Raw genomic sequence first — 288,358 nt, 5'->3', positions numbered from 1 at the left:
GTTTCTCCTCTTCCTGCAAGCTGGTGTGGATATGGGCCTGAAGTTGGGCTCTGTGAAGGTCCGGATTTCTGCCCTATCCATTTTCTTCCAAGAACAATTGGCTGCCCTCACTGAGGTTCAGACCTTTTTGAAGGGAGTTCTGCACATCCAACCTCCTTTTGTACCGCCTACGGCGCCTTGGGACCTTAACGTGGTGTTGCAGTTCCTCCAACTGGACTGGTTCGAGGTTCTATAGGAGGTTGAGGTCAAATTTCTTACGTGGAAGGCTGTCACGTTGTTGGCTTTAGCTTCTGCTATACGTGTGTCGGAGTTTGGGGCATTGTCCTGTAAAAGCCCATACTTGATCTTCCACGAAGATAGAGCTGAGCTCCAGACACGTCAGCAGTTTCTTCCGAAGGTTGTGTCGGCATTTCATATCAACCAACCTATTGTGGTGCCAGTGGCTACTGACTCCTCAATTTCATCAAAGTCCTTAGATGTTGTAAGGGCTCTGAAAATCTATGTGAAGAGGACTTCTCGTCACAGGAAATCAGACTCTCTGTCCTGTATGATCCCAAGAAAATTGGGTGTCCTGCTTCTAAGCAGACGATCTCTTGCTGAATCAGGTTCACTATCCAGCATGTGTATTCTGTGGCAGGCTTGCTGTGTCCTACGTCTGTCAAGGCCCACTCTACTCGTAAGGTGGGGTCTTCCTGGGCGGCTGCCCGGGGTGTCTCGGTGTTACAACTTTGCCGAGCTGCAACTTGGTCTGGGTCGAACACATTTGCAAAGTTCTACAAGTTCGATACTTTGGCCTCTGATGATCTGAAGTTTAGTCAATCAGTTTTGCAGAAGCCTCCGCGCTCTCCCTCCTGTTCTGGGAGCTTTGGTACATCCCCATGGTACTAATGTGGACCCCAGCATCCTCTAGGACATAAAAGAAAATAGGATTTTGGTTACTTACGGGTAAATCCTTTTCTCGTAGTCCGTAGAGGATGCAGGGCGCCCGCCCATCTCTTTGTTTTCCTGCAATTGTTATCTGGTTCAGTACAACTTTGTTTTTAGTTAAGTACTGCATTGTTACTTGGTAAGTAATGTTTTCAGTGGTTGCTGAGTTTCAAGCTAAGTTATCTTGATGTGCCTTGAATGTGTAAGCTGGTATGACTCTCGCCACTATCTGTGTTAAATCCTTCTTTCGAAGATGTCCGTCTCCTCGGGCACAGTTTCTAGACTGAGACTGGTAGGGGGGGCATAGGGGAAGGAGCCAGCCCACACTCTCAAACTCTTAAAGTGCCAATGGCTCCTGGTGGACCCGTCTATACCCCATGGTACTAATGTGGACCCCAGCACCCTCTACGGACTACGAGAAAAGAATTTACCAGTAGGTAACCAAAATCCTGTTTTTTTTTTCTCTCCTTACTTGGATTCCATCCCTCCTTGTGTGTATTCCTCACTCTCCCAGTACTAACTTACCATTTTACCATTCGCTCATTCTCTCCCCCCCCCCCCTTCTCCATTTCTATCTACTGGCAGTGCCGTTTCTTGCAGCGGGCCAGCCGTACCATCGCACGGGGCACCCGCCACAGCACTTTGAGATGCTCCGGGCACTCACACTCCTCCCTGTCATTAATACTCTGCTCGGGGGGCAGAGTTTTGAGAAATGATGTGTTTGCCCCCGAGCAGAGTACTAATGACAGGGAGAAGGGGGAGCAGGGGAGTTGCGCACTGAGGGCTGTGACAATGAGCACTACACACCCCTGGCAACTAGCACACACTCCTGGCATTACACACCCCTGGCAACTAGCACACACTTCTGACATTACACACCCCTGGCAACTAGCATTACACACCCCTGAGCCCGGACAATGAGCATTGCCCCTGGCAACGAGCACTACACACCCCTGAGCCCTGAAAATGGGAATTACCCCTGGCAATGAGCATTGCACACCCCTGGCAACAATCAAGACACCCATCCCAGAGGATGAAACCCCTGGCAACAAGCATGAATCCCAGTGTGTGAAACCCTTGGCAATGAGCAGGTAATTTAAAAGTAATTAGAAACTTTACTGTAGGGCATAATGTATCACGGGCATTGCGGTGTGTGACATATATTGTGACATGTAAGGGTCATAATATGAGCCTTACTGTGTGGGGTTTAATATGTAGTGTAAGGGTGCAAGGTAGTCTTTTCAGGTGAGACCATGCCCATTTTAGTAAGACCACATCCATTTTATCAAGGCCATGCCCCCTCACCGGGAGTGCGCAGGGTCAAAACTAAGATTTTCGTCACCCGGGGCAAGGCAGTATCCCCCCCCCCCCAAACCCCCACCCCCAGATTATCAAAAGTTTTGAAAAAAGGGGATACTACTGGACACTATTCCCCTGTGTACCTCACATGCCCTATGCGTCACATGCCCCGCCAGCATATTCAACTACATGCTCCTCGGTGTGTCCCCATACATTGCACTATATCATAACACTTCATAACTGCACTACATTCCCCTATCCACTGCACTACATCACTATACTACATCCCCTACACGCTGAACTACATCACTGCATTACATGCCCCTATGCACTCCACTACATACCCTATATGCTACACTACATCACTATGCTACATCCCCTTATATGCTACACCACATAAGTGCACTGTATTCCCCTATATACTGCAATACATTACTACACTACATACCCTATATGGTACACTACATCACTGCACAACACCCCCATATAAGCTACACCAAATCCCCCCATCTGGGAGGCAAAACAGAGGTTGATACTGCTAACTGGGAGCACAGTGTGCTTCTATAGTAGCTTGTATGGTGCACCGCATGCTAGTCACAGTATTGCATGGCAAAGAAGAGAATTTAAGACAGTAGCCGACATAGGAGAGATCCCAGGTACTGGAGCTCACCCGCACAGCGTGGGAGCCAGCTGCAGACAGACAGGTGGGTCGGATATATTGCCCTGGGACTTGTCTGCTGTCTCACTGGAGCAGCACAGCACTGCCGGTAAAAAAAACCCTGCTCCTCTGTAACTCCTTGGCACCCCCTTAAATCCTGCACCCGGGGCGCAGCCCTGCTCTGACCCCTGCAGTGATGCACTACGGAGAGCCAGCAAACAAATCAGTTATTGAGATTTACATTTCTTTTAGAATCTTTTGAGCATTGTTGGGATCATCTTCTGGGATTCAGAAAATATTAATAGAGGAGAAACCTACTTTCTAAAGTATTAGAGAGTAAAAGACAGAAATGTATCCAGAATAGAGAAGAAGAGAAGTGTTACGAATGTGTTCGGATTGAAGTGCTTAACATGAGATTTGGTTGTTTGTTTTTTTCATTCTGGGATTATCATTAATTTAGTATTGTACAATAAATGTTATTGGCCGGTATGCTGTATGCTTTTACTAGGCTATCTTCTCTGCAATACAACTACATACTTCCCAACTTTCAGGAGGAAAGAAGTGGGACTCCTATGCGCAGCGTCTATTCAGCACTGCTGTACAACAGAGCAGCAAGTGACAGGAGCCTCCCAGCTGCCCCACCGACCGCGGAACACTGTGGCCCACGGGTGGGACAGTCCCAAAAACATGGGACTGTCCTGCGAAAATTGGGACAGATTTGGAGGAATGCACCTGCATGAAGGAGAGCTGCTGTGTAGAAAGGACTTTCATGATCACAGCTTAACTTCAGCGCTGATAAATTCTTACATTGGATATACAGACACATTTGTGACTCTTGGTAGCCCTTCAGTGATCTCAGGGCGGCACTTTTACAATGCTATTGTTTTCTTAGAGGCACCATCACACTAAGCACTGGCCATCTAGTTAAAATGAACCCTGACTCCTCCCGGTTCCAGTCCTGACTCCTCTCATATTATTTCTTTATCTATATGGATTCACATTTGGATTCCAGAGCACATAGACGTGTAGGATTGCTGCTGGAATAGACTAAAAAATCTGACAACAGTTAGAAGTTATTTGATTCTAATCTAAACCTTTAGAATCTCACAAATAGGGAATCCAGCAAAAATTGTCATTAGGCTGTGGAAACTAATTGAGACTACTCTAAATATGTTTACAGTAAAACAATTTGCCTATACGTATGGTTTCAGCTATTAAATCACCATTTGAAAATGAAAATTATTCCAAACAGTTCTGGCGTCATAACAAGAAAACTATATTTGCCTAAGAATTAAACACCACTGAAGAAGTCGCCATAGATGAAATGCGTTGGTTGAAACACAAATATTTTATTGATATTTTTACTGTATGAACAAAAACTGTATAAACATATGGTTTCCTAGTGATCAACACTTTTGTGTAAAACTATTGCAGAAATGTACTTTTGAATATGTAATTTAGATTTTTAATAAAAATATGTGTTTTTAACATTTGGGTGTATATGTATATAAGGTACTGATAAGGTCATCCTAGGTTCATAACCAAAAAAAAACATCTCAGTCTCCTGACCTCAATATCATTGAGCCACTCTGGGGAGATCTCAAACGTGCAGTTCATGCAAGACAGCCCAAGAATTTACAGGAACTGGAAGCTTTTTGCCAAGAAGAATGGGCAGCTTTACCATCTGAGAAAATAAAGAGCCTCATCCACAACTACCACAAAAGACTTCAATCTGTTATTGATGTTAAAGGGGGCAATACACGGTATTAAGAACTTTTGATCAGGGTCATTTGGGTAGTTTCTGTTGTCATTATGATTTAAAGAGTAAACACTGTTGTTTGACAATAAATGGCTTCACCCAACCACTAACCATGAGTGAAAGAAAAGTTTGTGAGTTATCATTCATATTCTCTGACAAATGGCCAGAAAATCACAAATTCTGCTAGGGTATGTAAACTTATGAGCACAACTGTATATGTATATGTATATGTATGTATGTATGTATGTATGTATGTATGTATGTATATATATATATATATATATATATATATATATATGTCACACCCGCGGTGCGGCGGCTGCCGCGCTTACCGCTCCGGGTGCGCTGGGTCTCCCGGCGGTCGTCGCCACCGGGAGACCCACCGCACCCGGAGAGGGCGGGAAGTTCAAAGGCAGATGCCGTACAGGGCCCCGGCGCCTGAGTATCGTCTTTCCAATGATCACCAGTGCTAGCAGCGTTCAGCGTGTTCTCAAGCTGAACGTCTCCTGTGTTCCAGCGTTACAGAGTATCTTCCAGAGGGACATTCCCTGTGCTACCAGCGTTACAGTGTATCACTCAGTGGAATCTTCCCTGTGCTACCAGCGTTACAGTGTATCACTCAGTGGGACATTCTCTGCATTACCAGCGTTACAGTGTATCTCTCAGAGGGACACCTCCTGTGCTTCCAGTATTACAGGGTATCCCTAAGTGGAACGCCTCCCAAACTTCCAGAGTTACACTAAATCTCAAATCCTCATTTATTTCTTCAGCATCACTCACAAGTTCTTCATTCTTCTGTGTGCTTCAACATCGTACTCAAATCTTCATTCATCTCTTCAGCATCACTCACAAGTTCTTCATTCCTCTGTGTGCCTCAACATCGTTCTCAAATGTTCATTCATTTCTTCAACATCGCTCACAAGTTCTTCATTCTTCTGTGTACTTCAGCATCGCCCCAAGCCTTGGCCACAACTAACTCTTTAGCATTACACATCGGTTACAACGGCTAAGTTCTGCATGAGGAAAACCTACATCCGGCCATCCCTGCTCCACCCCAGCTGTGGTTCCTCTTCCCGATCATCGGAAGAACCCCTGAGTTCTCAACACTCCCAACCCAGGTCAGTGACAGTATACTCAGGCCACATGGACCCGGGGGATCGGAACCCAGAGTCAAGCGCCATCCAAAACTTGGCCTCCCGAGTTCAGAGTCAGGAGGCGGCACAGAGCCAGGTAATGCAGTATCTCCAGGAATTATCCGGCCGGCTGGATCAAATTCAGGCCTCCCTGGCTTTAGTAGTTCCGGCTCCTGCTCCAGTACTCGCTCCAGTAATGTTCAATCCTCGTCTGGAACCAGATCACGCCTTCAGCTTCCCACTCCCTCTCGCTATAATGGGAATCCAAAGAATTGCCGTGGTTTTCTCAACCAATGCAAGGTGCATTTTGAACTTCTCTCACACAATTTCCCCACGGATTGGTCCAAAGTGGCATACATTATTTCCTCGCTTGAAGGTTCAGCGTTGGATTGGGTGTCTCTGTTGTGGGAACGATCTGACCCATTGGTTTCCAGTTACACTAATTTCATTGCGTCATTCCAAAGGATTTTTGATGAGCCCGGCAGAGCGACCACCACTTTTTCAAGGCTCCCGTTCCGTCAAGGCTCCCGTTCCGTCAAGGCTCCCGTTCTGTGGGACAGTATGTGGTTCACTTCCAGACCATTGCCTCAGAACTATGCTGGAATAATGATGCTCTCAGGGCCATCTGAAGGACGAGCTGGTCACTAGGGATCTGCCGGATCCTTTAGAAGAGTTTATCTCACTCTGTGTCAAGGTGGATCTTCGCATGCAGGAATGAGGTGGCGAACGTAGTCGGTCGGATCGATCCAGATTCCGGCTTCTCCCGCCTAAGCAAACAGTTACCACGAGTACGGACGAACCCATGCAAATCAACCGATCCCGGCTGTCCCCGGAGGAACGACAGTGCCGTCGTGAGGGTAAACTCTGCCTCTACTGTGGAGACGCGGATCACTTTATCAAGTTCTGCAAGTCCCGTCCGGGAAACGGGCAGGCCTAGATTGTTCACGAGGAATCAAGTTATGGGTTACATCTAAATCTTCTCCGACAGTGGATTGTTTACTTTCCGTGTCTTTGTTTTCTGAGTCTATAGCCAAACCTGCTGGACTCTGGGGCTGCAGGGAATTTTGTTTCTCTTTCTTGTGTTCAGAGTCTGGGTTTACAGTTGCAGTCTGTCAAACGACCTATTACGTTGACTGCCATCAATGGTACCAAAATATCTAATGGTCTTATTACAAGTCGCACAGAGCCAATCAAGCTGCAGGTCAGAGCTTTGCATCAAGAACATTTGGAGTTTCTAGTAATTCCGGAGATGCCTCACGATCTTGTTCTTGGTCTACCTTGGCTTAAAATTCACAACCCTCACGTCGACTGGAAGTTGTCACAAATATTGTCCTGGAGTTCGTTTTGTCACTCTAGTTGTCTCACTCCTGTTTACCCGCTCCATGCATCTTCCAAGTCGGATGAGGAGCTCATTCCGGAGGCCTATCGGGAGTTCACAGATGTGTTCTCGGAACAGGCGGCCGATCAGTTACCACCCCATAGACCCTGGGACTGTCCCATTGAGCTTATCCCAGGGAAAATGCCACCCCGGGGACTCACATATCCCTTGTCATTACAAGAGACCCAAGCTATGTCGGACTATATCAAATCTAATCTACTGAAAGGATTCATTCGCCCCTCTACCTCCCCGGCTGGAGCAGGTTTCTTTTTCGTGAAGAAGGAGGACGGGGGGTTAAGACCATGTATTGATTATCGTGGCTTAAACGATATCACCGTTAAAAACAAATACCCTTTGCCACTAATCACAGAGCTATTTGATAGGGTTCATGGAGCCCACGTCTTCACTAAGCTCGACTTAAGAGGAGCCTAAAATCTGATACGTATCCAACAGGGGGACGAATGGAAGACGGCCTTCAATACCAGGGAAGGGCATTACGAATATCTGGTAATGCCGTTTGGCCTCAGCAATGCCCCTGCCGTTTTTCAGGGATTTGTAAATGAAATCTTCCGAGATATGTTATACCAAAGCGTAGTGGTGCACTTGGATGACATTCTGATATTTTCTAAGAATCTTGCAGAGCACAGAGTACAGGTCAAAGAAGTACTTCTTCGCTTACGAAGGAATCGTCTCTACGGCAAGATTTCCAAATGTATCTTTGAGGTCCCTTCAATTCCGTTCCTCGGTTATGTCATCTCGGGTACGGAGCTTCACATGGATCCGGAAAAACTCACTGCCATTCGGGACTGGACTCAGCCTCTCTCCTTGAAAACGGTACAAAGATTCCTGTGCTTTGCAAATTACTACCGGAAATTCATTAAGGGATTTTCTACCATCGTTGCACCCATTACTGCCCTAACCAAAAAGGGGTCTGACCCAAGTCTCTGGTCTTCCGAAGCTGTAGTAGTGTTTGCCCGGTTGGAATCAGCCTTTATGTCTGCTCCGGTACTCCAACAACCGAATTTCTCAAAACCATTCTTCTTGGAAGTCGATGCTTCCTCAGTAGGCATCGGTGCCATCCTTTCATAGTACTCTTCTGATGGGAAGTTACATCCATGTGGTTTCCATTCTCGTAAGTTCTCTCCTGCTGAACGAAACTACACCATTGGAGATCAGGAACTTTTAGCAATAAAATCTGCACTAGAAGAATGGAGGTACTTTTTGGAAGGTGCTAAACACCTAATTACTATTTACACCGATCACAAGAACTTGTTGTATATCAAGACGGCCCAGTGCTTGAATCCCCATCAAGCTAGATGGGCGCTCTTCTTCACTCGGTTCTCGTTTGTTATTAAGTACCGGGCCGGGACTCTTAATGCTAAGGCTGATGCTCTGTCTCGTTCTTTAAACGGCCTCGGATGAGGAGAATTCCTTTGAAAAGAATTTAATTCTCAGTCCAGTCTCTATTTCAGCAGCTCCCACCTCTCTGGGCCCTCCTCCTGGGAGAATGTCTGTACCAGTTGAATTTCGACCAAAGTTACTGCAGTGGGCTCATATCTCCAAGTTTTCCGGTCATCCTGGAGTTCAAAAAATGTGTGAATTTCTACGAAGGTCATATGGTGGGACACCATGAAGAAGGATATACAAGATTATGTCAATTCATGTCCTCAATGTGCTCAGCACAAAACTCTTTGTCTGCCTCCTGCGGGGTTGCTTCGTCCACTGTCCATTCCTAAGAAACCCTGGACCCATATTTCTATGGACTTTATTACCGAATTACCCCTCTCCAAGGGTTATAATATCATCTGGGTGATTATTGACCGTTTTTCAAAAATGGCACATTTTGTTCCGTTGACCGGTTTACCAACGGCTCCCAAGTTGGCTTTACTATTTATTCGTGAACACTTCCGCCTGCACGGGTTACCTCTGGAGATAGTCTCAGATCGAGGGGTACAGTTCACTGCAAGATTTTGGAGGGCCCTCTGCTCAGCCTTACAAATAAAACTCAAGTTCTCATCTGCTTACCTTCCACAAACCAATGGGCAAACTGAACGTGTCAATCAGGATTTAGAGACTTTTCTCCGCGTTTATCTCTCTCCTTCACAGGACGATTGGGTGGAACTGTTACCCTGGGCCGAGTTTGCCCATAATCATCTGTACCACTCTTCCACTGGTGAGTCCCCATTCTTCATTAATTATGGATTCTATCCACGAGTTCCCGAATTACCAATTTTTCCTTCGGAGGATGTTCCTGCTGCAGCTTCCACTGTCCGGCACTTCAGTCAAATCTGGAGTAGGGTTCATGCTAATCTCAAGAAAATCTCTGTCCGCTACAAATTCTTTGCAGATAAAAAACGGCGAGCAGCTCCTCAATACAAAGTTGGTGACAGGGTATGGCTCTCTACCCGCAATCTTCGTTTAAGGGTACCCGCTATGAAGTTTGCTCTGAGGTTCATCGGTCCTTAACCCGTTTTGCAAGTCCTGAACCCTGTTGTCTGCAAATTGGGATTGCCTTCCCACTTTCGGGTACCAAATTCTTTCCATGTTTCTCTCCTTCGTCCCCTCATTTTAAATCGGTTTCATTCGGAGTCTCCTAGCCCAACCTCGGTAGAGACTGAAGCTGGAACAGAATTTGAAATCAAAACTATTCTTGACTCTCGTTATCTTCACAAGAATTTACAGTATCTGGTAGAATGGAAAGGTTATGGTCCTGAGGAGAGGAGCTGGGTCAAAGCTTCTGAAGTCACTGCTCCCCGACTAGTCCGGATCTTTTATTCTAAACATCCAACGAAACCAGGAAAGTGTCCAGGGGCCACTCCTAGAGGAGGGGTACTGTCACACCCGCGGCGCGGCGGCTGCCGCGCTTACCGCTCCGGGTGCACTGGGTCTCCCGGCGGTCGTCGCTCCAGGTCGTCGTGTCTTGCTGGCGCGGCCTCCGGCGGGTTCCCGGGGTGTGGGCACCGACATTGCGCCCGGCGTCCACGAGAGCGTGGTGAGTGGGTGACGTCATCGGGCCCTTCCGCCAATCGGGAGAGGGCGGGAAGTTCAAAGGCAGATGCCGTACAGGGCGCCTGAGTATTGTCTTTCCAATGATCTGTCAAAGTCAGAAAAATTTCACTATGCACACTGCCATATTTGCACCTCATGCGTGTCCTCGCTGCGCGTGCATGTGCTCTCCCGTGCGTGCGCATACTCGCTGTTGCGTGCACCCGCAGGCGCACGGTATGCGCATTTACGGTAGAGTTTGTATGCGTCTAGCGTGCGACTCAATCGTTACATATTTTAACCATATAACGTATTTTGTAGATCATGGTCTCTTTGATAGAATCTGAAAGTTTAGTTAATATAGCATGTTCATAGACAAAGAGATCCCTCTTTGTTTGATACGAAGGGTCAGACAGGGGTTATACAGTGGTGTTTAGTATCCATCGGAAGAGTATTTAATTAGCAATATTCCGGTGTTGGTTTGAAGCGGACTAATCGCTCGTGCGAATAGTTATGGACATAAGAAGTTTATGGACATTTACTATATTTGCACTTTATTATCCATGCGGCGGGAAACCTAGTTTCCCACCCACCTGAGCAGTTGGAAATAGTCACAGCCCACCTGTATGAACCAACCTATGACCTTTTGTTATAATGCGAAGACGAATTCCTGTGTCCAATGAACAATAAGAATATAGGGACCATTGTACTGTATTGTGTGCAGTGTATATAAGGCTCACTATCCCCAGACCGGCCAGTACTCTCTCTTCAACAGTTATCGCTGATAATTGGAGGACTGGATTCCGGTTGCGCCTACGAGTGTTCCCCGTATGGTATGTTTCTCTGTTGCCACTTTGTTATCCGTATAATGTTAGCCATTCACACTTAGTCTATGTATTTGTAATTGCGATTAATCTCAATTGTGTATATTTCTGTCTAGTTATTCTGTTAGAAATTATATGTTAGTTTGTAGTGTATGACTTGTAAACTGTTTTTCCCCTTTTCGATATAACTTAAAGATTGTTAGTAAAAGGTGTTGGATCCTTAGCACGGTATTGTGTGTTCATTATATTGCAGAGGGTAATAGGAGCGTCTCTATCGCTCAAACAGCTTTGGTGTAAACAAGGTTAAGCAGCGTTATATCGCTACAGTGTTTCATTACAAGGTCTACAGTATAAGAATATCATTTCTGTGTGTTACATACAAGGTCTACTGATTGTTATCTTGTGAGCGTCTGCGCCGCTCGTGATCTCCTCGTGGTCTCGAGCGTCCGCTACGCTGATAGCGTAGCATTACGGTAGTAGCTTACCTATAGTGTGCCCGATACCAACAGCGTATTCTCGCGAGCGTTTGTGTCGCTCGAGCGGCTCGCTCCCGATACAGCGTCCGCTACGCTAAGAGCGTACCCTTACGGTACCTCGTGCGCCAATTGCGTACTGTGTCTCTTAACCTCTTTATAGTGTGTTATATAGGATAAATATTAGGCTTTATCAATTGAGGGCTCGTCCGTCCTCCACACATCCATCCGCACTAGCGAAAACAGACTTTATCTATCAGCAAAGGGCGGGAACGCAGTATCCTTTCGTATACAGTGGTGCTGACTAGATGAGCATCTGTTACGCTACGCTGAAGGAGTGCTGGGGTGGAATCCGGAACCGGAGGTAAGAACAATACGCTATTATCTTTTAAAACTGTTTGTATCTGTTTCTGCATACGCACACACGCATGCACGCACACATCTACATAGTTGCAGCTCACTTTCTTGTTGCCATTAGAATTGTTAGACACGTGCTGAAGAAATCTGGTGCTATTTAGTTGAGATTAAAATAAGGACACGCACACAGCATAGCAAATACTGTGTGGTGTACGGTAAGCGATTTCTGTTGAATATTGTTTACATTGATAGAAGCGTGTTGATTGTGTCGCTGTGGGCATATCTGCACTTTTGTCTCGGACAACGTGCGAATGCACGTACGTGACGCAAAGGCATACGCACGTGGCGTGTTTTACGCAACGGAGCGTACGGATACGCCCATTGAGACTTGAATCACACAATAACCTTGTTTACGGTGGCCGTATAGCATAGCCACCTGATAATAGCACACGGTTGTTCAGTTTTTTTTCCAAAAAGTATTAGTTAAAAGAAAACCTTTTTCTACTGCAAACCCAGGGATTGGACTCCTACCTGTATGAAAGGAATTTCTGTACAGAAAGATTAAAAGTGTATATGAGTTCATAGGAGTGAGTGTGGAACTTAAGGTATTATTTTTGTGAACCCACAAATCGGGATCCCGTCGGAGATCACATCAGGTGAGTGGACACTTGGTGGCGTGGGACTGGCTTGCCCGCGTTAACATTGTATAAGAAAAAGGAGCAAGTAGTTTCCGCAGACAAAAGGACTGCGAGGTATTTAAGCGCAGCCCCAGGGGTTTGGCGTAGCACCCATATAGTCAAGGTAAAAGCTCCGGCTGAAGGTTTCGCAGCCTAAACAACCGATTCCGCTGGTCATAAGGCGGATAAGTAATAGTTACTTATACGCAGTGCGACTGTACCGCACGTAATTGTGTGCATTAGTTTGTTATCTTGATACCCATCAACAATTTACTGTGGGATCATAAACGCTATTTGTACATTCTAACGTGATTTGTGTAGGTTTTTGTTATTTTAAGGGAGTTTCGCTGTTCACTAAGGAAATCTCCAACAACCAATACTTACTGGGGAGGGATCGCATACTCCCACACGCCCCAGTAAATAGAGGTTACAAAAGATCCCACGGATTGGATAGGCCAATTGGGGCGCAGAGTGAGTGAAGGCACTAGTTGAACTTTCACCGTCGCCTTACCGCGGGCAAATTTTGGTCTGTTTGTAAGAATTAGCTAAGACAGCAATATCTACAAACGATGGGGGCCAGTTGTTCAAAGAAGGGACGTCCAACAAGGGTTCACGTTGGTGGTTGCTGGCCCAAAGGGTCCGCACGGTATATAATGTGTGAAAAATACGGATCTCACACACAGGTATTATGCAACGAATGGGAACGTATGACAGAGGATGATGGGGAACAGTTTCACCGGGTAGGCAGTCTGAACCCTGAGGTATTGCAGAATCTAAGAAAAAGGATAGGTCTAATAAAATCTGCAAAGCAGAGGATTAGACATTATGATTGTTTACTGATATGGCAACAGGAAAGCGAAATACAACAGGAACTAGATATGGAAAAGCTACTGAAAGGACTGCCGCGCCCCAGAGAGCAGCAGTAGTGATATCTACAGGGGGTCACTCAGCACCCCTAAACATTAATACACAAAAGAAAAGAGAGAGATCACGTCTGCGCTCATCTAGGTTAAATACTAAGAGGATAAAGAAAAAATTATATATGGTATATGATAAAAAGTTTTCAAAGTTGACTGGAGTAATGCGTAATGTCAATAAACCGTTAAGGAACCTGTCCTGGTGTCTCCTTAATTCTCCAAACTTGAATATGTCTATTCACTCGACCGTGCTTCGGGCTATGGGGTAGTTTCTCCTTGGCGAAGTCACTAAAATTTGTTCCCTGGATTTCCTCTTGCGTTTCCTTCCAAAGTACTGGGGTAGTTCTTATTCTCAATGGTTGGAGACAGAAAGACAAAAAGATGGCCGCTGATAGTGTAGTAGCTGTGTTACAAGTCGTGGGAGGATATTATAGAAGAAATCCTAAAAAAGGTGGTGGTTGCTAATTGCGTACCAGTACTCACGTGAAAGACGTGATGTACCCCATACATAAAGGTATCTTTAGTGTTCTTATAATTTCTCCTTTTCCTGCCGGCCGAACCTGTGGTAGTTACTGTGCATTGAGGAAACTTGTATATAAAGGTATCTTTATGGAAATCCTGCTGGTTCCGGGTACTCCTTATTTCAAGATCCGTCCCTCTCGTTTTATACATAAAGAGAGACGAAGCATAGTGTCATGTAGTGACACACAAAAATTTATTGTCTAAAATAACATTTAAAACAGGTGAAAAAAGATGTTAATGTCCGGATTATTCTCACCTTAGTGGGTACCGTCCCAATCAGTCCCTGGTAGTCCTGGCCCTCACACCAGGTGTGAGGGCCAGGACTACCAGGGACTGATTGGGACGGTACCCACTAAGGTGAGAATAATCCGGACATTAACATCTTTTTTCACCTGTGTATATCCCCCGCTCTTACCTGGAGTACCTTGGCAGTTTTAAATGTTATTTTAGACAATACATTTTTGTGTGTCACTACATGACACTATGCTTCGTCTCTCTTTATGTATAAAACGAGAGGGACGGATCTTGAAATAAGGAGTACCCGGAACCAGCAGGATTTCCATAAAGATACCTTTATATACAAGTTTCCTCAATGCACAGTAACTACCAAAGGTTCGGCCGGCAGGAAAAGGAGAAATTATAAGAACACTAAAGATACCTTTATGTATGGGGTACATCACGTCTTTCACGTGAGTACTGGTACGCAATTAGCAACCACCACCTTTTTTAGGATTTCTTCTATAATATCCTCCCACGACTTGTAACACACCTACTACACTATCAGCGGCCATCTTTTTGTCTTTCTGTCTCCAACCATTGAGAATAAGAACTACCCCAGTACTTTGGAAGGAAACGCAAGAGGAAATCCAGGGAACGAATTTTAGTGACTTCGCCAAGGAGAAACTACCCCATAGCCCGAAGCACGGTCGAGTGAATAGACATATTCAAGTTTGGAGAATTAAGGAGACACCAGGACAGGTTCCTTAACGGTTTATTGACATTACGCATTACTCCAGTCAACTTTGAAAACTTTTTATCATATACCATATATAATTTTTTCTTTATCCTCTTAGTATTTAACCTAGATGAGCGCAGACGTGATCTCTCTCTTTTCTTTTGTACAACAGGAACTAGCTCAAAAAGCAAATTCCCATCCTGGTAGAAATCTAATAGCAACGGCACCACCACCATATATAGTAGGGGACAAAGTGGCTGCAGAGAATGACATACGGGTGTGCAATAAGGATGCACTTAATCAATGTATTAATGATAAAATTAAGATAAAAGTAAATACAAATGTTGATACTAACGCTAACCCATGCAAGTTGTATCCTATGTTAAACTTCCCCCAGGAATACGACCAAGAAGATGAGCCCACTACAATTTCAGCTCTCTCTCTAGCGGCCACCATAAGCGATACTTCAGTGGGCACCGCCCAACCAGTAAGAGGGGCATCAAAAGCTCATAGCTCAGGGACAGGTGAGGTTGTGTCTACAGGTAAGTACGGCACTGTACAATATGCTGAAACCATTGCACCACATGATGTAGAATCAAACCAGAGTGAAGTAATCAATATCAACCCTGTTAGGGTAATAGCGGTCCCCAATGGTAAGACTGACACAAATGGAGTCACACCCATTAGAAATATTGCTATGCACTGTCCCTGGTCCCGAGCAGAATTAAGAACAATTTTGTCTGAATTTCCTGATCCCAGAAAGGATTTAGCCGCATGCCAGAGGTTCATTAAGGACCTAGGTAACTCCACTGAACCAAACAACAAAGATTGGAGGATACTACTGCGGGCATGTCTGCCCTCTAGTATTGACCCTATCAAGTTTATAGCTGACTGTAAACTAGATGAGGAGGTACCCCTTACGGATGCATATAATCAAGACAATGTAACCAGAATCAATCTGCAGTTGGGAATATATTTCCCAGCTGTAGTAAAATGGAACAAAATATTCTCCATTAAACAAATGGAAGGGGAAACTGCCCCTGACTATTTCCACAGAGCATTAGAGGAAATGGCTAAATACACTGGGATCGTGGACATTGAGGCAAATGTACACCATAGAGAGGTAGCGGTGTCCGTCCTGATGGATGGTTTAAAGGAAGTATTAAGGAGTAGGATACAAACTACTCAACCTAACTGGAGAGGTATGTCGGTGGCCGCCTTAAGAGAGACTGCTGTTGGGCACGACAGGAACATTACAAGACGCAGGGAGTCACAGAGTGATAGACTGATGGCAATAAGTATCCAGGCCCTAACAACAAGGCCGCCTCAGTCCCGATCACAGATCCCTGGTGGTAAGCCGCATGTGGTAAAATGTTACAATTGTAGCAGGGAAGGACATTTTGCACGTAACTGTACAAATAACTCACATAATGCACATAAAAACCCTAGACAATGACATGACATACGAAATTGGGATCAGGGACCGCAGAGACGGGGTTATGAGCCACATGCAGGGGAAACAAGAAGGTATCCCCCAAAAAGAGACTGGCAAGCCTCTGATAATACCCATTTACCCCCTTCACAGGTAATAGCTTCCACTGCAATGCAGGGAGGTCACCACACACCATAGGAGTGTGGCCACACCTGTAATCTGCAGCCAGTGAAATTAATTGCAAATCTTGGAAGTGAACCCGAGGTCACAATTGATGTAGCTGGAAAATCTCTAAATTTCCTTGTAGATACGGGGGCGGCCAAGTCAGTGATAAATTCGACCGTGGGCATTAGAACCACTGGTAAAACAATTCCAGCCATGGGAGTGACAGGAGTAGTACGACAATACCCTTTAAGCAAACCAACAGAGGTTACGATAGGGCCTTTGCATACAAAGCATTCTTTCCTGCTGGCTGCATCGGCTCCGACTAATCTCTTAGGGAGAGATCTACTGTGCAAAATGGGATGCGTCATATACTGTACTCCTGAAGGTGTGTTTTTGGACATTCCCGAAAGCCACGCTCAGGAAGCACAAGATATGTTAGACTCCCCAACAAGATTAATGTCACACACTGTTATTGAAAATAGGTGTCCGTCCATGATAGAAGAAATGACGTCCCAGGTACCAGATTCACTGTGGACCAAGGACGGACAAGACACTGGATTGATGGCAAATGTAGCCCCAGTAGTTGTGCAAGTAAAAGATGGTAGGATAGCTCCAAAAATCCCACAGTACCCTCTGAAGCCAGAGGTGGAGTTAGGAGTTTACCCTGTAATAGAGCGCTTGCTACAACAGGGCATTCTGGTAAGGACGTCCAGCACTGCCAATAGTCCCATCTTCCCTGTTAAAAAGAGTGGGGGGAGGGGTTACAGATTAGTGCAGGATCTTAGAGGGGTCAACAAAATAGTTGAGAGTCAATTCCCCGTAGTGCCAAATCCAGCTGTTATCCTTATGCAAATCCCTCCCACTGCCAAATTTTTCACTGTGATTGACCTCTGCTCCGCTTTCTTCTCGGTACCCCTGCATCCTGACAGTCAATATTTGTTTGCATTCACATACAGAGGAGTCCAATACACATGGACTCGCTTACCACAAGGTTTCATAGACAGTCCAAGTATCTTTTCACAGGCTTTGCATGATTGTTTACAGTCTTTCCAACCAGAGAGTGGATCAGTATTGATACAGTATGTGGATGATTTACTACTGTGTTCAGATTCATTGGAAGCATCCCTGAGAGATACGAAACAGCTCCTGTTTCATCTTTCAGACACAGGACACAAGGTTTCCAAAGACAAGTTGCAATTATGCCAGCCTAAAGTAAAATATCTGGGACACTGTCTAACACAAGGACTGAGACACCTGACCGCTGATAGAATTCAAGCAATTAGAGACATGACTCTGCCACAAACCCAGCAACAGATTAGAACGTTTTTAGGAATGTGTGGGTATTGCCGTAACTGGATCCCAGGTTTTTCCATTCTAGCATTACCCTTGCAAGAGATGGTCTCATCAAACAAACCTGATCGGATTTCGCATACAGACGAATCCGAGATGGCATTTGAGAGACTTAAACAGTGCCTAACGCAGGCACCAGCATTAGGTATGCCAGACTATGGGAAACCCTTTGAGCTGTACGGAACAGAAAGTGCTGGTTGCGCGGCAGGCGTACTAACCCAAAAGCACGGTGATGCCAGCAGGCCGGTAGCATACTACAGCGCTCAGCTAGACACGGTAGCGCGATCCCTCCCCACATGCTTGCGAAGTGTCGCTGCAATAGCATTGCTAGTTACAAAAAGCGAAGATGTAGTGCTAGGACACAACCTCACAATTCATACACCACATGCAGTGTCAGCCTTGCTGAATTCTGCCCAAACCAGGCACGTCTCATCAGCGCGGTTTACAAGATGGGAATTGGCATTAATGGCCCCTGTAAACATCACCATAAGGAGATGCAGTGCATTAAATCCTGCAACATATCTCCCAGGTGTGCCTGGACAGGCACAAAGGGTGGAGGATGAGAGTGATGGGGAAGGAGGATTTAATACAAGGGATGACACACATGATTGTATGGAATATTTGACCCAAAATTTCACGGCAAGGCCTGACATCAGTGACAACCCACTGGAAGATGTAGATTTTACTTTCTACACTGACGGTAGTTGTCACAGACAGACGGACTCGGGAGACTTGTGTACTGGATACGCAGTCGTAGATGACCAAGGCACCATAGAAGCAGAACCGCTAGGCCCACCCCACTCAGCCCAGGTTGCCCTAACCAGAGCATGTGAATTGGCTAAGGGAAAGTCAGCCAATATCTACACCGATTCTAGATACGCCTTCGGGGTAGTCCATGATTTCGGAGCCCTATGGCGTCTCAGAAATTTCATGACGGCAGCTGGTACACCGATAGCGCATGCAACTCACATCAAAAGACTTCTAACAGCGATACAGGAACCTGACAGAGTGGCTGTTATCAAATGTAAAGCACATACATATAGCCAGGACCCAGTATCACTTGGTAACAGCCGAGCAGACGAAGCTGCTAAGTTAGCAGCTGGTACCCCCAGACAGACAGACACCACACAATTGATGGTATTTAATACCATCAACACACAGAAGTTGTGTGAGATGCAAAATTTGTGTTCCACACAGGAAAAGGCAGTCTGGAAGGCAAAAGGATATGGCCAGGAGTCCTCAGGACTCTGGACAGATGGACAGGGTAAACCAGTGGCACCCAGAGCATACCTTCCATGTTTAGCTGAAGCAGCACATGGGCTGACTCATCTGGGCAAGGAGGGAATGTGCAAGTTGGTAAGAGCATATTGGTGCGCCCCAGGATTCTCATCCCATGCAGGTAAGAGAGCAATGTCATGCCTTACCTGCTTGAGGAAGAACATCGGAAAGGCAATACCAACAGAACCATCTCATATCCCACCTACAGGCGGCCCTTTTCAGGTAATACAGATTGATTTTATACAATTACCCCCTTGTCGAAATTTGAAATATGTACTTGTTTGTATAGATGTGTTTTCAAATTGGGTCGAAACATTTCTTGCGGCCACAAATACCGCTATGTTTACTGCTAAGAAAATTGTGCAGGAATTTGTGTGTAGATACGGTATCCCTAGAATAATTGAAAGTGATAGGGGTACCCATTTTACAGGTGATGTCTTTCAAGGAATGTGTAAGTTGATGGGAATTGATAGTAAGCTGCACACTCCGTACCGCCCCCAGGCGAGTGCAAAAGTAGAAAGAGTGAACAGCACTATTAAAAATAAATTGAGCAAAGTTATGGCAGAAACAGGATTGACATGGCCAGAAGCTTTGCCCATTGTGTTGTACAGCATCAGAACCACTCCCAGGTCCCCTCTTAATCTGTCCCCTTTTGAAATTCTGTTTGGTCGACAACCGCATGTCATGATTAACCCTCAGGATGATTTGAAGTGTAACAATGAAGTGACTGTAAAGTATTTGGTTAAGATGAGTAAACAGCTAAAGAATCAGAATGATAATTTGAAGTTAGTGATTCCTGATCTGCCAGATAGTAATTGTCATGACATTGAACCTGGGGATTATGTAATGATACGGAATTTTCTACGCTCAGGTTGCCTTATTGACAGATGGGAAGGACCATACCAAGTCTTATTGGTTAGCACGACAGCATTGAAGGTTGCCGAGAGAGAGACTTGGGTTCATTCATCCCATTGCAAGAAGGTTGCTGATCCAGAGAAGTCCCGTGATAAAGAACAGACGGTAGAGGAAGTTGTATCACTGGAGTGTCTGTTTCAGGAGGACTGAGACGGCACCTGAGCATTGAGAATAATAAGATCGGAGGCAGTTGTCGATTCCCTGTACGCTTTTATTGTTTTCTCCACTTCCCATCCCATCTCCCTCAATTATTTCTTTCCCCTTTCTCATTCTTCTCCATTTCCTCCTATAAGATGGACTTGCCCCAAGAGACTGTGATCCGGATTTTCCTGTTGACCATGATGTTGACCAGAGCAGTCTGTTCCGGCGAGAGTACCATGGAGGTCGAGAGAGGTTCTGGAATGGGTTCTGATGACAGAGATGGAGGCGTAGATTTCCAAGAACAACATAATCACCGAGTAAAGGCGAGTATCAGAAAACGATCTGGTAGCATTGACAATAGAAGAAATTGTGAAGGATTGTTAGCTGAAGAGAACTGTATCTGTAGACTCTGTGACAGTGTAGTTGAGGATGGGTGTATCAAGAAATGCCAATCCAGTTTTAATATCCACATGGACCGGCATCCATTGAGTGACTATCACTCCTTAGTGGGTAAAGTGTTAAATCAGACAGATTGTTGGGTATGCTCTCAAGTACCTCAAGGCCATAGCAAATCAGGATTAGTGCCCTTCCCGTTAACTATAGGGGAGGTACTTGAGCTAAGTGGTGGGAGACCGGTGGACAGGAGGTTTAATATCTCCAGTCCTCCTAGTTTGAAGCTCCACCAATATCATGTGGATAGATCCCTAGTATGTTTAAACATTTCCAATCCCCGAAAGCCGGGAAATTGGGAAGTGTCATGGAATAACCAAACCATGACCTTTTCATACAGAGCCGATAGAATGCCAACAGATACAGAACTTATACGCCACATAGCCGGTAGTGGAAAATATTTCCGATATAGGTATACCCTAGGAAGTAGGACCATGAGAGTTGGAGAGGTATCACCAGGATACTGTGCACATATCATACAAACTAATACGTGTACTAAACAGATGGGAGAATTAGGGTTAGGAGATTTCATATGGAAAATGTGTAATATGGTAATGTCCTACTCCGTCCCATATGTTCTCCCCGATGATGCATACTTCATATGCGGGAGGAAGGCGTATAAGTGGCTTGCCCCAAACTCAGAAGGGTTATGTTATATTCGAAAAGTACTGCCTGAGGTAATGACGGTATCACATACAAAAATGAAAGATATTCACCGCAGTGCCCAAGCTCCTTATACTCACACTCATTACGAGCACATCGTTAAACGGAACCTAATAGAAAGAACAGAGCACCCGGCCTCTGACCTGATCAGTGAATCCACCGGGATTCAATTCCTAATCGCGTTAGATATCACTCGTACTGCCAGAGGAGTGATAAATTATAAATATATATCTGCGCTTGCAAATTTATTAGACAACATCACTGAAATGTATGATGACACATTCAGGTATACTGGAAGGGAGCTCCAAGCTTATAAAACAGAACTGGTTCAGCATAGGATGATTCTCAATTACCTCACAGCTGTGACGGGCGGGTATTGTGATACCCTAGCGACTCAGTATGGAATAAAGTGCTGCACATATATTACCAACAGCACCGAGGACCCGGTCGAGGTCATAGACAAAAAGATGGATGACATTTTGCAATTAAAATGGGAGTTCCGAAGGAAACACAATCTCACCCTTGCCGCTGTGGGTAATGAGCTGACCAGTTGGGTGTCATGGTTGAACCCACGAAATTGGTTCTCTGGTTTAGGAGAATGGACTCAAGGAATTATCATGGATGTAGGGAAATTCCTTTTGTGTGTTCTGGGTGTCATCATATTGGTCGGTCTGATATTTAGATGCGTTCGGGTTTTAACAAAGTGTAAACGTAGCGCCCGAGTGATGAGTTTAAGGAGTGAAGATACTGTAATAACAACGACGGATTTGATTTATGACCCAACGATAGAGATCCCATGGATCAACATTTGAACTAGAAATAATCTTCACTATAAGAGTTGGATACCACACCTTAGGTATGCATATAATAGATTTGATTATTTCATATATACAGGTATATCCCCTTTTTTATATATATATTTATATTATTATTATTATTATTTTTTTCATATAATAGTCAGTTTACAAAAACGCCGACATATGGTTGTCAAACACTCCTAAGAGACTATAATTAATCGTTTCTCCAGGTGACTCTATAAGGAATTATGTTGTATTAGTTTTAAGGTATGTTATTTCCCAAATTACCAAATTAATAGAAATTAAGAGGGGGTAAAACTGCTTAAAATTGGTCCGTATTGGATTTCCTTTTCTTTCCCATTAGGTAGTTTGTAAAAAACACCAATTTTAACAGAATACACTCCTTAGAGGGATCAGCATTTAAGTTACAATTAGGAGCCTCGATATAAGAGCTCCATCCACTAAGCTTTGATATAGGAGATTCTGATCAACTCTACACTTGAGGTATGTCTAGTTACTATTAAGAGGGGGTAAAAGCATTCAAAACTGGTCCACATTGGATTTCCCTTTCCTTTTCATTAGGTAGTTTGCAAAAGACACCAATTTTAACAGAATACACTTTCAAGTGGGATTATCATTCAAGCTCCAATTAGGAGCCCCAATATAAGAGTTCCATCTACTAAGTCTCGATATAGGAGATTCTGATCAACTTCACATTTGAGGTATGTTTAGCTACAATCTATACTATTAATCGAAAACATCTCAGTAGCTCTATCAAAAAATACACTTAAGAATGGGCTTTTATATTTATTTATTATATTTTTTTTTAGGTCATGACCCTCTGTATATAAACTCATCAAGAGCAAATTAGTTCTTTTTTCATATTTGGTAGGTATTTATTGCATACCACATATATACAATTTTCCTCAATTTACATTAGTAGCTTTTTTCAAATAGAACATCAAGTCCTTTTTTCCCCAAACAAGCCACCCCTGATGAAGTCGATAAGACGAAACGCGTTGGGTTTGTCAGTCAGAAAATCGCAACCTAATTTGTGAAGATGCTCCCTTTCGAGCTCACACCTTGTAAAAGATGAGGGAGTATCTAAAGTCCATCTAACAAACGTGTTGGTTGTATATTTTTTTGGTTGTACTTATTGACACAATTTTAATTTTGAACTGTAAAAAAAATTATATGTTCAAATGTATGTTATTAAAACAACTTTTTACTAATTGGCCTGTTGGCCTCATGTTTGGGTGACTATTTGGTGAGGGGTGTCTGTTACAGGTCCCCAGAGTTAAACATCCTCCAGTCTACATTCCTATGAACATTAGAAGAATTGTGTAATTACGTTTCACTTTAGCGCACTTTGGAATTTTTGTGTTTTTCCATATATATATATATATATATATATATATGTAACAAAGGTTGTCTGCACTCTCCATATCAAACAAACTTGCTGGGGTGTCACTCAAAATTCACTGAGCAAAAGGCATAGTCTTTCCTCCATGAGTATATAGAAATCTTGGATAGAGTGCACTCACCAGTCGAATCATATAATCAATCAGGGTTTAATGTGGCATAGGCATAATCATCACACCGACATTTCGGTCCTTACTGGACCTTTGTCAAGGTTCAAATGATACAAACACAGTTCATCCATATATAGCCATAATGAAAGTCACAGTGTAACATAGAAAACCCGGAACTTCCCACACATAACATCACACAATAATACCATACAAATATGTAATACATAAAAGACCCTTTCATGTTACCCTGTATTTACGCCGCCTCATCCATCCCATCTATTTGACAATGTTTTTTCCAACATGTCTAATCCAGCTGCCACCAGCAGCCGCTGGTGACCCGCACGCTGGCGGAAGCGGAAATGTTCACACACAATCTGTGAAACGCAACCACGTGTTTCAGACACGTGGCTCGTTCCTCCAATCATCTAGAGGACATGTGATCCACAGCAACACTATCAGGAGGCAAGGGCGTATCTTACAGCCTTCCGTGTCCTAGCAACCATTAAAGCAGCATATACATAACAATGCCCATATAGGCAAACAAGTAGCCATAAACATTATATAGCCACATTAATTCATATAGACTATAATACTAATAATAGTTGATGTAAGGGTCAGGCTAGAATAAGTAAAAATGGTTAGGAAATTCATAGTATATCATGCATATAACCATATATATAATCATCTCAATATTTTACACATGAACAACATATGGATAGTGCATCAGGATTGGTCTCACCGACCGGAATACACCGCAGCAAAAAACTATATATAAAAAAACTATATATAAAAAAAGATGAAAAAAGAAGAAAAGCACTAATAGGGGGCTACCACGAAAAAAAAAAATATATTATAAAAAAAATACTTAAATGCACCGAGTCATTCAAGCCCTTTGGGTGAACAGTATCCAGCCTATGGATCCAATAGGCTTCCCGGCATAATAGAATCTTCGCTCGATCGCCGCCTCTGGGTAATGGTGGTACTCTGTCAATCACCATATAGCGTAGAGCTGTCAGTTGGTGCTTATGTTGCACAAAATGTTGTGCAACCGGTTTATCAGACCCTCCTGTTTTCAATGCCAGTCTGATGTTAGAACGATGGTTGGAGATTCGTTCATGAAAGGACCTTATGGTCTTGCCCACATAGACTAGTGAGCAAGGGCACGTTAATATATAAATGACATAGTCAGATGTGCATGTCAAACGATGTTGTATTGATATCCGTCTTCCATCATGTGGGTGTGGGAAGGAATTGCCCGTGAGCATACCCCTGCATGTCGTGCAGTTTGGGCATTTATAGCAACCTAGTTTCTTTAAGGGTAGCCACCCTTCCACCTCCTTCCCCACTGACTGGTCCGGACGCATCAGCATATTTCGTAGATTTGGTCCCCGCCTATAGGCTATCAGTGGTTGTTTGGGAAGCACATCTTTAAGGGTATTGTCTGTTGACACAATCCCCCAATTTTTCTTGATAGCAGCCCTTGTAGCAAAGCTACCAGTATCATAGGTCGTAAGGAACACAAACGGTTTCTCAACTTCACTTGGGATTGTTTTGCCACATTTAAAGCGACCTTCAGCTTTACGTAAACAATGTTCAACCACATCGGGATGATATCTCCTATCGAGGAACCGATGTTGCATTTCCACCAATTGCTCTTTCAGAATCTGAGTATCCGAGTTGTTCCTCATAACCCTAATAAACTGGGAAATAGGTAAACTTTCCTTTAATGGTTTCGGATGGTAGCTGCTGTAATGTAGCAGTGTGTTCCGATCAGTGACCTTCCTATACAACTTAAATCCATACCCCCTGTCAGTGGTGAATACAGTCACGTCCAGAAAATTAATGCTTTTGGAGTCACATTCCATCGTAAAGCGAATCGGTGTGTCTAATTGATTGAGGTGCATCACCATATTCTCTAAAGCAGTCCTATCACCAGACCATAATAAAAATACGTAATCTATGAAACGTCTATAGTAGCCGATACTACCCCCAAACATCGGGAATATATATTGTTGTTCATACTCATCCATATACAGGTTAGCATACGCTGGGGCTATGTTACTCCCCATCGCGGTCCCAGATGTCTGGAGGTAGTATCGGTCACCAAATTTGAAATAATTACACATTAGTGTCATCTCAAGTAGTTCAAGCAGAAACTCAATGGGTGGATGGTGGTGGTGATTACTCAACAGTGCTCTTTTAACTGCGGCCATACCTGCCTGATGAGGTATGACCGTATACAATGAAGATACATCCATCGTAACCAACAAAAATCTTTAGTGTCAACCGTAACAGACTTTATCATTTATAAAGTCATTAGTATCCTTGATATAGCTTTTTATTTGTTTCACACATGGCTGGAGATAGGTGTCGAGATAACGTGCAACCGGTTGGAAAAGTGACCCCCGGGCAGAAATAATAGGTCTACCCGGGGGGGGGGGGGGGGGGAGTTTCCATTCACTTGTGTATTTTGGGTAATGTATATATGACGGGACATATAGGGAAATCTGTGTGTAGAAAAGATGACATAGTTTCAGTAATAATACCCATATTCAAAGCACCGTCTACCATCATATCAAGTTTCTTTTTAAATATTATCGTAGGATCAGTATCAAGTGCCCTATAAGTGCGATCATCACGTATAATCTCATCGTTGTATGCAACTGTATCTTAGAGCACAACCGCCCCACCCTTATCTGCTGGGCGTATAGTAATGGTTGGATTTTCTTTTAATTGTTTCAAAGCCATGTTTTCTGCCTTGCTGAGATACGGCCTACCCTTAGTGATGTTTTTCATAGAATCTTTTACCGATTGATCCATCATGCGAGAAAAGGTCTTTATATTGATATTATTAGATGGTGGATCATAGGTACTTTTCTTTTTGAACCGAGAATCGGCCATATCACGTTTATTGCCCCCAAATTTCTCCTTAAGTCTTAAGTTACGAGCCAAGCAATAATTATCAATCCTCCATCTCATAGGATCAAAATGAACAGTAGGGATAAAAGACAATCCACGTGACAGAACCCTTTCCTGGTCAAAACTCAAAGTCACAGAAGATATATTAATTATTAATTATTTTGTCCGTGGGTTCTTCTGAGGTTTTTTTGTTGTATTTTTTATAGGACCCCCTCCTTGGGTGGGGCCTCTTGTGTCTGTTTGTATAGGGTCTAATTGTGACCGTGTGGCCACCCGAGAAAAAGGCTGACGTTGGTTAATTCTGGGGTCGGAGTTGTCTCTCTCAGAGCTGGAGGCAGTGGAATACTGATCAAACTGATATTGACCTCTCCTTGATCTAAAATATCTTGTTCTACGAGAGGGGAAATCATTACCTACTAACCACCCATAAACTCTATGATCCCTATAATCTTTTTCCACTTTCTCCAGTTTACTCCGTTTAAAGTTAATTAAATCAGTTTTGTATTTGTCAATCTGGGTACTCAGCTTAAGAAGCCAATCCTCAGATTTATCAGTTTGGAGTACATTCTCCAATTGATCTTTGTTAGTACTCAGATCATTTCTAACTTTTTTTGAGCTCAATTCCGACTTCCTCAATCACTAATAGTAATAAATCCAATGAACATTTGTTCAGAATTCCACACCATCGGCTACAAAACACAGGGTTATTGCGGCCGATGGTGGGGATATTCCGAACGCGAAACCCACGGGGAATCTGTTTCTTCCGAAAATAATCGGACAGAAACTGTCCGTGTAACAATAGATCAATCTCACGCTTGTTGAGATTTAACAATCTATAATATACATCAATTGCTTTTTCTCCCAGTATGGCACTAAAATCAGCAAAATTAAAGAGAAGACATTCTGCATCATCATCAGTATAGGACACCTGACCGTACTCTGCATTAGACAGTAATTCAGGATTAACAAGGCTTTCCACAACTATACCTTACCTAAACAGCTGGACGTGAATGTATCAACCACCGACTTAAGGGTAAAAACTAATACAAATTTTTTTTTTATAACTAAAAAAGGAAAAATAGACAATACTAAACAGACAAAAGGAAGAAAAAAAAGAAAAAAAGAAAAGAAAAAGAACATCAAATCCTTGCATGTACTTTGATATTCCCTAACCATCGAACCATCGGTTAGTATCCAGTTAGTTAGAGCAATAGCAGCATCATTAGGACAATTCAAAGTCAAATCCAGCTCACATCAGGGTGCACAACAAAAAGTCCATATGTCCTCCAAAGGAGGGTGTGCACATAGAAATAAATATGTAACAAAGGTTGTCTGCACTCTCCATATCAAACAAACTTGCTGGGGGGTCACTCAAAATTCACTGACCAAAAGGCATAGTCTTTCCTCCATGAGTATATAGAAATCTTGGATAGAATGCACTCACCAGTCGAATCATATAATCAGTCAGGGTTTAATGTGGCATAGGCATAATCATCACACCGACGTTTTGGTCCTTAATGTATATGCTGCTTTAATGGTTGCTAGGACACGGAAGGCTGTGAGATACGCCCTTGCCTCCTGATAGTGTTGCTGTGGATCACATGTCCTCTAGATGATTGGAGGAACAAGCCACGTGTCTGAAACACGTGGTTGCGTTCCACAGATTGTGTGTGAACATTTCCGCTTCCGCCAGCGTGCGGGTCACCAGCGGCTGCTGGCGGCAGCGGGATTAGACACGTTGGATAAAACATTGTCAAATAGATGGGATGGATGAGGAGGTGTAAATACAGGGTAACATGAAAGGGTCTTTTATGTATTATATATTTGTATGGTACTATTGTGTGATGTTATGTGTGGGAAGTTCCGGGTTTTCTATGTTACACTGTGACTTTCATTATGGCTATATATGGATGAACTGTGTTTGTATCATTTGAACCTTGACAAAGGTTCAGTAAGGACCGAAACGTCGGTGTGATGATTATGCCTATGCCACATTAAACCCTGATTGATTATATGATTCGACTGGTGAGTGCACTCTATCCAAGATTTATTTATATATATATATATATATATATATATATATATATATATATATATAGTAGAAAAGAAGTCAGCGGCACTCAGCAGTCGTGATTATTCTGCAAATAAAACTTTTATTCCAGTCCTACGGCGTTTCGGGGAACAAGCCCCGTCTTCAGGGACAAACAATGCATCAATACACTTACACATACAAGACATATATACCCAGTTAAACAGATAATCATTGACAGGATTCCACTCACCTGTCCGGCGTCGCTGCAGCCGCCGCGTCCATCCACGCTGTCCACGGGTCACAGGGCGCTGACGTCAGCAGACAGCGCCGGGCAGGGAGCCAATCCCGAAGTCACTTCAATGTTGCTGGGCAACTAACAACAAACAAGACACGTAAAGTAGTTATGTTACAACAAGCACAATACCAAATGTGCTTGTAATCACAAAAAACATTAAAACACATACAGAGTGAAGTTAAAAAATTAATCCATTAATCAAGACAGCACGGATCCAATAAATGCCTAATAATATAATGATCCTATAATGGGGACTAGCGGACTACTAATACGCTGCCCCTAGTATGCCAATCCAACTAAATTATGCATTATGCTATTACAATCAAATATATATAGCAATCTTAACCATAGCATTAAACGGGAAGACTAAATGGACTTGTTTAAATAATGAGTGCCTCCACTGATAATCATAAAAAGCATTGAAGACCCATAGTCTCATTCAAACCTCGTGGTGACAAGGTGTTAAGTACAAAAATCCACCTGCTTTCACGTTGCAGTAGGATTTTGTTCCGATCCCCTCCACGGTGTGATAATGGAACCTGATCAATGATGATAGCCCGCATGCTAGCTACCGTGTGTCGGGCTTGTACACAGTGTCGGGCGACCGGTTGCTCACTAGTGCCTTTCTCGATGGCCAATTTGATGGCACTGCGATGTAGTGCCATACGTTCCCGGAATTGCCTCTGGGTCTTACCAATGTAAGCTAATCCACAGGGACATTTTAACATATAGATTACGTGGGTGGAGGTGCAAGTTACTCTGTGACGAATAAAATACTTCTTCCCAGTAAGTGGATGACTAAAGTTGGAACCCGTCATGAGTGTGTTGCATGTGGAGCAACCCAAGCAACGATAGCAACCAAGTTTAGGTCGCAAAAAATGTGATTGCACTGATTTAGTTAAAGGAAAAATGTCCAATTTAACTATGGTGTCTGCAATGCTTTTACCCCTGGTATAACTGGGGAGTAGTTTTGTGCCCACCAGTGCTGGTAATGATTTGTCTGTATTAATCATTGGCCAAAGTTGTTTGGCCTTCCTGACTAACGGAGTAGTGGCAGTCGTAAATTTATTAACCCACGGAATTCTAGGAGTATCTTTAGTCAATGAGTGGGGTGAAGCTGTACTGTTCAGTAAAGATTCCCTAGTGTGTCTAAGGGCTTTAGACTTACTGGCCAAAAGTTCTGCGCGTGGATATCCCCGCTCCTCATAGTTAGTTACCATTTGATCCATTGTAATTGCAGTTTGCAAAGGGTCAGAAATGATTCGCCTAGCTCGCAATAATTGAGAATATGGAAGGCCCTTGCGTGTGGATAGAGGGTGGAAACTCTCATGATGTAACACAGAATTCCGGTCAGTAGGCTTAACATATAAGTTGGTCTGTAAAACGCCATCGACTAAAGAGATGGCTACATCTAAAAAATTTATTTTTTCAGATGAAATCTGATAAGTAAATTTCACTGCACCATTAGAGGCATTGTGGTCATCCAAAAGCTTTGATAACGACAAAGCTGAACCATTCCAAAAAATTAAGAGATCATCTATGTACCTCTTGTAGAAGTACATAGATGACCCCTGTGGACAATCAAATAATTGGGTTTCCACATGGTACATATAGGCATTAGCATACGATGGGGCCACTGGGGACCCCATCGCACAGCTAGATAGTTGCAAATAAATGCGACCATTAAATGTGAAGTAATTCCGGGTCAGGACTAAAGTTAGGAGTTGTAAGAATACCTCAATAGGTGGGCCCAAGTAGAGAGGATTATCATTAATCAACGCCCGTACTGCCTCCACACCTGCATCATGTGGGATACAGGTGTAGAGGCTGTTAACATCGGCACTACATAAGAGCATCTGATCAGTAGGAATAACTATCTGTTGCAAATGCAACAGTAATGTTGTAGTGTCCTTCAGGTACGAGGGGACCGCCTGGATGCAGGGATTTAAATAAGCATCCAAGAAGATGGAAATGGGGTGATATAGTGATTTTCTGGCCGACACAATCGGGCGGCCCGGCGGGTTAGATAAAGATTTATGTACTTTAGGTACTGTATAAAATAAAGGTACAGTGGGGTACTGCACTGTCATGGCTTTTACCTGATCATCAGATAATGTACCTGTACTTAAACATTGTGACAAAAATAAATCTAATTCCTTCTTATACTGTATGGTAGGATCAAATGTTAAACACTTGTACGTGGCTGTATCAGAAAGTTGACGGTTGCCCTCTGCCACATACGTCGGTAAGTCCTGTATGACTACAGATCCCCCTTTGTCCGCTTCCCTTATTATAAGGTCCATCCTCATGGACAAGTCCTTCAGTGCTCTCCGTTCCTCGGTACTAAGATTAGAATGAAGTATGTTTGTGGAAGTCTGTTCATACGACTGTTCCAACATCCTAGAAAAAGTCCTTATGGATGGATTATTTGTATTAGGATCAAATTTAGATCTAGGGGCCACTTTACGCAATTTAGCTGGGATGGCGATACCCTTAGTGGCACCCTCAGAAATTCCAAAGTGTTCTTTAAGGCGCAATGTCTTGTTGAATTTGTAGTTCTCCACTTGTGCTGTGAAGGCATCCGGCTTGGTGGTAGGTACAAATGACAACCCACGTGCTAAAACTTTTTGTTCTGTCATCGTGAGTGGAGTCGAGGATAGATTAATGACTAAATCCGTCAGCGGCGTGGTGGTCGTCGCACGTTGGATCCTTTTGTTCTGCCCCGACCGCCTCGTCCTCGTCCGGGGGTGGGGCGATGGCCCGAACGGGTGGCTACCCCTAAAGGGTAAGTTGCTGTAGTAGATGTAGAAGGAGTACTGGGTTGTTCATTTTCACTCACTGATGTACTGGAGTCAGTCTGTTCAAACGGAAGTTTACGCTGTCGGTACCTCCTGAATTGTGTCGATCGCTCCTGGGTTGGGTTGGTGTTACTGAGCCAAGAATAGACTCGTCTTTGTTGGTAATCCGCCTGAACTTTATGTAGTTTTTCTTTCTTGTATTTAATCAAATTGCTCCTGTACTGTTCCATGTGGACCTGGATTTTGTCAAGCCAATTGGTAGTAGTGTCCGCAGACAGAGTTGACTTGTGCGCACTCTCAAACGTTATTAGTTGCTCTTTAATCTGTATCAAATCGCGGGTGGACTCTTCTATTACCAACAACATCAGGTCCATGGAGCACTTGTTTAGAATTGCTACCCACCGTCTGCAAAAGGGTATACTATATCGGCCTATGGTGGGGGTATTCCTTATCCTGAATCCCCTTGGTATTTGGTTAGTGCGATAATAGTCCGATAAGGTTATCCCATGCTATGTGAAATCACACTCTCGCTGTTTTAATTTTTGCCATTGACGGTATAGTTCTGCTGTGGTGGAAATCGGAGGATCATCTAATTTTTGCTTGATGAGGATAGCTTGAGCCTCTACATCGGAATAACTGTAGCGTTCCTTGGCGTCTAGTTGCGCCAATTCCCAGGCTGCTTCAATATCCGAATCCGGTGCTGACATTTTGGCCCAGTCAGGGCAGGATATATTGGATGATCAAGCTGCGTTGATCCGTGGATTAATCACACATCCAGTGTTAAAACAAAAAGTCACTGTGTGGAGCTGTGACAATGATTCACTGTTCCCTGGAAATATATGTAAAAATGAATGAAAGTCCCTTTGGTGCCTTAACCAGAATAATGCCTGTTTCACATTGCCAGCATGGCAGCGTGCAGGTTATCCTAAATAGAAAGCGGTGTTGATGTCGGCACTCAGTGTGGGGGCTACTGGATTACTTGCTGCGGTGCCCTCTGTGATCCCTGCCAGATCCAATATAGTAGAAAAGAAGTCAGCGGCACTCAGCAGTCGTGATTATTCTGCAAATAAAACTTTTATTCCAGTCCTACGGCGTTTCGGGGTTAGTTGCCCAGCAACATTGAAGTGACTTCGGGATTGGCTCCCTGCCCGGCGCGGTCTGCTGACGTTAGCGCCCTGCGACCCGTGGACAGCGCGGACGGACGCGGCGGCTGCAGCGACGCCGGACAGGTGAGTAGAATCCTGTCAATGACTATCTGTTTAACTGGGTATATATGTCTTGTATGTGTAAGTGTATTGATGCATTGTTTGTCCCTGAAGACGGGGCTTGTTCCCCGAAACGCCGTAGGACTGGAATAAAAGTTTTATTTGCAGAATAATCACGACTGCTGAGTGCCGCTGACTTCTTTTCTACTATATTGGATCTGGCAGGGATCACAGAGGGCACCGCAGCAAGTAATCCAGTCAGTGGCGTAAGTTCGTCCCAGTTGCCCGGAGGCAAGATAAATATTGGTGCCCCCCTATTTCCTATATCAAGATAAGTGTGTGTGTGTAACAGCAGACACTTTACTGATGGAGCTATTTGCTCCTATAGAGGAAGCATGAGAATGCTATCTATATAGATTACGTGTAATTGCCAGAGAAGTAACTTTATATAGTTAAAATTCTCATATTTCCTATACAGGTGCAAACAGCTTCATCAGTAAGGTGTCTGCTTCCAGTGTAATAGGTTGTGGTTTCTAATCTTGGGTGTGACACTTGTAAAATGTGTATAATAAAGAGGGTGTGACATGTAAGGTGCAGGGACCAGTGATGAAGTCGGCTACTGAAAAGATAGCGGCAGCTATCAATTAACTTAATTCACTGGTGTCACAGAATGTGAGGAGAGGTGCCCCCCTTCAGAGCAGGAGCCCGGCGGCAGATGCCTCCCAGAGTTCTGCCTCTGAATCCAGTAGCCCCCACACTGAGTGCCGACCTCAACACCGCTTTCTATTTAGGATAACCTGCATGCTGCCATGCTGGCAATGTGAAACAGGCATTATTCTGGTTAAGGCACCAAAGGGACTTTCATTCATTTTTACATATATTTCCAGGGAACAGTGAATCATTGTCACAGCTCCACACAGTGACTTTTTGTTTTAACACTGATGTGTGATTAATCCACGGATCAACGCAGCTTGATCATCCAATATATCCTGCCCTGAATGGGCCAAAATGTCAGCACCGGATTCGGATATTGAAGCAGCCTGGGAATTGGCGCAACTAGACGCCAAGGAACGCTACAGTTATTCCGATGTAGAGGCTCAAGCTATCCTCATCAAGCAAAAATTAGATGATCCTCCGATTTCCACCACAGCAGAACTATACCGTCAATGGCAAAAATTAAAACAGCGAGAGTGTGATTTCACATATCATGGGATAACCTTATCGGACTATTATCGCACTAACCAAATACCAAGGGGATTCAGGATAAGGAATACCCCCACCATAGGCCGATATAGTATACCCTTTTGCAGACGGTGGGTAGCAATTCTAAACAAGTGCTCCATGGACCTGATGTTGTTGGTAATAGAAGAGTCCACCCGCGAATTGACACAGATTAAAGAGCAACTAATAAAGTTTGAGAGTGCGCACAAGTCAACTCTGTCTGCGGACACTACTACCAATTGGCTTGACAAAATCCAGGTCCACATGGAACAGTACAGGAGCAATTTGATTAAATACAAGAAAGAAAAACTACATAAAGTTCAGGCGGATTACCAACAAAGACGAGTCTATTCTTGGCTCAGTAACACCAACCCAACCCAGGAGCGAACGACACAATTCAGGAGGTACCGACAGCGTAAACTTCCGTTTGAACAGACTGACTCCAGTACATCAGTGAGTGAAAATGAACAACCCAGTACTCCTTCTACATCTACTACAGCAACTTACCCTTTAGGGGTAGCCACCCGTTCGGGCCATCGCCCCACCCCCGGACGAGGACAAGGCGGTCGGGGAAGAACAAAAGGATCCAACGTGCGACGACCACCACGCCGCTGACGGATTTAGTCATTAATCTATCCTCGACTCCACTCACGATGACAGAACAAAAAGTTTTAGCACGTGGGTTGTCATTTGTACCTACCACCAAGCCGGATGCCTTCACAGCACAAGTGGAGAACTACAAATTCAACAAGACATTGCGCCTTAAAGAACACTTTGGAATTTCTGAGGGTGCCACTCAGGGTATCGCCATCCCAGCTAAATTGCGTAAAGTGGCCCCTAGATCTAAATTTGATCCTAATACAAATAATCCATCCATAAGGACTTTTTCTAGGATGTTGGAACAGTCGTATGAACAGACTTCCACAAACATACTTCATTATAATCTTAGTACCGAGGAACGGAGAGCACTGAAGGACTTGTCCATGAGGACGGACCTTATAATAAGGGAAGCGGACAAAGGGGGATCTGTAGTCATACAGGACTTACCGACGTATGTGGCAGAGGGCAACCGTCAACTTTCTGATACAGCCACGTACAAGTGTTTAACATTTGATCCTACCATACAGTATAAGAAGGAATTAGATTTATTTTTGTCACAATGTTTAAGTACAGGTACATTATCTGATGATCAGGTAAAAGCCATGACAGTGCAGTACCCCACTGTACCTTTATTTTATACAGTACCTAAAGTACATAAATCTTTATCTAACCCGCCGGGCCGCCCGATTGTGTCGGCCAGAAAATCACTATATCACCCCATTTCCATCTTCTTGGATGCTTATTTAAATCCCTGCATCCAGGCGGTCCCCTCGTACCTGAAGGACACTACAACATTACTGTTGCATTTGCAACAGATAGTTATTCCTACTGATCAGATGCTCTTATGTAGTGCCGATGTTAACAGCCTCTACACCTGTATCCCACATGATGCAGGTGTGGAGGCAGTACGGGCATTGATTAATGATAATCCTCTCTACTTGGGCCCACCTATTGAGGTATTCTTACAACTCCTAACTTAAGTACTGACCCGGAATTACTTCACATTTAATGGTCGCATTTATTTGCAACTATCTGGCTGTGCGATGGGGTCCCCAGTGGCCCCATCGTATGCTAATGCCTATATGTACCATGTGGAAACCCAATTATTTGATTGTCCACGGGGGTCATCTATGCACTTCTACAAGAGGTACATAGATGATCTCTTAATTTTTTGGAATGGTTCAGCTTTGTCGTTATCAAAGCTTTTGGATGACCACAATGCCTCTAATGGTGCAGTGAAATTTACTTATCAGATTTCATCTGAAAAAATAAATTTTTTAGATGTAGCCATCTCTTTAGTCGATGGCGTTTTACAGACCAACTTATATGTTAAGCCTACTGACCGGAATTCTGTGTTACATCATGAGAGTTTCCACCCTCTATCCACACGCAAGGGCCTTCCATATTCTCAATTATTGCGAGCTAGGCGAATCATTTCTGACCCTTTGCAAACTGCAATTACAATGGATCAAATGGTAACTAAATTTGAGGAGCGGGGATATCCACGCGCAGAACTTTTGGCCAGTAAGTCTAAAGCCCTTAGACACACTAGGGAATCTTTACTGAACAGTACAGCTTCACCCCACTCATTGACTAAAGATACTCCTAGAATTCCGTGGGTTAATAAATTTACGACTGCCACTACTCCGTTAGTCAGGAAGGCCAAACAACTTTGGCCAATGATTAATACAGACAAATCATTACCAGCACTGGTGGGCACAAAACTACTCCCCAGTTATACCAGGGGTAAAAGCATTGCAGACACCATAGTTAAATTGGACATTTTTCCTTTAACTAAATCAGTGCAATCACATTTTTTGCGACCTAAACTTGGTTGCTATCGTTGTTTGGGTTGCTCCACATGCAACACACTCATGACGGGTTCCAACTTTAGTCATCCACTTACTGGGAAGAAGTATTTTATTCGTCACAGAGTAACTTGCACCTCCACCCACGTAATCTATATGTTAAAATGTCCCTGTGGATTAGCTTACATTGGTAAGACCCAGAGGCAATTCCGGGAACGTATGGCACTACATCGCAGTGCCATCAAATTGGCCATCGAGAAAGGCACTAGTGAGCAACCGGTCGCCCGACACTGTGTACAAGCCCGACACACGGTAGCTAGCATGCGGGCTATCATCATTGATCAGGTTCCATTATCACACCGTGGAGGGGATCGGAACAAAATCCTACTGCAACGTGAAAGCAGGTGGATTTTTGTACTTAACACCTTGTCACCACGAGGTTTGAATGAGACTATGGGTCTTCAATGCTTTTTATGATTATCAGTGGAGGCACTCATTATTTAAACAAGTCCATTTAGTCTTCCCGTTTAATGCTATGGTTAAGATTGCTATATATATTTGATTGTAATAGCATAATGCATAATTTAGTTGGATTGGCATACTAGGGGCAGCGTACTAGTAGTCCGCTAGTCCCCATTATAGGATCATTATATTATTAGGCATTTATTGGATCCGTGCTGTCTTGATTAATGGATTAATTTTTTAACTTCACTCTGTATGTGTTTTAATGTTTTTTGTGATTACAAGCACATTTGGTATTGTGCTTGTTGTAACATAACTACTTTACGTGTCTTGTTTGTTGTTAGTTGCCCAGCAACATTGAAGTGACTTCGGGATTGGCTCCCTGCCCGGCGCGGTCTGCTGACGTCAGCGCCCTGTGACCCGTGGACAGCGCGGACGGACGCGGCGGCTGCAGCGACGCCGGACAGGTGAGTGGAATCCTGTCAATGATTATCTGTTTAACTGGGTATATATGTCTTGTATGTGTAAGTGTATTGATGCATTGTTTGTCCCTGAAGACGGGGCTTGTTCCCCGAAACGCCGTAGGACTGGAATAAAAGTTTTATTTGCAGAATAATCACGACTGCTGAGTGCCGCTGACTTCTTTTCTACTATATTGGATCTGGCAGGGATCACAGAGGGCACCGCAGCAAGTAATCCAGTAGCCCCCACACTGAGTGCCGACCTCAACACCGCTTTATATATATATAGAGAGAGAGAGAGAGATGTGCACCGGACATTTTTCGGGTTTTGTGTGTTGGATTTGGATTCGGTTCCGCGGCCGTGTTTTGGATTTGGATGCGTTTTGGCAAAACCTCCCTGAAAATTTTTTGTCGGATTCGGGTGTGTTTTGGATTCGGGTGGGGGTTTTTTTCAAAAAACCCTCAAAAACAGCTTAAATCATAGAATTTGGGGGTAATTTTGATCCCATAGTATTATTATCCTCAATAACCATAATTTCCACTCATTTCCAGTCTATTCTGAACACCTCACAATATTATTTTTAGTCCTAAAATTTGCACCGAGGTCGCTGAATGACTAAGCTAAGCGACCCAAGTGGCCGGCACAAACACCTGGCCCCTCTAGGAGTGGCACTGCAGTGTCAGACAGGATGGCACTTAAAAAAATACTCCCCAAACATCACATGATGCAAAGATAAATTAAAGAAAAAAGAGGTGCAAGATGGAATTGTCCTTGGGCCCTCCCACCCACCCTTATGTTGTATAAACAGGACATGCACACTTTAACAAACCCATCATTTCAGTGACAGGGTCTGCCACACGACTGTGGCTGAAATGACTGGTTTGTTTGGGCCCCCACCAAAAAAGAAGCAATCAATCTCTCCTTGCACAAACTGGCTCTACAGAGGCAAGTTGTCCACCTCCTCCTCATCGTCCGATTCCTCACCCCTTTCACTGTGTACATCCCCCTCCTCACAGATTATAAATTCGTCCCCACTGGAATCCACTATCTCAGGTCCCTGTGTACTTTCTGGAGGCAATTGCTGGTGAATGTCTCCACGGAGGAATTGATTATAATTCATTTTTATGAACATCATCTTCTCCACATTTTCTGGAAGTAACCTCGTACGCCGATTGCTGACAAGGTGACCGGCTGCACTAAACACTCTTTCGGAGTACACACTGGAGGAGGGGCAACTTAGGTAAAATAAAGCCAGTTTGTGCAGGGGCCTCCAAATTGCCTCTTTTTCCTGCCAGTATACGTACGGACTGTCTGAAGTGCCTACTTGGATGCGGTTACTCATATAATCCTCCACCATTCTTTCAATGGTGACAGAATCATATGCAGTGACAGTAGACAACATGTCAGTAATCGTTGGCAGGTCCTTCAGTCCGGACCAGATGTCAGCACTCGCTCCAGACTGCCCTGCATCACCGCCAGCAGGTGGGCTCGGAATTCTTAGCCTTTTCCTCGCAGCCCCAGTTGTGGGAGAATGTGAAGGAGGAGCTGTTGACAGGTCACGTTCCGCTTGACTTGACAAGTGTCTCACCAGCAGGTCTTTGAACATCTGCAGACTTGTGTCTGCCGGAAAGAGATACAACATAGGCTTTAAACCTAGGATCGAGCACGGTGGCCAAAATGTAGTGCTCTGATTTCAACAGATTGACCACCCGTGAATCCTGGTTAAGCGAATTAAGGGCTCCATCCACAAGTCCTACATGCCTAGCGGAATTGCTCCATTTTAGCTCCTCCTTCAATCTCTCCAGCTTCTTCTACAAAAGCCTGATGAGGGGAATGACCTGACTCAGGCTGGCAGTGTCTGAACTGACTTCACGTATGGCAAGTTCAAAGGGTTGCAGAACCTTGCACAACGTTGAAATCATTCTCCACTGTGCTTGAGTCAGGTGCATTCCCCCTCCGTTGCCTATATCGTAGGCAGCTGTATAGGCTTGAATGGCCTTTTGCTGCTCCTCCATCCTCTGAAGCATATAGAGGGTTGAATTCCACCTCGTTACCACCTCTTGCTTCAGCTGATGGCGGGGCAGGTTCAGGAGTGTTTGGTGTTGCTCCAGTCTGAATGCCGAACGTGGCCCACAATTCTTCGGGCCACCGACAGCATCTCTTGCACACCCCTGTCGTTTTTTTAAAAATTCTGTACAAGCAAATTCAATGTATGTGCAAAACATGGGACGTGCCGGAATTTGACCACATGTAATGCACGCACAATATTGGTGGCGTTGTCCGATGTCACAAATCCCCAGGAGAGTCCAATTGGGTTAAGCCATTCTGCGATGATGTTCCTCAGTTTCCGTAAGAGGTTGTCAGCTGTGTGCCTCTTATGAAAAGCGGTGATACAAAGCGTAGCCTGCCTAGGAACGATTTGGCATTTGCGAGATGCTGCTACTAGTGCTGCTGCTGCTGTTCTTGCTGCGGGAGGGAATACATCTACCCAGTGGGCTGTCACAGTCATATAGTCCTGAGTCTGCCCTGCTCCGCTTGTCCACATGTCCGTGGTTAAGTGGACATTGGGTACAACTGCATTTTTTAGGACACTGGTGACTCTTTTTCTGACGTCTGTGTACTTTCTCGGTATCGCCTGCCTAGAGAAATGGAACCTAGATGGTATTTGGTACCGGGGACACAGTACCTCAAGCAATTCTCTAATTCCCTGTGAATTAACGGTGCATACCGGACACACGTTTAACACCAACGCAGCTGCCAAGACCTGAGTTATCCGCTTTGCAGCAGGATGACTGCTGTGATATTTCATCTTCCTCGTAAAGGACTGTTGGACAGTCAATTGCTTACTGGAAGTAGTACAAGTGGTCTTCCGACTTCCCCTCTGGGATGACGATCGACTCCCAGCAGCAACAACAGCAGCGCCAGCAGCAGTAGGCGTTACACTCAAGGATGCATCGGATGAATCTCAGGCAGGAGAGAACTCGTCAGACTTGCCAGTGACATGGCCTGCAGGACTATTGGTTTTCTTATCTAATGAGGAAATTGACACTGAGGGAGTTGGTGGTGTGGTTTGCAGGAGCTTGGTTACAAGAGGAAGGGATTTAGTTGTCAGTGGACTGCTTCCGCTGTCACCCAAAGTTTTTGAACTTGTCAATGACTTCTGATGAATGCGCTCCAGGTCACGGATAAGGGTGGATGCTCCTAGGTGGTTAACGTCCTTACCCCTACTTATTACAGCTTGACAAAGGCAACACACAGCTTGACACCTGTTGTCCGCATTTCTGTTAAAATAATTCCACACCAAAGAGGTGATTTCTTTTGTAATTTGACCAGGCATGTCAATGGCCATATTCGTCCCATGGACAACAGGTGTCTCCCCGGGTGCCTGACTTAAACAAACCACCTCACCATCAGAATCCTCCTTGTCAATTTCCTCCTCAGCACCAGCAACACCCATATCCTCATCCTGGTGTACTTCAACAGTGACATCGTCAATTTGACTATCAGGAACTGGACTGCAGGTGCTCCTTACAGCACTTGCAGGGGGCGTGCAAATGGTGGAAGGCGCCACCTCTTCCCGTCCAGTGTTTGGAATGTCAGGCATCGCAACCGACACAATTGGACTCTCCTTGGGGATTTGTGATTTTGAAGAACGCACAGTTCTTTGCGGTGCTTTTGCCAGTTTAAGTCTTTTCATTTTTCTAGCGAGAGGATGAGTGCTTCCATCCTCATGTGAAGCTGAACCACTAGCCATGAACATAGGCCAGGGCCTCAGCCATTCCTTGCCACTCCGTGTCGTAAATGGCATATTGGCAAGTTTACGCTTCTCCTCAGACGCTTTTTAATTTTGATTTTTGGGTCATTTTACTGAACTTTTGTTTTTTGGATTTTACATGCTCTCTACTATGACATTGGGCATCGGCCTTGGCAGAAGACGTTGATGGCATTTCATCGTCTCGGCCATGACTAGTGGCAGCAGCTTCAGCACGAGGTGGAAGTGGTTCTTGATCTTTCCCTATTTTACCCTCCACATTTTTGTTCTCCATTTTTTAATGTGTGGAAATATATGCCAGTAATATATCAATAGCAATGGCCTACCGTACTGTACTATATATGTATACTGTTGGTCACCAAAATGCTGCATTGTAATACTATATATACTGCTCACAAAAATGCCGCACAGATATGGAATGGATACGTGCAGTGACACAGAGCTGCAAGATACAGCAATGGCCTACTGTACTGTACTACTATAAGTATAATTAAATACTGGTGTTCCCCAGTCCTCACAATAAAGCACACTGAGCACAGATATTTGCAGCACACTGAGCACAGATATGGAGCATTTTCAGGCAGAGACGTAGATATTTTCAGCACACTGAGCACAGATTACGGAGCTTTTCAGGGAGAGAACGCAGCCACTTCCTCTCCGTTCAATCTCCAATGCACGAGTGAAAATGGCGGCGACGCGCGGCTCTTTATATAGAATACGAATCTCGCGAGAATCCAACAGCGGGATGATGACGTTCGGACGCATTCAGGTTAACCCTCCAAAATTTTTGTTCTCCATTTTTTAATGTGTGGAATTATATGCCAGTAATATATCAATACCAATGGCCTACTGTACTGTACTATATATGTATACTGTTGGTCACCAAAATGCTGCACTGTAATACTATATATAATGCTCACAAAAATGCCGCACAGATATGGAATGGATACATGCAGTGACTCAGAGCTGCAAGATACAGCAATGGCCTACTGTACACAACTATATACTGTTGGGTCACCAAAATGCTGCACTGTAATACTAGTATATATACTGCTGCTTGTGGTGGAGGCTGGAGACAAGCAGAGTCATCCCTGACCAGCAGTACCAGGGTAGGGTTGGAGATTAGAGTTAGGGCAATACCCTAACGGTTGTCGGGATCATGCACATCGGGATGACGCTGTCGGTATTCTGACCGTCGTCCTCTCAAGCGCCAGGATTTTGATACCATCCATCACAGTGAGAGAAGTGGAATTTTGAAGTGTGGATATGGAAGAGTGAAGGTTGTAAGGGGGCGTGGCCACTCGCAAGGGGCGTGTCCTTCAGTGTAGTTTACCACACCAGGGCCCTCATTCCGAGTTGATCGCTCGCAAGGCGATTTTAGCAGAGTTGCTCACGCTAAGCCGCCGCCTACTGGGAGTGTATCTTAGCATCTTAAAATTGCGAACGATGTATTCGCAATATTGCGATTACAAACTACTTAGCAGTTTCAGAGTAGCTCCACACTTACTCGGCATCTGCGATCAGTTCAGTGCTTGTCGTTCCTGGTTTGACGTCACAAACACACCCAGCGTTCGCCCAGACACTCCCCCGTTTCCCCGGCCACTCCTGCGTTTTTTCCGGAAACGGTAGCGTTTTTTCCCGCACGCCCATAAAACGGCCTGTTTCCGCCCAGTAACACCCATTTCCTGTCAATCACACTACGATCGCCGGAGCGATGAAAAAGCCGTGAGTAAAAATACTATCTCCATTGTAAAATTACTTGGCGCAGTCGCAGTGCGAATATTGCGCATGCGTACTAAGCGGAATTTCACTGCGATGCGATGAAAAATACCGAGCGAACGACTCGGAATGAGGGCCCATATACCCCTTAGACACCACAATAGTACGACCCCTTATACTGTCTTGTACTGGTGCCCATTTCACATTATACCACACTGAATGAGCTGAAATTCACATTATAGCACACTGAGTGAGCCGAAATTCACCTTGTAGCACACGGTATGAGCCGAAATTCACATTGTAGCACACTGAATGAGCCGGAATTCACATTATAGCACACGTATGAGCAGAAATTCACATTATAGCACACTGAATGAGCCAAAATTCACCTTAAAGCACACTGAATGAGCCGAAATTCACCTTAAAGCACACTGAATGAGCCGAAATTCACCTTGTAGCACACTGAATGAGCCGACATTCACATTATAGCACACTGAATGAGCCGAAATTCACATTGTAGCACACTGAATGAGCCGACATTCACATTGTAGCACACTGAATGAGCCGACATTCACATTATAGCACACTGAATGAGCCGAAATTCACATTATAGCACACTGAATGAGCCGAAATTCACATTATAGCACACTGAATGAGCCGACATTCACATTATAGCACACTGAATGAGCCGAAATTCACATTGTAGCACACTGAATGAGCCGACATTCACATTGTAGCACACTGAATGAGCCGACATTCACATTATAGCACACTGAATGAGCCGACATTCACATTATAGCACACTGAATGAGCCGAAATTCACATTATAGCACACTGAATGAGCCGAAATTCACATTGTAGCACAATGAATGAGCCGAAATTCACGTTATGCCACATGGAATGAGAAAAAATTCAAGGAAAGTGACAGCAGGGACATAGGGACAGAGAAAGTGACAGAGAGATGGACAGGGAAAGTGACAGTAGGGACAGGGAGGGTGACAGAGGGACAGGGAAAGTGACAGCAGGGACAGGGAGAGTGACAGAGGGAAAGGGAAAGTGACAGCAGGGACATAGGAACAGGGAGAGTGACAGAGGGAGGAACAGCAAGGGCATACAGTAGGGACTAGGGAGAGAGAAAGGCAGCAGGGTAAGATTACCTCTTTAGTAGCGGCGGTGCTAAGGATGCTGTGGTCTGTGGTGCAGTGGATGAGGAGGCTGTGGTCGGCATGGTGCGGAGGAGGCAGAGGTACAGAGAAGGACTGAGTGCGGCGGCAACATGGCTGAGGTGTAGCGAGGAGGAGGCAGAGGGCGGCGGCGGTGCAAGGAGGAGGCTGTGGTCGGCGGCACTGCAACTCCTATGACTGCGGCGCTACTATTTCAAATCTGCTGTGGACCGGCACCCTATCAGGAGCGGTACACCACAGAGGAGACGCTTATACACATTACACCACAGGAGAGCCGCTTATACACGTTACACCACAGGAGAGCCGCTTATACACGTTACACCACAGAAAAGAAGCTTATACAAGTCACACCACAGAAGAGACGCTTACACACATTACACCACAGGAGAGACCCTTATACACGTTACACTACGGAAGAGACGCTTGGGGGGAGGGATGGAGCTGAGGGGAGAGAAGGCAAAATAGCAGTATGGGGAGGTTCTGCCGATGGGATGGGGGTTGGGGCATAGGCGCTAATTCCGTGGGTGTTCAGGCTCGGGAGCACCCACGGAATCAGCGCCTATGATGAGCACCCACGGGGTCACCTGGCCATGTGCAGGTCCTTATAGTCACCCGCTCACCCCTGCTGACGGCTCATCTGGTGTACGACTATGCTGCGCTCACCCCCGCTGGCGACTCATGTGGTGTATACATACATCATATGAGCCGCCAGCGGGGGTGAGCGCAGCAGTCTCAGCAGCGCCCCAGGCACAGCACTGCAGCTTTCCTCAGCCGACACTCAATGAGCCGCCAGCGGAGGGTGAGCACAGGATAGTGTCAGTGAAGCCCCGGGCGCGGCCCGACACTACAGCTTCCCCAGCCGCCCAATGACCTAGAGACCAGGAGGCTGACTGTGGTGGAGCAACGGGCCGCGGTTCCTCCCCCAGCTCACAGCCTCCTGGTCTGTTGCGTGTGCAGCCGCTGCTACGTAATTACGTCATGGCACCCATCGGCAAAAAGATAGATCGGCACCACAGGGTGGGGGGGAGTTTGTGAGTTTACAAGCTACTCACCTGTCAATAGCGGCTGTGGTCTCTCAGATATTGCCAGATGTTGCGGCCAAGACTCTGCAACTTCTCCTGCGTTCGCTCCAGCTGACAGGTGAACGGCGGGCGGCAGTGGGGGGGGGGGGGGGGAGAGCAGTGAGCGGCGCTGACTGAGCTGGGGTGGTGATGAGCAGTGATCGGCGGTAAGCGGGTGGGACTGGGGGTGATGATTAGTGAGCAGATGTTATGAGCAGCGGTGAGCGGGGGGTCTGGGGGTGATGAGCGGTGAGCTGGGGGTGATGAGCAGTGGCAATGAGCAGCTGTGATGAGCGGGGAGGCTGGGGGTGATGAGGAGGGGGGGAGCAGTGAGCAACTGTTATGAGCAGCGGTGAGCGGGAGGGGCTGGGGGTGATGAGGGGGGGGGTGATGAGCAATGGCAATGAGCAGCTGTGATGAGTGGGGGGGCTGGGGGTGATGAGGAGGGGGGGAGCAGTGAGCAGCTGTTATGAGCAGCGGTGGGGGGGGCTGGGGGTGATGAGGGAGGTGATGTGATGAGCGGCAGGGACGGGGGCTGGGGGTGATGAGTAGCGAAATAAGGGTGATGAGCGGGGAGGGGGGGGTGATGATCAGTGTGCGGTGCCGGCGGAGGTGACCGGGGGGGGGGGCCTGGTGGTGATAAGCGGCGAGAAGAGGGTGATGAGCGGGGGGGGGGGTGCTGGTGATGAGTAGCGAGCGGCGCCGGCGGGGACGGGGGCTGGGGGTGATGAGCGGCGAGAAGAGTGATGAGCGGGGGGGGCGGTGATGAGCGGTGGCGGCGGGCGGGGAGTGATGAGCGGCGCTGAGCAGGGGGGGTGTGTGTGAATTCAGCAGCCGCGTAGTCAGGGAGGTCAGGGGAGCAGGCCGGAGGAATGGAGAGTTGGGAGAAAAGCCGCAGGCCGGGGATGATCGGTGATCGGTAGGCTGGTCCACAGGGTCGGCCTAAATTCTGGTGCCCAATCATATTTGCAGCAGTGACAGGGGCGTGCTTTCATATGTGCTGAAAGCACGCCCCTGTCACTGAGGCACTCACACTGGTGCCGCTTATCATGCTTTTTGTAATGGGCTTTCACAGCCCTCTCCTTGGCCGCCACCCCTGCCCGCCCCCCACTTCCGGCCCTTTAACATTATCCGCAGGAGGCACCGCTCTCGGTGCCTCCAAAACAAATTTCAACCTGTTTTAAAATGTACAAATCATTACAATAATATAAAGCATATACTTAGGACACAGAATATGTGTCATAAGTATTTTCTTTATATTATTGTAATCATTAATGACAGGGAAAAATGACAGGGGACGTGCAGTCCCTGCTGACAAGGCTGTCTCCATCTCTGGAAAAGAAATGTGGTTTATCAGGGGAGGAGTTTTGGGTACCCAGGATATGCGGGGTGAGGAGGCACACATATAGCCGGCACAGCCAGGTGGGCAGTGGTGACAAGAGGTGGTAGGCCCCCCTGTCTTAAGTGACCCGGGTGCCCCAAATGCTTAATCCGGCCCTGTGTATGTGTGTGTGTGTATATATATATATATATATATATATATATATATATATATATAAAAAGATAGATAGATAGATATTCTAGCTGTCCTTCGCACAAGTTTCTGATTTTCACGGTTGTACATATACATGCCGTGGGCAACTTTTCCCTGGCTCACCTCTCACTGCTTCATGAATACACCCCTAAATGAGCATTCCTTACTACATTTCTGTAACATTGACATTGATGTACTGATTTTTTCTTTGTTAAAAAATAAATAAAATGTTGTCACAGTTGGTTATTGTTATGTGAGGGGCAGTATCATCACATCGCTATGGTATGTGACTGCGCTGTGGTGAATGACTGCACATTAAGATGACACAAAACAATATTAATATAAAAAACACCTTCTTGTTAATGTCCAAGTGGTGTCATTTGGGTATTTTTGTGAGTGGCAGTTTCAGATCTCTAATAGCCAGTGACAAAAATACAGGGACTGGACCAGATTCAGTAAGAATTGCAAATAATAGAATAGAATTTGCAATCCTTTTGATTGCATGCTGGGGGTCTTAGCATGCATGCTGGGCGGCCTTTCCCTGCTATGTATCAGCTGCCCCCCCCCCCCCCCCCCCTGAGACCACGCTGAAATTGCGGTCGCACCGCAATTTCAGCGTGATCACTAAAAATAGGGTAGCCTCCTGCCATCGCAGCCTGGCTGCGACCATAGGAGGGCTGCCTCCATTTTTGAGATCGCATCGGCTGCAGGTGACGTCACGCAACCATCCTGATCATGCCCCCATCACGCCCACCGTTTCATGCCACTGCCGCCCCCATTTTCATTGTGCTGCCCCTGCAACGCTTAGTCTCCACCTAGGAAATGGAGCGTTGCCACCCCTCTACCCAAAAAAAAGGGGACGCATGCGCAAGACGGGCCATGCGCCCACAGGGTGATCATAAAATTTCCGGTTGGATCCCTATTTGTGATCCAACCTGAGTTAGCCCCACTGCTCCCATTTATCTCTGCACAGCAAACTCTCGTGAAAATACTTTTGTTTTATAAAATAAAGAAACGTGATTATATTTGATGTTGTTGTGTGAGGGACAATGGTGGTCATTCCGAGTTGTTCGCTCGTTGCCGATTTTCGCTATGCTGCAATTTGCTGCTAAATGCGCATGGTACGCAGCGCGCATGCGCTTAGTTATTTAACACAAAACTTAGTAGATTTGCTGTTGTTCGTGCAGCGCTTTTCAGTCGCTCTGCTGATCGGTGAGTGATTGACAGGAAAGGGGCATTTCTGGGTGGTAACTGAGCGTTTTCCGGGAGTGTGCTAACAAACGCAGGCATGTCAGGGAAAAATGCGGGAGTGTCTGGAGAAACGGGGGAGTGGCTGGCCGAACGCAGGGCGTGTTTGTGACTTCAAACCAGGAACTAAACGGACTGAGCTAATCGCAATCTGTGAGTAGGTCTGGAGCTACTCAGAAACTGCAAGAAAATATTTAGTAGCAGTTCTGCTAATCTTTCGTTCGCTATTCTGTTAAGCTAAGATACACTCCCAGAGGGCGGCGGCCTAGCGTTTGCAATGCTGCTAAAAGCAGCTGGCGAGCGAACAACTCGGAATGACCACCAATATCAGGTCTGTGACAGCGAGCGGCTGAATTAAAGGGTTGCTATGCAACTCCATTTGCAGCCTCCCTTTAATTATGTACAGTACCTTGGCCCTCATTCCGAGTTGTTCGCTCGCAAGCGGATTTTAGCAGATTTGCTCATGCTAAGCCGCCGCCTACTGGGAGTGAATCTTAGCATCTTAAAATTGCGAACGATGTATTCGCAATATTGCGATTACACACCTCGTAGCAGTTTCTGAGTAGCTCCAGACTTACTCGGCATCTGCGATCAGTTCAGTGCTCGTTGTTCCTGGTTTGACGTCACAAACACACCCAGCGTTCGCCCAGACACTCCTCCGTTTCTTCGGCCACTCCTGCGTTTTTTCCGGAAACGGTAGCGTTTTTTCCCACACGCCCATAAAACGGCCTGTTTCCGCCCAGTAACACCCATTTCCTGTCAATCACATTACGATCGCCAGAACGAAGAAAAAGCCGTGAGTAACTGCAAAGCAAATTTACTTGGCGCAGTCGCAGTGCGGACATTGCGCATGCGCATTAAGCGGAAAATCGCTGCGATGCGATGATTTTTACCGAGCGAACAACTCGGAATGAGGGCCCTTGTTATTTCTTTTTTGCCTTTACCTGAGTCCGTGCTTCCTTATCTTCCACATTGTTTCATATTAGAGTGACCTGTATTCGAGTGGCGTATGGGGCATGTGGGAACAAGTATCTTATGTTTTGCACCTGCGTTTGAGCTGAAAAATCCAATTCCAGTAGATGTCAGAGGCGAGTCATAGTGATATATATATTGCAATTTTTTTTCCAGCTGTGACCAAAGAAGTTGAGCAATCTGTGACCAGAAGGAGCCATTGGATTGGAGTTTGTTTAATTTACTGAATATCATTACTCTACGTGTAGCATCAGCAGTCTTTTCAAACTGCACGAGATCCCGACAAACTGTTCAAGCAAATCCCTTACATGTAACTATTTGAGAAAAATGTGTCTTTAATTTACATTCAACTATATACACTATATACTGTAGTACTACATATATTACTATGTAGCAAACAGTCAGGCATGCAGAGGGATAGGATATATAGCAAACAGCCAGGCATGCAGAGGGATAAGATATATAGCAAACAGTCAAGCATGCAGAGGGATATGATATATAGCAAACAGTCAGGCATGCAGAGGGATAGGATATATAGCAAACAGTCAGGCATGCAGAGGGATAGGATATATAGCAAACAGTCAGGCATGCAGAGGGATAGGATATATAGCAAACCATCAGGCATGCAGAGGGATATGATGTATAGCAAACAGTCAGGCATGTAGAGGGATATGATATATAGCAAACCGTCAGGCATGCAGAGGGATATGATATATAGCAAACTGTCAGGCATGCAGAGGGATAGGATATATAGCAAAACCGTCAGGCATGCAGAGGAATAGGCTATATAGCTAACAGGCATGCAGAGGGATAGGATATATAGCAAACCGTCAGGCATGCAGAGGGATATGATATATAGCAAATAGTCAGGCATGTAGAGGGATAGGATATATAGCAAACAGTCAGGCACGCAGAGGGATAGGATATATAGCAAACAGTCAGGCACGCAGAGGGATAGGATATATAGCAAACAGTCAGGCACGCAGAGGGATAGGATATATAGCAAACAGCCAGGCACGCAGAGGGATAGGGTATATAGCAAACAGCCAGGCACGCAGAGGGATAAGATATATAGCAAACAGTCAGGCATGCAGAGGGATAGGATATATAGCAAACAGTCAGGCATGCAGAGGGATAGGATATATAGCAAACAGTCAGGCATGCAGAGGGATAGGATATATAGCAAACAGCCAGGCATGCAGAGGGATAGGATATATAGCAAACAGTCAGGCATGCAGAGGGATAGGAAATATAGCAAACAGCCAGGCATGCAGAGGGATAGGATATATAGCAAACAGCCAGGCATGCAGAGGGATAGGATATATAGCAAACAGCCAGGCATGCAGAGGGATAGGATATATAGCAAACAGCAAGGCATGCAGAGGGATAGGATATATAGCAAACAGTCAGGCATGCAGAGGGATAGGATATATAGCAAACAGTCAGGCACGCAGAGGTATCAGATATATAGCAAACCATCAGGCATGCAGAGGGATAGGATATATAGCAAACAGTCAGGCACGCAGAGGGATAGGATATATAGCAAACAGTCAGACACGCAGAGGGATCAGATATATAGCAAACCATCAGGCATGCAGAGGGATAGGATATATAGCAAACAGTCAGGCATGCAGAGGGATAGGATATATAGCAAACAGTCAGGCATGCAGAGGGTTAGGATATATAGCAAACAGTCAGACATGCAGAGGGATAGGATATATAGCAAACAGTCAGGCATGCAGAGGGTTAGGATATATAGCAAACAGTCAGGCACGCAGAGGGATAGGATATATAGCAAACAGTCAGGCACGCAGAGCGATAGGATATATAGCAAACAGTCAGGCACGCAGAGCGATAGGATATATAGGAAACAGCCAGGCACGCAGAGGGATAGGATATATAGCAAACAGTCAGGCACGCAGAGGGATAGGATATATAGCAAACAGCCAGGCACGCAGAGGGATAGGATATATAGCAAACAGCCAGGCACGCAGAGGGATAGGATATATAGCAAACAGTCAGGCACGCAGAGGGATAGGATATATAGCAAACAGCCAGGCACGCAGAGGGATAGGATATATAGCAAACAGCCAGGCACGCAGAGGGATAAGATATATAGCCAACAGTCAGGCACGCAGAGGGATAGGATATATAGCAAACAGCCAGGCACGCAGATGGATAGGATATATAGCAAACAGTCAGGCACGCAGAGGGATAGGATATATAGCAAACAGTCAGGCACGCAGAGGGATAGGATATATAGCAAACAGTCAGGCATGCAGAGGGATAGGATATATAGCAAACAGTCAGGCATGCAGAGGGATAGGATATATAGCAAACAGCCAGGCATGCAGAGGGATAGGAAATATAGCAAACAGTCAGGCATGCAGAGGGATAGGATATATAGCAAACAGTCAGGCACGCAGAGGGATCAGATATATAGCAAACCATCAGGCACGCAGAGGGATAGGATATATAGCAAACAGTCAGGCAAGCAGAGGGATCAGATATATAGCAAACCATCAGGCATGCAGAGGGATAGGATATATAGCAAACAGTCAGGCATGCAGAGGGATAGGATATATAGCAAACAGTCAGGCATGCAGAGGGATAGGATATATAGCAAACAGTCAGGCACGCAGAGGGATAGGATATATAGCAAACAGTCAGGCACGCAGAGGGATCAGATATATAGCAAACCATCAGGCATGCAGAGGGATAGGATATATAGCAAACAGTCAGGCATGCAGAGGGATAGGATATATAGCAAACAGTCAGGCATGCAGAGGGATAGGATATATAGCAAACAGTCAGGCATGCAGAGGGATAGGATATTTAGCAAACAGCCAGGCATGCAGAGGGATAGGATATATAGCAAACAGCCAGGCATGCAGAGGGATAGGATATATAGCAAACAGCCAGGCATGCAGAGGGATAGGATATATAGCAAACAGCCAGGCATGCAGAGGGATAGGATATATAGCAAACAGCCAGGCATGCAGAGGGATAGGATATATAGCAAACAGCCAGGCATGCAGAGGGATCGGATATATAGCAAACCGTGAGGCACGCAGAGGGATAGGATATATAGCAAACCGTCAGGCACGCAGAGGGATAGGATATATAGCAAAAAGTCAGGCACGCAGAGGGATAGGATATATAGCAAACAGTCAGGCACGCAGAGGGATAGGATATATAGCAAACAGCCAGGCACGCAGAGGGATAGGATATATAGCAAACAGTCAGGCACGCAGAGGGATAGGATATATAGCAAACAGTCAGGCACGCAGAGGGATAGGATATATAGCAAACAGTCAGGCACGCAGAGGGATAGGATATATAGCAAACAGTCAGGCACGCAGAGGGATAGGATATATAGCAAACAGCCAGGCACGCAGAGGGATAGGATATATAGCAAACAGCCAGGCACGCAGAGGGATAAGATATATAGCCAACAGTCAGGCACGCAGAGGGATAGGATATATAGCAAACAGCCAGGCACGCAGATGGATAGGATATATAGCAAACAGTCAGGCACGCAGAGGGATAGGATATATAGCAAACAGTCAGGCACGCAGAGGGATAGGATATATAGCAAACAGTCAGGCATGCAGAGGGATAGGATATATAGCAAACAGTCAGGCATGCAGAGGGATAGGATATATAGCAAACAGCCAGGCATGCAGAGGGATAGGAAATATAGCAAACAGTCAGGCATGCAGAGGGATAGGATATATAGCAAACAGTCAGGCACGCAGAGGGATCAGATATATAGCAAACCATCAGGCACGCAGAGGGATAGGATATATAGCAAACAGTCAGGCAAGCAGAGGGATCAGATATATAGCAAACCATCAGGCATGCAGAGGGATAGGATATATAGCAAACAGTCAGGCATGCAGAGGGATAGGATATATAGCAAACAGTCAGGCATGCAGAGGGATAGGATATATAGCAAACAGTCAGGCACGCAGAGGGATAGGATATATAGCAAACAGTCAGGCACGCAGAGGGATCAGATATATAGCAAACCATCAGGCATGCAGAGGGATAGGATATATAGCAAACAGTCAGGCATGCAGAGGGATAGGATATATAGCAAACAGTCAGGCATGCAGAGGGATAGGATATATAGCAAACAGTCAGGCATGCAGAGGGATAGGATATTTAGCAAACAGCCAGGCATGCAGAGGGATAGGATATATAGCAAACAGCCAGGCATGCAGAGGGATAGGATATATAGCAAACAGCCAGGCATGCAGAGGGATAGGATATATAGCAAACAGCCAGGCATGCAGAGGGATAGGATATATAGCAAACAGCCAGGCATGCAGAGGGATAGGATATATAGCAAACAGTCAGGCATGCAGAGGGATAAGATATATAGCAAACAGTCAGGCATGCAGAGGGATAGGATATATAGCAAACAGTCAGGCATGCAGAGGGATAGGATATATAGCAAACAGTCAGGCATGCAGAGGGATAGGATATATAGCAAACAGTCAGGCACGCAGAGGGATAGGATATATAGGAAACAGTCAGGCACGCAGAGGGATCGGATATATAGCAAACCGTCAGGCACGCAGAGGGATAGGATATATAGCAAACAGTCAGGCACGCAAAGGGATAGAATATATGGCAAACAGTCAGGCACGCAGAGGGATAGGATATATAGCAAACAGTCAGGCATGCAGAGGGATAGGATATATAGCAAACAGTCAGGCATGCAGAGGGATAGGATATATAGCAAACAGCCAGGCATGCAGAGGGATAGGATATATAGCAAACAGTCAGGCATGTAGAGGGATAGGATATATAGCAAACAGCCAGGCAAGCAGAGGGATAGGATATATAGCAAACAGTCAGGCACGCAGAGGGATAGGATATATAGCAAACAGTCAGGCACGCAGAGGGATCAGATATATAGCAAACCGTCAGGCACGCAGAGGGATAGGATATATAGCAAACCGTCAGGCACGCAGAGGGATAGGATATATAGCAAACAGTCAGGCACGCAGAGGGATAGGATATATAGCAAACAGTCAGGCACGCAGAGGGATAGGATATATAGCAAACAGCCAGGCACGCAGAGGGATAGGATATATAGCAAACAGTCAGGCACGCAGAGGGATAGGATATATAGCAAACAGTCAGGCACGCAGAGGGATAGGATATATAGCAAACAGTCAGGCACGCAGAGGGATAGGATATATAGCAAACAGTCAGGCACGCAGAGGGATAGGATATATAGCAAACAGTCAGGCACGCAGAGGGATAGGATATATAGCAAACAGCCAGGCACGCAGAGGGATAGGATATATAGCAAACAGCCAGGCACGCAGAGGGATAAGATATATAGCAAACAGCCAGGCACGCAGAGGGATAGGATATATAGCAAACAGTCAGGCACGCAGAGGGATAGGATATATAGCAAACAGCCAGGCACGCAGATGGATAGGATATATGGCAAACAGTCAGGCATGCAGAGGGATAGGATATATGGCAAACAGTCAGGCACGCAGAGGGATCAGATATATAGCAAACCATCAGGCACGCAGAGGGATAGGATATATAGCAAACAGTCAGGCAAGCAGAGGGATCAGATATATAGCAAACCATCAGGCATGCAGAGGGATAGGATATATAGCAAACAGTCAGGCATGCAGAGGGATAGGATATATAGCAAACAGTCAGGCATGCAGAGGGATAGGATATATAGCAAACAGTCAGGCATGCAGAGGGATAGGATATATAGCAAACAGTCAGGCATGCAGAGGGATAGGATATATAGCAAACAGCCAGGCATGCAGAGGGATAGGATATATAGCAAACAGTCAGGCATGCAGAGGGATAGGATATATAGCAAACAGTCAGGCATGCAGAGGGATAAGATATATAGCAAACAGTCAGGCATGCAGAGGGATAGGATATATAGCAAACAGCCAGGCATGCAGAGGGATAGGATATATAGCAAACAGTCAGGCATGCAGAGGGATAGGATATATAGCAAACAGTCAGGCAAGCAGTGGGATAGGATATCTAGCAAACAGCCAGGCATGCAGAGGGATAGGATATATAGCAAACAGCCAGGCATGCAGAGGGATAGGATATATAGCAAACAGCCAGGCATGCAGAGGGATAGGATATATAGCAAACAGCCAGGCATGCAGAGGGATAGGATATATAGCAAACAGTCAGGCACGCAGAGGGATAGGATATATAGCAAACAGTCAGGCACGCAGAGGGATAGGATATATAGCAAACAGTCAGGCACGCAGAGGGATAGGATATATAGCAAACAGTCAGGCACGCAGAGGGATAGGATATATAGAAAACAGTCAGGCACGCAGAGGGATAGGATATATAGCAAACAGCCAGGCACGCAGAGGGATAGGATATATAGCAAACAGCCAGGCACGCAGAGGGATAGGATATATAGCAAACAGTCAGGCACGCAGAGGGATAGGATATATAGCAAACAGTCAGGCACGCAGAGGGATAGGATATATAGCAAACAGCCAGGCATGCAGAGGTATAAGATATATAGCAAACAGTCAGGCATGCAGAGGGATAGGATATATAGCAAACAGTCAGGCATGCAGAGGGATAGGATATATAGCAAACAGTCAGGCATGCAGAGGGATAGGATATATAGCAAACAGCCAGGCATGCAGAGGGATAGGATATATAGCAAACAGTCAGGCATGCAGAGGGATAGGATATATAGCAAACAGTCAGGCATGCAGAGGGATAGGATATATAGCAAACAGTCAGGCATGCAGAGGGATAGGATATATAGCAAACAGCCAGGCATGCAGAGGGATAGGATATATAGCAAACAGTCAGGCATGCAGAGGGATAGGATATATAGCAAACAGTCAGGCATGCAGAGGGATAGGATATATAGCAAACAGTCAGGCATGCAGAGGGATAGGATATATAGCAAACAGTCAGGCATGCAGAGTGATAGGATATATAGCAAACAGTCAGGCACGCAGAGGGATAGGATATATAGCAAACAGCCAGGCACGCAGAGGGATAGGATATATAGCAAACAGTCAGGCATGCAGAGGGATAGGATATATAGCAAACAGTCAGGCATGCCCCAGCCTTTCTGTCCTTCATGCATAGATGCTATGGGCATGTGCACAGTGTGTATTCTCGGGTTACAGACAGCCTCCCAACTGCCCCCCTAGTATTATGTTTACCACGTTATGAGTGTTTGTATATTTATTCCTTTGTTTTGCACTTTGTTGTTTTACCTCATAACAGACTTGTATCACTAGCTGTGACTTCTGTGAGCACTGTAGAGCTTTCATATTTGCCAGCATTCTGTTTACTAACTTTTTATTTGAAAACATGACATGTAGGATTAAGACGCCGGCTACAAATCAACATCTTAACAAATATAAACAGAAAAGGAGATAGTGATAATACACTACTGTGGGCAGCACCCTGTAGCGGATTGGTGGTAGGAGACATAGGCAACTTTCATTTACTTGTCGATTAGGTGATTTCATTATTTTATCACATACTGAAATTCTTACATGATTTCATTAGATCTGGTTATAAAGCATCATATTTCACAAGTAGTGGAATAACAGGCAGAAGACAATTGGGGGTAAATTTACAATTCATAGATTTACTAAAGGCCTTCCAACAGTAAGTCGCATAACCTCCCAACCTTTTGGCATTTCTATAATGAATGCCATGTGAGCGGTTCACAAGGGCCCCTCGGTCCATGGGAACACACACCGCACACCCATGTTTTATTACTTAACTTTCAGGAGTCTCACTTCAGAGCTGCAGCCACAGTAAAAGAAGAAAAAAAAAATCACCAGCAAAATGGCCACCGCACATGTGCAGTAAGATTTAGGGGGTAATTCAGACCTGATCGTAGCAGCAAATTTGTTAGCAATGGGGCAAAACCATGTGCACTGCAGGTGGGGCAGATATAACATGTGCAGAGAGAGTTAGCTTTTGGGTGGGTTATTTTGTTTCTGTGCTGAGTAAATACTGGCTGCTTTATTTTTACACTGCAATTTAGACTTCAGTTTGAACACACCCCACCCAAATCAACCAAATCAAACTCTCTCTGCACATGTTATATCTCCCCCCCCGTCCACCCTGCAGTGCACATGGTTTTGCCCAACTGCTAACAAATTTGCTGCTGTGATCAGGTCTGAATTACCTACTTTAGGGGGACATTTACTAAGCAGTGATAAAAGTGCTCTGTATACTGTTATAGTATGCAAATTATAAATGTTACGTCAATGCTGATTGGTTGCCATGGGCAACTTCTCCACTGGCTCACTTCTTCACTTTTATCACTGCTTAGTAAATGTCCCCCTTAGTCTCCAAAGTCCACTGTGCTGTGAAGTGGAGGGGCCCACCCAGAGTCTGCACACAGGCCCCCTTCTCTGTTAAAACACCCCTCCCACCGACTTTAGACAGCAATAGACCATTGCCGACAATTTTTTAACATAGAAACCATGGATGTACCATTGGGTTTCTTAACATGCACAAACATTGCTGCCAAATAGTAAAAACAAATAGACCTGCCAGTGGCAGGCGTGCTTGGCCGAAGCGATGCACAAATCACTGAGATCTATGCGGCTTTGTTATCCTTAAAAGTAAATAAATAGAGAATTTCTTCAAAAAAATAATAATAATGAGTGGGCCCCCACCCCCAAATCCATAGCCAGCCCTGGACCTCTATATTCACAGGGCGATGTTCAATTGTTTCCAGTTTTCATGCTGATCACACCCATAGAGGTCAGGTTTGGCTACATAAAGCAACTAATCGCAACCAAAATGCTGGGCCCGATCATGAAAAGTGTCATTTGGGCACCCAAATGGGTCACTTTTCACGCATTTCAGCTTGCCACCCCTGGGAGGGTGCGAGCTGAAGTGCAGAGACAACAGCTATCGCGCCCGAACAGAGCTACAATTGAATAGCTCCGTTTGGGTGCCATCTAGTGGCTGCCGGCAAGAAAAGAATTGAATCACACCCATAATGTCAACATTCAGCATGTGGACACTGCTGAAGTGTCAACAGATCGTCCCCGGTGGTCTAGCAGTGACTTACTTGCTCCTGGCGGTATCAGCGTTTTCATCTGCAGCTTCAATGCCCCTGCCGTCCCGTGTGCAGCATTATGGACACAAATATCTCATGGTGGAGTATTCTCCCCTTATCTCAAATCCCTAACCTCTCCATAGTTCATAACCATAACAACCCCCCCCCCCCTCTTCCCTTAGATTAACCCTAATGCTGACATTCTGAGAATGTCGCAATTTCATATGTTGACATTTCAGATGTCAACACTGAGGATGTCGACATGTTGCTTATCAATATTTCAGCTATGCCAAAATAATAACCGTCGGACATTGTGTTCATTACGAATGTCGATTTCTGTATTCCGTAATGTGCATGTGTAATACATGTGTGTGATTCATGTGCTGTGTGTGTGTAATGTTTATGTGTAAGGCATGATCTAGTATATAAAGCGCTAAGCTGTCTGACTACAGCAACGGGACAGTTAAAGAGGAGGACTGGTCTGCACTGGGAACAGGGTGTGAGTAGGACAACGCGGTGGGAGTGGACTGATGTAGCTGTAGCTGGATCATGGTCAGATTGCTCTCCCTTCAGTAGTCATACAGTAATCTCCTTTTTAGCCTACGTAGCATATTTATCAATTAGACCCGATAATTGTAATTTCTTATTGGTGCTATTCGCGGCAGTCAGAAATTAAACCCCACCAGATGTATCAATGTTTGTTTCAAGTTCAGAACATGGGAGCCCCCTGCTTCAGAACATAATTAAACTTGTTCAAAACATTAAAAAGTGTACCTTTGCGGGCTCGCTTCACTCACCAAAGGTTCCTATTTCCATTAGATGTCCACGTGGATAGTGAATCGGATAGCCCAGGGGTTCTAAACTTGAGCCAATACAGTAGGTGTTCGGTGTGAAGTGACCACATCAGCAGTCACTTCACTCCAGGACTTTTGCCCATGTGAGGTCTACTGACCACACATGTGCGGCAGTTGTTGCCGAGGATGGCCCAGGAGAAACCCTTTCCCAATATGTTTTGTAAAATGTAACCCATAGGCTGCAACTGAATAACGCCATCTTCAGGTGGCATCAGCTGCCAGGGTAAATCTGACAGCTTTGTAGTCCCTAAAGGAAACCTATGGCGGCTGCAGCTGCTGTCGCAAATGGAGGGACCATGGGCGATATGGAGACACTTTCTGTGGTCCCTTCTTGGTACACTTGGGGGATCCTTCATATTTGCAGTTATCCCTCGAAAACAGAATATCCTACATACAGCATCTTATTTGATAATTACGCCTCTTTGTCTCATCTGAAAGCCTGCCTTCCATGACCTTACCAAGTAACTGATTAGTGTTACCCTGCAAACTGCTGGTGTGCCCTCTCCGTGCACCATGTGTGCAAAAATGATGATGAATTGAGCATCTACTGTATATGTACGCTGGTTTTTCTGTGCAATGTGAAGTTTACCAGATATTTCAAATGAATCCTTTTACTAACCTACAAATCCATGCCTAATTAAACTATATGTATTCCAAAACAACTGTATTTGACGGTAATTGCGCATACATCACTATTCAATGTGCATTTTTTCTACCCAGTCAAACTTTTTTTTTTTTTAGTGACAAGGATATATTGATTAAAGCCCTTATTTCTCACGTGACCAAACAAACTAAATCTATTAAAACAAAGACTACAAATCCTCAGAGGAAAGTCTCTCATACAGGGGGGTACCGAGATTATGAATCCAGCATAATTCCGGCAAGCTCGCCAATAAGGTTAAAGCGGCAATGTTAGAAGGCTGGTTTTACCGTGTAACTGATTGCAGCTTAAAATTTAACTGCAAAATGTTTAAAATAAGGCTGGCTCTGACCAATTTGATGCACTAGGCGAAATTTGAGCTTGTGCTCCCCCCCCCCCCCCCCCCCCAATCCCCGTCACCTCCCCCACCATGGAGTGTGACCTTGTGACAGTGGGTAACTGGGGAGGCAGAGGGCGTTAGTGACTCCAGCCATCAAATCTCTCCCTCTTGTGTGTCTCCTGCCATCAAATTCCCCGCCACCTTGTGTTTCCATCCATCAAATCTCCCCCTTGTGTGTCTGCAGCCATTAAGTCTCTACCCCTTGTGTGTCTCCAGCCATCAACTCTTTCACTTGTGTGACTCCAGTCGCCATGTCTCTTCCCACTTTGCGTCTCCAGCCATCAATTCTCTCCCGTTGTGAGTCTCTAGCCCTCAAATCTTTTCCACTTGTATCTCCAGCCAACAAGTCTTTCCCTGTTGTGTCTCCAGCCATCAAATCTCTCACTTGTGTCACCTGCCATCAAATCCCCCCCCCCTTGTGTCGCCAGCCACCAAGTCTATCCCCATTGTATGTCTCCAGCCATCAATTCTCTCCAGCCATATCTCTCCCACTCATGTCTCCAGCCATCAAGTCTCACCCCCCTTGTGTGCCTCCAGCCATCAAGTCTCTCCCTTGTGCGTCTCCACCAATCAAGTCTCCTTCCACCTTGTGTGTCCAGCCACCAAGTCTCCCCCCACCTTGTATGTCTCCAACAATCAAATCTCTCCCCTTTGTGTGTCTCCAGCAATCCAATCCCCAACCTCTCTCTTTAACAAGCTCTCATAATTTACTTGCCTTTGTTGTCTTCCCTCTGGTTCTCTCCTCCACAGCACTCTCTCTGCTGTGAAGGATGCTGACGTGACCTTATGACACGTCAGCGTCGCACTGATGGAAGCTGCAGGAGCTGTAGGATTGGCACTGGGCTGTACAGGCTTTCTGCTGCCTGTCATACTATATGTGCAGCAGTGGCGGAAAGCCTGCACATCCCATCTGAGGACAGCCACTGTCAGCCAGGACTTCTGAAATCTGAAGACAGCGCAGCGGAGCTTAGCTGTCCAGCCTGCACAGATTACCCTAAGGGTTTTTTTTAGATGACCCAAGACATTTGCCTATGTCTAGGGCCGACTCTGGGTGGGAAAAATGTAAATATACCATATCACAGCTTAGTAAAATGACACTTAATCCAGCGCTGCCCCACTGACTTAGATTCCTGCCTTCTATCATATAGACTGGGGAGGCCCAGTCTATTCAGCGAGTGTGGTTTAAATGAGGGTGGTTGGTTGCCCAGTGGCTCTCAAATAGCAGAACCAGTGTTGGACTGGATCATAAGTGGAGGGGTGCAGGCTGCAACAAATCTTCCAATTAAACACTCTATTAGTGACCTCATTCAATACAGAGAGCAATCTAATGATCAGTAATTAATAGAGAGAAATAGACATTAATTTCAGAGAGAATTATCTATATAACTGCCATTCAATACAAAAAACCTAATGATCAACACACAATAGAGCGTATCCTAGTGAAAAATATAAAACACAGAGTAAACACCATACAATAAACAGAGCAATAAAGTGACCAGTGTACAATAATGGGGATACGGTCATTAGGTCGACCACACATAAAGTGATTTGGTTTTGATTTTTGGATTCGGGAGGAAGAGTTACCTCAGGGGTCCAAAGTTCATGGTGATTCCTTAAAAACACCCGTGATACTTCAAATAAACTGGATAAAGAAGTAGTGATAAGTAAATAATTTAATAAATTGAAAAATCAATATTTAATCAAATAATTGTCAGACAGTCAAGATATTTGGCAGAAATAGTTGTTTTGATAGTCTCTCTTAAAGAAAAAAAACTTCATAAAAATCGGAGATGGGTGGTGGACATTTCATTTTTTGGGGGTAAACTGATGTGGAATGACCTTTATACATTTCATTCATATTTATTAAAAATTAAAAGAATAAAAAGCAAAATATCACATATTAAAAACAACTTTTTGATTGTAAGAGATATCTCCTTATTTTATACCACTTAGCCGAACTGTACACTCTCTTGGGGTTAACAATTAAATATCACAAACTTTCTATATTGTGCATTCTAAATGTGCAACACAGCAGCATAGAACAGCCTCTATGTATAGTAGGATGGGGTACCAATATGCTAGAACAGTGGTAGTATAGGGTCACATCAAATTAAAGTTGTCTTATCTGCTAATTGGCATGAAGTCAGATATTCATAGAAATACCTACTCCTTAATCATATTAAACATTGCAATATGTTCCTATAATATTCCTGCAAGTGCGTATCTGACATCTATGATATTATATCCACATACTGTATCAGCAATGAGTTGATGACTTTGGGGCAGATGTATTAACCTGGAGAAAGCATAAGGAAGTGATATACTAGTGATAAGTGCAAGGTGATAAACACATCAGCCAATCAGCTCCAATATGTAAATTAACAGGATGTTATTGGCTGGTGCATTTATCACTGGTTTATCACTTCCTTATGCCTTCTCCAGGTTAATACATCTGCCCCTTTATACCTTATGATGTAATGATTGTATTAACTCATCACTATTGTGAGACACTGATGTGTCAAATGCCTTGTAATGCACAACAGATTTGTCCGATTAGGTTTAATCATTTCTACCATTGGACACTAGTGTTTGAATCCTCACAGACTCAGGCCTTCCAGCAGATTGTCAGAAGGCCTTACAGATTCATATTAGTGTTACGCTGAGCCCCTTTGTCCAGATGGCTAGTTTTTTTTTTTTTTAATTGTAATGCTCGCATCCATTCCTCAAATAGACGAGTAATGTGTTATAAGAGTCACACTATATAGAACAGGACTGCTACCTGTAGGCACACACCGTTCATTCTGAAAAGTCAGGAAAGAAGTTCATACTGCATACAGTATGTGTTTGCCAAATATAGCATTTCGCTCTCTCTTGTATTGGCGCAGGCAGCAGGTGATGCTAGTGGCGGTTATTGTATAGATAAAATGTATGGCGATGCCGTCCGTGTATAGTACGTGGACAGGTAAACTGCCGTCAGCTCTATCTGCAGCGGTGATAATGAATCGTGCATTGTATATTTCATGTGCAGATTTCTCATACACTGAACTATATATATATATATATATATATATATATATATATATATATATATATATCACGGTTTTGTTTAACCAGATCATAGGCCACCGGTAACCACATTTCTTTGATCAATATCTTTGTAATGTTATTGGTGAATCGAACCAAACAGTCTCGTCTGTTTACAAAAGTAAAACTTGGAGGCTGTTTGCTAAATTTATAGCAACTGGGGTTGACTCCACAAAATCACTATTCTACTGATCATGTTCTTCAGCTAGGACATACATTTCGTGAGTTGAATATTGAGCAAATCGGCTATTGTATGCAAATCGGCCAATGTTTTCATACTGCGCATGCATCTAAGCTGCAGTGTGCACGCACAGGGATTGAATTGCGATGTTGGTCACAATGAGGGATTAGTTGCAAAGTGAGTGACAGACAGCGTTTGAGGGTGGTAACGAAGAGTTGTCGTCCAAATGCAGACATGCCATGGCGCAACTAGGGGCCTAGGGGGGGCTAAGGGGGCATGCACCCCGGGTGCAAAATCTGAGAGGGGGCAGAGATGGGTACTCAGCCCTAAGGGGCTACCTTCTGCCTGGTCCAAGAACCCTCACTGCAGGTACCAGCACCCCAATAAAACTCCCCCCTCTCCCGCAACTAGAATGCTAATGAATGGGGCAGAGGCGGTGACCAAGGACTCTCCAGCTGCCCCCTTTCATTTCCCAAGCACTGGTCCATGGCCGCTCACACACTCCTGTGCCTGTGTAAGCGATGTCTGCCCCCAGGCCTGTTCCCCAGCGCCTCCCTTTTCCTGCACGCAGCTCCACCAGAGGAGGACAGGGCCTACGGGGCTACCTACTGCTCCCCAGTACCACCAATATTGACGCCTGGGAAATCAACCCCCCCTCCGGCAACTATAACACTTATGAATGGGGCAAGGGTGGCCGTTCACACTCTCCTGTGCCTGTGTAAACTATGTCTGCCCCTGGCCCTGTTCCTCAGGGTCCCCCGCGTCCTGCATTGCAGCTCCACCAGAGGCGAGTGGAAGCAGCAGCAACCGATAATTAGTCCGCGCACTGGGGTGAGGTCTCTATGCGCCAGGACAGCTGCTGCCTCCCAAAGTGTGGTCCTAGGTCCCAACTTGCATGCAGGGCTTTGTAGTCCTACAGCAGTTGGCAAGTTGGAGTCCCCCCCAGTGTGTGATACAGTGATTGCATGGCTTATATCAGGTATATAACACCAGCCACTGCTCTCTGCAGCCAGGATAACCAACATTGTGTGTGTCCGCTCCCCAGAAAGTTGGGACTCCTCTTCTTTAATTGGTCCTAGGCCCTGACTGGCATATTGTCCTACAGCAGTTGGACAGTCAGAGTCCACCACAATACTGTATCTGAGGTGCATGTTAGTTTTCTTGTGTTCCTATTCATTTTCCTAGGGAATGTGTGCTGGATGCGCCCTGACGGTGCCGGTTGTCACTTTGCCAGCTGTTTATTTGCGTGTTTTTGACATGGTTCCAAAGTGTGTGCGCATGGGGGGTGCCAAATTACTGCCTTGCCCCAGGTGCCAAAAATCCTAGTTTCGGCCCTGCCATGGCCAATCAGCCAGCGTGTTCTGGACTTGCATAATTTAGCAGTTGCAATCTTATTGCTACTGGAGAGCCCAAGGCATCCCAGGAGAGCAGCTCAGAGGCACTCAGTCTGCATGATGACCCGATATCAATGATGGTATCGATGTGTCAGCACATGAGGGGGCAGCTGTGGGTGTCCCTATGCTCAGGTTAGCTTCTGCCCATATTAGCATATAGTCACGATTGCGAGAGATCAACAGCAGCAGCAAAAAAACACACACATTTGAATCAGGCCCAATAGGTTGTGTTCCTACTTCTCATGTTGCAGACCATTGATATGTGATTTCCCAATAAAAAAAGCAATCTTTTGATGCAATTTAATTGGATTCACACAACGTTAACCATTTTAAAAACATTGTGATTGATTGTGGGATCTCCATTTTCATATTTCTAACCTGGATATGTTCTGGTTTTCTTGTGAGTAAGCCGTCACTGGTGAAACGTATATCAGGAACACTAAGCCATTAGCTTAGTGTAGATGTCTCTGTTAGTGCAGCACAGGACAGTTACCTAGATTGTGAATGCAGCTTTCAAATAGCCAGTGGAAGTGTTGTCAGGAGAAGTCAATTGTACTGAACAGGGCTCGACAGTAATCCGCGGGTATACTAACCATAGATGGAACAGCTGTATATGCACACAGTACATAGCACCAAACAAGCTAATGTTATATCATAAAGGTATAAACTAATCAATGTAATAAAAGGGCGACAACTCATTTCTGCTAATGGAGACATACAGTATAATATCATAGATGTCAGATAGTATGGCTATTATAGGAACCTAGTGTGATGTCTAATATGATTGAGGGATATCTGACAATGCTAATGAACAAGTGAGAGTATTGGAATTTAATTTGACCCTATGTTACCACTATCCTAGTATCTCAGGGGCCGATCACACTAGTCTAAATGACTTGTCTGAGAAGTATCAACCATAGTTTTTGTTATCCTTTTAAATATAATAATACAAAGGCAAGGTACAGTGCAATGCATCACTGCAAAATCAGCATGCTTGCCTTCAATAATTCTAGTGCAAGCTAATTCCGCTAAGAACCTTCACAAGTCTAAGGATTACAAAGTAAAGTAAAGTAGTTGTAAAAAAATAAGGCTCAATATACACCTTGCCTCTAATGGATTAATGTACAGGCTGTGTATAGAGTTCTACGTTTACTGGATGAACTGAGACCTACTCATTTTTAAAAGTAGTTTTGTTGCCCTCATGTGGCCACACCAATATATGCATGTATGAATATTACAGACCAAAATGTTGTCGTTTTATTCTTACTACAGAATATACTTTTCAGAAATGCTGCAGGTACAGTACAGTGTATTTTATCTTCGTGGTTCATATATTAAAGTTTCACAGTTGAGGTTTAATGCATCTTTAGCAAAAAAAAATGAAAGTATAACCTCCCCCAATCTATTATAGTCAGCTGAGCAGCTCCTTTATCTTTTGAGCAATATTATAATGGAATCTAATATTAAATTAAATAAAAAATAATAATAATAATTAGACTACAACAATGTGAGTTGCTGCGGGACCACTGGCTCTGCCCCCATCTATAAATCAACCAATCCGTAGGGTGGATTTCTGAAGAAGTGGACTGGACTTTTTTTAATGTAAGTTAATACTTGATCTATTTACTATACAGGGTTTCTATACAAGACAGACACTTTCTTTTTTAATTTCAATAATTTTTGAGTTTTTAGTTTATGCATGTAAATACAACAAAACTGAAACCCCCCAAGCAAATATCAGTTAACAATTACACTGCATGTGTCGATTAACAGTAGTAATACATATAAGAAGAACAGTAAAAAATAAATGATTTTGTGAGCAATAACTTATCATTTCTGGTCGTTATTTGTTTTGGTTATAAACAGTAAAACAAAAAATATATAACAAATGTATAGCAGTGTCAACATGAGGTCTTCAAGAAGTCGTCTAAATAAGTAACATATCTATCGGCAACTATCTTTAAATACATTTATTGATGTATATATATATGGTGAGTCTAACTACCTCTCCCAGATTTTATAGTATTTTGTTTCGGCTTGTCTAGACATATACACATATTTCTCATGTTTGACAACTTCATTAGTAAGAGATATCCAAGCTGCGGTACTAGGACGTCTAGTAGACATCCACAATCTAGCTATACAGGTTTTAACTAGCATACAAAGGTTGATAATATAGCGTTGCATATTTTTATCCAGAACATCAGCATTGAAGGCTGCCAGCAAGCACACACTGGGAGTACAAGCATCTAGGGGTACTCCAGTGAAGACAATGATCCCAATAGTCTCAGACCAGAAAAAGTTGATCACGGGACAAGACCATATCAGGTGCCAGAACGTGCCGTCAGTTGAGTTGCACTTAGGACATCTGGAATCCACCCTACCCCCCATCCTAAGCAGACGCTCAGGCGTGATATATACCCTGTGTAGAATAAATAGCTGAATTTGCTGATACCGCGCCGAAGTGAAAGAAATGCGTGGACCAACCAGGGCACCCTCCCAGATATCCTGAGACAGGGGGCCCAAGTCAGCCTCCCACTGTGCATGGAGGCGTGGCATGTCATTCACATGATGTGCATCGAGCAGGGCAGAATATATCCGGGAAACCAGATGGGAGCCATTCAATGACAATAACATTTGTTTAACAGGTGATTGGTGTATCCTAATAGAATTATCAGGGAATTGGGCAGAGCAGGCATGTCGCAATTGTAGATAGCAATAGAAATAAGTATGGGGATCGGATGTTCCAACTGTAATTGAGAGAATATTTTAAATGTAGTCCCTGAGTATATCTGCCCAATAGAAACGATGCCCCATCTACCCCATATATCACATAGCTGCAGACCCATCAGTTCTTTGAGCCCAGTAGTGCCATCCAGCGGGGTATCAGGATCCCAACCTTCCCTTAACATAAGGGTCTCAGCCAGCTTCCAAATCAGTACAGCCTGCTTAAATATCGGTAATCTTAGCAAGTTATTGTTATCAGAGAGCAGGCAATTCAATGGAGTAAGACCAGGAGTGAGATCCGAGACCACCATAAAGGGGAGATCCGATCCAGTCCTGTTTGTAAGCCACTCAAAAATATGAGCCAGTTGTGCGGCAAAATAATAAAGTCTGAAGCAGGATACCGCCATGCCTCCAGAGTCCCTACCACGAGTCATCAAAGTGTCCAATTTAATCCGTACTCTCTTACTAGACCAGATAATCGAGGAAAGCAGACTGTCTATTCGCTTAAAAACCGCTTGGGGAATATATATTGGAGAGTGCTGCAGTACATATATCAAATAGGGCTGTGCATTCATTTTAATGAGACTAATTCTTCCCGTGATCGTTAATGGAAGTTTGCCTCACACCACAATCCTAGATTTCAAATAGTCTATTTGGGGTTGTATATTAAGAGCGATATAGCGAGATGGGTCATTAGATATCCATATACCTAAATATTTAAAAATCTCTACCCACTGAAGTGGAAGAGGTATACTAGGAGTCTCCGGGCAAGGTCCCTTGAAAGGCATTATACAGGATTTATTCCAGTTAATCAGCAGTCCTGAATATTTATCAAAATTATAAATTATATTAAGGATCAAAGGCATGGTGATGACATAGTTGGACACAAACAGCAATATGTCATCTGCATACAGCGCTATCTTGTCCACTCTTGCACCAATACCAAATCCCGGTATAGCTTCAGTGTGACGGATGAGGCAAGCCAACGGCTCCACAGCCATCGCAAACAATGTAGGCGAGAGGGGGCAACCCTGTCTAGTCCCCCTTTGTAATTAAAAAGAGGAGGAGATGAATCCATTAACAGATACTCTAGCTGTAGGGTTCGAGTACAGTAGTTTAACCCATCTGATAAAACCGAGGCCTATTCCAAACCTCTCCATGGTTCCCCACAGGAACTCCCACTCAACAGAGTCAAACGCTTTGGCAGCATCCAGTGAGACTATAACAGAAGTGTGGTCATCCCTATGGGGGACCTGCAGATGGGTAAACAATCTCCTAAGGTTAATCAGTGTAGACTTACCAGGCATAAAGCCAGTCTGATCCTCATCGATCAGCTGAGTAATAACTGAATTAAGCCTAGTTGCTAAGATTTTGGCCAAAATTTTAATATCAGTAGTCAAGAGAGATATTGGTCTATATGACTCCACCTTAGTGGGGTCCTTGTCAGGTTTCAGCAGGACTATAATTAGTGCTTCAGACAGAGTCCGGTATTGTCTTCCTCTCAAACATCCCTGTAAAAAATGGCAGCAACCTAGGCACATAATAGTCACTATATTTTTTATATAGTTCTAGCGGGATACCGTCCAATCCTGGTGCTTTACCACCAGGAAAGGACTGCACGGCCGCTTCCACTTCATCCAGTAAGAGTGGGGAGTCGAGCAACTCACGTGCCTCAGAGGTTAATGTCGGTAGGGGGACAGTGTCAAGAAACGTCTGTAGATCCCTATCTTCACAAGTCAATCTAGTACTGTACAGATGACCATAGTAAGCTAAAAATTGATTAGCTATGTCGGGGGTCCGATTATACACATTGCCATCATGATCCTGAATTTCAATAATTGTGTTAGTCGATTGATCAGCACGCGCCAATCTAGCCAAGAAGCTACCGGGCCTGTCTCCAATTGCATATTGTGAGTGTTTAGTGAAGAGTATCCTATATTTGGCCTTATCGATTAAGCCAGAGGTTCTCAAACTCGGTCCTCGGGGGCACACACAGTGCATGATTTGCAGGTCTCCTCACAGAATCGTAAGTGAAATAATTAGCTCCACCTGTGGACCTTTTAAAATGTGTCAGTGAGTAATTAATACACCTGTGCACCTGCTGGGTTACCTGCAAAACATGCACTGTATGTGCCCCGGAGGACCGAGTTTGAGAACCTCTGGATTAAGCAGTCACTCCACTCCCTCTGAGCCCGCACCCAGGCATCCCTAGATGAACTCAAATTGTCAGTCAGGTAAGTAATTTCCAAAGATCTACAAGAAGCCTCTAACTCGGCTTCTCTCTTCCTGTAAGTCTTTTTTAAAGTAGTTACCGCTTGTATAAGAGTAGCCCGTAAATAAGATTTGAACACATCCCAGAGTATAGACAAATGAGCTGTGCCCTCATTAAGTTCAATAAACTCTGCCCATTGAGCCTCCAACTCTACACCAGTTCCCAGTCTGGTGAGCCAGAAAGGATTCAATTTCCAAAATACCTGCCCCCCCCCCCCATCCCATGTCTAAAACCAGTGATACCGGGGAGTGGTCGGAAATCCCTCGTGTCGTACTGCACTGATCGAACCCGCAATAACAGTTCAGGGGATATCAAAGCCAGGTCTATTCTAGAGACAGCAGAGTGCATGAGTGAGAAACAGGAATACTGTCGAGTATCAGGGTATCTCTGATGCCATACTTCGATCAATCCCATGCCCTCCACCATTGCTTTAAATGAACCACCGCTCTGTCTGGGGCCCACCCTAGTAGCAGTAAGTCTATCCAGAACCGGGTTTAGGGTATTATTGTAATCACCTAGGCTAATTACAGGAGTATTAGGGAATAAAGCAATAAACTCCACAGCCTTCTTGAGGACATCTGGAGAATACGGAGGTGGTATGTACACTGCTATTAATACAAGGGACACTGAATGCATCTGACACTTAATAAAAACTGATCTACCCCATGTATCAATTTGCACTTGTTCCACTGTAAATGGAACCTGTTTCCTGATTAAAACCGAGACCCCCCTAGAGGAGAAGGTGTGAGTTGAGTGGTAAGCCCAAACCACCCAAGGCTTTTTTAGAGACATGACCTTAGCCCCCACCATATGGGTCTCCATCAGACATACATCCGCTGCGTAATGTTTGAGCTAAGGATCAGCATTCTCTTTATCTTGTCATTAAGACCCCTCACATTCCAAGAGAGAAACTTAACTACATTGATTGCCATATTGCCTCAGTAGTCTATATATCAGAGACTCTGCCAAAACATATAGTACCTGACTCACAGTAAATTGTGCCTCCAAAACCTTCACATAGAACCAACACATTTTCCAAAACACATTGCAGTAAAAATAAAACATTACAAATAGCAACAAATGCAAACTAGCCCCCCACAACCTCCCCACCCTGTACACCACCCCGAACTTTGGCACACTTCGTCCCTTGAACTTCAACCAACCCTTCAACCAGTGACTAACTCAAGTTACCCACAGCATGTCCTGAGTAGGCAAAAAATTCAGTGGTGACAGAACATGTCGCAGCACTCTCCGTCCAGTATCTATAGCTCGTAACATAACTAACATATCCGAACATTCCCAGAGAAATTCAATTATATAAAGAGCAACAATCTCAAACATTTTGACCAAAAGTTTGCAATGAAACTTAATCCGCAGCTAAAGCCCTCCGCGCTGGTCTCGCAGTATCAAGCTACATGGAAGCCTCTCGCGGAGTAGAGAAGAATTTTGTTTCGCCATCCACCACCACTCTGAGCTTAGATGGAAATATCATGGCATAGGAGATATTCAGGTCACGCAGTCGTCTCTTTACAGGAGTAAACTGGGCTCTGTTTTTTTAACCTCCACTGCAAAGTCCGGAAAGATAGAGACCAGTGATCCGTTCCACATAATTGGGCCCTTTGTGCGGTTCATCCTTAGAATAGCATCTCTGTCACGGTAGTTAAGGAGCTTGGCAATCAGGGTTCGGGGAGGCGCCACCAGTGGGAGGGGCCTAGACGGAACTCGATGTGCTCTTTCCACTGTAAAAATGGCGAAAAAGATTCCGCTCCATATGTATCACAGAGCCATTTTTCCAGGAATTTCTCAGGGGCTGAACCTTCCTCCCGTTCGGGCAGACCCACAAAACGGATATTACATCTCCGCAATCGCCCTTCCATGTCAAGCAACTTATTCTGTACATCCGTTAGTTGGTTAGCAACAGAGGACACTTTGGTGAACAGCGGAGTCACCGTATCTTCCAAGGTCGACGTACAGGTTTCCACTTCTCCAACACGTTCCCTAACTTTTTTGCAAATCCTGATGTATAATAGACAGATCGGATTGGACCTGACCTATTTTTTCTGCCAATCTAGTCTCGCAGGCAGCCACAGCCTCCAGCACTCTTTGAAGGGCCGCATCAGAAGGGGGCTCGGGCGCTGCAGAACCCTGAGAAGAGGGCGACCGAGGAGGAGAGTTAGGTTCAGGGGTCGCTTCCTTGCAGTTAGGTTGAGATGACCTTGAGAATTTTTCTAGCTAAGCAGCCACAGCTGACTGCTGCAGTCTCACCATTATTTGAGAATAGAGGAAGGAACATGAAAGCAAATGTAAAATAGTAGAATTGATCAGAGTGACTGTAGTAGTAAAATATGATATCAGACAAGGAGAAGGTCCCAATACAGTTTACCTCAGGTGCCTGTATCAGCCAGGGAAAGTCCAGATGATCCTCGTATCACAAATGGAGGTGTATATCACTTTAAATGCGGGTAGTATGACTACGGTGCCGTGGCAGAATGGCGGACTCTATTCCCTGCAGCAGTGTGCACAAGTGGGGCACTCAATTATAACTGCTTTTTTCTTTTTAAATAATTTTTTTTTTTTTTTTTGAGCGCAGGCAGTGTAGGGAGCAGTAAGGACTGAGGCAGCTGATCAGACAGTGCAGTCTGCAGCAGAGCGGTTCAACAGCTTGCCGGGCAGCGCAGGGATCAGGTGTCGGGGAAGCAATTGTGTGTACTGCTGAGTGCTCTCACCCGTCTCTCCCCGTCTGCAGCCGTGTAGTGTCAGGCAGCCAGTGCGTCTCTCCCTCGTTCCACACTGCAGGGTCTGTAGCGTGCCGAGCCGTTCGCGGGCTTAACGAGGATGGCGCCAGCAGCACACAGTGTCCGGACCCTTCTCTCTCCCCACAGCGATCCCGGGTCACAGAAGGGGCGGAACGGCACCAGAGCCAGTCAGAAATCAGTGGCGTCTGTTCCCACACCTCCTGGGCAATGCAAAAGGCTGTATGGTGAGCTACAGGATAGTGTATCAGGAGTCTGAGACGGAGAGCACTGGAAAAAGGCTGCTACTCCATATCCCGCAAAGCCACGCCCTCCAGACATAGACACTTTCAACGTTTTATAGAAACCAAAGTATTATTGATATAGTCAAAATACTTACATGGATATGTAGAATACAGTATGTCTGCAAGTTTCTATAACCAAGTTACAACTGTTCCATGTGTGAGGCTTTTGTCACACAACAGATCTCAAGACGATAATCCAATTTGTTCTAAACACAAAGAATGACATACAAGTTTGTTGTCGTTACCTTAACTGTGCAATAACTGCAGCTTATACAGAAACATCTGTAAAGGTTTCAACAAAATTTTCCAGAGTCTGTTGTGGAACCTAATTCTAAACTTGCATGTGTTGGTGACTTCTTAGGGCTGTGCCTGAAGATCTCACGGACACTTGTTCCTCTGCTACAGGTGGTCTCCCAGAACTTTTAGCTTTGCATAAATAACCAGTGTTCATACATTTCTTGCTCCAGTCATAGATGGACTGCCTTGTAGGTAATGGTTTCCCATATGGTGTTCTAAAATGCCGCTGTACAACAGTTTGTTTTCTCTAACTCTAGCACACAAGTCTTCTCTACCAGCGTAGCAGCCATTTTGCTTACATGGCATAACAGCCGCTGACGCCACCAACAGCTGCAGTCGTAAAAAAAAAAAAAAAAGTTCATCCCAGCTGCATTATTTTCTTGTTCCTCCGTTTCCTGTAAGTGTAAATGGTCTCAAGCAACGCATCACTGCAGCTGTTGCAAGTGTTGACGAGGACATGCTCTGGTGTGTTTGGAACAAATTGAATTATTATATAGATAGGTCATGTGACAAAAAAAACCTCACACATAGAACATTTGTAACTCAGTCATAGAATTTTACAGATATTTATTACATATCCATGTAAGTATTTTGACTATAACAATATTAAAGTTTATGTAAAATGTTGAAAGTGTCTAATTCTTTTATAGCACCCCTGTATTTAATTTAGTCCAGTAATTCACAACATTTAGTATAAATGGCAAATAGTATTTAGAAAGTTTAATATCAGTGCCATGGACTCACCAATAAAAGAAATATACAAGTGGAGCTTTTCTGAACTAGATAGACATGACCATTAGATCGGTCTATGGATCCATTAAAATGTCAGTATTCCACAAAGCGACCTGCAGCTTAACATTGGTAGCCGGCTCTAGCCATCACCCTAAAAGCTCTGAAGCTGGGCTTACCTTTACCCCTCATGATGAGTGTAGCTTGCATAACCAGCTACCATAATAAAACCTACGGACGGGTTGAATGCCGTGTCAAAGCGGGCGTTATGATGCAAGATTTCTACAAAGCCAAGGAGCTAAAAGTCTTACATACAGAATGTCAAGACAGGGATTTCTACAACCACATAATAATTATAGTAAAAATAATGTATATATTCTAATAGGAAATTAGCTCTGGTTGTGGCCTTTCAGCGTCTTCAGCTTAGTGCACAAATTAATCACAATATTAATAAAAAATGAGCTTTGTCAAGAACTCTAAAACCAGTTCTGATATATGTTTGGCTAATCTCCTTAGCAGCAGTGGTGAATTTCACATGAGGCACGTGCCTAGGGACAGCACTTGGATGCTTGTGTTAGTACTGTCAGACCAAAATTTACAAGTAATTGCAAAATATTTCCACTCCAATGTACCATACAGGATCTTGAGTGGAGTGTAAAAGGGTAGGCCTGCCCATGTAAGCTGTACTACTTAGTACATATGCATACGGTACGTAGACATGCATTTGGTAGTGGGCTTACACCTGCCATATAGTGCACCTTTTGCTATTTTGCTTTTTATGCACTCACATATCTCCTGATTGGACAAGTGCAGAACTATAGGTGGAGTCCATGTTGACTATATATGTAAATGAGCAAGTCTTGGCTGTGAATCTGCAACACAAATCTATAGAAAAAAATTATCGATTATTTTACAGTATCATACTATCCGGTGTTTTTTATCCTTTTTCTTTTCCTAAGATACACGTGCAAATAAAATATAGATAATTTAAACATGCATGTGAACACACCTATTTTACACTGTAAATAGGGCAGTCTATAGTAATGGGCATCTATCGGACCTATTTAATTGTTGCTTCCGATCAGATGCCATTTAGCCGTGGCACACACAATTTTTGTCTAAGCCTCCAAAGGTGTGTGAAAAAATGTGTTTCAAATCCGTAGTTTGGGCGCCCAAAATGCCCAACCCATACTTTTAGACGCCAAAACGGGAACTTTAGATGTTTAAGCAGCTTTGCGCAGCTACACCCGGAGCGGTCAGCTGTGTCATATGGCAATGGGCTTATGATCAGAGCAACAATTGAATAACTCCAATAGACGCCTGGTGAGGGGGGGGGGGGGGGGGAGGGGCAACAACTGAATCTGCTACAAAGAAAGAAATAACTAAAGTGTCATGTAATATGGAAGCACCTTTGTCATGTTTTATAAAAACAAAAAGGTAAAACAAATATACTTGGTAAGCATCACCTGATGATAGTATGACATGCAAAGACAGAACACAAATAATCTCACATATTATTGCATTTTGCATACATCTATAAACAGAATTCATTACCAAAACCCTGGGACATAAAAACGGGACAACAAAAATCTTGACAAGACCGTATTTATTGCACAAAAGTTCCCCATAAAATTGGGTAAGTTAATATAATACAGTGCATATTATGGAAAAATATTTACAAAAACAGGAAGACTGCCCTTTACACTATACACGATTCAACTAAATAATTTATGTAAGCCAACATAAAATACCACTGTTTTACAGCAATTCAAAAGGACCAGATATTACATACACACACACAGGATGAGCTGATGTTCGCTGGCATGGATTTAAGACATTAACAAGAAAAACTGAATTACCAAGATTTTGGTCAAGTGTAAGTAGGCCTGTAAATGTAAGTATGCAAAATTAGCATGGATACTGCAATTCGCTCCTAAACACAAATTTATTAAAGGTTTTCTGATGGGTAAATTTATTATCATAAACAATAGCAATGGTATTTCATTCGTTTACACCAATTGTAAAAAGCTTCATTAAAAATGAGTAGAAATGGTAAGCCCTTTTCAACAGACAATTGTTAAAAGACGTGCACCAACAATGTTTAAGTAATATTTTTTTTTCTCTTTAACCTGATATTTATGGCTGTAGAAAAAGACAAATAACAATAGTTAGGAAATGTTCTGAATTTCAATTGACATTTGCTCTTCAATCCTATTTTAAATCCAGAACAAATAGTATTTAAGTGTACGTATACAATTCAATTTCAAACTAAAGTTATTTCTACAATTTCATGCATTACACAAAAGTCATATGTAAACTACCTCTGCATGCAACAGATTATATTATAACCTCATTTTAGGTCTGCTGTTTGATTACCCCATCCCTGGCTACTTTGCTTGCATCTTTAACAAGAGTTAAGGGTCCTACACGGGCGATCCGGCGGCGGGTGGGCAGTGACACGGGGGGGGGGGGGGGGGGGGGGAGAGGGGGGGAGTGAAGTTTCTTCACCCCACCCGGCTCCATAGCAGTGCATGCAAATATGGACGAGATCGTCCATATTGGCCTGCATGCACAGCCGACGGGGCACCAGCGATGAACGAGCGCGGGGCCTCGCATCGTTAATCACTGGTGCCTCCACACTGCACGATATGAACGTTATCTCGTTCATTAATGAACGAGATCGTTCATATCGTGCAGTCAAATCGCCCAGTGTGTAGGACCTATAAGTCACTTCTAAAAAATTGTGCACCAATACAGAGTAACCAAAAACCTAAATTATGTGCATTCAAACTTAACAGTTATCAAATGTTTGTTTTCTAAGCAGTATGGAGTGGGAGTGGGTGGGGTCTCATTACGTTTAACAGCTCCCGGCAAGACCCAACTAAATTAAATGGGACCTTTTTAATAAAGTTAATGTTATGTTGTACCTCATAGAAGTTATTTGCATAATATAGTTTGGCAACTTAAAGGTAGTAAAACAAAATAAAGGAAAATATTTAACAGAAGACATGAGTGACACAATTAGTAATCCTGTCTTTTGTATATTTTGTGTCTTTGTGTAGCTTTTAATTAAAATAATCACAAGTGCCAAATATCATAACATTATTTAAAGTATTAAACTTTGTTAAAGTTTTTTAATTTAAAAAATGTATTTAAAACAAAGTCTGTACTTTGTACTCTTAACGTATTAAAATAGTGCAATCTTCATCCCACACACGTTATGGTAATCACATGTCCATTCCTGGTCTCCTGATAATAAGGTAATAACAGAAAAACACAATGTGTGTAAGCAGCCAAGCAGAAATAATCTCCCTTAATGGACTGTACATTATTTTTTTTTTCCGAAGTAGACAAATAAGAAATCATTGCTGCTACAAGTGATGACAGTTCTGCAAATTGCAACCAGAAATAAACCGCCACATAGGACAATTAAAAATGTAACAGTATAAACACAACTATGTATACTGCAGAGCTACAATGATATAACACAAGATTGCCATGGAAACAGTGGAACGCCCCGCTTCCTGATAACTGCGAGGCATTGCATTTGCCTCTGGTAGCTGAAGCTTTACAAGGAGATGATCTCATTTCATGTTAGGTTAAATAAAACTGGCATACTACGCAACTTCCATGACATGTCCCAGAGACAGAAAATAATTACCTCTCTTTTACCACGCTTTTACAATGCTCATATCCTGCCTCAGAGAAGCAGATGGCTGTCCCTGCAAGCCTATAGAGATTGTGAACTCAATTCAGAATTTTAGTACAGCATGTGACGGAGAGGAATACATTATCTGATGTAATTGCAGGTTACTCAAACTGTAATATCACTGCTGATTTCAGCAAATAAGAATCCCTTCTCAAAATAACATGCCCCCTTCATACAGCATATAAACACCAACCTACACTTACAGGAAGCAGTGTCACAGGCCACACATAATCCAGGGAAAACATGGCCATTGTGATTCAAGCATGAATCAGGCCTATTGTCTGAAAGTAACACAAAATACCAAGAAACTGGGCCAAACCATGTGCAGCGCAGGTGGTGTAGATGTAACGTAGATTTGGGTGTGGTGTGTTCAAACAGAAATCTAAATTGCAATGTAAAAATAAAGCAGCCAGTATATACCCAGCACAGAGAAGATATAACCCACCCAATCTAAATCTCTCTGCACGTTACATTTTCTCTGTGCAGGGTAAATACTGGCTGCATTATTTTTACATTGCAATTTAGATTTCTGTTTGAACACACCCCACCCAAATCTAACTCTCTCTGCACAAGTTACACCTGCCCCACCTGCAGGTTATGCCCAGTTGTTTGATAATTTGCTTTACTTACAAACCTGGATCAGGCCCACTTGAGAGAGAGACACGGCAACATGTCGGTTCCTAGTAGGGGGAGAGAGAAGGATCATGGTTTTATGGATATCAAAATTATGTTCCTTGATATTGGTTACTTTTTTATTTCCCTTTCCATGCTGCAGACTATAGATTATACAAATATATATTTTTCAAATATATGACTATCCAATAGGTTTTATCCTTCCTGAAAATGACTGTCACAATTAAAAATGAAATGATCAATATAAAGGCTTCGGCCTCGCACGTGTGCCCCCTCTAACTTGTTCTCCCGTTTTCTTTTTTCTGTACCCCCATTTCATATGCCTCTTTAACTCTTAAAAACTATTATGAAAATAAAATGATAATACATATATTATGTATACATACGTATATTATTTTTTTTTACAGACATGGTATCATCAAAATAGGAATTTGTGTAAAATGCGATACAAATTTTCAAAGCAGACAGCCTGCAATGCCATTTTAGACAGAATGTAGTAGCTTTTCTAGACCTCCAATACGTAACATTAGGTTATAATTTATATATGACAATGCTTCAACTCACATGAAAAGTGGGGGATAGCCCAAAAAAATCATCCTCCTAAAGCCGGTTATACAGTGCCTAGAGGAATACATGTTCTGAAAATGAAAATTTTGGTTAATAGCTATTTTATTAAATGTACAATCAATTTCGTTATTGTCTGGAGAAGGATGCATGTTCTAAAACATGCATTAAATGTGTGGATAAAAGGAAATGAATACACAGCGCTCTCTCTGGTGTTCTGAGAGCAGCAACGTAAGATAGTGGTGTCAACATTTGTCCTTTAGAGTACTGAAAAAGTGGCTTTTAGCCCAAATGGAATTCAACACACTGCAATGGAGTTTGTATGTGCTCTTATTGATGTGCCCATCATAAATAACAATTATCTTCTTGTCCTTAACAAAAATAGTGGTCATCATTTATTCTGTAAGTGATCAGGTTTACGAAGCGTTCCTTATGAAAGTAATGTTGGAAATATACATATAAAAATATTTTGTTACCATTTGTAAATGATTCAGTTTTTAAAAATTTGGGCCATAATGACTTTTCTTCAGTATGAGCATAATATATGCTCATACATATGGCAGCTCATCCATACACAGCACCATGTGGGCGAATAATTGTGTATCAGCGCTGTAGACGAAATAGCATGATTGTAAAAAAATAAAAAATGAAAAAAAAATCCCACTGACCCTATCCATCTGCAGTAGTGTTAAAATGTACGCCTCCCTTCACACACTGTGGACACTAACGGGCATGAACATATTGTGGACTGAACCAATATCGGAGACTGTCACAGCACAGTCCGTGCCTCACCGCTCATCATCTGCTCACACAAAGCATTCTTAGGACTGCTGGTTCTAAGCACAACACAGTTCCCCTGGTTTGTGTAGAAGACAGGGGCACTGTAATATGAGGTAGTATAGAATGCTGAACTCATGCCACAGGTAACGTTGGTATCTAATGCATGTTCTCCATTCCCAAAGTATAACTGCCCAGTTCCTGCCACATTATTATACGCCATGAACACTGTCTGCAGGAACAGGCCCTCACTATGCCTGCAATGTACAGGCATAAGCAGATGGCAAATGGGAAGTTCTTGGAGCCGTTATTCGCTGGGCACAGAGAGTGCCCATCTCAAACCGGCCCAAGATCCATCTCTACCCAGCACCTGTCTATCCAATTCTAATCTACTGCAATCAAAGAAAATAGTGTTAGATATCAAATAGCTCAATTATATTGTTACAGGGTTTTTGTGTGTTTTATGTTCTATTGTTATGTAAAAGCATTCAGCACTTGCTAAATGTGATAGGTTAAAAGGAAAATCTGAACCTACCCAAATTTCATTCAGTTTAACACCTTGGTAATATCGGGAAAACGTCTGATGAGGTTTTCCTTTCTTTACACGACCAAGTCTACCAGCAGAGAGAGTTGTGTTATGATACGAAGTGTGGTCTTTACCAATACAAAGCAAACACTTAAAGCCAACCTCAACATTTGTTCATTGCTGCCTAACGTATTTACAAAAGTACAGAGTCCTCAGTAATGAGAAAAGTCTGAGAAGATCCTGTGATGAGAAGCTGCAATTGTGTTACTCTTAGAAATGAGTAGACTTTTCTTTATTCAACCCTTACAGTTCTGTTTCTTCTACATTAGGACTCCCAGCATGTAAGCGGACAGAATCTCCTGTGATTATCTTCAATTAAATCCGATGGGATTCTTTCTACACAGCTCATAGTGTCTGCTTGGTTGCCATTACCAAATACTGCTAGTAAGACATTGTCCTCCTATTGCTTTTCCGGATGCAGGGTTAAGTTCATGGATTCCCTTTATAGAAGGATCTGTGCAACGTATGGAGAGTGGGTACTAGCAACAGCGGCAAGCAAAGGAAGATCACTAGATTCGATTCTGCAAACAAAACAAAAATTCCAGGTAGTAAGCATGAAGACAGCACTTGTATGTACGCAGCCTAAACCCCCTTCTGTCTCCCACCTCTTATACCAGACTGTCCATGAAACATGTTATTTGGGTCTGTACATTGTGCCGCTTACCCTAGCACCATGCTGAGCTCCTTAACATGGACTCTGGTTTGTCCTTTCAGATAATCAGAAAGCATTCTGCTCTTGAAGTAGAGCTCCTGCAGTCGGTCTTCAAGATGCATGATGCACTAGTGAAAAACAAACGGACAATGCTATTTCTTTATGGTCTTGACCTGTCAATAGGTGGTATCAAAATAACTTCTATATCATTTTAAGAATAGCCCTAGTCGCCACCCCAGGTGGGTAAGGGTAGGGGTAAAATAATGACCCCGTACCCTGTCGGCATTCTAAAGGTCGGGATGCCGATCATGTGACCGCCGGTCTCGGGTATCACACCCTATTTGAGAATAGTCTTTTTCCAGGCATGGTGTTTTGACACTCTTAATGTGTGGAACAGGATCAATGTTTCCTGCAGAAAAAGCCATTGCAGAAGCTTTATAGCCCCACAAAATTACGGTTGAAAAACAAATGGTGTATTAAAACTCCGCTGTGACGCCAGCTTTAAGTTGTATACATCTATGGTGGCAATGCATCAAACTGTGGAGAGAGATTAGAGCAGCAACCAATCAGCATCTGTCATTTTTCAAACACAGCATGTAAAGTGACAGTTACCAGCGGATTGGTTGGCACTTTATCGCTCTCCTCTTTATCTCTCCACTGTTTGAGAAATCTCCTCCTAAATACTTAACACAAAACTCCAAATACCAGTTCTTATAGAACAGGGCTGGCCAAACCGGTCCTCGAGATCTACCAACAGTACACATTTTCCAGACCACCTAGCTGGTGCACAGGTGTAGTCATTACTAATTAAGATGTGATGCATTCATTCCTAACTGATAATTCTACAGATCTCCAGGAGGCCTGGAAAACATGCACTGTTGGTAGATCTCGAGGACCGGTTTGGCCAGCCCTGTTATAGAACATTTGCAGATTTACGAAGCTGTGGAAAGTGATAAAGTGGAGAGAGATAATCTACCAACCAATCAGCTCCTGTCATTTTTTCAAAAGCAATCCTGTCACATGGCAGTTGGGAGCTGATTGGCTGGTACTGTATCTCTCTCAATGGCTTAGTACATCTGTCCCTCTATGACAAATGTTTTGGAATACTCTTCCCAGGGCCATGACTTTATTATTTATACATTTCTGCTGATATATGAATAGTGCAGTGTATGTAACAAGACCTGATAATAATTATAACAAGGTAGTGTGTGAACAAACTCCGACAGCTGAAAAAATAGGATTTTGGTACTTACCAGGTAAATCCTTTTCTTTGAATCCATAGGGGGCACTGGAGTACTCTTGGGATATGGACGGCTTAGCAGAAACAAAGGCACTGAATATTTAAATTTAGAACTCTCCACCCCTCCATATCCCCGAGTACCTCAGTGTTTTTTACGGAGCCGAACAGGAACTATAGAGAGGTTGACAATGGAGAATTCCTATAACATAACGGACAACAACAAAGTTGACACATAACGTTACTGACAATGAAACAGTTGACACCATAACCGATAGAACCTTATAATTTGAACCAGTCGGTGAAAATGTGTTACCATAAGATCCCCTGAACTTAATACAACCCAGGTAAAACTGCTCTGGGTGGGCGTCCAGTGCCCCCTATGGATTCAAAGAAAAGGATTTACCTGGTAAGTACCAAAATCCTATTTTCTTTTTCATCCACTAGCGGTCACTGGAGTACTCTTGGGACGTACCAAAGCTTCCCCCGTGGGCGGGAGAGCTGTTTGACACCTGTAACACTAGGCGGCCAAAGCTAGATGCTGATGCCGCAAACGTATCAAACTTGTAAAAGCGCACAAACGTGTGCACTGAAGACCATGTAGCCGCACGGTCAAGCTGCGTCGTAGAAGCTTCACGACCAGCTGACCATGACGTTCCCACAGAACCTGTGGGATGAGCTATTACTGATGTAGGCGACTGTAACCTAGCCTTAAGATAAGCCTGACGTATAGTCAGTTTTATCCATCTGGATAAGGTCTGCTGAGAAGCTGGCCAACCCCACTTGGCAGCATCATAGAGAACAAACAACGTATCCGCATTACGAACCGTAGACGTTCGGGACATATAAACGCGTAATGCGCGTACCACATTCAGAATTCTAGAATGTGCTGTCAACACAGGAACCACTATTGGTTGATTGATGTGAAAAGATGACACTATCTTTGGTAAGAAATCGGGATTCGTCCGAAGTTCCGCTCTGTCATCAGGAAACACCAAATACGGTGGCTTGCATGACAAGGCACCCAAATTTGAAAAACGCCTTGCCGAAGCTAAGGCTAGAAGAAAAATCGTTTTCCAAGTGAGAAACTTAATATCCACTTGCTGTAAGGGTTCAAATTTATGAAGACTGTAAGAAATCTGAACCCAGATTCAAGTCCTATGGCGCTGTAGGTGGAATAAATGGAGGCTGTACTCTGAGGACACCCTGCAGAAAAGTGTGTACCGACGGCAATAGAGCCAATCGTCTTTGAAAATAAATTGACAACACAGATACCTGCACCTTCAGTGTAGATAAACGCAGTCCTCCATCCAACCCCGTCTGTAAAAATAACAGAATACGGGATAACTTGAAAGATGATGTCGGAAACTTCCGAGCTTCACACCAACCTATATACAGTAGGCACGCCAAATTCTGTAATACTGAGCTGCCGTAACCGGCTTCCTAGCTCATAACATGGTTGGTATAACCGATACTGTAATGCCCTCTCTTCTTAAGAGGGCGGTCTCAACAACCACCCCGTCAAATGCAGCCGCGCTAAATAGGGGTAAAAGAACGGACCCTGTTGTAACAGGTCTGGACGTAGTATGAGCGGCCAAGGATCGTCTGCGAGTAGTCCGCGGAGATTCGAGAACCAAGCTCTCTGAGACCAATGAGGCATCATTAGTATGACTGTGACGGACTCTCTAGTGATCCGTTTTAGCAACTGAGAGAGCAGCGGAAAACGGTGGAAACAGATACACGAGGCTGTACGACCACGCGATTGTGAGAGCATCCACCACCACTGCCCTTGGATCTGTCATTCTGGACACATACTGGGGCGTTTGTAATTGTGACGAGATGCCATCATGTCCACCGGAGGGTAACCCCACCTGTGGACCAACATGTGAAACACCTCTGGATTTAATGCCCAGTCTCCTGGATGAAAATCCCGACGGCTGAGATCATCCGTCTAGCAGTTGTCCAATCCCGGAATGAACCCAGTCGACAATATCACCTTGTGATATTCTGGGCAATTGAGGATTCGAGCTACTTCCCGCATTGCCATGCGGCTTCTCGTTCCTCCCTGGTTGTTGTGTATGAGACTGCCGTTGCGTTGTCTGACTGCACTTGGACAGTCTGAGAGTGAAGCATGTAGTGCATTGTAAATTGCACGGAGTTCCAGGACATTATAGACAGCAATTTGTCGTGATCCGCCTGTCGCTGACCATTTTAAACTACAACTCCCCAACCTCTGAGACTCTCGCCCAGAGTAGACACCCCCTCGCCCCCCTGTGGGGAATCTGCCTATGTGAGGGCGACCACTGCTGTTGAAATGGACGCGAGTGAAAACCTCCGAACTGAAGCACTTCGAAAGCCCATCATTGTTCCTAATAGGCGAATACACAAATGTACCGATAGTGTGCGTGGCTTGAGCACTAATTGTACCAGATGGCGTATAATCTGTACTTTCTGGTGTAGTAGGTAAATTCTTTGATTTACCGTATCTGGAATCATACCTAGGAATTGAAGTCGTTGATACGGAATTAGATGCGATTGTATTTGAAGTTGACACTGCAACCGTGGTGTATGTTAGCAGCGCAAGTCGGAGGAGCATCTGTTGAGACGGAGCTCTTATGAGCAGATAGTCTAAGTATGGAACGATTGTCACTGCCAGGGATCTGAGATGAGCTATCATCACAAACATCACTTTGGTGAATACCCGAGGCGCTGACAAGAGGCCAAACGGTAGAGCCTGAAACTGTTAATGGTTGTGGCGTATTGCAAAACGCAAGAACCTGTGATGAGGTGACCAAACCGGAATGTGTAAGTACGCATCCTGGAGATCAAGCGCAATTATGCAATTTTGTGGCTCCAAATATGCAAATACTGACCGCAGAAATTCCATCTTCAATCTGTAGTAAGTGACTTACTGATTGAGACTGCGACGGAGACCTCCGGCTTCGGTACCACAAACATACGGGAATAATAACCCTGACCTTGTTGGTGTACCAGGCCTGGAATTAAAAACTGCTGAATCCAGCAGAGACTGAATGGCAACCTGCTAAAACGCCTTCTTGTCGTCCGACAGAGGCAGTCCTGCCTTGAAAAATCGCAGTGGCGGGAGACAGCTTTCTTTTAACCCTAAATAGCGGATACATCCATGAGTGGATGTCTGGAAACCCGGCAAATGTAACGTGTAAAGGCGCGCTCCCACAATTGGAAATTCGAGATGGGCTGGGAGCCCGTCAAGCCACTGGCTTGTTGTGACTTTAGCACCCTGGCGTTACAAGGCGTGACTGTTTTTGTACCACAGCCTTGAAAAGACTGAAGTCTAAAGGTTTTAAACGCCGGACCAGAGTATTTCCGACTTGATACCGGAGGAGGCAATGGCGTGAAATTAGACTTTCCCCCAAACAACTTCTGGCCTTGTCGTGCTGTAACTAGCGAAGATGAAAATTGAGAAGCGAGCTAACAGGCGGCAGCAGAAGCTGTACAGAGATACTCAGCAGCTTCTCAGATGTGATTAATGATAAATATAACGTGATCGTCATTGTTTCCATACATAGAGCGCCCTAGTGACCCAAATGTATCTTGGGTCTTTATAAAGTTTGACACAGACGAATTCACCAATGGCGGATTCTCCAATTTAGATGTCACACTGTGGAAACGGGGAAATAGACTTAAATCTTAGTAAGATATCCTAAATAAGAAGCCCATTGAAGATCTGTCGTTTAGTAAATACGACGGATTAGATGTTAGAGGCTCCTTAGTCTCTGTAAATTTCAGAGACTGACTCACTGGTCATTAGCAATGTATGGTTGTCAAAAACCCGCACTATCTGACTGCTGGTCTAATGTGCCCTCCTCACTCGTATTTAGCGCTGTGAGGTTTGACATAGAATTGTCAGACTGCAACATAGCAGAAATGTTTAAATTATAAGACCAGTTAAATTAACACCCTGGTACCCAAAGTGAAGTTGGACCTTTGGAAAGGCTGAGACTCCTCCGTTAGAGCTGGCGGAGTAACGTCCGAGACTCCGATCTTACCGCTCCTGTCTAGCGGAGTCAATTTGAATTGCCAATGTTTAACATAGGATCTGGGAATGAACCGGCTTCCGGAGTGGAAACCTACAAAACATACTGAACATGTGGTAGATTTATGTACAGACATTGTAGTAAAACTTATTTTTAGTCTGTGCTGGAGCCTTACTCCTTATGCAGACAGACAACACAATAGCCAAAGGACCGACACTTGCACGACTCAGTAAAATTATTACTTAAGGTGTGTAATATATATATATATATATATATATATATATATATATATATATATATATATATTTATGGCCGAAATACAGTTCACATGGCCAGCTATGTGAAAACTGAACCAAAATTCCCACTAACACCCCTGCGCCTCCTGTGGAGTAGAGAAGTAGGGCAGGAACATTCTGGAATTACAAACTGGAAGAAACAGGAAGCATGGTTAAAATGGCCCCCATGCCATGCTTACACTGATAATCACAGGACAGGTTACAATACCTGCTGCAGTGTAAATATAGGCTCAATAGTCTATTTACAGTGATAATCAATACATGCCTCCAGTGTTAATATAGGCTCAATAGCCTATTATACAGTGATAATCAATACATGCCTCCAGTGTTAATATAGGCTCCTCAATAGCCTATTATAGGCTCTGCCTGCTGACTGCAGTTTAATATAGGGATCTCTCTATTAATATAGATATGGTAGTTCCCTTTACATTCCCTTGCAGCCGCGCTGTAATCAGCCAGGTCCCCCCCCCCTTCCCCCTGTACTCCCTGTAGCACTGTGTCTCAGCGAGGAGCGCCGGGAAGCTCATTGCAGGGAGGCGAGGGACATTTCTTGCAGAACAGCGGAGGTCGGCTGGCCGGAGCGGCGCGTAGCGGCTTCCGGCGTCGCTAGCCGAGCTGCGGCGGTTCTCCCCCTCTCAGCGCTGGCATGCAATACAGCGCTGACGGAGCGTCTGGGGCGGCCGGACGGAGCGGCTGGGGCGGCCGGACGGAGCGGCTGGGGCGGGCGGCTGTATGAGCGGGTGGCATTACAACACTGACCCCACACAGCGGGGCGGCAGCCTGCGCTGACCGCCCCGTTTCCCCAGCATACCTTTTGTAGGGAGGCCTCTTCTATCTGTAAGCTCCGAGCTCTTCAGTTTATGGCTGCGACGGGGCTTCTATCTGTAAGCTCCGTCCAGCTGATCACGTCTTCATGGCTGCGACGGGGCTTCTTTCTGTAAGCTCCGTCCAGCTCTTGTTCCTGCCAGTTGATCACTTCTTCATGGCTGCGACGGGGCTTCTATCTGTAAGCTCCGTCCAGCTGTTGCAGGAGGCAGTGAGCTGCCTGTGGCTGTGAGGGTGCTCTTTGTGAGGACCGACACGCCATGCGCTGCTTGCAGCGGCACTATCCCGGACCCATGTTTTTCCAGAAACTGGGAAGGGATGTAAAAAAGTAAAAGTAAAAATGAAAAATTAATAAAATCTTCAACTAAGTGTGGGAACTCCACACAAGCCTTGTTAGTGCTGTGAGCACAGAAAAAACACTGAGGTACTCGGGGATATGGAGGGGTGGAGAGTTCTAAATTTAAATACTCAGTGCCTTTGTTTCTGCTAAGCCGTCCATATCCCAAGAGTACTCCAGTGACCCCTAGTGGATGAAAAAGAAAGAACCTCACCAATGACAGGGCATCTAAACCTTTGTCCATTCCTGGTTCTCTATTATTGGTTACATTCAGCAAAGAGTAATTGTGCATTACAATGCGCCAAAATACCATGTTTAAGCATTTTCCTTTTCTCAGTGTGACCAGGGGTAGCCAACCCTCTATACAGAAATGTATTGGCACGCATATACATATAACACACAACTGGTGCTTATTATTTCAGACATACTACTTCAAGGAGAGTTTGTTTGGTAAATATTCTAAGAATGTGATGAAATGAAAGTTGGAATTTCATTACTATAATTCAGGTCTTAGCATATCAGAGGACAAACAGTGCGGTGGGTCCTTGTGGAGAGTGCCCTTCCTACACTGTTGCAGATCCAGAAGCCATATGAGCAGCGGGCACTACTTACGAAGTTTGCTGACAAATTGTGTCTGTAGAGCTGGAGAGTGGAATGAAGTAGGCTGGAGACCAGGCTGGATACCAGCACCTCCTTGCCAAGCTTGTTATCTGTTGTCCGTCTCTGGCTACTGGCCAATTGTACCGACCACTTATCCACGTCTGCAAGAATGCAAACAGCCTCTGCAATGGGCTCATCCAGAACTGGATGCTAGGAGAAATAAGAATAATTACACCTGTGAACAAGTATGACTTTTATATTCATGACTTCATTTATTTGTTATTTAATGAAGAACACGCTGTCAACTTCCCAAAAAAAAATCAAACATATTTGATGGCTACAGAAAGATCAAACTTTGCCAGTAGGACTTGTGGATTGATGGACCATAAGCTCCTATTCACCTGACCAATGCTGCTTTTATTTAGTCAGCAAGGTGTTTTACCTCAAGGGAACAGATATACTAAAGCTACTTAATATGAAAAGTGGAGGTGCTGCCCGTAGCAACCAATCAGATTCTAGCAATCGTGTGTCTGTTGCAGGGGTACACATCTCTGCATACCCTGCCCAAGTTTTGCTATTAGGGCATACTAAAACTGTGGTAGGATATGCTGGGATGTGTAGTTCCACAGCAGCTGGAGGGCCACATGTTGAATTCTCCTGCTCTATTGCATCCTAGAAATGATGGAATATAATTGGCTGCTGTCAGCAACACCGCCACTTTTTTGAGTTTTAGAAATGTTAGTAAATCTTTCCCAAGGTTTAGAGCAGGCCTGGTCAACCTGTGGCTCTCCAGCTGTTGTGGAACTACACATCCTAGCATGCCCTACCATAGTTTTAGCATTCCCTAATAGCAAAACTGTGGCAGAGCATGCTGCGACTTGTAGTTTCACAACAACTGGAGAGCCACAGGTTGCCCAGACCTAGTCTAAAGGGTTTTCTTACCATGACCTTTCTTACTTCCACCATATGCTTTAGCTTTCCCAACCCGGTGAAGTGCAAAGTATCAGGCACAGTGTTTCCACAATGTCCACCCATTACATGTGCAGTACCTACCTGTACAGCGTGAGACAAGTCAGACATCAGGCACTGCCTCAGCTTCTCCTCACTTCCTATTCCTTGCAGAACAAAGTCCGGTACGTAGGATGAGCAGTACCCTGCTAACAAAGATCTCCCAAAGTTTGCAATGTTGGGCTTGACAGAACTGACGTCCACCAGTTTTGACCTAAAAAAGGAAAGTTGTGTAAAACATGCAGAATTTCAATACATGCAGAGATATATAATATGCTGTGGCATTTATATCAAAGAGTTTTAAGATATATCCCTGCGCACTCTAACTGCAGCCAAACCCAATTTCACAACGAAAAGTCCATATGCAGAGCAGTTTCCACGTAGAAATAGGTGGAGAAAACACAATTCATATACAAATTGTGGTTCCACTTATAGAATGGTGAAAAGAAACCTTTATAGGTGTCATTTTAAGTTTTATGAATTAAGCATACATATGAGCACCATTTCATAAGTACCACTGAGGTGAACCTTACGAATAGAACTTTACATCCCGAATACTACATAGTCAAAGGAGTCCTGGTTGAAAATCTATTCTTGAACCCTCTGAAGGAGTTATACTGAACACTTGTATATGAATTGTGTTTTCTCCACATATTTCTACGTGGAAACGGCTCTGCATATGGACTTTTCGTTGTGAAATTGATGGACTCTGACCCATACGGGTAGTATATTACAAAAAATTTTGTGTATCTGCACCACTAAAGGTTCTATCCAAATTCTCTTTTCCATTTATATCAGAAGTAACCAGAGCTGCATTTTCTGGTTTGGAAAGGTTTTGGACTCTTTTGGGCAACTTAGCGGAAGTTTAAATCTAATTAATGGCTATCCAAAACAGGCGGGAGCAGTATAGCCAATAAGATGTAGTTTTCAGATCCAAACGGAACAAAGTCATAATAATAAAAATAACAATAATAATTTTATTTATATAGCACTCTTCATCATTGAGTCATTTCTAGTTACAACTAGTAATACGTGTCTGGGATACCAGGGATGGAATAATTTATGCACAGACTGATAAAGACCCTATGGTACCCGAAACAAGATACTCCTCTCCCCCACCCCAGGGGGTATATTTACTAAAGTGCAGGTTTACAGACGTGGATGTGAAGCCCATAGCAACCAAACAGATTCTACTTATCATTTATCTAGCACTGTCTGGAGCAGGCATTCCCAACCACGGTCCTCAAGGCACACCAACAGTGCAGGTTTTAGTGTTATCCAGGTTTCAGCAGATGGTTAAATCAAAATAACTGAGGTACTAATTAAGTCACCTGTGTTCAAGCCTGGATATCACTAAAACCAGGACTGTTAAGGTCCATACACACAGAGCGATATAGCTGAGCGATTTTGACTATATAGTCAAAATCGCTCAGAAAGTTAGTGCATATCGCTCTGTGTGTACACATCCAGCGATAGCGATGCGCGTCCCCGCCAGGTCGCTATCGATGCTAAAAATAGACTGTGCAGGCAATTCAATTTTGGCTAGGTCGCTGGAAAAGAAAAAGCATCCCCTTGCTTAAATGAGTTAGCCAAAATCGCCCATAGCCAAAATCGCTGGAAAAGTTAGTCAAAATCTCCTACTGCCAGTTCAAGGGAAAATGCTCAGTCAAAATCTCTCATAGACCAAATCTCTCCGTGTGTATGGACCATCAGTGTGCCTTGAGGACCGAGGTTGGGAAACACTGATCTAGAAGATAATAGCTAGAAGCTGATTGGTTGCTATAGGCAACAGCTCCACTTCTTTAAACCCACACTTTAGTAAATATAATCCCAGGTGTCCAGAAAAGAAATAAAACCAGAAAAACGGGTCACAGTGTAGTAGGCTCATTCAGTGCCCACTCAGCCCTATGCAGGAGCTGAGGTTGTGTAACTGATGAAATGACTCTGGTCTGGATTCATGGGCATTGGGGCACTAAAAGCTCCTGTTGATAAAACAGCTGCATTACAATAACTAAAATAATGGCACACATTGCTGTAAAAGATCTAGATTTTGTCGCAATGTACATAAATTTTACATTGGGGTGCAATACCTCCCCTTTAGAATGTAAGCTCTCTCACGAGCAGGACCCTCTTCCCTCATGTGCTTTTCCTTTTCTTACTTAAACCATCTTCAATTGCACCAAATCCCACAGATTTCTGCCACCCTGATACTTATTTCAGTATCATCTGCTGATGCAGCTATGTTCATGTACCCTGTACTTGTCCTTTATTGTCTTCAAATGTAAGTCAATGTTTCCTGTTTCGATTATTTGTTTATGTACTCTGTACTTGGGCGCTGTCATATAAATAAAGGATAATAATAATAATAATAATAATATAGAACTTGAGAAAAATGAAGGCAAGGAAAGACCCATAGATACATCTAGCCTTAATATGCCATGCACTGCGAGTTGCCTGGTGTGAGCTGAGCTGCCAGGTCCCGTGCAAATCTGCTGACGTTGGGAGTCCTTTTTTTGACAAAAAGTATCTTTGTCGTACGCAATGTGACTAGGATGCACGAGGAGACTGTGCTGATTATTTGATATATGACATGTATATTGTATGGAGACAGTTTTACAAAACAAGGGCATGTCATCCCCATTTTGCAGGCGTGCTAAAGTCATGGTCTGTGTCTTCCAACTCTGCGTGTTACTGAGGGTTATACCAATGTTCACGCACAATGTTGCGATGCTGCGTCTTCGGATGCAGCAGATGATCACAGAATACGCATATATTCATACAGCAGGTGCGTCGACAGGGCCCTATGTCATGGATGCAGATTCTGCTTGCAGCCTAAGGAGATGCAAGCAGAATCACCCAAAATCTACAGCCGAGTGCAAATGAATATGTCCCTAAATGTATGAAGCTAATTTTTGCCTAATATTACTGTATGCTACATTTATTTGTCATCAGCATTCTTAGCTAATTACATTTGTCCTACCAAAATGCTTTGGGCTTTTATAATGAGGTGCAATGCTAATTAAAGTGTGCTCTAGATCAACACTACATAAACAATCCCTCACCCTGGGAAAGGAATTTCCTCTTCTTCCATCCAGTCTTCTTGCTCTGATCCATAGTAGTTGATACTTGGTGCAAGAAGCTCATGGCCTGTGTCCTCACTCTCGCTGTCACCCAGGGCACTGTCTGAACTCTCGTTCCTCGGAATGTCCCAGTCAGCGCTCAGTGCAACTTTACTTTCAGACTTTTCTTTATCCCCATGGGGGACAGATATAGAGACTTTGTCTCTTTGGTCCTGCTCAGCAAAACAGTTTTTGCATAAGTTCGGAAGAATAGAACTCCTTACGTTAGAAGGTGGTTCATCTGCTACACACAGTTTATTTGAGCCCCCCAAGTCACAAGCATCAGATTTGTTTACCCCTCCTCTTGGAATATCATCAATGATCTTTGCCTCAATAGAACCATCTTCTGGAAAATACTCATCAAACATACTAATGTTCTCTGAAAGAAAAGGATTACAGTTCTGGAGTTTGGTTGCCACCCTGGGAAGCTTCTCACATAACCCACCAGATTTTTGGTCCTTTGGATTCAGTTTTGCTACACTGATCTTGTCAACAGTAAGTGTCCTCTGTTCCTGCGCTGGTTTCACATGGTGCTTCTGGATTTGATCCACTACATGTTGGCTTTTTATCACTATATCAGAGTCCGGTGACATAGAATCACCAATCTGAAACTTTACCTTGTTCAGAAAGTTACCAGCACCACAAGGCATTGCTGGAGACAGGGTCTTGTCAGGAGGTTTTTTCTCTATACAATTTTCATTTGTTTTCATCCCTTTGAGTGAGGAGCTGTCATCCTGCAGGTCCTCTTTTCCCTCCACTTGTACTGATGGCTCAAGGCTTCCGACTGCCAAGACACATTTGTCTATTGGAGCTGCCCCAACATTAATGACAGTCTCTATCTTGGTATCCAAGCAAGTTCTTAATTTATCTTTGTAGACTTCAGCATAACCAGTTTCTTCTCGCCTGGGTGTTAGAGAACCTATCTGGGTTCCATCAGTACTTGCCTCTGGGGACTCCTTCAGTGCACTATTTACATCCTTTTCTTGTGCCAAATCTTCCTTTAAGTTTGGATCCATCACGGGGCAATGGCAGCAGGGACACCTATTTTCTGAAGATCGTGTTTCATCTGAATCATTGTTCAACAAACAACCCTTGTTCTTGTGCATTGTGATTAGCACATAGTCAGTCTCTTCCACTTCTCCTTTTTGCAGCATTGTGGTGATAACTGTGCCAGGCATAACAATGGCTTCATCCTCACTGCTCTCCAGAAGGTGGGTCTCTTGGAGTTCAGAACACCGGATAAAATAGGTGAGAAAATAAAGCAACCTGTGTACAAGATCTTGTCGCTTGCCTATAACAACCGTCCTTGATGACCGTACAGGAGACCCAATAGCTCCATATAAGTCTCCTATAATAACAGACAAAAACCAACATAAGTATAATGCTCAATGAAACACAATACACAGGTATTAGAGATATTTAACGCCTAATCTGCACGTGTGACATCTAAAAGAAAGCATTCTCAGCATGTGGTATGTATATTCTCAAATAAGGACACACGGGCAAGGCAAATGTTACACATTTATAGATACAATTGTGTACCTGGCAAACATTTGTTACAGGATAAGAGAAAATAGAAATGTATGCAAACAAGATAGTATATGTAGCATTATAGAAACATAGAATTTGACGGCAGATAAGAACCACTTGGCCCATCTAGTCTGCCCCTATTTTATCCTTTAGGTAATCTCAACCCTATATAATTGAGGTCATCTCAATTATAATTTGAAATAGTGCAGTTTATGTACACAATATTACAAGACTACAGAAAAATGTCCCCCACTTATTACACTCATAGAAACAGATTACATTAGATTTTCTTTGAAAATGGCAAACGCATTCAATTATCCTTCATAATGAAAAATAGACAGTAGATGGCAGTAAAGCTCATGAAATAAAGAGAAGTGTGCAACACCCAATAGAAATTCCTGATCTGAAATAAATTATTTTAGTCTTGCTATTAACAATGTCACACATTCGTCCTGCTTGAAAAATCTGAAACTATTTCCAGTCAGCTAAAATATTATGCTATTTTTTTAGTAATGAAATTAGTAATTACTTATAATACTGTATAATCAAAGTAAAAAGTATAAAAATAAGATTTTACTCACCGGTAAATCTATTTCTCGTAGTCCGTAGTGGATGCTGGGAACTCCGAAAGGACCATGGGGAATAGCGGGCTCCGAAGGAGGCTGGGCACTCTAGAAAGATTTATGACTACCTGGTGTGCACTGGCCACTCCCACTATGACCCCCCTCCAAGCCTCAGTTAGGACACTGTGCCCGGACGAGCTGACATAATAAGGAAGGATTTTGAATCCCGGGTAAGACTCATACCAGCCACACCAATCACACCGTACAACTCGTGATACTATATCCAGTTTGACAGTATGAAAACAACTGAGCCTCTCAACAGATGGCTCAACAATAACCCTTTAGTTAGCAATAACTATTTACAAGTATTGCAGACAATCCGCACTTGGGATGGGCGCCCAGCATCCACTACGGACTACGAGAAATAGATTTACCGGTGAGTAAAATCTTATTTTCTCTGACGTCCTAGTGGATGCTGGGAACTCCGAAAGGACCATGGGGATTATACCAAAGCTCCCAAACGGGCGGGAGAGTGCGGATGACTCTGCAGCACCGAATGAGAGAACTCAAGGTCCTCCTCAGCCAGGGTATCAAATTTGTAGAATTTTGCAAACGTGTTTGCCCCTGACCAAGTAACAGCTCGGCAAAGTTGTAAAGCCGAGACCCCTCGGGCAGCCGCCCAAGATGAGCCCACCTTCCCTGTGGAATGGGCTTTCACTGATTTAGGATGCGGCAGTCCAGCCGCAGAATGCGCCTGCTGAATCGTGTCACAGATCCAGCGAGCGATAGTCTGCTTAGAAGCAGGAGCACCCAGCCTGTTGGGTGCATACAGGATAAATAGAGAGTCAATTTTCTTGACTCTAGCCGTCCTGGAAACATAATTTTTCAAGGCCCTGACTACGTCCAGTAACTTGGAATCCTCCAAGTCCCTAGTAGCCGCAGGCACCACAATAGGTTGGTTCAAGTGAAAAACTGATAACACCTTAGGGAGAAACTGGGGACGAGTCCTCAATTCTGCCCTATCCATATGGAAAATCAGATAAGGACTTTTATATGACAAAGCCGCCAATTCTGATACACGCCTGGCCGAAACCAAGGCCAATAACATGACCACTTTCCGCGTGAGATATTTTAGATCCACGGTTTTTAGTGGTTCAAACCAATGTGATTTTAAGAAACTCAACACCACGTTGAGATCCCAAGGTGCCACTGGAGGCACAACCGGGGGCTGAATATGCAGCACTCCTTTTACAATGTCTGAACTTCAGGTACTGAAGCTAATTCTTTCTGGAAGAAAATCGACAGAGCCGAGATCTGTATCTTAATGGAGCCTAATTTTAGGCCCATAGACACTCCTGCTTGTAGGAAATGCAGAAATCGACCTAGTTGAAATTCCTCTGTTGGGGCCTTTTGTGGCCTCACACCAAGCAACATATTTCCGCCATATGCGGTGATAATATTTTGCAGTTACATCTTTCCTGGCTTGAATCAGCGTAGGAATGACTTCCTCCGGAATGCCCTTTTCCTTTAGGATCCGGCGTTCAACCGCCATGCCATCAAAACGTAGCCGCGGTAAGTCTTGGAACAGACAGGGCCCCTGCTGCAGCAGGTCCTGTCTGAGCGGCAGAGGCCATGGGTCCTCTGATATAATTTCTTGAAGTTCTGGGTACCAGGCTCTTCTTGGCCAATCCGGAACCACGAGTATCGTTCTTACTCCTCGCCTTCTTATTATTCTCAGTACCTTTGGTATGAGAGGCAGAGGGGGGAACACATAAACCGACTGGTACACCCACGGTGTTACCAGAGCGTCCACAGCTATCGCCTGAAGGTCCCTTGACCTGGCGCAATATCTTTTATAGCTTTTTGTTGAGGCGGGACGCCTTCATGTCCACCTGTGGCCTTTCCCAATGGTGTACAATCCTCTGCTGAGAAGATCTGCTTCCCAGTTGTCCACTCCGGGAATGCACACTGCTGACAGTGCTAACACATGATTTTCCGCCCATCGGAGAATCCTTGTGGCTTCTGCCATCGCCATCCTGCTTCTTGTGCCGCCCTGTTGGTTTACATGGGCGACTGCCGTGATGTTGTCTGATTGGATCAGGACCGGCCGGTTTTGAAGCAGAGGCCTTGGCTGACTCAGGGCATTGTAAATGGCCCTCAGTTCCAGAATATTTATGTAGGGAAGTCACCTGACTTGACCAAAGTCCCTGGAAGCTTCTTCCCTGTGTGACTGCCCCCCAGCCTCAAAGGCTGGCATCCATGGTCACTAGGACCTAGTCCTGTATGTCGAACCTGCGGCCCTCTTGAAGATGGGCACTCTGCAGCCACTACAGTAGAGATACCCTGGTCCTTGGAGACAGGGTTATCAGCCGATGCATCTGAAGATGTGATCCATACCACTTGTCTAACAGGTCCCCCTGAAAAGTTCTTGCATGGAACCTGCCGAATGGGATTGCTTCGTAGGAAGCTAACATTTTTCCCAGGACTCGCGTGCAATGATGCACCGATAACTGTTTTGGCTTCAGGAGGTCTCTGACTAGAGATGACAGCTCCTTGGCTTTCTCCTCCGGGAGAAACACTCATTTCTGGTCTGTGTCCAGAACCATCCCCAGGAACAGTAGACGTGTCGTAGGAAACAGCTGTGTCTTTGGACTGTTTAGAATCCAACCGTGCTGTTGTAGCACTTTCCAAAATAGTGCTACCCCGACTAGCAACTGCTCCTTGGACCTCGCCCTTATAAGGAGATTGTCCAAGTACGGGATCATTAAAACTCCCCTTTTTCGAAGGAGTATCATCATTCCGGCCATTACCTTGGTAACACCCTCGGTGCCATGTACAGTCCAAACGGCAGAGTCTGGACTTGGTAATGGGAATCCTGTACCACAAATCTGAGGTACTCCTGGCGAGGATAGTAAATGGGGACATGTAGGTAAGCATCCTTGATGTCCCGGGATACCATGTAATCCCCCTCGTCCAGGCTTGCAATAACCGCCCTGAGCGATTCCATCTTGAACTTGAATTTTTTTATGTATGTGTTCAAGGATTTTAAATATAAAAAAGGGTCACACCGAACCATGCGGTTTCGGTACCCCAAACCGTGTGGAATAGTAACCCCGTCCTTGTTGAAGTAGGGGCACCTTAAGTATTACCTGATGGGAATACAGCTTATTAATTGCCTCTAGCACAGCCTCCCTGCCTGAGGGAGTTGTCGGCAAGGCATATTTGAGGAAACGGCGGGGGGAAGACATCTCGAATTCCAGCTTGTACCCCTGAAATACTACTTGAATGAAACAGGGATCCACCTGTGAGCGAGCCCACTGATCGCTGAAATTTTTGAGACGGCCCCCCACCGTACCTGGCTACACCCGCGTCATGCTGTGGACTCAGAGGAAGCGAGAGAAGAATTATGATTCTGGGAACAGGCTGACTGGTGCAGCTTTTTCCCTCTTCCCTTGTCTCTGTACAGAAAGGAAGCGCCTTTGACCCGCTTGCTTTTCTGAAGCCGAAAGGACTGTACCTGATAATACAGTGCTTTCTTAGTCTGTGAGGAAAACTGAGGTAAAAATATTTCTTCCCAGCTGTTGCTGCGGATACGAGGTCCCAGAGACCATCCCCAAATAATTCCTCACCCTTATAAGGCAGAATCTCTATGCGCCTTTTAAAGTCAGCATCACCTGTCCAGTGAACGGTCTCTAATACCCTCCTGACAGAATGGACATTACATTCATTTTGGATGCCAGCCGGCAAAATATCCCTCTGTGCATCCCTCATATATAAGACGACGTCTTTAATATGTTCTCATGTTAGCAAACTAGTATGTTTGACAGGGTCACCGACCACGCTGCAGCAGCACGCTCTGCAGGTTTCAGTCTAGTACCTGAGTGTGTAAATACAGACTTCAGGATAGCCTCCTGCTTTTTATCAACAGGTACCTTCAAAGTGGCCGTTCCTAAAACGGCAGTGCCACCTATTTTGACAACCGTGTGAGCGCCTTATCCACCCTAGGGGATATCTCCCAGCGTAACTTACCCTCTGGCGGGAAAAGGTACGCCATCAGTAACTTTTTAGAAATTACCAGATTCTTATCAGGGGGAACCCACGCTTTTCACACACTTCATTCATTCATCTGATGGGGGAACAAAACACTGCCTGCTTTTTCTCCCCAAACATAAAAAAAACATTTTTAGAGGTTAATGTCAGAAATGTGTAACACATTTTTTTATTGCCGGGATCAAGTCACGGATGTTCCTAGTGGATTGTGTAAATGTCTCAACCTTGTCGACACTGGAGTCAGACTCCGTGTCAACATCTGTGTCTGCCATCTGAATGAGCGGGCGTTTTTGAGCCCCTGATGGCCTTTGAGACGCCTGGGCAGGCGCGGGCTTAGAAGCCGGCTGTCCCACAGCTGTTACGTCATCCACCCTTTTATGTAAGGAGTTGAAACTGTCGGTTAATACCTTTCACCTAACCATCCACTCTGGTGTCGGCCCCACAGGGGGCGACATCACATTTATCGGCATCTGCTCCGTCACTATATAAGCCTCCTCCTCAAACATGTCGACACAGCCGTACCGACACACCGCCCACACACAGGGAATTCTCTGACTGAGGACAGGACCCCACAAAGCCCTTTGGGGAGACAGAGAAAGAGTATGCCAGCACACACCAGAGCGCCATATAATGTGGGGATTAACACTATAACTGAGTGAATTTTCCCCCATAGCTGCTTGTATATACAATATTGCGCCTAAATTTAGTGCCCCCCCCTCTCTTTTTAACCCTTTGAGCCTGAAAACTACAGGGGAGAGCCTGGGGAGCTTTCTTCCAGCTGCACTGTGAAGAGAAAATGGCGCCAGTGTGTCTGAGGGAGATAGCTCCGCCCCTTTTCCGCGGCCTATTCTCCCACTTTTTTCCATATTCTGGCAGGGGTATTTTCCACATATATAGCCTCTGGGACTATATATTGTGGAGTTTTTGCCAGCCAAGGTGTTATTATTGCTTCTCAGGGCGCCCCCCCCCCAGCGCCCTGCACCCTCAGTGACCGGAGTATGAAGTGTGTATGAGGAGCAATGGCGCACAGCTGCAGTGCTGTGCGCTACCTTGGTGAAGACTGATGTCTTCTGCCGCCGTTTTTCCGGACCTCTTCTTGCTTCTGGCTCTGTAAGGGGGACGGCGGCGCGGCTCCGGGACCGAACACCAAGGACTGGGCCTGCGGTCGATCCCTCTGGAGCTAATGGTGTCCAGTAGCCTAAGAAGCCCAATCCGGCTGCAAGCAGGCGAGTTCGCTTCTTCTCCCCTTAGTCCCTCGCTGCAGTGAGCCTGTTGCCAGCAGGTCTCACTGAAAATAAAAAACCTAAACTATACTTTCTTTCTAAGGGCTCAGGAGAGCCCCTAGTGTGCATCCAACCTCGGCCGGGCACAAAATCTAACTGAGGCTTGGAGGGGGGTCATAGTGGGAGGAGCCAGTGCACACTAGGTAGTCATAAATCTTTCTAGAGTGCCCAGCCTCCTTCGGAGCCCGCTATTCCCCATGGTCCTTTCGGAGTTCCCAGCATCCACTAGGACGTCAGAGAAATTATATTTATAAAACTTTCAGAGAATAGGAGAGTGCAGTTAAGATACTTACTGGTAAGCAACAGAATGCCCTCTTATTTACATAACCATTAGTTATGTCTTGCTTGGACATTATAATTTGTGGAAACTACTCATACACTACTGCTGCAATTGTGCCAAACAGCCCGTCTTGGTGCATCAGATCCTTTGCTTGGGGCAAGCATCTTTTTACCATCTGTTTTATGCAAATGTGCATCTTAATTGAAATGCGATGCAACAAACCCGCTTAATGAGACTGCACTGATTAATTTGATCTGCAACCATGATTATCTGTGTGTAACGGAGTCTGATTATGTATACAAAGAGCTACAATGCAGCCACCATGGGTTTTTTTCACACCAAGTTCTGTCGTTCTTCATCTATTACTTTGAACATTTAAAACTAATTCCTGTGCAGTTAATGTCGCAGCCCTGCATCTCTGCTACAGATTGAGTGGTTTGGTTGTGACGAAGATGCAAATTTAAATAAAAAAATTTTTTGCAAAAAATTCATCTTAGTTGCATTGTGATGTGACTACTATGCATCCAAGAGAATATGCTAATTAATTTAAGATGCAACCCATATATATCTGTGAGTCTAAATCTGTATTTGAAGTGCTTTTTGTCACGCCAAGTTCTATTGTGCCTTATCTGCGACTTTGTACATTTGTACAATAAATTCCTGTGCGGTTGAAGTCACAGCCCTGCATCTGGTACAGACTGAATGGTATTTTGCTGTGTCTGCAGTGCAAATAAGACACAAATGTAAAGAAAAAGTTGATAGGTTACACTATTCGGCGCAGCTCTCTCGTGCCACATTGTGCTATAAAGCTAGGTATACATAATCACAGTCCCAATTCTGGAATTAAAAATGAAGACATCTGAGGATACAAGTTTCCAGTATTTATATTTCAACAACATTAGCAAACCCACCTCTTTAAACACTCCACCCTCATCTAGTGATTAGATGACAATCCATCCATTATTTGGATCCAGGACTCAGGTTTTCGACACTTATCAAAAAAAAGAGGTAGCAGTTCACAGCACTAAATCTGCCCAATCCCCGAATATTTCTATTATGATCTAATGAATCATGGTGAACATACAAAGAGAATAACTAAAAGGAAAAATAAATATATAGTGTAAAGTGTAAACTGCTAAGATAAAAACACTGCCTCTTAATATCTTAACTGCATTAGAATAGAGCCAGAAATGATGCAGCTACCCGCTAATTTTCCTACATGTGCACAGCCGAGTCTCCCTGCATTACAAAGGCTTTCTGAATAAATCACGGGACGACCCAACACTGCAGGGACCTGATGGGGTCAGAACCAAGTGGCGCACATACACATTGTGAACAACCCTTTTAAAGCCATATTTTTTTTTTAGATCAGCATGTTCCATCCGGAATGGTGGTTATCTAATGGACTACTTACCAAGCTGTGCCCACAGTGGGTTGTATGGGTGAGTTTTTGCCAACATGTCCACACTTTGTGAGGAGTGCTTTTCAAAAAAGATTTTAATAGGTGGCTGTCCATTGGGCATAACCGTAGGAACCCATGCCAGGTGGTTTGTGAGGACAGCAGTGAGGAGAGCTGGGAGGAACCTGAAAGAAGAAAACATGGGTGGTTACAATTCTTTACTACTTACAACTGCACCACTGTGTGTCCATCGAGGCTGGTGTTCACTTCTAACATATTGCCACTTTCAATTTTTGCAGCAAACTTGCCAAAAAACATGGCAGTTCCTTAAACTCGGAACCTGTTCTATAACTCCTTAAGTGTATATGACTATCTAACAGTAGTAGTCAGCCTTCTGTCTATGTCTGGCCTCCACCATAGTGTAATAGCAGCCACCTATAGTGAAAAGCACTATTCAGCTCAAACCAGACAACACTGGGTGTGAGAAGCACCAATGCGAGCCCTCATAGAAAAAGGACTGCAAACACATGGTTCTGAAAGATTAAGAAATGGATTCAGAAAGTACTCATTAGACTCTACTAGAGAGCGAATTAAACAGTTGTAGGTACAACAGCAAACAACTAAACATATTCCTTTCAGTACTTTTTTTTGAATACATTTTAAATATAGGAAAGTATGCAGCAGTATTTGTGGAGGCCTAAACAAAGCTGGCAATATTCCCAAATCATTTTTATGTCGTATAAACTAATTTGTGGTATGTGCAATTAGTAATGTTTACATATGCAATCTGTGCTTTCTTAGTCTGTATTCATTTGTCTACCCCCTACGGTAAAAACACAACCGCTTCCTAGTTTGTGGATGACGTTTAGCCACGCATGTAGCGCACAATCAGTTAATATTTAAAGAAGAGAAACCCCAAGGCTGCATTTAGGAGCAGTAATGACGGGATTACTGCCATGCTAGCTGCAGCAGAGACACAGGAAACAGTAGGCTGTGTAGTGCACGGGATGTCAATCAATATGTCTGAACACATCCATCACACAAGACCTGCCATGCATTTATTTCTAGGCCAGCAAACGCTGACTGATATCTATGGGGGTTGTCACAAATTACAAGCAATCCCATGCATTTCTAATCCATCAATAATATTTTTATACTGTTTTATCATATAATAATCTATTTCCAGACAAAATATTATGATGTCAACATCTATTACAGCTACTAACATGACTTATCATGACAAGGGAATTACTATTTGCCCTGTATAAAAAAAAAAAAACACAAAAAGCTTTGCCATCTTCCCTGCAAAATTCATGAGGCAAAACAAACAAACAAAAAAATAATAATAATAATTATATATATATATATATATATATATATATATATATATATATATATATATATATATATATATATAGAGAGAGAGAGAGAGAGAGAGAGAGAGAGAGAGAGAGAGAGAGAGAGAGAGAGAGAGAGAGAGAGAGAGAGAGAGAGAGAGAAAGGCAGGGGTCCGGCACAGCCACTTGAAATTGGTATAACATTGGGTGCCCTCACAATGAATAGATAAAGAGGACTAGCGGTGCGGCACTCCAATGATTGACACAGAGAGTAAGATGTAGTGACAACGTTTCAATGCCCGTATTTATTGTGGCATTTTCGTCAGGATATACATATAAAAAGTGAAACATACCTTATATAAGGACCATCACCATGTGAGAACGCCAGCCGGCGCGGCGGGACCACCCACCCGTCCGACTCAGCGGGGATTACGTCATGGCGCACTGAAAAGACGCGTATGACTGTGAGTGAATGGAAGACCCGTCACCATGACAACAAAGATATACAATGCACACATAGACATAAACACATCTCACAAATACAGAAAATACCATATCCTTAGTAGATTAGTATATACTTAACAGGCCAAATAAGGGAGCTGCATAAAAATATCAATACCAAGTACCAAACAAAACAAAAAAGGGACGAAAAAACCATGAATGGGGAAACTCTAATCAAAATATCAATCTGTGAGACAAGAACGGATATAAATACTCTACTTAAATATTTATATCCGTTCTTGTCTCACAGATTGATATTTTAAGTATATACTAATCTACTAAGGATATGGTATTTTCTGTATTTGTGAGATGTGTTTATGTCTATGTGTGCATTGTATATCTTTGTTGTCATGGTGACGGGTCTTCCATTCACTCACAGTCATACGCGTCTTTTCAGTGCGCCATGACGTAATCCCCGCTGAGTCGGACGGGTGGGTGGTCCCGCCGCGCCGGCTGGCGTTCTCACATGGTGATGGTCCTTATATAAGGTATGTTTCACTTTTTATATGTATATCCTGACGAAAATGCCACAATAAATACGGGCATTGAAACGTTGTCACTACATCTTACTCTCTGTCAATCATTGGAGTGCCGCACCGCTAGTCCTCTTTATATATATATATATATATATATATATATATATATATATATATATATAAAAGAAAGGAGGGGATGAGGGTGAGTAGCGACCACGGTGTCCATAAAGGGTAAACAATTGCCAGTATGTTTAAAATTATTTAAAAAGCTATTTATTACCATAAAATTCAAACATAAAGGAGACACATAAAAATTGGGAATACTTTATGTCAGCGGTGGGGAACCTCCGGCCCGCCGAACGTATAAGGCCCGCAAAGCCACTTGTTCCGGCCTGCTGCTGTGTGTCAGGGGAGGAGAGCGCAGCATGCGCCTCTAGTGCCCGTTTGTGCTCAGTCCAGCGGCGGCGTGTCTCAGCTGTCAGGGCAGGGAGGAGAGCACACTTCTCTCCCCGTGTGTACGGGGCTTTACTTCAATGCTGATTGTTTGTCATGGGCAACTTCTCCACTGGCTCACTTCTCCACGCTTCCCACTGCTTTATAAATAGACTGCTAAATCTCTCTAAACTTTATCTCTCGCCCAGCTTTGATAAATCTCCCCCCCATTTTATTTAAACATGGGGCTTTCATTTAGTAGCAGATTACATTGATTATTATTATTTTTTTGAAGTAATGTTTATTGAGAAGATCACATTAAAATACAGCAGGCAAAGAATGAAAATATATCCATATGGTAAAGTGTATACACGTCTGCAGTTCTGCTTCTAGCAACCAGTACTTCAATAGTGACCTGTTTTGTAGTAAGACATAAGCACTTTCTCAGTGACGACAGTTAGATAATCGTCTGAGGAGACAATGAGGAAAAGAAGAACAGTTGAGGAAAAAATAGGATTTTGGTACTTACCGATAAATCCTTTTCTCCTAGTCCGTAGAGGATGCTGGGGACTCCAAAAGGACCATGGGGTATAGATGGGATCCGCAGGAGCTTGGGCACACTGAAAAGACTTAAACTGGGTGTGAACTGGCTCCTCCCTCTATGCCCCTCCTCCAGACCTCAGTTATAGGAACTGTGCCCAGGAGAGACAGACATTTCGAGGAAAGGATTTTTGTGTAAATTAAGGGCTACAAACATACCAGCCCACACCACAAACATACCGTATCACCGGAGTAATAGTAAACCAGATAACCGTATGAAATAACACCAACAAGCTGAAAACCAGAAATACACTACCCGTGTATAAACCAAGTTAACCAACAAGAATACATTGCCAGTAACAGTCCGCACTGGGATGGGCGCCCAGCATCCTCTACGGACTAGGAGAAAAGGATTTATCGGTAAGTACCAAAATCCTATTTTCTCTTACGTCCTAGAGGATGCTGGGGACTCCAAAAGGACCATGGGGTTTATACCAAAGCTCCAGATCGGGCGGGAGAGTGCGGACGACTCTGCAGCACCGACTGAGCAAACGCGAGGTCCTCATCAGCCAGGGTATCAAACTTATAGAACTTGGCAAAAGTGTTTGCCCCTGACCAGGTGGCCGCACGGCAAAGCTGTAAAGCCGATACGCCTCGGGCAGCTGCTCAAGACGAGCCCACTTTCCTGGTAGAATGGGCTTTTACCGACTTCGGCACGGGTAGCCCGGCCGAAGAATGAGCCTGCTGAATCGTACTACAAATCCAGCGTGCAATAGTCTGTTTTGAAGCAGGATGACCAATCTTGTTAGAAGCATACAGGACAAACAGCGCCTCAGTTTTCCTGGCAACAGCCGTTCTGGCGACGTAGATCTTCAAAGCTCTCACCACATCCAGAGACTTTGGGACCGCCACAGCATCCGTAGCCACCGGCACCACAATAGGTTGGTTAATGTGAAACGAAGACACCACCTTCGGCAAAAATTTTTGACGAGTCCGCAATTCTACCCTATCCGAATGAAAAATCAAATACGGGCTCTTATGAGATAAAGCCGCCAACTCAGACACCCGCCTGGCAGTTGCCAGCGCCAACAGCATGACTACCTTCCAGGTGAGAAACTTCAACTCAACCTTACGCAAAGGCTCAAACCAGGAAGACATGAGAAACTGTAAGACCACGTCAAGATCCCATGGAGCCACAAACGGAGGATTGATATGCATTACTCCTTTTACAAAAGTCTGAACCTCTGGGAGGACAGCTAATTCCTTTTGAAAGAAAATAGACAAAGCCGAAATCTTCACCTTGATGGAGCCTACTTTCAGGCCTGCATCTACACCTGCCTGCAAAAAATGGAGAAAACTACCCAAGTGAAAATCTTCCGCAGGAGCCATTTTAGTCTCACACCAGGAAATATACTTTCTCCAAATACGGTGATAATGTTTCGCCGTAACCTCATTCCTAGCCTTAATGAGAGTGGGAATGACCTCCCCGGGAATACCCTTACGAGCTAAGATCTGGCGCTCAACTTCCATGCCGTCAAACGCAGCCGTGGTAAGTCCGGAAACACGCATGGACCCTGCAACAACAGGTCCTCTCTTAGAGGAAGCGGACAAGGATCTTCCACCAGTAACTCCTGAAGATCCGGGTACCAGGACCTTCTTGGCCAATCTGGAACAACGAGAATCGCCTGAACCCTTGCTCGTCGAATGATCCCCAGTACCTTTGGAATGAGAGGAAGTAGAGGGAACACATACACCGACCTGAACACCCACGGAGACACCAAGGCGTCCACTGCACTTGCTTGGGGGTCTCTTGACCTGGAACAATACCTCGGAAGCTTCTTGTTGAGACGAGACGCCATCATGTCGATTAACGGAATTCCCCAACGCTTTGTCACCTCTGCAAATACCTCCTGGTGAAGAGCCCACTCTCCTGGATGGAGATCGTGTCTGCTGAGGAAATCTGCTTCCCAGTTGTCCACTCCCGTTAGGAAGACTGCTGACAGTGCGCTCACGTGTTGTTCCGCCCAGCGAAGGATTCTTGTGGCCTCCGCCATTGCCGCTCTGCTCCTTGTTCCGCCTTGTTTGCGCCACCGCTGTGATGTTGTCTGACTGTACCAGGACAGATCGACCCTGAAGAAGGCTTCTTGCTTGTTGCAGGCCGTTGTAAATGGCTCTTAACTCGAGAACATTTATGTGGAGACAAGCTTCCTGGAGCGACCATTTCCCCTGGAAGTTTCTTCCTTGGGTGACTGCACCCCAGCCCCGGAGACTTGCATCTGTTGTCAGAAGCACCCAGTCCAGGATACCGAACCGGCGACCTTCCAGGAGGTGAGAACTCTGCATCCACCACAGGAGAGAAATTCTGGCTCTGGGAGATAGACTTATCTTCCGGTGCACGTGCAGGTGAGACCCGGACCATTTGCTCAGTAAATCCCACTGAAACACCCGGGCATGAAACCTGCCAAACGGAATGGCCTCGTACGCCGCAACCATTTTCCCCAGAACCAGAGTACATTGATGGATGGACACAGTCTTCGGCCGCAGAAGTTCCCTGACCATCGACTGCAGTTCTAGAGCTTTTTCTTCTGGAAGAAATACTCTTCGTAACTCCGTGTCCAGAATCATGCCCAGAAACGACAGCCGAGTGGCCGGAAACAACTGAGATTTCGGCAAATTTAGCACCCAACCGTGCTGCCGGAGCACCAACAGTACCAAACTCACACTCCTCAGCAAACGTTCCTTGGACCTCGCTTTTATCAGGAGATCGTCCAAGTACGGGATAATTGTAACCCCTTGCCTGCGAAGGAGAACCATCATCTCCGCCATGACCTTGGTGAAAATCCTCGGGGCCGTGGAAAGCCCAAACGGCAACGTCTGAAATTGGTAATGAGAATCCTGTATCGCAAACCTTAGGAAAGCCTGATGCGGAGGATAAATCGGGACGTGTAAGTAGGCATCCTTTATGTTCACTGATGCCATAAAATCCCCCCCTTCTAGGCTGGCAATCACCGCTCGAAGAGATTCCATCTTGAACTTGAAAACTTTCAAGTATGGATTGAGGGATTTTAGGTCCAGAATCGGTCTGACCGAACCGTCCGGTTTCGGCACCATAAAGAGGCTCGATTAGAACCCCTCCCCCCGTTGAGACGGGGGAACGGGAACAATGACCCTCTGTAGACACAACTTTTGTATTGCTGCCAGCACGACCACCCCGTCCGGAAGAGACACTGGCAGGGTCGACATGAAAAACCGGTGAGGGGGCGTCTCCTGAAACTCCAGCCTGTAGCCCTGAGATACAATCTCTAGAACCCACGGATCCAAGTCCGATTGGACCCAGACCCGACTGAAGAACTGCAGACGGCCCCCCACCGGGACGGACTCCCCCAGGGAAGCCCCAGCGTCATGCAGTGGACTTGGCAGCGGCAGGTGCGGACTTCTGGTCCTGGGCGCCTGACACTGCAGGCGACTTCTTTCCCCTTCCTCTACCTTTTGAAGCGAGAAAGGATGAACCTTTTCCTCGCCTGTATTTATTTGGACGAAAGGACTGCATCTGCTGATGTTGTGGTTTTTTGTGTTGTGTGGGAACATAGGGAAGAAACGAGGACTTACCCGCCGTCGCGGTAGAAACCAGGTCCGCCAAGCCTTCCCCAAACAGGACATTACCTTTGAAGGGTAACGCTTCCATAGCTCTTTTGGAATCGGCGTCAGCATTCCATTGATGTATCCACAGCGCCCTCCTGGCCGAAATCGACATGGCATTGGCTCTTGACCCCAAGAGACCAACATCCCACGCCGCATCCTTCAGGTAATCTGCAGCGTCCTTGATATAACCAAGAGTTAAAAGAACAGTATCTTTATCAAGGGTATCCATATCAGAAGCTAAATTCTCAGCCCATTTAGCAATAGCACTACTCACCCATACCGACGCCACAGCAGGTCTGAGCAATGCACCCGTATTAGCGAAAATGGACTTTAGAGACAACTCCAGCTTGCGATACGCCGGATCCTTGAGAGCTGCCGTGTCAGGAGACGGAAGTGCCACCTTCTTAGACAAACGAGATAAAGCTTTATCAACATTACGAGACACCTCCCATTTTCCCCTATCAACTGATGGAAAAGGATACGCCATGTAAATCCTCTTGGGAATCTGCCACCTCTTGTCCGGCGACTCCCAAGCCTTTTCACAAAGAGCATTAATCTCATGAGAGGGGGGAAACTGCACCTCAGGTTTTTTCTCCTTAAACAAGCAAATCCTTGTTTCCTGTACGGCAGGTTCTTCAGAAATGCGTAACACATCTTTTATAGCCCCAATCATGTACTGAATACTCTTAACTAATCTATGATGTAAAGGAGCCTCAGTGAAGTCGACATCGGATTCAGAATCCGTGTCGGTCTCAGTATCTACCACTTGAGTGAACGGCCTCTTTATCGACCCCGACGGGGTCTGTACCTGTGACAAAGCATCCTCCATGGATTTTTTCCACACCTGTGTCTGTGATTCAGATTTATCTCTTCTCTTTGATAAAGAAGTCACATTAGAATTAATTGTATTCAACAGTGCAAGTAAGTCAGGTGTCGGCTGCGTCGACAGAGCCAACTCCATACCCGCATCTGCCTCCCCCAAAACCTCCTCCGGTGAATAACATTCAGCCTCAGACATGTCGACACCTAGTATCGACCCACCGACACACACATACAATGCCTCAGCCAGGGGACAGGCCCACAAGGAAGCCCGGACAGAGAAACACAGAGGGAGTATGCCAGCTCACACCCTAGCGCCCATATATCCCACCAACGAAAATATATGTACCAGCGCTGCCCAATATACCAAATATGCAGCAGCCACTGCCCCCCCCCCCCCCCCCCCCCCGATAAGCTCCCCATTACGTTAATGGAGCTCGTGGAGGTCCCGGACCAGCGTCTCCTGTCTGCACGCGAGGAGAAAATGGAGCCTGTGAGCCGCGCGGCTAAGCTCCGCCCCCTCCCGGCGCGCTTTAGCCCGCCAAATTCAAAAATACTAAAATGCCGGCGGGGGTCCCGAAAACGGTGCTAATGCACTGAACAAGCATCTGCCGGCCCAAGAAGACCCAGTAAGATGCTGCCCAGGGCGCGCCCTGTAAGTGCTGGAGGAAAATGTGTGTGTGGGAGCATGGAGCGCAGCGTTGCCACTGCGCTGTACCTTTACTGAAGTCTTCTGCCGTCCTGAAGTCTTCTGTACTTCTCATACTCACCAGACTTCTGTCTTCTGGCTTCTGTGAGGGGGGTGACGGCGTGGCTCCGGGAACGAGCAGCTAGGCGCACCAAGTGATCGAACCCTCTGGAGCTAATGGTGTCCAGTAGCTGAGAAGCAGAGCCCTTAAACTAAGAAGAAGTAGGTCTGCTTCTCTCCCCTCAGTCCCACGATGCAGGGAGCCTGTAGCCAGCAGGTCTCCCTGAAAATAAAAAACCTAACAAAGTCTTTTCCAGAGAAACTCAGGAGAGCTCCCCAAGTGAGTGTCCAGTCAGTCCTGGGCACAAAGTCTAACTGAGGTCTGGAGGAGGGGCATAGAGGGAGTAGCCAGTTAACACCCAGTTTAAGTCTTTTCAGTGTGCCAAAGCTCCTGCGGATCCCGTCTATACCCCATGGTCCTTTTGGAGTCCCCAGCATCCTCTAGGACATAAGAGAAAATATTTTGGGAAGACCTTTAGTTGTGTATGTGTTCTTAAAAACAATCTAAGGGCTCAGCCACTAAAAGGAGATGTGACCTCCTGAGTGGTCTGCCAGGGGCTCTAGATTTTATCAAAAGCCTAATTTATTTTAATGCAATAGAGAGAATAACAAAGAAAATGATAAAAATCCTTTTCTGCTTTCTTTCCATAGTTACTCATTTGCAAAGCACTGAGATTGTACAGTCTCCAGAGCACTGGGATACCAGATTTACAGGGGTAATCATGGGATTCATTTCTGGGACTATAGTGTCTCCACACTTTTAGCGCTATTAAGGCCTTTACAAACGGCATCTTCCGGTAACAGGCAGAACGTTACTATTGAAGCCATTTTGCATGAATGTCTAATTAGTGCTTTGCATGGGCGTCGGACATAAGTTTCCCTTGCACTTATCAGAGCCTATCCCCCCTGCGTGGAAATCCTGCTACTGCATATGGTGAATCAAGTAGATTTCACTTTGCAAATGCACAAGTGCCTATCAATTCTGTATCTAAGACGGGCTTCATTTTTAAGACGGGCTTCATTTTTAAGACGGGCTTCATTTTTAAGACGGGCTTCATTTTTAAGACGGGCTTCATTTTTAAGACAATGTTTAATGACTGCAATACCAGGAACAAAAATGTATGATTCCAGATCAGACCACTGGATCATGACCCTCAGCTGTCAATGAGCACTGTATCAGCCTAAAGCATCCAAACACCTTTTCAGATGGTATTTATAAATAGCACCAAGTAACAGACCCTAGGCCCACCCAGGCAGGATTTAAATGTCCTCATTATTTTTAACTACTGCTTTGACCCTGGCACTATTTTTGGCTGCTTAGTCTGGACTCCGCAGTCAGGTCACAATGCTGATTAAAATACTCTGGACTTTGTGCTATTGTTTAGCACGTGGCATATTTGTGAGGTCTTTAGAGTTGGAGTCCTTCCCATAACTAAAATTACCTTTGTGTTTAGACAATATCTGACACTCCAATTTATATAGAAGGGTATTTAAATCATCTATTTATTTTTGAAGCAGCATCTGTTCACCCCTTTACATGTACAATACATATGTGTAGAACATACAGGCATGCTGTATGAAAATCCTCCATCAAGCTCAAATACCTCAGAGTAGTCTGTGGATGTTTTCCTTTCTCTCTATTACAGCTGCTGAAATATGACTGATCAGTAGCTGCTAACAGTACATCAAAGCAGTCTCCAAATGCCTGCTTTATTGTTGCACACACCTGTGAACTATTGTAGTGCAATATAAACAGATGAATGTACAGTAGGCTGTATGTTTTTGTATACACTGTGTGCAATGCAGATGGAGAGTAGCAGGGCCACTGCAGAACATGTGACGTCAAGACATCATAAAGTGAGGGTCAGGAGAAGCCAGGACCCCTAAGGATGCACTGGTAAGCATTTCTCTACAAGCCAGAGAATGATTCCACTGGGGCAGCAATGGTGTCAGCCCAGCAAATGTTGTTTGAGAAATGTTACTGAAACAAACAGAGGTAGCAGCCATGTTGCGGGATGAACCATCATCATGAGAAAGCAATCCTCAATAGGACTTGGACACTAATCTCATGAGAATTCCTTTTTTAGCACAAGGGGTAATTTGAGAAAAAAAGAAAAAAATGAAACGTCTAGACGTCTGCTGAGGAGACCAGATCTGGGATTCACTGCGAGGACCATTTTTCCTGCTACTCCTCCTCAACCAAAATCTCATGTGTATAAGGAGTGTGAATGGTAACGTATATATAATATGTACTACAAGCTATGCCTTATCAGATGCACATGTGAGCAGATTAATAAGGAATAATAGACATTACTGGTTTTTCGATGTGTATTCCATCAGGAATGCGAACTCCTTCATAAAGCGTTGGCAAAGGTGATTTTTTTCCGGTGATCCAGACATCATCGTCAGCCAAACAGGTTCGGATATTCTGGGCATAGTGTACAGGTTACAGATCGTTGTCCTGGATTTTAAAAACAGAAATTGATTTAGGTAAAAATTCTACCTATTTCAATATTTAGGAAACGCATGACATGTTACGGCATTATAATAGTAGGATGGAATTTATGTGTAATACAGATGTGTCCTCATATAAGTAAAGTCTTTACACCATACGGTGTGAGAGGCCCGGTGTGACAGATATTCTGACACAGGTAGTGTAGCAAACATTTCACTACATACTGTGTTTTCATCGCATTGCAGCTGCGCACAAAGCTGCTCCCAGAAGACCGGACACGCTAGGATGTGACCTGTCAGATTCAGTGTAACAGACTGTGGCGGGGGGGAACAGCCGCATCAGCTCTTATCAGAACTTCTTTTACATAGATTTGTGACTAAGCCGCGCACAGATGTACAAGCCCCTTTGGTTAATGTACACTAGACATGGAGTTATGTCGCCTCTAGCAGTTTTTAGTAGTGTGAATAAGAAGAACCTTTTGCTTGCACACCGACAGCACTACAGTATGAGAACACATCTGGGTGAACTTCTAATAAAAGCCAAGTACACAACGTACTTCAAACTTTAAAAAAAATTAAAAAAATAATACCACACATAAAAAAAAGCTACCAAATAGGTGACTATCACCTGTAATGTCCTCTCTTTAGAGTAAACAGATAGAGCAAACTTTGATGAAAAAAAACATGAAAAACAACATCCCTATCAAACATCATGGTTAATTCTCAACAGTTCCTACAGCCACTAAGCTAAACAAAGCAGACATGACTAATGCACCACAGAAACACTTCTTGGTGTATTGAGTTTACGACATTGGCAGTGAATGTGTATAATTAAAAAATAAGGGCTTGTAAACGTTACAGGATGATTTGTGTACAAGTATCACTATTTTAGTGGCATAGTATAACTTAGGATACTTAAGGGGCAGATGTATTAAGCCTGGTGAAGTGATAAAGTGGAAGGTGATAACGCACCAAGCCAGTCAGCTCCTAACTGTCATTTTTCAAACCCAGCCTGCAACATGGAAGTTAGGAGCTGATTGGCTGGTGCTTTAACACCTTCCACTTTATGACTTCACCAGGCTTAATAAATCTGCCCCTTAGTGTGCACATCCAGCGAAACCGATTTTATGAGTTCCTTTAGGTTTTGAACTTGCAGTTTAGTTTTTCACGCACATATGTACGATTCAGGAGTTCTTTTACTTGTTTCATTGGCAATGAATAAGACCCAAATCTGTACCCTGGATAGGATTGCTTACAACACAGGAAGTGCGTTACGCTATAGTTATGCCAACACATAGAATTGACACGCACAGAAAGAAGCCAGAAAGATAAAAACATACAGTTAATAAAAAGTTGCAGATGGGAGTGTTCGGTCCAATAAATAGGTCATCTCAAAGTGGAAATGGCTTTACACAGTGGTTTCCAAACTTCCGTACATTATGGCACCGTGTGTTGCATCAGCAATTGTATCACGTCACCTCCAAGGCCAAGAGTTTGGTATTGAGAAATTCAGAAAAAAGGAGGTTATGTGGTGGTGGACAGGGCTGCGCTTCAGTTTGCCTACACATGTTGTGACAGGCAGCCAACAGCACTGGTTTTGCCGCTTCCACTGTCCATAAATAATCTGATTTGGTTTTGCATCACCAACCCATGGCATGACTGCAAGGGCCACAGCACCCAGTTTGGGAATCACTCCATTAACTGAATTGTAAGATAATGAAAATATACAGGACTGGATGTAATGACTCCCAAGTATGGTGGCTGTGCGGGATGCCGGGAGCACTCTGAAGATTTTTAAAGGGTCAATCATTTACTAGGCAAAGCCATGCCTTGAGATTGAGCCTTTAAAAAAACTTGTCCGGCATCACGCATGGCCGCCGAACTTGGGCGTCATTACATCCAGCCCGTAGACTATCTTCTCTCTGGGCTCTCTGTATCTTCTCTCTCACGTCTACTTCTTGTGTTCTTTGTATCACCTTACACATAACTAAGGTGCTGCAGTGGGAGGAAGTATATTTTCCTGAAAGCATCTGTCTTTAGCTCTGAGTCAGAGGAATGTAAGTTACTGCTCAGACACTTATGCACTAAATATAAGAAAATGAATTCTCCCCACAGCAGAAACACAAGTGTAGTTACAAATCACTCTGTAATGTACCATACAAATGCCTCAAAGTTGTGTGTGTGTGTGTGTGTGTGTGTGTGTGTAATTATTATATATATATATATATATATATATCATATGGAACTCTGCACTCTGTGCTTTAGAAGTCGACTCGCCCGGTGCCCTCTTAAACAGCTCTGCGACTGTAAAATAGCCAAACAATCATAAGCGGCACTCACGGGACTCCTCAAATGAACGGGTCCGACACCCCGATATTCAGCAACGTTTCGGTTTTATTTCAAACCTTCGTCAGGCATATATAAACATTAAAACATATCTTACCTTTATAACTTCTACATCACCATGTGCAAACACAATCCCTGAGAGCCCGCCTGTCAGATTTCCACTGACATCACCAGGGTCAGACTGATTACCAATCAGGTGTGCATTAACCCTTCACCATACAAAGAAAACAGCACTCAAGCACAGATCCAAGCTATACATAGCATACTGCACATTAAATAGCAAATGTCATAATGCAACTGCTGTTTATATATTATAAATTATTTCACCTAGGAGGGAATCAAAAATACTAAATAACTGTATCAGAGTAAACTAAATCAGTATATTTCAGGCCAGGTAACATGCAGTCCCAAATTGCCATAGAATCATATGAAGCTATTAAAAGAAAGTGCCTCATTCAGACCCCTTGGAGCAATAGTGTTGAGCCTATTGATCCAGCGTGCTTCACACTGTAACAATCGAGTGGCACACCTGATTGGTAATCAGTCTGACCCTGGTGATGTCAGTGGAAATCTGACAGGCCGGGCTCTCAGGGATTGTGTTTGCACATGGTGATGTAGAAGTTATAAAAGTAAGATATGTTTTAATGTTTATATATGCCTGACGAAGGTTTGAAATAAAACCCGAAACGTTGCTGAATATCGGGGTGTCGGACCCGTTCATTTGAGGAGTCCCGTGAGTGCCGCTTATTTGTTTGGCTATATATATTTATTATTATTATCCTTTATTTATATGGCACCAGAAGGGTTCCGCAGCGCCCAATTACAGAGTACATAAACAAATAATCAAGCAGGAAAACAGCAACTTACAGTTGACAATATAGGACAAGTACAGGGTAAATAAACATAGCTACATCAGCAGATGACACTGGAATAAGTATCAGGTGGCAGAAGACTGCTGGATTTGGTACAGTTGAATATTATTAAAGTAAGAAAAGGATAAGCACATGAGGGAAGAGAGCCCTGCTCGGGAGAGCTTACATTCTAAAGGGGAGGGTAGACAGACAGGGGTGAGACAGATGGGGTACATAGAGAGCGTGGAACAGAGGTTTAGGATGAGATTTGGCTGGAGTTGGTGAAGAATTGGGTCTTGAGAGCCCATTTGAAGTTTTGTAGAGAGGTGGAGAGTCTGAGGGGGAGAGGTAGGGAATTCCAGAGAAGTGGTGCAGCACGTGAAAAAATAAGATTTTACTCACCGGTAAATCTATTTCTCGTAGTCCGTAGTGGATGCTGGGAACTCCGAAAGGACCATGGGAATAGCGGCTCCGCAGGAGACTGGGCACAACTAAAGAAAGGTTTTAGGTCACCTGGTGTGCACTGGCTCCTCCCACTATGACCCTCCTCCAAGCCTCAGTTAGGACACTGTGCCCGGACGAGCTGACATAATAAGGAAGGATTTTGAATCCCGAGTAAGACTCCTACCAGCCACACCAATCACACCGTATAACTCGTGATACTATACCCAGTTTAACAGTATGAAAACAACTGAGCATCTCAACAGATGGCTCAACAATAACCCTTTAGTTAACAATAACTATGTACAAGTATTGCAGACAATCCGCACTTGGGATGGGCGCCCAGCATCCACTACGGACTACGAGAAATAGATTTACCGGTGAGTAAAATCTTATTTTCTCTAACGTCCTAGTGGATGCTGGGAACTCCGAAAGGACCATGGGGATTATACCAAAGCTCCCAAACGGGCGGGAGAGTGCGGATGACTCTGCAGCACCGAATGAGAGAACTCAAGGTCCTCCTCAGCCAGGGTATCAAATTTGTAGAATTTTGCAAACGTGTTTGCCCCTGACCAAGTAGCAGCTCGGCAAAGTTGTAAAGCCGAGACCCCTCGGGCAGCCGCCCAAGATGAGCCCACCTTCCTTGTGGAATGGGCTTTTACGGATTTAGGATGCGGCAGTGCAGCCGCAGAATGCGCCAGCTGAATTGTGCTACAAATCCAGCGAGCAATAGTCTGCTTAGAAGCAGGAGCACCCAGTTTGTTGGGTGCATACAGGATAAATAGCGAGTCAGTTTTCCTGACTCTAGCCGTCCTGGAAACATACATTTTCAAGGCCCTGACTACTTCCAGTAACTTGGAATCCTCCAAGTCCCTAGTAGCCGCAGGCACCACAATAGGTTGGTTCAAGTGAAAAGCTGATACCACCTTATGGAGAAACTGGGGACGAGTCCTCAATTCCGCCCTATCCATATGGAAAATCAGATAAGGGCTTTTACATGACAAAGCTGCCAATTCTGACACACGCCTGGCTGAAGCCAAGGCCAATAACATGACCACTTTCCACGTGAGATATTTTAGATCCACGGTTTTAAGTGACTCAAACCAATGTGATTTTAAGAAACTCAACACCACGTTGAGATCCCAAGGTGCCACTGGAGGCACAAACGGGGGCTGAATATGCAGCACTCCTTTCACAAACGTCTGAACTTCAGGTAGTGAAGCTAGTTCTTTCTGGATGAAAATCGACAGAGCCGAGATCTGTACCTTAATGGAGCCTAATTTCAGGCCCATAGTCACTCCTGCTTGTAGGAAATGCAGAAATCGACCTAGTTGAAATTCCTCTGTTGGGGCCTTTTTGGCCTCACACCAAGCAACATATTTCCACCATATGCGGTGATAATGCTTTGCAGTTACATCTTTCCTGGCTTTAATCAGCGTAGGAATGACTTCCTCCGGAATGCCCTTTTCCTTCAGGATCCGGTGTTCAACCGCCATGCCGTCAAACGCAGCCGCGGTAAGTCTTGGAACAGACAGGGCCCCTGCTGCAGCAGGTCCTGTCTGAGCGGCAGAGGCCATGGGTCCTCTGAGATCATCTCTTGAAGTTCCGGGTACCACGCTCGTCTTGGCCAATCCGGAACCACGAGTATTGTTCTTACTCCTCGTTTTCTTATTATTCTCAGTACCCTTGGTATGAGAGGCAGAGGAGGGAACACATAAACTGACTGGTACACCCACGGTGTCACTAGAGCGTCCACAGCTATCGCCTGAGGGTCCCTTGACCTGGCGCAATATCTCTCTAGTTGTTTGTTTAGGCGGGACGCCATCATGTCCACCTGTGGCCGTTCCCATCGATTTACAATCAGCGTGAAGACTTCTGGATGAAGTCCCCACTCTCCCGGGTGGAGGTCGTGCCTGCTGAGAAAGTCTGCTTCCCAGTTGTCCACTCCCGGAATGAACACTGCTGACAGGTCTAGTACGTGATTTTCCGCCCATCGGAGAATCCTTGTGGCTTCTGCCATTGCCAACCTGCTTCTTGTGCCGCCCTGTCGATTTACATGGGCGACTGCCGTGATGTTGTCTGACTGGATCAGTACCGGCTGGTGTAGAAGCAGGGATTTTGCCTGACTTAGGGCATTGTAAATGGCCCTTAGTTCCAGAATATTTATGTGTAGGGAAGTCTCCTGACTCGACCATAGTCCTTGGAAGTTTCTTCCCTGTGTGACTGCCCCCCCAGCCTCGAAGGCTGGCATCCGCGGTCACCAGGACCCAGTCCTGTATGCCGAATCTGCGGCCCTCTAGAAGATGAGCACTCTGCAGCCACCACAGCAGAGACACCCTGGTTCTTGGAGACAGGGTTATTAGGCGATGCATCTGAAGATGCGATCCGGACCATTGGTCCAACAGGTCCCACTGAAAGATTCTGGCATGGAACCTGCCGAAAGGAATTGCTTCGTAAGAAGCCACCATCTTTCCCAGGACCCGCGTGCAGTGATGCACCGATACCTGTTTTGGTTTCAGGAGGTCTCTGACTAGAGAGGACAACTCCTTGGTTTTCTCCTCCGGGAGAAACACTTTTTTCTGGACTGTATCCAGAATCATACCCAGGAACAGTAGACGTGTCGTCGGAACCAGCTGTGATTTTGGAATATTCAGAATCCAACCGTGCTGGTGTAGCACCTCCTGAGCTAGTGCTACTCCCACCAACAACTGCTCCTTGGACCTCGCCTTTATTAGGAGATCGTCCAAGTACGGGATAATTAAAACTCCCTTTCTTCGAAGGAGTATCATCATTTCCGCCATTACCTTGGTAAACACCCTCGGTGCCGTGGAGAGTCCAAACGGCAGCGTCTGGAATTGGTAATGGCAATCCTGTACCACAAATCTGAGGTACTCTTGGTGAGGATAGTAAATGGGGACATGCAGGTAAGCATCCTTGATGTCCAGGTTACCATGTAATCCCCCTCGTCCAGGCTTGCAATAACCGCCCTGAGCGATTCCATCTTGAACTTGAATTTTTTTATGTATGTGTTCAAGGATTTCAAATTTAAAATGGGTCTCACCGAACCGTCCGGTTTCGGTACCACAAACAGTGTGGAATAGTAACCCCGTCCTTGTTGAAGTAGGGGCACCTTGATTATCACCTGCTGGGAATACAGCTTGTGAATTGCCGCTAGCACAGCCTCCCTGTCTGAAGGAGTAATCGGCAAGGCAGATTTTAGGAACCGGTGGGGTGGAAACGCCTCGAATTCCAGTTTGTACCCTTGAGATACTATTTGCAGGATCCAGGGATCCACCTGTGAGCGAGCCCACTGATCGCTGAAATTTTTGAGGCGGCCCCCCACCGTACCTGGCTCCGCCTGTGGAGCCCCACCGTCATGCGGCGGACTTGGAAGAAGCGGGGGAGGACTTTTGCTCCTGGGAACCTGCTGTTTGTTGCAGCCTTTTTCCCCTACCTCTGCCTCTGGACAGAAAGGACCCGCCTTTTCCACGCCTGTTTTTCTGAGTCCGAAAGGACTGTACCTGATAAAACGGCGCTTTTTAGGCTGTGAGGGAACATGGGGTAAAAATGCTGACTTCCCAGCAGTTGCTGTGGAAACTAGGTCCGAGAGACCATCCCCAAATAACTCCTCACCCTTATAAGGCAAAACTTCCATGTGCCTTTTTGAATCTGCATCCCCTGTCCACTGGCGAGTCCATAAGCCTCTCCTAGCAGAAATGGACAATGCACTTATTTTAGATGCCAGCCGGCAGATCTCCCTCTGTGCATCTCTCATGTATAAGACTGAGTCTTTTATATGCTCTATGGTTAGCAGAATAGTGTCCCTGTCTAGGGTGTCAATATTTTCTGACAGGGAATCTGACCACGCAGCGGCAGCACTGCACATCCATGCTGACGCAATAGCTGGTCTAAGTATAATGCCTGAGTGTGTATATACAGACTTCAGGATCGCCTCCTGCTTTCTATCAGCAGGTTCCTTGAGGGCGGCCGTTTCCGGAGACGGTAGTGCCACCTTTTTAGACAAACGTGTGAGTGCTTTATCCACCCTAGGGGGTGTCTCCCAACGTGACCTATCCTCTGGCGGGAAAGGGAACGCCATTAGTAACTTCTTAGAGATTACCAATCTTTTATCAGGGAAAGCCCACGCTTCTTCACACACTTCATTTAATTCTTCTGATGGGGGAAAAACTACGGGTAGTTTTTTCTCCCCAAACATAATACCCTTTTTAGTGGTACCTGGGTTTATATCAGAAATTTGTAACACCTCTTTCATTGGTTCAATCATGCAACGAATGGCCTTAGTGGACATTAGACTAGACTCATCGTCGTCGACACTGGTGTCAGTATCCGTGTCGACATCCGCGTCTGCCATCTGAGGTAGCGGGCGTTTTAGAGCCCCCGATGGCCTTTGAGACGCCTGGACAGGCACGAGCTGAGAAGCCGGCTGTCCCGCATTTGGCATGTCGTCAAATTTTTTGTGTAAGGAGTCGACACGTGCACGCAATTCCTTCCATAAGTCCATCCACTCAGGTGTCTGTCCCGCAGGGGGTGACATCCCTTCTATAGGCATCTGCTCCGCCTCCACATAATTATCCTCATCAAACATGTCGACACAGCCGTACCGAGACACCGCACACACACAGGGAATGCTCTAACAGAGGACAGGACCCACAAAAGCCCTTTGGGGAGACAGAGTGAGAGTATGCCAGCACACACCAGAGCGCTATATAATACAGGGACTAACTGAATTATGTCCCCTATAGCTGCTGTTATATATACTGCGCCTAAATTTAGTGCCCCCCCCCTCTCTTTTTTACCCTTTTCTGTAGTGTAGACTGCAGGGAAGAGCCAGGGAGCTTCCTTCCAGCGGAGCTGTGAGGGAGAAATGGCGCCAGTGTGCTGAAGGAGATGGCTCCGCCCCTTTTTCGCGGACTTTTCTCCCGCTTTTTTATGGATTCTGGCAGGGGTAATTATCACATATATAGCCTCTGGTATTGTGGTATTTTTGCCAGCCAAGGTGTTTTTATTGCTGCTCAGGGCGCCCCCCCCCTAGTGCCCTGCACCCTCAGTGACCGGAGTGTGAAGTGTGTATGAGGAGCAATGGCGCACAGCTGCAGTGCTGTGCGCTACCTTGGTGAAGACTGATGTCTTCTGCCGCCGATTTTCCGGACCTCTTCTTGCTTCTGGCTCTGTAAGGGGGGCGGCGGCGCGGCTCCGGGACCGAACACCAAGGCCAGTTCCATGCGGTCGATCCCTCTGGAGCTAATGGTGTCCAGTAGCCTAAGAAGCCCAAGCTAGCTGCAAGCAGGTAGGTTCGCTTCTTCTCCCCTTAGTCCCTCGCTGCAGTGAGCCTGTTGCCAGCAGGTCTCACTGTAAAATAAAAAACCTAATTATATACTTTCTTTTTAGAAGCTCAGGAGAGCCCCTAGTGTGCATCCAACCTCGGCCGGGCACAAAATCTAACTGAGGCTTGGAGGAGGGTCATAGTGGGAGGAGCCAGTGCACACCAGGTGACCTAAAAGCTTTCTTTAGTTGTGCCCAGTCTCCTGCGGAGCCGCTATTCCCATGGTCCTTTCGGAGTTCCCAGCATCCACTAGGACGTCTTGGAGGTAGGAGTGGGAGGAAGTAATCCGTAGGCAGGAGAGTTGACGTGCATTAGCAGAGCGAAGAGGACGGGTGGGAGTGTAAAGGGAGATAAGGTCAGAGATGTAGATGGGAGAGGAGTGGGTGAGGGCTTTGTAAGCAAGTGTGAGAAGCTTGAAATGGATTCTGAAAGGGAAGGGGAGCCAGTGAAGGTCTAGTAAGAGAGGAGAGGTGGTCGTAGTGCGTTTGGTGAGGAAGATGACCCGGGCAGCAGCATTGAGTATAGATTGGAGTGGAGAGAGGTATTTGTCAGGAATGCCAGTTAGGAGGAGATTACAGTAGTCCAGTCTGGAGATGACCAGTGAGTGGATAGGAGTCTTAGTAGCATCCTGGGTCAGAAAGGGTCTGATCCTGGAAATATTTTTTAGATGAAAACGGCAGGTTTGTGAGAGGTGCAGAATGTGTGGTTTGAAGGAGAGGGAGGAGTCAAGGATTACTCCAAGACAGCGCACTTGGAGAATAGAGAAGATAGTAGTGCCATCAATAGATAATGAGATTGTAGGAGGTGAGGTTATGCGGGAGGGAGGGAAGATGATCAGCTCGGTCTTAGACATGTTAAGTTTAAGAAAGCGCTGGGACATCCAGGAAGAGGTAGCAGAGAGACAGTTGGAGATACGAGTGAGGAGAGCAGGGGAGAGGTCTGGAGAGGGAAGATAGATTTGAGTGTCATCAGCATAGAGATGATATTGGAAACCAAAAGAACTAATGAGCTTACCTAGTGAGGACGTGTAGAGAGAGAAGAGTAGAGGACCAAGGACAGAACCTTGGGGTACCCCTACAGTTAGTGGAAGTGAGGGGGAGGTAGAGTCATAAGATGAGATAGAGAATGAACGGTCAGAAAGGTAGGACGACAGCCAAGAAAGGGCAGTGTCATGCAGACCAATGGAGTGAAGAATTTGCAGTAGGAGAGGATGGTCCACAGTGTCAAAAGCAGCAGAGAGATCCAGTAGAATAAGTAGAGAGTAGTGTCCCTTAGATTTAGCAGCATGGAGGTCATTGCATACTTTTGTAAGGGCAGTTTCAGTGGAGTGGAGAGGACGGAAGCCAGACTGGAATGTGTCAAGCAGTGAGTGTGAGGAAAGAAAGGAAGTAAGGCGGTTGTAGACAATACGCTCAAGGAGTTTGGAGGCAAAAGGGAGGAGAGAGATGGGTCGGTAGTTGGAGAGAGTGTTTAGATCAAGGGTAGGTTTTTTAAGAATAGGAGAGGTGAGTGCATGCTTGAAGGCAGAGGGGACAGTGCCTGATGAGAGGGAGAGATTGAGAAGGTGGGAACAAGCAGAAGGAGAGAGGTAGCGGAGTAGGCGGAAGGGGATAGGGTCAAGTGGGGAGGTGGTGGGGGGACAGGAACGAATGAGGGCCATGACTTCCTCTCCAGATGCATGGGAGAAAGATGTCAGAGTTGGTGCGAGGGATGGGGAGGGTTGGTAAGGGATGGGAGAAGGCTGGTTACTGATGGTCTGGTGTGATGTGATGTCCTGACGTATGGAGTCAATTTTGGATGTGAAGTAAGTGGGAAAGTCAAGAGCAGAGAGTGAGGAAGGGAGACGAGGTGGACGTGGGCAGAGGAGTGAGTTGAGAGTGGCAAAGAGGTGCCGGGGGTTGGAAGACTGGGAGGAGATGAGGTTCTTGAAGTATGACTGTTTAGCAAGAGAAAGGGCAGCACTGAAGGATGAGAGCATAAGTTTGAAGTGGAGAAAGTCTGCCTTAGAGCGTGATTTCCTCCAGTGTCGCTCAGCAGTACGTGAGCATTTTTGCAGATACCTGGTGCATTTGGTGTGCCCGGGTTGAGGTGTTAATTTGCGAGGGTAAATAGTGGTTGGTGGAGCAACAGAGTCAAGAGCAGAAGTAAGGGATGCATTGTATGTGGAAGTGGCTTGTTCAGGGCATGAGAGAGAGAGAGAATAGGAGAGAGAAGTGAGTCAAACAAGGAGGGAAGGAATGTGGTGTCAATAGCTTCAATGTTACACTTAGTGATGGTAGCCTTAGGAGGTAGAGATGGGGAAGTCGAGAGAGATAGGTTAAAGGAGAGCAAGTGGTGGTCAGAGAGGGGAAATGGAGAGTTGAAAAAATCTGGAATATCACAGCGGTGAGTGAAGACCAGATCCAGTGAGCTCCCATTCACATGGGAGGGTGAGGAGGTCCACTGGGAGAGACCAAGTGAAGAGGTGAGGTTAAGGAGTTTAGAGGCAGGGGATTGTGTGGGGATGTCAATAGGGATGTTAAAATCACCTAGGATAATGGAGGGAATGTCAGAAGAGAAGGCTGAATATATATAAGTCAAACTAGATCAAATGTAACTGCTAATAGAGCCCGTATATTAGATGGTTACCAATGAACAGTCACTTAGTATCAAAGTTCCTTTTGAACATGACAATCCAACATAGGACAGTAAACTGAGTGAGAGCCGCTCCAACTGGAATCTTACGTGAGGTATGAGCAAATACTGTCAGCAGGAAAAAGTCCCGACATCTACCACGATGGCTTCTGGCTGCGGGAAAACCGGGACCTGCACTGGCGTCTGCTGTAACCTGTCCTGCTCGACCTGAATGCTCCACAGATCTCCACCTCTACGTGCCGTTTGCGGGCACCGATGAACGGCTCCTCTCCACTCAAAGATATTTCAACCAGCAGATGGATAATGCAGCTGGTATAAGATACGGGTCTGACTCCAGCAGGGGTCCAAAACGTATAGCTTCTGACGCGTTTCGCTCCTCCCACAGGGGCTTTATCAAAGAAAAAGCCCCATGTGGGAGGAGCGAAACGCGTCAGAAGCTATACGTTTTGGACCCCTGCTGGAGTCAGACCCGTATCTTATACCAGCTGCATTATCCATCTGCTGGTTGAAATATCTTTGAGTGGAGAGGAGCCGTTCATCGTTGCCCGCAAACGGCACGTAGAGGTGGAGATCTGTGGAGCATTCAGGTCGAGCAGGACAGGTTACAGCAGACGCCAGTGCAGGTGCCGGTTTTCCCGCAGCCAGAAGCCATCGTGGTAGATGTCGGGACTTTTTCCTGCTGACAGTATTTGCTCATACCTCACGTAAGATTCCGGTTGGAGCGGCTCTCACTCAGTTTACTGTCCTATGTTGGATTGTCACGTTCAAAGGAACTTTGATACTAAGTGACTGTTCATTGGTAACCATCTAATATACGGGCTCTATTAGCAGTTACATTTGATCTAGTTTGACTTATATATATTCAGTCATTTGCCTACAGAGCTAGTTCATACACTTCTGTGCACAGAATATGCTCAAGTCCACCTCCTTTTAATGGAAAGCATTTACACTTGGTACCTTAGATGTTTAAATGATTAAGACCGGTCTTGTTTTATAATTTGTGATTATTCATGTATTATTAAATATTTTAAATTATTAGTAGTTTGTTATTATTGTCAGCCATATCATATATATTTTTATTATAGCGCAAGAGTTTAAAATTGGAGTTTTGTGGTTAATTGCATTGGGGTGGTCCAGTGCAATGTGATTGACCTGCTAACCCCAGGTCATCAAACTTTCTGCAGCTGATTTTGATACTATTCAAAAGGACTTTTTGAAAGCACATGTTATTAGCGCCTGGTTAAAAGGTTTTTTCAATGTCAGAAGAGAGGAAGTGAGCAAGCCAGGAAGCAAAGTTGTCGATGAATTTGGAAGCAGTGCCAGGGGGCGGTAAATGACAGCTACTCTAAATGTACTGGTTGGAAGAGGCGTATAGTATGGACCTCAAATGTAGAAAATGTAAGGGATGGTTCTGGTGGTATGAGTTGGTAGGAGTAACTAGAAGGTAAAAGGACCCCAACACCACCCTCATGGCGACCCCTAGGTCGGGGTGTGTGTGTGTGAATGTGAGGCCCCCAGCCGAGAGAGCAGCAGGAGAAGTAGTGTCAGAGGGCGTAATCCAAGTTTCAGTAATGGCTAGTATGAGTAGGGCGTTGGAAATGAAAAGGTCATGAGTGGGGACCAGTTTGTTACAAACAGATCTGGCATTCCAGAGGGCACAGGATAGGGGGTATGAGTTTGTGGGAGAGATGTGAATGAGATTATCAGGGTTTCTGTAGCGATGAGGTGAGATTAACTTTGAGGGCAGGGATGATGAGAGAGTGGTAATGGTGCGGGTGCCTGAGCTAGGAGGGGAAACTGTGGGCAGGGAGGGAGGTCAGTGTGATGTGGATGGGGGTATGGGGAGGTGACAGGGAAGGGAGAGAGGGAGCAGGGCTGAGTTGTGGGATAGCAGGACCATGGGGCAGAGGTGAATGAAAGTGGGGTAACAGGAAAGGAGGGGGAAGGAAACCGAGGGATGGAGGGGAGACAGAGGAGGGGAGAGAGGAGGGGAGAGAGGAGGAGGTGTAGGAGACTAGGGGGGAAGGATAAAGATACATTATTAGGTAGACACTGAGTGATGTGGGGAGTATAAGAAAGCCTTGACATAGTGTTAAGTAGGTAAATAGGTTGAGGGAAAGTGGAAGTAGGAGAGGAGAGTGTAAGGGAATGGGTGTAGATTTCGTATGAAATGAGTCAAAAGCGTAGATAAAGTAGGTGCAGAAATGTATCTGGAGTGTAAGAAATGAAAGGATTGTGAGAGGTTTAAGAAGCGATGGTAATTATGTTAGATGTTTTAAGTGTTTGCAGGTAAAATTTATACAGTATATACATATATGTATACAATATATTAAAGGGTACTGTAGTAAGCATGGCTTAAAATAAAAAGAAAGGCCATCCCTCTTTCTCCGAAAATACATGTAAGCACTCCTTTTTTATAAACAATATGCAAAAACAGTGTACTGTAGGACTTACAATTTTACTGTACAACGTTTAATGTGCTCTGAATTAAACCAACTACATGTAAAACTCATCTTTCTGTAAGGTATTAGAATGTGTTTGCGCAGAGCAAAGAGACGGAGTCTTGTGATACATTATTTACTATTCTGGTAACCCTGGCTGCATCTGCTGGTGATAGTGTTTCCTCCAAGACAGATCACATTATGCTGGCTGCCCTCCAACAGACATGTGACTGCAATAAAGGGAACCCTCAATACCAGAACTGGCTCACAGGCCAAGGGCAGGGCACAGCCACTACGTGTACACACGCTTACAGCCTGTTCATCTGGATTGCTTTTAAATCCTGAAACCAGTTTGCTTTAACCCATCATTACCAGTTTTAAAACAAAATATTGCAATTATAGTCACTCTCCTTTAGCTATTGTATTTGAGAACCTGTATTATTATTATTATTAACTTGGAACTTAAATTCAGCAACACTTTGAGAATCTAAAAAATCCCCTACAGTTTAACTGTAACCTTTTTTGGCATACACAGTAACACAGGGAAACATGCACTTTAACACTTACATAATGCACTGGCAATGTAAGCAAAAAGTAACAAATTGTGAACACTGACAGGTTCCCTTAAAATAATAATTAAAAAAAAGTATATCTAACAAAATGTTCTCTAAAACACAAAAAATAATAATAGATAAAAAGTCCAAGCCATAGAACCCAGCGTGCCGTATGACATCATCTCTGTGCGATCATGGCCAGACAACATTCCACATACATTACCTGGCCTGTGACGGACATGGTATTTTACGTGTGATGAATAAGGAGCTAATGAGCTACTGTATATTAGCACATTCATTAGGTTGTCTTTTATTGTAAATCTAACCCTATCTCTAATGGGAATGTCAATATTTCCTATCTCAGCATTTTGCAAGTGTTCACATTAATGGTGTCGACATTTTAACTGTGTCAACATCATAAATGTCAACTTTATAATTGGTGACTGCATACCCTCTGTAGCACAGGCGTTAAGTCACATTTACCAAACTTTTGTTTTGATTTGTAAACATCCTTTAAATCCAAAATAAGTTTAGTGCGAGGTCTGTACTATAGGTTTTATATATTGCGGAGGAGGCTGTGGGAGTTTCTTTATTTACTAAAAGGATTTTTCTATGTGTTTTTCTTCTGCACCTTTCAGCTTATAATTTATCAAAAAACTCTCTTCCAGAGAATTAAGAGAATATGAAGTGCTGCCCAGTTTATTGAATAATGTAAGTGGGAGCTCTAGGCTAAAGACTATGGTTCTTCATAGGTTATTAAATAATGTCCACAATGTCATACTGAACAGCTCAGAGAACTATGGGCAGACCAAAGCTTCTCAGAACACTGACAATGAACAGTAATGAATTGCTTGAGCTGTGTCCAGTGTAATCATGGAGGCAACCTGAGGTCATTGGCTACTTCAGGGTGCCTTGTTATTTCAGATCGAAAACTATCTGCCTGCATACACCTCGTGAGTGGCCGTACTCGATTCCCCATAAACAACACATGGCGTGTTTACTACTGAGGTGAGTGAGAACCATGGCTCCTACCTATCTCCTCTTAAGGGAATGTCTACTGGTGTAGATCAGAGGTCAGGTGTCTGACTTCCATGCAGGAAGCCCGCCAAACATCAAGTCTCATGAGATTAAGCTTTTGCCACTGTTCATAAATAAAACTAGTTTAAATTTAGACACAGATTACGGGAAACAGGACTCTGAGGCTGGCACTTGCCAACACATCCGACTGCAGATTTATGCGGTGGCATCTGTACACCTGCTATACCCATTTTGTAAATAGTTATACTTGGATCTGAAATTTTGTATCACATTTAGACAGAGCAACTGTAATCTATTGCACTAAAGGAAAACTACAGCTATTTCACACTTCAAGAGTTAGTGAAGCTTTTGCCCTTTGAACTTCATGAGAAACAGATCTTCTGTGAATCCAATAATGGCATAAAGAAGCTATTGCTTAAACAGAAGAAAATGCAATAAAACATATGCAATGGTTTCCATAATGTGACACATGTCCATGTTTATAGTACAGTATATTCACGGTAACCCTCTCATATGTTCTTAAATTCATAGCTATGGGTAAACTAAAGTCGGCTACACATAAGAACGATGTTCCGTCCTTCACTAATATTCACTGGGTTGCATACAATATCTTCCGATCGGCAGTGCTGCACGGGCGACCGGAAGTTATCGACTGCAACCGCGGGAGCACACAAATCATGGATACGCACTATACTATCCACTTGTTATGTTGTTCCAATTTGGATGGAAACAAAATGTCGCAGAGACATCGTTCAGGTGTGTCTCCATCTCAAGCATACCTGACATATGATGCCTGCTATTTGGAGGAAATGGATGTTTAAAAAGAAGTCTACTTTTGAACGCGAGCTGCCTATTATACCTATTCCCCAAATGTTCTCATGGTTACCAAAAGCCTGGAGCTGCCACAATCAAACCACTTATTGACCCATGCCTGACCTAGAGCACTCGACAGTGGCCCCAACATTGAGGTCCATGGGTAAGCTCCCTCTACCAATACTAGCAGCCCCCCATGCGATCAGCTAGTGGGGGCATCAGGCTTTCGGTGAAGAGGGTCCCTCAAAGGGGAGCATGCCTAATTGCAGCATCCAGGAGATAGGTAAAGGCAGGATCTGCTAATCTATAATATTTCATTTGGGTAACCTGAGAAAACAGTTTTTGTTGAGTTTTGTGAAATGAAAAGTTCAAAGGCAAAGTTGGAAAATAATGCGTGACCCACTGTACCTTCTGCTTATAATCCAGTCAGACAACTATATTATAGTTATATATTATAGATTTATAAAACCAAAATGAGTAGAACTTTTTTCCTAATAGTTTACAAAAAATAAAAACGGGGAGAGAAAAAAAAGAGAATAAAAGAAAACGGTTTTGTGAGATTTGCAAAAAAAAAAAAAAAATGCTTAAGTGAAAGCAAACACTATTCAGCATCACATGTCTTTACAAATGTGACCGAGCTGCAGAATCTTATGACTTAGGCAAGTGCTGATATTTCAGCCTCTAATGCACAAACACGCTAGAGAACAGAAGGTTAAAAGAAAGAGGACAAACAAAAATACAGTTTTAGCAGGTTCCCAATTGGTCTCATATGTATTAAGCCTGGAGCAGTGAAAAAAACAGAGATAAGGAAGTGTTAAGGCCAATACACACTGGCAGAGATGCGTGCTGAGCGATCTATCAGACCGCTCAGCACACATCTCCCCCCCCCCCCCTCCCTCACTCAACACAGCGCGATATGTGCTGAGCGAGTGGGGGTGATGGGGGTGCCAATCTAGCACCGGCAATAGCAATGCGCAGGGCCACGCATCTCTATTACTGGGGGGCATACACACGGAGAGATCCGTGCTTAAAATCTAAGCAATCAAGTCAGAATGCTTAGAATTCAAGCACGGATCTCTCTGTGTGTACCCCCCTTTAAGTGTACTTTTTACAAACCTGTAATGATTGGCTTTTGCATTATCACCTTCCACTTATCACTTCTTGATCACTTCTTCAGTCTTAATAAATCTGCTCCGTAGGTTGTTATGCAGCCACCGAGGAGCGGAATAGAAGACAACAGTCCTTTTCAGGATTTGAAAAGCTGGTTACCATTAAATATACTGTACTTTAACAGTTTGTCTAACAATATAATGCAACTTGATGCAAGAATTAGGGGTATATTCAATTTTTAAGGTCGAATCCTGATTTGACCTATTCAATATTTCCCTAAATTTTTCGACAAGTCGATGAATTCGACTTGTCGAAAAGCACATGGATCGGCGGAATAGCTGCCGATCCACATGTGTCGAAAACGGGGCCAAAACCGACCATCTCAGTCCGACATCAAAATGATTTCGGACTGAGATGCGGACCCAGAGGAGGCGAGGGGGGGGGGGGGGGGGAGGGGGCGGAGCCGCAGAGAGACGGGGGGGGGGGACAGCCAGCGGGCATACAGGGAGATCAGCGCTACAGTAGCGCTGCAGCTGGATGTCACTCAGCCGCCCGACCTCACGGCAGCTTCCACCCGGCTCCAGCACACTGCTGGAGCTGGGTGGAAGCTACCGTGAAGTCGGGCGGCTGAGTGACATCAAGCTGCAGCGCTACTGCTGGAGCCGGGTGGAAGCTGCCGTGAGGTCGGGCGGCTGAGTGACATCCAGCTGCAGCGCTACTGTAGCGCTTATCTCCCTGTATGCCCGCTGGCTGTCCCCCCGCTGGTTTCCCCGCGGCTTACCCCCCTTCTCCTCCTCTGCATCCCATATAAACTCGACTTGAAAAAGTCGAATTAAGATGGGATTGAATAGGGGTTGTCAGATCCATTCCGACAAATACATGTCGGAATGGATTCGACTTTAATTGAATATACCCCTTAGTGTGAATTGCAGGACACTGATAATAATTTCATACAGGGATTGAAAATGCTGTATCTAATTACCTATGAAACCCGATTATGAATAGCCTTTGTGCATGTTATAAACTGGCACTTATAGAAAACATCCTGTCCTGAGGTTTAAGTTACCATGCATCACTCACAAAAGGAGGACATCATCATTAGTGCACTGCATCACAACAGGAATAACTTTAATTACTTAGGGGCAGATTTATTAACTTTTTTTTACTAAAATAATGTGAAAAAGGGAGTTTTCACATCCATTTCCCATTATTTTAGTATCACCTGAATGTATTAAAGGGCTTTCTCCAAACCCTTTAATCCACCTTTTTTTTTTCTTAGGAAGCAAGATCGCATTTCCCATATTTATATTGGGAAATGCGATCTGGCCGAATTTACTTAAAGAAAAAAAAATATGTGAAAGATCACAGCAGTGAGCCCTGTGATAATTACGCCAGCCAGCTGAAGCTGGTGTTACCATAGGGCTCACTGCGGACTGTATAATTCTGTACAGCTTTCTCTGCCCCTAGGCAAAGAACGCTGTATGGGGAGCCAGCAGTGTGATCCGCTCTGTGTATCAGATGGACACACAAGCTGATCACTCAGTGTGTGTGTTTTTATTTTTAAGGTAAAAAAACAAAAAACAAAATAAAACATACTCACCTACCATGGGACTGGTGATTGGTGATCGGTGCGGACTGCCGGTCATTGGGGCTCCTGTGACCTCTAGTGCAGTAAAGTGATACTTTACAGCAGGGGAGGTCACAGCAGTAAGTCCTGGTGACCAGTAGCTCTCCAGGAGCTCCAGCCACTAATCCCCTGGTTTGATGAGTATGATCAGCAGTGAGGGATCCGCAGGGCGGGGGGTGTTCAATTCGGCGATGGCGGTAGCGGTGATGTCGGCACATGCGCAGCACATAATCGGGGCATTTTTTTATGGAAAATACCCCGATAATGCTGCAGCGTGGCATCACAAGCTCTGCCCCTGCATTAGATAACCGATACATCCGTGCGATGTAATCAATTATCACAGTGCAGATTGGGTCGATTTGATCACATCCCATTCGCATACTCAGATGCGGATGGTTAGAAATTGGCCCCTTAGTACTAGATTAACTGCTAAAATGATATGTCCAGCCATGGACGCATTTTACTAGTAAACTTCCCCATATATGCCTGAATAGGTTGGGCACGACATCTCAGCAGTTGGGATACATTTAGTATGCCGACAGCGGCATTCTGGCGGACACAATCCTGACTTATAGCAGTATGTATTTTAAACCATGCCCCTAACCTCCCGCAGCCTAACCCTAACCACCCCCCCATCCCCACCCTAACCTTAACCCTCCCTCTAGTGCCTAACCCTAACCTCTGTACTTCCCTTCCGGATCTATCAGAATTCTGACCATCAGGATCCCGCTGTCAATATTCTGACTGTAAGGATCCTGACTGCATCCTGCCTGAATGACCAGAACAATCCATTTTCTTTTCTTAACAACATAGAATATGTAGTTAGTCAAAATGTTATTATGTTGACATTGTTAAAATGTTGACATTTGGGGTAGACTGTGGGAGGGTGAGGGATAGGGTAATAATACTTACCGGAATGCCATAGGATCACACGTCTGAATCATGTGTGACAGTTACATGACCGCCAGAACCTGGAAGCCATGCTGGAGCCATCAAGAGCAGGTAAGTCAACGCTGGCCCACCAGAGGCGATATGTCACCATTCTAACATGTCGACATCTCATCACTGTCTATAGTGTCGACATATTATACACACCCGTTATCATGCCATAGCACAGCTCACATGTCAGTGCCACATGGTGTCACACTGGAAGAGACTGCGTGACAGCGAACAATGGTCCTAAAGTCACCCAACTCTACAAGAAACCCCTCTGACTGCAATGCACATAACCGGTCGAACTTGCGGTGCAATCTAGTACGATTCTTAGAGGCTGAAGGTCACAAATCACACTGTTATAAAGTTATTAATTTGTATATTCTAGGATAGAGCAGACAGACAATATTACACACTGTAATGTGGCTTATTCCAGCTTTACAGCACATGACGTTGTACACACAGCTAAGACTGTGCTGCTATCTCATGGCTCCTGCCCTGAATGGGAAAACAAGCTCTGAAGTAACTGGCTTTACAAGAGAGGGAACACAAAGATGTACTTACCGGAACTCATTCAGGGCCTCCACAATTTTGTTGTACGCTAAACTTCTCTGGCTGGCATCTGCTGATCTACGGCTCATTTTCATCGCCTTTGAGGTACATCAACAATATGAAAGCATTAAAGGTGGTATATACAGAAACATAAGTTAAGTATTTTTACTGCGCTCATCTATGTGAATAAACATGGGTGGCGCTATGTCAGCCAGATGCTAAGTGAGTGTGCTGTGGGATTGGTCAGGAAGTACTGGAGTCCTGTCTATGATAATAAACATATATATCTGGAAAAAGAAAGCCGCCCATACAGGTACAGAGCACATATTTCTTTACTAAAGAAAAAATAGCATTTTTGCTACATTTTTGTTTGGGGCTAAATGTGTAAAATAGGAAACATAGGCCCTCATTCAGAGTTGTTCGCTCGCTAGCAGTTTTTAGCAGCCATGCAAACGCTAAGCCGCCGCCCTCTGGGAGTGTATCTTAGCTTAGCAGAAGTGCGAACGAAAGGATCGCACAACGGCTACAAATTAATTTTGTGCAGCTTCAGAGTAGCTCTAGACCTACTCATAGCTTGCGATCACTGCAGACTATTTAGTTCCTGTTTTGATGTCAAAAACACACGCCCTGCGTTCGCCCAGCCACGCCTACGTTTCCACAGCCACTCCTGCGTTTTAATCTGGCACGCCTGCGTTTTTACACACACTCCCCAAAAACGCTCAGTTTTCTCCCAGAAACACCCACTTTCTGTCAATCACTCTGCGGCCAGCAGTGCGATAATAAAGCGTCGCTAGACCTTGTGTGAAACTGCAACGGCCGTTGAGAAAGTACGTCGCGCGTGCGCATTGCGGCATGCGCAGAATTGCCTTTTTTTGCCTGATCGCTGCACAGCGACCGTAAACAGCTAGCGATCAACTCTGAATGACCACCATAGCCTCCATCTGCTCTGTACATATTTCCTATAAACACTTTGTAGTGTATTATGGGCCTAATTCAGTTTCGATCGCTGAAGTGCAGAAATTGCTATTCAGCGATTTAAGCAATTCTGCGCATGCGTGCATGCTGCTGTGCGCATGTGTGAGGACTTAAACTGTGATCACATGTGGAGGCGGTGACACGGCGTTGAGGGGGTGTGTGGTCTGGACACCGGAGGCGTGTGATGTGTGTGCGTGTGTGTGTGTGTGTGTGTGTGTGTGGGGGGGGGGGGGGGGGTATCAGGAATGTGGGGCACCCTTGCCCTGGCATGCTAGAGGAGTTGTAGTTTAGAGATTTTTTCTGAAAACTGCAACTCATGCTGAATCAGGGCCTATATACAAAGCTAAACGCTCCTGAGTCGTCTGCCATTTCCAGAGAGCTGTCCACAGTGATCTCTCTATGGACAGCTCCCTTTGTTGCTTAAGTTTGCTGCCATCACTGGAAATAGGTTTACCCAGTTCAAATGTACTGCAATAGACATAGCACTCATTGGGTGGAATTTAATTGTTTTGGGTGTCTAAATTTCCCGCCTAAACGGGACTATTTAGACGCACAAACAATTGTCACAATTCAGTTGTTTGGGCGCACATTCATATCGCGCATGTTGCGCCCAAAAAGACAGGGTTCAGCTGCGTAAAAAATGGTTAAATTCGTCTAACATCCTGCTTTGGGCATCCAAACTACTATTAAGACGCCCAAAGTGCTGAGTTTGCACACTTTTTTTTCGCTCCTCAGGAGGCTGGGAGAAAGAATGTGTCTTCCGTGGCTATGAGGCGCCGGGACAACAGAACAACGGAATTGCTGCTATCTACTGGCGGCCGCAAGAAAAATAATTGAATTCCCCCCACTATGTCTATTGCCCACTGCAGTAGGCAAATCTTTAAGGGTGGTAAGTACTATAAATGGCTGCCATTTAAAACTGGCCTGCAACCTACTTTGAGTAGATTGCAGGCAAGTTGAGGGCTGTTGTTCTATTTTTAACAGAATAGACAATATTTTTAGACTGGGAAGATCGGAGCTACAAGTGTCAACAACAAATTCAAATAACAGGACATCATGATAAATAGAAAAAACACATAGTAAAAACAAAAAAAAAGTGCACAGATAGTATTTAAAGCAGCAATGGAAAAACTCTAAATTCCTCCAAGAAGAGTTTACAAAAAGCATATTAAAACCAAATATTGTTAAAGGGCGATAGCCCTGCATACTCCTATATCCAACACAAACATGTTTCTGGAGCTGGCTATTCCAGCTAAGTTCACAAGGGTAAAGACATGGTCACGTGGTTAAATTACCTAAAAGACATAAATTAGTGTTGCTTCGTTGTCGATGAAAAGGTAAAACTGTTTGTCCATTTTTTTATGTGGAAAGTGATTGGTCTCCAACATGGTGGATGCAGAACAGTATCACCCATCATTAAAGTGATGCTTTGATGACTACAACCTATCTAGAATCACTGAAATGGCGTTAATGTCCCGGCACTGAATTACCACATGAAGAAGTGAGTAATAGTATATTCTTTACTTAGCAGTACAACAAAATTGTTTGGGCCCAGAAAGCCTGGAAAAGTAATGGTTCTGGTTAGACTGTATAACGGACATCTCTTAAAAGGACACATTACCTGCTCTATGGCGCTTTTCAGCTTGTTCATGTGACTCTCAAACAGAGGGAAGTGGGAAAAGAAGAACTCATGGAACTTGTTGGTTTCCTCCTCATCCTTTGATAAGGAGAAGATGACACCAATAGCGATCTTCTTTTTCCGGGCAACACCCAGGTTGGGCCCACCGCTTTCATCTGACATGTTAAAGCTTTCCTCTATAGACCTAAACAACAGAATAATGAAAAACAAATAGACATACATACGCACATTTAAGTACTTACATGAATACTACAATCTAAATGTAAAGTAATCATGCAACATTTTATTCCCAATGCCCATCCTATTCCTCTGTCTTTAAGGCTGGTGGCACATACATAGTGCAGAGGTTGAGTCTGAAAGTAATGATCAACAATATGGTTTTCTCTAAATTTCACAAAAAATGTAACTATAACACCACTGGTTGGGCTAAGGTATGACCCGACAAAATCTTTTTCTGTTACAAAGTACATTATCAAAAAGCATAGATCAATTTATGTTTAGTACAAACTGTTAGAAGTCTTACTCAAAATATATACCCCTCTCCTCCCCATTCACAGTTTGTTCACATACATTGGTAACCAGGATAATCATATGGTAACTGGCAGAACCACATAACTTTATCTGTGGTGGTTATTCTGTCATACTCATGAAATGAAACCCATTTAACCACAAAGTCCATTTACATACAAGAGAAAGGATTTCACCTAACACAAAAAGCAGGAGAAATAAAAACTTCTCACCATCGAGGGAAGACCCCATTCTCCAAACTGGTGGTTTGGCTACGACGCCAGCGTCGCTGGTAGCTGCTGGCACAACTGCTATTGAGCGATGAGCTTGGGGAAGGAAACGGTGTGATGAGGAGACTGCTGAGAGAAGCTGTGGATAATGAGAGAGGACATACAGAAATCAGTGAAAGAATCACAGTCAAAACAAGCCTTTGTCCAACAGAGAGAAGGTCAACAAAAATTCACTGAAGTGATACATAGAAATTGGCTCACCAGATCTTGCTATGCCACTATCTCGGTCATCATTGAAGCCTCGGCCTGGCATGTCCATCGGGTTGCTATGGACTGCAAGAGAATTAAAATCGTATTATTTAAACTAATGAGCTCAATGGGATCACCAAGCGACTAATCAGTATGTTTCCATTAGATGAAGTGAATACAAAGCTTGAAGACACTTCCTGAGTGAGATTTTGGTAACCGGTGATATCATGCAAGCCCACCACCAAACGCAGAGCTAGGCTGAACAACATTCCATCTAGCTAGCGCACTACAGAATTAGCTGCTTCAATAGGGACTGGATTCAGAAGGAAAGGGATTATACAACAGGAGAGTTTTTCTAATGCGTAGGCATTATTCTCTTGTTATGCAACATATAGGATTGTACTTCATGTAAATTCATTTTCTTATGCAATACTATGTATACAATGGTGACAGAGAAGAATTTCCTGAAATCATGAAGTCGTAGTAATGTAACCAATATAATATAAATTCTATTTTAGGTTATATGGAATTATGAAATTCTCCAATTTACTCCTAAGGGAATATGAAGTTCCCCCAATCTTTAGCATAAAAACTAATTGTGGAATATTCACGTTTAGTCAACTAGTCAGGAAATCCCTTATGACTTGTGTTTTATGTATTTTAAGTTAATTGTGAAATAATGTCACACAAAAAAAAGTGTAGTTTAAAAAAAAAAATGGCCAATATATATTTATGGTTAAAACGGTTTAATGAAGTAAAACTGCTGTTCAGCCGGGCTTTCACACGTCAAATACAGGTCAAGTGCTCGTGTGGAAATATAAAATATCAACATTTCAAAATTAAGAGGCATGCAAAGGTATGTTGACAGAAGAAGCAATTAGCTGTGGAAACAAGGTCTTCTATTTTCCCATAGATTGGATTTTGCAGCTTCAGGATTAAACAACATGAAAAGAATGCTTGCAAACTCCGTCACCTGCATGACTTGCAAGAAGTCAATACCCAAAGTCCTTTGCTCTATAATTTCAAATAGCAGGCAGTCATGGCAGAAGGCTAATTGTTTGTAAGTGGTACTGCTTGCCAACCCTCCCACAGCTAGAGGTGAGAATAAAAATAGAAGTTCCATTCTTATTTAATAGAATAAGTAGATAATCCCCTGGGTGAAAGATCTATCCTCACAATAACTTTTATTGGGAACTCTCTGACCCTGTTTGGATAGCTAATTTTCTATTCCTTATTTCCACAGTGGAACCCAAATGCGAACATGCACCAAGTCACACAGGCTACACCGGACACAGCAAGCAGCACACCTGCAAAGAAAGAAGCACTCCTGATGAGGCGAAGCGGACCCTGCTCTGAGAACGCCCGCCTGGGGCTGCAGAGCTGAGACAGACCTACATGGTGAAATGCAGAATACATAGGGAAGATAATACAGTTAAATAGGGAATTATAGTGATTGGAGAAGACCTAAAAAGGTAAAAGGTGGGGAGGGATGCGTTGCCCAGTCTAACACATGACCATGAAGGTGAGCACAAATCTTTCTGCTACTCTATTGCATATAACCCTAAAAGCATGTTCTAGGGAACATAGGCTCATTGCCAATCCATGACACACCGTGTTCCAAACATTTACCAAGGTGCCTAATGGGAATCCTATGAGCCACGCTCTTACAGGAGTAGAACATGTGGGTAACACAGAGCAAAGAATGGGACAGGTTGGGTAGGCTATGATAGGGAGGCCTTCCTCTTCCTTCAGAGTCACTGGAATTAGGCACCTTTGCCTGACCCGTTTACTAATATATTGGATTACATGTGTACTCAATATAAATCACTGGGCGCAAAGTGCAAGGTTTTGTTTAGGCATAAAAAAGTATATATTTTAGTTCATGACATAGCCATGTGGAGCATAGTAATTCATAACATACATATAAAATGCTGATTATTTTCACCACGATAAGTGCTGTATATGCTCACATACACCATTTCTGGAGATTTTTAGTACTTTAGATTAGTAATATACTATATAACCTAGTTGTGAATCCTAGAATACCTTCTAATAGCGGCTATGTACAGTAAATTCAGAGGTCAGGAACCCCTTTTTCTGTTTAATTGTAGAGTTTAATCAGCAGACTGCAAATGATTGATCTGTGACATCTAGCTATTGTTTATTGTAGTGTACTACGAGTGGCCGGCTGTTGGGATCCCGGCGCCCAGCATACCGACGCCAGGATACCGACAGCCGGTCGAGCGCATAAGAGCCCCTCGCTGTGCTGGCCTTGCTGCAGGCACGGTGGCGCGCTATATACACCACGCAATTTATTCTCCCTCCAGGGTTGTCGTGGACACCCCAAGAGGGAGAATAGTTGTTGGTATCCCGGCGACGGTATGCTGAGCGCCGGGATCCCAAAAGCAAGTATATCGAGTGCCACCCGCTGATTGTGTTGAATGCATATATCTGATGATACTGTTGTTTTGCTTATAGACTTAGGATAGTATTAATAAATGCCATGAGCAATATTTCTAAGACGGTCATCATTTACATTCAATCATATAATCTCAAACAGGTAAGTGAGATCTCATGTTTACCTATGCTACAGGAAACATAAGATCTTTCATTGTCTCTTTATTTTGAACAATTACTATATGTATATTTAGGGCTTATATATGTACTCTGAACCCCCTATATCAGCAGGACTTATTTAGTTATGAGATTGCTCCATCCTTTCTGTATATTATAGCTGCTGAGTGTTGACTATGTAAGAAACCTGACTGCATATTGAATATGGGGAGTTAGAACTTCTATTCATATTACTAGAAATACAACGTATTTGACAAATATTTACTTTGACAGAAGAGAAAAACTACTGTTATAATGTTTACATAATACATATAACATACTGTGAAATGCATTTAACCACTTGCTTCACATAAAAACAAATTTATTAAACAACACTATAATATAATTTAGAAGAAGCAGCACAGGGGTTACACATTAGTAAGGCTCCTAGCTAATTAAGTGGAGGGCGAGTTTATGAACATATAACCTGTGAGTGGATGCTTCAATATACGTAAAGTAAACTTGAATGAGTATACACTACTTCATAGAAGAAGCTTCGTCCATCAGTGAACAACTTGAAAAGTGTGTGCAGGAGTATATATCAGTAGCTGAGGGCTAATGTGTGTGCAGAAGTATATGTCAGAGGACCGATCAGTGTGTGTAAGAGTATAGGTCAGTGGCTGAGTACTGAGGAGTGTTTGCACGAGTATAGGTCAGAGGCTGAGGAGTGAGCAGTGTGTGCAGGAGTATATGTCAGAGGCTGAGAAGCGTGTGCAGGAGTATATGTCAGTGGCTGAGGACTAAGAAGAGTGTGCAGGAGTATATGTCAGAGGCTGGGGACTGCGTGCTAATTACTGTAAACATAACAGCACAGATTTTGTCCAACGCAGGGACTCGGCCAAGCAGCAAATAGCCAACACTAGATCAGTCGACCACCTGTCCTCTAAGTACTGTTCCATATTTTTACAGTGGATTTTCGTAGTAACTATTTCTCTTCGGCCAGCATTGGACCAATGATGTGCATAGTCTTGTCAGCTCTAAATTCATTAAAAAGTTTCTGGGGACATATAGGTGTCAGACAAGGCTTTTTTTACTTACAATGCACATAAATAGGTATGACTGAGTTTAATTATATCTCTATACTGCCTTTTACCTTAATCTGGATATATGGCGTTAAATATACTGACATTTAAATTCCATCTATCTTCAGTAATACAAAGGACTATTTATTCTTTCAATAATGTTTTATACGGTATTTATTTTTTTTATAAAAATTATGTTTTATGCCATCCTTTATTATAACATTTCTGTCATATTAGGTGTACAGTATATGTATGTTCAAAGCTGATCTATTTCTGTATTTATACATGTGAAGATACTTTATTACATATACTTTCTTTTTTTATCATATACAATGTGGATACAGTATATACAGTAAGTTTCCAAGCCAGCTCTATGTCAAAGGATGTACATCTGAAAGCTTGCCAAGTATTTACTGTATATAGTACACCAGACTTTTTATAATTGTTCAGATGCCATAAGTTGGCATTTGAAAAATCTCACACCATAAAAATTGATTTAGAAGTCATTCTACCCACATCATGGCATGTTGGCATATTAATCTTGAGACTTCCATTATTTTGAAACTAAACTACTGTATGGTGATGTATAGAAAAAGAAAATACAGCTGCTCTTCAATAAAAGTTGGTTACCACTTTTAGGGGTATATTCAATTAGGGTCGGATCCATTCCAACATGCATATTCAATCTCATCTCAATTCAACTTTTAAAAAGTCGAATTGAGATGAGGGACCCAGATGAGGAGAGGTGTGGGGGGGGGGGAGCCGCAGGGAGACCAGTGGGGACAGCCGCGGGCAGACGGAGGAGAGCAGCATTACAGTAGCGCTGCAAGAGGTTGTCTCACAGCCCCATCCGACCTCACGGCAGTGTTCCCCAGGCTCCAGCAAGCGTGACCTCACTTGCTGGAGCTGGGTGGACGCTGCTGTGAGCGGCGCGGCTGTGAGACACCCTGCTGCAGCGCTGTGCTGTAGTGCTTCTCTCCCCTGTATGCCTTGCGGCTGTCCCCCGTCTCCCTGCGGCTCCCCCCCCCCCCCTCCTCCCACATCTCAGTCCGACATTTTTTTATGTCGGACTGAGATGGTTGGAAACGGGGCCAAATCCTGACGAATTTGGCCCCATTTCACTCAAAAGTACGTGAATCGGCAGCTATACCACCGATTCACGTACTATTCGACAAGTTGAATTCCCCGATTTGTCGAATAAAAACTGATGGGACTGAATAGGTAGAATCACTATTCGACCTTAAAAAGTCGAAAACTGCCGTCTTTTCGACATGCGCCAGTTTTCGACCCTAATTGAATATACCCCTTAGTGCTGAAACACACTACCCGGCTTTTGCCGGCCGGGAAAAAGCCGGACGGCTTTTTCCCGTGCCGGCATTGTAGTTAACAGTGTGAGGGCTAGGGTCCCTTCACACTGCACGGCCCCGGCCCGGCTGCCGGGTTGCAGCCGGGTCTCACCACTGGAAGGTCCGGCGGCCGGGCGGCCGCAGGGCAGTCTTTGGAGCCAGTAAACCATGTGTGTGAAGGGGAGCTTTCACACACAACGGTTTTTTCTGAAGCCGTGTCTGATGCTGCGCATGCGCACAGCTTCACACACGGATCAAAGCCGTCCTGTGTGAGCGACTCTGCCGGTTTCTCCCGGATGGCAAAAAGCCGGACAAAGTTTGTCCAGCTTTTTGCCATCCGGGAAAAACCGGAGTGTGTGTTACAGCCCAGAATCTTTAAAGCAAAGTATGTATAACTATAACTATGCAATATACAATATTTGGACAAAAGTATTTGGACACCTGACCATTCCACCAACAGAGACACTGTATTCAAATACGTATACTTTAATATGGAGTTGGTCCCCCTTTTGCAGCTATGACAGCTTTCACTCTTCTTGGAAGGCTTTCCTCAAGATTTTGAAGTGTTTCTGTGGGAATTTTGCCCATTCATTCTGTAGAGCATTTATGATGTCAGGCACTGATGTTGGATAAGAAGACCTGGCTCGCAATCTCCGTTCCAATTCATCCCAAAGGTTCTTGATGGGGTGGAGGTCAGGGCTCTGCGTGGGCCAGTCAAGTTCTTCCACATTGAACTTATCAAACCATGTTTTTATATCCCTTCCTTTGTGCACTGGAGCTCAGTCATGTTGGAATAGAAAAGGGCTTTCCCCAAACTGCTGCCACAAAGATGGAAGCATAGCATTGTCTAAAATGTCTTGGTATGCTGAAGCATTAAAATTGCCCTTCATTGGCCTAGCCCAAACCCTGAAAAACAGCCCCATACCATTATCCCTCCTCCACCAAACTTCACAGTTGGCATAATGCAGTCAGGCAGATAACGTTCTCCCGGCATCCACCAAACCAGACATACCCATCTCACTGACAAACAGAGAATTGTGATTCATCATGGCACAGAACACGTTTCCACTATTGCACAGTTCAATGTTGCTGTGCTTTACAATACTCCATCCGATGCCTGGCATTGCACTTGGTGATGTGAGGCTGCATGCAGCTGCTTAGCCATGGAAACCCATTCCATTAAGCTCCAGCCGCACAGTTTCTGTGCTTACATTAATGCCAGTGGAAGTCTGGAACTCCAACTATGAAATCAGCAGAGAGTTGGCGACTTTTATGCTCCATGCGCCTTAGCAGTCGTTGATTCCGCTCTGTAATTATATGTGATCTTCCCCTTCGTGGCTGAGTTGCTGTTGTTCCAAAACGCCTCCACTTTCTAATAATATCACTTACAGTTGACCATGGAATATCCAGCAGGGATGAAATTTCACGAACAGTCTTATTGCAAAGGTGGCATCCTATCACAGTACAACGTTTGAAGTCACTGAGCTCTTCAGAACGACACATTTTGTATCACAAATGTTTGCAAATGGAGACTGCATGGTTAGGTGCTTGATTTTATACATCTGTGGCAACTGGTCTGATTGAAACACCTGAATTCATTAATTAACAGGTGTGGCCAAATACTTTTGACCATATAGTGTATCTATGCATTACAATGTTTATGCATTATCAATGTTAACGTCAAACTTCTCTACAAGCTTTGAATAAAACCTGCACGTAGTTTTCTGAATACTGAATATAAGCCCAGTTAAACATTGTACAAAATGAAGTCTGTGGTTTTTAAAATGTACAGCTGTAGGGGTAACTTTACTATGCGATGGGTCTTCAGCCACTGGATTTTAAGGGGAAATAATATTAAATGCACGCCATTTTTTGTTGCTAATATTATTGCTCATTTAAATTTAGTGATTAAATAAAAGATGTGGCGGCTTTAAAAAGCACTGCATAGTAAATGTACCCTTACATCTGCACATTTCACGCTGCCAACAGCTGCTGTACAATGGTGGAAAACATTGGCTCTCCAGTTCTGTGCATGTTGTGCTCACTTGCATGTAATATCCACATGGTTACAAGTATATGACTGACCAAGCCAAATATGAAGTTACAGCAGAAGCATTTTATAGAGAAAAAGCGTTCACTAAAAGACAACATATTAAAGCACTTTGCTATACACTGTATTTAGCTGGCTACAAGAGAATGTTTTACGTAGGAGTAAATAAAATTCATTCTGTTCTATTTTTTTTTCTCATCAAAATTAAAATATATAAATGTGATCATTTATCCTTTGATTCGCTTATCTGATAAATACAACAAACATAACAGTTGTCATTAATCTCAGTTTTATCATGTTAATACAGAACTGCAATAAAAGGGACAAAATAAAATTACTCATTCCTCAATCAAATACAGAAGTTCTAAAGCAAAATGATTCCATCAAATCTAATTACAGATTTTTCAGATGAACTACCAGGCTAAAGAAGGGAAGAAAAATGATTCATAAATAAAACATTTTTTTTTCTGCAAACAGATGTAAAAGGACATATCAAACAATATGCAGTTTCAAATCACCTTTCAGTAACAATAAATCGAGATAAAACTCGGAATTATATGAGGTTATATGAAGATATGGCTGGATGGTTTCATATCACACTTCCCACCATCCCAGTTACTGCGATGTTTCATATCACACTTCCCACCATCCCAGTTACTGCGATGTTCCATATCACACTTCCCACCATCCCAGTTACTGCGATGTTTCATATCACACTTACCACCATCCCAGTTACTGCGATGTTTCATATCACACTTCCCACCATCCCAGTTACTGCGATGTTTCATATCACACTTCCCACCATCCCAGTTACTGCGATGTTTCATATCACACTTCCCACCATCCCAGTTACTGCGATGTTTCATATCACACTTCCCACCATCCCAGTTACTGCGATGTTTCATATCACACTTCCCACCATCCCAGTTACTGCGATGTTTCATATCACACTTCCCACCATCCCAGTTACTGTAATGTTTCATATCACACTTCCCACCATCCCAATTACTGCGATGTTTCATATCACACTTCCCACCATCCCAGTTACTGCGATGTTTCATATCACACTTCCCACCATCCCAGTTACTGCGATGTTTCATATCACACTTCCCACCATCCCAGTTACTGTAATGTTTCATATCACACTTCCCACCATCCCAGTTACTGTAATGTTTCATATCACACTTCCCACCATCCCAGTTACTGTAATGTTTCATATCACACTTCCCACCATCCCAGTTACTGCGATGTTTCATATCACACTTCCCACCATCCCAGTTACTGCGATGTTTCATATCACACTTCCCACCATCCCAGTTACTGCGATGTTTCATATCACACTTCCCACCATCCCAGTTACTGTAATGTTTCATATCACACTTCCCACCATCCCAGTTACTGCGATGTTTCATATCACACTTCCCACCATCCCAGTTACTGCGATGTTTCATATCACACTTACCACCATCCCAGTTACTGCAATGTAATTAGGAACTACATGGGAAGCTCAGTATTATTTTCATTAAGTGTTGCTATGGGTAGGGAAAATACCGGACAGAAAGTTTCCAAACCCGTCCAAAAAGAATTTCTATGTCATTTATAGCCTGCGAGGATGGGATAAAAGCCTAGAAGGGCATAAATATAACCAATCCCCACAATACGTAACCCCCTTGTTCCACTAACCAAATAAACAATTGTTTTGGGAATGGGTTGTGGAACTAAAGGGCCATATATATGGGGAAATGTGGGGAGGGATGTGTGCTGAGCGAACCGCTCAGCACACATCTCTCCCCCCACTCAGCACAGCGCGATGTGTGCTGAGCGTGCGGTGAAAGGAGAGGGGGGGGGGAGAACAGGGGGGGACGCTCATTTCACCCTGCTAGATTGAGCCTTCATGCAGGCCAATCTAGCACCAGCGATAGCGACGCGCGGGGCCGCGCATCGATGTTGCTGTGGGGGGTATACACGGAGAGATCATGCTTAAAATCTAAGCAATCTAGTCAGATTGCTTAGATTATCGCTCCGTGAATACCCCCCCCCCCCCCCCCCCCTTAAAACCAGTAAAATGCTCTTAATTGGGAGAACACTGCAACAGGCTTTGCTCCTTCAGAGCAGCAATAGGCATGAAACAATCAAATACCTACCCTACCAAGCTTTTGTTTGTGGCGAGAGCCATAGCCCCTGTACTGCAGCAAACAGAACATTGTGGTTTTGCCAGCAGAAGCCAGACCTCACAAGATAATTCTAAAAGTTGAGTCTACTGGCACATGTATGAATGGTTTTTTTTTTAGCTCTGTGCCTTGAAGAAGATCTGGCATGGGACCAAAATGTTGGCTAATGTAATGTATACTGGTGGCATGTACTGTAGTTAATAAATGACACATTTTTTGCATGCAGTGAAAAGGTGAGTGCCCTCCTTCTGCTTTAATATTTAAGCAAACTATGAGCCTAATTCAGACCTGATCGCAGCAGCAAAATATTTCTGTAATGAGCAAAACCATGTGCACTGCAGGTGTGGCAGAGATAACATGTCCAGAGAGAGTTAGATTTCGCCATTCCCAGGGGTTGGGGTGCGGTGGGCTGTGACCACCAAACTCAAATAAGCACATACAGAAAACCCTGCACTCTCCTAAGCAGTTTCATTCACCTTAATGCTCTAGTATACATCTGAATAAACAATGGGGTTTTGGTTTATGAATTGTACAATGCATGTAAGCTTGCGGCCCACTCCACGGGACCCCATTTCAACCGCAAGTCCTACTCTATGGGCCAATGCAGTCCATCACACCTGTTGGTGCTCATAACTTATGTCTTATATTCCAATGCATTTGTCAATAATAGCAAACCTTCTCAGGTATCAATACATATATTGTAATAAAATCAACCAGTGCAAACAACAGCTTCCCACAGTGTTAGGCCCGGGTAGCGTCACTTCCGCTTGCGGTATGCGTTCCACTGCAGGTGGAACGCAAGCCGCAATTGGGACTACCAGTACCACGTGGATCGGCGGGTTTTATATATTCTGGTAAACTGCAACTAACTGGTGAGTGCCTATATCTTTGGATATATATATATATATATATTAAAAAAATGGTGGCCTTGGGGAGCAGCAAAAAACAATTTAACCATTTCAAATATTCCCTTAGGATTGGTAACGTGGTTCTCTATTGTGGATATAAAAGATGGAGGATGAATCAAATTCTTCTTTTCACACACCACAGTACCCCCAATGATTTAATAAATTGCTGTCTCCCCCTTGTGGGGCGAGCTCTCTGACAGCCCGTTAAGCCCACTCCAAGGTCACGCTAGTACGACAACCAAAGCTTTTTGCCGAATAGGACTTCTTCAGGGGAAATGTAAGTACTTCCATAACACTTAATTCTGATATGGATTAGATGATCCTTTTGGCTGCACTGGATCTCAAAAGAATGACTGTTCTACTATGAAGGCCTAAATAAAGGCTTAAGCGGCCTGGTTTTACTTAATCAGAGATGATTCCAGTTTATAGTTAGCTCCCAGGTCAAAGCAGTTTAACAGACTAAAAACAAAGATGCCCTCCCCCAATTTGGGGGTAAACCCAAAGTGACACAGTTGACAAAATGAATACAACAGGCATGGGCACCGTAGTCTGACACAGCAAATAACCGATAACATTACCTATATTTCCGAGAAGTCCGTTCACGATGCTGTTGTTCTCGACCTTCAGCGTGTTGTTGTCGTGGCTTATGTACTCAAGGCTGTCTTGCAGTCTGTAATAAGGAAGCAACTAAAATGTACAAATGTGCTACTAATAGCTCACTCTAGCGTCAGAACAGGTGAGCCATTTTTAGCTCATGGTCGATGCTTGAAATACATAGGCATTCCTTTTATTTGTTTTAACAGAATATAAATTATAATTAGTGTTCATGCTAGGCTGTTTTTGCAGGGTGCTGTGCCCTGACCTTTTACCGACACCCTGCTCAATCAGGCTGCCCGGTGCCGATCTGCCGCTGCACGAATAGATGCAGTGCCCATGTGCACGGCATCCATTTACATTAAGAGAAGAACTCGGAGGAAGCCCAGCACTCCGTAAGTACTGGGCATAGGAAATGGAGGCTGCATTTTGTGCCAGTGACACCAGAATGACTTTCACAACAGACAATGATATCACCCGGCAGCTGTTGTACTCACATTGAATGGTCCAGAAACAGACATAAACCCAGTAACCTTGTGCGTGCTACACATATATATATATATATATATATTTACTATATACTCTCTGAACCTACACTTTCCAAGTAGCTTGGCATGAAATCAAAACCAACTCACGTGTTAAGACTTCCGTAGATGCTGCTCCCAGTCCGTGCAGTGAACACTTTGCTTAGCATCAGCTGAGGAGGTAAGCTGGATAGAGACAGACACATTTGTGGAGGCATTAAAGAGGCTGTCATCTAAAGGCTGCCAAACATGAACAGCTGTATTATACCAAGAGCACTAGAAAACCAAATCAGTTGTTTATAACAGCAACTAAAACAGTGTAAGAACTACAGGACACATACAATTTACTTATTTTGTTTCATTTTAAGGACTATTACCCCGACTTTTTTAGGGCATTTTGTGCCAAGCAGGCAGTGATGAGCTAAAAAGGGGCCTTTGTTGTTAGACTGGAGTATGTGCACATTGTGGATAGCAGACATTACTGATCCATGTGAGGCTATGCCAACTGCCAGTTCTGTGCATAAAACATACACTATGGTACCACAGGGTGAAATGTCATTTTACTAATCACAGACTTGTGATTGGTCCTTTCCCAGATGAATTACTGAGACATGGGCATTTAGCAGATTGATGCAAAAATAAGATTTTACTTACCGATAAATCTATTTCTCGTAGTCCGTAGTGGATGCTGGGACTCCGTCAGGACCATGGGGAATAGCGGCTCCGCAGGAGACAGGGCACAAAATTTAAAAGTTTGACCACTAGGTGGTGTGTACTGGCTCCTCCCCCTATGACCCTCCTCCAAGCCTCAGTTAGGATACTGTGCCCGGACGAGCGTACACAATAAGGAAGGATTTTGAATCCCGGGTAAGACTCATACCAGCCACACCAATCACACCGTACAACTTGTGATCTGAACCCAGTTAACAGTATGACAAACGTAGGAGCCTCTGAACAGACGGCTCACAACAATAACAACCCGATTTTTTTGTAACAATAACTATGTACAAGTATTGCAGACAATCCGCACTTGGGATGGGCGCCCAGCATCCACTACGGACTACGAGAAATAGATTTATCGGTAAGTAAAATCTTATTTTCTCTGACGTCCTAGTGGATGCTGGGACTCCGTCAGGACCATGGGGATTATACCAAAGCTCCCAAACGGGCGGGAGAGTGCGGATGACTCTGCAGCACCGAATGAGAGAACTCCAGGTCCTCCTTAGCCAGGGTATCAAATTTGTAGAATTTTACAAACGTGTTCTCCCCTGACCACGTAGCTGCTCGGCAGAGTTGTAATGCCGAGACCCCTCGGGCAGCCGCCCAAGATGAGCCCACCTTCCTTGTGGAATGGGCCTTGACAGATTTAGGCTGTGGCAGGCCTGCCACAGAATGTGCAAGTTGAATTGTGCTACAAATCCAACGAGCAATCGTCTGCTTAGAAGCAGGAGCACCCAGCTTGTTGGGTGCATACAGTATAAACAGCGAGTCAGATTTTCTGACTCCAGCCGTCCTTGAAACATATATTTTCAATGCTCTGACAACGTCCAGCAACTTGGAATCCTCCAAATCGCTAGTAGCCGCAGGCACCACAATAGGCTGGTTCAGGTGAAACGCTGAAACCACCTTAGGCAGAAACTGAGGACGCGTCCGCAGTTCTGCCCTGTCCGAATGGAAAATCAGATATGGGCTTTTATACGATAAAGCCGCCAATTCTGACACTCTCCTGGCTGAAGCCAGGGCCAGTAGCATAGTTACTTTCCAAGTAAGATATTTCAAATCCACCGATTTGAGTGGCTCAAACCAATGGGATTTGAGAAAATCCAAAACTACATTAAGATCCCACGGTGCCACTGGGGGCACAACCGGGGGCTGTATATGTAGTACTTCTTTTACAAAAGTCTGGACTTCAGGAACTGAAGCCAATTCTTTCTGGAAGAAAATCGACAGGGCCGAAATTTGAACCTTAATGGACCCTAATTTGAGGCCCATAGACAATCCTGTTTGCAGGAAATGTAGGAATCGACCCAGTTGAAATTCCTCCGTCGGGGCCTTCCTGGCCTCACACCACGCAACATATTTTCTCCCAATGCGGTGATAATGTTGTGCAGTCACCTCCTTCCTGGCTTTTACCAGGGTAGGGATGACCTCTTCCGGAATGCCTTTTTCCCTTAGGATTCGGCGTTCAACCGCCATGCCGTCAAACGCAGCCGCGGTAAGTCTTGGAATAGACACGGTCCCTGCTGAAGCAGGTCCCGTCTTAGAGGTAGAGGCCACGGATCTTCCGTGAGCATCTCCTGAAGTTCCGGGTACCAAGTTCTTCTTGGCCAATCCGGAGCCACGAGTATCGTTCTTACTCCCCTTTGCCGTATAATTCTCAGTACTTTTGGTATGAGAGGCAGAGGAGGAAACACATACACTGACTGGTACACCCATGGTGTTACCAGAGCGTCTACAGCTATTGCCTGAGGGTCTCTTGACCTGGCGCAATACCTGTCCAGTTTTTTGTTGAGGCGGGACGCCATCATGTCCACCATTGGTCTTTCCCAATGGACCACAATCATGTGGAAGACTTCTGGATGAAGTCCCCACTCTCCCGGGTGCAGATCGTGTCTGCTGAGGAAGTCTGCTTCCCAGTTGTCCACTCCCGGGATGAACACAGCTGACAGAGCTAACACATGATTTTCTGCCCAGCGAAGAATCCTTGCAGCTTCTGCCATTGCCCTCCTGCTTCTTGTGCCGCCCTGTCTGTTTACGTGGGCGACTGCCGTGATGTTGTCCGACTGAATCAACACCGGCTGACCCTGAAGCAGATGTTTTGCCAGGCTTAGAGCATTGTAGATTGCTCTTAGCTCCAGTATATTTATGTGAAGAGAAGTCTCCAGGCTTGACCACACGCCCTGGAAGTTTCTTCCCTGTGTGACCGCTCCCCAGCCTCTCAGGCTGGCATCCGTGGTCACTAGGACCCAGTTCTGTATGCCGAATCTGCGGCCCTCTAACAGATGAGCACTCTGCAACCACCATAGCAGAGACACTCTTGTCCTTGTGGACAATTTTATCCACTGATGCATCTGCAGATGCGATCCGGACCATTTGTCCAGCAGATCCCACTGAAAAGTTCGTGCATGGAATCTGCCGAATGGAATCGCTTCGTAAGAAGCTACCATTTTTCCCAGGACTCTTGTGCATTGATGCACAGATACTTTTCCTGGTTTTAGGAGGTTCCTGACTAGATCGGATAACTCCCTGGCTTTCTCCTCCGGAAGAAATACCTTTTTCTGAACAGTGTCCAGAATCATCCCTAGGAAAAACAGACGTGTCGTCGGGATCAGTTGGGATTTTGGAAAATTCAGAATCCACCCGTGTTGTTGGAGCACTACTTGGGTTAGTGCTACTCCGACCTCCAGCTGTTCTCTGGATCTTGCCCTTATCAGGAGATCGTCCAAGTAAGGGATAATTAAGACGCCTTCTCTTCGAAGAAGGATCATCATTTCGGCCATTACCTTGGTAAAGACCCGGGGTGCCGTGGACAATCCAAACGGCAGCGTCTGAACTGATAATGACAGTTTTGTACCACGAACCTGAGGTACCCTTGGCCTGTTGTAGGAGGGGTACCTTGACTAACACCTGCTGAGAATACAGCTTGTGAATGGCCTCCAATACCGTCGCCCTGTCGGAGGGAGACGTTGGCAAAGCAGACTTTAGGAAACGGCGAGGAGGAGACTTCTCGAATTCCAACCTGTAACCCTGAGATACTACCTGCAGGATCCAGGGGTCCACCTGCGAGTGAGCCCACTGTGCGCTGAAATGTTTGAGGCGACCCCCCACCGCCCCTGAGTCTGCTTGTAAGGTCCCAGCGTCATGCTGAAGCCTTTGTAGAAGCCGGGGAGGGCTTCTGCTCCTGGGAAGGAGCTGCTTGTTGCAGTCTCTTACCCTTTCCTTTGCCTCGGGGCAAATAGGAATGTCCTTTTGCTCGTTTGTTCTTATAGGAACGAAAGGACTGCGGCTGAAAAGCCTGCGGCTTTTTCTGCTGGGAGGTGACCTGGGGTAAAAAGGTGGATTTTCCGGCCGTTGCCGTGGCCACCAGATCCGATAGACCGACCCCAAATAATTCCTCCCCCTTATACGGCAATACTTCCATATGTCGTTTGGAATCCGCATCACCTGACCACTGGCGCGTCCATAAACTTCTTCTGGCAGATATGGACATCGCACTTACTCTTGATGCCAGAGTGCAAATATCTCGCTGTGCATCTCGCATATAAAGAAATGCATCCTTTAACTGCTCTATAGTCAGTAAAATACTGTCCCTATCCAGGGTGTCAATATTTTCAGACAGTGACTCCGACCAAGCCACGCCAGCACTGCACATCCAGGCTGAGGCGATTGCTGGTCTCAGTATAACACCAGTATGTGTGTATATACTTTTTAATGTATTCTCCAGCCTCCTATCAGCTGGATCCTTGAGGGCGGCCGTATCAGGAGACGGTAACGCCACTTGCTTTGATAAGCGTGTGAGCGCCTTATCCACCCTAGGAGGTGTTTCCCAGCGCGCCCTAACCTCTGGCGGGAAAGGGTATAATGCCAATAACTTCTTTGAAATTAGCAGTTTTCTATCTGGAGTAACCCACGCTTCATCACACACTTCATTCAGTTCCTCTGATTCAGGAAAAACTATCGGTAGTTTTTTCACACCCCACATAATACCCCTTTTTTTTGGTACTTGCAGTATCAGAGATATGCAAAGCCTCCTTCATTGCCGTGATCATAGAACGTGTGGCCCTACTGGAAAAAACGTTTGTTTCTTCACCGTCGACACTGGATTCAGTGTCAGTGTCTGGGTCTGTGTCGACCGACTGAGGTAAAGGGCGTTTTACAGCCCCTGACGGTGTCTGAGACGCCTGGACAGGTACTAACTGGTTTGCCGGCTGTCTCATGTCGTCAACCGACTTTTGTAGCGTGCTGACACTATCCCGTAATTCCATAAACAAAGCCATCCATTCTGGTGTCGACTCCCTAGGGGGTGACATCACCATTACAGGCAATTGCTCCGCCTCCACGCCAACATCGTCCTCATACATGTCGACACACACGTACCGACACACAGCAGACACACAGGGAATGCTCTGATAGAAGACAGGACCCCACTAGCCCTTTGGGGAGACAGAGGGAGAGTTTGCCAGCACACACCCAAGCGCTATAAATATATATAGGGACAACCTTAATAAGTGTGTTCCCTTTCCTTTATAGCAGCTCAAATATTATAAATATCGCCAATAAGTGCCCCCCCTCTCTGTTTTTACCCTGTTTCTGTAGTGCAGTGCAGGGGAGAGTCCTGGGAGCCTTCCTCGCAGCGGAGCTGGGCAGGAAAATGGCGCTGTGTGCTGAGGAGAATAGGCCCCGCCCCCTTTTCGGCGGGCTTCTTCTCCCGGTTTTTTTTGGAACCTGGCAGGGGTTAAATACATCCATATAGCCCCAGGGGCTATATGTGATATATTTTAGCCAGAATAGGTATATTACATTGCTGCCCAGGGCGCCCCCCCCAGCGCCCTGCACCCTCAGTGACCGCTGGTGTGAAGTGTGCGGAGAGCAATGGCGCACAGCTGCAGTGCTGTGCGCTACCTCATGAAGACTGAGACGTCTTCTGCCGCCGGTTTCTGGACCTCTTCTCTATTCGGCATCTGCAAGGGGGTCGGCGGCGCGGCTCCGGTGACCCATCCAGGCTGTACCTGTGATCGTCCCTCTGGAGCTAGTGTCCAGTAGCCTAAGAAGCAAATCCATCCTGCACGCAGGGGAGTTCACTTCTTCTCCCCTAAGTCCCTCGTTGCAGTGAGCCTGTTGCCAGCAGGACTCACTGAAAATAAAAAACCTAACAAACTTTTTCTAAGCAGCTCTTTAGGAGAGCCACCTAGATTGCACCCTGCTCAGACGGGCACAAAAACCTAACTGAGGCTTGGAGGAGGGTCATAGGGGGAGGAGCCAGTACACACCACCTAGTGGTCAAACTTTTAAATTTTGTGCCCTGTCTCCTGCGGAGCCGCTATTCCCCATGGTCCTGACGGAGTCCCAGCATCCACTAGGACGTCAGAGAAATATAAAATCTGTTGGTATCGGGTTTCCTAATGCCAACATGAGAATGTCGACATGGCCATTATGTAGATACAGACCACGTTGGCACTCATGAAATATCCAGATGGCCGGAATGTCGACCCAGTTTTATTTTTTATGTCAGTTTATCCATAACTTAAAGTGTAATGCAAATGTCAACATTTTTACCATGTCGACATGAATACCAACGTGATGACTGTTGACCAACTGGTGTCGATTTTATGAATGTCAACATTGTCAAAGTCGACTTTATTACTGCATCCATTGGCAACAGCGTGGACAATTTTCTCCTGCCTGCCAAGTCCTTGTGGCTCTCTCAGGGGTCTACTCATGAAGCAGTTAAAAGAGTGTACAAAAGGACCCGTGGATAAGTTGCCCATGGCATCCAATCAGCTTTGAAGGAAGACTTTATCATGTACATTTTATAAACTGTAACAGAGGTGCAGATTGGTTGCCAAGGGCAACTTCTCCACTGGTCTGCTTCTCCACTCTTTTCACTGCTTTATGAATAGACCCTTCAGTGCCTCATCACCAACCTTTAAAAAAAAAAATTGACATAACAAACAAATAAATGTTAAAAATAGCTTTGCAAAGCATTACAAGAAATTTTCCATACATTGCATACACCATATATTTATTATCCATATTATTGTGATAGGTTGGCTGCTGCAAGGAATAACCAATACATTATACACTGTTAGCACAATATGGTAATACAAATCTTTCTCTTTATAATTTTTTTTTTTTAAATAGACACATGCAGTATATTGGATTTAATATGCAGCCAATCACATAGCTATTCTGTCTGTGGGAGATCTGGTTCTAATGATCTGTTCAGAATAGCTGAATAAGTTACAGTACTTGACCTGTATGAAGTCACAGAGCTTCTATCACACATTGCAATAACACACATAGGCCCCATTTAATAATAAGTCTTATTACCAGCTGTATATTTCATCTAGTATCGCAGTGATACTAATGAATATGGCATTATTATCACTAATCAAAGCAATTTGTGCTTCATAAAACATATAATTTATACTAACTAAATGACTAACAATGTGGGGTTATAATTAGTTTTTGCAACCCACAATTTTTTTCCTTTTCTTAAAAATCTGAATGTTGCCTGTTCACGTTTCTCAGTGCTCCTGTGTACAGTACAGTGTACAGTGCTCCAGTGTACTGCACTGCTCACATCTGTACATGGTGTGCTCGCCTGCCCCTGAATACGATATATGGGCAGGCAAATAAACCTACCGTATCTGGTGAATTTTCAGAGTGGAGCCTTTGTAACTCATGGCCACAGACCCAAACATCATCTCTCCAAGCATATTGGCGTCTGAGGAGCATCGAGAGCTCTACAATATAAAGGAAACAATCACAGACCATCAGGGCTGTTTCTTTATACAATTAGCCTGGATTTACAATCTGTCAGTTCTAACATGTCAAACAGTAATTAACCTTTTCAGCAAGCATTTTAATTATGTGACACTTCTTCTAATGAATGTTAATACCAAAGTTATGAGATATGCTAGCAACATTTTTACTATGGTAACTTAACACGTATTTGCTTGCTTGCCTTATAGCTGGTTTACAACTATTATATATTTGCAGACTAATTTAGATTTCACTCATTTCTATACACACACATACATACAAACATACACACACACACACTGTACAAAAAGAAATCTAATACTACTAAAATGACACAGGGAGCTACCTTCCGCCACCTAGTACGCAATAGCTGACACTCTCCCTACGCAGGCATAATGAAAGTATCCCCTTTGGGCAAGAAATTAGATTGCACAGGAATGCACTATGCAGCAAGCCATTCACATACCATACCTGCCGTTAAACTGTAACCCACTGGACGGTGCTAGCTACGGTTATTGCTTTATTAAGCCCATTAGGTTTACATATAATGATTTGAAGAGAGTTGACAAAAAGTTGTTTCATTTGTTACTATTTTAGAAGCATAATTTAAGTTTGTGCTGAAGAACGTTGCTACACAGCTGTCTGCTGAATGAGAAGCAAATTCACCAGTGTAATCCCTCACTTATAGTACAGTATATTGCATTTTATTTCATGTCCATAACTTCGGCTGCTTCCATTGAGTTACACAATACATTTTTACTAGGGTGCTCTGTGCTTCGTATGACGCACAAGAGGGCTGTACTACTGTATACTGTATGCTGCTTTGTGTTATCAAGTTACAGTGACTTGTGCAAGTCATATCCTCTGGGTCACGCTAAAATAATCTTAAGCGCTGTGGAGGAATCAGATATGAAATAAGTCTTCCACTGTACGTGCCGGAGATGTGTATAATTATAATGGAGTGTAAAGTAGCACATATAAACTATATTTTACTAAAATAGAACAATAGCAATAATTCTCATCACATATTTTCAAACACACATACATTATCCTGTAAAATGACAGTTATGATAGGTTGGTACTTTATCTCTCTCCGAGTTTGATAAATCTGTCCCTAAAACCTTTGGATATCACTTTAACCTTAAAAGTAAGCATTGGCGTTATTATTGCATTTCTGTTCACAGGTAAATGCAGATTTCAGATGTGCGATAATCTCCAATAAATGATAATTTGTGTCTGCATAATAAGGAATGTAATATCTTAGCTTAGACCGCTCAGGACAGAGTGCCTATTCTAATAGCAAAATATATCACCCCCAGCTTTATTTAACAAAGACAAACCTAAAGGATTACAAAGCTGGAGCAGTAGGTCTATTGGACTATTTTGGGGACGCTGTAATAAGACTCTTGTGATCTCTGCAAGTTCACTTGACAGGAAGAATATTTATCTGTGTCAGATGACTGCCTTCTCCACAGGCCAAAATCCCTTCTCTTATGTAAAATGTAACTCAAGCCAAGAGAGGAGATCCCGGACCAAGAGCCAGATGAACAACTCAGCATTCACAAGTCACATGCTCTTGTCATTTTTAACTCTTATTCTGGTGTTGGGGGTAGGAGAGCATCAATCATACAGACAAACACTGTTACAGTCAGCATTTCACTACAGGTCTACCCTGCTGTTAGTGCAAGATAGAGGTGTCTTTCTATGGTGGTTTCTTCCAAAGTACTCACAATGCATCAGTCCATAAGACTGGTACAGTGTGCATGAGCACATATGAACTGTATGCAATAGTATTCACATGCGTAGCATGCACACTGACTGCATATCACAGTAACATTAATCCTGTGCACCACTGAGACAATGGGGGAGATTTACCAGAAATTGGAGAGAGATAAAGTACCGACTATCAGCCCCTGTCATTTCTGAAACACATCCTGTAACATGGCAGTAAAAACGGATTGGCTGATATTTTTTCCAATGTTCGATACATAGGGGTATATTCAATTAGGGTCGGATCCATTCCGACATGCATTTGTTGAAATGGATCCGACAAGGGCTATTCAAAGCCCATCTCAATTCTACTTTAAAAAAGTCGAATTGAGATGAGGGAGGACAGCCGCGGGCAGACGGAGGACAGCAGCGCTGCAGGAGGATGTGGCACAGTCGCCAGACATCACGGCAGCGTCCACCCGGCTCCAGCAAGTAGAACCTCACTTGCTGGAGCCAGGTGGACGCTGCCGTGAGCGGAAGCTATTACGCATCCTCCTGCAGCGCTGTGCTGTAGCGCTGCTGTCCCCTATCTCCCCGCTGCTGTCCCCCATCTGGCTGCACCCCCCTTCTCCCCCTCTCAGGTCACAAATCTCAGTTCGACTTTTATTTAAGTCAAACTGAGATGGTCGGAAACGAGGCCAAAACCTGTCGGCCCCGTTTCCCGCAGAAGTACGCGAATCGGCAGCTATACCGCCAATTCACGTACTATTCAACAAGTCGAATTCCCTGTCTTGTCGAATAAAAATGCTCGGGACTGAATAGGCCGGAACACCTTCCGACCTGAAAAAGTCGAAAACTGACGTCTTTTCGACAAGACGGCAGTTTCGACCTTAATTGAATATACCCCATAGCCTCCATCCTTCCATTTTTGTCACATATTTGATTCTTCACATTAACTGCAGCTGAATTAAAACACTGTATATAGCATAGGGATCACGGATCCCTATATTAGCTTTATTTTTCTAAAGTGCAACAGAGGCAAATGTTAGAGAAAAAAAAATACATCAGCAAAACATTGCATAATAATCAGTTGCAAAAGGTTACATTTTTTGTATGGGTAAAAAAGACATCAATATAAGAAACTTGTGGCAGAAGGTAAAATAAAAGCTTTTACCCAATGAAGTACACTACCTGGTATTTTGGGCATTGTTCCTTTGTGTCAGAAGCCAGAGAATTAGCTGAACTGTCCAAAGACGTTGAGCTGTCTCCTCCAGGTCTTAGCTGGCACCATGTCCCAAACACCCTCACTGGAGCGTCACTCACAAGTTTCTGTGAAGAAAGAATGGAAAGACAAATGTTAGCTTATGATATTGAACATCGTTGAAGGGAGAAAAAAAACAAAACTATATACAAATGTTTTCATTCTGGGAGTGAACTGAAGGACAAATACTGCTCGTTCATCTATGCGATATGAGTGTGTACCCGACGCCTGCACTCAGGGAAAGCAGCCATTTTTTGGGGGCCAAACAAATATTCAGCTTACTTATTTACTAGGGACTAGATAATCACTGCAGTATGACTCACTCTGCGCACGACTTAAATGGACAACCACTGCTTACATCAACCCTGCCCTCCAATGTATAGTAAATGTGAATTTTTGTGTGGTGGAGAATTAGTACATACTGGAGACTTAGTACATACTTGCCTACTTTCACAGGATAACAAGGAGACTGAAATTTTGGGGAGCTCTCCCGGACTCACAGCTTGATGACCTGGTTTGCTGTCAATAGTGCCACTGAGCAGCTGAACACAAGGCCGCGATCCTTCTGCAGCTCTCATAATTTAGTACAGTCTGATGTGTACATCAGGAGTGTGATTATGCCGCTGAATAACAGGAGATTGAATACAGCTGCAGTAGGAACACTGTCATTTTGAAGGCTCATTGCCTTATTCAGCTTCAGTTGCAAAATTGCTAATACGCTAATCAGCCAATTATTGGATAGCCATGCATGCACTGCGACCGCATTGCACGTGCATGGACTTTCACAATGCGAGGGGGCAACCGGTATTCTTGATGATACTCGATATCTGTGATGCATTTGCATCAAAGGGCGGCGCTTCCCATGCAGGGCGGCCCTCAGCATGCCATTTTTAGCAGAAATGCTACTGAATGAGATCCTCCGAGCGGCCCTGAAATGTGTATGTGACATATGAGAAAGCAAGTAAATGTGAATGCCTTTTTCCCCATCTGCACTGAAAATGAATACATAGAAATGAAGATCACCAGTAGCAATGGAAGTGGTTTGGCACATCTATTAACAAGATGCTGTGAAGTCAATAATCCGCCTTGTTACACTGCCAGCTTCTATATCCATGTGAAATGTCACTGGACCGGTCTCATTTGCAGGATAAGCACAACCTCAGACTCAGGCAGCAGCTCCATATCAATCAAATATCACACTGTGCAAACATGACACTATATCAAGTTTAGGGGGTATATTTACTAAAGTGCAAGTTTTTAGATGTGGGGCTGTTGCCCATAGCAACCAATTAGAATCTACTTGGTTGCTATGGGCAACACTGCCACATGTAAAAACATTCACTATTCGCTATGAATCCATTTTATATGGGTTGAAAATATTTCGGCTAACACTAAATTTAATCCTGTCATAAAAGATATCCTCAGTGACTGTCCTTTACCCAAACAGTAAAGTTACACATGGGCAGGCATCAACGTTCTACAGATGCGTACATATCCACCTATCCTCAAATAGCGCCAAATGGCCCGGTTTCACGCACCTCAGATAATGCGACTAAGCCGTGCCATGTGTTTCCGACACGCAGTTTTGTACCAAATTTACATCTGAAATGTAACAAAACTACAATGCATGCGGTAGTGGTGTGCGACTTGGACACTAACCTGGGGAAAAAGGCAAAAGGCCAAGAACTGATACTGGTGAGCCCCGCAACTGCATGTGTTGTCCTTAGTCTGTGACTTTATTCCAACTTCATTGCATCAAAAATAAAAAATAAAAATCCTATGCACCTAGTACACTACAGGCGACTCTGGATACAGCTATGATATAGGTACAAAAGTCCGGGAATCTCTACCACTGGTGGAGAGTCTAAGTCGCATATGCATCGCGCGTCATTTGGCATAAAAAATATTGGTGAATGTAAGTCTCCCCCACAGTCCCTTTCCTTTGCTTGAGATCTGTGATCTGGAGTACGTAACATCCTGAAAACTCTGGGATTCAGCTTTTCATCAATTTGTTTAGGTTTAAAAGGCAAGTTGGCCATCTTGTTCCTAAGAAGTGTCCAACCCTCTTTTCCATGCTGACAGTAGTCACCATAAATTCATATTATAGTCTGGGTATTCAGTCGTATACAATTCAGAACATCAAGTCATGAGAGTGGATGAATAACAGAATGCAAATCAGACGTAATTGCTCCTGCAATGTGTGGCAATAAAGGCATATATTCTCCTGTATGCAGAGTTGCACATTGTTGCAGTGCACCCACCTACTAATGGGACCCATAAATCTGTGATGGATTGCCCCATTTCCCCATTCTGCCAATGGCTGGGCTGGGAAACTGGGGAAATCCAACATCCTGGAAATCCGAGATCTGCGTTTCTGACCATAAAAATGATCGGGATTGGTGAGTGTGGGATTTAACATGCTGAATTTCCCCGTTCCAATACAGAAAGCCGATCACTGATGTCCACCAATATGCGGTTTTGCTCATTGATCAGTGGTGGGGAATTGTGGTGCTGATATATGGTTTCTTAACCATCGACATCATCATCTGGGAGCACTTGCACCAGTCCATACTTTGTGAACATTTTAATACCTGACACCAGGCGAATTTACACTTCCATCCAACATTATTAAACAAATAAGATCATAGAGTCCATTTACTAAAAATGGTGAAGCTCAGAGAAATTAGCCACCTTGCCTGTAAATGGTGGATAATGTGCAGTAATTGCAGGACAGCTGGGAGCAGCTCAGTGGTACAAAATCCGTGCACTACTTGGCTTTAGCTTTGAAGATTAAATGTGTGAACATTGTAAAGACCACTTTATTCTAGGTCTTGAATTCCACATAAACATTTTTATAGCATGGCATGTTAGCTATCAGCTGACAACAGCAGCCAGTAAAAATGCAATAAATCTTCCACAGGGAAAAGGTTCAGTGAGCAATGGTATGGTAGAAGTCGCCTGATATAAACACGCCCAGGATACAGACACAATGCACAGAGACCTTACGGAATGAAACACTGGCAATTAGTTATTGTGTGGACTTCCATTACGATAGAGACTTAAATACACAACAGACATTTCATCTGACAGCCTGAAACCCATCAGATATCGTGGCCAAACACTGACATCTCTCACAATAACTGTGGCCACCTCCCTTGTGATGGAACAGGGAAAATGGCAGTCACTCCGGCAGGAGCAGCATACACTGCCCACTGCAGCCGACTTGCAGCTCACAAATTATCGGCACGGTCAGACATGCCGGATGATTGGCCATGTAAAACAGAGAGATAAGTTGTGGTTGGTCACAGCTACACACTATGCGATTATCGGCCCTATCTACCGATAATCTGCAGGTTGGGACAATAATTGTATAATGTATGCACAGCATTAGTAAACATAATGTTATAGATATTATAAATTAGTAGGTAACTGGTTAATTCTTTTCTCAGCTGCCATTATATAAAACACTGTATCTATATAGGCATGAATGTGATGCTTATGTATGAAATTGGGAAATGGATGGGTGCACCATTATACTATTCAGTTACCACTGACAACAGATAGATCCTGGTGGCTATTAGAAATGAATGAGCGATTCTTATTCTGTCCACCCATATAAGCAGTGGCAAAGATATTTATGGGTACTGCCTCATGGAAGGCTGTAAATGCATGCTCGCAGGCTGAATCACTTCAACTCAATGTCATACACTGAACTGAGTGGGGGCTCGGGAAAGCCAAGGGCAGCAAATAGCCTTGGCTTCTTTAGTATCGGACATACTATAGAAGAGGTGGGTTATGCCAGCAATTCCCATTTTCTGTTTCCATTAAGAATATACTGCACAGCAGAAGGACAGTCTTGTGGTGGCACTCCAACCAGTGTGAGCCAGTGACATCCCTGATGTACTGTACGTTATTACCAAATATTTCTCAGGCACTGGAATATGAGCTTATTCTGCAAAAGAGCTGCCATTATCTATAGGTCATCAGTGCAATTTAAACAGGTTTATCCAGTGTTGGACTGGCCCACAGGGGCACAGAGGGAAAAACCCGGTGGGCCCCATGCCTCCCCCTCCAGGAATTAGATTCCAGACTGGGAACTTGAATTATACATTATTCTGGAAATGTTACCTTATACTGTATTCTCTACAGTGCATTGCTGTTACATGTAACTATCTTTTCCATTCACTCTAATGGTTAGCCAAGCCTCTATGGCAGCTGGTCACACCCCCTATGGAGACTTGCCACACCCCTAAACACACCCCAATCAGACACTGGGTTTATTAAATTAAAAATGTGATCACTGGAAAAATGTAACATAAATAATGAAATTAAACATGATAACCAATTCGTATGTTACTTTTTAGTGCACAATAGAAAATAGGAATACAGGGACGCATGTTGATCCACGTTTGGAGTCCCAGGTTAAAAGCCTTTGCCATAAAACATGCTAACATCACCACTAGAATAAATGGTTAATAAACTAGCTGTACCCAATAAGACCGGCTTACACATTATAGGGGTCAATTCAACTAGGTGTGAGTGGCATGATGGCAATAGACTCTCCAGTAACGGCACTGCAATTCGCCATAAAATCACGGATTTTAGGACAGACCTCTATGGCACTAAACATTAATCAGCGAGCCCGGGGCTACCGCAAGCGCCAAATATGCACGCACTTACTCGCGGGGTGAGCTGACTCACCGCTAACTGAATCAACCTCAAACTTTAAGCAGCAACAATAAGCAGAAAAAGAGTCTAATGATGTTCACGGTTTACAATGGAATACCTCACAGTGCCAGGCTATCATTAAATGAGAAAGGCATTTTCCCTCATGAATACAGAAATCCAAGACCGCATTTCTTACAATGGCTCATCTCAAATTCAAATATGACTCATAGGATCACACGACTGCTCACGTTAATGCACATTTCTTGCACGCCAAGCTCGAACTACGATTTGATGCAATATTTAGCAATGCTACTATAGGAATATACTGAAAAGCAACAAAAATGTTTACACAGGAGACGAGTCTTGTAGGTCACATGTATTAGCTGCAATAACAGATACAATCCATGTTATGAGCTAGAACACTCAGCCACACAGTACAAGCAGGGTGCAGCCTGCGAGAGGCAGTCAGTCATATGATCACAATGCAGCCTTGTGAGCTAGGACTGCAGTTTATCTCTGACCCAACAAACAGTTTCTGGCTACACTCAGCAAGCATGTGACAGACACGGATTCTGCTGGCTACTAGAAACTTGCACATACAAACCACACATTCCAGATAGACAGTAATCATTTCCAGCGCAGGCTTTTGTTCATCAAATCATAAAAAAAAATAATAACTAAAACAACTAAGAACGAAGCATTTGCCCAAACAGTCAATGCTCTTATCAGTCATAGGACTAGCTAAGGAGACGGCGTATTTAGTGATACATTTTTGTTACAATGAAACTAACATCTTCTAAACAGAGATCCTATAAATCACCACACATTCAAATCTGTAGTACTGTAGAAGACAGGTTCTTATTTGGGACTGGACTTTGGGCAGAACTTACAGCAGTATTTACCACTGCACAGATCTGACGGGGTACAAGAAGGGCTTGCAAAAAAATAAGAATTTACTCACCGGTAATTCTATTTCTCGTAGTCCGTAGTGGATGCTGGGAACTCCGTAAGGACCATGGGGAATAGCGGGCTCCGAAGGAGGCTGGGCACTCTAGAAAGATCTTAGACTACCTGGTGTGCACTGGCTCCTCCCACTATGACCCTCCTCCAAGCCTCAGTTAGGATACTGTGCCCGGACGAGCGTACACAATAAGGAAGGATTTTGAATCCCGGGTAAGACTCATACCAGCCACACCAATCACACCGTACAACTCGTGATATGAAACCCAGTTAACAGTATGAAACAACAGAGCCTCTCAACAGATGGCTCAACAATAACCCGATTTTGTTAACAGTAACTATGTACAAGTATTGCAGATAAACCGCACTTGGGATGGGCGCCCAGCATCCACTACGGACTACGAGAAATAGAATTACCGGTGAGTAAATTCTTATTTTCTCTGACGTCCTAGTGGATGCTGGGAACTCCGTAAGGACCATGGGGATTATACCAAAGCTCCCAAACGGGCGGGAGAGTGCGGATGACTCTGCAACACCGAATGAGAGAACTCCAGGTCCTCCTCAGCCAGGGTATCAAATTTATAGAATTTTGCAAATGTGTTTGCCCCTGACCAAGTAGCAGCTCGGCAAAGTTGTAAAGCCGAGACCCCTCGGGCAGCCGCCCAAGATGAGCCCCCTTCCTTGTGGAATGGGCATTGACAGATTTTGGCTGTGGCAGGCCTGCCACAGAATGCGCAAGCTGAATTGTATTACAAATCCAACGAGCAATAGTCTGCTTAGAAGCAGGAGCACCCAGCTTGTTGGGTGCATACAGGATAAACAGCGAGTCAGATTTTCTGACTGTAGCCGTTCTGGAAACATATATTTTCAGTGCCCTGACAACGTCTAGCAACTTGGAGTCCTCCAAGTCCCTAGTAGCCGCAGGCACCACAATAGGCTGGTTCAGGTGAAACGCTGACACCACCTTTGGGAGAAACTGGGGACGAGTCCTCAATTCTGCCCTATCCATATGGAAAATCAGATAAGGGCTTTTACAGGACAAAGCCGCCAATTCTGATACTCGCCTGGCAGAAGCCAAGGCCAATAACATAACCACCTTCCACGTGAGATATTTCAGATCCACGGTTTTTAGTGGTTCAAACCAATGTGATTTTAAGAAACTCAACACCACGTTGAGATCCCAAGGTGCCACAGGGGGCACAAACGGGGGCTGAATATGCAGCACTCCTTTAACAAATGTCTGAACTTCAGGTACTGAAGCTAGTTCTTTTTGAAAGAAAATCGACAGAGCCGAGATCTGTACCTTAATGGAGCCCAGTTTTAGGCCCATATTTACTCCTGCTTGCAGGAAATGCAGAAATCGACCTAGTTGAAATTCCTCCGTTGGGGCCTTTTCGGCCTCACACCATGCAACATATTTCCGCCATATGCGGTGATAATGAGTTGCTGTGACCTCTTTCCTGGCTTTAATAAGCGTAGGAATGACTTCCTCCGGAATGCCCTTTTCCTTCAGGATCCGGCGTTCAACCGCCATGCCGTCAAACGCAGCCGCGGTAAGTCTTGGAACAGACAGGGCCCCTGCTGTAGCAGGTCTTGTCTGAGCGGCAGAGACCACGGGTCCTCTGAGATCATCTCTTGAAGTTCCGGGTACCACGCTCTTCTTGGCCAATCCGGAACCACGAGAATTGTGTTTACTCCTCGCTTTCTTATTATTCTCAATACCTTTGGTATGAGAGGTAGAGGAGGGAACACATAAACTGACCGGTACACCCACGGTGTCACTAGAGCGTCCACAGCTATCGCCTGAGGGTCTCTTGACCTGGCGCAATACCTCTCTAGTTTTTTGTTTAGGCGGGACGCCATCATGTCCACCTGTGGACGACCCCATTGATTTACAATCATTTGGAAGACTTCTGGATGAAGTCCCCACTCTCCCGGGTGGAGGTCGTGCCTGCTGAGAAAGTCTGCTTCCCAGTTGTCCACTCCCGGGATGAACACTGCTGACAGTGCTAGTACATGATTCTCCGCCCATCGGAGAATTCTTGTGGCTTCTGCCATTGCCATCCTGCTTCTTGTGCCGCCCTGTCGATTCACATGGGCGACTGCCGTGATGTTGTCTGACTGGATCAGCACCGGCTGGTGTAGGAGCAGGGATTTTGCTTGACTTAGGGCATTGTAAATTGCCCTTAGTTCCAGAATATTTATGTGAAGGGCAGTCTCCTGACTTGACCATAGTCCTTGGAAGTTTCTTCCCTTTGTGACTGCCCCCCAGCCTCGTAGGCTGGCATCCGTGGTCACCAGGACCCAGTCCTGTATGCCGAATCTGCGGCCCTCTAGAAGATGAGCACTCTGCAGCCACCACAGAAGAGACACCCTGGTTCTTGGGGACAGGGTTATCAAGCGATGCATCTGAAGATGCGATCCGGACCACTTGTCCAACAGGTCCCACTGAAAAATTCTGGCATGGAACCTGCCGAATGGAATTGCTTCGTAAGAAGCTACCATCTTTCCCAGGACCCGCGTGCAGTGATGCACCGATACCTGTTTTGGTTTTAGGAGGTCTCTGACTAGAGAAGACAACTCCCTGGCTTTCTCCTCCGGGAGAAACACTTTTTTCTGGACTGTGTCCAGAATCATTCCCAGGAACATTAGACGTGTCGTGGGGACCAGCTGTGACTTTGGGATATTCAGAATACAGCCGTGCTGGCGCAGCACTTCCTGAGATAGTGCTACTCCCACTAACAACTGTTCCTTGGATCGTGCCTTTATTAGGAGATCGTCCAAGTATGGGATAATTAAAACTCCCTTTTTTCGAAGGAGTATCATCATTTCCGCCATAACCTTGGTAAATACCCTCGGTGCCGTGGAGAGTCCAAACGGCAGCGTCTGGAATTGGTAATGGCAATCCTGTACCACAAATCTGAGGTACTCCTGGTGAGGATGGTAAATGGGGACATGCAGGTAAGCATCCTTGATGTCCAGGGATACCATGTAATCCCCCTCGTCCAGGCTTGCAATAACCGCCCTGAGCGATTCCATCTTGAACTTGAATTTTTTTATGTATGTGTTCAAGGATTTCAAATTTAAAATGGGTCTCCCCGAACCGTCCGGTTTCGGCACCACAAATAGTGTGGAATAGTAACCCCGGCCTTGTTGAAGTAGGGGTACCCTGATTATCACCTGCTGGGAATACAGCTTGTGAATCGCTGCTAGCACCGCCTCCCTGTCTGAGGGAGCAATCGGCAAGGCAGATTTTAGGAACCGGTGGGGTGGAGCCGCCTCGAATTCCAGCTTGTATCCCTGAGATACTATTTGAAGGATCCAGGGATCCACCTGTGAGCGAGCCCACTGATCGCTGAAATTCATGAGGCGGACCCCCACCGTACCTGGCTCCGCCTGTGGAGCCCCACCGTCATGCGGCGGACTTGGAAGAGGAAGCGGGGGAGGACTTTTGTTCCTGGGAACCTGCTGTTTGCTGCAGCCTTTTTCCCCTACCTCTGCATCTAGACAGAAAAGACCCTCCTTTTCCCCGCTTGTTTTTCTGGGTCCGAAAGGACTGAACCTGATAAAATGGCGCCTTCTTAGGCTGTGAGGGGACATGGGGTAAAAATGCTGACTTCCTAGACGTTGCTGTGGAAACTAGGTCGGAGAGACCATCCCCAAATAATTCCTCCCCTTTATAAGGCAAAACTTCCATGTGCCTTTTGGAATCTGCATCTCCAGTCCACTGGCGAGTCCATAAGCATCTCCTAGCAGAGATGGATAATGCACTTACTTTAGATGCCAGCCGGCAGATTTCCCTCTGTGCATCTCTCATGTATAAGACTGAGTCTTTGATATGGTCAATTGTTAGCAGAATCGTGTCTCTGTCTAATGTGTCAATATTTTCTGACAGTTTATCTGACCACGCAGCGGCAGCACTGCACATCCATGCTGACGCAATAGCTGGTCTAAGTATAATGCCTGAGTGTGTATATACAGACTTCAGGATCGCCTCCTGCTTTCTATCAGCAGGTTCCTTAAGGGCGGCCGTATCCTGGGACGGTAGTGCCACCTTTTTAGACAAACGTGTGAGCGCTTTATCCACCCTAGGGGGTGTTTCCCAACGTAACCTATCCTCTGGCGGGAAAGGGAACGCCATTAGTATCTTCTTAGGAATTACCAATTTCTTATCAGGGGAAGCCCACGCTTCTTCACACGCTTCATTTAATTCATCTGACGGGGGAAAAACTACAGGTAGTTTTTTCTCCCCAAACATAATACCCTTTTTTGTGGTACCTGGATGTAAATCAGAAATATTTAACACCTCTTTCATTGCCTCAATCATGCAGTGAATGGCCTTAACGGGCATTAAATTTGACTCATCGTCGTCGACACTGGTGTCAGTATCCGTGTCGACATCTACTTGTGCCATCTGAGATAGCGGGCGTTTCAGAGCCCCTGATGACTTTTGAGACACCTGGACAGGCACGAGCTGAAGACTCGGCTGTCCCACAGTCGGCATGTCATCAAATTTTTTATGTAAGGAGTCTATACGTGCACTCATTTCCTGCCATAAACTCATCCACTCAGGTGTCTGCCCCCCAGGGGGTGACATCCCTGCTAAAGGCATCTGCTCCCCCTCCACATCATTATCCTCCTCAAACATGTCAACACAGCCGTACCGACTCACTCCACACACACAGGGAATGCTCAAACAGAGGACAGGACCCACAAAAAGCCCTTTGGGGGGACAGAGTAAGAGTATGCCAGCACACACCAGAGCGCTATATATATACAGGGACTAACTGAGTTATGTCCCTAATAGCTGCTTTTCAATAAAATATATATATATATTGCCAAATTTAATGCCCCCCCTCTCTTTTCCCTCTTACTGGTACTGTAGATTGCAGGGAAGAGCCAGGGAGCTTCCTTCCAGCGGAGCTGTGAGGAAAAAATGGCGCCAGTGTGCTGAGGAGATAGGCTCCGCCCCTTTTTTGCGGCCTATTCTCACGCTTTTTATGGAATTCTGGCAGGGGTATTTACCTCATATATAGCCCCTGGGGCTATATATTGAGGTATTTTAGCCAGCCAAGGTGTTTTTATTGCTGCCTCAGGGCGCCCCCCCCCCCCCCAGCGCCCTGCACCCTCAGTGACCGGAGTGTGAAGTGTGTGAGAGGAGCAATGGCGCACAGCTGCAGTGCTGTGCGCTACCTTGGTGAAGACAGAGTCTTCATGCCGCCGATTTTCCGGACCATCTTCTTGCTTCTGGCTCTGTAAGGGGGACGGCGGCGCGGCTCCGGGACCGAACATCAAGGCTGGGCCTGCGGTCGATCCCTCTGGAGCTAATGGTGTCCAGTAGCCTAAGTAGCCCAATCCGGCTGCAAGCAGGCGAGTTCGCTTCTTCTCCCCTTAGTCCCTCGCTGCAGTGAGCCTGTTGCCAGCAGGTCTCACTGAAAATAAAAAAATCTAAGACTATTACTTTCTAAGAGCTCAGGAGAGCCCCTAGTGTGCATCCAACCTCGGCCGGGCACGAAATCTAACTGAGGCTTGGAGGAGGGTCATAGTGGGAGGAGCCAGTGCACACCAGGTAGTCTAAGATCTTTCTAGAGTGCCCAGCCTCCTTCGGAGCCCGCTATTCCCCATGGTCCTTACGGAGTTCCCAGCATCCACTAGGACGTCAGAGAAAAATTGCACACATGCTACATGTAATCTTCTGCAGAGATCATACAGAAAACGCTTCTTAACCAAAACAGACCTGCAAATACATATAAGCAGGCACTCAGGGGTCTATTTACTAAGCCTTGGATGCAGATAAAGTTGGTATCCAGACTCCAGGTCGACACCACTTAGGTCGACACACCTTAGGATGACACATGAAAAAGGTCAATATGGACAAGGTCGCCATGAGTTTTGCAAAAAAAATTTCATCAATTGAACTTTTTCATACTTTACGATCCACGTGGACTACGATTGGGAACGGTAACCTGTGCCGAGCACAGCGGTAGTGGAGCGAGGCACCTTGCCCGAAGCATGGCGAGCGTAGCGAGCCATGCGGGGGGACACGGTGCACTAATTGGTGTTCCCGTTCACATTACGGAGAAAACAACACCAGAAAAATTTAAAAAACTCATGTTGACCTTTTTCCCTGTCGACCTATTTCAGGTATCAACCTTATTGGTGTCGACCTTGAGTCCCATACCTGATAAAGTGGACAGAGGTAAAGTGCCAACCAATCAGCTCCTGTCATGTCACAGGCTGGGTTTAAAATGTGACAGGAGCTGATTGGCTGCTACATTATCTCCGTCCACATTATCTCCAAGGCTTAGTAAATAGACCCCACAGTTGCACATATACAAAGAACAGCTTTACCACCAACACTAAATTATCCCCACACTGCACCCTGTCATTTCTGTCAAAGTCAGAAAAATATCACTATGCACACTGCCATATTTGCACCTCATACATGTGTCCCTGCTGCGCATGCGTGCGCTCTCCAGTGCGTGCGCATACTCGCTGTTGCGGGCACCCGCAGGCGCACGGTATGCGCATTTACGGTAGAGAATGTATGCGTCTAGCGGGTGACTCTTTCGTTACATATTTTCACCATATAATGTATTTTGTAGATTATGGTCCCTTTGATAGAATCTGAAAGTTTGGTTAATGTAGAATGTTCATGTACGGAGAAATCCCTCTTTGTTTGATACGAAGGGTCAGACAGGAGTAATACAGTGGTGTTTAGTATCCATCGGAAGAGTATTTAATTAGCAATATTCCGGTGTTGGTTTGAAGTGAATTAATCGCTCGTGCGAATAGTTATGGACATAAGAAGTTTATGTCCATTTACTATTATTTGCACTTACTTATCCATGCGGCGGGAAACCTAGTTTCCCACCCACCTGAGCAGTTGGAAATTGTCACAGCCCACCTGTATGAATCAACCTATGACCTTTTGTTATAATGCGAGGAGAAATTCCTGTGTCCAATGAACAATGAGATTGTAGGGACCATTGAATTGTATTGTGTGTGGGGCATAAATAGACAAGCCGATCACATCCAGCTCTCACTCTTCAACGGTTCTCATTGCTGATAATCGGGAGCTGGATGTCCAGAGGCGCATGCGATCGTTCCCCTTTGTGCGTAAGTTTTTCTCCGCAATCATATTGTCTTATTGTCATTGTGAGCCATTTCTCTCTCTCTCTCTTCTCCCCTTTCTCTCTTAATTTTCCTGCAAACGTAATTGTATTATATTGTATTTCCTGTGTAGTTATCTGGTTAGTTAGTCTATGTTATATTGTAGTGTGTGACTTGTATTGTATTATTCTTTTTGCAAGTAATAACATTCATATAAGGCGTTAGACCCTAAGCACGGTATCTGTGTATTTCTTATAGTGTTAAGTATTCTCAGAGCGTCGGTGACGCTCGAACAGCTTTTAAGTTAATAAGGTTACACTGTGTTGCATCTACACCCTATCTCTACACTAAGGTTTTACTGCATATTACATTGTTTATGGTTTAGATATAAAGGTTTAACATTGTGAGCGTCTGCGCCGCTGGTGATCTCCTCGTGGTCCCGAGCGTCCGCTACGCTATAGCGAACCATTACGTTAGTCAGCAGCCAATAGCGTGCCTGCCTGTGATCTCTTGGCCGTGAGCGAACGTGACGCTTGAGCGTCTCGACCACGGCTAAGAGATTGTTACGCAACGTGCGTACCCTTACGGTACTCCATACGTCAATAGCGTACAGTGTTCTTAGGCCTCTTAAAGGGTTTTAAATAAGATAAATATTTAGCTTTATCATTTCTAACCCCGGCCAAACACAAATATACTACAACTAGTTGGGGGAAGGAGGGTTATGTACCAAGTCTTGGAGAGTGATAAAGTAGGGATAGATAAACTACCATCCAATAAGCCCCTGCTATATTACAGGCTGTAATTGAAAAATGACAGGAGCTGATTGGTTGGTAGTTTATCTCTCTTTCCAAGGTTTAGTACATCTCCCCACAGGTGAATTATGGGTATTCTCTCCCTGTCTGTCCTTTACAATAGACTACAGCTGATGTGCACTTGCAGAGTGAACACAGATGAAACGTGTCAGATAATGTTTGTAAGGACAGATAGTGTGGAATAGAAAATAAATGTATACAATTTGGGCTGTTAGTGTGATCTGAAATGAGCACAGAGAACAATACATAAATTCTAATGACGGGCACCATACGGTAACGTGGCTTTCGATCGTTCAGTATATTGGTGCGCTACTGCAGACAACACTCCTACGAGTACTACAATCCCTGTAAGGTACAATTTGTAAGACACAGATTATGGGCACAGAACCTTTCACTTGGCACTCACAGAATACTCTAATGCTACAGGGAATGATTGCTCCTAATTATATAATCAGGACATTATACAAAAGAGCCTGACTGTAGCTAACAAGGTTGGTTTATTTTGCTCTTTGATATTTTAGCAAAAAAGTTCATTTATTTAAGCAACCTCGTGTATTTAGGATATGAAAGGTGGGATCTGTAACGTGTTGGGTATAGGATGCCAGCAGCCGGGATCCCGGCGGTCAGCATAACGATGCCGGGATCCCGGACGCGAGAATGCTTGCAGGTGGGTGAGCGCAACAAGGCCCCTTGCAGGATTGCTGCACTCACTTTGATCACCACAGGTTCTATTACCACTCTATGGGTGTAGCAGACAAACACAAGTGGGAATAGCCTCTGTTAGCAGGGATTCCTCCTGGCGCCATTGTCAGTGGTCGGGATTCCGGCGTTGGTATCCTGACCGCTGGTATCCCGACTGCCGGCAATGTAACTACATCCCTCTATAACATCTAGTTACTGGATTGGTAAAAAGCATTGCTTATATCCAGATATACATGCACAGTACTTTTGAAGACACAAGCTAGAGCTATTCTGCTGGCGTGTGTTTTATGGTTTTACAGGTAAGGAATAAACAGTAATAAGAGGATTGAGAAGCAGAACATCATTTAGACAAGATATTATATATATATATATATATATATATATATATATATATATATATATATTTATGTATTTTCTGGGAGTATATGGGTGAAGACCCACACACACACACAAGCATGTCACTGCAGCACCAGCTCCACAAGTATATTTCTTTCTTTAACGATTCAAGACAACGTCTCGTCTTTAGGAAGATTCAAGTTTTATATATACATATATATATATATATATACACATATATATATATATATATATATATATATATATATATATATATATATATATATATATATATATATATATATACATACATATATACATACATATATACATACACATATATATATACACACACACATATATTATGATATATATATATTTATTAAGAATTTACTTACCGATAATTCTATTTCTCATAGTCCGTAGTGGATGCTGGGGACTCCGAAAGGACCATGGGGAATAGCGGCTCCACAGGAGACTGGGCACAAAAGTAAAAAGCTTTAGGACTACCTGGTGTGCACTGGCTCCTCCCCCTATGACCCTCCTCCAAGCCTCAGTTAGGATACTGTGCCCGGACGAGCGTACACAATAAGGAAGGATTTTGAATCCCGGGTAAGACTCATACCAGCCACACCAATCACACCGTACAACTTGTGATCTGAACCCAGTTAACAGCATGATAACAGAAGGAGCCTCTGAAAAGATGGCTCACAACAACAATAACCCGATTTTGTAACAATAACTATGTACAAGTAATGCAGACAATCCGCACTTGGGATGGGCGCCCAGCATCCACTACGGACTATGAGAAATAGAATTATCGGTAAGTAAATTCTTATTTTCTCTAACGTCCTAGTGGATGCTGGGGACTCCGAAAGGACCATGGGGATTATACCAAAGCTCCCAAACGGGCGGGAGAGTGCGGATGACTCTGCAGCACCGAATGAGAGAGCTCCAGGTCCTCCTCAGCCAGGGTATCAAATTTGTAGAATTTAGCAAACGTGTTTGCCCCTGACCAAGTAGCTGCTCGGCAAAGTTGTAAAGCCGAGACCCCTCGGGCAGCCGCCCAAGATGAGCCCACTTTCCGTGTGGAATGGGCTTTAACAGATTTTGGCTGTGGCAGGCCTGCCACAGAATGTGCAAGCTGAATTGTACTACAAATCCAACGAGCAATCGTCTGCTTAGAAGCAGGAGCACCCAGCTTATTGGGTGCATACAGGATAAACAGCGAATCAGATTTTCTGACTCCAGCCGTCCTGGAAACATACGTTTTCAGGGCCCTGACTACGTCCAGCAACTTGGAATCCTCCAAGTCCCTAGTAGCCGCAGGCACCACAATAGGCTGGTTCAAGTGAAAAGCTGAAACCACCTTAGGGAGAAATTGAGGACGAGTCCTCAATTCTGCCCTGTCCGTATGAAAAATTAGGTAAGGGCTTTTATAGGATAAAGCCGCCAATTCTGAGACACGCCTGGCTGAAGCCAGGGCTAACAGCATTACCACTTTCCATGTGAGATATTTTAAGTCCACAGTGGTGAGTGGTTCAAACCAATGTGATTTTAGGAATCCCAAAACTACATTGAGATCCCAAGGTGCCACTGGAGGCACAAAAAGGAGGCTGTATATGCAGTACTCCCTTGACAAACGTCTGAACTTCAGGAACAGAAGCCAGTTCTTTTTGGAAGAATATTGACAGGGCCGAAATTTGAACCTTAATGGACCCTAATTTGAGGCCCATAGACAGTCCTGTTTGCAGGAAATGCAGGAAACGACCCAGTTGAAATTCCTCTGTAGGGGCCTTCCTGGCCTCGCACCACGCAACATATTTACGCCAAATACGGTGATAATGTTGTACGGTTACATCCTTCCTGGCTTTGATCAGGGTAGGGATGACTTCATCCAGAATGCCTTTTTCCTTCAGGATCCGGCGTTCAACCACCATGCCGTCAAACGCAGCCGCGGTAAGTCTTGGAACAGACATGGTCCCTGCTGGAGCAGGTCCCTTCTTAGAGGTAGAGGCCACGGGTCTTCCGTGAGCATCTCTTGAATTTCCGGGTACCAAGTCCTTCTTGGCCAATCCGGAGCCACGAGTATAGTCTTTACTCCTCTCCTTCTTATGATTCTCAGTACTTTTGGTATGAGAGGAAGAGGAGGGAACACGTACACTGACTGGTACACCCACGGTGTTACCAGAGCGTCCACAGCTATTGCCTGAGGGTCCCTTGACCTGGCGCAATATCTGTCCAGTTTTTTGTTGAGGCGGGACGCCATCATGTCCACCTTTGGTTTTTCCCAACGGTTCACAATCATGTGGAAGACTTCTGGGTGAAGTCCCCACTCCCCCGGGTGAAGATCGTGTCTGCTGAGGAAGTCTGCTTCCCAGTTGTCCACTCCCGGAATGAACACTGCTGACAGTGCTATCACATGATTCTCCGCCAAGCGAAGAATCCTTGCCACTTCCATCATTGCCCTCCTGCTTCTTGTGTCGCCCTGTCTGTTTACGTGGGCGACTGCCGTGATGTTGTCCGACTGGATCAACACCGGCTGACCCTGAAGCAGAGGTCTTGCCTGACTTAGGGCATTGTAAATGGCCCTTAGTTCCAGGATATTTATGTGAAGTGACGTTTCCATGCTCGACCACAAGCCTTGGAAATTTCTTCCCTGTGTGACTGCTCCCCAGCCTCTCAGGCTGGCATCCGTGGTCACCAGGACCCAATCCTGAATGCCGAATCTGCGGCCCTCTAGGAGATGAGCACTCTGTAACCACCACAGGAGAGACACCCTGGTCTTAGGAGGTTCCTGACTAGGTCGGATAACTCCTTGGCTTTCTCCTCCGGGAGAAACACCTTTTTCTGTACTGTGTCCAGAATCATCCCTAGGAACAGCAGACGTGTCGTCGGAATCAGCTGCGATTTTGGAATATTTAGAATCCATCCGTGCTGTCGTAGTACTACTTGAGATAGTGCTACTCCGACCTCTAACTGTTCTCTGGACCTTGCCCTTATCAGGAGATCGTCCAAGTAAGGGATAATTAAGACGCCTTTTCTTCGAAGAAGAATCATCATTTCGGCCATTACCTTGGTAAAGACCCGGGGTGCCGTGGACAATCCAAACGGCAGCGTCTGAAACTGATAGTGACAGTTCTGTACCACAAACCTGAGGTACCCTTGGTGAGAAGGGCAAATTGGGACATGGAGGTAAGCATCCTTGATGTCCAGAGACACCATATAGTCCCCTTCTTCCAGGTTCGCTATCACTGCTCTGAGTGACTCCATCTTGAACTTGAACCTTTTTATGTAAGTGTTCAAGGATTTCAGATTTAAAATGGGTCTCACCGAGCCGTCCGGCTTCGGTACCACAAACAGCGTGGAATAATACCCCTTTCCCTGTTGTAGGAGGGGTACCTTGATTATCACCTGCTGGGAATACAGCTTGTGAATGGCTTCCAATACCGCCTCCCTGTCGGGGGGAGACGTTGGTAAAGCAGACTTCAGGAACCGGCGAGGGGGAGACGTCTCGAATTCCAATTTGTACCCCTGAGATACTACCTGCAGGATCCAGGGGTCCACTTGCGAATGAGCCCACTGCGCGCTGAAATTCTTGAGACGGGCCCCCACCGTGCCTGAGTCCGCTTGTAAGGCCCCAGCGTCATGCTGAGGACTTGGTAGAAGCGGGGGAGGGCTTCTGTTCGTGGGAAGAGGCTGTCTGCTGCAGTCTTTTTCCCCTTCCTCTGCCCCGGGGCAGATATGAGTGGCCTTTTGCCCGCTTGCCCTTATGGGGACGAAAGGACTGAGCCTGAAAAGACGGTATCTTTTTCTGCTGCGAGGTGACTTGGGGTAAAAAGGTGGATTTTCCAGCCGTTGCCGTGGCCACCAGGTCCGATAGACCGACCCCAAATAACTCCTCCCCTTTATACGGCAATACTTCCATATGCCGTTTGGAATCCGCATCACCTGACCACTGTCGTGTCCATAATCCTCTTCTGGCAGAAATGGACATCGCACTTACTCTTGATGCCAGAGTGCAAATATCCCTCTGTGCATCTCGCATATATAGAAATGCATGTCAATAATATATTGTCCCTGTCTAGGGTATCAATATTTTCAGTCAGGGAATCCGACCAAGCCACCCCAGCACTGCACATCCAGGCTGAGGCGATTGCTGGTCGCAGTATAATACCAGTATGTGTGTATATACTTTTAAGGATATTTTCCAGCTTTCTATCAGCTGGTTCCTTGAGGGCGGCCGTATCTGGGGACGGTAACGCCACTTGTTTTGATAAGCGTGTGAGCGCCTTATCTACGCTAGGGGGTGTTTCCCAACGCGCCCTAACCTCTGGCGGGAAAGGGTATAATGCCAATAACTTTTTAGAAATTAGCAGTTTTTTATCGGGGGAAACCCACGCTTCATCACACACCTCATTTAATTCATCTGATTCGGGAAAAACTACGGGTAGTTTTTTCACACCCCACATAATACCCTTTTTTGTGGTACTTGTAGTATCAGAAATGTTCAAAACCTCCTTCATTGCCGTGATCATGTAACGTGTGGCCCTACTGGAAAATACGTTTGTTTCCTCACCGTCGACACTGGAGTCAGTGTCCGTGTCTGGGTCTGTGTCGACCACCTGAGGTAACAGGCGCTTTAGAGCCCCTGACGGTGTTTGAGACGCCTGTACAGGTATTAACTGATTTGCCGGCTGTCTCATGTCGTCAACAGTCTTTTGTAAAGTGTTGACACTATCACGTAATTCTTTCCATAAGACCATCCAGTCAGGTGTCGACTCCCTAGGGGGTGACATCACTAACACAGGCAATTGCTCCGCCTCCACATCATTTTCCTCCTCATACATGTCGACACAACGTACCGACACACAGCACACACACACAGGGAATGCTCTGATAGAGGACAGGACCCCACTAGCCCTTTGGGGAGACAGAGGGAGAGTTTGCCAGCACACACCAGAGCGCTATATATATACAGGGATAACCTTATGTAAGTGTTTTTCCCTAATATAGCTGCTGTATATATTTATATGCCAATTTAGTGCCCCCCTTCTCTTGTTTTACCCTGTTTCTGTAGTGCAGGACTGCAGGGGAGAGTCAGGGAGCCTTGCTCCAACGGAGCTGTGAGGAAAAAATGGCGCCAGTGTGCTGAGGAGATAGGCTCCGCCCCTTTTTCGGCGGCCTTTCTCCCGCTTTTTTATGTAAAAATTGGCAGGGGTTAAATACATCCATATAGCCCAGGAGCTATATGTGATGTATTTTTTGCCAAAAAAGGTGTTTTTATTGCGTCTCAGGGCGCCCCCCCCCAGCGCCCTGCACCCTCAGTGACCGGAGTGTGAAGTGTGCTGAGAGCAATGGCGCACAGCTGCAGTGCTGTGCGCTACCTTATAGAAGACAGGACGTCTTCTGCCGCCGATTTTCCGGACCTCTTCCGTCTTCTGGCTCTGTAAGGGGGACGGCGGTGCGGCTCTGGGACCCATCCATGGCTGGGCCTGTGATCGTCCCTCTGGAGCTAATGTCCAGTAGCCTAAGAAGCCCAATCCACTCTGCACGCAGGTGAGTTAGCTTCTTCTCCCCTTAGTCCCTCGGTGCAGTGAGCCTGTTGCCAGCAGGTCTCACTGAAAATAAAAAACCTACTTTAAACTTTTACACTAAGCAGCTCAGGAGAGCCCCTTAGCCTGCACCCGTCTCGTTCGGGCACAAAAATCTAACTGAGGCTTGGAGGAGGGTCATAGGGGGAGGAGCCAGTGCACACCAGGTAGTCCTAAAGCTTTTTACTTTTGTGCCCAGTCTCCTGCGGAGCCGCTATTCCCCATGGTCCTTTCGGAGTCCCCAGCATCCACTAGGACGTTAGAGAAATAAATATATATATATATATATATATATATATATATATATATATATACACACATACATACATACATACATACATACATACATACATATACACACACATATTATATATATATATATATATATATATATATATAAGCATACAATTCAGCCGGCACTCCACGCTTCTCACCAGCTGGTCCCGGTGTCCAGTGCAATATTCCTCAGCATATCCACACAATAGGCACGGCACTCCAGGGACTCGTTCCAATGAAGCTTTTATTTAGGTGCTGTTATCAACATGTTTCGGGGCATTCACCCCTTCGTCAGGACAGGTGTGAATGCCCCGAAACATGTTGATAACAGCACCTAAATAAAAGCTTCATTGGAACGAGTCCCTGGAGTGCCGTGCCTATTGTGTGTATATATATATATATATATATATATATATATATATATATATATATATATATATATATATATATATATATATATATATATATAATGTCATCTTATTTAGTGTTTGAATTTTATTTAATGTGGAAGGTCAACCCAGGATAAAACACTCTGCTGCTGAATAGGTCATGTTAGAGGGCCAAATGTATTACACATTAGAAAACTAGCCAAGTAGGGACGGGCCGCACATAAAAGGTGGTCTTAATCGTGCAAACATCACAGTAAAAGTGGATAGATGTGAACGAGTTCTTCAAAACAGAATTTGCCCAGTCAGGAATTGCATGCCTTGACAAAGTCACAAGGTATGCCTAGCCACTATAGTGGAAATGCACCATGCACATAGCCGCGCACCCTGCAGCCATATGATCCGACGAGTGGAATAGCTGGACTCTAGCAGGCCAGCCTTCAGCATATTCAGGATACCACATGTCAGCGACTTCCAAGCTACAAATCACCCTTAAAATATAGAGCACTGGTAATATGTGTTGTTCACGTGAGTGACTTTAGCATGTAAATCTGAAGAGGGCCTTTCTTTATAACGTACTATAGTACTGTACTCCAGAACAGTATCAGTCACCTGGTGTGGGCAACCTAGTGTATACCGATACTCGATCGATTCCTATATGTTGTAGCACATTTATTTAACTTGTATTACTTTATTACACTTACATGTGACATTTGTTTAATTCCACAAATCTGATGGAAACACAGAAGAGCAATATTATACGTACATGTGCAAATTACTTTTCTTCAGTAGTTTAACTTGTAACAGAGACATATTTGTCTTGACTCAAACCTACAATACAAGCTATAATGAGCACTAAGTAACCAATGCAGTAACACGGTTACTTCGCATATTGGCATAATATTGAAATTTATCGCAACGTAATAGTTAGAAAGGGATTACATTTAACATATAACTAACTGCAAGCACTTGGAGACTTTTACTAAGAGCCTGTAACCTCTAATAGAAATGTATGTGACACCCACTGCTGTAATATAAAGTCAAGTAGCTGAGTCCAGACAGGGTTTGATATACTAATATAACCAGGAACCAGAATAACTGCTTTGCTCTAATCATAGCTTGTTTTCTAGCACATTTAATAACATACATCAAATTATGAATAGGGGCAACTTACCGACACAGACAGTTCCTCTGTCTTACGCTTGGCACTTGAGTCAAACAAGACATTTCGTCCCCGCTTCTCGCAGTCCTGGTAAACGATCAAGCGGATTTGGCTTGGGTCAAACTCATAGGATGGCCAGCTGCACGGGAAAAAAACAAAGTTATTCATCTGGCGCAAAGGATTTAAATACTATTTTCAGTTGATAGGACAATCTATTGTTAAAACAAACATTTCTATCTTTGCTGAAACCATATCTTCAGTTAATGGCATTATTATGATTGCATTGTAGGGTGGTTTTATTTCTAGTCCAATACTAAAATAAAGGGGTGCAACATTTCACCACAGGAAATGTGTTCACCAGGTTCATCATCTAATAGACCATCCCTATCAATTCATCTCTGTAAATTCCCTGCTAGGGTCCAGCTGCATCCACCCATTGGGAGAGCTTCTGTACCTGTAAGGGCTACGGTGCACTGGAAAATGAAGAAAAGTTTTTTGGCCCAGGGGCTTGCACTGGTTTGGTTACCGGATTAGTTTCTTACACAGAATTGCTGGAAATTACCAAGTTAAAAAGTACTATTGCTCTCCCTATTCCAGAGTTTCCCAAACTCCGCCATTACAGTGCAAGTTTTCTGGATATCCTTACTTAAGTACAGGTGACTTAATTATTACCTCTATTAATTTGATTTACCCATCTGGATATGCTTAAACCTGGACGGTGATGGCGGAGTGTGGGAACTCTGCCCCAGTCTGTCATAAGACGGAGGAAACATTGGTCATAGCCGGTTTAAGGGTCACCATCAAAATCTCATCTACTGACCCCTATTAACTAATTACTAGAGAAATGAGCGATCTTTTAGCCTAGCTGCTACAGAGAACACATACTCCTATTTATCTCTACTAGTTACCCTATCTTCAGTCACTCACTGTGCACTGAACCCTAGTAAGTTGTACTTTTTTCTTTTTAAACCATGACATGAAAGCACAGTACCTATAAGTACATTGGATGCTAGAATTGAACAAAGAACTGAGGTTTACAGGCCCCACCAATATTTGTGCTCAACAAGATTGATCAGATGAGAAAAATAAAAACAAAAGACAAATAATTTATATCGAAGCTGATCTAACACTATTGAATATTGTGGAGCTCATCACTTTCCATCATACAGTAAGATCATCAGTTCTGCCACTGCTTAGTGATATCTATACTATCCTTGAAACTTGTATCAGCAATAGTCTCATCTAGGTAGAGACCAGGTTACACCATACCTGCTGAATGATCTGCATTGGAAAATGATTGCCAAATGCCACCTACGACTAATTAGACATTGTAGTACAGGTTGAGTATCCCTGATCCAAAATGCTTGGGACCAGAAGTATTTTGGATATGGGATTTTTCCGTATTTTGGAATAATTGCATACCATAATGAGATATCATGGCGATGGGACCTAAGTCTAAGCACAGAATGTATTTATGTTACATATACACCTTATACAGACTGAAGGTAATTTTAGCCAATATTTTTTAGAACTTTGTGCATTAAACAGAGTGTGTGTACATTCACACAATTCATTTATGTTTCATATACACCTTATACACACAGCCTGAAGGTCATTTAATACAATATTTTTAATTACTTCATGTATTAAACAAAGTTTGTATACATTGAGCCATCAGAAAACAAAAGGTTTCACTATCTCACTCAAAAAATTCCGTATTTCGGAATATTTGGATATGGGATACTCAACCTGTATCATCAATATCTGGCTAACTCAGAGGTTCTCAAATGCGGTCCTCAAGGTACCTCAACGGTTCAGGTTTTAAGTATATCCATAGCTCTGCACAGGTTAAATCAAGTTGACTAAGGCGCTAATTAAGTCACCTGTGGCCAAGCATGGATAAACTTAAAACCTGGACTGTTGGGGTGCCTTTAGGACTGCGAGCTAACGGATGACATTTATGGCACAATGCTCTAAATTCTGCTGTTTAGGTAAACTTATTTAAAATATATAGGTCAGACAAATTCCTCTGTGAAAAAATATCAAATTGTTTAGCAATTACAAATAAAGATGTATTAAACCACAATAATAATCTGCCTAGCTCACTAGTAGTATCCATCAATATAGATAAACAGGTGCATTAAGAAGGTCAATGTCATCAGATATTATAAGTAGATATCACATAATATAACTGCACAGTGACCTTTCCTGTATGACTGGCTCACATTGTATGCTAATGCAATTGCAATTTTCTAGGCTACGGAACCGCTAATGTTAGCAAGTGAAGCACAGAAATTAAAAGGATGCCCACTGAAGCTATCGCAACTCATTCGCAATTGCGTACATGGTCGCAGCATATGCGCTATAACGGGGAACATCGACTGCTGGAGTAGGTCCATGTCTATGCAGACTGGAAGCGGCAGTTGTGATGCAGGCTTTATGACTCTCCTTTTACCTGATCGCAGCTGACAGCACATGCACACCCCAAAAACGTCCATAACACGCCTGCTTGTTTACCGCCACTTCCTAAATGGTCACTTCCTGTCAATCACTGTGCAATTAAATCTTCACTGCAAACAGACTCGCAAAGGCAACTTTACACATGCTCAGTGCGATCGCACATAGCTTAAAACTCTAAATTAGTCCCACTGTTGTATTTTCATTAGAACCGGTTACTCCCAAATGTGTGAGACTAGAGGAGTCTTCCAGTTTCCAGTCTGGTCATTATCTCCGTGAGAACATGAAGTGTTTTTATCAGAGCCGTTCCACACGGACTCAATAGCAATGGGCATTTCTCACTATTTGGAATTCTATTTAAAAATAAAAAAAAATTCTCCCTATTGCGTGCATGATGGCGTTACTCTGGGTATGAACACGTCTCTGTGATAGACGAATCCAGAGACTATTTTTAAAAGAATCCACGCAGTTGCTATATTTATAGACCATGCCAGCTTATCTACTTTAAATGCTTGTCGTGTTAGCACCATTCCCAATAATCACATATAAAACAAAACAGCACTTTACAGAATGCTACGATTACAGGTTAGTATTGCAATTGACAAAACACTTGGTTATAATATAGCAGACAACCAATCACTAAAGTCTGTCACTTCCAATCATCTGTAAGAATAGTAAATCAGAAAATAGTAAATGGGGTGTACATTTGTGCACACAAAAGTGTTACCAAAGAAAGTTCAGGACTGTACTCTGAATGGACAAACATAAAATAATGGGGCTTGATTTCAGAACATTTAAAAAATGATACAACTGCATTAGAAACACAGCACAGATATACAAAGTACCTGGACTGCATCTTGCCTTGCTTGCCGATTCACCTGTTCCTGAAACCTCAAAAATAAGTGGTCCTTAGAACCACACAGCCGTCAAGCAGCTATTAAAAATAGCAATAAGCCATATTCAACCACAACAGAAAGGCTGGCATGTGGTGAGTGGAGAGAGGTGACATGAACAATACGCTATCCATGTTGTGTTTTAAACTGTACAGCGCCAAACAGATCATAGGAGCCATTTTAGAGATATCTGATGCCAGCGGCAAAGTCTTTGTTTTAGCACCGGAAGCCATTTAACCAGCTTTAAATCTTGAGAGGCTGCAAACAGTCCTGCTCTTCTTTGATTCTGGTGTATAATGCTAGCTGCAGATACTCTAGGATTGTGCTAATTAGCAGGGACAAAACTTTATGTTGCTTGTGCTGTGTGCCAGCTGAGCTTCTCTCTCGCTCCTTAGACTGGTCTCATGTGTCTTCAACCACCTGACTATGTTCTCTTGGCAACTGAGAGTGTGCACGTCCTCGGCCAAAAAGTGTCAGACGGTTCAGTGTGAAAAGAGCGAGGGGGCTGCAAGATGAAGATGCCTTTGCTGTAACTCTGTCCCCACTTATTCCCCACCTTCATGAGTGACATTCTTGTCAGCAGAAGCATGCCAGTGTTTAATGCTGCTGAGAAGCAGGCCAGACAAGTAGAAAAGCAGGCACTGACAGCTGTCATGTGGCACGGAGCGATCACTGCTTGCCACCTGGATCTGAGGCAGGGCTGCCAACCAATCCTAGGCACTCTCCTCATTTCATGCACTTCACGGCTTTCAGCTGGAAACTGGAGCTAGCTGCCATGGGCATAGCATTACTACTAACCCACGCTCTGCCTCACAGACAACAATGCACTGCAGAATGTTCAACACGTCTGTGCACCTCAGTGCCTAAAGGACAAGTAAAGCCAGTAAGTTATATTAAAATACTGTACATCAAAAGCTGTGTATTAGCTGAATAATAAACATTAAACAACTGGAGTATTTATAGATATAGATGTGCTCTCATACACCAAGAGTCTTTGCGACATATGGCGGAATGACCCTTGCACTGTGACAAGCAGCTTACCTTATGCGTCTTCACATTTTGTGTCTTAGTCGCATTGCAGATGAGGTGAAAAGGCACTCAGTGTACCAGATATGCTAGGCTGCAACTTTAACTGCACAGAATGTTGCGCGAGGAAAAGCCGCAGCTGCTTGCATCGGAGCCCTCTTTACACAGATTCAGACACAGATGTACAAGTGCTGTAAGCCTCAGTGGGCAGTATGCTAGGAAATTCTAGTTGTTTCACTTATGCAAATAAGATAAACATTTTGAGTAAAAAAAAAAGACGCTCTGCGTGGCAGAGTCACATGGGACCTGGGCCACTGAGAGGGCTATTTGGCGTGTCTTGAGCCACAGTATAGGACACATCTGTAAGTAAATATGTCCTCCATGCTCAGTTTTATTCCACTGCAAAAGAAAATAGGATCTAATGGAAGAGCGTATCTAACAGAGCACATCCATAGAGACTGACACCTGTTGAGATACTAAATGAACTGATTGATGGATTCATAAACAGGGCTCTTCCAGTAATGACACAGCAGGTGAAACGACCATGGCCTTTTGAGGTGCTGCTGATCCCATGGAACACTTTCTTAAGGATGCTGGACAGGCAAATAAAACGACGCGTGTGGGGGGGGGGGGGGGGGGGGAGATAATATTGGTCCTATTATTCTTATTTGTACAGAAATATTCATGGATAGAGAGAAGTGGCCCATAAGGCGGGGGTACTCAACATGCAGCCCTCCAGCTGTTGTGGAACTACACATCAAAGCATACTCTGCCACAGTTTTGCTATTAGGGAATGCTAAAACTGTGGCAGATCATGCTGGTATGTGTAGTTCCACAATAACTTAACTGGAGGGCTGTATGTTGAGCGGCACTCCACAGGGGAACAAACAAAAACAATTATGTGGTTTGTTAACCACAGTCAAGAGGATGGCAGAATTCTAATTGAAGATGCTGCTCTCTCTAGCTTTATGTGCTGCATATCTGTATGCCATAGTAAGTAAGAACATCTATGCATCTACCACCACTTCTAGTTTATAACAAAGGAATATGAAAAACAGTAACAGAAGGGACAGCACTATGCAGTAACAATCATACTGAAACCTTAGTCCTAAGAAGCAGTGTTAATCATTCATTTATAAATGTCAGTCATATTCTGTAGTCACTGGAGGTGCACCACAGGGTATTAACTACAGCAAAGAACTATTGGATAAGGTTCCAAAAATGTATTATTATGAAAAACGTGTACTCTATTGCAGTGGTTCTCAAACTCGGTCCTCAGGACCCCACACAGTGCATGTTTTGCAGGTAACCCAGCAAGTGCACAGGTGTATTAATTACTCACTGACACATTTTAAAAGGTCCACAGGTGGAGCTAATTATGTCACTTGTGATTCTGTGAGGACACCTGCAAAACATTGCCTGTGTGGGGTCCTGAGGACCGAGTTTGAGAACCTGTGCTCTATTCAATCCACAGTGAAACAATTAATTTGTATTTAATGAAATACAAAACTTTTATACTAATTGTTGTATTTGTATTAACCTCATGGCCCAAGTGCTGGAAGCATATTCATTTTGTAATGGGGGCATGGTGGGTATGGGCCATTACATTTATAATGATATGCAAAACTTTTTTTAAGTGCATCTTAAATGGCATGTCTGTCACCAATAACCTCTTATGCTAACCACCTGCTACATCATACATTTTACATAGCTTTACAAATGTGCCTGGCAACCAAGTACAGTAGCTGGTTGTGGGCAACCAAGTACAGTAGCTGGTTGTGGGCAACCAGACTGCAGTCTAATGTTCTGCAGAACGTAGCCCATAGTTTTGTACTACAAAAAAACAAATGCAATAAATGTAATGAAATTACAAAAGATGAGCTACTGATACACAGAGGTATATGTAAAGCTAGGTATACAGTATGCAATATTAGGCCAATCAGATGATTTTTGTATGCTCAGTCCCATAATCTCAGAGTGTATACACATCAATAGGTCTTATTATTGTTCCAAGAGCAGATGGGATCGGACCTGGTGCATGCCATCTGACGATAAGCCTATATAATGCACATTTTTAAGTGTGATATTCTGATCATCTGTTCGACAATTAAAACGTCACCTTTTTGCGAAAATCATAACGTTGGTTGGCTCGTGAGTGAAATTGTTCAGGTGTGTATCCAGTAGAGAAGGTTGTGAGAGCCGGGAACCAGCACAATCAGAATGATTAAGGCTGTCGATTTAAAGCAGCAATAATTTAAAATGTAAAACCAAGCCGGTTTTACCTTTTAAATTATTGTTGCTTTAAATCAGGAATGGGGAACCTGAACCTGCTTTAAATCAACAGCCTTAATCACGAGATTGTGCTGGTACCAACCTGGTTTTGCCTTTTCCATTATGGGCTAACTGTCTGAATCGTGTCATTCACAGGCTACTGACTAAGTACCATAATATTAATCACAATCTTATCACTGGCACTGTGCAAAAGTGTTTTTTAAAAAGTGCTTCAAAAACTTCCACTAGCAACGGGAATTACAAAACAGCGCATAAAACAATGCATAAAAGATGATCTAGTCTCCTGAGCACTAGTCCTTGTTGTTACAAAGAAGGTAATGCTCTCAGACAGTCCTCAAGCTAAATATAACAGACCTGATGGTCACATGCCGCGCTGACCCCTATCCCTGCTTGCCGGAAAAGAAGAGGAAGTCCCTCACATTTACCCTGTTGCTGCAGTTTCTCTAAAACCACAGAGTGATCAGTAGTGAGACAAAACGGATGTTACAGAAAAGCCTTGTGACACTCCCTTAATATTGGCTACTCACTGCAGGAGGTTACAAAGAAACAAAACAAATGGTTACTATTGGCTTCAATGGCGCTGCAGCACATGTTCTGGCATTGTATCAAATGATCTACAATTTTTTCCTGATTGAATGGCAACAGGTTATGCACCAATAAAATGTACACAATAAATATGCAAGAGAAAAAAATTAGAGAGAGAGAGAAAATACGGTATAAGAGTAAGAGAATGAGTGAGTGAGTGAGTGAGTGAGTGAGTGAGTGAGTGAGTGAAAAAGAAAGAAGAAAATAAGAATTTACTTACCGATAATTCTATTTCTCGTAGTCCGTAGTGGATGCTGGGAACTCCGTAAGGACCATGGGGAATAGCGGCTCCGCAGGAGACTGGGCACAAAAGTAAAGCTTTAGGACTACCTGGTGTGCACTGGCTCCTCCCCCTATGACCCTCCTCCAAGCCTCAGTTAGGATACTGTGCCCGGACGAGCGTACACAATAAGAAAGGATTATGAATCCCGGGTAAGACTCATACCAGCCACACCAATCACACCGTATAACCTGTGATCTGAACCCAGTTAACAGCATGATAACAGAGGAGCCTCTGGAAATATGGCTCACAACAATAATAACCCGATTTTTGTAACAATAACTATGTACAAGTATTGCAGACAATCCGCACTTGGGATGGGCGCCCAGCATCCACTACGGACTACGAGAAATAGAATTATCGGTAAGTAAATTCTTATTTTCTCTGACGTCCTAGTGGATGCTGGGAACTCCGTAAGGACCATGGGGATTATACCAAAGCTCCCAAACGGGCGGGAGAGTGCGGATGACTCTGCAGCACCGAATGAGAGAACTCCAGGTCCTCCTCAGCCAGGGTATCAAATTTGTAGAATTTAGCAAACGTGTTTGCCCCTGACCAAGTAGCTGCTCGGCAAAGTTGTAACGCCGAGACCCCTCGGGCAGCCGCCCAAGATGAGCCCACCTTCCTTCTGGAATGGGCTTTTACAGATTTTGGCTGTGGCAGGCCTGCCACAGAATGTGCAAGCTGAATTGTACTACAAATCCAACGAGCAATAGTCTGCTTAGAAGCAGGAGCACCCAGCTTGTTGGGTGCATACAGGATAAACAGCGAGTCAGATTTCCTGACTCCAGCCGTCCTGGAAACATATATTTTCAGGGCCCTGACTACGTCCAGCAACTTGGAGTCCTCCAAGTCCCTAGTAGCCGCAGGTACCACAATAGGCTGGTTCAGGTGAAACGCTGAAACCACCTTAGGGAGAAATTGAGGACGAGTCCTCAATTCTGCCCTGTCCGTATGAAAAATTAGGTAAGGGCTTTTATAGGATAAAGCCGCCAATTCTGAGACACGCCTGGCTGAAGCCAGGGCCAACAGCATTACCACTTTCCATGTGAGATATTTTAAGTCCACAGTGGTGAGTGGTTCAAACCAATGTGATTTTAGGAACCCCAAAACTACATTGAGATCCCAAGGTGCCACTGGAGGCACAAAAGGAGGCTGTATATGCAGTACCCCCTTGACAAACGTCTGAACTTCAGGAACTGAAGCCAGTTCTTTCTGGAAGAAAATCGACAGGGCCGAAATTTTAACCTTAATGGACCCTAATTTTAGGCCCATAGACAGTCCTGTTTGCAGGAAATGCAGGAACCGACCCAGTTGAAATTCCTCTGTAGGGGCCTTCCTGGCCTCGCACCACGCAACATATTTACGCCAAATACGGTGATAATGTTGTGCGGTTACATCCTTCCTGGCTTTGATCAGGGTAGGGATGACTTCATCCGGAATGCCTTTTTCCTTCAGGATCCGGCGTTCAACCGCCATGCCGTCAAACGCAGCCGCGGTAAGTCTTGGAACAGACAGGGTCCCTGCTGGAGCAGATCCCTTCTTAGAGGTAGAGGCCACGGGTCCTCTGTGAGCATCTCTTGAAGTTCCGGGTACCAAGTCCTTCTTGGCCAATCCGGAGCCACGAGTATAGTCCTTACTCCTCTCCTTCTTATGATTCTCAGTACCTTGGGTATGAGAGGCAGAGGAGGGAACACGTACACTGACTGGTACACCCACGGTGTTACCAGAGCGTCCACAGCTATTGCCTGAGGGTCCCTTGACCTGGCGCAATACCTGTCTAGTTTTTTGTTCAGGCGGGACGCCATCATGTCCACCTTTGGTTTTTCCCAACGGTTCACAATCATGTGGAAGACTTCTGGGTGAAGTCCCCACTCTCCCGGGTGGAGATGGCCCTTAGCTCCAGGATATTTATGTGAAGTGATGTCTCCAGGCTTGACCACAAGCCCTGGAAATTTCTTCCGTGTGTGACTGCTCCCCAGCCTCTCAGGCTGGCATCCGTGGTCACCAGGACCCAGTCCTGAATGCCGAATCTGCGGCCCTCTAGAAGATGAGCACTCTGCAACCACCACAGGAGAGAAACCCTTGTCCTTGGTGACAAGATTATCCGCTGATGCATCTGAAGATGCGACCCGGACCATTTGTCTAGCAGATCCCACTGGAAGGTTCTTGCGTGGAATCTGCCGAATGGGATTGCTTCGTAAGAAGCCACCATCTTTCCCAGGACCCTTGTGCATTGATGCACTGAGACTTGGCCTGGTTTTAGGAGATTTCTGACTAGCTCGGATAACTCCCTGGCTTTCTCCTCCGGGAGAAACACCTTTTTCTGGACTGTGTCCAGGATCATCCCTAGGAATAGAAGGCGTGTCGTCGGGATCAGCTGCGATTTTGGAATATTGAGAATCCAACCGTGCTGCCGCAGCACTATCTGAGATAGTGCTACCCCGACTTCCAACTGTTGCCTGGATCTTGCCCTTATCAGGAGATCGTCCAAGTAAGGGATAACTAAAACTCCCTTCTTTCGAAGGAGTATCATCATTTCGGCCATTACCTTGGTAAAGACCCGGGGTGCCGTGGACAATCCAAACGGCAGCGTCTGAAACGGATAGTGACAGTTCTGTACCACAAACCTGAGGTACCCTTGGTGAGAAGGGTAAATTGGGACATGTAGGTAAGCATCTTTGATGTCCAGAGAGACCATATAGTCCCCTTCTTCCAGGTTTGCAATCACTGCTCTGAGTGACTCCATCTTGAATTTGAACCTTTGTATGTAAGTGTTCAAGGATTTTAGATTTAAAATTGGTCTCACCGAGCCGTCCGGCTTCGGTACCACAAATAGTGTGGAATAGTACCCCTTTCCCTGTTGCAGGAGGGGTACCTTGATTATCACCTGCTGGGAATACAGCTTGTGAATGGCTTGCAATACTGCCTCCCTGTCTGAGGGAGATGTCGGTAAAGCAGACTTTAGGAAACGGCGAGGGGGAGACGTCTCGAATTCCAATTTGTACCCCTGAGATACCACCTGAAGGATCCAGGGGTCCACTTGCGAGTGGGCCCACTGCACACTGAACTTCTTGAGACGGGCCCCCACCGTGCCGGAGTCCGCTTGTAAAGCCCCAGCGTCATGCTGAGGACTTTGCGGAGGCGGGAGAGGGCTTTTGTTCCTGGGAACTGGCTGTTTGCTGCAGCCTTTTTCCTCTCCCTCTGCCACGGGGCAGAAATGAGGCGCCTTTTGCCCGCTTGCCCTTATGGGGCCGAAAGGACTGCGCCTGATAATACGGCGTCTTCTTAGGTTGAGAAGCTACCTGGGGTAAAAATGTGGATTTTCCAGCAGTTGCCGTGGCTACCAGGTCTTATAGACCTACCCCAAATAACTCCTCCCCCTTATAAGGCAATACTTCCATGTGCCTTTTAGAATCCGCATCACCTGACCACTGCCGCGTCCATAAACCTCTTCTTGCAGAAATGGACAGCGCGCTAACTCTTGATGCCAGTCGGCAAATATCCCTCTGTGCATCACGCATATATAAAAATGCATCTTTCAAATGCTCTATAGTCAGTAATATACTGTCCCTATCTAGGGTATCAATATTTTCAGTCAGGGAATCCGACCACGCCACGCCCGCACTGCACATCCAGGCTGAGGCGATTGCTGGTCGCAGTATAACACCCGTGTGAGTGTATATACATTTTAGGATATTCTCCTGCTTTCTATCGGCAGGTTCCTTTAGGGCGGCCGTATCAGGAGAGGGTAGTGCTACCTGTTTAGACAAGCGTGTGAGCGCTTTATCCACCCTAGGGGGTGTTTCCCAACGTGCCCTATCCTCTGGCGGGAAAGGGAACGCCATTAGTATCTTCTTAGGAATTACCAATTTCTTATCAGGGGAAGCCCACGCTTCTTCACACGCTTCATTTAATTCATCTGACGGGGGATGCCAATAACCTTTTAGGAATTATCAGTTTTTTATCGGGGGAAACCCACGCCTCATCACACACTTCATTTAATTCCTCGGATACAGGAAAAACTACAGGCAGTTTTTTCTCACCAAACATAATACCCTTTTTAGTGGTACTTGTATTATCAGAGATATGCAATACATTTTTCATTGCTTCAATCATGTAACGTGTGGCCCTACTGGAAGTCACGTTTGTCTCCTCATCATCGACACTGGAGTCAGTATCCGTGTCTGTGTCTGCCATTTGAGGTAACGGGCGTTTTAAAGCCCCTGATGGCGTTTGAGACCCCTGGACAGGCACAAGCTGAGTAGCCGGCTGTCTCATGTCGTCAACTGTCTTTCGTAAAGAACTGACACTGTCACGCAATTCCTTCCATAAGCTCAGCCACTCAGGTGTCGACTCCCTAGGGGGTGACAACTCTATAATAGGCAATTGCTCCGCCTCCATCTCATTTTCCTCCTCAAACATGTCGACACAATCGTACCGACACACCGCACACACACAGGGAATGCTCTGATAGAGGACAGGACCCCACTAGCCCTTTGGGGAGACAGAGGGAGAGTATGCCAGCACACACCAGAGCGCTATATATAGACAGGAATACCACTATAAAACGTGCTTTTCCCTTTATAGCTGCTGTTATTATTAGAACTGCGCCAAATTAGTGCCCCCCTCTCTTTTTTACCCTTTTCTGTAGTGCAGGACTGCAGGGGAGAGTCAGGGAGAGGTCCTTCCAGCGGAGCTGTGATGGAAAATGGCGCCCGTGTGCTGAGGAGATAGGCTCCGCCCCCTTCTCGGCGGCCTTTTCTCCCGCTTTTTGGTGAGTTCTGGCAGGGGTTAAAATACATCCATATAGCCCTGGGGGTTATATGTGGTGTATTTTCGCCAGCCAAGGTGTTTACATTGCTGCTCAGGGCGCCCCCCCCTAGCGCCCTGCACCCTCAGTGACCGAAGTGTGAAGTGTGCCTGAGTAACAATGGCGCACAGCTGCAGTGCTGTGCGCTACCTTGTTGAAGACTGATGTCTTCTGCCGCCGATTTTTCCGGACCTCTTCTTGCTTCTGGCTCTGTAAGGGGGCCGGCGGCGCGGCTCTGGGACCGGACTCCGAGGCTGGGCCTGTGTTCGGTCCCTCTGGAGCTAATGGTGTCCAGTAGCCTAAGAAGCCCAAGCTGGCTGCAAGCAGGCAGGTTCGCTTCTTCTCCCCTTAGTCCCTCGATGCAGTGAGCCTGTTGCCAGCAGGTCTCACTGAAAATAAAAAACCTAAAACTAAACTTTCACTAAGAAGCTCAGGAGAGCCCCTAGTGTGCACCCTTCTCGGCCGGGCACAAAAATCTAACTGAGGCTTGGAGGAGGGTCATAGGGGGAGGAGCCAGTGCACACCAGGTAGTCCTAAAGCTTTACTTTTGTGCCCAGTCTCCTGCGGAGCCACTATTCCCCATGGTCCTTACGGAGTTCCCAGCATCCACTAGGACGTCAGAGAAAATAAAAAAATAAAAAAGTAACAATAGGTCTGTTTATTTGTTGCCATATACCTGAAAAGCCATCACTTATACACTGACGGAGACAGGGACTTTCAATAAATGACCATTAGGAACCAATATATGTCAAAGCAATCTTTGCCAGTTTAAAAGATACTTGTTTTTTGTCATACAAAAGATAACGTGCAGAGCACTTAATGTGCACAAAGTACTATACATGAACAACCCAACATAATACCAACTGGTACTAGGAAACAATGGTTCATTTTGTCAGCCACACTGAGACACCCATTTAGCTGGACCATCTTTACTTCAGACTCGGCAGCAGATAACAAGCACTCATCACTTGGAAGCTGCCAGCTTTATAAAATATTTCAACATCCAACGTAAAAGCAAAAGGTTTTGGGGGGTTATTATTATGATCATCATCTTGATGTTCCCAATACCCCACTGCTTTGCTACAAAGCTGACAATTGCATACATTGTAAGTTTCTAGCAATGCCATTGCACTAACTACATAAACAGGATTAGAGAAAGCACACAATTCGCAAAGTGGTTTTGAAGCCAGCAGAATTATTAAAGGCAAAATCACCAATCACTGTCTTGATTAGTCTTGATTGTCTTGATTCCTGTGAAGAATAGAAACCACCATATTTTTTTAAGCGGCAGATTTGCAAACCACTGAAAAAGCGCCATAAATATATTAGATGGCTGCCATAAGCGGCATAGCTCAAAATCATGCTGTTTGATCTATACAGACAATCAGATAAGGAGACACAACACATTCATTCTGTGGCTAAGCATTCCATATTGAATACAGTAGAAAAAAAAAACCTGTATAATTACAGAATGGGGACAATAATAATTACAGAGTTAAATTAATGAGTTATTACTTTAAGACAAATACTTATTAATAGAAAGTTGCCAATATTGCTTATGAGGCCAATAAAGATGTATTTATAAGGGGAAAATCCATTCATATTATTGGTAAGTTTAGAATAGGTATGGCTTACCAGCGGCCAGCATCCAGACGCTGCGCTCGCCACGCTGTGGGCTCGGTGCTGCCCTCACCACAGGTTCAATTCCCACTCTATGGGTGTCGTGGACACCCACAAGTGGGAATAGTCCCTGCTAGTCAGCATGCCGACTGTCGGGATTCGGAGCGGGTGGGATGTGGGGGTCGGTATTGTGACCGGCGGTCAGGTCACATAACTACATCCCGAAATGGTGGCCAAATCATAAAAAAAGAAATATTAAGCCCAGAGGTTTGGATGTCAAACTTGTAAAGGGATGTGTGGCAGCTTCAATCCGCCATATAGTAAATTTCCACTGTCGTGTCTACAATTCCTTTATTGACAGTGCATGGCTACTTGTGCCTAATTTATTTACAAGTGCTGTGTTGTTATAAGATATTGCTATCATGTGCAGACCATAAATAGCTGACTAGCAGACATGTTTAAACAGAACCCTTAAAAAGGGATGCATTACTTTATCTTGCCTATGACAACTGCACTCCCCACAGACGTGAACTGAAAACATGGAAATGTCATCTCCTCCATTTCCCTACCGAGGGATGTCTGTAGTATGATCACAAGCCTTATCGCATCTACCTGTTGTCATTTTTATCACTCATGAGTCAGAGGACCAAGGAGAGTCTATGTAGGATAATGACATGTTAATTGCAGGTCGGCGTATGAAAATGTAACTTGAAACAGGTTAGTATTCTGCTGTTTGTTTGGAATGAAATGTTAACTGATGTTAATGTTGGCAAAATAAGTTGTTTTGGCTTGTTCCATGTATAACACTCACACTCGTGACTGGATCGGATTTAACAAAGTGAGCCTATGCCAAGGAAATGTTTGCCCCTGTCCTCAAGTGCCATGTCGCGCGGGTCTTGGGAAACAGGAAGATTTTACTTTCAGATAAAGATAAGAAACTTCTCGCCTCACAGTGGTGAAATAACCATTAGCACAGCATGAGGACTGGATTGTCAACAGCGCTTTGGTCTACAGAAAACAACGCGGCAGTAGCTGTTCATTTTTACACACTGAAATCATTGTGTTGATTGGGTGATATTTCAAAACAAACACTGATGTTGTAGCACAAAATGTCTTTGGTCTCACAAAAGTGAGAATCATACACCATCAAATAATTTGTCACGTTAATGTCACAACATAATAAATAGCTCATAACAATCTATGTAGCTGTTAAAATCTGTTGGGTTAAATGCAGTAAATTATAAATAAAGAAATAATAGTTTACTAGAAGCACTGTGTTTCCTCTCATCGTGATAGTCACAGTATTCATACAAATGTGGGATGGGAGGGGCGGGGGTGTATAATAACATTTAATATAAAGAAGAGACACCCAAGTTCAAATATAAACTCCATTAATTAGAAAGAGTGATTCCATGATTCCTTTGTCACACCAATCAGAATCGTAAAACACTTTTACTGGATCTATAGCCTGAACAATATACTCAATTTATAACAATCTACAGGACATAAAGTAGATTAAAAATAAAAAGTAAAACCAGGTCGCTTCCTCCAACAAAATAGAAAAAATGGTGGACTTTTGCCAATTTGGGACCTATTTCCTACATTTACGTGCTTGAGATTTTCAAGTGCTCACTACAGGGGGTACTCACGGAGCGATAATCTAAGTAATCTGATTAGATTGCTTAGATTTTAAGCATGATCACTCAGTGTGTACCCCCCACAGCGATAGCAATGCGCAGCCCCGCGCATCGCTATCGCTGGTGCTAGGTTGGCCTGCATGCCATGCCAGTGGGTGAAATGAGTTGCCCACCCCTCCCCCGTCCGTCCTCCCCACACGCTCAGCACACATCTCTCCCCAGATCTGCCCGTGAATACGGGCCTTACCAATGATCTCCAATTAGGTCTATTGGGCAGATCCGGCCACAGAGCAATAAGAAGATAGAAAGAGCTGATATGTTCTAAATCTAACAAAACTAATTCCCAACTAAACAATGACTGATATCAATTTGTCTAGTGATCGCTAAGCTGCTATCAATCCTGCTATCTTTAGGGATCACCCCTGTTTACAGTAAATGTGATGGCAAACTCCCATTCTGCAGAGAGCCTAAAATTGTGCAATACTGATGTTCCACCTGCACAGCATTGATTTGTGTCCAATCTTATTACCTACAAAAACATATGATCAACAAAAGCCTGCCCTGACAAATTACAAATGTACACAATTCTGGGAGGTCATGATAATTGGAGTCCTATTATTATCAGGAGCCAATTAGTACCAATAATTTGACAAATGACAGCCTACATTCAGTGTATACTTTGTTGCTACGCCATTTTACCTTTGGCGAGGTATAACCGGAACACAGATTCCTTTGTTTGAGCAGATTCATACAACATATAAATCATTAAACTTCTAGAACTGAAACTGGCCAGCCAATGTGGACATGTCAAAGTCCATACGCTTTAATGGGCCACTTATGGCTAAACTTCACTCCTACTTACTAAGCTTTATAATGTTATCCAGTCTAATATCCAAAGCATGGAAAACAGCAGGTCATCCCAACCTTCAACAGTGACGGCAGAGGCATTATTCGTTCTTTTGCCTACTTTATCCATATTGATGGAAAAACATCTTCATTCCTAAATCTGTAACTTGCTACAAAACAACAGTTCCTTAACTCGGACAATAGTAAACAAATATAAACACATATAATGGCTACATCTATCATCTGCAGCTTTGTCAATAACAACCACAAAACACACCACTGATCAGCTGTAGAGCTCATCTTGCCAGTTTGTTCTCCAGACACTTTCTAGATAAGTTACCCAATTACCTGAACCGACTTCATGCAGCCGAAAGCACTTACCGTCTAAAGCTAGGTACACACCTGAATGATGGTGCAACATGGCGATGTGATGTAACGAAATAATGCATTGACATATGGAACCACTACACGATTAATCATTAAATGCTTAATGTAACACCGCATCATTCATGGAATTGGCCCACCTGACATACAGCACATCAGATAAGCCGATGCAATGAGAACCGGGTGTAAATTATACAATGGGTGTACACACTATGCACTGGTTGTGCAGACTGGTCGAAAGTACCAAGACTACACTATACATTGTATAGCGTGTACCCACCTTTAGATGCATCGTCAGAAGCATGATCATGGCTCCTAAATTCACAACGCTGCTTTCTCCTATAGACTTCATAAGTACTGGAACATACCGGAATCATTTCAATCTCAGAGCTTTCAAACCTCCTGTCATTCAGCTCTACAAACATGTTTGTATTAGCAAAGCTTAATGCCTTTTGTCTGCATTTAGGTTACAACTGTAGAAGATGATTGCAGCACATCACGAAAATAGAGGTGTGATTATCAAGATCATTCTTTCTGATAAAAAATAAATAAATCCATGAGCTATATCTATATTCCAGACACACTATGCGTACCGGTGACACTGCTTATCACATGCAGGCAACAAGTATCTCTGGGAATTTGCCATTGAGGATGAGTCTCCCAGGGTACCAGACATGTGACCTGCTGGAGGGTGACTCAGTCAGTCATGAGTGAGGAAATTAGGACACAGAAGTACACACCACAACATCTATGAGTAGTACAGGCTGAGTCTCCCATATCCACACAGATTCAGTAGGGACACCTCTGCTTTCCGATGGTTCAATGTACACAAATATGTTCAGCATGTGTGTATAAAGATTATATGAAATATAAATGCATTCTGTGTTTAGACTTGAGTCTCACCCCCAGGATCCCTCATTGTGGCATACAAATATTCCAAAATAAGGAAAAATCCAAATATGCAAAATACTTCGGGTCCCAAGCATTTTGGATATGGGGGACTCAATCTATATTTCTCATACTTGCTTTAAAATCATGTAAGTATAAAATACTTTTTTTTTTTCTTGTTAAAGTAAACCCTTGATTGTGAGCATGAATAAAACTAGAAGCAGGGTCATTGCACATCAAATAACCCCACCAAAAAATGAAATGTCCACCACCCATCTCAGAATTTTACAAATTATTTTTTAGCTGAGAGAGGATGTCAAAACAACTATTTCTGCCAAATATCTCGACTGTCTGACAATTCGTTTACTAAATATTGACGTTTTAATTTATCAAATGATTTACTAACCGCAGCTTCTTTATCTAGTTTATTTGAAGTATCACGAGTGTTTATTAAGGATTCACCATGAAATTTGGATCCCTGAGGTAACTCATCCTCCCGAATACAAAGATCCAAACCAAATTACTTGATCTGCCTTTACATTTCGAGTTACGGTAAAAATGCACGTTTTTCGAAAAGACTTAAAAACGCTAGGTTCAATCAACATTAGATATCCACTTTTTTTTTATGTGCAAAGGTACACATTATTACAACACAAAAACTCAGCATGGTACTCTGTTTCATAGTGGAGGGAAAAAAATCATGAAGTGGGCGTTCAATTACTGTTGTATTGCATACATAACACAAGAAATCATGAAATTTAAAAACTTAAACATAACTTTAGTCCCTAACTTATTTAATGTCACAGAAACCATAAAGAAAACTTAAAGAAACCCATGGCATACTGGCAGAACCTGAAAAATATAGAGGGAAAGCCCTTCCTGTACAAATCGTTCATCAGGTACAGCAGTTTTACGAAGATGATCAACATTCTTGGATGGGGTGGTCTTCAGTTTGCCGACTGTCGGGATCCCGGCGCACAGTATACCGGCGCCGGAATCCTGACAGCCGGCATACCGACTCTTTTTCTCCCTCTTGGGGGTCCACGACCCCCCTGGAGGGAGAATAGATAGCGTGGCGCACGTAGCGCGCCATCGTGCCCGCAGCGTGGCGAGCGCACCATGCCCGCAAGGGTCTCATCTGCGCTCACCCAGCTGTCGGTATGCCAGCGGTCGGGATTCCAGCACCGGTATGCTGGCCGCCGGCATACCACTACTACACCCCTTGGATGTGCCCTGGAAAGAAAGTCTGTCTCTGTAAAAGTTCCAGGAGGAAAAAGAATTCACAAACAGAAAAGGCTACAACTAGTAAACTTGAAAGAGCTTTATCTTGCTTCCAAATACTGTTTTCCAGACATTCAGGTTGGATTGTCTAAGGTTTGTTTCTTATGACCTACATGGTGTGTTAGTTAGCGTTGCTGCAGTGTGTTTGTGAAACTCACCAAAACCCAAACAATTATTGTTTGTTCTTCAGACTCAAAAACTTGTATGCTTCATCGATGTGATAAATACCCAGGTCTGGAAGCACTTAGTTGAAAAACTTTTTCATGATAGTGACATGGAGGATAAGGACACAATTGTTTATGAGCAGTAGGTCCACACTGACCAAAGTAAATTGGTTACAATCACTGGCACTGTGGAACAATTCCGTGCAGAAAATTATTAATTTGCGTGTCAGGATGCAATTCAAGGATTCCACTGGGACACTTCACAAGGAACACTGCACCCATTTGCTGTATACAGACAGAGGCCCGCTCATCTACGCTGCGATGCGTGTGCACAACATATGCATCGCGGCATAGTGCGAAAGCGCTGTGCTGCAACTGATCACAGCCGGGGTTCGCTCCATAGGCTTCCATTGGCATGCGTACGTGTGCATTTGCGGGCAAACTTTCCGAGAGGCAATGATTAGCGTGGCTACATCTGTTTTCTCTGACGTCCTAGTGGATGCTGGGAACTCCGAAAGGACCATGGGGAATAGCGGCTCCGCAGGAGACTGGGCACAACTAAAGAAAGCTTTTAGGTCACCTGGTGTGCACTGGCTCCTCCCACTATGACCCTCCTCCAAGCCTCAGTTAGATTTTGTGCCCGGCCGAGGTTGGATGCACACTAGGGGCTCTCCTGAGCTTCTAGAAAGAAAGTATATAATTAGGTTTTTTATTTTACAGTGAGACCTGCTGGCAACAGGCTCACTGCATCGAGGGACTAAGGGGAGAAGAAGCGAACTCGCCTGCTTGCAGCTAGCTTGGGCTTCTTAGGCTACTGGACACCATTAGCTCCAGAGGGACCGACCGCATGGAACTGGCCTTGGTGTTCGGTCCCGGAGCCACGCCGCCGTCCCCCTTACAGAGCCAGAAGCAAGAAGAGGTCCGGAAAATCGGCAGCAGAAGACATCAGTCTTCACCAAGGTAGCGCACAGCACTGCAGCTGTGCGCCATTGCTCCTCATACACACTTCACACTCCGGTCACTGAGGGTGCAGGGCGCTAGGGGGGGGCGCCCTGAGCAGCAATAAAAACACCTTGGCTGGCAAAAATACCACAATATATAGCCCTAGAGGCTATATATGTGATAATTACCCCTGCCAGAATCCATAAAAAAGCGGGAGAATAGTCCGCAAAAAAGGGGCGGAGCTATCTCCTTCAGCACACTGGCGCCATTTCTCCCTCACAGCTCCGCTGGAAGGAAGCTCCCTGGCTCTCCCCTGCAGTCTACACTACAGAAAAGGGTAAAAAAGAGAGGGGGGGCACTAAATTTAGGTGCAGTATATATAACAGCAGCTATAGGGGACATAATTCAGTTAGTTCCTGCATTATATAGCGCTCTGGTGTGTGCTGGCATACTCTCACTCTGTCTCCCCAAAGGGCTTTGGTGGGTCCTGTCCTCTGTTAGAGCATTCCCTGTGTGTGCGCGGTGTGTCGGTACGGCTGTGTCGACATGTTTGATGAGGATAATGATGTGGAGGCGGAGCAGATGCCTATAGAAGGGATGTCACCCCCTGCGGGGCAGACACCTGAGTGGATAGACTTATGGAAGGAATTGCGTGCACGTGTCGACTCCTTACACAAAAAATTTGACGACATACCAAATGCGGGACAGCCGGCTTCTCAGCTCGTGCCTGTCCAGGTGTCTCAAAGGCCATCGGGGGCTCTAAAACGCCCGCTACCTCAGATGGCAGACGCAGATGTCGACACGGATACTGACACCAGTGTCGACGACGATGAGTCTAGTCTAATGTCCACTAAGGCCATTCGTTGCATGATTGAAGCAATGAAAGAGGTGTTACAAATTTCTGATATGAACCCAGGTACCACTAAAAAGGGTATTATGTTTGGGGAGAAAAAAATACCCGTAGTTTTTCCCCCATCAGAAGAATTAAATGAAGTGTGTGAAGAAGCGTGGGCTTTCCCTGATAAAAGATTGGTAATCTCTAAGAAGTTACTAATGGCGTTCCTTTTCCCGCCAGAGGATAGGTCACGTTGGGAGACACCTCCTAGGGTGGATAAAGCGCTCACACGTTTGTCTAAAAAGGTGGCACTACCGTCTCCGGATACGGCCGCCCTCAAGGAACCTGCTGATAGAAAGCAGGAGGCGATCCTGAAGTCTGTATATACACACTCAGGCATTATACTTAGACCAGCTATTGCGTCAGCATGGATGTGCAGTGCTGCCGCTGCGTGGTCAGATTCCCTGTCAGAAAATATTGACACCCTAGACAGGGACACTATTCTGCTAACAATAGAGCATATAAAAGACTCAGTCTTATACATGAGGGATGCACAGAGGGAGATCTGCCGGCTGGCATCTAAAATAAGTGCATTGTCCATCTCTGCTAGGAGAGGCTTATGGACTCGCCAGTGGACAGGGGATGCAGATTCAAAAAGGCACATGGAAGTTTTGCCTTATAAGGGTGAGGAGTTATTCGGGGATGGTCTCTCGGACCTCGTTTCCACAGCAACTGCTGGGAAGTCAGCATTTTTACCCCATGTTCCCTCACAGCCTAAAAAGGCGCCGTTTTATCAGGTACAGTCCTTTCAGGCGTGGAAAAGGCGGGTCCTTTCTGTCCAGAGGCAGAGGTAGGGGAAAAAGGCTGCAACAAACAGCAGGTTCCCAGGAGCAAAAGTCCTCCCCCGCTTCTTCCAAGTCCGCCGCATGACGGTGGGGCTCCACAGGCGGAGCCAGGTACGGTGGGGGGCCGCCTCAAAAATTTCAGCGATCAGTGGGCTCGCTCACAGGTGGATCCCTGGATCCTGCAAATAGTATCTCAAGGGTACAAACTGGAATTCGAGGCGTCTCCTCCCCACCGGTTCCTAAAATCTGCCTTGCCGACAACTCCCTCAGGCAGGGAGGCTGTGCTAGAGGCAATTCACAAGCTGTATTCCCAGCAGGTGATAGTCAAGGTGCCCCTACTTCAACAAGGACGGGGTTACTATTCCACACTGTTTGTGGTACCGAAACCGGACGGTTCGGTGAAACCCATTTTAAATTTGAAATCCTTGAACACATACATAAAAAAATTCAAGTTCAAGATGGAATCGCTCAGGGCGATTATTGCAAGCCTGGAAGAGGGGGATTACATGGTATCCCTGGACATCAAGGATGCTTACCTGCATGTCCCCATTTACTATCCTCACCAGGAGTACCTCAGATTTGTGGTACAGGATTGCCATTACCAATTCCAGACGCTGCCGTTTGGACTCTCCACGGCACCGAGGGTGTTTACCAAGGTAATGGCGGAAATGATGATACTCCTTCAAAGAAAGGGAGTTTTAATTATCCCGTACTTGGACGATCTCCTAATAAAGGCGAGGTCCAAGGAGCAGTTGTTGGTGGGAGTAGCACTATCTCAGGAGGTGCTACACCAGCACGGTTGGATTCTGAATATTCCAAAATCACAGCTGGTTCCGACGACACGTCTACTGTTCCTGGGTATGATTCTGGATACAGTCCAGAAAAAAGTGTTTTTCCCGGAGGAGAAAGCCAAGGAGCTGTCATCTCTAGTCAGAGACCTCCTGAAACCGAAACAGGTATCGGTGCATCACTGCACGCGGGTCCTGGGAAAGATGGTGGCTTCTTACGAAGCAATTCCTTTCGGCAGGTTCCATGCCAGAATCTTTCAGTGGGACCTATTGGACCAATGGTCCGGATCGCATCTTCAGATGCATCGCCTAATAACCCTGTCTCCAAGGACCAGGGTGTCTCTGCTGTGGTGGCTGCAGAGTGCTCATCTTCTGGAGGGCCGCAGATTCGGCATACAGGACTGGGTCCTGGTGACCACGGATGCCAGCCTTCGAGGCTGGGGGGCAGTCACACAGGGAAGAAACTTCCAAGGACTATGGTCGAGTCAGGAGACTTCCCTACACATAAATATTCTGGAACTAAGGGCCATTTACAATGCCCTAAGTCAGGCAAAATCCCTGCTTCTACACCAGCCGGTACTGATCTAGTCAGACAACATCACGGCAGTCGCCCATGTAAATCGACAGGGCGGCACAAGAAGCAGGATGGCAATGGCAGAAGCCAGAAGGATTCTCCGATGGGCGGAAAATCACGTACTAGCACCGTCAGCAGTGTTCATTCCGGGAGTGGACAACTGGGAAGCAGACTTTCTCAGCAGGCACGACCTCCACCCGGGAGAGTGGGGACTTTATCCAGAAGTCTTCACGCTGATTGTAAAATCGATGGGAACGGCCACAGGTGGACATGATGGCGTCCCGCCTAAACAAAAAACTAGAGAGATATTGCGCCAGGTCAAGGGACCCTCAGGCGATAGCTGTGGACGCTCTAGTGACACCGCGGGTGTACCAGTCAGTTTATGTGTTCCCTCCTCTGCCTCTCATACCAAGGGTACTGAGAATAATAAGAAAACGAGGAGTAAGAACAATACTCGTGGTTCCGGATTGGCCAAGACGAGCGTGGTACCCGTCACTTCAAGAGATGATCTCAGAGGACCCATGGCCTCTGCCGCTCAGACAGGACCTGCTGCAGCAGGGGCCCTGTCTGTTCCAAGACTTACCGCGGCTGCGTTTGACGGCATGGCGGTTGAACGCCGGATCCTGAAGGAAAAGGGCATTCCGGAGGAAGTCATTCCTACGCTGATTAAAGCCAGGAAAGATGCGACTGTACAGCATTATCACCGCATATGGCGGAAATATGTTGCTTGGTGTGAGGCCAAAAAGGCCCGAACAGAGGAATTTCAACTAGGTCGATTTCTGCATTTCCTGCAAGCAGGAGTGACTATGGGCCTGAAATTAGGCTCCATTAAGGTACAGATCTCGGCTCTGTCGATTTTCTTCCAGAAAGAACTAGCTTCACTACCTGAAGTTCAGACGTTTGTGAAAGGAGTGCTGCATATTCAGCCCCCGTTTGTGCCTCCAGTGGCACCTTGGGATCTCAACGTGGTGTTGAGTTTCTTAAAATCACATTGGTTTGAGCCACTTAAAACCGTGGATCTAAAATATCTCACGTGGAAAGTGGTCATGTTACTGGCCTTGGCTTCAGCCAGGCGTGTGTCAGAATTGGCAGCTTTGTCATGTAAAAGCCCTTATCTGATTTTCCATATGGATAGGGCGGAATTGAGGACTCGTCCCCAGTTTCTCCCTAAGGTGGTATCAGCTTTTCACTTGAACCAACCTATTGTGGTGCCTGCGGCTACTAGCGACTTGGAGGATTCCAAGTTACTGGACGTAGTCAGGGCCTTGAAAATTTATGTTTCCAGGACGGCTAGAGTCAGGAAAACTGACTCGCTATTTATCCTGTATGCACCCAACAAGCTGGGTGCTCCTGCTTCTAAGCAGACTATTGCTCGCTGGATTTGTAGCACAATTCAGCTGGCGCATTCTGCGGCTGGACTGCCGCATCCTAAATCAGTAAAAGCCCATTCCACAAGGAAGGTGGGCTCATCTTGGGCGGCTGCCCGAGGGGTCTCGGCTTTACAACTTTGCCGAGCTGCTACTTGGTCAGGGGCAAACACGTTTGCAAAATTCTACAAATTTGATACCCTGGCTGAGGAGGACCTTGAGTTCTCTCATTCGGTGCTGCAGAGTCATCCGCACTCTCCCGTCCGTTTGGGAGCTTTGGTATAATCCCCATGGTCCTTACGGAGTCCCCAGCATCCACTTAGGACGTTAGAGAAAATAAGATTTTACTCACCGGTAAATCTATTTCTCGTAGTCCGTAGTGGATGCTGGGCGCCCATCCCAAGTGCGGATTGTCTGCAATACTTGTACATACTTATTGTTAACTAAAGGGTTATTGTTGAGCCATCTGTTGAGAGGCTCAGTTGTTTTCATACTGTTAAACTGGGTATAGTATCACGAGTTATACAGTGTGATTGGTGTGGCTGGTAAGAGTCTTACCCGGGATTCAAAATCCTTCCTCATTATGTCAGCTCGTCCGGGCACAGTGTCCTAACTGAGGCTTGGAGGAGGGTCATAGTGGGAGGAGCCAGTGCACACCAGGTGACCTAAAAGCTTTCTTTAGTTGTGCCCAGTCTCCTGCGGAGCCGCTATTCCCCATGGTCCTTTCGGAGTTCCCAGCATCCACTACGGACTACGAGAAATAGATTTACCGGTGAGTAAAATCTTATTTTTTTAGGCAAGGTGATTGTGTGACACTTTAAACTGGGTATGTGTGTTATAAGTGATGCCCGTGACCGTGTAGCCATAACTGTGCATGCTTTCATTACGGTAGTTATGAAACGCTTAGCGGAACTATTACTAAAACTGGAGTGTGTTCATTACTTTAGTGATGGTGCTAGTAAACGTTTAACCACCCGCGCCAGTCTGCAAGCAGTGGAAACTCATCACATCTTGACACCTATGGACCTGTATAGCTGGGCTGAAAAGATACATGGCATAAAGTTTTTCTACGTGTCACAAAATGAAACACAAGACTGCAAAACCAAAGTGCTTAGCTCTCTAAAAACAGCAAAGACTGTGGTAGGAACACTTGCTCATCACCAACTTCGGCCTTTTAGTTATGATGAACGACACATACTCACATTGTCATCAGCCGACATGAAGACAGCAGGAACTAAGGTTTGGGGGGTATTCAATTACAGGTGAAAATACATTTGGCGGTTTTTCCTGATGTTTCACCCATATTTTTATTTTTATTTATTTTTTTACAGGCATTCCAATTTGGTCACTTGTAAAAAAAAAAAAAAAAAAAATACATTATCTCCCAAAAACACAAAGGTTCAGTGAAACCGGTGTGTTTTTGGTAGAAACAGCCCTGTTTCCGCGGATTTGGTTTTGATTGCCTGAGGCAGGTGAAACAAATTCCTGATAAGCCGGCGTGAGCTGCTGCTTTACAAGGCTAATTGGATAGTGCGCGGCGTGACAATTAGCCGCGATAATTTACCACGGCTAATTGCATAACCACTTTAGTGTCACTATGACCACAGTCACAAAAACTGTAGACAAAAGTGATCTGCAACCTGGAACATACAGTACATAGCAGCAGTGTATGATAACATCTGGTACATTAGGTATATCATTCAATATAATGAGGAGGAAAAAGATGTGCTGGTACACTTCATGACACAAATGCGTTGTCCTGGCTTTCAGTGTTTTGTTCCTTTTATTCACGTCCCCTGTGTAATGGAAGTGCTGGAAGGCACAGTGTGCTGAGACTTAAATTGCAGACCGTTACAACAGGTTCCAAACAAGGGAATGATAATGAGATTGTGGACTCAACTTAAGTTATGGACTCAAGTTATGCTTACGTTGTGATATGGATAAGTAAATACAAAATAGAAGCTGGATGTCAGTTTGTCTATTGCTTAAAAAAACTGTTGTTTTAAATGTAATTTTTATATGTTTGCAGAAACTTTGATTTTTAGTCAAAACAAAAAGTTAAGGCCAGCTGCGCAGGGTATCATAAGACTGCGGTTAGCTAGTGTTTTGCAAAATAAGAAATTGTATTTTGCAGAATAAAGATAATTAAAAGTAGGTGAAAGGTAAAATGTATTTTGATATTAAACAGTCATAATCACAAGATGTTGAGCTAATTAATTGGAAATCCCCCATAAGGGGAGTATATGAATTAATAATATATTCTGATAAATAAATTGTGATTGGTTTATGTATATGATTGGTCTACAAATTTGATTGGATCATGTAATGCTGTAATAACAAGTATATAAAATGAAATCAATGTGTCAATGTTCAGTTCATAATATTCTTTTATCGTAAGCCCTGTAAATTTCACAATGCAATAAATCTACCAAAGAGACTTCATTGTTCTTCAATTATTTAAAACGGCTATATCATTCGTTACATTTCATGATTTCTTGTGTTAATTATGTATGCGGTACAACAGTAATTGGACGTACACTTCAAGATTTTTTTTTCTCCACTAAGAAACAGAGTACCATGCTGATTTTGTGTGTGGTAATAATGTATACCTTTGTTAAGCTCTTTAAAAAAAATTGGGATATCTAATGTTGAATGAATTTAGCATTTTTAAACATTGTCGAAAAAAATAGTATTTGAATTACCTACCGGTAAATCCTTCTCTCGTAGTCCGTAAAGGGTACTGGGATCCATTTAGTACCATGAGTACATTCCTCACACTCCTCTTTCACCTTATCAGGAATATGCAGAACATCTCTGATAGCTTCTATAAGAACCTCTGCTCCCTGTGACATAGCCGCATCCCCCCACTCCAAGTCTACCTCACTCTCCTCCAAGTCTGATCCTTCAGCGTCAAAGTCAGACTGCAGGATATGGGCCAGATATCGCTTTTGAAGACAAATGGGAGGGGATTGAGACGCTGTTTTGGGGACTGAGTCTCTGCTCATAAACTCATCCACAGTCTTTTTAAGTATTGCGTCTCTTTCTCATTGCGGGACAATTTTGTAGAAAGAAAGAGTCAAGATCATTCCTTTCAGAGAATTATCCCACTCTGGTTCAGTCCCGCTATACTGGGAACCCCGAGTACCCAGTAGTGAGCCCGCTGGTAAAGAGGAACACTCCGCTGTACAAGAAACACACTCTTTGCCTGACATAATGTAAATGTAACAGCACATACACACACACACACACACACACACACACACACACACAGGAAAAGGTTAAGCACAATTAACCCACAAAGAGCCCTTCAGGGAGACAGAGTTGTTTGGAGCCACCGCGCCCTTATCGCTAATGCCAAGCTTAGCTGGGTTGCAGACTAAGTACCCTGATAGGGGACTTAATACACTAGTAATCGCTCCTCCCCTGTTCTGACCCCCCTGGTACCGCTGAGGTAATTTGGAGTCACACTGGAGGAGCTGAGCATCCCTGTCAGTCAGCGTCTGTGTCCACTGCAGAGGGAAAATGGCGCTGGTGAGCTGCTGGATCCCCTCATAGTGAAGCCCCGTCCCTTCAATGGCGCGCTAACCGGGATGCCGGGTTAGTACTCACCACTCTTCTGGCTCTGTTAGGGGTGGCGGCGTGCTGCAGGAATGCATGCTCGCCATGGTGGGGCTTGCGAATACTTCCCTCAGGAGCTCAGTGTCCTGTCAGCGGGGAACGGGACCATTAACCCTTCAAGACGTTGGGCTGTTCCCCCTTCCTGTCCCCCTAAGTCCCACGAAACAGGCAGGCTGATGCCACCCAACCCTGCCCGAAAATAACAAACATTTAAAATAAATGCAGAAAGCTCTTCAGGGGCTTCCTTCAGCGTGACCGGCTCCTCCGGCACATTTTCTAAACTGAGTCTGGTAGGAGGGGCATAGAGGGAGGAGCCAGTCCACTATCAAATTCTTAAAGTGCCCATGGCTCCTAGTGGACCAGTCTATACCCCATGGTACTAAATGGACCCCAGTATCCTCTAGGACGTAAGAGAAATGTGCGTTTTTACCGTAACTTGAAACGTAAGGCAGATAAAGTGATTTGGTTTGGATTTTTGGATTCAGGAGGAAGCGTTACCGTAGGGGTGCAAATTTTGTGGTGATTCCTTAATAAACAACAGTCATACTTCAAATAAACTGGATAAAAATGCCGCGATTAGTAAATCATTAAATAATAAAAATAAAAAATCAATATTTAATAAACGTTGTCAGACAGTCGAGATATTTGGCAGAAAGTTTTTTTTTACATCCTCTCAATTAAATAAAAAAAATAAAAATAAAAAATATCTGAGATGGGTGGTGGACACGCCTCTTTGAAATAACATGGAATGACCCAGCAGCATTTTTTTCTTTATTAACTTTACAAGTAGTTTAGTAATTGGAGATAAAATGTATAATGTCTTGTTTCTACATTATTATACAGGACAAAGGAGATCACAAGGAATTATAGAACCATATAAAATATGGTCCTATGCTTTAACACTTTTTGCACAGGGTATATAAATGTAACATGATCACACATATCTTTATATAATACATGATAGCGGATGTATAAATCCCTCTGATATCTATAGAGGACATCAAGCTCTGATGCCATTACAATGACCATCCTTATATTTTACAACAGGGTTTGTTTTACTAGACACATTTAGAACTAGATGTGCATTTGTAATGGACATGTTATAATAAACATATAGGGGTATATTCAATTGCAGTCGAAAGCTGCCGTGTGTTGGATCCATTCTGACAAATGCATGTCGGAATGGATCAGACTTTAATTAAATATACCCCTATAGTATATTTAGTATAGTATATACTATAGTATACTAAGCATACTTGCCTGCTACAGGATAGGCAGTGTGGAGGAGCGGTGATGCCATTATCATTATCACTGCCCGGCACCTGCTGCACAATACCAGGATTCAGTCCACCATGTAGCCGGGCTTTGATGACGCAATTTCCTCATCAGGCCCCCAAGTAAATAAGCTGAAATAAGACAAACCTTAATGTTGTATGAGACCCCTTAAATGACACAGGAGCCAATGTATTAATAATCCCGGCAGTGCTACAATTATTAACAGTCCATATTGCTACAGACTTTTTGTTTTTAAACAAATGTGTCCTCTTTAAGTACTTAATAAATATAGCCGGGATATCGTTAGCGAGGACCACTGTCCAAAACTGGCACAAAGGAGAAGTCTTTAACATTGTCAAAAGTTTCCTCTACAGAATCTGACACTGCTCATGCGTCAGTTTCCGGTGCAGACAGCTGCAGGAGAGGGATTGTAAGATCAGCAGATCCCTCTCCTGCGAGGATGCCTCCATAAGCATAAAGCAGTTTACATCATCTGAGGATGGTGTAAGTAAAAGGGACCAGACTCGAGTTTGGTACATAGGGGTAAGACCGTAGTCCCTATTGATAATAATGAGGACTGTGGTCTTCAGGACTAATTAGTCTTTTGCAGGAGATCTCTGTGAAACATTATACAGAAAATGTCGTTTCTACATAATTTTATGAAAAGAAAAAAAAAAACTGCTTGATAAATAGGACACAGTCTTGCTTACGCCCTGTACTGTAACAGTGTCACACCAGAGCGTGATTCCAGTTTGTGTTTACACTCGAGGAGCTTTTCCAAAAGCAGAACCTTCCTGTGTAGTAACAAAGAGGGGTGATTTCCAGAAACTGTACTTCCTCTAAAATGCATTCACACAGAACGGGACAGCCACCACTTTAAGCAATTTTAGCTCAAACAGTGGTATTATAGAAGAAAGTGAAGGCAGACTGGAGTAAAACACACTTCCTCCTTCTCCAACACCTAATTCAAAAGAAAAAGAACAAACTGAGCCGGTGGTTCTAGTTTACAGAGCAATAGCCCCCGAGTTACTTCCCTAAATGATGCTCAATGAAAACCGCCATCAAAGAGGAAAAGAAGATTTCATTAAGATGTATCACTTCCCCAAGGTCTTAAACGTTCCAGCATAACAGCATGTAATGGTCGATGGCATCTAATCAGTGGTCTATTTAATAGGGTGACTGGTATTATCCATCTTCTAGACAGTAACAAGAAATATACAAATAGAGGCACGTTTGTAGTAGATTTGTTGGAGTGCGGAAACCTGGCGGGCAAACAAATATTGCTAATAAAAATGTGTTAAAAAGGGATGATTAACAATTTTTTCTTTTTATACAGTGACATCCTGTTCTGTGCTTTGCACTTACTATTCACAGCTCACTGTTGCGCCGATGTTTCTGGAAAAACGCAGACATGTCCGGAGCGTTATGGGGGCGTTATCACTCCATAAAAAAAGGCGGTGGTGCGCCTCACTTCGCAGCCAGGCTGCACAGGCAGGGGGATACCCTTAAATTGTGTGGACAGTGACATGGTCGCAATTAGATTGCGAAAGCATTGCGGGCGGCAATAAGCATGCTGGGAGGCCCCCAGCCGCAAAACTGTAACTCATGCTGAATAAGGTCTTTAGACATGTTAAAGCTGCACTGAGATTACCAGGTAGGAGGGGAGGGGGAGTGTGGGAGGCGCATGGGACAGGGTAAATCTTTCACCCTACCTGGGAGAGAGGCTTTAAAATACACAATCAGTCCTAAGACTTTGAGTACTTTCAGACCTGTGTCGTCTGTAGACAAATTATTTGGTAAATGTATCTTAACAAGCTTATCATGTGCTTTTCTCATATATGCATAAGTATGCATTCGTGCATTACCAGATTTCTTTATTTAAAAAAAAATAAACAAAAAATAAACTATGCGCCGATGTGAACTAACGGACAAGGTTGTACTTGACACTTTGGCGAGCAACTCTTGCAGTTACATTTAGAAGATATATTACTGCCCCTTTCCTTTTATTTTTAAGGTTGACTGGTTTAAACCAAAAGTAAAAAACAAACTTTTAAAAAAAATTTTATTATGTTGTGACTGCAGTCATGACGCCCTGATTTCTTTAAAAAAAAAAAAGCGTATTATAAGGGAATCTCCATGGTATTACGCCACATTCTTGTTGCTTGTGGTCTTCATGTGAGTGAGCTGAGCCAATGCAGTAAACTCACACACACAAAATATAGGATGAACCAGATCATATGTACTAAATCTGCCTAGCATCAGCTAAGACTCCAACCTTCTAACCCCAACAATTCTTTAAGACATTTGCTTTTGCACTGACCAAAATCCAAGGCTGATGCGCGTTCATGAGCAAAAATACTGGGATTTTAAATTCCAACACATTAAAGAGGCATACCCCTTTAGACCGCCTAATACTGGTCGCAGCCCTGCATATATTGCCAGGTTGGAGACGTCAACGGCGACGAGTGCAGAAGTGATCCCCAAACGCCGCCTGCTCCTATACAGTGAATGGGTACTGTGTCGCATTGACCGTGCTTACCCATTCACATTGCACAGCGATCCGGGTTGAAGCCATATTCAACACTGGTCGCTACCAGGGCTTAAATACCGGGTCGCTCAAACCAAATTAGATCAACTGGACCATTTCAGACCGCACAGCAACCTCTCATGTGCAATAACCAAAGTTATTGTTGGTGGTCTGATAGTGGTGAAAGATGCAAAATCAGCCTAAAAACTTTGGATTGTTAATGTTAAAAAACATTAAAACATGGCTGATCAAGGTTTCTAATGAATATAGACGTTATGGTAAGAACTTACCATTGATAACGTGATTTCTCTTATGTCCACAGGTATCCACAGGATAACATTGGGATATGGTTGAGCGACAACGGAAATGGCACCAACACGGTCACAAGCTTTCTGACCTCCCAGGATGCATCGGTGCTTCCCCATATAATCCCGCCCACTGATTCAGTCAGATCAGTTCTTTCCACAGCGATTTAGGCAGGAGCATCAGGTAAAAACCTATTTAGGCGATAAGAACACACATGCACAACCTTCCATACAAGAGGGCAGAGGTTTAGTGATTGTCAAGATCCTCAAATCAGGTGCGTCAGGGTGGGATCCCTGTGGACATAAGAGAAATCACATTATCAACGGTAAATTCTTACCATAACGTCTATTTCTCTGGCTGGATCCACAGGATTATCCACAGGATAACATTGGGATTCCCAAAGCCAATTCTAGTGGTGGGGACGCTCCTGATTACACAGGAGGACTTTTCGCCCGAAGTCTGCATCATGAGAGGCAAAAGTATCCAAGGCAAAATGTCTAATGAATGTGTTAATGGAAGACCATGTGGCTGCCTTACATATCTGTTCTGCTGAAGCACCCTGTTGTGCTGCCCATGAAGGACCTACCTTACGTGTAGAGTGAGCAGAGACAGTAGCCAGAGTAGGGAGATCTGCATGAGAATAAGCTTCTGATATTACCATTCGGAGCCATCTCGCCAGCGTCTGTTTACTAGCAGGCCATCCTCTTCTATGAAATCCGTAGAGGATGAAGAGAGAATCTGTTTTCCTGATGGCACTAGTACGATCTATGTAGATTCTTAAAAGCTCTGACTACGTCCATCGACGCTTCTCCCGCAGATAGTCCCGATACCTGAAAAGCTGGGACTACAATCTCTTCATTCAGGTGAAACTTTGACACCACCCTTGGAAGATAACCAGATCTCGCTCTGAGAACTGCCCTGTCTGGAAAAAAAACTTAGGAAAGGAGACTTACACGATAACGCTCCTAAATCTGACACTCTTCTGGCTGACGCCATTGCCAGTAGAAAAAGCACTTTAGCCGTTAACCATTTAAGATCTGCTGTCTTAAGCGGTTCAAACGGAGGACCCTGGAGACATTTAAGAACTAAATTCAAATCCCAAGGAGCTGCAGGAGGAACAAATGGAGGTTGAATATGAACAACTCCCTGAAAGAAAGTACGTACATCCTGTAATTCAGCAATCTTTCGCTGAAACCATACAGTTAATGCGGATACTTGAACTCTCAAGGAAGCTACCTTCAGACCTTTATCCAATCCTGCATGAAGAAAATCCAAAATCCTAGATACTTTGAAAGATCTTGGATTCAAACTTTTTCCAGTACACCAATGAATATAGGCTTGCCATATTCTATGATATACACGAGCTGAAGAAGGCTTTCTTGCTCTAAGCATCGTTTGGATTACTTGTTTCGAAAATCCTGTAGCTTCTAAGATAGAGGTTTCAACAGCCACGCCGTCAAAGACAAGCGATCCAAATGGCTGTGACAACAAGGACCCTGCATTAGCAGATCTGGACATTGAGGGAGCAGTATCGGTGCTTCCACGGACATTCTCAACAGATCTGTGTACCAATGCCTTCTTGGCCAAGCTGGAGCTATTAGAATTATCGCTCCCTTTGCTTGCTTTATTTTTCTCACTACTCTGGGTAACAGAGATATTGGAGGGAACAGATATGCCAGATTAAATTTCCATTCTACTGACAGTGCGTCTACAAGGACCTCTCCTGGGTCCCTTGTTCTCGATCCGTACCTTGGAACTTTGTTGTTTAGACGAGACGCCATGAGGTCTATCTCTGGTAGACCCCATCTGTTCACTAGTGTCTGAAACACTTCTGGGTGTAATGCCCATTCGGTTTCCTGAATGGTGTGTCGACTGAGAAAATCCGCTTCCCAGTTCAGAACACCTGGGACAAACACTGCTGACAATGCTGGGAGATGGAGCTCTGCCCATCTTAGAATGGGAGTTACTTCCTCCATCAATCTTTTGCTGTGAGTTCCTCCTTGATGATTGAGGTACGCTACTGCTGTCGCATTGTCTGAGCGGATCTGGACTGGTCTTCCTTGAAGACTGTCATTTGCCTGAACTAGAGCCATGTAAATGGCCCTTATTTCCAACAGATTTATTGGCAGGCGACTTTCCCTTGCCGTCCATTTTCCCTGGAACTACAGGCTTCCGAGTACCGCACCCCAGCCTTGCAGGCTGGCATCTGTTGTCAGGACTTGCCACTCTTTTATCCAAAAGGGTCTCCCCTTGTTTGAATGGTCTGTCTGTAGCCACCACGCTAGAGACCTCTTTACGTTTACTGGAAAAACTTTATCATCTGCTCTTTTATCGTCTGATGATTCCTGTTCCATTTGGTCAGAATAAGGTGCTGCAATGGTCTGGAGTGGAATTGCGCATATTCCACCATGTCGAAGGTTGATACCATCAGACCCAACAGTCGCATTACTGCATGGACTGACATTGTCTGGGCGTGCAACGCTTCCTGAGCCATGACCTGCACCTTGACTATCTTTTTCTCTGGTAAGAGAACTTTCTGTAGGTCTGAATCCAATATGGCCCCCAAATGAACCATCCGCTGTGGCGGATTCAGAGACGACTTTTCCCAATTTATGAGCCACCCGTGTCTCTGTAAACAAACTATTGTCTGTTGAAGATGGCTCAAAAGTAAATCTTGCGAATGTGCTAAGATTAACAGGTCGTCGAGATATGGGAATATTCTTATCCCTTGTTTGCGCAGACAAGCTGTCATAACCACCATGATCTTGGTAAACACCCTGGGTGCTGTTGCTAGCCCGAAGGGCAAAGCTTGGAACTGTAAATGTTCCTGGAGGATGGCAAACCTGAGGTAACACTGATGAGACAGTGCTATAGGCACATGTAGGTAAGCATCCCGTACATCCAGAGATACCATGTAATCTCCCGGTTCCATAGCCAACATTATGGAGCGTAATGTCTCCATGTGGAACTTTGGGATCCAAATGTATTTGTTTACATTTTCAGATTGAGAATTGGTCGATATGACCCATTTGGCTTCTGGATCAGAAATAGATTGGAGTAAAACCCCTGTCCCCTTTGTGATGGAGGTACTGGGACAATCACACCTGACTGCAGTAATTTTTGGACTGCTTCTTGCAGGGCATTGGCCTTCGACTCTATACGAGACCATTACCATTACATTCTCCTATAGAGAGGAGATCATATTCCGCTTCTAAATGACCATATCCATGATCAATCAAGATCCCAAAAGATTTAGCTAGTAAAGACCAGTTCCATCACCAGAAATAACACAGAAAATGAGCAAAACCATACATACTGTACTGTAGTGCGGGATGTAATGAAGTCCACGTTCGGCAGCCGTGCGGGATGTCAGCTGAACTCGGACATTTTTTTAAAGGGGCAATCACGTACAAAAGCATGGTTTAGCCTTGTACATGATTGCCCCTTTAAAAATGTCCTGGCCACAAACTTTTTGTATTCTCCTCCCTATCAACTGAATTATTAGCTGTCATTACACATTACCATTGCAACAAACAAACTTGTAATAGCCTCACCAACTTAAACCAAAATCCTTGACCTTTCCACTGTTCGTATACCTTTTACTGGGAAAGTATATTCAAAGCTACCAGCAAAAGGATACACTAAAGACTCATTCCCCTTGTAGCCTAGGCATGAAATAAGGATTTTGTTGGGTGGAAGGATTAACAGGAAGGGCAATCACAAGTTACAGCCAAGAGATTACAATGCTTACTGCAATTTAATAAAACACAAACACAAGATGAAACAAATAGTTCATGGTCCCTGCAGTCACTACTGTGACAGGGCGGCTTATGTAATAGCCGCAGCCTGTGCGTGGATTCCAGCGAGGTTGGTTTTGGCTTTTTAATGATTGCCGCTTTAAAAATACAGGCAGACTCACCGGAACTCCCACACAGCCTGCAGTTCGCAAGCTATTACATAAGCCCCACCACCTGTCATTGTTAACAGGACAATAAATTGTCCCTAGAGTGGGCAAAACAAAGCTACACACCATGCTGCAGCGAGAGGTTAAACCCTCAGCAGGTATGTACACTTTGATAAAGCTAAATATTTATCTTATATAATACCCTTTATGAGGTCTAAGAACACTGTACGCTATCTACGTATGAAGTACCGTAAGGGTACGCTCGTTGCGTAACAATCGCTTAGCCGTAGTCGAGACGCTCAAGCGTCACGTTCGCTCACGGCCAAGAGATCACAGGCAGGCACGCTATCGGCTGCTGACTAACGTAATGATTCGCTATGGCGTAGCGGACGCTCGGGACCACGAGGAGATCACCAGCGGCGCTGACGCTCACAATGTTAAACCTTTGTATCTAAACCATAAACAGTGTATTGTGCAGTAAACCCTTAGTGTAATGATAGAGTGTAAATGCAACACAGTGTAACCTTATTACCTTTAAAGCTGTTCTAGCGTCACCGACGCTCTGAGAATACTTAACACTATAAGAAATACACAGATACCTGGGCTTAGGGTCCAACGCCTAATATATATATATTTTGAATGATATACTTGCTAAAGAATTAATACAAATACAAATCATACACTACAATATAACATAGACTACCTAACCAGATAACTACACAGGAAATATAATACAATTACTATTTAAGGGAAAATAAGAGAGAAAGAGGAGAAGAGAGAGAGAGAGAGATTGGCCCACAATAACAAGAAGATCAATATAGTTGCGGAGAAAACTTACGCACAAGGGGAAACGATCGCATGCGCCTCGATATCCAGCTCCCGATTATCAGCAATGAGAACCGTTGAAGAGAGTGCACTGGATATGGTCGGCCTGCCTATTTATGCCCCACACACAATACAATTCAATGGTCCCTACAATCTCATTGTTCATTGGACACAGGAATTCGGCTTCGTATTATAACAAAAGGTCATAGGTTGATTCATACAGGTGGGCTGTGACTGCTTCCAACTGTTCAGGTGGGTGGGATACTGGGTTTCCCGCCGCATGACTAAATAAGAACAAATAATAGTAAATGGACATAAACTTCTTATGTCCATAACTATTCGCACGAGCGATTAATCCGCTTCAAACCAACACCGGAATATTGCTAATTAAATACTCTTCCGATGGGTACTAAACACCACTGTATTACTCCTGTCTGACCCTTCGTATCAAACAAAGGGATTTCTCTGTTCACGAACATTCTATATTAACCAAACTTTCAGAATCTATCAAAGGGACCATGATCTACAAAATACATTATATAGTGAAAATATGTAACGATTGAGTCGCACGCTACGATCACATAAACTCTACCGTAAATACGCATACCGTGCGCCTGCGGGTGCCCGCGACTGTGAGAATGCGCACGTACGGGAGAGCGTACGCATGCGCAGCACGGACCTGTGTGAGGTGCAAATATGGTAGTGTGCATAGAGATATTTTTCTGACTTTGACAACTTATATGGGTGACACTACAGCTGATGCACCAGCTTATTAAACACAGAGAGAAAGCAGCGCGGAAGTACAATGCTTCTGGAAATTCTTATCCCTCTTGCAAAGTCCAGCTGTAGGCCAACATTTTCTCCAGTAAGCATAACTATTACCCCTGTACATCGCTGAAGTTTGGGAGATGGGAAAAAAAGGAAAGATAAGCTGCAGAGACCAAGGGGCAGATGTAAAAAGCCTTGGAGAGTGAAAAAGTGGAGAGAGATAAACAAATGTTTAATGCCAGTGGCATGGCCAGTGCTAATACTTAACTGTGTGTATGTTTCTCTGAGTGCTTCGGCACTTTCCAGTTTTTATTACTATTCAGATTTATTTCTAAGTAACAAGTAGGACTAATGCTTAACATTAACTTGTTATTATATTTCAATATCATCTATAGCTGAGTGTGCATTGATGTTTTAATATGTTTAATCTATCTACATACCTGTATCTTCAGATATATATCTAAACAACAAAGAGAAAGGAGGATCCTGGTATTGATGCATATTCAGATGTAATAGGAATGATGAGCAGTAAAAAAAAAAAATTGTTCCTAATCAAAATAAATCATATCAAAACCTAATAACTTTGGATTGTTGATGTTGGAAAGCATTAAAACATAGTTGATCAAGGCTTTTAATACATAGCAATGTTTCACAGTAATAATATAATAAGCAGGATTAAAAAAAAAAATTATTAAAACATTCATGCAAAAAAACAGTTTAAACCGAAAAAATAATGGTTTATTTTGATTTTTAAACCTGGTCTTTTTTCAACCCTGGTACCAACCAATCAGCTCCTGTAATTTTGCAAATACAGCCTGCAGAATGGCAGTTAGGAGCTAATTGGCTGGAACTTTATCTCTCCACTTTAGCGCTCTTGAAGACTGTCATCCCTCAAGTATTATAGTGGAAGAACCAGTTTTCAGCCAATAGTAGTATGATGAGTGGGAACATCCTCTAACATTAACAAACCTTTCCTGAGACAATTAAGCTCCAAAGAAGTTAAAAAGGAAAAGAAAATATTTGTAATGCCACTATTACGGAGAGGTTACATGACCTGTGAGTCAGTATAGTTTACAGCTAGACAGAAAAGTTTAGTGGTTTGGCCACCACCGTTTTGATGAACAGGATCTGCCATACAGCGTTCTGTGGCAGAAATAACCATTTATGTGACTAATCAGGAATCGCCATATAGGTTTCTACAACTAAGCACAAATGGCACCCTATAGTCCCAATAAGAAAACACGAATTGCACAGAAAGGACCTTTAAAGAACAAAAAAGTTTCTCTCAGTAACAATTTTACAAGGCAAATACTATACTAGCTACATGTCAGGTCTGTAACTGTGTCTGTACCCGGAGGGGGCACTAGTGGGTCAGTGGTGGTGCGGTGGAAGAAACAAAGAAGCTGTAGAAGATTCCTGCGTATGTGCGCAATGATATTTATTTAGCACACAGATGAATGAACGGTCACTGAAGCACAATAACAATACTGATGGTTTGAGCAAAGAAGCTGACAGAGGAATAACAACAGTCACAGGTGATGATCTGTAAACCAGTGAAATTAACAGTGATGACCGGACTGGAAGCCAATGCCAAACATCGATGGTCGACTTGGAAGTCGATGTTAACAGGATCCAATATGCAGACGACAGTAATGCATCTGATAACCGTGAACACAGACAATAGTAACTTCGGAGATTGGTCTAGAAACCGACAGCAATAGAGTCACACAGTCTGTATATATGCACAAGTCCACAAAGCCAAGCAAGGCCAAAGCAGGAGACAGTTTGTTAATAGCAAGCTGGTTGTTTTAAGTGCCAGATGGAATAGCACAGTGCTGAACGCCGATAAACAACACGCAGGTGAGAATGGTAAGTAGCACCTGGAGAGAGTCTCTTACTGCATGCAGAGGTGGAAGCTGACTGTGGAAGGAGTTGTAGCAGAGCAGGATAGCTGGAGCCTGTAGTTCCACGGAGACACTGGAGCAAGGAAATCACTCGAGACAAGAGACTGGGGCCAGGAGACGCTGTACACTGGATGTGACGCGTTGTTCAAGGCGATGAGACAGACGATTTTCTGGATTTATACCCCCTGGTCAGCAGGCATTGGATGCTTGAATCTTGTGTGCAGACACAGCGCAGGATTGGGTGTTTGCAGGTCAGCTGACCGCAAGAGTCATGGCGGCACCCATGCTGCACAGATGGTGGGTACATACTAGATGGACTTCAGGGGTATACAATGACAGACTGGGGCCGTGACCTCCGGAGGCCTGCACACCAGCGCGCTGGTAAGCGAGATGCCACTGAACTCCGATTCCTGACACTACATATTTGTTTGAGATCAACATTCAGATTGTAAGTAACAACTATGATCAGTGAATAAAAATGGAAACAGAAATATTACAGCTCAATCCATGACCCTTCCCCTGATTAGACACTGTAATGTTCTGTACCTGGACATGAGACACACTGACAACATGATATAAGACAACCTTGAGTTTAGCCAACACTAGTGCTGAAAAACAAACAAATTGGCTGGCTTAATATTCAGGGACCAACTGCCTCTCAACTGCTGCGCAAACATTCAGAAGTGCTAGAATGTACATTTCATTATTATTCTGTGACTGCGTCACTGGATGAGCCAGGCGGACCATTAAAGTCAGACTCTCATGAAGATCTAGGCTGTGAACTAGCCATCCTTTTCTGTGTAACAGACAGAAATTAGATCCCATGGCAGCTGGACACAATGTTCACGTAGACAGCAGACACTCTTTTTTGGCAGCTGGATGATGCTATGTTGAATGACATTCAACTATGAAACAAGGATATAACAAAAAGGTTTATTTCCTTTAAAGTTGTATTAAAGTGTACAATTTAATTCTACAGGTGTTTCACTCACCCGACTGTGTGTATGTGTACTTCAGCCCTCCGTCTACACTCAAATGTTCCGCTCTTCTTTTTCTGTGCATTTTGCTAAACGTTTCTTGTGGTTAGGACTCCAGGGACTGAGGAAACCACTAAGGCATCTCAGAGTTGGATCCTGACATTTCAACTGATCATGATGTCGGCGTTTACACCATTTCCATGGCAACTCATGGTCCCAAACATCACCGAGTGAGTTACCTTCACAGCCCATTAAGGTGCATTTGCACATACTGTCGAGAACAGTTACCCTTTAAAATGTCTGCCTTTAGTAACTCTAGGATCAAAGGGTTATTAATCAACAACACTTCCGTTTTAACTATTTCTATTAATTCAGACTGTGGTTTCCTGAGGAAGGATTCCGTAACCTGAAACACGTTGGTGAGGGAAGGACACCCCAGGTTTGGTTCCACAATTACTAAATTATTTTTATACTTTTTGTCCCAGAATTGAGATGGTGTATATGTGATTTTTGGCTTATGGTATAAGTTGGAACAAACTGCATGTCCTGGGGAGTTTGACTATATTGTTTTTATAATTATCCTTATGGATTGTTGTTATTATCCTGTGGACAGGTCACAAAAGCCATTTTTTTATTTTTATTGTTAATAAACCTTTTTGTGGATATATATTGTAGGAGGACTCTTTTCATTGTGTTGCTGTTTGCTAATTAAAGACCAGTGGTAATCCTATGCAAGGTTCCAGATTAAAGATACCTTTTGATGAACAGAGAACCTCAATTAGGCGAGTATTACTATAGAAAGGGGAGCATGATTGCTGCATGTGTATGTGATGTTTGTAGAAGCACCAAAGAACCTTTTTTATGAATGCATCTCACTGTATAGAGGTAGTCTGATTCATCCTTGTGAATATTGTCTCTACTTACCATTGATGGAGGTTTTTTTGTAGTTCTTCTGCTTTCCTGGAAGATTAGAAGTGTTTCCTCGGGAACGCCGCTGTGAAAAAGGAACATTCTATGTATTTCTAACAGCGCTTATGGACCACTCATATTGCGTATTCCGTGCTGGTTAAGTAGTGCTCCTGAGTTTTTGGACCAAGCTGCAGTTAAGGGGTGCAAGTTGCTCTATTTTTGTATAATTCTCTATTGTGGGTATGAAGATTTTCCGCTAGTCACGAAGATGGGAAAGAACCATGGCCCCAGTAGTGACTATGGATGGAATGCTGAACACCAGTTCAACAAAGCTCTGGACAAGCTCCTGTTACAGACTTATAGATTAGCTGGTACCATCTTATATAGCTGCCCTTGTGATGACAGAAGTGGTCAGGCAAAGCTAAAGATACAATAGATTCATTTAGTCATAATGGTGTAAAGACAGTCTTCCCCTCCTCAGTCACACGTAAGTGAAAGTCTGGGAAACTAATCTCTGTCTCTCTATCTTTAATGCTATGTCATGTCCTACATCTGCAAACTATGCGGTATTACACACCTCCACCCACGTCTTTACACTCTAGTGTGGCAGTCATTAATGAATGATAATCAGAACTGGCATGTTTCATAAAGTTCCATTTGGAGTGTTTACAGCTATGCTAACCTCTAAACCTCACTTGTCAACCTGTCAGAATAAATATAGATACAGGGAGATAAATGGTATAAAAACTGTAAAAGGGTTTTGGACAGCTCACCTCCAAATCCCAGTACAGGAAATGTGCTCCAGGTACTGGAGTAGTAGATGTCCTCAACAATGCAATACGCCCCTGCTCCTCCTAACTGTACAGAGAGGATACCATGGTAAGCCTAATGTACTGCAGAAGGAACCTTTCTAATGCTCTCAAGGTCCCATGTAATAACAGAGAGAGTTTCTGAGCTGTCTCTGTGCTGGACTCTGTGTTTGAATAGAGCAGCAACATATAGAAGAAAGCTCAGCTCTGCTCCAAACACTGAGCAGAGAGGTCACCCGCCAACACTGACATGGCAAAGCATTGGGGGCATTTAATAAACTCATGGCCATGCATGTTATGGCTCCTCTGGCCACTCACAACAATGGATGGACACAGAGGAAAACATTAAGAAATTAGTGGGAATTAGAAACGCTTCCTCCATATTTGCCTTATTGCATAGGTCACTTAGTATTTACACAACTGGTCAGTATTTTCAGTAGAACTGAAAACTAAAGTGTGTTTCAATGATAATTGGGCTTAAAATTCCTGAAACTCCAGGTCATATCCAGCAAGTTTCCAGCATTGGGAATGATGCTCTTCTCTATATTCTACGTGTAGAAGATTCCAACATTCACTACGTTGGTGAAATTATTAATATGTGTATTGTGCAACACACATCATACCGCACTGTAAATTGTTACAATAACAAACCAAAGTACTAGGACACAAAAGAAAAAAAACCTGTGCGTCACCACCTCTATTCTTTACTCCAGGCAATTCACGTGTGCTTTCACTTTCATTAATGCTGGAAAAGGTGGACTGGGGCCAGATATACTGAAATAAGCACACTAGGTATGTTGCCCATAGCATCTCAGAGCCATCTTTCTTACAGCACGTCTCAGCTCCAGTGACCCTGCACCAGGAGAAAGAGGAAAAAAGGCAGTGCTAGAAAAATACACAGCATATGGAAGTTCCAACTGAATAGGGGACATAATTCAAGTTGGATCGCAGAACGCGATCCTCGCGCAAAAACTGCTAAAAAGATGTGAGCGCATGCGCTGCCCTTGTACTGCGCATGCACCTGCATTTTATGCATGAGGAGCCACAGAAAATGTGATCGCCTCTGCCTGCGGTCGCGAGGCGGGGTCGGCAACGCTCCATTTCCTAAGCGGAGACGGAGCGTTGTGAGGGCGGAGGTCGCCAATTGGGAGCAGTGCCAGTGAAACGGTGGGAATGGCTCGGGCATGATCGCAGCGGCTGCATGACGTCATATGCAGCCGCGATCAGAAACATGGAGGCGGGCCTCCTGCCGGCATAACTAAGCTAAGCTGCGCCGACAACAGGCAACCTTTATTTCTGCCTTCAAGCAGAAATTGCGATGTGATCGCAATTTCTGCTTAATGAAGGGGGGGGGGGCGGTGGTCAGCATGCTGGACGGCCTTACCCTGCGATGGGCAGCCTCCAGCATGCAAACAAAAGGGTTGTAAATTCTGCTAATTAGCAGAATTTGCAATATTTACCGAATTAGGCCCAGAATCCGGTCTATTTAGCACAGCCTCTTACTGGGACTGAAATGTGCAATTGGGCAGGTGGTTTTGTTTGAATTGTCAGTTTGTGACCCTTGCGTGTCATATTTCCCTATACCGTCTACGCTTCAGCCGATGTAAATTTCTGTAGCCAATTAGATAATGGTAGTGTATAAATAATACTAAAACCAAAGCAGGTTTAGCCCTATATTCTTCTAGAAACTGAATACATGCTTGTCTATAATATGAATACTAAGTATAGTCATTTCGGAATTCTTACATTTTTCAAATGCCAATTTTTTTTTTTTTTAAAAAGGACAGAATGTATTTAAAAATAGGATTTTAGTACCTACCGGTAAATCCTTTTCTCCTAGTCCATAGAGGATGCTGGGGACTCCAAAAGGACCATGGGGTATAGACGGATCCGCAGGAGCTTGGGCACACTATAAAGACAAACTGGGTGTGAACTGGCTCCTCCCTCTATGCCCCTCCCCCAGTCCTCAGTTAGAATACTGTGCCCAGCAAAGACGGACATTTCGAGAAAAGAATTTATAAGTTAAACACAGTGAGCGTTATACCAGCTCACACCACAAACATTCCGCAAGACATGGCCTTCAACAGAATACCAGCCCACGGTATGAAAAAACATACAGCCCTATGTTGAGAGAATATGTAACACAACCTGTGTATCAACCCAACCAATAATAAGAAACCACATGCCATGGCATGAACAACGTCAGCGATAGTCTGACAGAGAAGAAACACCACAAAGTGCAAGCAAAAGCAATAACTGCAGACACAGTACGCACTGGGACGGGCGCCCAGCATCCTCTACGGACTAGGAGAAAAGGATTTACCGGTAGGTACTAAAATCCTATTTTCTCTTACGTCCTAGAGGATGCTGGGGACTCCAAAAGGACCTATACCAAAGCTCCAGAACGGGAGGGAGAGAGCGGACGACTTTGCAGCACCGATTGAACAAACATGAGGTCCCCATTATCCAGGGTATCAAACTTGTAGAGCTTAACAAAGGTGTTTGAAACCCGACCAAGTAACCGCTCGGCAAAGTTAACCCACCGAGACAACTCGGGCATCAGCCCAAAAATAAACCATATTCCTAGTAGAATCGGTCTCCCCCGACTTCGGTAACGGCAATCCAGCCGTAGAACTAGCACACAGAGTCGCATCACAGATCCAGCGTGTACCAGACTGCAGAGACGCAGGCGCCCCAAGCACGCTGGGAGCATACCGGACAAACAGAGCCCAATCGGCGACATAAATCTTCATAGCCCTGACTACATTGAGAGAGATTGAATCAGCCAATGCCGAAGTTACCACAGGCATCCAAAAAGGCAGGCGTTTGACAAACCCCGAAAACCCTTTTCGGCAGAACCACCATCCGAGTTCTCAATTCTATCCACTTAGAAGATCAAACAAGGCTCTTGTGAGACAAAGTCGCTACTTCCGACAACCGCCTTGCGGTCGCCTAAAAAGTAAACCCATGACCATTCTCCAAGAGAGAGATTTTAACACAACCTTTAATAAAGGTTCCAAACAGTGAGACACCAGAAACGCAACACCACGTCCAGAGCCCACTGTGCCAATGGGGCACAACTGGAGGTTGGATGTGCAGTACTCCTTTCCCGAAAGTCTGAACCTCCGGAAAGGTGGCCAATCCTTTTTTTTTTTTTTTAAAGAAAATTTGCAAGGCCAAAGCTGCCCTGAAACGGAGCCTAACTGTAGGCCTGCATCCACACCTGCTTGCAAAGAACGGAGAAGAACGACTCAGCTGAAAGATTGCCGTAGGAAGCTTCTTAGATCTACACCAATACACATATTCACGCCAAACACGGTGTTAAAGCTTCGCCATTACTTCTCTTGTAGCCTGAAGAAGTGTGGAAATGACCTCACTGGGAATACCCGATCGTACTAGGATATGGCGTTCAACCGCTACGCCGTCAAACGCAGCCGCCACAAATCCTGATACACACTCGGATCTTGCTGTAACAGTTCCTCCCGTAGAGGAAGAGGCCAGGGATCTTCTATGAATAAATCTTGAAGAACTGGATACCAAGCCCTCCTTGGCTAGACCGGAACAATGAGTATCGCTGGAAACTCTGTTCTTCTTACGTTTACCACCTTCAGTAGAGTGAAAGCGAAGGGGACACCTAGACCGACTGAAAACCCCCAAGGTGTCACGAGGTCGTCCACTGCTATAGCTTGAGTATCCCTTGACCCGGAACCATAGTCCTGAGGTCTCTCGTTGAGGCGAGACGCCAACATGCCCAATTGAGGCACTCCTCAAAGACTTGTCACTTCTGTAAAACGTCTCTATTACGACAGTATTTCTCCCGGATGGAGAGCGCGTCGGCAAATGAAATCTATTCCACCGTCGTTTACGTCCGGAACCAAGACTGCTAATATAACGGTTACCAGTCTTACCACCCAACGGCAAACTATTCCAGCTTCTGCCATTGTCGCTTTGCTCCTTGTTCCGCCCTAGCGGCTTACTTACGCCACTGCTGCCAAGTCGTCCGACAGAATTAACACGGGCAGATCACGAAGAATATGTTAGTAGAAAATAGCTCTTACTTCAAGAAAACTTATTGCAGACAAGCTTCGCAGCTTGACCTTTTCGTCTGGAAATACTTCCCATACAAGGACTGCTGCCCAGCCTCAGAGATCTGCAACACATACACCAGGATCTAATCGTGAATCCCGAACCTTCATCCACTTAGGAGGTGAGAACTGAGCAGAGTTCACAGGAGCGATATCCTGGCCATTAGAATTATATTCTGGTGCATGTGCTGGTGAGACCCGGACCACCTTCCCAACAGGTCCCGTGAAAACCACTCTGGAATTTGATCTGCTCACCGAAAAGGCCTCTTAGGCCGCACCCAACTTCTTCATCAATGGAACATACAGATGGATTGTCACTGCAAATCTGATCCGACTCCGGATCCTCAGACCTCCTTCCACAGGAACACACAGAACTTCAACCGTTCCGTATCTACTCTGATACCCATCTACGATGTCTGCGTTTTTGGGAATAACCGGCTTCCCCTGTGTTGAAGCCCAGTCATAGAGCAAACAACGACTTTCACCACTGGTGACCTGACCATGCCGTAATCAGGAGAGTATCTCAGTACATAATAACAATGGGTCTTACTATTGAAAGAACCCCAGCATACTGCCCTCACTCCGGTGAAATGGTAAAGATAACCTGGATATCAACCTAGGTAGGCTAAATATGAGGAAAACGCATTTACCCCCTTTTCCATCTTTACGTGCTGAAGCACCTTCATAAGTAGAAACTGTAAATCCTATTTTTATTTTTTTATTTTTTTAAATAGCAAGTCCAGAACCTGACGCAACTCTGGTATGGCGTCGCGTATTACCTCCCTTTCCAGAAGGGAATCGCCAAGACCTATTCAAAAAAAAAAGTCAGTGAGGGAAAACATCTGTAAACCCCAGCATGTCTGCTATGAGTAACTCCCATGTACAAGACCAGTTTCTGACAGACTGAAGAGTAGTAGACTAGTTCCCACCGGAGTGGTCTCCAGTCAGATAGACCACCGATATACGGTGGATGTGTTAGCCACCAGACATCAACATCCGCTTCTGAAAAACCTAACAGGGCTGCAGAACTCTTACCTTGACACCCTCGACAATTTGCCCCGAAGAGGAAAAAAGAAAGGTATCAAACTGGTTAAACTGACCGCATCCCACGACCAAACGCGTCACCAACCGTTGTGAGGTAATCCTACTCACGTAGCTGACTTACCCGCGGTATCTGCCAAGATTGACCAAACCGAGGCCACCCCTACAGCGGTATACCGTCCCAGGGAAATACACCAGTACCTCTCGGATTCAGCCTCAGCATTTCTACTGCCGGCGCACTGCAACCTGTCTCTATGTTATAGAAAAGGATCAACATAAGACACATCTCCTCTTTCTATAGGGTAAATCTATCGGATGCCTTTCCGAATATCACATTCCCCCCATATGCAGGCAATGTACATAACTCTAGAGTAAATAACAAAATATCACTTAGCTTCCTGTGTACGATCCTTTTCGTCAGGGCCCCATGCCGACCAGGAGTTGATTTTCATAGTATTCTATCCGCAGCGGAAAAGAATAACCATTAGTCTTCTTTCTGACACCAACTCGTCACGGCCGACCTAGAGCTTCACCAACGGAGCAACCAGCACATGAAAAGGAATACTGTTATTACAGCATCCATTCACAATGTCATATGGATACACATAAATAATACACAACTCCACACGTATCCTAAATATATCTATAGATATATCTCTATATATATATATATATATATATATATATATATATATATCTATATCTATATCTATACACACACACATACATATATACACACACACTGCTCAAAAAAATAAAGGGAACACTAAAATAACACATCCTAGATCTGAATGAATGAAATATTCTTATTAAATATTTTGTTCTTTACATAGTTGAATGTGCTGACAACAAAATCACACAAAAATTATCAATGGAAAAATGGAAATCAAATTTATTAACCCATGGAGGTCTGGATTTGGAGTCACCCTCAAAATTAAAGTGGAAAAACACACTACAGGCTGATCCAACTTTGATGTAATGTCCTTAAAACAAGTCAAAATGAGGCTCAGTAGTGTGTGTGGCCTCCACGTGCCTGTATGACCTCCCTACAACTCACACAAGTGGCTCAGGTAGTGCAGCTCATCCAGGATGGCACATCAATGCGAGCTGTGGCAAGAAGGTTTGCTGTGTCTGTCAGCGTAGTGTCCAGAGCATGGAGGCACTACCAGGAGACAGGCCAGTACATCAGGAGATGTGGAGGAGGCCGTAGGAGGGCAACAACCCAGCAGCAGGACCGCTACCTCCGCCTTTGTGCAAGGAGGAACAGGAGGAGCACTGCCAGAGCCCTGCAAAATGACCTCCAGCAAGCCACAAATGTGCATGTGTCTACTCAAACGATCAGAAACAGACTCCATGAGGGTGGTATGAGGGCCCGACGCCCACAGGTGTGGGTTGTGCTTACAGCCCAACACCGTGCAGGACGTTTGGCATTTGCCAGAGAACACCAAGATTGGCAAATTCACCACTGGTGCCCTGTGCTCTTCACAGATGAAAGCAGGTTCTCACTGAGCATATGTGACAGACGTGACAGAGTCTGGAGACGCCAAGGAGAACGTTCTGCTGCCTGCAACATCCTCCAGCATGACCAGTTTGGCAGTGGGTCAGTAATGGTGTAGGGTGGCATTTCTTTGGAAGGCCGCACAGCCCTCCATGTGCTCGCTAGAGGTAGCCTGACTGCCATTAGGTACCGAGATGAGATCCTCAGACCCCTTGTGAGACCATATGCTGGTGCGGTTGGCCCTGGGTTTCTCCTAATGCAAGACAATGCTAGACCTCATGTGGCTGGAATGTGTCAGCAGTTCCTGCAAGACGAAGACATTGATGCTATGGACTGGCCCGCCCGTTCCCCAGACCTGAATCCAATTGGGCACATATGGGACATCATGTCTCGCTCCATCCACCAATGCCACGTTGCACCACAGACTGTCCAGGAGTTGGCGGATGCTTTAGTCCAGGTCTGTGAGGAGATCCCTCAGGAGACCATCCGACACCTCATCAGGAGCATGCCCAGGCGTTGTAGGGAGGTCATACAGGCACGAGGAGGCCACAGACACTACTGAGCCTCATTTTGACTTGTTTTAAGGACATTACATCAAAGTTGGATCAGCCTGTAGTGTGTTTTTCCACTTTAATTTTGAGGGTGACTCCAAATCCAGACCTCCATGGGTTAATAAATTTGATTTCCATTGACAATTTTTGTGTGATTTTGTTGTCAGCACATTCAACTATGTAAAGAACAAAGTATTTAATAAGAATATTTCATTCATTCAGATCTAGGATGTGTTATTTTAGTGTTCCCCTTATTTTTTTGAGAATATATATATATATATATATATATATATATATATATATATATACATACAGTAAAGAAGAGGCGGCAAGACGCCTTCTTGGAGGGCACCGAAGCCATTTCAGCAATTTCCCCATTTCCGTGGGATATATATATATATATATATATATATATATATATATATATATATATATATATATATATATATATATATATATATATATATATATATATATATATATATATATAATATTATATACACACACATATACATACACACATATACATACATACATACATACATATAGGCGGATTACCCGGAACCAACGGGTCCCTAGTTGTGTTCTGACTGTGTATGAGCATGTACTGACGCTCCAGTTGAGGATCTGCCAGGAAACATTATGGTCGACAGAAAACGTAGTATTCGTCGACAGCAGGGAGTAGTAATCATGCAAAAATAACATACTAATAACTCCGAGGGGACAGAAGGAAGATACGCAATAGGTTCAATAACACTCCCCTATATGTACTATCATGTCTGTGCACGAGCTACAGGCCCTCAGAACCGTACCCCCCATACACATAAAACATATATACAGGTATAGGCAGTTAACGCATGTTAAATAACACCCAGCAATAATAGTCGATGCCGACACAGAGTTTACTTTTGACAAGTATACAACTACCGACTTGCTACCACTGCATCTACACAATCAAGTACCAACAGTAGCCGGTAATGTCGACCGTGATCCGCATAAATGACAGAGCACGCACACCTGTCAACCTATGTCGACTAAACTATAGTGGGTATCTGACAGGGAACAGATAGATATAAATATATATATATTTATAACACAGAATACCAGCCTATTTGTTCAAAATAGGGCTATTTTCTCTTCAAACAGCATTCCACATTGTCCCCGCCAAAGCTGAGGGGATACAATCAGAAAAATGGCGCTGTATGTTGGAGAGAAGGCTAAGCCCCGCCCCTCCCAGCGCGCTCTAGCCCGCAACAAATATACCCTCCTGTATACCAACGGGGGTCCCTATACAGTGTATAGACACTGTATAGGTGTCCAGTCCCCCCAAACAAGTGATATATGCCATTGCCGCTCAAGGCGCTCCCTCCCTAGCGCTCTGCACCCTCGTAACAGCCGCTAGCGCGTGGGAGCAATGGCGCGCAGCCTGACCGCTACGATCTCCGGCATGGGTATCGGACCGGTGTCCCAGTATGGAGTCTGCATGACCGCTGTAATTTTAAAAACTTCTAGTAACTTGCTGCTCAGGGCGCTCACCCCCAGCGCCCTGCACCCTGAGAGTGCCGTTGGTGTGTGGGAGCATGGAGCGCAGCGCGACCGCTGCATGTTACCCCCGTTACTGAAGTCTTCTGCAGGCACTGAAGTCTTCTGTTCTTCACATACTCACCCGGCTTCTTTCTTCTGGCTTCTGTGAGGGGGGTGACGGCGCGGCTCCGGGAACATGCAGCTAGGCGCACCAAGTGATCGAACCCTCTGGAGCTAATGGTGTCCAGTAGCCCGAGAAGAAGAGCCCTTAAACTAAGAAGAAGTAGGTCTGCTTCTCTCCCCTCACTCCCACGCTACAGGGAGCCTGTAGCCAGCAGGTCTACCTGAAAATAAAAAACCTAACAAAGTCTTTTAGAGAAACTCAGTAGAGCTCCCCTAGTGTGTGTCCATTCACTCCTGGGCACAAAGTCTAACTGAGGTCTGGGGGAGGGGCATAGAGGGAGGAGCCAGTTCACACCCAGTTTAAGTCTTTATAGTGTGCCCAAGCTCCTGCGGATCCGTCTATACCCCATGGTCCTTTTGGAGTCCCCAGCATCCTCTAGGACGTAAGAGAAAATATGTTTTTACTGCCGGGAGCCACTAGATGGCGTTGAAGATATTCTAATGTAGCTCCATTCGGGCGCGATCGGCTGCCGGCGTCTACATTTAGGCTTGCACCCGCCGAGGGTGGCGAGCTGAAATGTAAGAAAGGTGATCATTTGGGCACCCATTAGTTTAGTCGGGGTTAGCCGCTTTACGGGGCTAAACCAGACACTAATGGGCACGATCAGCATACTCTGCTCAACAGCATACTGGCAAAATATCATACCTGCTTTATACATTTACAATGAAACCAATTATCTAAAAATTAATCATGCAACTAATTAGTAAAAATACAAAAAGTGTCACCTTAGGAAGCAAGTGTGTTTATGTACAAGTCCGGACACTTATGTTAGTAATCCTAGTTATCCCAAGTGAAATACACAAGGTACTGTGCAAGTGTCTGGTTAGAAGGCAGAATTTGTACAGAGTGTACTGTACCAACTCCATTATCAGCCATTTCATGATCCCTCTGATGATTAAAGGAACAAGTAGTACCCTTAGCAAAAGATTATTGAAATACCTAGCACTCATGCACAAGATTCTTGGTTCTGTCACTAGAAAAGAAATATGACCTTGGAGATAAAACACAGGCGTAGTGACATCACCAATATGAATAAGAGGCGTGGATCGCATTTACTTCCGTGGTCAGCTGGTGAAATCAGCGGGACCACACTACGAGCTTGATGCCAGCTTTCACATTTATCCATGAGTTTTACTAATCCCTAGGTAAAGATAATTTTTTTTATGTACTTTACTACTATATGCTCCTTGTTTCTCATCTCCATGCATTTAGATACAAAACTTGAGGAATGGCTAAGGAGGAGAGCTGCACTCCGACTATGGATAATTAGCTGGAAATGTAATTCATTTGTCATCTAATATTGTGTAGGTCCTCCTTGTACCGCCAAAACAGCTCTTACCCGTCAAGGCATGTACTCAACAATACCTCCTGTAGGTGTCCTGTGGCATCTGGCACAAAGACATAAATAGATCCTTTAAGTCCTGTAAATTCTGAGGTGGGGCCTCCATGGCTCAGTCCTGTTTTTCCAGCACATCCTGCAGATGCTCGATCAGATTGAGATCCGGAGAGTTTGGAAGTCACGTTATCACTTTGAACTCTTTGTCATGTTCCTCAAACCACTCCTAAACAAGTTCTGAGGTGTGGCAGGGCGCATTATTCCACCAAAAAAAGGACACTGCCATCAAAGAATACCGTTGCCGTGAAGGGGTGTACTTGGTCTGCAAAAATGTTTAGGTAATTGGGATATGTCAAAATAACATCTACATGAGTGTCAGGACCCATTGTTTCCCAGCAAAACATTGCCCAGAGCATCACACTGCCTATGCGGATTTCCCTCCTTCCCATAATGCAGGATGGTGCTATCTCTTCCCCAGGTAAACGACGCACACACATCAGGTCGTCCACATGATGTAAAAGAAAATGTGAATCATTAGACCAGGCCACCTTCTTCCACTGCTCAATGGTCCAGTTTTGATGCTCACATGCCCATTGTAGGAGCTTTCAGCTGTGGACAGGGGTCAACATGGTCACTCTGTACAGTAGGCAGCTGCATAGCCACATAAACAGTAATCTGTCATGCACTGCATGTTCTGACAATTTTTATCGTAGCTAGCATTAATGTTTCAGCAATTTGTGCTACAGTAGCTCTTCTGTGCGACTGGACCAGATAGACTAGCCTTTGCCCCCCCTTACATGCATCATCGAGCCTCAGTTGCCCAGGACCCTGTCACCGGTTGTCATACCTTGGACCACTTTTGATCGGTACTAACCACTGCATACCGAGAAAACCCCACAGCATCTGCCACTCGGAGATGCTCTGACCCAGATGCCTGGTCAAAACAATTTGGCCCTTGCCAAAGGCGCTCAGATCCTTACGTATGCCCATGTCTCCTGCTTCCAACACATTAACTTCAGGAAATGAGTGTTCACTAGCTGTCAAATATAAAACTGCCAACATTCCTTTATTTATGGTACTACCTTCTCTAATTTTTAGCCTTCTTTGCTTTCTGTTCAATGTCTATATTTGATCATGTTTGATTGGAGAATAAACATGGATGACATAGTTCGAGATCAACTAACTTCCTTTAAATCTCATGGGGGAAATGTAATAGACCACAAAATGTAGGCATCTGGGCGACTGCAGAGAGTCAGCCAAATGTCTTAAAGCAGCAATAATTTGAAAGTAAAAATTGGCTGCGGCCCTTTTTTCTGTGTTTATTTCTGTTTTGATTGACCATTTAAAATAAAGAATTATTTTTTAAAAATTGGATAGGTTTTGCAGCTTTAAAAACACTGGGCAGACTGGCCGGAATCCTGCTGATGTCCGACTCTCGCAAGCTTTTATTTCCCCCACCCCCCGTGTGATCTAAACAGGGAGTTGCAAATAATGACCTTTAGTAAGATTATCATAAAATGAAAATCTCTAGGGAGAAAATAAACAAAATAATAACAATGTTACATGACTCATTCTTAGGTCACATACTTGACCACAGTGTCACATATATGACCATTATAAATTCTAATACTAAACACTATCAATCTTAATTTTTATATTTATTGGGGGGTTCTAGATAAGCTGAAGTAAATTGCTTTTGCAAATGGATTTTGTAATGGAAAGAAGGTCTTCGTAATGTTACCAAATTATCTGTAGGGAAAAAAAATATTGTGCAAAGGGTTATGTACTGTATGTGACAATTCAAAATACCCCAAGTACCGAGTACAGATGCGTCCTCCTACATCTAGCCTCAATATGCCATGCTGCAGGAGATGCTGGGCATGAGAGAGCCGCCAGGTCCCACGCAACTCTGTTAACATTGGGCATCTTTTATTGCCGAAAACGATGCAATGTAATACAACCAGGAAGCGGAACAGAACTCGTATTGGAAAAATCTGCGGCTGTTATAATTTTTATTTTTTGCGATCCGATTTTTGATTCCTGAATAACAGTCTGTGGCCCTATTAATTATTTATTCTAATTTACAGGATGAAGACGAATGACATGCTCTATAGTATTCATGGACTCTCTGGTTGTTATACCTATTACAATTTGTATCTGTTTTATATTCCACTTTGATTTAAAATATCAGCAGTGCTAATTGAAGAAGTGATATTGATTTTCTTTATAAATAGGTCAAGGTTTTCTACTTACCAATATAGATCACCTATACTTTCTGATGTTACTTATGTTCATATTCGGCATAGATATAATATCCACCTATACAACGATTGGAGACAGAGTCTTTATATTATATAGTTACCTATTTATATACATGGATATTATATCTTATATCTTACCTTTAGTTGTTATTTTGGTGATTATGGTTTGTGGTGATTTTGTTTATATAGTTATCTCCAGGAATGATAGTGCAACCAGGAATGGTTGTGCATAGGTAAATGTTTCGCATATAAAAGGAACTGTATTTAGAAACTGTTGCAAGCTCCAAAAAAAGTGTAGAATGTTTTTCCATATAAAAACAATAATTTAAATCGACACAATATTCCAAGTGGCAACTAAAAGGTATTGCACGCACAAGATAAAAAACAATAACAAGCTTATCTGCCCAAACACTGGGTCCAGAGACAATCGGTTCCTTAATCACAGATATTCCAGACGGTAAACAATAGGTAGAAAACGTACAAGAAATAAGTTAAAAGAAAGCTTATCTGTCCATCAAAAGGGGTCCAGAATGCATAAGTTCCAACGAGTTTCGTCCTAGCTTGTGGACTTCATCAAGGGGGATCTAGGACAAAACATGTTGGGACTTCTGTCTATTGGACCCCTTTTGATGAACAGATAAGCCTTCTTTTAACTTATTTCTTGTACGTTTTCTGCAGTCCGGTTTCAACTCACAGGCGGATATGTCTGCTCCTGTTGCCCTGTTGACCAAGTTGACTTTTTTACATTTGTTATATTCGCTGTCTGAATAGGGATGCCTGTAGCCATTCACTCCTTAGTAATATATGAACATTTCAAATGAGTAGCGCTTTGGACCTATACCCGACTACCTATTTTTGAACATATTATATTATTCGTTTATGGAATTAGGCTCGTCTTGAAAAAGATTCAATATGTGAATCGAAACGTTGGCATCTGTGAAGCCACCTGACTATCAATAAAAAATGATTGAACCATTCGTGAAGTATTGTTGCTTGGAGAGTGGCCCTCCCTTGATGGAATTGGTTAATATATAAGTGGAACAACTTTTCAAGTGGATATCTGCTGGGAGTACCCTCCCGATGAATTATATTTGATGAGAGTGCAGGATGTACGTGGAGATATATATATATATATACACAGTAACCTCCAGGGTGTTTATTGTGTAGTGTCGACATATCCAGTCTATACACTGTAATTCCTAACGATGCCGGTATCAGTGCTGTACGCCATCTGATACAAACGCATCCTGCTTACATAGGTCCTGATGTGGAATTGATTTGTGATTTGCTCAGAATTATTCTCACTCAAAATTATTTCATTTTTGATGGCAGATTTTTCCTTCAGACATCCGGTGTAGCGATGGGATCGAATGTGGCCCCATCCTACGCGAATGCGTATATGTTCAAGATGGAACGCGATATTTTTTTCTCTAACCCTGTTATCTCAAAAAACATCTTTCATTACAGCCGTTATATAGATGATTTGTTGATTATATGGAGTGGCTCTAGATCTGAATTTGATAGTTTTATATCTACACATAATGAATCTAGTAGTCCCATTAAATTCACCTATAACGCTGATGAATCCAGTATACATTACTTGGATGTGCAGATTACGATACAGGGTACTGAACTTGTAACTTCACTCTATCAGAAACCCAGTGATAGGAATTCCATCCTTCATGCTGGCAGCTTCCATCCCAAACCTCTTAAGTATGGTCACTTTCTCTCAGTTCATTCGTGCCTGCCGTATATGCAGCAATAAAGAAACAGCCATAGCTTATATAGACAAGCAAATCATTGATTTTGTGCAAACAGGCTATGAGTTATGCCAACTTAATAAAGCTAAAGAGAAAGCACTTCGCATTCCTCGCTCTAAATTGCTGCAATGCAATAGGAAGGGACCCACCAATAGTGTTATGCCATGGGTTAATCACTTCAATCCTGCTAGTGGGACCATTAGCCAGATCAGCAAAAAATTGTGGCCCATTGTTCAATCGGATGGAGCTTTGAACCTTACCGAGACGAGAGTCATGAATTGTTACACACGTGGCCGCAATATCAGAGACATAGTCATGCCTACTGATGTCACTGATCTACAGCAACAACCTATGACTAGAGGTTTTCTCAAGCGTAAGAATGGGTGCTACCGCTGTTTGGATTGCACCACCTGTCGCTCCCTTTTTGTTGGCGATAGTTTCTGCCATCCATACAGCGGCAAGAAGTTTTATATTAGACACCGGTTGTCTTGCACTACACGCTACATTGTGTATCTTATTACATGTCCTTGTGGACTCAGTTATGTAGGAAAAACTGAGCATACCCTACGAGAACGGATGGCTACCCATAGATATGCGATTCGACAGGCAATTACTACCAACCATAGTGACCAACCAGTGGCCCGTCATTTCATGCAGGCGGGGCACAGTTTGGCTACGTTGCGCTACATGATTATTGACCATATACCAGTTAATTTAAGACGGGGCGATCGTGCCTCTAAATTGTTGAAGTGTGAGGCTCGGTGGATTCAACGCTTACAAACTTTATCTCCCAAGGGCTTGAATGGGTATTTATAGGGACAAATCGTATCTGCGCAAACCCCTTTGGTTTAGGAGAACGTTAGTTTGGAAAAAGTGGGGAAAAGAATAGTGTGAAGGACAGAGAAAAGTATAAAAGTTATAGAATAGATGATAAGAAAGACCGTAGTGGTCAAGTGTAATGGTTAGCCGAAATGGTGCAGCCGACAGATAAACTAGTACCCTTACTAGCACGAACTGGAGTCAAAAACAAGAAAATACCTTGGCGCACCAGGGGTTATAGAAAGAGTATCAGAAGGAGTAGGTCAGACTGATTAAATCTAAATTTATTTGTGTATTAAAACATATTAAAACATGCTATAAAATCATGAAATTTCATCCAGAGGAGTTAACAATTTTATCTTAGCATAATCTGAAAAACATAATGGTGTAATGATTATGTCAATTTACTGCCTTTCACAGATAATCATACATTCATGTTAGTGTATCAATGCTTATTACAGATATAATTCAATAATCGCCCCAAAGGCGTAGAAAGAAGTCCCGAGATCTGCTCATCCCACGTAGATGACACTTAATGTCCTTTAGAGGAACAGTCTCTAAATTGTGTGGACTTATATATATATATATATATATATATATAGCCGTGTGCCGCCTCGTCCCCGTAGCTCAATTTGGTGGTTCACAAACTTTTTGGGACGGTCACGGATCACTTTACCCTTCCACTGCGGCCGTTTTTAATATGCAGGTAGCTCCCAGCACTCTCCTATATTACCCACTACGAATGTGTGAGCTGGTGCTTGTTAGGTTATGGTACCTGTAGGTTGTAGCGTTTATTGTCCTCCGTTCCCTCCTCTCCCGGGTCCGTACCTTGTTGTACCTCGTGGACCTCCGGTGGGGCCGGTCAGCCGATTCCCAGAGCTTCGATACACCTCGTATCGTCTGGCCCGCAAGCGTGGAACGCAGGCCAGTCGCTTCCGGTTTCGCGGCTTCCGGGGATACGTCTCGTCAGCAAATCAGCGGCAGCTCAGGTCGGGCTCCGGCTCCTGTGATTAGCATGCAGCGATCCATCGCGTTTCTCCCATGCAGGGCTTCGTCAGGGATAGCTGTCATGCCATAAAGAGTGTCTTATATGCCTGGAGCTTTGCAGTGATTGGTCCTTTCTATAGTGTCCCATTATATATGTGTTAACTCCTTCCTTTCTTGCAGGGGCAAAGTTGTCATTATATTTAATGATAAAAACTTTTGTTGTAAGAATATAACAAACTTATAAAATGTATAAAATAAAATAAATTACTTATATATGAATTTTATAAAATCGTATTTATAAAAATATATAAGGTTATAACTATTCACACATAGTCTGTTTTCAAGTGATCAAAAGATTCATAAAAAACCAGTCTGACAATAGAGAGAAGAGACAAAGTGAAATTGAAAAGAGAAGAAATGGGGAAGAAAAAGGAGAGGAAAAAAGGGAGAAAAGGGATTCTTCCCTTTATCCTATATAAGGGAAAATCTGAGAAATCTGTGCTTATTTGAGATGTAATACTGCTCATACAGATCATCTGGACAGAGTGTCATTCCAGGAAACTCGCCAAGTCAAAGTCGATGTTCAGGCCTTTTGGAGTGATAGTGTCCATTTGGTAAATCCACTTTGCTTCTTCCTTTGAAATTTCAGCCACTATATCCCCACCTCTCCAGTTATTTTTAATTTTCTTTATACCAATGAATTTTAGACATGTAGGGTCACTGTTATGATGATGTGCAAAGTGTATTGGGATACTGTGAGTCTCCACTTTATTTCTGATATTTCTAATATGCTCTGAGATGCGGTTTTTCAGGGGCCTGATGGTTCTTCCTATATACTGTAATCCACACGGGCACTCTAAGAGGTACACTACACCTTTTGTGTCGCACGTTATCTCTTCTTCTATCCTGAATTCTTTCCTGTTGGTCTTGGAGAAAAAGGTTTGAATATTTTTGGTACTAGTGTGTTTAACGTTTTTGCAATTCTGGCATCTCAAACAATGGTAATGTGCCTGCGGATTACCCATTTGCATATATATATATATATATATATATATATATATATATATATATATATATATATATATATATATATATATATATATTATAAAACTTTTTTAAAAATTTACTGACAACAGGTAAGCGACATAACACTGAAATGAGAATACACATAAGTCAGAAGTTAGAATATGGGATCTTTGTACATGTAACTTTACAAGAACTAATTAAGCAGCTCTGACATGGCACAATGTAAGCAAGGGTTAGAGCGAACCCATTGTAGATACAAAGAAAGGAAGGCAAATCTAATAATTATTATGTCGTAGCTGCTCACTTCATTTATAACTAATAAACCATCTGCCCACAGTCCATAATGGTTCAGGGAAAGTCCCCATTTCCACTAGTTTAGAGGGAGAGACCCATCAGACTGGGCGTGAGTTGGAGGAAGAGAGGGGACTAATATCCTCCAGTTTAGCAATCAAGGGTGACAGAGGCGGAACTACCGCCAGTGCAAGCAGTGCCTTGCACTGGGGCCCACCTCTGTCAAGGGGCCCAAAGCATAGGCACTGATTCCAGCCGCCGCAGCCCCCGCAGTGAGTGAATTGAGACGCGCTGGGGGCTGCGGCAGCGTTTCCGTACTTTCCAATGTAAAAAAAAAAACACCAAAAATGGCCGCCGCCAAGGCGGAGACAGACGCTAGAAGTCACATTTGACCTCTAGCGCCTGTCTCCCCGGCGGCGGGCATTTTAAGGGATTTTTTTTTCACACAGCTGTGTACGGAAGCCCTGCTCTCAATCCACTACGGGGGGCCAGTGGTGGATCCAGCGGGGGTGATTGGAGCATTCGCCCCCCCAGCACACAGTCCATCTGACTCCTTTATCACATCTCTCAGCTGAACGGGGCTGTACAGATAAGGGAAAGGGCAGCGATCCTGTACTGAACAGGTTAAAAGATCTGCCCTTATCTGTACAGCCCCGTTCAGCCGTTGTGCTTGATGAGGCTGCCGCTGTGTTGTGATCAGAGGTCGGGGGTCGTGTGCCTGGCAGCGATGAAGAATTCGGTATGTGGACTGCAGGCAGTTCTCCATCTAAGGTACATAGCTCCTGCACAAAGGCCAGGTACAGAGTGTGGGAAGGGGCTGAGAGTTACATTCACGGAGCCCAGCTGCAGTTAGTGTAGACGGACATGTTGTAGCTACTGTAGTTTTCTCTCCCTCTCTCATCACTGCCACATAAATGCATTCTAATATTAAATTACACATGCCTACTGCTGACCTAGTATTGTATTGTCCAGCGTGTGTACTGCTGTCCCTCTCCTGCAGAACAACACTCATAGTCTGGAAGTAAAGTACCGTGGTTTTTATTCAGTCTCTAGTCACTAGCACTATGGGGGCATGTGTATTTGGCAATGTGGGGGCATATGTGTATCTGGCACTGTAGGGGCATATCTAGCACCGTGGGTGCATATCTGGCACTGCGGGGGCATATGTGTATCTGGCACTGTGGGTGCATATCTTGCACTGTGGGGGCATATGTGTATCTGGCACTGTGGGGGCATTTCTGGCACTGTGGGGGCATTTCTGGCACTGTGGGGGCATATGTGTATCTGGCAATGTGGGGGCATATCTAGCACCGCGGGTGCATATCTGACACTGTGGTGGCATATGTGTATCTGGCACTGCACTATTTGGGTCATATGTGTATTACGCCCCCACTTTGAATGGCCACACCCATTTTTTTGCTGTACACGCGCCTTCGGTGCGCGCACACAGCACAACTAAAAAATGTTTTTGTTACTTGCACCACTGTGTATGTATATCTATCTATCTTTCTCTATCGTCCTAAGTGGATGCTGGGGTTCCTGAAAGGACCATGGGGAATAGCGGCTCCGCAGGAGACAGGGCACAAAAAAGTAAAGCTTTTACCAGATCAGGTGGTGTGCACTGGCTCCTCCCCCTATGACCCTCCTCCAGACTCCAGTTAGATTTTGTGCCCGAACGAGAAGGGTGCAATCTAGGTGGCTCTCCTAAAGAGCTGCTTAGAGAAAGTTTAGCTTAGGTTTTTTACTTTACAGTGAGTCCTGCTGGCAACAGGATCACTGCAACGAGGGACTTAGGGGAGAAGTAGTGAACTCACCTGCGTGCAGAGTGGATTTGCTGCTTGGCTACTGGACAAGCTCCAGAGGGACGATCACAGGTACAGCCTGGATGGTCACCGGAGCCGCGCCGCCGGCCCCCTTGCAGACGCTGAAGAGAGAAGAGGTCCAAAATCGGCGGCTGAAGACTCCTGAGTCTTCATAAAGGTAGCGCACAGCACTGCAGCTGTGCGCCATTTTCCTCTCAGCACACTTCACACAACAGTCACTGAGGGTGCAGAGCGCTGGGGGGGGCGCTCTGAGAGGCAAATAAAAACCTTATTAGAGGCAAAAAATACCTCACATATAGCCCACAGAGGCTATATGGAGATATTTAACCCCTGCCTAACTTCAAAAATAGCGGGAGACGAGCCCGCCGATAAAGGGGCGGGGCCTATCTCCTCAGCACACAGCGCCATTTTCTCTCACAGAAAAGCTGGAGAGAAGGCTCCCAGGCTCTCCCCTGCACTGCACTACAGAAACAGGGTTAAAACAGAGAGGGGGGGCACTGATTTTGGCGATATTGTATATATATAAAAGATGCTATAAGGGAGAAACACTTATATAAGGTTGTCCCTATATAATTATAGCGTTTTTGGTGTGTGCTGGCAGACTCTCCCTCTGTCTCCCCAAAGGGCTAGTGGGTCCTGTCCTCTGTCAGAGCATTCCCGGTGTGTGTGCTGTGTGTCGGTACGTGTGTGTCGACATGTATGAGGACGATGTTGGTGAGGAGGCGGAGAAATTGCCTGTAATGGTGATGTCACTCTCTAGGGAGTCGACACCGGAATGGATGGCTTATTTAGAGAATTACGTGAGAATGTCAACACGCTGCAAGGTCGGTTGACGACATGAGACGGCCGACAATCTATTAGGACCGGTCCAGGCGTCTCAGAAACACCGTCAGGGGTTTTAAAAACGCCCATTTACCTCAGTCGGTCGACACAGACACAGACACGGACACTGAATACAGTGTCGACGGTGAATAAACAAACGTATTTCTCATTAGGGCCACACGTTAAGGGCAATGAAGGAGGTGTTACGTGTTTCTGATACTACAAGTACCACAAGAAAGGGTATTATGTGGGAGTGAAAAAACTACCTGTAGTTTTTCCTGAATCAGATAAAATAAAATGAAGTGTGTGATGATGCGTAGGGTTACCCCGATAGCAAATATTGGCGTTATACCTTTTCCCGCCAGAAATTAGGGTACGTTGGGAAACACCCCTTAGGGTGATAAGGCGCTCACACGCTTATCAAGTGGCGTTACCGTCTCCAGATACGGCCGCCCTCAAGGAGCCAGCTGATAGGAAGCTGGAAAAATATCCTAAAAAGTATATACACACATACGGTGGTTATACTGCGACCAGCGATCGCCATCAGCCTGGAGATGCAGTGCTGGGTTGGCTTGGTCGGATTCCCTGACTGAAAATATTTTATTCATGTAGAGCATTTAATAGGATGCATTCTATATATATGTATGTGAGATGCACAGAGGGATATTTGCTCTCTGGCATCAAGATAAGTGCGTTGTCCATATCTCCCAGAAGATGTCAGGGACACGACAGTGGTCAGGTGATACAGATCCCATACGGCAGATGGAAGTATTGCTGTATAAAGGGAAGGAGTTATTTGGGGGTCGGTCCATCGGACCTGGGGACCACAGCAACAGCTGGGAAATCCAACCTTTTTTACCCCAAGTTACATCTCAGCTAAAAAAGACACCGTCTTTTCAGCCTCAATCTTTCCTTTCCCATGAGGGCATGCAGGCAAAAGGCCAGTCATATCTGCCCAGACATAGAGGTAAGGGAAGTAGACTGCAGCAGGCAGCCCTTTCCCAGGAAAAGAAGCCCTCCACCGCGTCTGCCAAGTCCTCAGCATGACGCTGGGGCCGTGCAAGCGGACTCAAGGTGGGGGGGTAGTCTCAAGAGTCTCAGGGCGCAGTGGGATCACTCGCAAGTTGACCCCTAGATCGTACGAGTATTATCCCAGGGGTAAAGATTGGAGAGTCGAGACATCTTCTCCTCGCAGGTTCCTGAAGTCTGCTTTACCAACGGCTCCCTCCAACAGGGAGGCAGCATTGGAAACAATTCACAAGCTGTATATCCAGCAGGTGATAATCAAAGTACCCCTCCTACGACAAGGAAAAGGGTATTATTTTTCCACACTATATTGTGGTACTGAAGCCAGACGGCTTGGTGACACATAGTCTAAATCTAAAATGTTTTGAACACTTACATAAAAGGTTCAAATCGAGATAAAGTCACTCAGAGCAGTGATAGCGAACCGGAAAAAAGGGGACTATATGGTGTCCCTGGACATCAAGGATTACCTCCATGTCCAAATTTTGTCCTTCTCATCAAGGGTACCTCTGGTTCGTGGTACAGAACTGTCAATATCAGTTTCAGACGATGCCGTTTGAATTATCCACGGCACCCCGGGCCTTTTTACCAAGGTAATGGCCGAAAAGATGTTTCTTCAAAGAAAAAAGGCATCTAAATTATCCCTTACTTGCACGACCTAAAAAGGGCAAGTTCCAGAGAACAGTTGGAGGTCGGAAGAGCACTATCTAAAGTAGTTCTTCGACGGCACGACTGGATTCTAAATATTCCAAGAATCGCAGCTGTTTTCCGACGATACGTCTGCTGTTCCTAGGGATGATTCTGGACACGGTTCAGAAAAAGGTTTTTCTTCCCGAGGAAAAAGCCAAGGAGTTATCCGACCTGTCAGGAACCTCCTAAAACCAGGAAAGGTGTCTGTACATCAATGCACAAGAGTCCTGGGAAAAATGGTGGCTTTTTACGAAGCAATTCCATTCGGCAGATTCCATGCAAGAATTTTCCAAAGGGATCTGTTGGACAAATGGTCAGGGTCGCATCCTCAGATGCACCTGCGAATAACCCTGTCGCCAAGGACAAGGGTATATCTTCTGTGGTGGTTGCAAAAGGCTCATCTATTGGAGGGCCGCAGATTCGGCATACAGGATTTGATCCTGGTGACCACGGACGCCAGCCTGAGAGGTTGGGGAGCAGTCACACAAGGAAGAAACTTCCAGGGGGTATGGACGAACCTGGAAAAGTCTCTTCACATAAACATTCTGGTACTAAGAGCAATCTAAAATGCTCTAAGCCAGGCGGAACCACTCCTGCAAGGAAAACCGGTGTTGATTCAGTCGGACAACATCACGGCGGTCGCCCATGTAAACAGACAGGGCGGCACAAGAAGCAGGAGTGCAATGGCAGAAGCTGCCAAGATTCTTCGCTGGGCGGAGAATCACGTAATAGCACTGTCAGCAGTGTTCTTCCCGGGCGTGGACAACTGGGAAGCAGACTTCCTCAGCAGACACGATATTCACCCGGGAGAGGGGGGTCTTCATCCAGAAGTCTTCCACATGCTAATAAACTGTTGGGAAAGACCAATGGTAGACATGATGGCGTCTCGCCTCAACAAGAAACTGGACAAGTATTGCGCCAGGTCAAGAGATCCACAGGCAATAGCTGTGGACGCACTGGTAACACCTTGGGTGTACAAATCAGTATATGTGTTTCCTCCTCTGCCTCTCATACCAAAGGTATTGAAGATTATACGGTGAGGAGGAGTAAGAACAATACTAGTGGCTCCGGATTGGCCAAGAAGGACTTGGTACCCGGAACTTCAAGAGTTGGTCACGGACGACCCGTGCCCTCTACTTCTGAGAAGGGACCTGCTACAACAGGGTCCCTGTCTCTTTCAAGACTTACCGCGGCTGCGTTTGACGGCATGGCGGTTGAACGCCAGATCCTAAAAGGAAAAGGCATTCCAGAAGAAGTCATTCCTACCTTGATTAAGGCAAGGAAGGAAGTCACCGCGAAACATTATCACCGCATTTGGCGAAAATATGTCGCGTGGTGCGAGGATCGGAGTGTTCCGACGGAGGAATTTCAACTGGGTCGTTTCCTACATTTCCTACAATCAGGATTGTCTATGGGTCTCAAATTGAGATCTATTAAGGTTCAAATTTCGGCCCTGTCAATATTCTTCCAAAAAGAATTGGCCTCAGTTCCTGAGGTACAGACTTTTGTTAAAGGAGTACTGCATATACAGCCTCCTGTGGTGCCTCCGGTGGCACCGTGGGATCTAAATGTAGTTTTAGATTTCCTCAAATCCCATTGGTTTGAACCATTGAAAAAGGTGGATTTTAAATATCTCACATGGAAAGTGACTATGTTACTGGCCCTGGCTTCCGCCAGGAGAGTATCTGAATTGGCGGCTTTATCTTATAAAAGCCCTTATCTAATCTTCCATTCGGATAGGGCAGAACTGAGGACTCGTCCGCATTTTCTCCCTAAGGTGGTATCAGCGTTTCACCTGAACCAACCTATTGTGGTGCCTGCGGCCACTGGCGACTTGGAGGACTCCAAGTTGTTGGACGTTGTCAGAGCCTTAAACATATACATTTCAAGGACGGCTGAAGTCAGAAAATCTGACTCGCTGTTGATACTATATGCACCCAACAAGTTGGGTGCCCCTGCTTCTAAGCAGACGATTGCTCGTTGGATTTGTAACACAATTCAACTTGCTCATTCTGTGGCAGGCCTGCCACAGCCTAAATCTGTTAAGGCCCATTCCACAAGGAAGGTGGGCTCATCTTGGGCGGCTGCCCGAGGGGTCTCGGCATTACAATTCTGCCGAGCAGCTACGTGGTCGGGGGAAAACACGTTTGTAAAATTCTACAAATTTGATACCCTGGCAAAAGAGGACTTGGAATTCTCTCATTCGGTGCTGCAGAGTCATCCGCACTCTCCCGCCCGTTTGGGAGCTTTGGTATAATCCCCATGGTCCTTTCAGGAACCCCAGCATCCACTTAGGACGATAGAGAAAATAAGAATTTACTTACCGATAATTCTATTTCTCGGAGTCCGTAGTGGATGCTGGGCGCCCATCCCAAGTGCGGATTATCTGCAATACTGTACATAGTTATTGTTAACAAATTCGGGTTATATTGTTAAGGAGCCATCTTTAAGAGGCTCTTTCTGTTATCATACTGTTAACTGGGTTTAGATCACAAGTTGTACGGTGTGATTGGTGTGGCTGGTATGAGTCTTACTCGGGATTCAAATTGCCTCCCTTATTGTGTACGCTCGTCCGGGCACAGTACCTAACTGGAGTCTGGAGGAGGGTCATAGGGGGAGGAGCCAGTGCACACCACCTGATCTGGTAAAAGCTTTACTTTTTTGTGCCCTGTCTCCTGCGGAGCCGCTATTCCCCATGGTCCTTTCAGGAACCCCAGCATCCACTACGGACTCCGAGAAATAGAATTATCGGTAAGTAAATTCTTATTATCTCTTGGACAGGATGAGGGGGGGGCCCAAAGCATTTTTTGCACCTGGGCCCACCGCTCGCTAGTTCCGCCACTGAAGGGTGATATAAATAACATCTGGGACACGCAGTACATCGTGTAGCTTAATAATCAAACTACAGCGCATACATTTATTATAAACACATGGTGCCAAGTCTATAGAATGGTCAGCTAGCTATGTATAACCATTGGTGACAGCAACAAGTATGGCTGCTCTCATGCATCCAGGCTGCCAACAATTGAACGGTGATTTAGGCAGTTACTACATTCTCTACAGTGTGGACCACAAAACGTACAATATGTATATGTATTATATAAACATTTAATATAGAGCTTAACGGGTCATGACATTTATTTTTTAAGTACAGTATAAAAAGGTTTCCATAAGTGATCCTGATGTGACCTATAGTAAAACACATGACCCTAGTGCGGGATCTCCCAGTTAGCACGGAGTGACAGTGTGATTAGCAGTGACACTTTTATGGTAGCGGTTATGCTGCACAGGAAGATATTACTAATGTTACTTTGAACTTCAGTGAACTGCTCTACGTTAAAACCACGTGGATTTCCTTCGCCTTCTAGGACAGAAATGAGTGATGCAGGAAATCCCAGGTCATACAGTACTAAAGAGTACGCAATCTACAATGTAACCAAAGTGCAAAGAAGAAGATGCACAAGACAGTAGAAAAGTAGAATGATTTTGAAAAAAAAAACCCATAAAAACAGACAATATACAACTTCTGAGTTTCACTGTACAAAAAAAGATAAAATTACCAATATACAAATGATTTGTTTTTTTTAAAAGAAAGCAACCCAGTCATAAGTCAGGGAGATCATTTCTCCATTATGAAGTATAGCTGAGCACCTTTTTTCTACGCCTTTTCTCGTGCAAACAGGAATAAGAGTGATCATGATCGACACTTACAAAGTGACGACGGTGAGGCCCAGGTCTTGTTCTAAAAACTACTCAAAAGTCAGGTTCTTTTAATTTTACTCATATAAATCTTCAATAGGATATAAGCATATGTCATAATTAAAAGCTTAAAAAAGTATTTTTATTCGATTGCTTTCACATGATTACTGTTTGGGATCATTCCATGGCAGTTCAACCAGGCGTGATCACCACCCATCTCAGATTTTTATGAAAATTTTTTAGTTAAGAGAGGATGTCACTATTTCTGCAAAATATCTCAACTGTCTGACAATTCGTTTATTAAATATTGACTTTTCAATTTATTAAATTATTTACTAATCATAGCTTCTTTATCCTGTTTATTTGAAGTATCACGGATTTTTATTAAGGAATCGCCACAAAATCTGCACTCATAGGGTAACTCTTCCTCCTGAATCCAAAACTCCAAACCAAATCACTATATCTGCCTTACGGTTTGAGTTACGGCAAAAACCCACATTTTTCGAAAATACTTTAAAATGCTAGGTTCAATCAACATTAGATATTCCAAAATTGTTATGTGCTTAAGAAAGGTATACATTATTACCACACAAAAAATCAGCATGGTGCTCTGTTTTATAGTGGAGGGAAAAAAATCATGAAGTGGACGTTCAATTACTGTTGTACCGCATACATAATTAACACAAGAAATCATGAAAATTTTAAAACAAGCATAACTTACTTAAGTTGAGTCAACAATCACATTATCTTTACCTTGTTTGGAACCGGTTGGAACAGTCTGTCATTTTCCTTAAAGTGTCAGCAGACCCTGCCTTCTAGTACTTCCTTGGGTAGTGGGCACTTCCGTTACACAGGAGACGTGAATAAAAGAAACAAAAACACTGAAGACAAAATTTGTTGATTGGTTTCATTTCATGAAGTGTACCAGCACATCTTGTTCCTCCTCATTACATTGAATAATATACCCAATGTACCAGATGTTATTGTATACTGCTTCTATGCATGTTCCAGGTTGCAGATAACTTTTGTCTACATTTTTTTGTGACTGTGGTCATATTGTCACTGGAGGGGTTATGCAATTAGTCTTGCTAAATTGACGTGGCTAATTGTCCCGCCGGGGACTATCCAATTAGCCCCATAAAGCCGAGGCTCGCGCCGGCTTATCAGGTATTTTGTTTCACCTGCCTCAGGCAGGTGAAATCAAATCCATGGAAACAAGGCTGTTTCTACCAAAAACACACAGGTTTCACTGAGCCTGTGTGTTTTTGGGAGATGATGTATTCTTTTTTACAAGCGACCAAGGGGGTAATTCAGAGTTGATCGCAGCAGCAAATTTGTTAGCAGTTGGGCAAAACCATGTGCACTGCAGGTGTGGCAGATATTACATTTGCAGAGAGTTAGAATTGGGTGGGTTATTTTGTTTCTGTGCAGGGTAAATACTGGCTGCTACATCTGGATACTGGATGTAACATCTGTCCCTCCTGCAGTGCACATGGTTTTGCCCAACTTCTAACAAATTTGCTGCTGCGATCAACTCTGAATTAGGCCCCATATTGGATAGCCTGTAAAAAATATGGGTGAAACATCTGGAAAAATCATCCAATGTATATTTTCACCTGTAATTGGATACCCCTCAAACTGTGGTTCCTGCTGTCTTCATGCCGTCTGATGACAATCGGAATATGTGTAGTTCATCATAACTGATAGGCTGAAATTGGTGATGAGCAAGTGTTCCTGCAACAGTCTCTGCTGTTTTTAGAGAGCTAAGCAGCTTGGTTTTGCAGTCTTATATTTCATTTTGTGACACGCAGAAAAACTTTATGCCGTGTATCTTTTCAGCCCAGCTATACAGGTCCAAAGGTGTCAAGATGTGATGAGTTTCCACTTGCAGACTGGTGCGGGTGGCTAGACGTTTACTAGCACCATCACTAAAGTAATGAACATACTCCAATTTTAGTAATAGTTCCACTAAGTGTTTCATAACTACTGTATTAAACAGTTATGGCTACATGGTCACGGGCATCACTTATGACACACACTTTAAACTGTCACACAATCATCTTACCTAAAAAACAGATGTAGCCACGCTAATCGTTGCCTCACGGTAAGTGTGCCCGCAAATGCACACCGGCTGTGATCAGTCGCAGCACAATATATTTGCTGTATACAGATGGGCTGTTGCATCATCAACAGCACTACAAATAACTTCACGGAATTGTTCCATAGTACTAGTGATTGTAACCAATTTACTTTGGTCAGTGTGGACCCAGCGTAAACAACTGTGTCCTCATCATCCATGTCACTATCCTACAGCATCTCCTGCTCCTCTCCTACTCCGCAATTGTAGAATCTGTTCTGTGCTCCTCGATTATTGTCTGGTATAGCTCCGCCAGTGGGAGAGACAAACGCAGGCTCCAAAGAGTGGTAAGATCTGCTGAGATCGGAATGGACCTCCCACCTGTCCGCGACCTGTACCGGTCCAGAGCCAAAAAAAAAAAAAAAAAGGGTGACCAGGATAGTCAATGATCCGCCTCACCTGGGCTATGGCAAGCTCAACCTGCTGCCATCAGGAAAAAAAATACAGAGCCATTCCCACCAGAACCAATAGAAGCCCCTCAAAAGCATCTTTCCTCAAGCAGTCTTCCTGACAAACCGCCGGGTTGACTGTTCAGTCGCTCTACTCTGTTCTTCTGATTGTAATGAACACTGTGTACTTTTCTCTATCGTCCTAAGTGGATGCTGGGGTTCCTGAAAGGACCATGGGGAATAGCGGCTCCGCAGGAGACAGGGCACAAAAGTAAAGCTTTTACAGGTCAGGTGGTGTGTACTGGCTCCTCCCCCTATGACCCTCCTCCAGACTCCAGTTAGATTTTTGTGCCCGGCCGAGAAGGGTGCAATTCTAGGTGGCTCTCATAAAGAGCTGCTTAGAGAGTTTAGCTTAGGTTTTTTTATTTTACAGTGATTCCTGCTGGCAACAGGATCACTGCAACGAGGGACAGAGGGGAGAAGAAGTGAACTCACCTGCGTGCAGGATGGATTGGCTTCTTGGCTACTGGACATGAAGCTCCAGAGGGACGATCACAGGTACAGCCTGGATGGTCACCGGAGCCACGCCGCCGGCCCCCTCACAGATGCTGAAGCAAGAAGAGGTCCAGAATCGGCGGCTGAAGACTCCTGCAGTCTTCTTAAGGTAGCGCACAGCACTGCAGCTGTGCGCCATTTTCCTCTCAGCACACTTCACACGGCAGTCACTGAGGGTGCAGGGCGCTGGGAGGGGGGCGCCCTGGGAGGCAAATGAAAACCTTTAAAAAGGCTAAAAATACCTCACATATAGCCCCAGAGGCTATATGGAGATATTTACCCCTGCCTAAATGTACTAAATAGCGGGAGACGAGCCCGCCGGAAAAGGGGCGGGGCCTATCTCCTCAGCACACGGCGCCATTTTCTGTCACAGCTCCGCTGGTCAGGAAGGCTCCCAGGTCTCTCCCCTGCACTGCACTACAGAAACAGGGTATAACAGAGAGGGGGGGCAAAATAAATGGCAATATATCAATATAAAAGCAGCTATAAGGGAGCACTTAATCATAAGGCTATCCCTGTCATATATAGCGCTTTTTGGTGTGTGCTGGCAGACTCTCCCTCTGTCTCCCCAAAGGGCTAGTGGGTCCTGTCTTCGTATAGAGCATTCCCTGTGTGTCTGCTGTGTGTCGGTACGTGTGTGTCGACATGTATGAGGACGTTATTGGTGTGGAGGCGGAGCAATTGCCAAATATGAGGATGTCACCTCCTAGGGGGTCGACACCAGAATGGATGCCTTTATTTGTGGAATTACGGGATAGCGTCAACTCGCTTAAGCAGTCGTTTGCCGACATGAGGCGGCCGGACACTCAATTAGTGCCTGTCCAGGCGCCTCAAACACCGTCAGGGGCTGTAAAACGCCCCTTGCCTCAGTCGGTCGACACAGACCCAGACACAGGCACTGATTCCGGTGGTGAAGGTGACGAATCAACCGTATTTTCCAGTAGGGCCACACGTTATATGATTTTGGCAATAAAGGAGATGTTACATTTAGCTGATACTACAGGTACCACTAAACAGGGTATTATGTGGGGTGTGAAAAAACTACCAGTAGTTTTTACCGAATCAGAAGAATTAAATGACGTGTGTGATGAAGCGTGGGGTGCCCCGATAAAAAACTGCTAATTTCAAAGAAGTTATTGGCTTTATACCCTTTCCCGCCAGAGGTTAGGGAGCGCTGGGAAACACCTCCTAGGGTGGACAAAGCGCTAACACGCTTATCAAAACAAGTGGCGTTACCCTCTCCTGAGACGGCCGCACTTAAAGATCCATCAGATAGGAGGATGGAAAATATCCAAAAAGGTATATACACACATGCAGGTGTTATACTACGACCAGCTATTGCGACTGCCTGGATGTGCAGTGCTGGGGTAGTTTGGTCAGAGTCCCTGATCGAAAATGTTGATACCCTGGACGGGGACAATATTTTACTGTCGTTAGAACAAATAAAGGATGCATTTCTTTATATGCGTGATGCACAGAGAGATATCTGCACACTGGCATCACGGGTAAGTGCTATGTCCATTTCGGCCAGAAGAGCTTTATGGACACGACAGTGGACAGGCGATGCGTAGAGGAGTTATTTGGGGTCGGTCTATCGGATTTGGTGGCCACGGCTACGGCCGGGAAATCCACCTTTCTACCTCAAGTCACTCCCCAACAGAAAAAGGCACCGACTTTTCAACCGCAGCCTTTTCGTTCCTTTAAAAATAAGAGAGCAAAGGGCTATTCATATCTGCCACGAGGCAGAGGACGAGGGAAGAGACAGCAACAGGCAGCTCCTTCCCAGGAACAGAAGCCCTCCCCGGCTTCTACAAAAGCCTCAGCATGACGCTGGGGCTTCGCAAGCGGACTTGGGGGCGGTAGGCGGTCGTCTCAAAAATTACAGCGCGCAGTGGGCTCACTCGCAGGTAAATCCCTGGATCCTGCAGATAATATCTCAGGGGTACAGGTTGAAATTAGAGACAGAGCCACCTCGCCGTTTCCTGAAGTCGGCTTTACCAACGTCCCCCTCAGAAAGGGAGACGGTTTTGGAAGCCATTCACAAGCTGTATTCTCAGCAGGTGATAGTCAAGGTACCTCTTCTACAACAAGGGAAAGGGGTATTATTCCACTCTTTTTGTGGTACCGAAGCCGGATGGCTCGGTAAGGCCTATTCTAAATCTGAAGTCCTTGAACCTGTACATAAAGAAGTTCAAGTTCAAGATGGAGTCACTCAGAGCAGTGATAGCGAACCTGGAAGAAGGGGACTTTATGGTATCCTTGGACATCAAGGATGCGTATCTCCACGTTCCAATTACCCCTCACACCAGGGGTACCTCAGGTTCGTTGTACAAAACTGTCACTATCAGTTTCAGACGCTGCCGTTTGGTTTGTCCACGGCACCTCGGGTCTTTACAAAGGTAATGGCCGAGATAATATTTCTTCTTCGAAGAAAAGGCGTATTAATTATCCCATACTTGGACGATCTCCTAATAAGGACAAGGTCCAGAGAACAGCTAGAGATGGGTTTAGCACTATCTCAAGAGGTGCTAAAGCAGCACGGATGGATTCTGAATATTCCAAAATCCCAATTAATGCCGACAACTCGTCTGCTGTTCCTGGGGATGATTCTGGACACAGTTCAGAAAAAGGTTTTTCTTCCCGAAGAAAAAGCCAAGGAGTTATCTGACCTGGTCAGGAACCTCCTAAAACCAGGAAAGGTGTCTGTACATCAATGCACAAGAGTCCTGGGAAAAAATGGTAGCTTCTTACGAAGCAATCCCTTTCGGCAGATTCCATGCAAAGGGATCTGTTGGACAAATGGTCAGGGTCGCATCTTCAGATGCACCTGCGGATAACCCTGTCGCCGAGGACAAGGGTATCCCTTCTGTGGTGGTTGCAGGAGGCTCATCTATTGGAGGGCCGCAGATTCGGCATGCAGGATTGGATCCTGGTGACCACGGATGCCAGCCTGAGAGGCTGGGGAGCAGTCACACAGGGAAGAAATTTCCAGGGAGTGTGGTCGAGCCTGAAAAAGTCTCTTCACATAAGCATTCTGGAACTAAGAGCAATCTACAATGCTCTAAGCCAGGTGGAACCTCTGCTTCAAGGAAGACCGGTGTTGATCCAGTCGGACAACATCACGGCAGTCGCCCATGTAAACAGACAGGGCGGCACAAGAAACAGAATGGCAGAAGCTGCCAGGATCCTTCGCTGGGCGGAGAATCACGTGATAGCACTGTCAGCAGTATTCATCCCGGGCGTGGACAACTGGGAAGCAGACTTCCTCAGCAGACACGACCTTCACCCGGGAGAGTGGGTACTTCATCCAGAAGTTTTCCACATGCTATTAAACCGTTGGGTAAAACCAATGGTGGACATGATGGCGTCTCGCCTCAACAAGACACTGGACAGTTATTGCGCCAGGTCAAGAGATCCGCAGGCAATAGCTGTGGACGCGTTGGTAACACCTTGGGTGTACCAGTCCGTATATGTGTTTCCTCCTCTGCCTCTCATACCAAAGGTATTGAGGATTATACGGCAAAGAGGAGTAAGACTAGTGGCTCCGGATTGGCCAAGAAGGACTTGGTACCCGGAACTTCAAGAGATGGTCACGGACGATCCGTGGCCTCTACTTCTGAGAAGGGACCTGCTTCAGCAGGGTCCTTGTCTTTTTCAAGACTTACCGCGGCTGCGTTTGACGGCATGGCGTTTGAATGCCAGATCCTAAAAGGAAAAGGCATTCCAGAAGAAGTCATTCCTACCTTGATAAAGGCAAGGAAGGAAGTCACCGCGAAGCATTATCGCCGTATTTGGCGAAAATATGTTGCGTGGTGCGAGCAGCGGAGTGCTCCGATGGAGGAATTTCAACTGGGTCGTTTTCCTACATTTCCTGCAATCAGGATCGTCTATGGGTCTCAAATTGGGATCTATTAAGGTTCAAATTTCGGCCCTATCAATATTCTTCCAAAAAGAATTGGCCTCAGTCCCTGAGGTCCAGATTTTTATCAAAGGAGTACTGCATATACAGCCTCCTGTGGTGCCTAAGGTGGCACCGTGGGATCTAAATGTAGTTTTAGATTTCCTCAAATCCAATTGGTTTGAACCACTAAAGAATGTGGATTTGAAATATCTCACATGGAAAGTGACTATGTTACTGGCCCTGGCTTCGGCCGGGAGAGTATCTGAACTGGCGGCTTTGTTTTATAAAAGCCCTTATTTAATTTTCCATTCGACATAGGGCAGAGCTGCGGACGCGTCCGCATTTTCTCCCTAAGGTGGTATCAGCGTTTCACCTGAACCAGCCTATTGTAGTGCCTGCGGCTACAGACGACTTGAAGGACTCCAAGTTGTTGGACGTTGTCAGAGCCTTAAAAATATACATTTAAAGGACGGCTGGAGTCAGAAAATCTGACTCGCTGTTTATACTGTATGCACCCAACAAGTTGGGTGCACCTGCTTCTAAGCAGTCGATTGCTCGTTGGATTTGTAACAAAATTCAACTTGTACATTCTGTGGCAGGCCTGCCACAGCCTAAATCTGTTAAGGCCCATTCCGCAAGGAAGGTGGGCTCATCTTGGGCGGCTGCCCGAGGGGTCTCGGCATTACAACTCTGCCGAGCAGCTACGTGGTCAGGGGAGAACACGTTTGTAAATTTTTACAAATTTGATACCCTGGCAAAGGAGGACCTGGAGTTCTCTCATTCGGTGCTGCAGAGTCATCCGCACTCTCCCGCCCGTTTGGGAGCTTTGGTATAATCCCCATGGTCCTTTCAGGAACCCCAGCATCCACTTAGGACGATAGAGAAAATAAGAATTTACTTACCGATAATTCTATTTCTCGGAGTCCGTAGTGGATGCTGGGCGCCCATCCCAAGTGCGGATTATCTGCAATACTTGTACATAGTTATTGTTAACTAATTCGGGTTATTGTTTAGGAAGCCATCTTTCAGAGGCTCCTCTGTTATCATACTGTTAACTGGGTTTAGATCACAAGTTGTACGGTGTGATTGGTGTGGCTGGTATGAGTCTTACCCGGGATTCAAAATCCTCCCTTATTGTGTACGCTCGTCCGGGCACAGTACCTAACTGGAGTCTGGAGGAGGGTCATAGGGGGAGGAGCCAGTACACACCACCTGACCTGTAAAAGCTTTACTTTTGTGCCCTGTCTCCTGCGGAGCCGCTATTCCCCATGGTCCTTTCAGGAACCCCAGCATCCACTACGGACTCCGAGAAATAGAATTATCGGTAAGTAAATTCTTATTTTATGTAAGTTGTATACTCCTCCTCCTCCCCATTCCCCCTCTTGTCTACGTGTGTCTTAATCATGTTAGAAGATCGCGATGGTGCCATAGTGTCACGTCTGGCAGGGTTTGAGGATCCGGCAGCTGAGATTTGCCCGAGGAGGTAGCAGGCTGTGAATGAACCAGATGAGGGGGCTGGATATAGTTCCTTCGCATGGGACACGGAGCAATGAAGAACGTAGGCGAGGTTTGAGAGTCAATGGAAAGTATTTATTATGTACAGGGCTGAGGTAGAGAACCGAGGCTGAAGCACAATGGTTAAAGACGTGGCTGGAGGTGAAGAACTGCAGACTGTGATTCGAAAGACGAGACTGTAGATGAACTGTGAAACTGTGGATGGTAGTTGAAAACGTGGCTGGAGACAAGGACTGTGGACTGTGGTTTGGAAAACGAGGCTTGAAGATAATAATCTGCAGGCTGTGGTCAGTGGTACAAAGGCGTGGCTGGTGAAGGAGATCTGTGGAGTGTGGCTTGAAAGACGAGGCAGAAGACCCGGGGCCGACTGTGCCCAAAGAGTCTTACTGGACCGGGTTTTCCAGGAGCGCTTCCACAGGCAATAGCAGGCAAGAAACGGCAGGGCTGCAGCAGCAACAGAGAACCGACCAAGCAGGATCAGGAGGAACCAAGATACAGCAGGAATCCTGGGAGCACAGGCTAAAGCACCTACAACAGGGTTGTAACTTGAAGCACTGGCATCCCTGTCCTAAACCATCCCCCTTTTATAGGGAGAGCTTCCCCTGGATTGGCTGGAAGAAACAGGAAACAGGAACTATGCTTAAAACTTGGTCTCCAACATGGCGGCGCCCAGTAATGCAGACCTTTTTGCAAAGCCACATTGCTCACTGCCCCTGGTCTCCAAGCAACGGTTCAGCAAGAGCGACCTGCTGTAGCGGCGTCCCGCCGCCACGAGCGGACCCCCTCACCGCCGCTACTGCTGCCCACGGATCCGGCGCAGCAGCCCACCTCCGCCGCTACCCGCACAACGCCAAGGAAGCCAGCCCAGCGGCCCCAGCGTACCGGTAAGACTCCGGACGCTGACACATAGTTGTTTTGGTTGCTAAAAGAACCCTGGGTGGTCTCCACCAGCAATGCAATGTAGTTGTTTGTATTTGTAAATTATTTCAACAAATAGCTGATCTTTCTCTGTGAATGTAGGTCTCAGAGTCTTCATTTGTGGTTAGTTTAGATGACAAGCAGATAGAACGTTTATAGTGCCCAATGTTTACTAAAAGTATTATGACTTATCCGTAGGCCTGTCCATGACCTTCTGTAGAGCAGTTTGAACCACTGGCATTCATTAAAAAGCTGTTCTTTCTCTGGAAAGTTATTTTCAATTATGGTATTTCGTAGCAACACCACATACTGAGCTGCATGGTGGCACCATAGTAAGATGATCACAAAGCCAGTAAAACCAGTAAATCTATTATGGCCTGATCATTGAGTGACAAGATACGCGGAGTATCAACCAGAAGGACAATTTACAGATGAAGTTGTAACATGTATCACAAGTTAATAAACTTATGCTGGACACCAGTGGCGTAACTACTACCCCCGCAGCCCTCGCGGTGGCTTGGAGGCGCAGGGCTGCGGGGGGCGCCGCCACTGATTTAGCACAGATTGACATGCGGACGAGCCATCCGCATGTCAATCTGCTGTCTCCCTCCTTCCCTAGCCGCTGCTGTAAGGAGGGACACGGAGGGCACAGCGCGCGCCTCTCCTTTGTCCCTCCTGCGTCTCTATTGAATTAAGTGCCCGTTCGTGAGCTCCGATTGGCTCACGAACCGGCACTTCATTTAACAGACACGCCGGAGACGCAGGAGGGACACAGGAGAGGCGCGTGCTGTGCCCTCCATGTCCCTCCTTCACAAAACAGTGGGGAGCGGGGGGGAGCTGTACCTGGGGAAGCATATTTGGCACTGGGGGAGGGGGGAGCATATGTGGCACTGGGGGCATATGTGGCACTGGGAGCACAGCCCTAGCAACAAGCATTACCCCCTAGCAACGAGCATGACACCCAGTGCATGAAACCCCTGGCAACGAGCATGACACCCTGAGCATGAAAACCCCTGGCACGGTGCATGGAACCAAGAGCATGAAACCCCTGGCAATGAGCAGATAATTTAAAAGTAATTAGAAGCCTTACTGTAGGACTTAATGTGTAATGGGCATTGCGGCGTGTGGCATAATGTATCACAGGCATTACGGTGTGTGGCATACTATATCACGGGCATTGTGGTATAATGTCTCAGGGGCATTGCAGTGTGGCATAGGGTATAACGGGCATTGCGGTATGTTTCACAGGCATTACGGTGTGTGGTATACTATATCACGGGCATTGTGGTATGTGGTATAATGTCTCAGGGTCATTGCGGTGTGTGTCAATGTGTCACAGGCATTGTATGTGCTATAATGTATCAGGGGCATTGCAGTGTGTAGCATAATGTATAACGGGCATTGCGATTCCGGTCATAATGTGTCACAGGCATTACGGTGTGTGGCATAATGTGTCGGGGATATTATGGTGTGTGCATATTGTGTCATGTGCATTATTGTGTGTGGCATAATGTCTAAGGGCCATTGCAGCATGTGGCATAATGTATACTGGGCATTACTATAAGGAGGAAAAATGACAAATAAAGTAAGGGGCATGAATCAGGATTATTTTTCTTTCCTGTGGTTGCCAACGTCTGGGCATGCAGGTTGCAAAACTGGGGTATAAGGTAGCCTTTTCCTGCAATACCACGCCCCTTTATGCAAAGCCACGCCCCTTTCTGTCACACGCTCAGGTTTATCCCTTTACTAGTGACAATTATGGGGAATGGGGGGGGGGGGCGGCACCGGTGAATTTTGTGGCTTGGGGGAGAAAAATTTCTAGTTACGCCACTGCTGGACACCGAAGTATTTTTTTTATTTTAACGCAGCCAATTAGAAACAAATAAAATAAAAAAAAAAGAATGCTGTACTTTTCAGTTAGGACAGATAATCCCAACCACGCTGTTTCCTATGCCTTGCAGAGCTAGGATGGTCCTGGCAGGACACTCAGTTCAGAAAAGACTTGGAGCTCGCCATGATCACCTTCAGGTTATACAGTTTAGGTTTTGTTGTGATGAAGAAAGCCTCATTGTAACTAAATCTAAGGAAGTTACACTGGTCTGAACAGTTGCCAAAAATGGGATGTTTACTTCAACTCACAAGCCTGTGCCTCATAGCAAGCTTGCAGCACTTCCATAATTACGTTCCTCCTCTACATATACTGCTACACATGACGAAAAGTACAACAATCTACCAACGTTCTGACCAGGTCTTCAGGAGGCATAAATGGCACTTCCCAATACAAATCTATCCCTTCACTGGAGAGGGCAGGTAGTTGTATGGTTCGCACTGGCAAGTTGGGTCTGGTATTAGTTATGCCCTTGTTAAAACATACATGAAAACAGATACAAGCCTAGGTTTTAAATGTAGCAATCATATAGTCAGAATCCATATGTGGTGTCAAAATGATTTGCTTAAATCATTACATTCTACAGCATCCTTTGTTGCTGAACACTAGTGAAACATGAGAATATCACTTACTGGATGGGTCTTCCTACAGCAGATTGTGTTTCTAGCAGAAGAATGCCATTGTAAACTGCTGTTCTGGTCTACAAGTCCCCTGAGAATTCTAACATTTGAGGCACACGTGAGATAAAGTGTGGGTGTTTATAAAGAAGTGGATGTGGGTAATGTGACTATTATTCTGCATAACTTATATAAATTACTTGGCTCTCATAATTATTCATAGCCAAGTTGTCAGATGGGTTATTTAGAGTAACTGTAAATTCCCCCATGGAAACCTAAATGGTATAAATACTCTACCCGATTCATTTCTATAGTAACAGCCCAATGACTGCATTGACAGCATTTAAATAAAGACTGAAAAGCAAGTGAACATTTTGTTTAAATAATCTGTAAATAAAAGCGGTTTTACATGAAGTGGTTTTACTGCAAAGAAATTCCCATCTCACTTCATACATACTATGATTGATGCTGGGAGAAACACTGGGGGCTACGAGTTGAAATGCAGGCGGCAGTTCATCATGCCCAAAACGGAGCCACAATTGAACTGCTCCATTGAGCGCACACCACAACTGAATACCGCCCTCTGTAACACAAGCTCCATTCATAGGGTATATTTTTGAATCTTTAGTCAACACATTGATAAAAATTGAAAACTTCCAAAAATATTTCCCTAGCAGAATTTGTGATTTTCTGGCCATTTGTCAGAGAATATGAATGATAACTCACAAACTTTTCTTTCACTCATGGTTAGTGGTTGGGTGAAGCCATTTATTGTCAAACAACTGTGTTTACTCTTTTTAAATCATAATGACAACAGAAACTATCCAAATGACCCTGATCAAAAGTTTACATACCCCAGTTCTTAATACCGTGCATTGCCCCCTTTAACATCAATGACAGCTTTAAGTCTTTTGTGGTAGTTGTGGATGAGGCGCTTTGTTTTCTCAGATGGTAAAGCTGCCCATTCTTCTTGCCAAAAAGCCTCCAGTTCCTGTGAATTCTTGGGCTGTCTTGCATGAACTGCACGTTTGAGATCTCCCCAGAGTGGCTCAATGATATTGAGGTCAGGAGACTGAGATGGCCACTCCAGAACCTTCACTGTATTCTGCTGTAGCCAATGACAGGTCGACTTGGCCTTGTGTTATGGATCATTGTCATGTTGGAACGTCCAAGTCCCATGCGCAGCTTCTGGGCTGATGAGTGCAAATTTTCCTCCAGTATTTTCTGACAACATGCTGCATTCATCTTGCATTCAATTTTGACCAAGTTTCCAGTGCCTTTGTAGTTCACACATCCCCAAAACATCAGCGATCCACTTCCGTGTTTCACAGTAGGAATGGTGTACCTTTCATCATAGGCCTTGTTGACTCCTCTCCAAATGTAACGTTTATGGTTGTGTCCAAAAAGTTTAATTTTGGTCTCATCACTCCAAATGACTTTGTTCCAGAAGTTTTGAGGCTTGTCTCTGTGCTGTTTGGAGTATTGTAAGCGGGATGCTTTGTGGCATTTGTGTAGTAATGGCTTTCTTCTGGCGACTCGACCATGCAGCCCATTTTTCTTCAAATGCCTCCTTATTGTGCATCTTGAAACAACCACACCACTTTTTTTTCAGAGAGTCCTCTATTTCAGCTGGAGTTATTCATGGATTTTTCTTTGCATCCCGAACAATTTTCCTGGCAGTTGTGGCTGAAATTTTTGTTGGTCTACCTGACTGTGATTTGGTTTCCACAGAATCCCTCATTTTCCACTTCTTAATTAGAGTTTGAACACTGCTGATTGGCATTCTCAATTGCTTGGATATCTTTTTATATCCCTTTCCTGTTTTATACAGTTCAATTACCTTTTCCAGCAGATCTTTTGACAATTCTTTTGCTTTCCCCATGACTCAGAATCCAGACATGTTAGTGCAGCACTGGATGAAAGATGCAATGGTCTTTCAGGAGTCCAGAAACTCACTGACCTTTTATACACACACACACACACACACACACACACACACACACACACACACACACACACACACACACACACACACACACTGATTACAAGCAAACAGATCACAGGTGAGGATGGTTACCTTTAGTAGCCATTCAAACCCGTTTGTGTCAACTTGTGTGCATGTTATCAGGCCAAAATCTTCAGGGTATGTAAACTTTTGATCAGGGTCATTTGGGTAGTTTATGTTGTCATTATGATTTAAAAAGAGTAAACACAGTTGTTTGACAATAAATGGCTTCACCCAACCACTAACCATGAGTGAAAGAAAAGTTTGTGAGTTATCATTCATATTCTCTGACAAATGGCCAGAAAAATCACAAATTCTGCTAGGGTATACACACACACACACATATGTTAGAATGAGCGAGTCACACACACACCAGTCTTCAAACAGTTAAAAGAGCATTTTCTTTTTCAATGAAGTGTCATTGGCCCTCTTTACGAGTGTATCGCTCGCTAGCTGCTTTTAGCAGCAGTGCAAACGCTAAGCTGCCGCCCTCTGGGAGTGTATCTTAGCTTAGCAGAACTGCGAACGAAAGGATCGCAGCGCTGCTACAAAAAAAAAAATTGTGCAGTTTGAGAGTAGCTGCAGACCTTGCGATCACTTCAGACTATTTAGTTCCTGTTCTGATGTCACAAACATGCCCTGCGTTCGGCCAGCCACTCCACCGTTTCCCCAGCCACTCCTGCGTTTTTATCTGGCACGCCTGCGTTTTTACACACACTCCCTGAAAACGGTCAGTTACCACCCAGAAACACCCACTTCCTGTCAATCACTCAACGATCAGCAGTGCTACTGAAAAGCGTCGCTAGAGCTTGTGTAAAACTACATCGGCTTTTGTGAAAGTACGACGCGCGTGCGCAGTGCGCCCCATATACATGCGCAGAATTGCCGTTTTTTTGACCTGATCGCTGCGCTGCAAACGAAAGCAGCTAGCGATCAACTCGGAATGAGGGCCATAGTGCAGTCAGTAAAGCAGGCGTTTCTGTCCATCAGTGGACCTTATTCCTGGCACAACATGCTCCACCAAAGAGACGCAACAAATGACTTATCCTCACACTATCTGTCCTAAATAGCTCTGCCAGTATACCTTATTAACAACACCTGAACAGGCCTAAATAGAAACTGGAAGTGCCTGCTTTGAAGGATTTTAACCATATAAAATGTATATGCTGAATACAACATCTATCTTAAGGTCCATACACACGGAGCGATATAGCTGAGCGATTTTGACTATATAGTCAAAATCGCTCAGAAATTTAGTGCATAACGCTCTGTGTGTGCACAGCCAGCGATAAATTGCACGGTGATAAAGTAACAATCAGCTCCTAACTGTCATTTTTTAAACACAGCCTGTAACATAACAGTTAGGAGTTGGTTGTTTGGAACTTTATCATCGTGCAGTTTATAACTTTAAAAAGGCTTGATAAATCTGGCAACAGTACAAACCAATCAGCTCCTGACTTTTTTTTCAAACACTGCCTGTAAAGTGAGAGTAAGAAGCTGATTGGTTTGTATCTCTCTCCAAGGTTTGATAAAACTGGCCTAAGAGTTCTAATGATTACACTGAGAAAAACAGAATAAACTGTTTATAAATTGATAAATCAGAATTCACCAGTGCTTAGTCCACCTAACTTGACTCCACGCCCAGAGACTTCCATGAGGAGAAGGCTTAGGTTGGGGCCGGGATGCCGCAGAACAAGATCCGGCCAGTGACACACGGGATTTCATAGAACACAGGAGTAAATTTATTGAACTTCTCCACTGGCTCACTTCTCCACTTTTATTACTGCTTCATACATTCACTCAACAGTGCAGTACAGTCGCACTGTGTGAACACATACATTGAAATGTATGTGTGCACACTGAAATCCCGTCATCCTGCTGTCCGGCCCAACCACAGCATGCTGTGTGGGCGGCTGCATATGCGCCCATCTGCACTCTCCTTCGGGCCAAGCGGTCCCGCTCAACGGGACCCACTTGGCTGCTATGTGTGGCCCTACACCTATTGCAATTTTCTGAGAGAAAAACCTTTGCTTTTCATCACTGGTTTACGCCATCTGTCAAGATGGCCGTCAATGAGGACTATAAAATCCAGCATAAGCAGTGTTACAGGAAAATAATAAGATTTTACTCACCGGTAAATCTATTTCTCGTAGTCCGTAGTGGATGCTGGGAACTCCGTAAGGACCATGGGGAATAGACGGGCTCCGCAGGAGACTGGGCACTTCTTTAAAGAAAGATTAGGTACTATCTGGTGTGCACTGGCTCCTCCCTCTATGCCCCTCCTCCAGACCTCAGTTAGGATACTGTGCCCGGAAGAGCTGACACAATAAGGAAGGATTTTGAATCCCGGGTAAGACTCATACCAGCCACACCAATCACACCGTATAACTCGTGATACTATACCCAGTTAACAGTATGAAATATAACTGAGCCTCTCAACAGATGGCTCAACAATAACCCTTTAGTTAGGCAATAACTATATACAAGTATTGCAGACAATCCGCACTTGGGATGGGCGCCCAGCATCCACTACGGACTACGAGAAATAGATTTACCGGTGAGTAAAATCTTATTTTCTCTGACGTCCTAGTGGATTCTGGGAACTCCGTAAGGACCATGGGGATTATACCAAAGCTCCCAAACGGGCGGGAGAGTGCGGATGACTCTGCAGCACCGAATGAGAGAACTCAAGGTCCTCCTCAGTCAGGGTATCAAATTTGTAGAATTTAGCAAACGTGTTTGCCCCTGACCAAGTTGCAGCTCGGCAAAGTTGTAAAGCCGAGACCCCTCGGGCAGCCGCCCAAGATGAGCCCCTTTCCTCGTGGAATGGGCCGTTACTGATTTAGGATGCGGCAATCCAGCCGCAGAATGCTCCAGCTGAATTGTGCTACAAATTCAGCGAGCAATAGTCTGCTTAGAAGCAGGAGCACCTATTTTGTTGGGTGCCTACAGGATAAAAAACGAGTCAGTTTTCCTGACTCCAGCCGTCCTGGAAATATAAATTTTTAAGGCCCTGACTACGTCCAGTAACTTGGAATCTTCCAAGTCCCTAGTAGCCACAGGCACTACAATAGGTTAGCTCAAGTGAATAGCTGATACCACCTTAGGGAGAAACTGGGGACGAGTCCTCAATTCTGCCCTATCCATATCTGATTTTCCATAAGGGCTTTTACATGACAAAGCCGACAATTCTGACACACGCCTGGCCGAAGCCAAGGCCAATAACATGACCACTTTCCACGTGAGATATTTCAAATCCACAGTTTTAAGTGGCTCAAACCAATGTGATTTTAAGAAACTCAACACCACGTTGAGATCCCAAGGTGCCACAGAAGGCACAAAAAAGGGGCCGAATATGTAGCACTCCCTTTACAAATGTCTGAACTCCAGGCAGTGAAGCCAGTTCTTTCTGGAAGAAAATCGACAGAGCCGAAATCTGGACCTTAATGGAACCCAAATTTAGGCCCATAGTCACTCCTGACTGTAGGAAGTGCAGAAAACGACCCAGCTGAAATTCCTCTGTTGGGGCCTTCCTGGCCTCACACCACGCAACATACCCTCGCCAAATACGGTGATAATGGTTTGCGGTTACTTCTTTCCTGGCTTTTATCAGCGTAGGAATGACTTCCTCCGGAATGCCCTTTTGCTTTAGGATCCGGAATTCAACCGCCATGCCGTCCAACGCAGCCGCGGTAAGTCTTGGAACAGACAGACAGGATCTGCTACAGCAGGGGCCCTGAGCGGTAGAGGCCATGGGTCCTCTGATATTATTTCTCGAAGTTCTGGGTACCAAGCTCTTCTTGGCCCATCCGGAACCACAAGTATCGTTCTTACTCCTCGTTTTCTTATTATTCTCAGTACCTTTGGTATGAGAGACAGAGGAGGGAATACATAAACCGACTGGTACACCCACGGTGTCACTAGAGCGTCCACAGCTATTGCCTGAGGGTCCCTTGACCTGGCGCAATATCTAGTTTTTTGTTTAGGAGGGACGCCATCATGTCCACCTGTGGCCTTTCCCAACGGTTTACCAACAGTTGGAAGACTTCTGGATGAAGTCCCCACTCTCCCGGGTGTCGGTCGTGTCTGCTGAGGAAGTCTGCTTCCCAGTTGTCCACTCCCGGAATGAACACTGCTGACAGTGCCAAGACGCGATTTTCCGCCCATCGGAGAATCCATGTGGCCTCTGCCATCGCCATCCTGCTTCTTGTGCCGCCCTGTCGGTTTACATGGGCGACTGCCGTGATGTTGTCTGATTGGATCAGTACCGGCTGGTTTTGAAGCAGAGGCCTTGCCAGACTTAGGGCATTGTAAATGGCCCTCAGTTCCAGAATATTTATGTGTAGGGACGACTCCTGACTTGACCAAAGTCCTTGGAAATTTCTTCCCTGTGTGACTGCCCCCAGCCTCGAAGGCTGGCATCCGTGGTTACCAGGACCCAGTCCTGTATGCCGAATCTGCGGCCCTCTTGAAGATGAGCACTCTGCAGCCACCACAGTAGAGATACCCTGGTCCTTGGAGACAGGGTTATCAGCCGATGCATCTGAAGATGCGATTCCGACCACTTGTCCAAGAGGTCCCACTGAAAGGTTCTTGCATGGAACCTGCCGAATGGAATTTTGCTTCGTAAGAAGCTACCATTTTTCCCAGGACTCACGTGCAGTGATGCACCGATACCTGTTTTGGTTTCAGGAGGTCTCTGACTAGAGATGACAGCTCCTTGGCTTTCTCCTGCGGGAGAAACACTTTTTTCTGTTCTGTGTCCAGAACCATCCCCAGGAACAGCAGGCGTGTGGTAGGAACCAGCTCTGACTTTGGAATGTATAGAATCCATCCGTGCTGTTGTAGCACTTCCCGAGATAGTGCTACTCCGACCAACAACTGCTCCATGGAACTCGCCTTTATAAGGAGATCGTCCAAGTATGGGATAATTAAAAACTCCCTTTTTTCGAAGGAGTATCATCATTTCTGCCATTACCTTGGTAAAGACCCTCGGTGCCGTGGACAGTCCAAACGGCAGTGTTTGGAATTGGTAATGGCAATCCTGTACCACAAATCTGAGGTACTCCTGGTGAGGATGGTAAATGGGGACATGTAGGTAAGCATCCTTGATGTCCAGGGATACCATGTAATCCCCCTCCTCCAGGCTTGCAATAACCGCCCTGAGCGATTCCATCTTGAACTTGAATTTTTTTATATGTGTTCAAGGACTTCAAATTTAAAATGGGTCTCACCGAACCGTCCGGTTTCGGTACCACAAACAGTGTGGAATAGTAACCCCGTCCTTGTTGAAGTAGGGGCACCTTGACTATCACCTGCTGGGAATACAGCTTGTGAATTGCCTCTAGCACAGCCTCCCTGCCTGAGGGAGTTGTCGGCAAGGCATATTTGAGGAAACGGCGGGGGGGGAGACGCCTCGAATTCCAGCCTGTACCCCTGAGATACTACTTGAAGGATCCAGGGATCCACCTGTGAGCGAGCCCACTGATCGCTGAATTTTTTGAGGCGGCCCCCACCGTACCTGGCTACGCCTGTGGAGCCCCCGCGTCATGCGGTGGACTCAGAGGAAGCGGGGGAAGAATTTTGATTCTGGGAACTGGCTGACTGGTGCAGCTTTTTCCCTCTTCCCTCGTCTCTGTGCAGAAAGGAAGCGCCTTTGACCCGCTTGCTTTTCTGAAGCCGAAAGGACTGTACCTGATAATACAGTGCTTTCTTAGGCTGTGAGGAAACCTGAGGTAAAAAAATTTCTTCCCAGCTGTTGCTGTGGATACGAGGTCCCAGAGACCATTCCCAAACAATTCCTCACCCTTATAAGGCTCTATGTGCCTTTTAAAGTCAGCATCACCTGTCCAGTGTCGGGTCTCTAATACCCTCCTGACAGAATGGACATTGCATTAATTCTGGATGCCAGCCGGCAAAATATCCCTCTGTGCATCCCTCATATATAAGACAACGTCTTATGTTCGCAAAATAGTATCCCTGTTTGACAGGGTTACAGACCACGCTGCAGCAGCACTATCTGCAGGTCTCCGTCTAGTAGCCGAGTGTGTAAATACAGACTTCAGGATAGCCTCCTGCTTTTTATCAGCAGGTACCTTCAAAGTGGCCGTATCCTAAGACGGCAGTGCCACCTTTTTTGACAAACGTGTGAGCGCCTTATCCACCCTAGGGGATATCTCCCAGCGTAACTTATCCTCTGGCGGGAAAAGGTACGCCATCAGTAACTTTTTAGAAATTACCAGTTTCTTATCGGGGGAACCCACGCTTTTTCACACTTCATTCACTCATTTGATGGGGGAACAAAATACTGCCTGCTTTTTCTCCCCAAACATAAAACCCTTTTTTAGTGGTACTTGGGTTAATGTCAGAAATGTGTAACACATTTTTTTTTTTTTTTTATTGCCGGGATGTTCCTAGTGGATTGTGTATATGTCTCAACCTCGTCGACACTGGAGTCAGACTCCGTGTCGACATCTGTGTCTGCCATCTGAGGGAGCGGGCGTTTTTGAGCCCCTGATGGCCTTTGAGACGCCTGGGCAGGCGCGGGCTGAGAAGCCGGCTGTCCCATAGCTGTTACGTCATCCAGCCTTTTATGTAAGGAGTTGACACTGTCGGTTAATACCTTCCACCTATCCATCCACTCTGGTGTCGGCCCACAGGGGGCGACATCCCATTTATCGGCATCTGCTCCGCCTCCACATAAGCCTCCTCATCAACCATGTCGACACAGCCGTACCACGACACACCGCACACACACAGGGAATGCTCTGACTGAGGACAGGACCCCACACAGCCCTTTGGGGAGACAGAGAGAGAGTATGCCAGCACACACCAGAGCGCTATATAATGTAGGGATAAACACTATCACTGAGTGAGTTTTCCCCAATAGCTGCTTGTATAAACAATATTGCGCCTAAATTTAGTGCCCCCCCTCTCTTTGTAACCCTTTGAGCCTGAAAACTACAGGGGAGAGCCTGGGGAGCTGTCTTCCAGCTACACTGTGAAGAGAAAATGGCGCCAGTGTGCCGAGGGAGATAGCTCCGCCCCTTTTTTGCTGACTTTTCTCCCGCTTTTTTATGGATTCTGGCAGGGGTAATTATCACATATATAGCCTCTGGGGCTATATATTGTGATTATTTTGCCAGCCAAGGTGTTTTTATTGCTGCTCAGGGCGCCCCCCCCCCAGCGCCCTGCACCCTCAGTGACCGGAGTGTGAAGTGTGTATGAGGAGCAATAGCGCACAGCTGCAGTGCTGTGCGCTACCTTGGTGAAGACTGAAGTCTTCTGCCGCCGATTTTCCGGACCATCTTCATGCTTCTGGCTCTGTAAGGGGGACGGCGGCGCGGCTCCGGGAACGAACACAAAGGACGGGTCCTGCGGTCGATCCCTCTGGAGCTAATGGTGTCCAGTAGCCTAAGAAGCCCAAGCTAGCTGCAAGCAGGTAGGTTCGCTTCTTCTCCCCTTAGTCCCTCGTTGCAGTGAGCCTGTTGCCAGCAGGTCTCACTGTAAAATAAAAAACCTAACATATACTTTCTTTCTAGGAGCTCAGGAGAGCCCCTAGTGTGCATCCAGCTCGGCCGGGCACAGAAATCTAACTGAGGTCTGGAGGAGGGGCATAGAGGGAGGAGTCAGTGCACACCAGATAGTACCTAATCTTTCTTTTAGAGTGCCCAGTCTCCTGCGGAGCCCGTCTATTCCCCATGGTCCTTACGGAGTTCCCAGCATCCACTAGGACGTCAGAGAAAAAAATAAAAAATCAAAGCAATATTTCCCATACTTTATTATATGCTGTATATGTAGGTTAACTGGTTGTTTTGTTGTTGATCTGGTGGGTGGGGGGTGTATTTCTGAAGAGCCCGGCACAGCAGTTAGCTCTCACTAGCTAAGACTTCTTTATTCATGTAATTAGTCTGGCTTTGGCTGCCTAAGCTATAGCGAAACTATTAGCTAATTACTGACTACACAGGTACCTACAGTATTTGATGCACTGAACGGATAACAAATACAGACTTCTTAACCACTTGCCTGGCACCGTCACATGTGATGCGACCGGAGTCCCGCTGTGTCCTCGTTGTTCAGATTAGATGATCCGTTCAGATCAGGCCCCCCTGACACATGCTCCGCTGCACATAGACAAACACCCCACTAAATGTGGGGTGTATGCCTATGGGGGTGGGGGAACCCGCAGGAGGGTGATCAACAGCAACTGGGGGTGGGGGATGGGGAATATAAATTAACTGCTGCTGGGGTTGGGGGGGGGATTTAGAAAATAAAATTACACTGGTCACAGGGTGGGGGGGGGTGCAAAAAAAAAAAAAAAAAAAAAAGAAGGGTGCTGGGTTATAAAACAGACTTTTTTTTGCTACTAAAAGGGATGTGGGGGACACCATTATTATGATTTAAGGACCCTATTCAGTAAGGATTGCAAATTCTGCTTTTTCTCGCATGCTAGGGACCGCCGCCCCTCCCCCCCCCTTCCCCGTGACTATGCACAAATTGTGATCGTGCTGCAATTAGTGTGCGGTTGCAGAAAGTGGGGAAGCCTCCTGCCATCTTTTTGATTGGAGCGGCTGCATGTGACATCACGCAGCAACCATGATCACACCCCGTTTGCGATTCAACCAGAATTAGGCCCAAAGGGCTGTAACACACACTCCGGTTTTTCCCGGATGGCAAAAAGCCGGACAAACTTTGTCCGGCTTTTTGCCATCCGGGAGAAACCGGCAGTGTCTGTCACACAGGACGGCTTTTAGCCGTGTGTGATGCTGTGCGCATGCGCAGCATCATACACGGCTACAGTAAAAACCGTTGTGTGTGAAAGCTCCCCTTCACACACACGGTTTACTGGCTCCAAAGACGGCCCGGCGGCCGCCCGGCCGCCGGACCTTCCAGTGGTGAGACCCGGCTGCAACCCGGCAGCCGGGCCGGGGCCGTGCAGTGTGAAGGCACCCTAGCCCTCACACTGTTAACTACAATGCCGGCACGGGAAAAAGCCGTCCGTCTTCTTCCCGGCCGGCAAAAGCCGTGTAGTGTGTTTCAGCCCTAAGACCACAGGGGAATATGGGGGGGGGGGGGGGGGGGTGTATTTTATAATGATGTACTATGGACACGGGGGAAATGAGGGGTGGGGGTTTAATTAAATATACTTTTTAAACATTATTAAGTAATAATAATAATAATAATAATAATAATAATAATAATAATAATAATAATAATAATAATAATAAAAAGAATTTCTGAAGTTTTGTGGGGGAAAAAAATAAGATTTTAAACCTACTGGTAAATCTTTTTCTCGTAGTCCGTAGAGGATGCTGGGACTCCGTAAGGACCATGGGAATAGACGGGCTCCGCAGGAGACATGGGCACTTTAAGAAAGACTTTAGGCTCTGGGTGTGCACTGGCTCCTCCATCTATGCCCCTCCTCCAGACCTCAGTTAGAGAAACTGTGCCCAGAGGAGACGGACAGTACAAGGAAAGGATTTTAGGTAATCCAAGGGCAAGATTCATACCAGCCACACCAATCACACCGTATAACTTGTGATATACTATCTAGTTAACAGTATGAAAAACAAACATAGCCTTGGTCCACCACCGATGAAACTACAACATAACCCTTATGTACGCAATAACTATATACAAGCCTTGCAGAAGTAGTCCACACTTGGGACGGGCGCCCAGCATCCTCTACGGACTACGAGAAAAAGATTTACCGGTAGGTTTAAAATCTTATTTTCTCTAACGTCCTAGAGGATGCTGGGACTCCGTAAGGACCATGGGGATAATACCAAAGCTCCCAAACGGGCGGCAGAGTGCAGATGACTCTGCAGCACCGATTGAGCAAACAGGAGGTCCTCCTCAGCCAGGGTATCAAACTTATAGAACTTTGCAAAGGTGTTTGACCCCGACCAAGTAGCAGCTCGGCACAGCTGTAGTGCCGAGACCCCTCGGGCAGCCGCTCAAGAAGAGCCCACCTTCCTAGTGGAATGGGCCTTAACCGATTTTGGTAACGGCAATCCTGCCGTAGAATGCGCCTGCTGAATCGTGTTACAGATCCAGCGAGCAATAGTCTGCTTTGAAGCAGGGCCTCCAACCTTGTTGGCTGCATACAGGACAAACAGTGCCTCTGTTTTTCTGATCCTAGCCGTTCTGGCCACGTAAATCTTCAAAGCCCTGACCACATCAAGGGACTCGGAATCATCCAAGTCACGTGTAGCCACAGGCACGACAATAGGTTGGTTCATATGAAAGGATGAGACCACTTTAGGTAGGAATTGAGGAAGAGTCCGCAATTCCGCCCTATCCATATGAAAAACCAGATAGGGGCTTTTATGTGATAAAGCCGCTAATTCCGAAACTCGCCTAGCCGAAGCGAAGGCTAACAACATGACTACCTTCCAAGTGAGATATTTTAACTCCACCGTTTTGAGTGGTTCAAACCAAAGTGACTTAAGGAAACTTAACACCACGTTAAGGTCCCAATGCGCCACCGGAGGTACAAAAGGAGGCTGAATATGCAGTACTCCCTTCACAAACATCTGTACTTCAGGAAGAGAGGCCAATTCCTTCTGAAAGAAAATGGATAGGGCCGAAATCTGAACCTTAATGGAGCCTAATTTTAGGCCCAAATTCACTCCAGTTTGTAGGAAGTGAAGGAGACGGCCCAGCTGGAATTCTTCCGTAGGAGCATTCCTGGCCTCACACCAAGAAACATATTTTCGCCATATTCGGTGATAATGTTTTGATGTCACGTCCTTCCTAGCCTTTATTAGTGTAGGAATGACCTCATCCGAAATACCTTTTTTCGCTAGGATCCGGCGTTCAACCGCCATGCCGTCAAATGCAGCCGTGGTAAGTCCTGGAACAGACAGGGCTCCTGTTGCAGCAGGTCCTGTCTTAGAGGAAGAGGCCACGGATCTTCTGTGAGCAACTCCTGCAGCTCCGGATACCAGGTCCTTCGTGGCCAATCTGGAACAATGAGGATTGTTCTCACTCCTCTTTGTCTTATTATTCTCAACACCTTGGGTATGAGAGGAAGAGGAGGAAATACATAGACCGACCAGTACACCCACGGTGTCACCAGGGCGTCCACAGCTACCGCCTGAGGATCTCTTGATCTGGCACAATACCTTTTTAGCTTTTTTTTGAGACGGGACGCCATCATGTCTATTTGGGGCAGTCCCCACCGACTTGCGATCTGCTCGAAGACTTCCTGATGAAGCCCCCACTCTCCCGCATGCAGATCGTGTCTGCTGAGGAAGTCTGCTTCCCAATTGTCCACTCCCGGAATGAACACTGCTGACAGTGCGCGGACATGATTCTCCGCCCAGCGAAGAATCCTGGTGCCTTCCACCATTGCCACCCTGCTCCTTGTGCCGCCTTGGCGGTTTACATGAGCCACTGCGGTGACATTGTCTGACTGAATCAGAACTGGTTTGTCGCGAAGTAATGCCTCCGCTTGACGTAGGGCGTTGTATATGGCCCTCAACTCCAGGACGTTGATGTGGAGACAAGTCTCCAGACTTGACCAAAGACCTTGGAAATTTCTTCCCTGTGTGACTGCTCCCCAACCTCGGAGGCTTGCGTCCGTGGTCACCAGGATCCAGTCCTGAATGCCGAACCTGCGGCCCTCTAGGAGGTGAGCACTCTGCAGCCCCCACATGAGAGATGCTCTGGGGGACAGGGTGATCCGCCGATGCATATGTAGATGTGACCCGGACCACTTGTCCAGCAGGTCCCATTGGAAGGTTCTCGCATGGAACCTGCCGAAGGGAATGGCTTCGTATGATGCCACCATTTTCCCCAGGACCCGAGTGCAGTGATGCACTGACACCTGTTTTGGCTTCAATAGGTTCCTGACCATAGTCATGAGTTCCTGAGCTTTTTCCGTCGGAAGAAAAACCCTTTTCTGGTCTGTGTCCAGAATCAAGCCCAAGAAGGTCAGACACGTCGTAGGAACCAGCTGCGACTTCGGGATATTGAGAATCCAGCCGTGTTGCTGTAATACCTTCAATGAAAGTGACACGCTGTCCAGTAACTTCTCCCGAGATCTCGCTTTTATGAGGAGATCGTCCAAGTACGGGATAATTGTGACACCTCGCTTGCGCAGGAACACCATCATTTCCGCCAGTACCTTGGTGAAAATCCTCGGGGCCGTGGAAAGCCCAAACGGCAACGTCTGAAATTGGTAATGACAATCCTGTACAGCAAATCTCAGGAACGCCTGATGAGGCAGAAATATTGGAACATGAAGGTACGCATCCTTTATGTCTAGGGAAACCATAAAATCCCCCCCCCCTTCCAGGCTGGCGATGACCGCTCTGAGCGACTCCATCTTGAACTTTTTCAAGTATAGGTTAAGGGATTTTAAATTCAAAATGGGTCTGACCGAACCGTCCGGTTTCGGGACCACAAACAGGGTTGAGTAATATCCCCTCCCCTGTTGCAGTAGGGGAACCTTGACTACCACCTGTTGAAGATACAATTTTTGAATTGCATTTAACACTAACTCCCTCTCTGAGGGAGAAGCTGGCAGAGCCGATTTGAAAAACCGGCGAGGGGGGACCTCTTCGAATTCCAGCTTGTATCCCTGAGAAACAATTTCTATTGCCCAGGGATCCACCTGTGAGAGAACCCAGATGTGGCTGAAAAGTCGAAGACGTGCCCCCATTGGAGCGGACTCCCTCAGGGGAGCCCCAGCGTCATGCGGTGGATTTTGCAGAGGCCGGGGAGGACTTCTGTTCCTGGGAACTAGCTGTGTGCAGCTTTTTCCCTCTGCCCTTACCTCTGGCAAGAAAGGACGATCCACGTACTTTTTTGCTTTTATTCGAACGAAAGGACTGCATTTGATAATGAGGCGCTTTTTAGGCTGTGAGGGAACATAAGGCAAGAAATTCGATATACCTGCCGTAGCTGTGGAGACGAGGTCCGTGAGGCCTTCTCCAAATAACTCCTCACCTTTGTAAGGCAAAAACTCCATATGCCTATTCGAGTCGGCATCCCCCGTCCACTGTCGGATCCATAAGACTCGCCTAGCGGAAACAGACATAGCGTTTATTCTGGAACTTAGTAAACAAACATCTCTTTGAGCATCCCTCATATATAATACAGCATCTTTTATATGCCCTAGGGTCATTAAAATGGTATCCTTATCTAGGGTCTCAATCTCCGCTGATAAGGAATCAGTCCATGCAGCCACAGCACTACAAACCCAGGCCGACGCCACTGCCGGTCTAAGTATTGTACCAGAATGTGTGTAATGGACTTCATGGTAACCTCCTGCTTGCGATCAGCAGCATCCTTGAGGGTAGCCGTATGTTGGGATGGCAGCGCTATCTTTTTTGATAAGCGTGTCAATGCCTTGTCCACCTTAAGAGAGGATTCCCATCGTATCCTATCCTTTTGCGGGAAAGGATACGCCATAAGAATCCTTTTGGGAACCTGCAGTCTCTTGTCTGGGGTTTCCTAAGCCTTTTCACATAATTCGTTCAGCTCATACGAGGATGGAAAGGTGACCTCAGGCTTTTTCTCTTTATACATGTGTACCCTCGTGTCAGGGACAGGGGGTTCCTCTGTGATATGCAAAACCTCTTTTATTGCAATAATCATATATCGAATACCCTTAGCCACTTTTGGCTGCAATTTTGCATCATCGTAGTCGACACTGGAGTCTGAATCCGTGTCAGTATCTGTGTCAACTATTTGGGATACTGTGCGCTTCTGAGACCCCGAAGGACTCGGCGACATTGGGACAGGCATGGTTTGACTTCCTGACTGTTCCCTAGCCTCAGCTTTGTCTAATCTTTTGTGCAATAAATTCACATTAGCACTTAAGACATTCCACATATCCATCCAGTCAGGTGTCGGCGCTGCCGACGGAGACCTTGCATTCATACACTCCCCCTCCTCCTTAGGTGAGCCTTCAACCTCATACATGTCGACACACGCGTACCGACACACCCCACACACACAGGGAAGCTCTTTTCTGAAGACAGGTTCCCCACCAGGCCCTTTGGAGAGACAGAGAGAAAGTATGCCAGCACACACCCCAGCGCTATATGACCCAGGAAAAAACACAGAATGTTTTACCCAGTAGCGCTGTTATAACTTTATACACGCCAATTATGTGACCCCCCCCTCTTGAAAAACCCACTGTCACCGTCAGTAAGCAGGGGAGAGTCCGGGGAGCTTCCTCTCAGTGCTGTGCTGTGGAGAAAATGGCGCTGGTGAGTGCTGAGGAAGAAGCCCCGCCCCCTCGGCGGCTGGCTTCTGTCCCTCTCAAAATCTATCAAAACATGGCGGGGGCTCTTTATATACATGTACAGTGCCCAGCTGTACATGTATATATATGCTTTTGCCATAGGAGAGGTTTATACTGCTGCCCAGGGCGCCCCCCCTGCGCCCTGCACCCTTACAGTGACCGGAGTGTGTGAGGTGAACGGGAGCAATGGCGCAAGGCTTCACCGTTGTGCGTTACCTCTATGAAGATCAGACGTCTTCTGCCGCCTCTGAAGTCTTCTTTCTTCTCATACTCACCCGGCTTCTATCTTCTGGCTCTGCGAGGAGGACGGCGGCGCGGCTCTGGGACGGACGGCGAGGATGAAACTTGCGTACCAATCCCTCTGGAGCTAATGGTGTCCAGTAGCCTAAGAAACAGGACCTTGAAACTCAGAAAAGTAGGGCTGTTTCTCTCTCCTCAGTCCCTCGATGCAGGGAGGCTGTTGCCAGCAGGCTCCCTGAAAATAAAAAACCTAACCAAAATACTTTCTTACAGGAAACTCAGGAGAGCTCCCTGCAGTGCACGTGCACCCATCTCCTCTGGGCACAGTATCAAACTGAGGTCTGGAGGAGGGGCATAGAGGGAGGAGCCAGTGCACACCCAGAGCCTAAAGTCTTTCTTAAAGTGCCCATGTCTCCTGCGGAGCCCGTCTATCCCCATGGTCCTTACGGAGTCCCAGCATCCTCTAGGACGTTAGAGAAATTGTTATTTAAGTGGTTAAACCATGTATAAACTTTATACCGTTCTGATGATAATGTCCAGGTTTCATATTTAGAAATTGTGATACATACTTCTCAGAACTTAGAAATAAAAAATATTACAATGAGAGTAACAGGTATGATTCTTCAGGAGAACTCTGTTAGGTTAATTTATTAACAGAAGATGTTACAATTCTCACAGATAAGAATTCTGACACAAGCGGTTATGATATGGATAAAGAGAGATGAAACATAACACATCCAGTAACTACAGGGGGGAGATGTAGCAAATATTGGAGAGAGATGAAGTACAAATCATCTCCCGACTGTCATTTTGCAAACCAAGGGGTCTATTTACTAAACCTTGGGTGGAGATAAAGTACCAGCCAATCAGCTCCTAACTGCCATGTCACAGGTTGTGTTTGAAAAATGACAGTTAGGAGCTGATTGGCTGGTACTTTATCTCCATCCAAGGCTTATACCCCTTTCACACCTCCAATGCCGGATCCCACCCGGGAATTGGAAACGGATCCTTACTGGGTGGGATTCGGCATTGGAGACTCTCCTACCCCTTTCGCTGGCTTCCAGACCCGGCAATATGCCGGGTTGGTTGACATAGCGGCGGGGGTGGAGGCAGCGCTGGAAGATGAGCTCATCTCCGCACTGCCTCTTCCTATCTAGTAAACGGGTCCCGGGTCGCATCGACCCGGGAATCCGTTTATGCAGCCACCGACCCGGTATTCAACTCGGGAATAACACTGTTTATAACCCGGGAATTCGAACTTGGCGCTTTCACACCGCACACTGACCCTTTCACACCGCACACTGATATTTGTGCGGTGTGAAAGTGGTATTAGTAAACAGACCCCTAGCCTGTAACATGACAGATAGAAGCAGATTAGCTGGTACTTTATCTCCCCCCCAGGTCACATACAAGGAGAATCTGCAGTTATTGTACACCAATATATATTTACTACAGGAAATAGTACTACAACTAGGGACAATAACAATGAGAACAGGATGAAATATGATCTGAGTGAACATATGAATCACATGAACAAACAAAGATTTCTGTTTTCCAGGAAGCATGCCAGAATATAACATGACAATAAGTGCAATGCATCAACTCATTTTGCTATAATTGTCCAAACATAAGTGATGCTCAAGTTTAAAAACAATACTATGGAAATCACATACATCGTAGGAGACTCCACCTGCTGCCAGAAAACGTAGCTGAGCACATCACAGTAGAACACATTAATGAGCAACGTTACTGGTTTGTAAAAAATAATTGATGGTATGTGGTATTCGACATCTAAATTTCTTATGGAAATATATATTATTTTTTTTTACAAAGACATAGTTTAAATTTAAATGCAATTCAAAAATTGTATCTTCAACAGGTGGTGGTCAAGGTTCCCCTACTGCAACAGGGGAGGGGATATTACTCAACCCTGTTTGTGGTCCCGAAACCGGACGGTTCGGTCAGACCCATTTTGAATTTAAAATCCCTGAACCTATACTTGAAAAAGTTCAAGTTCAAGATGGAGTCGCTCAGAGCGGTCATCGCCAGCCTGGAAGGGGGGGATTTTATGGTTTCCCTAGACATAAAGGATGCGTACCTTCATGTTCCAATATTTCTAGTTGCATAATGAGTAGAATAATAATATAAGGATAAGCCATCAATTATTGTTAAGCATTTGACAGATACGTTTGAATCACCAGAGGCATGTGAGGCTATGACAAAAATGTATGAGTATGGAATTCACATGATGCTGAAGTCATCATAGTTAATAGTAGGTAGTAACGTTGAGACCGGAGTGACATCTTGCTACAAAGGACAGGTCACATGCATTTAATGGGTTGCCCTGACTTCATTTGATAGGATATAGGGAACTGGAAGGTCAAAAAGGATTTTTGTATCACAAATTCACAAGAGCCAGGAATGTATTGTGCTTTAAAATGTCAATATGTGACAGAGTATCGTACAGTAAACCAGTGATAGGCAACCTGATACACTTTGGTGCCTCACTGATCTGCCTTCTAGCCTTCAAAAGGGCCACACACTACTCTTAATCACAATAGCAAGTTACTATAATGAATCAAGGAAAGAGAGACCCAAGTGTAATAACATATCAACAGGCCTTTCCAACATGTTTATAATCTATGGCAAACAAATATCACAACAAAGCAGGAAGGGGCTGTAAACAAAGGCTGGGAGGGCCGCTTGTTGCCTATCACTGCATTAAGCAGTAAATAAAAAGTCATTAAACACAAGTGATAGTATACTGCCCCATGCAATGTATCTTAATCAGGGTGTACAGCTCCATCCGCTGGCAGCGTCTACATACCATACACTTTAGTTTATTGTATCACAAATTAAATGTCTGCAAATCACTTGTACATGAAATGACACAATATAGCATTATTTTAAACAAAAAGCTAATTCCAATGGCAGGCATGTACCTACAGACATCAAACAATCCAGCGGTATAAAATGATTTGTTGTTGCCAGTATCCTCACCAGATAGTAATCCATCACTTTTTAAATAGAAAGCCCTGCAGTTATGATATATGTAGACCATTAAAATACAAAGGTGGCTAGTAATGTCACCTGTGACAGGAGCAGCTCTGGGCACCAAATGCAGACCAGGAGAAGGCATGCAGATTACAGAGGGGATAATAGCCTGGCTGCCCACAGGGCACCTGATCACACCTGGCAGCAGGATGGGACTATCCGCAGAGCATAGGTCACCTTAATAGAGGAAGCAGACGCCTGGCTCCCTAGCAGCTGTAGGGCTACAGTCCCTGAGCACCCAGAAAGCAACTGGCTGGCAGGGAATGCTGGGACTTGTTGTTCTACAGTCTATATTCTAAACGTCTTCCTAAGAACCTGATACATTAAACATAATATGATTATTGATAATGATAACATAGCAGTAACCGTACGTACTTGAAGCCATAGTCCTCTCTGGGGTCTCTGCTAGGGGAGAGCTGCCCATTCTTCTTATTGAAGAGCTTCTGGAAGAGAGTGGGTGGCATGGTGCATGGATACCCCAGCAGTCAGATGGCATGGAGCGTCAGTGCAGGGCACAGATACCTATCCCCGCCGCTCCATCACTCAATGCCCCAGCGGCCCCTGGTCATATGACTGCTCTCTGCTGGAAGGCAGCCGCCCGCTGCTGTCACACAGGAGGCGGGGAGCAGCGCGCTCACATGTATACACCACTCCCAGGTTTGCCAGCCACTTCCTGGACTGGGACGTGTAATTGCTGCTGTGATTGGCGGACTTGTGAGTCGGGCCCGCCCGCCTGGATGTGAGACGGTTTCATGCTGTTGTGTATATGTGCGAGAGCGCACGGCTGAGTCACATGATGACGGCAGCTCAGTAGCTGCGTGGTGTTGCTGTTTGGTCTGTATAGAGGTGTTTCCTTGTGCGTGGGTGACTGTATCGTGCACTTACTATAGCACAGCCCACAGTGACCTATCTTCCACGTACATGTTCCTATTCATAACAATAATACAAAGGTGGGGCACAGGAACGCGAGCACTTAGGCGGCATAGGCTGAGGTACTGTGCATAGAAACACTGCAGGGACGCTGTGGTGTTGCACTGTGTAGAGGGAGTCAGGAGCAGAGCCGGCCCTAACCAATATGATGCCCTAGGCAAGATTTTGGCTGGTGCCCCCTAGCACCACCGCTGGTTCTGCCTCTGACCTTGCACCTCTTTCCCAGCACCATCACACCTCACCCATAGCAGTCCTTGTACCCCCTATATTTTAAATAGGAACAGTTCGCACATTTGACGCACAGCCCAAAAAGGGGCATCTTCTTGCTGGGAAGGGGCATGGCCACACAATAGTAACCCCAATTCCAATTACGCCACACAGTACTGCAACTTTATTCACATTTTATCTTGCGATAGTGTCCATAATTCATATTACATCCCACAGTAGTATCACTTTACCTTATAAACGTTACTCCTCACAGTAGAGCCCTTTATTCACATTACATCACAGTGAATTGCTCCTTATTCACATTATACCACACCTTATTGCTCTTAATTCACATTAGATGACACAGTAGTGCCCTTTCTATATGCAATGCCACATAGTAGAGCACCTTATACACATAAGGCCACACATTAGTAATGCATTTATACACAATTCCACACAGTAATGCCCCTTACACATATGAAACACATTAATATCCTTATAAACATAATGCACCTTACTCATTATGACAACCTTTATTAATGCCCTTTTACACATAATGTACCTTACACATATGCTGCACATTATTAATGCCCTTATACACATAATGACACACATAGTGCCCTCTACACATTTGCTGCTCATTATTAGTGCCCCTATACACATAATGACACACATACAGTAGAACCCTGTTACACATATGCCGCACATTATTAATGCCCTTATACACATAATGACACACATAGTGGCCCTTTACACATATGTTGCACATTATTAATGCATTTTTACATGACACACATAATGCTCCTTACACATATTCTGAACACTACTGCACAACCAACCCACTCACATGCACACAGCACTCACACTTCCACTAACACTGTGACCTCTGCCTCTGCTTGGATACAGATGTGTCCTCACAAATCTTGCATCAATGCTAACATCGGGCACCTTTTTTTTTTTATAAAAATGCATCTTATTTGCATTGCTATGTGGCTAGGATGCACAAGCAGCTTCTGCTTATTAAAATGATATGCAGCATGCCTATATACTGTGCGAGACTGTGGCTGTATCTGCATATGAAATGCTACATACAGAATATAGGCATGCCACATATCATTTTAATCAGCAGAAGCTGCTGATGCCCCTAGGCATATCAAATGCCCTAGGCAATTGCCTAGTTTGCCTATGCCTATGACCGGCTCTGGTCAGGAGACTACTATGCTGAGGCTCTGTGTGCAGAGGTGCTATGCTGAGGTGTGGCAGTGCCACTGTGCAGGGAGTCGGGACAGTGCTGAGACTCTTGAGTACAGAGTTTATATAAGATTAAGTAGAGTTATCAACTTATGCTGGGTACACACTGGGTGACCTCCCCTAATTAGCAATCATGCTGTATCGCTATATATATATATACTGTAACATCCGATTCGATATATCTTTTGTGGCTCAGTGGGTGTGTACACTTGATATGTCTGTGAACAACCTCGTACACAGACATATCCAGGGGTGTAGCGATGGTGGCTCCAGTGGAGCACGAGCTCCAGGCGCCAAAAAACGTTAGAGGGCGCAGATGAGGCGCACACCTATTGGGACTCAGATACTAGGTGGGGGGGGGGGGGGGACAGGCCAGGCCAGGCCAGTGGTGACAGCAGGTGACACTGACATCCAGCACGTCATAGCTCTGCGCACCCTCTTTACATGTCTCACTGTCTGCTTGTAGCTGTGCATCTTTTGTCCTGCAGCCTTCACTGCTGCAGCACCTCTTTCTGCCCAGGCTGCTGCAGCACCTCACTCTGCCCCGGATGCTGTAGCACAGGGGTGGCCAACCCGCGGCTCTTTCATCCTCCGCATGCGGCTCGATCCGCTCCCGGCCACCGCTGCCCCAACACTGCGCTACTTCTAAGGACTCTCTGCGGCGTGAGAGGGGAGGAGAGCGCAGCGCGCACCTCTCCTGCCCCTCTGACTCCTGCGGTGATGTCTATCTTCAATTCGGTGCCGGACCATGAGCCAATCAGAGCTCGCGGTCCGGCAGCTAAGGCTCCTGATTGGCTCACGGGCCGGCGCTGAATTGAAGATAGACACCGCCGCCAGTGTCAGAGGAACAGGAGAGGCGCGCGCTGTGCTCTCCTCCCCTCACAGCAGCAGCACCTGGGGGGGGCACTGTGGGGACATGTGTATCTGCACTGGGGGCATAGCTGGCACTGTGGGGACGTGTATCTGCACAGGGGTATATCTGGCACTGTAAGGACATGTGTAGCTGGCACTGGTGGCATATCTGGCACTGTAAGGACATGTCTATCTGCACTGGGGGCCGGGGGCATGTGTATCTGCACTGGGGGCATATCTGGCAATGTAAGGACGTGTACCTGTCACTGGGGGCATATCTGACACTGTTAGGACATGTATATCTGGCACTGGGGGCATATCTGACACTGTTAGGACATGTATATCTGGCACTGGGGGCATAGCTGGCACTGTGTGGACATGTGTATCTTGCACTGGGGGCATAGCTGGCACTGTGGAGACGTGTATCTGCACTGGAGGCATATCTGGCACTGTGGGGGCATGTGTATCTGGCACTGGGGGCATAGCTGGCACTGTGGAGACGTGTATCTGCACTGGAGGCATATCTGGCACTGCGGGGGCATGTGTATCTGGCACTGGGGGCATAGCTGGCACTGTGGGGACGTGTATCTGGCACTGGGGGCATAGCTGGCACTGGGGGCATAGCTGGCACTGTAAGGACATGTGTAGCTGGCACTGGGGGCATATCTGGCACTGTAAGGACATGTGTATCTGCACTGGGGGCATATCTGGCACTACGGGGGCATGTGTATCTGCACTGGGGGCATATCTGGCACTGTAAAGACGTGTATCTGGCACTGGGGGCATAGCTGGCACTGTAAGGACATGTGTACCTGACACTGGGGGCATATCTGGCACTGTTAAGACGTGTATCTGGCACTGGGGGCATAGCTGGCACTGTGTGGACATGTGTATCTGGCACTGGGGGCATAGCTGGCACTGTAAGGACATGCATAGCTGGCACTGTGGAGACATGTGTATTTGCACTGGAGGCATATCTGGCACTGTGGGGGCATAGCTTGGCCAGATATGCACTGGAGGAATATCTGGCACTGTGGGGGCATAGCTGCCCCCAGTGCTAGCTATGCCCCCACAGGGGACGTGTATCTGGCACTGTGTGGGCATGTGTATCTGGCACTGGGGACATAGCAGGCACTGTGGGGGCATGTGTATCTGGTTATGTGGGGGCATACATTTATCTGACACTGTGTGGACATATGTGTATCTGGCACTGTGGAGGGGGGGTATATGTATCTGGCAGTGTGGATGCACCCATTTATTGGCATTTTTATATGTATGTGGCACTGTACTGGGCAAACGGGGTTATGACACAAGGTCATACGCCAGACATGGCCAACCTGTGGCTCTCCAGCTGTTGAGAAACTGCATATCCCAGCATGCCCTGCCACAGTTTTAATATTTCTCTGACGTCCTAAGTGGATGCTGGGGACTCCGTCAGGACCATGGGGGGAATAGCGGCTCCGCAGGAGACAGGGCACAAAAGTAAAAGCTTTAGGATCAGGTGGTGTGCACTGGCTCCTCCCCCCATGACCCTCCTCCAAGCCTCAGTTAGGTTTTTGTGCCCGGCCGAGAAGGGTGCAATCTAGGTGGCTCTCCTAAAGAGCTGCTTAGAGTAAAAGTTTTGTTAGGTTTTTTATTTTCAGTGAGTCCTGCTGGCAACAGGCTCACTGCAACGAGGGACTTAGGGGAGAAGAAGTGAACTCACCTGCGTGCAGGATGGATTGGCTTCTTAGGCTACTGGACACTAGCTCCAGAGGGACGATCACAGGTACAGCCTGGATGGGTCACCGGAGCCGCGCCGCCGACCCCCTTGCAGATGCTGAAGAGAGAAGAGGTCCAGAAATCGGCGGCTGAAGACTTCCCAGTCTTCTTAAGGTAGCGCACAGCACGGCAGCTGTGCGCCATTGCTCTCAGCACACTTCACACCAACGGTCACTGAGGGTGCAGGGCGCTGGGGGGGGCGCCCTGGGCAGCAATGAAAGTACCTATGCTGGCTAAAAATACATCACATATAGCCTCTGGGGCTATATGGATGTATTTAACCCCTGCCAGGTTGTCAGAAAAACGGGAGAAGAAGCCCGCCGAAAAGGGGGCGGGGCCTATTCTCCTCAGCACACAGCGCCATTTTCCTACACAGCTCCGCTGCTAGGAAGGCTCCCAGGCTCTCCCCTGCACTACAGAAACAGGGTTAAAACAGAGAGGGGGGGCACTTATTTGGCGATATTATTATATATTAAGATGCTATAAGGGAAAACACTTATATAAGGTTGTCCCTGTATAATTATAGCGTTTTGGTGTGTGCTGGCAAACTCTCCCTCTGTCTCCCCAAAGGGCTAGTGGGGTCCTGTCCTCTATCAGAGCATTCCCTGTGTGTGTGCTGTGTGTCGGTACGTGTGTGTCGACATGTATGAGGACGATGTTGGTGAGGAGGCGGAGCAATTGCCTGTAATGGTGATGTCACTCTCTAGGGAGTCGACACCGGAATGGATGGCTTATTTAGGGAATTACGTGATAATGTCAACACGCTGCAAGGTCGGTTGACGACATGAGACGGCCGGCAAACCAATTAGTACCTGTCCAGGCGTCTCAAACACCGTCAGGGGCTTTAAAACGCCCATTTACCTCAGTCGGTCGACACAGACACGGACACTGACTCCAGTGTCGACGGTGAAGAAACAAACGTATTTTCCATTAGGGCCACACGTTACATGTTAAGGGCAATGAAGGAGGTGTTACATATTTCTGATACTACAAGTACCACAAAAAAGGGTATTATGTGGGGTGTGAAAAAACTACCTGTAGTTTTTCCTGAATCAGATAAATTAAATGAAGTGTGTGATGATGCGTGGGTTTCCCCCGATAGAAAATTATTGGCGTTATACCCTTTCCCGCCAGAAGTTAGGGCGCGTTGGGAAACACCCCTTAGGGTGGATAAGGCGCTCACACGCTTATCAAAACAAGTGGCGTTACCGTCTCCAGATACGGCCGCCCTCAAGGAGCCAGCTGATAGGAGGCTGGAAAATATCCTAAAAAGTATATACACACATACTGGTGTTATACTGCGACCAGCGATCGCCTCAGCCTGGATGTGCAGCGCTGGGGTGGCTTGGTCGGATTCCCTGACTGAAAATATTGATACCCTTGACAGGGACAGTATTTTATTGACTATAGAGCATTTAAAGGATGCATTTCTATATATGCGAGATGCACAGAGGGATATTTGCACTCTGGCATCAAGAGTAAGTGCGATGTCCATATCTGCCAGAAGATGTTTATGGACACGACAGTGGTCAGGTGATGCAGATTACAAACGGCACATGGAAGTATTGCCGTATAAAGGGGAGGAGTTATTTGGGGTCGGTCCATCGGACCTGGTGGCCACGGCAACAGCTGGAAAATCCACCTTTTTTACCCCAAGTCACATCTCAGCAGAAAAAGACACCGTCTTTTCAGCCTCAGTCCTTTCGTCCCCATAAGGGCAAGCGGGCAAAAGGCCAGTCATATCTGCCCAGGGGTAGAGGAAAGGGAAGAAGACTGCAGCAGGCAGCCCCTTCCCAGGAACAGAAGCCCTCCACCGCTTCTGCCAAGTCCTCAGCATGACGCTGGGGCCGTACAAGCGGACTCAGGTGTGGTGGGGGGTCGTCTCAAGAGTTTCAGCGCGCAGTGGGCTCACTCGCAAGTGGACCCCTGGATCCTACAAGTAGTATCCCAGGGGTACAGATTGGAAATTCGAGACGTCTCCCCCTCGCAGGTTCCTGAAGTCTGCTTTACCAACGTCTCCCTCCGACAGGGAGGCAGTATTGGAAACAATTCACAAGCTGTATTCCCAGCAGGTGATAATCAAAGTACCCCTCCTACAACAAGGAAAGGGGTATTATTCCACACTATATTGTGGTACTGAAGCCAGACGGCTCGGTGAGACCTATTCTAAATCTGAAATCTTTGAACACTTACATACAAAGGTTCAAATCAAGATGGAGTCACTCAGAGCAGTGATAGCGAACCAGGAAGAAGGGGACTATATGGTGTCCCTGGACATCAAGGATGCTTACCTCCATGTCCCAATTTGCCCTTCTCACCAAGGGTACCTCAGGTTCGTGGTACAGAACTGTCACTATCAGTTTCAGACGCTGCCGTTTGGATTGTCCACGGCACCCCGGGTCTTTACCAAGGTAATGGCCGAAATGATGATTCTTCTTCAAAGAAAAGGCGTCTTAATTATCCCTTACTTGGACGATCTCCTGATAAGGGCAAGGTCCAGAGAACAGTTGGAGGTCGGAGTAGCACTATCTCAAGTAGTTCTACGACAGCACGGGTGGATTCTAAATATTCCAAAATCCCAGCTGTTTCCGACGACACGTCTGCTGTTCCTAGGGATGATTCTGGACACAGTCCAGAAAAAGGTGTTTCTCCCGGAGGAGAAAGCCAGGGACTTATCCGAGCTAGTCAGAAACCTCCTAAAACCAGGCCAAGTGTCAGTGCATCAATGCACAAGAGTCCTGGGAAAAATGGTGGCTTCTTACGAAGCGATTCCATTCGGCAGATTTCACGCAAGAATTTTTCAGTGGGATCTGCTGGACGAATGGTCCGGATCGCATCTTCAGATGCATCAGCGGATAATCCTGTCTCCAAGGACAAGGGTGTCTCTTCTGTGGTGGCTGCAGAGTGCTCATCTACTAGAGGGCAGCACATTCGGCATTCAGGACTGGGTTCTGGTGACCACGGATGCCAGCCTGAGAGGCTGGGGAGCAGTCACACAGGGAAGAAATTTCCAAGGAGTGTGGTCAAGTCTGGAGACTTCTCTCCACATAAATATACTGGAGCTAAGGGCAATTTACAATGCTCTGAGCCTAGGAAGACCTCTGCTTCAAAGTCAACCGGTGCTGATCCAGTCGGACAACATCACGGCAGTCGCCCACGTAAACAGACAGGGCGGCACAAGAAGCAGGAGGGCAATGGCAGCAAGGATTCTTCGCTGGGCGAAAAATCATGTGATAACACTGTCAGCGGTGTTCATTCCGGGAGTGGACAACTGGGAAGCAGACTTCCTCAGCAGGAACGACCTCCACCCGCGAGAGTGGGGACTTCATCTGGAAGTCTTCCACATGATTGTGAACCGTTGGGAAAGACCAAAGGTGGACATGATGGCGTCCCGTCTGAACAAAAAACTGGACAGGTATTGCGCCAGGTCAAGAGACCCTCAGGCAATAGCTGGGACGCTCTGGTAACACCGTGGGCGTACCAGTCGGTGTATGTGTTCCCTCCTCTGCCTCTCATACCCAAGGTACTGAGAATTATAAGACGGAGAGGAGTAAGAACTATACTCGTGGCTCCGGATTGGCCAAGATGGTACCCGGAACTTCAAGAGATACTAAGAAGGGACTTGCTTCAGCAAGGATCATGTCTGTTCCAAGACTTACCGCGGCTGCGTTTGACGGCATGGCGGTTGAACGCCGGATCCTAAGGGAAAAAGGCATTCCGGAAGAGGTCATCCCTACCCTGGTCAGAGCCAGGAAGGAGGTGACCGCACAACATTATCACTGCATTTGGCGAAAATATGTTGCATGGTGTGAGGCCAGGAAGGCCCCCACGGAGGAATTTCAACTTGGTCGATTCCTGCATTTCCTACAAACAGGAGTGTCTATGGGCCTCAAATTGGGGTCCATTAAGGTTCAAATTTCGGCCCTGTCGATTTTCTTCCAGAAAGAATTGGCTTCAGTTCCTGAAGTCCAGAAGTTTGTCAAGGGAGTACTGCATATACAACCCCCTTTTGTGCCTCCAGTGGCACTGTGGGATCTCAACGTAGTTCTGGGATTCCTCAAATCACATTGGTTTAAACCGCTCAAATCTGTGGATTTGAAATATCTCACATGGAAAGTGACCATGCTGTTGGCCCTGGCCTCGGCCAGGCGAGTGTCAG

General features: G+C 44.9%; 1 protein-coding gene across 4 annotated transcripts; it reads right to left on the bottom strand.

The window, feature by feature from the left end:
- Nucleotides 1-80,054: 80,054 nt before the first annotated feature.
- On the bottom strand, nucleotides 80,055-279,916 carry FNIP1 (folliculin interacting protein 1). 4 transcript variants are annotated; one of them, XM_063928214.1, is made up of 18 exons: nucleotides 279,574-279,916; nucleotides 179,973-180,099; nucleotides 157,882-158,019; nucleotides 154,861-154,961; nucleotides 147,607-147,681; nucleotides 146,956-147,047; nucleotides 137,575-137,658; nucleotides 136,280-136,351; nucleotides 136,022-136,157; nucleotides 135,264-135,465; nucleotides 132,680-132,765; nucleotides 111,844-111,990; nucleotides 101,050-101,219; nucleotides 91,873-93,277; nucleotides 88,856-89,024; nucleotides 87,815-88,012; nucleotides 80,504-80,619; nucleotides 80,055-80,360 (listed from the first exon to the last, which is right to left on the bottom strand). In XM_063928214.1, exons 1-18 carry the CDS (start codon nucleotides 279,660-279,662, stop codon nucleotides 80,282-80,284), a joined length of 3,486 nt encoding a protein of 1,161 aa, XP_063784284.1. In that variant the 5' UTR covers nucleotides 279,663-279,916; the 3' UTR covers nucleotides 80,055-80,281. The 4 variants fall into 4 exon arrangements, with proteins under 4 accessions (XP_063784284.1, XP_063784285.1, XP_063784286.1 ...); XM_063928215.1 differs by lacking the exon at nucleotides 279,574-279,916 and adding an exon at nucleotides 248,476-248,539; XM_063928216.1 differs by lacking the exon at nucleotides 279,574-279,916 and adding an exon at nucleotides 183,263-183,902.
- Nucleotides 279,917-288,358: the final 8,442 nt, after the last annotated feature.

This window comes from Pseudophryne corroboree, chromosome 6, assembly GCF_028390025.1.
Source record: "Pseudophryne corroboree isolate aPseCor3 chromosome 6, aPseCor3.hap2, whole genome shotgun sequence".
In the NCBI taxonomy this organism is placed as follows: domain Eukaryota; kingdom Metazoa; phylum Chordata; class Amphibia; order Anura; family Myobatrachidae; genus Pseudophryne; species Pseudophryne corroboree.
Note: the sequence above shows the minus strand (reverse complement) of the source record. Positions and strands in the feature narration are given on the sequence as shown.

Excerpts from the sequence above, each read along its gene's own strand:
- FNIP1 (XM_063928214.1), bottom strand. The coding sequence starts at position 279,662 with ATGCCACCCACTCTCTTCCAGAAGCTCTTCAATAAGAAGAATGGGCAG. Across the intron at positions 154,962-157,881 it reads AACAATGCCCAAAATACCAG|AGCTCTCGATGCTCCTCAGA; the intron begins GTAGTGTACTTC and ends TTTATATTGTAG. Across the intron at positions 147,682-154,860 it reads CTGAAAATTCACCAGATACG|CTTACCTCCTCAGCTGATGC; the intron begins GTAGGTTTATTT and ends GTCTCTATCCAG.